Source organism: Taudactylus pleione, unplaced genomic scaffold, assembly GCF_031769625.1.
Source record: "Taudactylus pleione unplaced genomic scaffold, aTauple2 ptg000202l, whole genome shotgun sequence".
NCBI classification, from domain to species: domain Eukaryota; kingdom Metazoa; phylum Chordata; class Amphibia; order Anura; family Myobatrachidae; genus Taudactylus; species Taudactylus pleione.
This window is the reverse complement of record NW_028284604.1, coordinates 4882154-5170511: the sequence shown is the minus strand read 5'-3', so window position 1 is coordinate 5170511 and position 288358 is coordinate 4882154. Positions and strand designations below refer to the sequence as shown.

Sequence of the window (288358 nt, the reverse complement as noted above, 5' to 3'; positions counted from 1 at the left end):
TAGGTGTGGCACCATGTGCTCAGCCGGTAAGGGGTGGGGGGAGAGGTGCTTTGGGTATGCGTACACTTGAATAGGATAGGCTGCGTAGTAGTCTGTGCACAGGGCACACAGTGACATTGGTGTGAGTGGTGGGTGAATAGGATAGGCTGCGTAGCAGTCTGTGCACAGGGCACACAGTGACATTGGTGTGAGTGGTGGGTGAATAGGATAGGCTACATAGCAGTCTGTGCACAGGGCACACAGTGACATTGGTGTGAGAGATGGGTGAATAGGATAGGCTACATAGCAGTCTGTGCACAGGGCACACAGTGACATGGGTGTGAGTGGTGGGTGAATAGGATAGACTACATAGCAGTGTCTGCACAGGGCACACAGTGACATAGGTGTGAGTGGTAGGTGAACAGGATAGGCTACATAGCAGTCTGTGCACAGGGCACACAGTGACATTGGTGTGAGTGGTGGGTGAATAGGATAGGCTACATAGCAGTCTGTGCACAGGGCACACAGTGACATTGGTGTGAGTGGTGGGTGAATAGGATAGGCTACATAGCAGTCTGTGCACAGGGCACACAGTGACATTGGTGTGAGTGGTGGGTGAATAGGATAGGCTACATAGCAGTCTGTGCACAGGGCACATAGTGACATTGGTGTGAGTGGTGGGTGAGGTGCTGTGTAGTGCTGCTGGTAACTCATAAATAAACTAGAGCCCTATGAGTTTATTTATGAATTATCTAGATTAAAATAGAAGATTCAGGTATGATTGAATGTTATGTTTAGAGTGATATATGTGGGATAAGATTACCTTCTCATACACATTGATTAACAATACGTATAATAGGAGAAACGGATGGTTTTTTATTATGAGTACTCGTTAATGGAATACAGATGATTGCTATTCCCCAATTAAAAGGGTATAAAAAGGGATCTCTGTGGACATTTGAAGCATGCTTCTGAGAAAGCTGGACGTGCTTGGTCCAACAAAACGCTTTAAGTAGTTTTAACAGCACTGCATACCTTTGGATGTGACTCCTGCTTTATTGAGAACTTTTTGTGGACTTACTGTACTTCATCTGTGAACATTATTGCTTTACCTGGATCCAATATACAGCTACAGTACAAGTGGACTGCTTTTTCTGATCCTACCACCTGCGGATTCTAGCTGATGGGACTGCTTTTGTCTACAAAATACCACTTGGTAAATATTTGTTGTCTACACAAGTAAGTGACTTTCCTAAAAACAAGTCCTAATTACCAATTATTACAACCACACTAAGGAGTCCTCCTAAGCAGTTATTTTATAAAGCGCACTTTGAGTTTCCCAATTGCTGCTAATATATATCAATTTTATTGTTTTTAATATTCTAATAATGTTGATTTATTGCTATACAGTACATCTGTTTCTCATATATATATTTTTGAAGTAACATATTTACTATTAAGCACTGGTTCCTATATTATTATTTTCCTGTAAGTGTTTATCCCTGTGTCTACAGCCACCTGTATCTCTACCTTGTTAACAAACCAACCCCCTGGTTAACCCAATTTGCTGTGTGGACATCTGCGCAAACCTGCTGCGCCATTGCATCTGGTATGTACCTAGAAATGTGATTAAAATAGCAAAACACAGCTCTCCCAATAAGAGCTGTCCTTAGCAATAGAAATACTTATGGTTTTAGGACCTGGGAGTCCTTCTGCGCTTGCACAGAATGGCGCATGCACCGCAGGGGACTCTAGGAGGGATCCGTTTGGATCCGTATCAGAAGCAAATGCGAAAGAAACCCATAGGCTTCTATTGAGCAACACCATCTAAAGACTAAATTGCCCACCGGGTCCAATTTCCTGAATTTATCGCATTCTGGAGCTTAGTACAGTACTTTTGGAAATTTGCCCAAAATTCACACATTTTCAACTTTAGTACATCCCATCCTGAGCATGTTAGCCAAACTCTGCCAATAGGACCCCTATTCACTTCCATCTTGATTGCTGTTAAGAGATAAATTCAATTAAAAGAAGCAACACAAATAAAACAACTGAAATAAAATTAGAATGTAATCTACGTAAATGATCTAAATTAACAGAAAAAAATAATCAAACTTGACTGCTAATGTAGGTATTTAACTAATAAATCTATGACTAATAAAAAATATAATTTGTGAAGTGTGAAGATTAGCACAGATGACTAGCACAAGTTTAACAACAAAAGCTGAACTAATGCTGGAAAATCTCCTCTCTAGCTCACATTTACAGCCCAGACACCAAAAAGTAAGATGGCTCTGGGGGTGGGGAAACCTAGCTGGGCAGGAACACCATATTAAAAATTCTCTTTTTTGCAGGAGGATTGATGATGCAATTCCAAAATGTACTGACTGTCATGACCGAATCATATTTGATAAATAGCACATAGTGTATGAAGAGAAGACTTTCATTTTAGAGCAATATTTTTTTTTTCGAGCGCTACCGAGTTCTTTCTAAATCCTAGACATACTACCCTTTCAAAATGACCTATCAGTGAGATAACAGAGTAATTACACATAGAGCAAGAGAGTCTGCAAACAGAGGCTAATAATGTACTGCACTCTAAAATAAATGAATTGCAAATTGAAATGCCCCGTTGTGCCATTTTCCAACTGTAAATAAATTGGTTATCAACAGAAACACATTTCATGAGCATGTTTTACATGAACACTATAAATTAGCAACAGCAAAGCCAAGAACTCTAACTTGGTTCCATAAGCTCAAACTTGGCATTCTTGAAATTACCTGGAGAATAATTGGCTCATTACTGTATCTTATTCTGCTGGCAAGGCAAAAAGTTATGAATCTTGTTGTGGTTTTATACTGTTTTGTTCTAACAGAGAAGTTTCATTTTCTTAATGAGCAGGAGCACTTGATACTCTATTTTCACTGCAATTTTGCAGATGAAAGTTTTTCGGTCTTTTTAATTCTGCATGTTTAATATTCAGTGCTTGAAAAAAGCTCATATATGAATACACATATAATAGATTGCTCATCAATAATTATAGTTTAATTTATACTTATGTAATAGTAATGTATAATTTTTTCATTTATTTATTACATTTGTATTTTTATTTTTTTTTACATTTGCCCTACATTTTTACCAAAAAATTGTGAAATTTCTTTTGAATTTCCAAAATATTTTTCAAATATCAGCTGGTATTTTATTTCAAGTTTGTATTTAAGTTTTCATATAGCTTTTACAAATAGTTGCTGATTAGAATCGCCTTGATAACAGATTATGCAAGCAAACTGAATTTTAAATTGTGTTCTGAAAAAATGTTTTTTGTTACCTATTCAGAGTTGGTTGCACATGCAACTTTACAACTGCGGCTCCCTCTTCTTCATGTACCAGTGTCAGATGCGGATGGAATACGACTAGTGGTTTCGGTAAGGGTTTGTAAAATGCTAAAAATCATAGTAAACAATGGAAATGCAGTACAATTGATGGCCGGATAGAGCAGATAAGCACCCAACTGGACTGGAGTACTAGCAATGCTAAGTAAGTATTTAGCATGTGTATTAAGCATTCTTTATTTGTGGTAAACAAATGTTCAGTACTTCAGTACAGTGTAAAGTGACTTTTGAAACACAGTTGGAGAAATTATAGTGTGTTTGTATAAATGGGTGTGTTTTTAAAGTTTGTAACCAATCATCACTGCAATTTGCACCAGGGTTATAGCACCTGCAATCCAGGTCCCTCCAAGCGGCTACACTTTTGGCTTTTCACCAGCCTGTTTAGTTGCACTTTATGTCTGCATACTAACAAGACACTGTTACATATGTTACACTAGCTGGGATACCTGGCGTTGCCTGGTTGCCTGGGTTGAAGACTGGACCCTGAAGTACACCTGCAGCCTTTATTTATTTACATTGTCCTCACCTATAACCCCATGCCATTGATCCTGAAAAGGAACCCTCTGCTTGCGAACATGCATGCAAACAGTGGTGTAACTACCATGGCTACAAGGGGTGTGGCTGCTATATTTCCCGAGGTGCCTCTGTGGCCTTCAACTCCACCTGCACCCAGTCACACACACAAGGTGGACCAGTCCAGTCAAGGCCGCCGAGAGGGGCCCGGGTGTCAGCCTTATTGATTAGGTGCCGGCCCACCAGATGGTTACAGATGGCGCCTACCGGCAGGCAGGCATGGAGAGACAGCGCCACCAGTCGCAAGGCAGTCAGAGCTTGTGGACTGGCAGCCAATCAGCAGTGGTGACTCCTGATTGGCTGCCAGTTCAGTGACCGGCGATTGGCTCACGGCCTGCTCCATATTCAAATTATGCCAGCACTGTCTGTCCATGTCTGCCGCTGTCGCTGCCTGCTGGTGTTCCAGCCCGGACTATATTATCACTGGTTCACTGGTAACTTTTCACAGTTTTTCCTACTTTATTTGCATCACCATGGCAACTTTCATGTGGCGTAATTCTCTAAATCTGCTAATTTGGCTCTTACTGGCCCCTGTACTGTACATTTTCACCTGTATGAATAAAGTGGATGTAGTCAATAGACCGGCAGAATACATGCCGCCGGTCTATATCCCGACCGTGGAAGCCTGACATGGGACTTAGGATAGGCATCGAAATACTGACGCCTATCTTAATTACGATTCCTGAATGCCGAAGGACGCCAGACCAAAACAAGGTAAGTCCGGGTGTCTTTAGCATTTAGCTGTGTGGGGGGAGGCTAAGGTTTAGGCACCCCCGGGGAAACTTAGAGTTAGACACCCCCTGGGGAGGGTAGGGGGGGATAGGGTGAGGCTCCATTGGGGGAAGGTTAGGGTTAGGCAACCCCCGGGAGGATTAGGTTTAGGGTGCAGGGAGGGAGGGTTAGGTTTAGGCAACCCCTGGGGGACTTAGGGTTAGGCACCTCCCCGGGAGTTTTAGGGTTAGGCACCAACCCGGGATTTTTAGGGTTAGGCACCCCAAAGGAGGGTTAGGGGGTGGAGAATGTTAGGGTTAGGTGACTTACCTGTGCCGTCGGAATTCTCCTGCTGTCGGGCTTCCACTATCAGTATTTCACCCAGTGGCTATTAAGGCACCGGGATTTCATACCCAACCCGAATAAAGGATTCTTTGTACTCACTCAGATCCTCATATTTCATGTTGCTGCAGCTATAGTCTCCGTATTGCCAAGCTTCACATATACTTGTGATCTGGGCCAGTAACCTATTGGCAGACACTATGGTGGTAGGTGGCAGCACTGTGCAAATGTCCACACTTCTCAGGGACCAGCCACCTTACAGCATGAGCAGCAAACTTCCTCCTCTCAAGGTCCGCTGCTCAAACTTCTCCCCCACAGATGCCGCTACTGGTAGTTAGTGATGGGGAAGCATTACTACTAGTCGTATAATGCCACAGACACTACAGTCTGTTATTGAGATCTGGGGGGTCTCATGTACAACTACAATTTGAGGCATCATGTGGCATATAATTTCATTTGGGGTATGATGTGGCATATACTGTGATTTTGATCCACAGGGCAGTATACAGGGGCATATTTATAATGGGTGCACACCCTGCACCCATAAAACTTACCTCTCCAGAGTCCCACATCGGCTACGGTGTCTGCGCCTGTAAAAACGGCTGGAAAATGGCCACCATGGCCACTTTCCCATCGTTTGCGCATGCACAGTACAGGGAAAATGGCCACCACAGCCATTTTCCCGGTGACCTGTGCATGCACTATAGACTTTGGGCACACTCTAGTGCCCAGAGTCTATAGGTGCGGCACTGGCCGCACACCGCTCAGTGCGCAGCCGGCCGCCGGAGGGAGAGGAGGAGGTCCGTGTTCGAGAAACACCCCTGGCAGCATATAAAGTGATTTGGGGGCACTTTGCAGAATAGACTGCGATTTGGGGGCACAGTGCAGCATATAATGTGATTTTAGGGCACAATGTGACATATAATGTGATTTTGGGGCACAGTGCCACATATTCTGTGATTTGGGGAACCGTTTGGCATGTGCTGTGATTTTGGGGCACAGTGTGGCATATAATGTGATTTGGGGTCACTGTGCAGCATATACTTTGATTATAGACACTTTGTGGATTATAATGTTAATTTGGACACAGTGCCAGATGGGGGCCCCAGATATATGAGTGTACAAGGCCCCAAGATTTCTGTTGCTGGCCCTGCCTTAGTCTTTATCTTCAACTCCACCTTCCCCTCTCTCCCTCTTCCTGTTGGTGTCCTTTAAGGTTTTGTGCTTGGTCCCCTTCTTTTCTTTCTCTCTGTACTACCTTGCTGATCTCTTCAGCTTATTTGGACTGCAATACCACCTTTACAGTATGCTCCTGATACACAAATCTTCTGCCCAGCACTGATTACCTCCTCCCACTCAATCATCCAAGGCTTGTCTCTTGCTACTCTCCTTCTCTGGAACTCACTCCACTTCCTGATAAGACTGTCTTCAAGCCTGCATAGTTTCAAACATGCTCTAAAAAAACACTGGTTCATTGAAGTTCGTCAACCGTCTGCACACTGTTAATTCATGCTCTTTCTTCCCCCTCCTCTTTTTCCTGTTCAGCCCCCATTTATACCCCCACTCCCCTAGGTTATAAGATCTTATAAGCAAGAACCTTCACCCCTCTTTAATCTCACCATGTACCATCCCTGTCTTCAGTGATCTCCCAGTCAGTGACTCTGTGATGTTTGTCTGCCCTTGCCAGAGCACTGGAACAATCACTGTGTTATTTTCCCCTTTTCACTATTGTTTTGTAACATTATATATTGTTTAGTTTGTGTGTATCAATTTAATTTTCCCTGCACAGCGCAACAAGAACTGACACCATATGGCACCATATGAATAAAGATAATAATAATAATAATAATAATAATAATAATAATAATAAAAAATCGTTTTTCTTAACCAGGTGGCAGGAGGACGAGGCATTTACTTGATGTGTAATTTAATTTTAATAACCAATTCAAAATGGGAGTGGGAGGACCAATCTCAAACTGCTGACAGCCCCCTGATTTCAGCTGAGTCTATAAGAGGAGTGAGGTCTAGGGGTGGACTACTACCTTGTACTATAAGAGACAGCATGCAGCATAAAGTATTGCTTTGGATAAAGTGCAGTATATGAAAACAGGCTTATACTGTACATTTGGCAGACATGCACAACTAAATAGCTCATGTTTAAGCAGCGGAAGGAAGAGGTTCAGTCACATTTTCATTTAATATTTACGTTATGAAGGATATCCAGCTCCATAATTACCTATTGATTTCTGAGCTTCTATAACCTTTTCTTTTTATGCTGTTTAGCAGGTCGCTGCAGGAAAAATGAACTATTCACAGCAAATCTATTTGTCAAAATATGACGTACAAGAGTAAAAAAAAGTACTTTTTGAATTATGATGTTGGATTGGATGATGTTTGGATTTCAAGTTAAAAGCCATGAAGGAACAGAAAAATGCAATATACAGTCATGTAGTTTTCCTTCTTTGTCATTTATAAAAAAATAAAAAATTGGGGGGGGGGAGGGGAGAAATGGTACCGTCAGATCAGAATGCAGCAGGGGTCCCTGTGACAACCAAAACCTATCAACTTATCAACACTATGAGAAATAGCTTTCTACAAATCTAGCGAAGGAGACTTCTATCATCACAAGGTGTGATTGCACTGAAATCAGGAGCTCATAGGGATTCTTTCTTTCATTTTACATTTTTGTCAGTACAGAACTTACAGCTGTTTTCTTACACAGCTACAAAATTGTGTTGTTTTTCATGGTGTAACACCAGAATACTAATTTGCAAGTATCATTTTGTCCTCTCAAGTGTAGTTAAGAATAAACGCAGACATTCTGCCAATAACATTTATTAAAAATTCAGCGAGGCAGCTGGGTGAAACACAATGATACATATTTTATCTTGGGGAACTATACAGGTCCCTCAGCTTACAGATGTCAAATATAGTTACATTATGATAGACACGTACTGCCTAAGAAACTGATGCGTGAGCTCCAATGAAGCATTTATTCTTTTTTGTTACATCTATCTCAGGAAATTTGTTAGTTTTAACGTATTGTTAATTTGACCTGTTATGCTCCCCAGGGCCCTTCTGTTCTAATATGATTTTCTAACTCAAAAAGCATATAGCAATGGATGTGCTTCTTCCTTTAAGCATTTTCATAGAAGAAATCAAATGTGAATAAATTTTTTGTTTCAGCGCCACTTATTAGAAAATGGTAATCATTGTTAGTACAGAAAGGGAGGTGATGTGGCTTGTTAATTCTCTTCCCAGCACACTGCTGTCAACCATAAAATAACACTAAATAAAACTGTTTTCTGTTTGTAAGTAAATGCAGAAGTCTTAAGTGCACTCATTTGCAAATAGATAAGACTGCTGCATTATACAGTACTGGAAGGCAGTTTTATTTAGTCTTCATTAATTGGTTGACAGCAACATTGTGAGCACAAGGAACAGGACAGAGTTGTGTCCCTATTGTGGAAGGGCATGACTAGCCCTGAAAAGTACTAGGCTGCCCCTTTTCCCTCTCTGGTACCCTCCAATAACCCTTTAACTGCTACATGCACCACTGTGAGTATGGTATCCATTCACTGCTCAATGGGACATACCTGCACCATAACAGGACAACACCCCCTAAACTCGTGATGTCATGATGTCATGTGAAGTATTCAAGTAGGCAGAGCTGCTGGTTTTAGGAAAAGGAGTACTGCTCCACAGGCTGCATGTTTGGACTCTCGTGGCTGCAGGATGCTGCTCCAGGCACCCTGCAAGCGACATTCAGGTGCTATGGGACAGAGACAATTCCACTCCCAGGGCCCTGAGCCAGGCCCGGCACTATGTGTCTCAGCACCCAGCGCAGCCCCGTGCTCGCCCACCCCCTTCCCTCACTGCGCCCTAGGTTGCTGCTATTTCCTATGTGGCTAAAGGACCTCTGTGACGTATCCACCACATGACCGCTGCAGGAGGCTGGACCGCTCCTGTGTTACCATCCAGGAGGGCATAGAGGGGGAATAAATATTCGTGGTGAGCGCAGCGAGCCACCGTGCCCGAAGTGTGGTGAGCGTAGCGAGCCCACGAGGGGACACTTTTGGTCCCCCGTTAGCATCCCGGCCCCTCCCCTTTCAGGCCGGGTCACGTGGGTGTGACGTCACAGGTCCATCAGCGCTGTATAGTCTATACCTAACCCTGCGCCCTAATCACAGCAGCCAACACAGCAGCCGTCGGGTGGAGGGTGGGGATATCTACTGCCAGACCCCGGCGCCCTTATGCAGCCACGTGCACAGAGCGTGCCTGGAGCTGGAACTGCTCCCAACTGTCAGACAGATTGAGACAACATAGCCATAATAGTAAAGCCATCAAATCAGCAGAGTCTAAGAAATTGTGGTGGCTGGATTAACAATACTATGTGGGAAATTTTTGTGTGTTTTTATTCTAGGTAACCACTACCTTTCTAGCATCTGCTGTTACACAAAATGGACCTTCTCAATCAATTTATATGTATCACTTTTTTTTTGCTTGGCACAGATGGGATCAGTGGCTGACAGGGAGTGCCAGTCCATGTAGCGCCTCCCTGGAGGCTTTGGAGAACCTCCTGGTAAGTTAGCTCTCAATTTATAAACACCAAATTATATATCCCTATTAAGGGATATTTACTTAAACTACCCATCCACTAGCAGACCTCAAACGACTGCACGATTACGACATCGTAATCGTGCAGTCATTTGTCAGTCTGTGATGAGCCTGCACTGATCGAGCAGACGTTCAGTGTAGGTATATCAATCATCTGCAAACATGCTCAACCTGACGTTATCGTCGGGATGTCCAGCATGTTTGCCCGATGATAGGTGTCTAAACGACCAGCAGGAGCGCGCATCGCTGGTTGTTTTAGACATTTTTGCAAACGAATTGCTGATGATATCGTTATCATTCAATCGCTCAACTTAATCATCTATTGGATGGGCACATTTAGGACTGGCCTAATGGCAGACTTGCTGCGATGTGAATGGTGGCTTACCATTTTTTTGCAATGATAAACAAAGTGCTATTTAGTGGTTGACTGCAGCGTGCTGGAGGATTTCATTGTGTTTCTTATTTTAGATAACCCTTTATTTTCTAGCATCTGTTACTGCTTAGAAAATGAATGAGCATATTCCATTTTGTGTACTTCATTTTCTCACTAGAATATTTTCAATATTTTTACATGCATGACTTCTAAGTCTGGCACTAGCAGGACACGAAATCTAAACCTTCAAAAATGCTAATACCTATTTTACTGCAGAGAACATATAAATGGTTCTGGCTCCTCTTGACTGGATGCTTTGCACAGTATTTGTTTCTTTTTGGACAGTGATTGAAATGTTCATATCTGCAAAAGAAACAAGATGGATTATGAACTTTATTTAGATGCCACAGTCCTCCCATGATGGCTCGACAGGAACCCAGCAACACTTTGTTTTGTCGTTAGCAACATTTACATGCTGTTATTAGCTATTTGTTGAACTAGCCCATCCCACTTTAGAATTGCTTGTTTATAGTCACTTACTATCAGTGTGCTATACTAAGTTTCTGATATCTGCTACAAGTGTGAACTCTGAAATTCATGACATGCTGCTACCAGTGTGAGATCTCATGTTCCTGACACCCTGCTACCAGCATGTAAGTCATGACACTGCTATATGAGCGCTACCCAAGTGCAATCCTAAATTACTGATCTTCAAATTCACTTAATTCTTGGCAGACTTAATGGAATGATCAGGCCAAATATGGAGTCTTTTTCGAGAGTTCCCATTTCTTATGGTGCATACACACGGTCAGATTATTTTTTGAATGATATCGTCCGAAGGATTTGAACGATTTTTTTTTAACAATTTTTGTAACAATTTACTCAACGATTTGAATGATTTTTATGGACGATGGACGATTTAAACAATATTGGACAAATCTGACAGAAAAAAAGGGTGGAAATTCAAATGAGAAAGATTGGTCCAAAGTTAATGATTGACAGGGAAATGGTGGGTGTGACTAGCATGAGGGAATAAAAAGCTGGGGGCCATTTTAAAGCTTTGCATTTCTTGCTCTGTGGCTAGTTTGGTTCGGTTTATACCAGCTAAACGTCGTTACATTGCTAATTTGCTCCGCTTTGTTTTTGGCTTGCCTTTTAAAAAGTGTGTTTATTGTGTTATTGTGACATGGATCCAATTCGTCAGCGAATGATGGTGGCCTACGCAGGAGTCGCAATTTTGTCTGAGAGGGAGAGGGCTGAGGAGGAGGCCTCGCTCTTGCTGGAAAAAGGAGTGGCTTTTGCGGAGGGATACCATGTCCCATATGCCTTTGCTCATGGAAATCCGTGAGAATAATCCGGATGACTACCGGAATTTCTTGCGGATGGATGACGTCGTCTTTCAGGAGTTGCTGCAGCTTGTGACTCCTGTTATTCAGCTACAGGATACGAATATGAGGAGGGCCATATCGGCTGAGGAGAGGCTGGTGGTTACCTTACGATATTTGGCTACCGGAAGATCCTTGGCCGACCTGAAATTTGGTTCCCTCATTCCACCTCAGGCGTTGGGCGTCATCATACTGGAGACGTGCAAGGCCATATACCAAGCCCTCCAGCCCCAGTACTTAAAGGTATTTTAAATTATTATTTTTATTTGCATGTAATGACATACTGTGTGTTTTTTTTTTTTTTTGACTGGGGTAATACATTTGTAGGGAAAAGGTCGGAATCGGCTCAAAAATATCGGCGATGACATTATGTTTGCCGATTTTCATTATCCCCGTATTCAATTTAATTTAATTACATTAATTAAACTTTTTTTTGCCAGTGAAAAGTCAATATAAAATAGGGGGATACATTTTTGCCTGCCTTTAACAGGTTAAAAAAAATACAGATTTTGGGGTATAGGGGTGCAGCCAGGGGTGGTTTCTAAAAATAAGGTGAACAAAATGTGTAGGGTTCAACCGTATTTTAGAAATCAACCCAAGGCTGCAGGGACTAATAGGCTATGGGGGTAATAGGGGGGCCAAAGAATGTAAAACTTTTGTACTTTACAGTGGGACTACAGGCATTTGGCATTTGGACAGACAGTTCCCTTTGGCATTTGTGGAACTACAAGTGCCAGCAGACATGCGGCACCTGTACCCCCACTGTAAAACAAATAGTTAAATAAAGACAAAACATACACACCATGACAAGTATAACTTTATTTCATACCCCTACCCACTCACAAATACTTACCTATACCAGCCGGTCTGTTCTCTTCTCCAGTAGAATCCTTAATGATTGCCCCTGCAAGTGAAAGAAAACACACTCACCTATATCCTGGCGCTGGTCTGCGCACCATCCCCAGGAACTTTGACAACCAAAAAAAGGAATGCCGTCCAGACGGACTCAATATCTGTATGTGTGTTGCCACAGCATGTAGCACTGACTGTAGAGCGGACACTGGGCCTGATTCAGACCTGCTCGCAAGCGGGTTGATGTTGCCCTAGTGCGCATGCGCATGACGGAGGGAGCTATGGGTCTCGCACCAAAGGGGGCGTGCTGTCGATGGTGATTGACAGTATGCCCCCTTTGGTGGGCGTGCCGGGGGCGTGGCTGCCCAGACGGAGGCGTTCCCATGGGAACGCCTACCACCTGGGGCCGGCCCCACTGACATCACTAGTGATGTCAGTGGGAGTGTTTTTGGCTCTGATAGAGCCAAAAGCACTCCGGGCTTGCGGAAGACGAGACCCTACCGCAAGGGTCTCGTCGCAAGCCCGATGGTCGCGATGGTCTGGACCATTGTGACCATCTTTTTGGCCGCTCGCATAAGCTGTGGGTGGTCACCCACAGCTATGCGAGCGGCCAGGAGGCCGCTCCAATAATAGGTAGGATGGCCCTGATTCAGAGCGAGCGCTCTTGTCAGAGCGTCCGGCTCTGAATCAGGCCCACTGTTTGTCTACCGCATAAGACATTTCCCACATGGGTAATGTCAGATGGGCACTGTCATGTGGGAAATGTCAATTTGCAATATGACAATGTCAATTGTCAATATGCAATGCCCACTGTAATGGTGGCCATTAGACAGTGCACCCAGTAGTAATAATGCCCCCTGTATTAGTGCCCCCAGTAGTAATGCCCCCTGCAGTGGCCCCAGTAGTAAAGGCCCCTGTAGTGATCCCAGTTCTGATGCCCTATGTAGTAATGATCCCTGCAGTTACCCAGTAGTAATGCCCCTTGAAGTGCCCCCAGTACTTTGGCCCCCTGTAGTGTCCCCAAAAGTAATGCCCCCTGTAATAACCACCCCTCCCCAGCCGGGCGCACACACACATCCAAAAAAAAACAAAAAAAACTTAAAACACACTCCAGACCTGCTGCCGTCCATCCACAGCGTCCGTTCCTCGGCAATATGGAAGTGGCATCATGGGTGATGTCACTCCCATAGTGCACTGTGCAACCTAGAAAACGGAGCTCAGGAGTGAGCTCCCTTCTCCGGCTGTTGCTGGCGGTGGCGCGGGGGGCAGGGGGGGGTAGAGGAGGAGCCAGGTGCCTGATGGTAACACAATGTCAGTGGGCACCCGTCAGTTTGGGGGAGTGGGTTATCTGAGGGCTGGCCGCCCTCTACTGGGGGCTGCCCCTAGGAAGATGCCTAAGCTTGCCTAGTGGAAGCACCGGCCCTGCATGGTTGAAAACTAATATGTTCTATCGTCTTTATTAGTACACCCTATGCTGTGTCCCCATGAAGTGGCCCCCCTATATGGTTCTCCCTATAGTGGCCACAGTATACTGTAATGCCTGTTTTTGCACCACTCTAATGCATTGACAGTGCCCCTATCACACACATCCAAAATACTGGTCAGAAAAATACCTTAATTCACCCACCTGACACAAACGTAATTTACCCTTCGCCGAGACTCAACTCTTCTATTGCACTACAGTATGAAGTCATGACGTCTTTCTTCATTTGCCGTTCCCTTGAGAAAATGGATTGTGGGGCAGCTGGTGGCTGGATGTATGTAATTATTTTTTTTCATCATGCGTTCCCTGCAGTCTACACGACGCAAGCAGAGGGCACACCAGCGGCAGGTTGAGACATGGGCCAGTAGTTTTGGTAAACCCATGTGATTGTGGGCTATTGTACAAACACTCCTTTTAACCCTCCCTCCCCATTAAACCGGCCTTGCTAAGTTGTTTTTTTAGGATGTATTATTTTGGACACCAAGTTTGATTTTATGTAAGGATGGCATTTCAACAGTTTCACACTGTCTTTTCACAAACACCCCAATTGCCTGTCACCTTTATTGTTTCACTCTGTCTCTGAAAACACTGCGTAGCAAATTGACCCTTGTAAATACTGTTATTTTTTGATCATCAATTTAAGAATTAAATGTGCTGAAACATATTTTATGTTTTTAATTTAATTTCCCTGCTACAGTTGCCGATTGGCAGAACATTGCTGTGGAATTTGAAAGGAGATGGGATTTTCCAAATTGCAGTGGTGCCATTGATGGCAAGCACATCCGGATTACCCAACCCAGCAATTCTGGCTCCTTGTACTTTAATTACAAGGGCTACTTCAGTATCGTCCTAATGGCAATAGTTTCTGCCAAATATGAATTTATCTTCATTGATGTAGGAAAGAATGGTCGAGCCTCCGATGGTGGATCATTTAAAAACACGACCTTTTATGAAAGGATGGAGAAGAACATGTTACAACTTCCTACTGCTAATGATTGTTCACATGGGTTATCATTTGTATTTGTGGGTGATGAGGCATTTGCCTTGCACAAACATGTCCTTAAGCCATTTGCCCAAAGAACATTGACACCAGAAAGGCGAATTTTCAACTATCGTCTATCCAGAGCCAGAAGAACAGTGGAGAATGCCTTTGGGATTTTGAGTAATCGTTTTAGAGTATTCTACATGGCTATAAATCTGCATGTGGATAAGATAAATTGGGTGGTTCTGTCAGCATGTGTCTTACATAACCTTTTGCTGCGTAAAACCCAAGGACAACCCAGTTTGACAACAGGAGTTTCCACTGAACCTGCACTTCCAAACTGGTCCTCTGTCAATCCTCCCTTGCTTCCCCAAGGTGTCACAGCAGGGGCAAAGCAAATCAGGGACTGATACGTCTCTTATTTTAATGGTGAAGGTGCCGTTCCCTGGCAGGCAGACCGTGCCTAAAAGTTTTTTTAAAAATTACCTGACATACAAGTTGTACTTACAAGGAAAAATAAATTGAACCCTTCTTTGTTATATGTTTTTCTGTGTTTGGCCTTTTTAAGTTGTCTCTTTACTTATTTTGTTCTTGTACATTACAAAATTAAACAGACCTGGGAGTAACGCCAAAGCTTCAGAGACCCAAACTCCTGGCCTCTAGGTTCAAAGCATTACCACCCTAAATCACTTAGGGTAAGCCAGGGATTTAGGGGGAGTGGGGAACCCCTCAAAGAAGTTTACCCCCCCTCCCCAGTACCCCGGGCTTACGCTGAAGCCTGGTGCTCTTCTCCCTATCCCTTTCAGTGTTGTGTATGGGTGTAATGTGTTGGGCAAATGATCTTAATTTTTTGAATCTTACAGTTGAACTACAAGTGCCAGCATGCCTGTCATTATGCTCTTGTGGAACTACAAATGCTAGCAGCTATGTGGCACCTGTGAGTTCACTGTAAAATAAATAGTTAAATAAGTGTGGATTTCCCCCCTACTGCAAATGTACGCAATTATTAAAATATCTAGGGCCCTTTTTCACCAAGCCATCCCCCAGGGACAATTTGGGTATTTTGTAAAATATGTCCAACAACATTGTTTTTAATCATCTACAAATGGTCGGAATCAGGGTGGAAAATTTGTTTATTAAAACCATCCTCCTGGCCGCTCATTCACTTGTGGGTGACCACCCACAGCTTTAGCAAGCATCCAGGATGATGGGACATCGACCCACTTGTAGGCGTTCTGCGCATGCAAGGGGGTCTAAATCGGGGACACTCTCTGGTCACAGATTTAAAACAATAGTTATAAATTGCAAATACTAAATACATTAATTGTTTTGCTTAATAATATTTAATTAAAATACGTTTTTAAATAAAGACAGACGAATTTTGAATTTTAAATTAAATATAATTTTGAATTTAAAATAAATAAATAAATAAATCGCCCAGGAATACTGGACAGGATATTCTGGGTAGTGCCAAGCCAATGAGTGCCTTGAAAATAAAGAATACTCAGATCGGGGCTACAAGGCTTCATCAGCTGCAGCAGAAGTATTGCATGGGCAAAAAAACAAATGCAACCCAAACTGGGTAAAGCAGAAGATCAAAAAATATTCCGAACAATGTCAGCGGAAGTCAACACAAAATATGGAATGCCAAACATTCTAAAGGAAGGGCAAAGATAAGGTGAAGAGAGTCCAACATTATGGTATTATGAGCAAGTGTCCAACATCCAGACGAAAGAGAAGGAGAAATCGGGCTAAAAAAAAATGAACAAACATGCCATCAAAAAACGTGTCTACAAAAATTAGGTATCCAAAAAATCGTCATGGGCAAGAGTGGCCAATGCACTCCCAACAGCATAGTGAAGGGCAATTGAGGACGGCCCAGGAAGGTTTGACGGTGACGGAGGGGATCCCGACGCAGAACGGGGAGACATTTGTGGAGGAGGAATTGGGGGAATCAGCGCATGGAGGTGACTGGTACTTCTTTCCTTGGGAAGACTTTGCTGGGGTATGTATGGGCTTATTGTCATGGTTTCATCCACCTCATCTGTCATACAACGATAAATAAGCCCATATATAAGCCGCCGGCAAAGAAATTGGGTTCGGGGCTTCATTTTCCTCAACTCATTGCCCATGTTGATACCAAAAACTGTTAAGTAATCCGAATTTGTCTGAAGAACCTCCTCAGCACGTGTTAAAAATCTTTCAGCCCGATCAGGTCTGGAACTTGAGGCTTGCACCCCCTTGGCTGCCAACCTCCGCCTCTTCGCCGCTGGCTGGGGCTGCAGTGTTATTGGTGGTGCCTCCACACTGCTTGCCTCAAGTTCCATTAGCTTACTGGTTGGAGGCTCAGGATCCACTTCCTCCGTAGGACGAAGCTAGGAAAGAAAATATGAATTAATTTCAAATTATTAAAAATACAAAAACCAAATAAAAATAAAAAAAAAAGGTTTTTAAAATAAAAAAAAAATAGGACCTACATCACTACATACCATCTGAAAACTATATTTAACAGGTTCTACAATTTTTTAAAAAACTATATAGTCCATGAACTTACAGGATCCTGAGTCTCCGCTGCTTCAATAGGAGGATTCACCTCCATGGCCGCCTCCAGTGAGCTAACTGACTGTGTGAGCTAAAGGACAGGATGTAGTAATACCATAATGTTGGTTTCTTCACCTCATCTGCCCCTGCTCCCGAAGGTTTGGCACTCTCATATTTTGTGTGCTCCCGCATAAAGGTTGTTCGGAAATTATTGATCTTCTGCTTTACCCAGTCAATGGTTAAATTTTTGTTCAGGGCCTTGCAATACTCCTGCAATTTGACATAGCCCTTGTGTTTCAAGCCACGATCTGAGTATTCTTTCAATTGCATATTCCACAGACACTCATTGGCTTGGTAGATTTCAAGAAATCCTGTCCAGTATTCCTTGTTACCAGGCATGTCTGAAATACAAAGATTCAAAGAGACATTCAAAAAAACAGGTATATCAATTCTCTTAACATTAAAATAAAAAAGCCTTTAATGTAAAAAAAAACTGGCCCATCAAAAATACTATATCCTATGTCGCTGAGATCCATTTATGCGCTAGCACGTGCTGTGCCTCTCCCCGTGATACCTGTGAGGGCTTCTGTCACATAACCAACATGCCAGGTTTTGCAGCAGCATGGCAGGTCCTATATGACATGCCAGGTTTTCCCATAACATCGCAGATGAAAAAATAACAACATGCCAGGTTTTGCAGCAGCATAGAAGGTACTATATGACATGCCAGGTTTTCCAATAACATCGCAGATGAAAAGATAACAACATGCCAGGTTTTGCAGCAGCCGCGACGCTGATGCCCCGCTGAATACATTGTCCACAACTGGTGTCTCCTCCATTTCCCCCTGCCCCCTGCACTGCCCCCACTGCTGATGGCCCGCAGCTCATATACAAAACAATGTCCCCGCTGGTGCATCCTCCATTTTGGGAATAGGTGTAGAATGTTGCAATGTGTTATGTGCAATTATCTATTTATGTAGCTTTGTTCATTGAGCACATCTATGCAATTCCAAAAGCCCAAAGGATAATAACATTATATGATTCCAATTTACCACATTATACTACGTAATAAATAGTGGAAACAAGAACAGAAAATAAATAATTCTGGATTTGATTAATCCCTTATTATACATTTTACCAGCTGCATGGCAAATAAATGTTTTATATGGATTCAAAACAAAAGGCCGTTGCTACCAGCGCTTGTCCTTACCACTCTCTATCAAGCAAATGACAGGATGGGGGATTAGTTTGTATTTTCATCAAAACCTCTACTAATGCACTATGCTTTCATTTTACTAGATACATACAGTTTTGTAGCAGTTATGACAAGCACTGACAACAACTCTCTTTGTTTTGTATCCATAATAAGTAGTTGATCACAACACAATGCTCCTCCATATGGAAAGCCAGCTTCTATTAATGTCCTGTCACATGTGAGATAATAGTTTCCTATATTTTAATAAAACAAACATCTGATTAGCTGATTGAATCCAACATACGTTAATTTAATCCAACGCAGTTGCTACAAATGCGCTTTGCCTAGTAGCAACAAATGAAACAATTGGTATTATTCTTCTAATGGTGCATACACACGGTCAGATCTGTCAGATGAACGATGAACGATTGAACAATTTTACCAACGATTTGAAGGATTTCATGAACAATTTGAACGATTTCAGACAGTATAAAAATTAATGAAATCGTCAAAATCTGACTGCAAACACAGACGATGTCAGATATCGTTATCTGACATGCGGGAACGCGCATCGTTCATTGTTGCAGGCCCACATGTCAGATTTTCTTTCAGATATAAACGGTTGAACGATTTTTAAAATCGTTATCTTTCATAACTGACAAGAAATCTGACCGTGTGTATGAACCATTACATGTACACTAATTATCAGAGATTTAGGTCACAATGTGGTGAGGCAGCTTGCAGTTTATACAAGCCCAGTGGGATTTGCTCAGCATATTGACGGTCACAATGTCAACCACAATTAACATGTCATCATCTGCAAAACGTTGATATGTTCACAATGTAAACATCGTAAATGTGGACGAGTGAATTGCCGACATTCTGCAAACTGCAAACATTAGAATTAGGGTTAGGGGCATACTTACCACTACAATCGCAGGTTGTGGCTTTAGAGCCTGATTCACTACAGATCGCAATATTGCGTACGCACTTAGTTCAACTGCTATAGCCAGCCACTCCACTGCGATCGCAATGCAAAGTCAGCACTACATAAGGACGCCCACTTTACCATACGCACATCCGTAATACTTAGCAGAATGGCAAAACCATCAGTACAATCGAGTATCATCGGACCCATATGCACACTTGCACAAGCCCTGACCTTACTCAGAAATTGCTAACAACCACGCACGCTATAAGACCTCTCACTGTGTATGGCATCGCAATGCATAATTAATGCCAGCCGCTGCAACGGTGTGTGAACACGCTGGCACGCCTGGGTTTCCCCGACCACCACCACATCACCACCCACAAACGGCACTTCCTGTCCATCACTCTGCGAGGGGATCTGCATAGCCTCTGCGATGGCAGTCCCGATCGCAATGGCTAGTTCGCGCACGCGCATTGCGATGCATATGCATGCGCAGTATGCAACAATGGGCTTATTGCGTGCGTTTTAGCAACTGCGTTCCTTGCTGATTCAGGCCCTTAGTTGCAAGTTGTAACTAATAACACAAAACTGAGAGTCGCAACCGCCGGAACATCAATCACAGATCAGTGTTAGGGTACCACCACCAGAACTGCTGCATAGCTGCTGAACATGTCGACATTATGACGATATCAATATTATCATACTGACATGATGAATGTTGACATTATAACCATCAACAAAATATACCGAAAGCCCTTCAGTTTATCTGCAATATAGAGCTCCTAAACCTTTATTCCTGGCAAATATCATATTGTAGCCAAGTAACCTGGCACAAACACATAAAAATCCTGCAGGAAAGTGCTATGAACTAGTTCCGATGCTAAATGACCTTTTAGCCATTGAGGGCCTGATTCAGAGCCGCTTGTAAGCTCCGAGCGATGTTCGCACAACTGCACATGCGTATTGGTTGTAATATGCATGCGCGAACCAGTCATTGCGGTCGGAAATTGTGTGCTCGCAAAATAGTGAATGCCTGCTAATTTGAGTGACAGAATGAGGCGTTTGTGGGTGGTAACAGGGGAAGGTGCTTTAGAATGGGGAGTGGAGATCCGAACGCAGGCGTGCCAAACGGTCAAAACGGGCGTTTTAAGGGTGTGCATAATTAACAAAGCAGCGTCATCGACCACGTCACTTGGTTGTCTTTTAGCCTGAACTGCTCGCATGATTGCGGTAGGAAAATCCAACCACAAGCACTGCGAGCAGTTCAGACACCTTTCGATGTACTCGATTAATCTAATAAATAGCGAAGATGACGTATGATGCGAGCGACCAAAATAGCGAGCGCATGTTTCGTTCGCTCGTTCAGACATAGAGGCGTCAACAGACCGCAAAGAGCGAGCGCTCTATTTAAATATCTGGCCCCTTTTTCTGAACGTGCGAGAGCAAATAGCGTCCGGCTCTGAATCAGGCCCTAAGTCTGTAACTAATGTGCTGGTATTTAAGGCCATACTCATAAAAGTTTAAAGTGTCCTCTGAATGTTTAGCAATAGATGCAAATCCTGTTATAGATTATAAGAAGAAAACGACGGCATGTCAGCTATTTTTTGGCTCTCGCTTTCAGGAAAGTTCATCTGTGCGTGATAATTTTATTTTATTTCAGAAGCAATGCAAAACTGCTTAATGGAAAAAAATGATGAAGTGAGGAAATCCTCTGTACAAAATGGTGAGCTTGCTGCTTTTTCAATGTCCCACTTTATCCCTTTATGCTTCACTGCTGGTAGATACTTGTGATGTGACACTGGCTCCTCGGCTGCATTCCCCTATTACGGATGCAAGCAGAGGCAAACAGTAAAATGCTTTTTAAAAATCTCATGATGAATATTAGTAACAGCGTCCTAACTACTCATTCATTTATGTTGCATCTTCGAGTCACTAATCTGCTTCACTTGCTTAATTACAAGGTCAGCTCGGGCTACCTATTAACCAATTCTTCTGTACATAACGAAAATAACATGTATCCCATTCTCTATTTACTTTTACCAAAAGATGGAAATGTATTAAATAAATTTGAAATCTTTAAAAAGCAAACAGGGGTTAAATGAATTTCCTGTTATGTTTTGTTGAACCTCACAATCAGGAAAGGTTTTGCCATACGTTTTGCTATCCGGGGATTAGCTATACAGTTACATGATAAGGATAATAGCACAAAAGATCTTTTTAATATTCTAAGCATGAGAGTTTAGGCTTTTTTCCATATCTAGTGTATGCTTTCAACCAGAGACACTAAACTGAACAAGTAATAAGATAAGAGTGCTCTCTCTGGGCCCTTACTCTTTCCTGTAGGACTCAACAGCTTGTGATTTAATTTGCTGCAATGTTGGCGGAAATCACAGGTGCCATAATTAGTTTCCATCTAACAGAAGTAATTTTATAATATAGAGGGAACTAAGTGATTTAATGTAGTAAACCTGAGCTATCTTCTCAGGGTGATCCAGAGCATAAAGCTATAATCCAGGTTTGCTTCTTCCATTTACTGGGGTTAAAATAGTCATTTTCTGTGGTTTAAAACCTGTTTGGGAGGCATTTAATATTGGCCATTTAGAAAAACTGTTCACAGGGGAATAAAATACTGATCCTGCACAGAATCAGGTGCAGAACATAGTAATGACATGTACTAAAGTTGTCATCCCATTTGCAGCAAGACTTTGCTTCCAAGTCTGTAATAAGAAAGCAAGTGTGTAACTATGTGCCCCCTTCTATATTGTTTATGCCTGATTATGAACTATTTGTCTTTTAAAACCCCTTCTGGATATTTTGAGCATTGGTAATTTTAATATAAGCACTTAGCTTCTTTATATTAAGTATATTGCTATATATAACAAAATGATCACATCAAATGTATTGGAATACACAGCAAGCCCATAATCCCAAGCATTCTTCATGTTTTGTCAATGTCGTTTATACAGCTTATGGGCCTGATTCAGTGGAGGACGATGTTGCGTCCGCTCCTGCATCTGTTGCTAGAGTCGCAGCAGCGATAATATACAAATGCTGGCATCGGCCTTCCCCTGGTGTAGAAGCCTGTGTCTGACTGTGCAAGCACTGAGACACCCACTTTCACCATCCCTGCACACCAGTGATTCTCCACATGCCACCACTGTGTCTCCCCTTATCTGTCCTGATCGCAACTTAAACGTACAGTCTGTGTAAGGAATACGCCTTTAGGGGTTTCCAGACTTTTCCACGTGCGCAGCTGCAAATAATCGCCCAACTACATGAATACCGGCATTGAGTTTGAATTTCATGCGTCTCTGAATCAGCTCATATGTTCAGGAAGTGATGTTGCCAGATAGTATTAGATTACTTTACCATAATTGTGCTGCTGGTCTGTTCTAAATGGCTATGAAATGTTCTGTGACATTATTCTCACTCACATATGTAAATATGTACTGCTATATTGTGTTTTTATTGTAATTGCTACTTTATCTTGATACATCCATACAGAGGTTCAAAGAATTACACCTGCTGTTTTAATGTTAAACACAGTGGTATAGACTTCATGTATTCTACAAGCTGTCAATTAAATCGCTCTTTGATATGTGTCTATGTACAATAATTAGTTAATAAATTAGTTTATATGGAAAATTATATTTTCAAACTGTGTCCTGCAATGAGCTTATTGGATAATCATAATACCTGGCGTTCGGCAACATATGAAGTGTTTCAGCTTGAAATGCTCTACTAAAAAGATTTCCTCTGCTCTGTCTGAGCCCTGAACTACACTATTCTGCAAGCAATTAATGATTTTGACTTGGACCATAGTGGTGACCTCACACCTCCACTTGACTATAGTTAGAAGGATTGTATTTATTCTTTTCTACTCTAAGAGCAGCACAGGGTGCTCATTCGGATCCCAAACATAATAGACCATTTTAAATAATTTTCCAAATTTTAGCTTGAAAATAGTATTTACAATTAAGGGTATTGGGTACTTTCGAGCACCTGTCTAGTTACCAGAGGTCAGTACAGCAGTCAGAATATTGGAAATTAGGTGCATTCTGCTAAACATTATTGCTTAGTAATTCTGGCTACTTGTCTGACTACATTATGAAGCCTAGTTTGACAGTCTATATAACTGGAAAGAGTACATTCATCCATTCATGAAATTAGACTTATATGGAGATTGCAGATAAGCAACACACATTTATTTTACATTCCATTTAATTTATTCTCGCACACAATTATTTTACATTTGATCACATTACTTACAGACACTTGGCACAGCTATGGGCTCCAGGTGTAGTCCATACTACACAAACCTGTACATGGGGGCTTTGAGGGCCATTATTTTTATAGAAGAGGGATATCAATTATTTCATTTTTGTATGGGGTAGAGATGTTGACTCAATTAAAAAGTTTAGTTCCTACCTTAATAAAAACATATAGTTTAATATTCATACATGTTAGTCATGATACTTTAAATTATCTCGATATCACCCCCTCAGTTATGGGAAATACTGTTGAAACAGCAACCTATAGAAAATATGAACTGCTTTAATTTTATAGTTTAAAAGGGACCATTATATCCATGTCTTAAAAATATCCCTATGGGATAGTTACAGCATTTAATTAGAAGTTAAGAAAAAGGATGAAAAAAAGAACAGGTCCTAAGAATCACTGCTGAATTAAAGATAAATAGTATATACCATAGCTTATTTACCTAGTCACAGCTATTCAGCCAGGGGAAATTAATAGAGCATATATACTAAAAAACTTACATAAAATGATCATATAAAATAGCGCTTTGCAAGGTTATAGAATTGTCACTGAAATCTACTTACTATTTCCCTATGGTAGAAAAATAGACATAGAGAATCAATTACTATATGCATAAAGCACAATACTTAATACATTCCTTAGTAATACGATGTCCAGGTGATTAAATGTTGAAGCTGTTTCAGTTCTCTTGTTTTTTCAAGATTCACTAGACATAAAAGTAAAAATATCAGAAGGACACAATGTGTAGTAATGTCTTATTATGAGCACAGAATAAATTACTGTTCTTCCCACTGTATACAAATGGCGTACCCCACACAATCGAATTGGGGTATACCTATATATCAAGGTATCTTTGTGGATAATCCAACTGAACCATGATGCACAAATAAAGTTATTGTGAAAAGAAACTTTAGGTGAGCGCACCCCAACTCCCCAGCAGTGTGTGAATGGTGTATATTCTCATCAAGGTATCTTTATTTGGAGTAGTTCAATATAGCATACCCAAACTCACGCTAAACATGGAGATGACGTGATCATAAAGGTATCTTGTAAAGCCCGAATTAGAACAGCGTACCCGCACTCAAGTAAAAACATCAAACAGATGACATCAAAAGGTACCTTTTTTTGCAGTCTAATGAAAGATAGCTTACCCCAACTCACTCTGTGTCAAATGTTGGAACTATCATAGAGGTTTCTTTGTATCCCATGGACTTTTGCTGATTTGTTTTTCTGCTTTGCTTTTTTAAGCACATTTTTTTATTTATTATGTACTGAATGTTTTTGAACCCTTTGGATGAAATTTTTCACTTGTATGTAAACGTGTATATCCCTTTATAAATATTAGTCGGAAACTTTCCAGTTTCATACCCTATTCATTTTCCATATTAAAAAACCTTTTTGAAAATAACGGCCTTGTTGCACTGTGGAGAAATCCACATTGAAAATACATGGAATCCTGGGATACAAAGAAAACCTCTATGACAGTTCCAACATTTGACACAGAGTGAGTTGGGGTAAGCTATATTTCATTAAACTGCAAAAAAAGATACCTTTTGATGTCATCTGTTTGATGTTTTTACGTGAGTGGCGCCATATAAATAAATAATAATAATAATAATAATATTGCATTTGCCATGGAACAAGCCAGAGTTAGAGGTTTTGTAATTGCCAGCCAATGTTAGTACTGCAGAGCACAGGTAACAATAAGGAGTTTCTGATACAAGTATGCACAGTTTGCAGATGTATCATACAAGTAACATTGAATACTAGTTCTCCATCACCTATAACCTTATAAACAGGCACCAAGAAAGTTCCTAATATCTAATATTTACGCCATAAATTGTACATTAGGAATTAGTTGTCAGAGTGACATGGATAACATAGCGACAGACAACCGCATGGTATGTGCACAAAGGGTAAGTTGGCCAGGAACAAATCTTGCAATGTTGGTTCTGACCTAACATGTGCAATTGCATCACAGGTTACTTTAATGGCAGTAACAATACACATGGTATGCGGTAGGATATCTAGCATTGTTATCTTTGCTGATGATGAGGAAGGTAATGATCATGCATTTGTTGGTTGTTTTGAGACAGTACCTAATGACAACTACCGTATAAAGTTATCAACACTCAGTGTTTGTAAACATGTCTTTGGGGCTGATTCATAGTCACATGCTGGGACTCTCAATTGTGTGTCTTTAGATGCTACAATCCCACTTGGTGCATCTTTATATGCAACCACCTGAAACTTGCACCTGCCCCATGCTATGTGAAGAGTCTGAGTTCATAACCAGTTATGCAAAAGCCCATGACACTCCCATATACTACCCTACAAAATATAGATTTATAAGAAAGCATCAGGAGTGGCGTGTCTAGGGAATTGATATATCCATTCTATGAATATTCATTATGGTGAAATTAATTTGTACTTTTGTTAATATACTGTAGTCCAAATTCAATTTGACAATGTTAATAAACTTAAACATTGTCTATCACAAATATATAATTCACCTGAATCTAGGTGTGCTATTCGTTGTTCACTTAAAGAATTCCACAGCCTGAGGTTTAAGGCTTATGATTCACTAGTCTTCGTCTACAGATAGCGATGGAGGAATCAAAGTCTTATTAGTTCTACCAGTCTATAATCCTAGCAGAGCTCTGAATTTATCTTCTCAAGTTCCAAAAATATAATAAACCTCAAAGTACAAAGCATAATCTGTAGTAGTGAAAATCTACTCCTACCTTTGAGAAACTCGATAATGGTTTCTTGGAATATAATTGTAAGTTAGCTGTTTATATTTTGTAAAAAGGTACGGTGGCCCATAAATGTGATCTGTTTCCAAGGCACGTGAATGTCATAAAGCAGGGACTTTCAACTCCAATCCCCAAGTACCCCCAACACGTCATGTTTTTAGGATTTCTGTCTGTGGAAAGATGAGTTAATTACTGACCAAGCAAAATATATATGTTCAACAGCGCTTGATTAAAGAAATCCTGAAATTGTGACATGTTGGGGTTACTTGAGCAATGGATTTGAAAACTGCTGACTCCACCGATCCCCCCCCCACCCCCATCAACTCAGTACAGATTCTCATTCAAATTTTTTTTTAGGTCAGGCAGAGAGTTTTTTTTAAGTTATGGAGAACAAATCACGGATGGATAGTGGTTGTTTGCCTGTACTTCAGGATTGGCTAATACACAATACAGAGGTATGGAGTCTAACGTACCACTGGTATTCACCAGGGATCCCAGCAAGTGGTTTTGGACCTTAGATGCACCCGACATGCAGATTGCGGCATTCTGACTAGGTTCCCTAGTATGAGTGTTGGCGTGCCTGGGAGTGTAGCTGGAAATGCGCCGTGAGGCGTACAAGTATAGTTATAAGCCCAGGTCAGAACCAGAAGGACAGTTCCACACTGGGGGGTCAGATGGAATCAGGTCACTGATAATAGCCAAGGTCAACTGGAATCGCCAAACGCAGTATCAAAGGATTAGACAGATCACAGGAATAGCTGCTGTTAGGATACACAGGTGTCAATACACTGGAGATAGGCGAGCCTATACTGTGTCAAAGGAGACATGTTCAGGAACCTCCTTTATATTGGGATTTCCAAATATGGCGCCCAAAGTGACGTCACTGCTGGCACACCTGCCCCTTTACATCTGGTTCTGAGCAGTGCATGCAGCCCTATGGGAGCCTCGGCCGCAAGAAGGAACTGCAGCCGGAACTAGAGAGGGAGCTGGGGACTCCACTCACGCTGCCCAGCTGCCGGTAAGTGAATGCAAGCGTCTGGTGTGCTGTGACAGGATCTAATGGATAGGTACCCAACAAGTAATTGATCATAGTACTTGAAATATTATGGCATTGTGTTTTTTAAAATGAATTGCTTACATGTATTCATTTTTTGAGAAAGTAAGGTTTCAGCAATACAGGCATATGAATGATTAATAATTGCTCTATCTTGAAGTACAGCTATTTGCATAAGTCATATAATTTACTTTCATTCAGAAAGTATTTATATTCTAAGCACCACCAATGCATTAGGCTAATTAATATCTAGCTTTACAGTGTGGAAGATGAATGCAGTAGAGCACTTTTTTGTTTGATTGTTTATTTGTTTTTGAGGATAATAATATTATTATTGTGGTGACTCTGATCAGGCAGTAGGGATGGGTTCATTTGTATCAGGAATTATCCATGAGGATCCCTCTCATCTTCCTCTGGTTACTCATAGGTACCAAGGTAGGAGAAAGTGTGTGTGTGGGGGGGGGGGGGGGTACAAATTACCTGTAAGTGCAGGAGGGGGCATATTCACACCCCACTGTTTTCCAGTAACCATGCCCCCCCCTCCCTATTGCAATATAAAAATATAATAATGAGTGCGACCTACACAGCTTACTCTCCATTACAAGCTATTTGCATAGCAAACATTAGTGGAACTATGTTGTGTCCATCCAACTTGAAACTAAAGTGCACATAGATTAATAGCAACATGCTTATTTTGAATTGTGATTTGTTTAGTGACTATTTCATAGATAACATACAGAAAATATGGCCAACACACACAGGACCACTACATGGGGTGAACCAATATTCAGGTTATCAATATACAGTACTAGGAGCTAGTGACACCAGTGATTAGTGAATTACTATATTCCCAAGATTATTGGCTCAGTCCCCAAACTGTGAAGGAGTGCATTGCTGACCTATGAGACCATTGGGGATACACAAGATGTTGGAGGCCCAGATAAGTAGGAATTTTGAATTATAGTGTAACTTTTTGAACACCACTCTAAACAAATATTTCACCTTTGAGTGGTATTCTGCTTTAATAAGATATTTTGTACTTTATGACCACTATTACCATGTAACACAGTGTTGAGATCAAGGATTATATTTACTAAAGATAGCCTACAATTCTGTTGTTTTGCATGTAGTACTATTGACCTTTTAAATAAACCATTCAAAGTCACCGAGATTCAGCTGTTTTTAACAAACTTATTTTTAGCAAATATGCTCCCAAAAGTAGATACTTATAAATTTAAAACACTTCAACTATTCTTAATACTTACAGTAGGCAAATATACATCTTTTTCATAGAGTGCTATGTTTTACATAGCAGGAGCAATGGGAACATTTCTGTACTGTAGATAAGCTGGAAAAAATAGTCTTGCATATTCATTTGTCTATTTATAGAGTTTCAAAGAATAATGATTTTCAAGTGACTTTCCAATTACAGTCCTATTCCCTCTGTGCACTGTGATTTTAAATAATGGGGTTTCGAAAAAATGCAGAAATCAATATTAGATGCTAATGGTGACAAGAACAGTGATGAAGGATAATTTCATCTTGTGATTTTGAATAAGTTATTTTATATTAGAATATTCTTTTCCACTTGTCGCATTTTTATATATACACAGAAACTTTCATTCATATTACAATTCTCAAGAAACTTTAATATTTTTTCAGTCAACGTATGTGTGTTGCCTTCTAAAGAACTGGGCCGTAAGTAGGTGTGAGTCAACTGTGCTGCCACACAGGGTGCAGGGCACTTAGGACGGCAATGTCGCAGCCTCATGGTATCTGCCTATGGCTTGCAGGGTACCTGGAACGGTACACTGCAGCCAGTAGCGCTACTGCAGACTAGCCTGCTCTGGGCAGTGCTCTACTTAACAGAGCCAGCGGCTCCGACCCCTTGGCGTGACGCCATAATGTCACATGTTTATGGGTAAGGCTGGCACAGCACACTGAGGCCCTGTTATGGTACTGCTAAGAAATAAAACATAACACATTTAAAATGAAATGAGAAATTGCATAGATATAATTTTAAATGTAATTTTCTGGTTAGGTTTCATTTGTTTTGAAGTTTGCCTCTAAATGCCTTTATGGACCGCTGTACTGTACTTACAATGTGCTTTGCATATGCAAAAATGATCTCACGTTAGATGTACTAAACCTTGAAAAGTGATAAAGTGGAGAGTGATAAAGTATCAACCAATCAGCTCCTAACTGTCACTTTACAGGCTGTAGGGGAAAAACGCTAAAGGCAGAGAAATTCCCTGTACATACCGCTTCTCAGTATGTACTAAAGGGATTTTCTCTGCCTGCAGCCTGCCAGCGCTAAGTGCAGGCTACAATATCACACCAATGGCAGCGCTAAGTGTCCCAGGTATTACTAAGAGGAGATGTCACTTACCGTCTGCTGACTTCTCCAGCGCTGATATCGCCTCCTGTAGCTGCCGGTATCTGCTTCTCCTCACTGGAGAAGCAGGACTTGAGCTGTGTCAGGTTGGCCATTTTTAAATAAAGTTTGTTGAAAAAGAAAAGTCACTGCTGCTGCTGCCGGCGATGGTGAGTCACACAGGGCTGTCAGGGGAAGGGAGTGTTAGCTGTTACCGCCAAGGGGGTGACTTAACATTCACTCTCCTCGGCTGGTCTATTTTTAGTAACTACGTTAGCCAGATCCTGCTTTGCAGCGGTAGCAGGTGAGGCAGGAGTGGCATTAACGCAGAGTCTTAGTAGATAGACCCCTGTGTTTGAAAAATGACAGTTAGGAGCTGATTGGTTGGTATTTTATCACTCTCCACTTTTTCACTTTTCAAGGCTTAGTACATCCCCCCCTAAGACAATTTGCCATGTTTCAAAAAAAAAAAATCCTTTATTTCTTTACATCAACAATGTTATTTAGAGACAAATAAATCTACCACTTTTCAATGTGTTCATTATTTAATCACTTTGTCAGTGATTTAGAAAGGAGACAGCGGAAACGTGATGTAATTCTTTATTGATGAGCAGCACAGGCCAGATAAGTGAGATGTCACTTGATGTCACTTGCAAAAGTCCTCGGTGCAGAGTAGCGGATGATTAGATAGTAATACAAGCTAGGGACAAGAGGCAGGAGATTGGAAATGAATATTCAGCTGCAGAGCTGTACAGAGAAGGACAATGGAGCTTGCAGACAGTCAGTAACCCTTCTGTCTCTCAGATTACATTTCCAAATAAAACAGCCAGGGAAGTGTGAAGGAATTCTGCCCATTATATGTATTGAGTATAATGCCCATTCACTATCCTGCTGAGATGGCTGCAGTGACCTCTAGCCATGTCATGTCCCTTACATATCTGATAGCCAATAAAAAAAATGGGAGATATAACACCTAGCCCTAACCTATGTGGATTGTTCTCCTTGTATACCTTCATTTTATAGAGTGAATAGTTTGCTTTCTGGTATACAGTGCTGGTCTTAATTCAATCATTTAGTTGTATTGATTGGATTGTATCAGTCAAGGTAATACATAATTATGTTATCACCCTATCTATTATTTCTCCATCTTGCGTATATATGTATTTCTGGGATGCAGTGTGGCTGTCTACAGTCATAATGTCCACAGTGACTTTGTAGACACCAGAAAGCCGGTGGCGGGATTCCAATATGGCTAAATGCTGTCGGGACTCCGGTGGCGGGATTTGATGTCTACAAAGTCACTGTCAACCGACCAACACTGTATACCGAACCTGCGTTTACTTGGCAGATTGTTCAAATTATTGTTGCAAAATACTAGCATCATATACAGTATGGTTATCCTAATGTTTATTAGAATAATTCAGGGTAAATTAAGGAAATGTGAACCTTATCCCTAGCCTTATTAATTTATTGTAACATTAATTAACCACACACAGTCACACAATGCTCTTTACATAGAGTTAATCACATTATAAATGTCATAGCACCCAACATTCCTAAATTGAAATTCAGGACTGCATGCGTTCACCGTAGATGCGCGCCACCGACAAGGGGGAGTGACCTCGTCCCTGCTAGGACACACCCCTGGATTGTGAAGTTTTGGGTGCGTGACCACATGTCACTCTCCCAATTCACATAAAGCTGGGGGCCAGCTGCACTACGGCAGCAGCTGGGTTGCCCCCAGCCTTCTCCCGGCACTAAATGGATGCTGTACCTTTGCGCACGGCATCCATCCTCCTTTACCGGCACCACTGTTATTATTGTTTCCTTACTATTAGTCACCAAAATATCATGCGCAATAGATAAAGTTTGTGAACACCACTAAGATAATTCAGGAAAGGTAAGATATATAATAATAGATAGTTTTTATTATATATCACACCATCATATGTGGTAGCTAAAGTTTACAATAACCTCTAAAATTATTTGGGGTAAGTTGAAGAGCTTTATGTCTCATCTGTAGCAGTATCCTCACTAAGGGGGGGGATTCAATTAGACCCGATAATTTATTGGGGGTGAAAAAAGGTAGAAGCTGCTCAATTCAATTACAGCCCTTTTTGCTCGCCCGATATGTTATTGGACATTAACTCATAGAATCCAGGAATAGTTCCCATACCTATGTGTACCCACTGTTTATGCCTGATAACAAGCAAATTATCGCGTATATCTTTACTGGTCTGCTCAGACCCGAAAAGAAACACACATTAAAGGCAGGCTGCGGGCTGACTTTGGGGGTAATTGGTTAGGCCCTGGGGATCAATGAGCCCATGGTAAATTACCACAGCTAATTGAATTCCCCCCCAAATGACAACATACAATGGGGCTGATTCTGAATTACATTCAAAATGGCTGTTTTTGTGGGCAGCCACCAAATTTAATTTAATTCCTTTAGCTAATGAGAGATTCCATTCAACTAATGCGCAGGTCCGTGCATCAGTTAGCGGAAAGCTACGGTGCCCATTGATTTCATGCCAGCCGCCACAACTGCCATCATTAGCATTATCATTTGTACCAGCCACATGCTAGGTGCAAGAGATTGGTCAGAAACAGGATTCCCGACCCAATATGCAGGACTCTGAATAGGACGTAGATAAGCAGAAATACCATATAGATATCAATACAATCTCTTACTTTACACTTTACACATATTGAACATCTTATAAACTGTCTATCTAACTATGTGATCTATGCAATAACGTGTGTATGCGGCATACAGTATGTGGGCCGCACAACACGAAGTCTAAACACCCGATTCCTGGAACATAGAAGGAATGTACTCAAAGGTGTTATGACACAAAACCTTTCTAGACATGTGTGGAATAAACACAATGGAGATGACAAAGTTCTAACAATAACTGGTATTGAACACATAGCCCCCACTAACAGAGGAGGCGACAGATATGGTATGCTTTGCAAAAGGGAAGCTTACTGGATCTTCGCTTTGGGAACTTTGTTCCCACAAGGACTGAACGAAAGTATAGAGCTGAATGGTTTTTGACACTAGGACTAATGATCCTTTCGATTATTCTGTGCCATGTGTATATTAATTTATTGCTATGCATCTGGTAGAACATATAGATTCGAACTCCATAATAAATAGAGTGAATATCCTCTACAGTATCGTTATATTTATGTATAATCTCTATATATTACAAGTCCCCTTAGGTCTCTTTGAGATTATATAACATGTATTGGGATCGCTTTATTCCGTTGATGAGATGGCTTGCCACACACTTAAGATCATTATATATCTCTATGGATCTATGGATCTATGGACTGTGGTAGGATATAGATTAATGATATGTAGGAGATTGTAAGTTACTGTATTGTTATACAATCCATAGTTTAGTTATTGCTTTCTAAGATACAAACCAGCTAACACATGAAGAATTGGTACTATCTTTCATTAATTATATGTTGACTCTACCTATTATCATTATTGTCATTATTTCATTTTTACTACATCATTCCAAAATATGTTTATTTGGGTTTATAAATCCGTTCTTTATACAGAATTGTCTAGAGTGACCAAATGTGATATTGAGTGTTTTGGATATTAGTAAAATAGAATAAATATATAAGGTATTCTATATGACTAGACTTGTGGTGTTGTCTGTTGGATGGGGGATTCAAACCCCGGTCTCCCGAATGGAGGGTGGTTGCTCTGTCTCTGCGCAATCCCTCTATGTATAGACTGAGCCAGGATTTTTTGGCATACTTAAACACATGAAGAATATCACCTTTGGACACATCATTAGCAACATCTCCTGAATGTCATTGTAGGGGCAATCTAAATGTGTTTCCTAAGAACACATTTAGATAAAATGACCTCTTTATATTCATACTTTGAAACTGTTTTTATTTATTTCCATTTTTTTAAATTGAGATATGTATATATGTACTTGGTTAGTGTGGATAGACGTACACACACACAGATGATCCTGACAAGTTTGATGACTATCAGCGGATTGGCTGATTCAAGTTTAAAAACACTGACAGGATCACTAGGAGATCCACCCTCTGACGAAACCGCAAGGACTTGTAGCAGAGAAACGCGTAAGGGATTCCTTATTCACCATCAGCTGGTTCATTATTACCTGGAAGAACGAGCGGGCTTGACATTGATGAATGGTTCAGCCAAACTCCGGGAGTTCATACACACTAGTCGCTAGAGCTAGAACATCTGTGGGTGCAAGGTTCGGGACCTCTTCATGTGATTGACGGATCAGTATATCCACTACCATAAGCCGGCCGGCGGTAATGTATTATCATTGAGACTTATTTACACTAAGTAGTCTCTATTACCCTCTCCCCACTGTGTATATGGACAAGTATTGCTGCCATAAGGACTGCGAGTCCTCACGAGTGAACTCGTGTCTTATTTGACTTTTAAACAATTCACTATACAAGTGTTTTATTTACCTGGTATCGATTGGCACATCAGCACTGAGAATTTATTCCAAGTGAAACTGCATCAGTTTGTGACTCCGTATTTAACACGAGCTGTGACCACAGTTTGTCACGTGGAGCAAGGACTGTATAAAAACCTGCATATATATGTGTGCAAAAGGAGGATTGATACAACTGGTGATCTGTATCTATTATGTATCTGGAGGCTGATGTTTATTGTGGAACCATATCGAAATAGTGTTACACTGAATATAGGTTACTAGATACACCTTCTGCAGGGGTGTATCTATTCTGACCTTTGCAAAACAAAAACGGAACCAGCTTATATGTATTTTACTTTGTATTGTGTGTGACTCATATTTTTATTTATTCCTTGTCTTTTTATGCTCATATAATAAATTATGTGTGCTTCGCTGGGGTGGCTGGCTATCGCCGGCTTTTTTGGGGTTCTGCACCCCAGATTCTGACCAAGTGATAGGGACCTCCGGTATCAGAGACGCCGTGATGCGGCCAGGAGGCTTAGCCATATCTTTGCAAATATGTGCAACTGAGATCTCTGAATTATCTACCACCAAGTAGTTTTTCAAATCTTATTGCTGATTTCATTCTGAGTGCTGGGGGAATACTTTTTGTTGTTTCTTGTATAGACTAACCCCTCCCTTACATGCACCTGAGTGATATTACTGAAGTGATTGAGCAGCTTCCAACTTGTATTTCTGTATTGAGAGGCATAGATGGGACCAGCGTTAGGAGGGCGTGCTGGTTCTTGTAGTGCCATTAGGAGGACTTAGGGGTGACTCCAAGGTAAGCTAGCTCTCAATTCAGGTATATTTGTATGTGCCATTATCATGTGGCCTTATATTGGGCAATTATTACCCAAATTGGATATAGTTATCAGTTTTGGGGATGAGTTTGGGGTGCGGTGCCCCTTGGGGTTGGTGTGGCTGGGCTGCTCTGGTGAGGCACACATTAACACTTTATTTAGCACTTTTACACTTTCCAATATATTTTGTGTATATATATAATTTTTTTCTTTAGCTTTTTAATTACACCTTCACTTATTAACACATAGTTTTTCCTTTAATCCTATATTAACACTTTAGTCTCTCACTGGTGTGCTTCGCTGGGGTGGCTGGCTATCGCCGGCTTTTTTGGGGTTCTGCACCCCAGATTCTGACCAAGTGATAGGGACCTCCGGTATCAGAGACGCCGTGCCGCGGCCCGGAGGCTTAGCCATATCTTTGCAGATATATGCAACTGAGATCTCTGAATTATCTACCACCATGTAGTTTTTCAAATCTTATTGCTGATTTCATTCTGAGTACTGGGGGAATACTTTTTGTTGTTTCTTGTATAGACTAACCCCTCCCTTACATGCACCTGAGTGATATTACTGAAGTGATTGAGCAGCTTCCAACTTGTATTTCCATATAATAAATTGTTGATATAGCGCTCCTTGTCTGGATTTAGTCACAAGTTTTAAAATTTATAATACTATTGGGATTACAGTTAGTGATATATTTTTATACATCCACCCAGTGACGTTTCATCCAGGTTTACTTATTTCTATATATATAGATATATATATATATATACACACACACACACACACTGGACCTGTTTCTGACCCGTTCGCTAAGTTGCACTCGCTCGCTCTGAGCGATTTTCGCCCACCTGCGCAAGCGTATAATTCGCAGTGCGCGTGGTCAAGCCAGTCTTTGCAATATGATTTTGGTTGCTCGTAAGCCACTGTCAGGTCGCTGCTTTGAGTGACAGATAGCGCCGTTTGTGGGTAGTAACAGGGGAAGGTGCTTGTGAACGGGGGAGTGGTGTTGCGAACGCCTTTTAAAGGGCATACATAATTAGCAATGTAGCATCAATGTACACGTCACCTGCATGTATTTCATCCGGCACTGATCTCAGTGCTTGCGACGGGAAAAGGCAACGTCAAGGGCTGCGAGCAGCTCTGATGGCTCTCGATGTTACCGATTAATCCTACATTTCCCGGAGATGACGTGTTGTTGTGAGTGGAAAGGGGCGTCTGTAAACACTAGCGAGCGCTCATTGCCGTAGCTCACTAAGACATAGAGGGCGTCCTCCGTACGTGATGCAGTGCAAGCGCTTAATTTAAATATCTAGCCCATTTTTGCCTGTGAGCGAACGCATCTTGTGAGCGGGTCTGAATGAGCTCCACTGTGTGTATTATATATATATATATATATATATATATATGCAGCATGATTGCCACTCAATTAATCAATAAACTTTTATTTCATTTAATAGTGTGTCCTCCCAACCCCACAACCAGCCCAGCAGCATCACACTTGGAGAGAAAAATCATTAATTGACTCACCCTCCTTGAAAACTTGCAGTTTGCAGGGGCCCAGGGCAATCACATAGTAGCAGCGACCCGCGGCAGCAGCTGCAGTACTCCTCCTGTCTTCTCACCTCCGCGGGCTTCAGGTTGCAGACGCGGCTGTTGAGGTGGTGTGCTGGCGTGGGGCTGTGCGGCATGATCTCTGACATCATGGCCACACGCCTGCACTGCCGTACAGCACACCACACAGCCTGGCTGCCTGCTGGAGCAGCGCGCCCCGAGCCCAAGTGCTCAGCGCTGCCCGGCTGCAGTTTAATCCTGTGAATCCTGGGATTGGGCCACCATAGGAACAGCTTGCTGCAGAGGAGGACCGCAGCAGAGACAGCTAAATGCTGTACTCCGCTGGTCTTAGTTAGTAGTAGTGACGCCTCTGTCGCCCTGCCCCTGTCACCTGCCTATAATCCGGCTCCGATGGGCTGTATGATCCAGTCACACAGGAATGTTGGCCTAGGGTTAGGAGGATGTGAAATTGAAGAAAGAGAAAATATGTGAAGATATGTGTATACTGTAAGAAAGGAGTTAGATAGGGAATCTATGAAGGTTATGTGGGCGGTTTTGGAAATATTTGTGGTTAACCCTAGAATAAGGGGGTTTTCGGGGATTATATCTCAAATATACAATGATAAATGGGCCCCCTTGTGTTTTTTTAATGGGTATACACTATTAAAAGTAATGTTTTGGTAAACATTACATCAAGATTATTGTCTATGGGTAATTTAAATCAAGCAACGTATAATTAAACCAATAGAGAAAGAAAATAGACTTTGACAGCAATTTTTAGTACATAGAGAGATGCATTTAATCGACCCAATACAGTTAATTTAGGAATCTATCTTAAAATTAAAAACGTATTATTATTAATAATAATGATAATAATAATAATCCCAGAAGGGTTTAACTATAAAAGGTGATTAAACATTGCCAATTTTTTTACACTTAAAGGTAGGACTTAATCCATACAGTTTGGGTTTAATATACTTTAATTATTGATATCTATCTCAGACTTCAAGTAGAAATAATGACAATGTCTTAAGAAAGAGGTAATTGGAGACCACAAATAAATGTACTTATTGTATTCGCTTTATGCACATACTGTAAAAGATAAAATTGCTCATTGAGCTGTAATAGGACCATGCTTTTGTTCAATATAGAATGGACAAAAGAGAAAAGCTCTAGTATTTGTTCATTGTAATCTAAATACTAGAATGGACAAAGCATAATAAAATTATAGTCAATATCAGGCATCGTCCTACTTGATACAATACACATTTGGCTCCCATTTGACTCTATATATTCCTCTATATGACTCAACATAAGTTAGAATAACTGTCAGTAAATATCCACATGAGCTATTAAGGTTAATAATTGTTTTTCATTTAGTACAGTTCAAAATTGTTTCCAAGACATGGAGTGCTTTCCCCAAACATTGGAGTTGAAGTATTACAGACAGTTGAAAGTCCAGGCTGTTACCTGTCTCCAAACAGCTGGTAATCATTAAAATTGCTATTTACAATTAAAATTGCCGATTTCAGCTTTTTAGTCTAGCTGGTAAAGAAAATTATAATTCCACATGGGTTAAACAACATAAATAAGAATAACAGCAGTCTTGCCCATAGCTGAATTTATGATAAAACAATGAGGGAGTGAGTGTTATCCAACATAGGATTTATCACTGCAGGACAGACACAGATATCCTCCCTTGCATCATCCAAGTGTTAGCATGTCCTTTTGTGACCGGATGGCCTCAGCCCGACTCTCGATCACAGATTGGGGTTTTGATCCCCACTGGACCTTGGGGTATCAGGGATTCCCGCTTACCGTTAGTGGCCGCCTGTCACTGACTCCGCCCACTGTGCCGTGGGCGTGTAACGATGCTGCTACCTACCAAACTCTACCATCGGCACTTGGAACCACTTCTTAGGTACACTCAGGCTCCTACCCCGGCGCCTGGAACCGCTTCTGCTGCATATGCGTCGACTAGTTGCGGCCATACCTCCTGTTTGGTGTCGGCTGTTCCCGCCTGATCCCTCGCAATGGACCAGATCCTGCATGATAGCTGGCAGAGGGCTTGAGCTTCAGAGATGCTTGGCTCAAACTGGTACAGTAGGAGAATGGAATAGCATTTGACACAATTCTGTTGGTTGCAAGATTCAAATGCAATAGCAGTCAGGCAAGGTGTTTATTGCTCAAAGTCTTAAAAAAGACTCATACGTCAGATTGAAGGGGGATATCAGCATACAAAAGATGTTACAGCAGTTTTTCTCCACAAAGGATATACAAAGATGTACACATACACAGGCTCACAGGCCCTGTATATATAGTCAGAAAACATAATACAGCATGGTGAAATCCTCCCACCGTTGGTCTTGTAAACTAATCAGACCATCTATCCCAAATGTAACTCACATCACACAGGACCTAGTAATTTACTTTCATCCTTTGATACATTTCACACAGTGACAAAATATCTATGTAGAATAACCAGCAATAGTATTCGCTTTCGTCTTCCTGCAATATTCAGGAAATCATTAAAAAAAAATATATATATATATATATATATATATGGGGGCGTTGCTGCCCAGACGGAGGCGTTCCCATGGGAACGCCTACCGTCTGGGGCCGGCCCCACTGAAATCACTAGTGATGTCAGTGGGAGTGCTTTTGGCTCTGATAGAGCCAAAAGCACTCCTGGGCTTGCGGCAGCGAGACCCTACCGCAGGGTCTCGTCACAAGCCCGATGGTCGCGATGGTCATGACCATCGCAACCATCTTTTTGGCCGCTCGCATAAGCTGTGGGTGGTCACCCACAGCTATGCGAGCGGCCAGGAGGCCGCTCCATTTTTAGGTAGGAGGGCCCTGATTCAGAGCGAGCGCTCTGGTCAGAGCGTCCGGCTCTGAATCAGGCCCTGTGTCCACACTGGGACTTTAACTCTTTCAGTGCTGGTGATACTGGGCACTGCTCTCCCAGTTCTCCAGCACTCTGCAGTAAAACAAGTGCCTCTCCTAGCCCTGCAGTCTGGGACTCTCCTAAATACCTGGCCACAACATGTTAAAAAATACATTTAACACTTGGTGCCCAGCTATACATTTACAATTGGTGTCTAGCACCTGTAATTTCAAATTTGGTGCCGCAGCACGGGAGTTAACCCTTTTAGTGCCGCAGCAAATATTTTACCCACATGTGACCAGTCTCCAGGAACACATTTCTATATGCCCAGAACCCTACCCCACACTCATTATGTCTAGAATTACAAATGAATCATTAATACTGTACACAAGCTTCCCCCAAGTGGCAGGAATGCAAGTAGGACTTCCTCTTTGGGACTTACGTGTCAGGAATAATATCCCATTTTCCTAATTAATATAAAGGTAATAACAGCAGCTAATGATGGAACATTTTGATACTGAGTCGGCTTAAGGCTCCTATACCCATATAGCAAACAAAGGCCCTCATTCAGAGCCGGACGCTCTGAGCAGAGCGCACGCTCTGAATGAGGGCCGTCCTCCATAATTATGGAGCGTCCTCCTGGACGCTATTATAGCTGTGGGTCACTGCGAGCCGGAGCCTGCGGTTGAGTTTCTCAACCGCAAGGCCCGGAGTGATTTTGGCTCTATCAGAGCCAAAATCACTCCCACTGACATCACTAGTGATGTCAGTGGGCCGGCTTCTGACGGTAGGCGTTCCCTTTGGAACGCCCCCGTCTGGGAAGCACGCCCCCGGCACGCCCACCAAAGGGGGCGTGCTGTCAATCAACATCGACAGCACGCCCCCTTTGATCAGACACAACGAGCGAAGGAAAGTCCTTCGCTCGTCTCGTCTGGCGCATGCGCACGACGGAGCTCCCTCCGTCGTGCGCATGCTCAGTGCACACCATCGACCCACTTGCGAGCGGACAGCCGCTCGTGAGTGGGTCTGAATCAGGCCCAAAGTTAGAATAACCTTGACTTTTAAATGTGATTAATGAGTCTGAACAAGTTATATATTTAATTAATGATCATTCATCATTAGCTATAATTGAATTGGAAACTATTTATTATATTATATATAGGGCCTAATTCAGGTTGGTTCGCAAGACTGCATTCACATGCAGCCAGCCAATGTTTGCAATCTGCACATGCGTATAAGACGCAGTGCGTTCGCGAACCGGACAACTAAAGGAAACAGGAATTTGTGATAGAGCTTTAGCTAAGAATGAGAATTTGCAAATATTGGTTCCTTTTAAAATTAAAACTTAGGGCCTGATTCAGCACGGATCCCACGGCTGCGTTCGCACGCACCCGCTAGCTGCAAAAATATGCTAATGAATGCAATTGCACGGCAAATGCAGCACTATACCAAGGCACCCATCACTGTATAAAGCCACCCATTTCCCATGACATGCATCCGCAAGTCAGCTACAACATCGGTAACATCGAGTAACATCAAAACCATCCGCACAGTTCTGGTTGACCTGATCCTACCGCACAAACTGCTAAACTTTCTGATGCCATCTAGACCTCTGCCAGCATATACAGTAGCAGGGGCTTAATTATGCATGCCCCTGTAACGGCATTCAAATGTACAGGCACGCCTGCGTTCAACTGACCTCCCCCAAACAGTCACTTCATGTCAATCACTAGGCGATTGAACTGCGTGCTCACTGCGACCTCTTCCCGATCGCATCGGCCGGTTTGCGCATATGCACTGCAACTCATACGCAAAGCACAATCATCGACTGGCTGTGTGCGAACGCAGCTGCGCGATCCAACCTGAATAAGGCCCTTTGTTTCTACATTTTATGTTATAGAAAATAAAAGATGGGTTTATTAACATTCAACAATGTAGGTATTACATAAACAAAGTGTCCACAATTATACTGTCTGTGGCTTTAATAGCTATTACACCAGCAATTCATGTATCATGGAAGCTTCTTATTTACCCGCTGTGCCAGTCCCTAAGCTCGTTCCATGTAAGCACTTTTAACACTTGCTTTGGCATATTTGTAATGCACATGTCAAACATTCAATGTCTACACACACAAAAAAGAAAAAACAACCCAACATACAAATTTGCAGTCTAAACAACTATACTGCCGGCCATATGGCGTCTATATTAAATCTCTCATTCTGAATTTCAAATAGATTTTATTTCAGTCTCGGAAAATCGACAGACATCAGTCTCAGCGAAAGAGCCATGGAATGGCTGAAGAAAAGAAAAATTGATGTGGTTGTTGACTGAGCTGTAGCCGCAAAAAAAAAGTTGGCTGGCTGGAAAAGTCAGCGGCAGACCCAGAGTCCCTGCCAGGCATTGTTTAGAATGAATGAAACTTGGAAATGACTTTATCAGAAAAAATTACAGCACTATGCTATTACTAGTGAAAGTGTTACAACTGTTTCCTTTCTATTCAGCATTCAAAGAGGAAAGAAATAAAATGTCAGAGGCAATACACAGCTTCACCATATGCATCAAATAAGCATTTTCCAATGGAAAAATGATAGACTGCAGGGACGTGTTTAGAATATTTTTTAAGGTTCTTTGTGTATTATAATATACACATACTCAAGTCAGCTCACAAACTATATACTGTATGTGCCTAGCAAACAGATTTAATAGAACAACTTGTTTGAGTTATAATCAAACAAGTAGAAGGTGTTATTTTAAAACCTACAGCAGAAGTAATGTGAGAGGGAATGCATTTTTGTTGCTGCCACTCAAGAGCGTACTATCAAATTAAGGTATCAGGTTTTTTTTTATTTGACTTGGTTACCAAATAGCAGCTTTGTGGAAATTGTAATGCATTAAAATTTGATATAACAGATCATGTTTTATGCAGAAATAGAGCACAACTGAACACAAAGGCTGTCAAACATACTGTATATCATTTGTGCAACATATATTGGACCTGATTTATGAAGCACATTGATATACAACACATCATTCCTTCATATTATACCCTTGTGGGTAGATGGTGCCGCAATGCAAGTGAAGGTGAATTCTGACCATAGTTGCCGACCTTTTGGCTGCCTCCTTCGGGAGGAGGTAGCCAGGTCAGCACTGTGAGGAGCAGGGCTCGGTAGGTCTGGGGGCAGCGAGGGACTGGGCTCAGCAGAGGTGGGCAGGTCTGGGGGCGTGATGATGCATTTGTGCATTCACAGCAAATCAGAAGATATGACGAACGACGCATGGGTGCACATGAAAGTGCATACACACTGGACCATGTGGACGATTTGTCGTCCTGATTCACCTCAAAATGACAAATAGTCAATTATATTGTGTGTACCCAGCTTAATATTCAAATGGTGATACTGCGTGCTCAGTTACCAAGTGGTTATGTCACACAAATGTATTATATTATTAATTTATCCACGATGAGGCTGCCCGCCTTCTATTCTCTTCAATGGGAGATCTTGTTCCCCCAACAGTGATTAGCATGCTGTTTTAGAAAATTATATATTAGTATATATTATATATTAATTTGACGTGCGTTTCAGTACTGAGCTTTTTTCACACTGCATTTTAGATTTGAGTTTGGATACTCCCCTCTCAAATCTAAATCTCTGTGCACATTTTACAGCCATCCATCCGGGCGGGCAAAATAGTTTTACCAAGGTACAAAGTTATTTGTTATTTTTTGCTTAGCTCACAACTAAGAATCTTCCCTTAAATGCATAGGATGAGACACAATCTCCACCAGAAAGGAAGAAAAAATGTGGTTTTACGAGGTGTGGCTATTAAAGAATGAAAGTGTACTTAAAAAATAAACCATACTGCATGAGTTAAAAAGAAGTGAGGGGACATTGACCTTGGACTATCCCAAATCGGTTTTGCAAGTCTCACACAGACAGTTTTCTGTCACACAGCATTCAAAGAAGTTGTGTTTTTTCCGTGCATCGTAAAAATGCTTAGTTCAAAAGTAGAGCAATGTGTTATCTTCAAATTTTTAGTTAATTAAATAAAACTCCCGCTGAATCTTTCTGTATGCTAAACAGGGCAAACTGTACAGTATGTCATGTGCACGTGTTTTTGAGGGACAAAAAACATTTAGTGACGATCATGAGGATGGAAAAGATGATGAACGTCCCACAAGGCCTTGCACATCAAAAACAAATTAGAAAGTGGAAACAATTTAGAAAATTGATGGAACTGACCAAGCCCAGCTTGACCAATGGAAAAAAAGTCTGCAGCGGTGTGTGGATGCAAAAGGGGAGTACAAAGAAGGGAACGGAGTTAAAATGTACTTAATATAATTAAACAAATTATAGCATCAGTCTCGTTATTTAATAGTTACACCTCGTATGAGGTGAAAATGGTTGTGAGTCCTTTAGCAAGCCAACGAATGTCCATAAATGCGCTCTCCTTCCACCACTAAAATGAAACACCAGTGTGCCTACTTCTGACTTCTTAACAGTTCCCTTTTCTTATTAGCTTCAAAATATGTTTCCAAAATATCACGTCACCTCTGTTGTATCCAGTTCATCCGGGAAATTAAGATGTTCATTTAGATTTGTCCTCTAGGTTGTTATTAACAAACCATTGTCATTTGTTAAAATGTATAACTGGAGTAGTTAATATTTCTGGCATTATAAAATGTCTGAGGCACTTTGGGCAAACTAGTATATAATATATACAAACTAGCTTTTACTTTTGTGTACAATATTTTAATGAAAGTAATGAAGCAATCTACATGATAAGAACCATCAAGATAACAATGGGATGTTAAGGTGAGATTAATTTATTCTTCATGATTATATCATTTGCTGACAAATTTGTCTCAAGGAGTGCCGTTTATTATATATTGTTTCCGTGAATGCTTTATTTGTATTCATACCATTTTCATGGAGTTTATGTTTGATTTTTAAAAAGCTTTTGTGAATTTTAAAGCACAAAGTGATTTGAATAGATTTACTTGGTTAAGGTTGACATACCTTTGTTCATTTTGAAAATTATTTTGTTTCAACGTACAATTAGATTGTAAAAAACGTTGAACTTGATGGACCTGTGTCGTTCTTTAATCTCGGTGCTATGCTTTTATGTTTGTAAAATGACAAAATGAAACATACAATAAATGTATTTTCATTTATCATGAAAAGGCACAAAATGAAAGACCAGGAAAACAACATGATAACAGCATTTGCCATGTGGTACTGTGCACATAAATAAAAATACATTGCCGTCATAAACGTAATGGATAGAATTCTTTTTTCAGCTCTTCGATGTCAGTTCCTTTGAGAAGCATTATAGAGAGAGTTAAGGGTCTTACGAAATCTGAAGCAAATTATAGAGCAGATGTTAATAAGATGTGTGTATCAGAATATCTCATTAGTTCAATGTGGTATTCCAGGTGGAACACAAAATTGACACAAATTGAGGTAATTAGATGCATACTAAATACAGATATAATATTAAGAAGAAGACAACAAGGGAATTGTACATTATTTTTAGTTGCAAAAATGGAACCCAAGATACAAGTTAAGTGTGTTGAAAAAAATAAATCATAAAATATGAACCATAGTCTTTAATCCCTTTGCCTTATGTACAGCAAGGGAAAAGATAAACATATTTACTTTGCCTTAAAACATTTCAATCATCTTCAAAAATGGAATACAGAAAGGCAAAAAGGAAGTAAATATAATTTGTATATATAGTATTTGCATTTGGCAGAACTGATGAAGCTCAAGAATTAATCCGTAATTCCAACTTGCACATAAGCAAATATATGAATGAATAAAAAAATAATGAAGTGGGAAACTGGTGGAGTGTAAAGTTCTGTAGCAAAATAAAACAATGTTACCAATAAAACCTTTTACCCCCAAATATGCATGTGCATCTCATAATCTCTCTTACAACATATCTGTTACAATTTATTATAAAGTATAATAAATTAGATGACAGGGAGTCATATTTATCACAATCTACATTTTGTATGCAGCTTTAATAAATATTTTTGTTGAAATTTGAAATGTTAAAATAAATTCACACAAAAAATTATTATTTGTCTCTTGCCAGGAGATGGGCTCCGATAATAGCCCGTCCTGGCAAAGAGGTGAAAGTAGTGTTCAAATGGCTTCCTAATTGTTGCTATCCCTCCATACTACATCTGGGGACTCCTTAATATTTGCAGGTACCCCCAGGGCTGGTGCAAGGTTTCTCAGCACCCTAGACATAGCTTCAGCCTAGCGCCCCCACCCTCAGTAAAGCTGCAAGCTACAAAATGAATCTATGGAGGGTCTGTACCAGCTAGATAACTGTTAGAATAAATAAACAAAACAAAATCAGAACGAGGGGGGATGACTGTCTGTAGCATATTATTAGTAACTACTCATGGGGTAAAGTGAAGAGCACCTCAAAAACATTAAAAGAGACATGGAGGGGGCACATACAGACATGGAGGGGGCACATACAGACATGGAGGGGGCACAGACAGACTTGGAAGGGCACATAGAGATATGGAGGGGGCATAGACAGACATATCATCCCCCCTCCTTCTGATTTTTGTAGTATCCCCCTTACCATCTGTTCAATATCATAATACTCCACCCCTCATCAGTAATTACTAGACACCCCCTCCCTGTTAGCAACATTTAGTAACAACCATATTTTGCTGCAGTCCCCCCCTATGCCCTAGCAGCAAGTTTTTTAATGTGCACCCACCCCCTCACCTCTCCCACCAGTTGTATGTTCTTCAAAGTGATACTCAACCAAATCCCAATCATGATATACCCAACACACCCACTTCATCCATCAGCCCCCACTTTACCTATATGCCATCCCTTTAGTTTATTTTGCATAAGTGCAGCAATTTCTTCTCTCCGCTCCGTCACAGCTCCTCAGGCACAGACATTGGTGGCCGTTACATCCTTGTGATGTTTGGGAGCTGCCATTTCCAGAGGTGAAGGAAGGAGGGGCTCACTGTGAGTCACAGCAGGGGCAGCTCTGGCGCCTGAAGAGGAATGGCTACAGAATTGAAGCTGCCCCAGCTCTGCTAAGTCTACTCACTCTTGTCCCTAATTTCAGCTATTGGGAGGAAAGAGGCATATCCAATGGTTGGGCCACGTGTACGCGTTGTACAGTGGGAAGTTGGAACTTAATGGGAGCGTGCTGCCTTCCGGCCTCGCTCTCTATGTCGAAACTAGATTATTGGCTGAGACAAGATCAGTTTAAAATTGAATCGCAGCGACACCATCTTGCGACTGGCCGCAAGACGCCATTTTGCGAGATGGCCGTTAAGTGCCATTTTAGATAAACCCACACGTTAGTACATGTGGCAATAATACTATTAGCATCATGCGAATGCATCTGTGACCATCGCCATAAATTACGGCGATTCACCAGAAGCCTATTTCATAACTTTACATATTACAAAGGATATATTTCAGAAATGGCTTTACAGTATGTAAAATTGGATTGCATAATGGCTACGTGTCTGCCCTCACTACAGGTGGTCTGGCTAGAATACACACCTACATTAGCAAGCTCCCTGCAATGACATGACTTCAAAGACTAGAGTGTCATCTTAGGTCTGTCTCTTGTAGCTGGGCTATTTGCATTTCACACAAGAGACTGGGAGAATAAAGAGTTTTTTTCTTTTGAAGCCTGGGACAGGTGGGGGGGACTGCTGGCAGAGTGGGCATGTGCAACTATCTGGCTCAGCATGTCACACTGCTAAGATGTTCACTTAGTGAGAGTTAAGTGCACCCTTCCTCATACACACATTAATACGTCTTTATATCAAACCCCGAATACTCACACATTACATATTCACACATAAGGTTTAATAAGCTTTAAAGTATATGATTTAAGTTGGTTCAGTTAGTTTAAATGCTGAGAAATAAAGATATTTGATAACTAAGGTTTTATACATGTTAAGACAGCCGTGTTTGGTTTTGTATTGATGTGTACTCTTTCCACAGTATTCCGGTGTAATCGGTGGGGAGATCGCATCATGCATTCTCGAGTTATGGATCGCAGAGACTTCAAACAACAAAATGTATATCTTATGAACAACTGTTAGGATGACTGTTAGGGGGCGGGTGGGCAGAGACCCCTAGTTGTTGGAGGCTGGGTTGAGTCTATTTGAAGCAGCCTGTTAAATGCTCTGTAACAGATGGTTCCCCCATGGGAACCAATGGCATATGCAAGAAACTTCTCTATTGTCCTGTCTATTCTGGGGGGGTATAAACATGTGTGCTCAAACACTGGGTCTTTAGTCTTCTTGCTGAATGCTGATAGACGGAGGTTTTCTTTCTGAATGCCGGGATCTGGTCCAGAGCGCATGCGTATGTATACTGTACTTGGGGTCTGTATAATTCCTTTGCACTAAATTGTACACAGATCATAGCGTGTAATTGACTTTACTTTTACTTGAATAATACTTTGTGCTTTGGAACCACATGTTCTGAGTCTGGAGTCTCTATTTATTGTATGACTGCATACGCAAATTATCCTTAGAGGTTTATAGGAAGGATTTTAGAAGGTATGGGCAGGGGTATATAGAGGTTCATTTTAATATCGTCTGATGGGGGCTCGTCGAGTGAAGTCACTTACCTACTCACACCGCACATACGGCTATCGATATCTCAGTAAAGGGTGAAGTGGCCACATACAGGGTTTTCCTGTAACCACTTTGTGCTGAAAAATCGCTATCCATTTTCGTGTGAGCAAAGGAAGCTGACTAGAATCCAGGGACAAGCAAGGAAAAGTTTGTTTTCCTTTGTTGATAGAACCTAGCGTTTAAAGGGGTGCCGCAGTATTGAATACGCGGCTGAGTTGCAGTATTGCGCACAGTAAAAGACACACTTTTGTGTACACAGTTAAAAAGTCATTATACGGTTGTGTGGTAGTCGCATTATTGTGTATGCAGCTGATCGCACAATAGCGTATACGCACTTCTGGTTCTGCTGCCACGTGTTTAAACAAAGCCGTTGAGGTTTACCTTTTTCAATTGTTGAAAATATCTGGGTTAACGTTTATTTTTCTGCGCAGGATAAAGTGTGTAACAGTGAATATTTGTTGGACAAAGTTAAGGGTAATGTATGATCCGTAAGGGCTAGGTGCAAGGGTTAGTCTAGCTGCTCGGTAAGTAGCTTTACCGTTCTATACACAGTAGCAGGTGTACATGTTGTCTTTGTTGTAGAGAGGTGCGTGGGAGCAGCCGACATATAAACTCCCATAGGTGTGGAAGTTGCCTTACTACATCTTATCCGGGTGTGGAAGTTGCCTTTTTCAAATCTTGTCCAGGTGTGTGGGCGCCGCCGACTTAAATCGTCCACAGGTAAGTGAAAGTATCTTGATTGTCTTTCACCAGTTTAAATCTTTATTGAAAAGCGTAGGATTTTGTCTCAGAATGGGAGCCATGCAAACAGTAGAGATGTTAGACAATGATGTGCTGCTAATGAAAGCTCCGAATGGATCAGCCCATCGTATTATGCATACTAAGTACGGTACTTATGCAATAAGGTATTGTGATGTATGGTTTAAAATGACGATGAAGAGTGTTAAACCGTTTCCCAGAATTGGTAGTTTTGATAAGGATGTATTAAATAATGTCCGGGATCACATCAGTTTGATGCGCTCCCGAGAGAAAAAGGTTAAATATTTTGAATGTTTAAAACTGTGGCAGCATGAAGGGGATGCGTGGCTTAAGAATGTGCAAACGGCGCAAACTAGCGTTGTGAGCACATTGCCAGAAAATACATCCACGATGCTGAATTGCAATACGGGCGAGCCACAAAATGGCGCACCCGTATGGCAAGGTAGCGTCATGGAGAGTATTGCCAGCAGTTCACGCTCACCTCCCCCACCTTATGTGGATGGAGGTGCAAGTACAGTTACCAAAAATACCCATAAGAATGTAACAAGCAATTTGTACCCTCTCTTAAGCAACCATAAAGAAAATGTTTATGATGTGATTGATGAGCCTATTGTAATGTCTGCCATTTCCCATGCTGTGCAAATGATAGCTGCTGCATCACCACAATCACGGGTGGTGCCGCCATCTCCATCGGTAACAGCAAGGGAAGTGTTAACACACTCTGCACCCATAGAGGAAGTTGTTAATACCATACGTAGCAGCAGCAGATTAAACCCCCAGCTAGGTAACCAGGTCAGAGGTAGCAGCGCTACCGGTCTGCATCCCATTCGGACGATAATTGTTCCGAATGGAAATGCAGATGCGAACGGTGTAGTGCCCATGAGGGAAGTTGTCCCTGGACAAGAGCAGAACTAAATTCCATCATAAATTAATTCCCCGATCCCAAAAAGGAACTAGCCAAATGTCAAAGATTTTTGAGAAATTTGGGTAGTTCACATGAACCCACTAATAAAGATTGGCGTGTGGTGTTAAGGGCCTGTCTACTACGCAATACCGACATGACAAAATTTATCACGGATTGTGTATTGGATGGTGACGTTCCCTTATCAGACCAAGTAAACCAAGGTAACATTTCCCGCATTGTAACTCAATTGGGTATATATTTTCCAGTAGTAGTTAACTGGAACAAAATTTTCACCATTAAGCAGAAGGAGAGTGAATCTGAAGAAGATTATTGCGACCAGGCTCTGCAGGCTATCACCCAGTACACTGGGATAGAGGATATTAAAGATAGCACTCACCACAGGGGAATGATAGTCACGATACTCGTGGACGGTCTGAAGGAGAGTTTAAAGACTCGGGTTCAGACCTCACAACCTGGCTGGAGGGGAGTCACAATAGATACACTCATAGAATCTGCCATAGAGCATGATAAAAATATCACAAAGAAGAGAGAGACCCAGAGTGAAAACTAATGGCTGTCAGTATCCAAGCTCTGAAGGGAATGACAATAACATCACAGCCAACAGACACACCTGCACCCACACACACACCTGCACCTGAACAGTTACACGTCCTCACCAATCCCACACCACAGCAAACACATCCTTACCCCACATATCATACACAACCACAGGCCTCATACTACCCACAAACCTCATACCTCCCACCATACCCTTATCCTTCACATCCTTACCCATACCCACCATCTTTTCCTCTTGCTCACTCCCACAACAATCCTTTCATCCAACCCGTTCAAAAATATGTTTTAACTGTCACCAAGTGGGACACGTAAGTAAGAACTGCAAAGTGAAGAACACCACACAGGAACACGAGTTTCCCATGGGTTCATAGGTAACCCCAGTATCTTCTCCTAAGCCTTATATGACTGTTTACAATATTTTCAACCTGCCAATGGATCTGTTCTAGTGTAGAATGTGGATGATTTATTGTTGTATTTAGGTCATGTTTAAATGATATTAAACTGTTGTGCTTTGTCTCCCACTCACAGGACACAAGGTTGATAAGGATAAACGGCAGCCATGCCAGTCTGAGGTCGACTACTCAGAATATTATCCAACCCAGTGGCACAGGCATTATTTAGAGCAGTAGCTATTAATAACAAGATTTAATTGCAGGAACCTGTATGCAGATAGTATATCCCTAGAATTATTAAAAATGATAGGGGGACTTATTTTACAGGTGACGTTTCCAAGAACATGTGTAAGGTGATGGGTAACAACACTAAGATTATCCCAGACTGACTTTTCCTTTACTTGCCCCCCTTTGAGATACTGTTCAAACAGGCAGCCTCATGTGAAAATATGATAATGAGGTTACTGTACAGGGTCTTACGAAGATGAATGCGAATAACAGAAATTGAAAGTGTTATTAACTAACATATTTAATGCAAACTGTCATGATGTCAAATCTGGAGAATTTGTTATGATCCAAATTTTTTTAGCTCTGGTTGTTTGACTGATCGGTGGAAAGGTCCGTATCTGATACAACATCCACAAAGGGTGGCCGAGGAAGATACGTGGGTCCATTCCACTCACTATAGGGAGGTTAACCAACCGGTGGAGATACAAGGTGGAGACAAGGCCGATAACGTGGACCTGTCGATTGCGAGCTTGTGCCGGAAGGATTAAAAAGGTGACGGTGAGATATCTGAGCTAAAGAAATGTGTAGATCAGTGCTTCCAGCAATGGAGTGGTCTGCTGTGGTCATCCTAGTTCTGTTTTTCCAGAGTTTCTGTCGTGATGATCTGTTTGGAGATACCCAGTGTCTGTGATGGAGGACCGATAAAGGAAATGTGAGCTGATGGCAGAGCTGATGGAGTGGACTCAGGAGGAGGAGTGCTATACCAAACCAGGGGAGTGTCTGACCAGTCTTAGTATTGTAATTGTTATGTTATTTGGGAAGAATACTTCCAGAAGTTATGACCCTCACACATGTTGAAATGCTTGGTATATGTAAAAACATACCATCACCATATCTTCACATGCAATATGAACACAGAGACAAAAGAAACATGATACCTGGTGATGTGCATAAAGCCACTCAGTTAATTAGTGAGACAACTGGCTTTCAAGTTTTAGTCGCACTGGATCCCACCAGAATTGCTCGGGGTACATTAAATTTTAGATATATTCAGGAACTTGCTAAATTGATAGATAATATCACCGAGATGTACGATGACACATTCAGGTATACAGGGAGAGAATTGCTAGCGTACAAGAAAGAACTGGTGCAACACAGGCTAGTGTTAACTTATTTAACTGCTGTTACTGGAGGGTATTGTGTAACGTTAGCCACCCAATTTGGAGTAAAATGTTGCACCTATGTCACCAATGATACCAGCGACCCTAAGGAGGTGAGAGACCGGAAGATGGATGAAATTCTGCAGCTAAAGTGGGAATTTCGCAAGAACCATAACGCTTCTGTGGCTGAAGTAGGGGAGAAGATAGAAGGATGGGTTTCATGGCTGAACCCAGTGAAATGGTTCTCAGGTCTAGCGGAATGGGTCCAGGAAGTGATCACCAGCATAGGCAAATTCTTGATCCTTATACTGATTGTCATCATAATAATTGGCATATGCGTCCGGTGTGTTCCTATTGTGTTGAAGTGTGGAAAATGTAAAAAATAGAGTAAAATTAAAGAATGAAATTATGATAGTGGCCAGTATGAATACCGAGGTAAATACAGAACTGCATTACAACCCTGAGCTAGGAAATACCATCATTTAATGTATTATTGAAATGTTATTTTTAAAACACCTCAGATAATGTAAAGTCTCAATTCCCCTTCAAGACTGCTTTTATAAGACTGGTGCATCCCCACACCTTTCAGATGATCTTCCAAGATCCGCGGTGTGCGTATAATAGTAGTTTTATGTCCCCAACCAGAGACACATTTTTGATGGATTAAGAGCCACCTTGTGCCATCCCATAATAACATTAAATAATATTTAAATGTAAGCCTAAATTAAATTTTAAGATCAGATTGTGATAGCATGTTGTTCGCTATCAAAGGGTGGACTGTCGAAACTAGATTATTGGCTGAGACAAGATCAGTTTAAAATTGAATCGCAGCGACACCATCTTGCGACTGGCCGCAAGATGCCATTTTGCGAGATGGCTGCCTAAGCGCCATTTTAGATAAACCCACAGTTTAGTACATGTGGCGATAATACAATTAGCATCATGCGAATGCATCTGTGACCATCGCCATAAGTTACGGCGATTCACCAGAAGCCTATTTCATGACTTTACGTATTATAAAGGATATATTTCAGAAATTGCTTTACAGTATGTAAAGAAAATTGGATTGCATAATGGCTACGTGACAACTAGCTTGTGTAGATAAGCTTCCTGGACAGTGTCTGCCCTCACTACAGGTGGTCTGGCTAGAATACACACCTACATTAGCAAGCTTCCTGCAATGACATGACTTCAAAGACTAGAGTGTCAACTTAGGTCTGTCTCTTGTAGCTGGGCTATTTGCATTTCACACAAGAGACTGGGAGAATAAAGTTTTTTTTCTTTTGAAGCCTGGGACAGGTGGGGGGGACTGCTGGCAGAGTGGGCATGTGGAACTATCTGACTCAGCATGTCACACTGCTAAGATGTTCACTTAGTGACTGTTAAGTGCACCCTTCCTCATACACACATTAATACGTCTTTATATCAAACCCCGAATACTCACACATTACATATTCACACATAAGGTTTAATAAGCTTTAAAGTATATGATTTAAGTTGGTTCAGTTAGTTTAAATGCTGAGAAATAAAGATATTTGATAACTAAGGTTTTATACATGTTAAGACAGCCGTGTTTGGTTTTGTATTGATGCATACTCTTTCCACAGTATTCCGGTGTAATCGGTGGGGAGATCGCATCATGCATTCTCGAGTTATGGATCTTCAAACAACAAAATGTATATTTTATGAACAACTCTTAGGATGACTGTTAGGGGGCGGGTGGGCAGAGACCCCTAGTTGTTGGAGGCTGGGTTGAGTCTATTTGAAGCAGCCTGTTAAATGCTCTGTAACAGATGGTTCCCCCATGGGAACCAATGGCATAAGCAAGAAACTTCTCTAGTGTCCTGTCTATTCTGGGGGGGGGGGGGGGGGTATAAACATGTGTGCTCAAACACTGGATCTTTAGTCTTCTTGCTGAATGCTGATAGATGGAGGTTTTCTTTCTGAATGCCGGGATCTGGTCCAGAGTGCATGCGTATGTATACTGTACTTGGGGTCTGTATAATTCCTTTGCACTAAATTGTACACAGATCATAGCGTGTAACTGACTTTACTTTTACTTGAATAATGCTTTGTGCTTTGGAACCACATGTTCTGAGTCTGGAGTCTAGAGGTTTATAGGAAGGATTTTAGAAGGTACAGGCAGGGGTATATAGAGGTTCATTTTAATATCGTCATCAATCACTAATAGACAGTGCATGAGATAATGCTGTCTCCAGGTGCACCGTCCACCCAAGGTCCTGAAAATGGTATCAGCCCAGGTGGGCATCTGGCACCCATCCCAGCCCACCCCTGCTCTGGAGCAAGCCTGCAAGATAGGAAAATGTCAGGAGCTGTCAGGCTGCTCCACATGCGCAGGACTCTGAAGGCAGCCTCCTGCTTTCAGGCTGCTGTTCCCCAACCTTAGCAGGGTGTGAGCGGCTGGGTGCGATGTGCACAATGCTGGGAGCTGCTGATCCCTCATTCCGACTTTACAGGTACACCCATTTGATTATTACTTGGAGAAGTGAACAGAATGTCTGGCAGCAGGTAAGTATGTGTGAGTGTGGTAGGTGTATGTAATAAAATTGTACTTATTACTGTGTGTGTGTCTTGTGTTTTTTTCTCTATTTTTTTACAGCAGAGGTATGGGTGCTAGCCGCCTGCTGGCACTTGTAGTTCGACAAGTGCCAAACGGCAGACACGCTGGCACCTGTAGTTCCATAGTAAAAAAACTATACTTTCTATCTATTTTTACTCCTATTACCCCTGTACCCACAGCCCAGGAATGTGGGCTTCAGCCTAAGGCTGGGATGCTTGGGAGAGGGGGGACCCCCTTATTGGGGGGCTCTCTACTTCCCCTGAGATCCCCAGCTTAGGCTGACCAGCTTGGGGTGATAATGCTCTGGCTGGGGAAACCCGGTGAAAGGGTCCTCTGGCTGTGGCATTACACCCCAGCTGGATTTGAGTCCAGTGCTGGTTTTAATAATAGGGGGACCCCTATGCAATTTTTTCTCCTTTCTTTTAAAACCAGGACAGGCTCAGCAGTCCAGTGTTGGTTATGCTTTTTGGCAGGGACCCTACATAATTTTTATTTAATATTAACCCTATAGATAGTGTGTACATGCATAAACATACACAAATCACACTGATCTGTGTATGTTTCTGCCAAACTCGCAGCTCAAGATGTGGTCTATTTGAAACTTCAATTTAGCTGCGAGTTTGCTACAATTGCATTTATTTCATGAAAAGAGAGAAATCTCACCCAAGGTTGTCTTTAGTAAATTTGCGTGTTGAAAAAAATGCCTAAACTCACCCGAGATTGCAATCTCGGACCAACACAAATCTTATTAAATTGACCCCTTAAAGTGGAATCTAAATGTTTACCTTAGTGAGCAAAACTCCACATCTTGCAGGAGTTCAAAGTCAGGCAAACGAAATCCTGGCACACACCCCATGGTGTCACGCACATGGAATACACGCCACCGGAATGTGGTGTAACCAGTACTTTATGAGATTCTGTGGGATGACCATATTGATCCACGTTTTGGTTTTATAGATTATTGATGGAAAAGGCAATAAGATACCCATGTCTAGTAATATAAGGAGGAGCCAGGAGCTTGATCCTAGCCCTAAATAAGAAATGGATGAGCCTTGTAAACACCAGGAAATGTAAGAGGATAGCAAATGCCATCTGCCAGGAGGCAGAGGGCTCAGGAGTGCTGGAACACCTTATGTAAGACTCAAATTGCTTATTAAATAAACTTTTCTCATTGATTGTTAGTGAAAGCATAGACATATTTTGTAGTTGCCTCTTTATTCAAGCTACATATTGTAGTTCAATCTGTGTCTATAATCAAGAATCAAGTAGAAGTTACTGTTCCCATAAAGAAAATACACGTCTGAGCATGAACACTATTCCATATGTCTCCTCTATCCTTTGTATATAACAACACTGGCATGAGGATTTTGGGGGTGCATAATTCAAAATAGGGTATGCATAGATATGACTGTCTTTTGGACAAAACATGTAGGGTGGCCTCTCATGTGTTTGAACCAAGCATTTCCAGTTTGGAACCACAGTGAAAATGATACTTTCCTAGGAACAGTGGTGCTGTAAGCTGTGTCCAGAACCCTGTGAGATAAGCCTGTTGTACCCCATTTCCATGTGAGCACATTTTAATTGTGTTAAAAATAAATAATGATTTTATGCTACGTAAATCTTCTATCAATTTACCTACAGCAATACCAGATCTTCTGTCAAATGTGTCTAAAGAGATTGTTTGTTAGTTTTGAGATAAGCCATTTTATATTTATTACAAAGTACGGGTCCATTTGGCTCTGATTTATTATTTCATTTATTATGGTTAATTTTATATACTATGTGCGCTCACTTTTGTCCGTTTATCTTTTAGAAATTTGTTTGGTTCATGCTGACTCTGAACAAGGTTGTAGCTGCATGAACTCATTGGAGATTGTTATAAAGTATTAAGAAATTTATTCTTGCACTGACAAGCTTGACAAGGTTTTGTAATGTGTGTATATATATATATATATATATATATATATATACTGCAGAGACAATACTGTGTTGTCACAAGCAGCCGGTCCCCAGCAGCAGATACAAAACATAGTCTCCCTGGTCCCCTTCTAAGCTTGTTTTGCTATGCTATGTTTTGTATCTGCTGCACAGTTGTAAGGACGTCTGTTGCTGTTTACTCTTGTGTTAACGCTGCTGTTCCAGTTGTATTTTGGATTGCTTGACCTTGATAACGGCCTATATACAGACCGAAACGTTGGTGATTCCTTTGCAACCTACCTTACACAGCTGTGACAATAAACCTATTGTTGGATCAGAATATTTGGTGAGTGCCCTTGTATACCAGCCTTGTGTGTGGTTTTGACTTTATATTCATGTGGATAGAGATGTCCAGGAGGAGCACCCCAGTTTTTACTACTCAGTAATTGAAACAGGACGTGAGGGCAGGAATTCCTCTCTATGTTATAATAATATATAGATATATATAGAAAAAGTCACTTTTACAAAACAATGATAAATAGAACACTAAGGGATAAGTATAATAGGATGCGGCATTTAGAAAGTGCTGAGATTTTGGCAAGTTAGCAGATAAATTCAAAGAGGAAATGTTAGTAATAATCCATTTGTTTTTTCATTACTAAACATTATCACTATTAATTTATCTGCTATTTTGAGAAAATCTTGGGACTTCCAGAATCCCAGACCTTATTAAATTTGGTCCTAAATATTTTTTTTTTTTTAAATAACATTAAACATGTCATTCAATTAGTAAATATTTTTTTTTATCTTTGTTTCAACTTTTTTATTTAATTAATGCTTTTATCAGATTTGCATTTAAATGTTTAGGCTAAGTTTGAAATTTAGATTGTAATTTTCAGGTTTAAATGGGGTAAAAATCGATTTTTATTTAAAAATTGACTTTTAAAATAGTCAATAGCTGACTACTTTATTGAAGTGTACAGTCAGCTATTACTTTTATCATATTTATATACTGTAGTGCAAATTATGCAGCACTGTACAGAGAATATTTTAATGTTTGTCATTCACATCTGTCCATGCCCAATTCGAACCTACAATCTAAATTTCCTAAAACACAGTCATGCACAAATACACACTAGGCTACTTTTTTGCAGCAGTCAATTAACTTACCAGTATCATTTTGCTAATTGAGAGGAATTCAGAGTGTTGGGGAAAAGCAATGCTAAATAACACTGGGACAACATACACACTCAACACAGTTAGTGCCCTGGTCATGAATTGTGTTTGTGACTCGTTTGTGACTCCAGTGGAAACAACAGTGCTAGCCACTGGGCCATAGTCCTGCCCCACCATATTATTGACTTATTCCAGTCTCCCTGTTTTAATGCTACAATTTACTCACTTAAACTATATTATGTAGTAAGTACTATATATTTTGATGATTCAACAGTAAAAAAAAAATCAAAATCATTGAAGTTACGCCTATACATAACACAGAATGTAGAAAAAATAGCTTTATTCTTATTCTTCTCTTAGCATGCAAAGCTTGTTTTTATGTTATGAAGCGTTATATTAAACTGTTTGGATAGTTGATTCTCAGACTATTCCCATATGTTCTAACCATTTATAGCTGCTGGATCATTATGCATATGACTGCATTCTGTCATGATGATAAAAAGTTATGAATTCAACTTGAGGTTAACTGAGTTTAATGCTCCATTAGACTACATTACTTTTATGCTACATTTATGTTTGTTCTGTGATGGAGCATGAGGACTGTAGCTTGTATTATTTTTTCTATTGTCTCACGTAGTTCCACATTCAGCACGATATTGTTGTTTAAATCTTCTTGGGTTTTCACATTGTCTACCCGATAAGAGCTTGTAATTACATATTACGTACCCGTCATATCACATCTACCATGTGACACACGTCCCCATTATGGCATTGTACATTATTTGTTTTATCTCTATCTGCAAAATGTATGGGTCTGACATCACTGAACATGGGTGCGGCAGGACTTCTATTGGGATTGGGACAGATATACGAGGGTACAAAAAGAAAACACAATAGGGCGCACCAAATGATGTAGGTGTGCAAACAAGAAGCAGCTCACCTGAAGGATAGGCTAATCCATAAAATGAGCAATGCAAAAAAGGGGAAGACAGGGAGCGCTACTGTGTGTTACACTGGTGAACCTAATAAATATTAGAGTTGAATGATGTCCGAATAGGTTAAAATAAACACATAATTTAGTAATAAAAAAATGAGTCTGAAAAATGATATACATGATAATGTACAATGACACTAATATATGAACAATTGTATCAACAAAATCAATGATGATAAAAATGAATGGATGATGAAACAAAAATGTTAGTATATACTGTTTGAGTAATGGTTACCATCCTGGTGTGAGCACCTGCTCTAAAATCACAGTTCGTCCCGGCCGGGAGAAGATGATGGTGGTGGAGTTGTAGTCAAAAAGATATATCTCTCTGGCAGCTTATATCAATGACAGTTCTCTCAGGATGTATGGGATATTCAGAACATATGCTGTCGGCTACTGTGAGAATGTCTTTCTCAGATGGAGCTAGCCATGGTGATGGTGAACAACCAGTTTCCCACAAGTGTCAGGTGTAATATTGTAAGCCACAACTGGGTGATAACACGGAACAGGCTGCCACGGACAATCCAGCAACGCGCCCTGGTGGACCGCGTCTCCCCCAGTGCGTGCACCATCCGTGCAGATGCTCGGCAATGTGTAGCAGTCTCCAAGGTGCAAGTCCTGCAATCAAGCAACTGCTAGTGGCGGCAGGAGTGTATGGACAGTCCAGCCGTGTCCAGCGGTGTCCTGGCACACGTTCTACAGTTCGGCACTGCCTTGTGGTGGCAGGGGTGATCGCGGTGTGTGAGATTTAGATTGAAATGGATCTGGCAATGAAAGAGGTCTTGTAGTGAGAGTCCTAGTGCGTTTCTCGGCCATTTCATCAGAGGCAATGTGTCTCACTTTGCCACATCTGTCAGACATAGTGTTGGTAATTACTGAGTTCAATAATTAGTTCAATTGTCAACATATACTTTCCTTTATAAACACCCTCATTGCTGCATGTTAGTGTAATAGGAGAATGTTGTCTTAACCTTTAAATGGTTAAAGAATAAGTGGATCTATAAAGTATACATTATACATATGACATTCCCAGACATAATTTAGCTAAATCATGGCAAACTAATATATTGATACTACAATTAAATCAATATCCAAAACACATAAAATGAGCATTGAAGAATTACATATAAATACATACATAAAAACACATAAATTAGTTCTACACCTATATATATATATATATATATATATATATATATATATATATAAAAAAAATTAAATAAATTGATATAAATAAATTACATTAAAATAATACATAAATGGTAATGTAGACAATACGACTATAATTGAAAATGAATAAATTCAATATATTAGATGAATGAATATAACTTGAAACCTGCATCTAATATAGAAAATAATAATATATAAATATAAATAAAAAGATGAATGTATCACAATAATAATTAATGAGATAGAATATATAATAAAAATTGTAATAATAATGGTCATGCATAAGACCCTTTCAAAAAAAATTAAAAAACGATGTGACAATTACCTCAAATGAATAAATAATATGTATAAAAAATAAATAAAAGGAGCTCTAGTGAATGACTATTCAAGTTATACAATATACTGATGTTGGTGATATGTACTAAGGTGTAAATGAAATGATAATTAAAAAATAATTGAATATATGGACATCTAACCGATGTAATGGATCTATAATCACCAAAACATAATGGACCTAAACAAATTCAAAAAAGAACTGAGTGGAATATATTCTATAGATACATATGACAAAAAAGTGCGAAGGGTACTGGAGTGTAAGTAACAACCATAAACTGTCATATGGTGTGACGAGTGAGTGGACAGTGGAAGTGAAAAAGTGGGGTGCAACAGTGACCCATCTAGACAGTGAGATATATTTAAACTCAAAGATACCAGATGGGCCAGTGGTGCACCACACTAAATGGTGGTCTGAATATATGCTATCTCTGGAGATCTGGTGCTAACAAAGTGCCCCAAAATCTCACCCATCTGTGCTGCAAAGTGCCCCAAAACTTCACAAATCTAATGTAGCAAAGTGCCCCATATATATATAAAACCAGAACACAAAGACGGCACTCCAAGGGGCATATTCAATTGGGTGCGAGGTTTAGAGAGGTAAAAAAACCTTGCGCCCAATTTTGGATTACTACAAGTATTCGCGCTCCCGATACCCACGGTATCCAATTAAAAAAAAGTGGTCGCAGGGTTTTCAGCTTTGAAAACTTCTTGCCGCGTAAAAACAAATTTTAAAAAAATTCTGCACTTACCTGCCCGGGGGTCTCCGCGGCTCCTGATGGCCTCCCCTCTATCTTTTCACACACACAACACACACGCACACTCATACACACTTCCAAACACTAACAAACACTCACACACACTGACGTACTCACCCTGCTGCAGAAGACCCGGCTTCCGACGCTGGATGCAGAAGACAGCGCTGCAGAAGGTAAATAATTAAGGACTAATTAAGCAAATTGGAAACTTCCAATTGCTTAATTAGTCCTCAGGGTGGGTGCCACCGGGGGCCCAGAACAAGTCCCACTGATTTTTCCTAGAATTTTTTTCCTAGAGTTAACGATTTTAGAAAAAAATCACACTTGCTCAGGAGGTGCGAGAATAGAAACCTCCCGAGGCTCAAAATAGAAAAAAATTGCACCTAATTGAATAGCAAAAATCCAGCACCTGCAGGAAAAACCTCGCAGGTGTGGGATTTTTGCTTTTCTCGCCCCCAATTGAATATGCCCCCAAGTCTGATATCAAAAGTGAATGAATCAGGTGCTGTTTAATCGACGTTCAGGGTCCAGTACCCCTTCCTCAGGACACACAACAGTGAAATAACAAAGTGCACACTTAAATACTAACTTGATACTCTTAGTATTTAAGTGTGCACTTTGTTATTTCACTGTTGTGTGTCCTGAGGAAGGGGTACTGGACCCCGAAACGTCGATTAAACAGCACCTGATTCCAGGGCTGTAATTAGGGTGGTGCGACCTCTGCCATGGCGCAGGGCTGGGGGCGCTGTTTAGGCCTGTCAATTTTCTGTCTATTATCATTCTCACTTGTAGCGTCTTCTTCTTTTATCCCCAGCATCTCCTGGCCTGCACCCAAGCAAGTATTTAAGAGGTGCCAGCTGCCTGCAGAGTGCCGGATATTGTTATTTTCTACATATATATATATATATATATATATATACACATACAGTTCAGTTGGTGCAGGCACTCCCATAACGTATTCCCTGGCCGTGGTGCTCACTTGAAGGGATAAGTAGTAAGGCAAAGAAGTATCACTCTTCAGACTTAGAAGAAAAACATCACAGTCTCGTCACATGAGTCAACGTTTTGAATTTAATCAAAACTTGTCATCAGGACATACAAAGTTACACAGTAGATTCTTACCTTTATATCCCTTATTTCCCTCACCGCGTGTGCCGTCATACAGCTCCGCTACCGGCTCACTCGCAATACACGGCAACCGCCGATGACGTCAGCAGGAGTCAGAGCGTCACCTAGGCAACCACACGCTCAGTACATGTAACACCAAATACAAAAAGAGTGAAAGACAGACTAGATACATACTGTAGATATTAAAAACATGTGGTGGTCCATATTTCAATGTTAGCTGTTTCCTAGTACACCATCATATGTCAAATCAGATAGCATACCAAAAAACAAGGCAAGGAATGTACATTGGTTAATTAAATAGGTCCCTACTATTATGTAACATGCATTCTACAATAAATACAGTCATCTGCATAGTATGATGTACAGACACATGTATGGTAGTGTCAACCAGAATTTGTCACTTTTACCCTAGGTGTTGTTGCATTAGAAAAGATAAAGAGTATAGGACACAACAAATATTAGACAATTATTAGGTCCCAGTAAGGTAATAGTTATACAGGGGACCCAAGCCACAAGGTGACAAAGAGGTTCCAAAGAGCATCCATTATTGTATATCTTGGCCTATAGAGTGTAAATTTAATCAAAGGAAATATCAAAAACATATGAAACGATACTGTATATCAGAGTAAAGAGCAAAAGAGTATTCTAACCCACATATTATTTATGGAATCAGTATGTAATGCCGACAGTCGGGATGCCTCCTGTCAAAATACCGACAGCGGCATCCCAGTGGTCTGAATCCCGACAGGGGTTGGGTAAATAAACTAACCCTCCCCACTACTCCCCATAACCATCCATTCTTGTAGCCTAACCCTAACCCTCTCCACCCCACACGCTAACCCTCCCCGTTAGTGCCTAAACCTAAGTTTCTGCCCTTTGTGCCTAAACCTAACCCCCCCTCCAGTGTTGCCTAACCCTAATCCTCCCCTAGGGGTGCCTAACCCTAACCTCTTCACACCCCCAAAACCTGTCTTAAGTCTTGTGTCGGGCTTCCCCCGGATTTAGACCGGCGGCATCCTGGCCACTGATCTGCTAACTACATCCCTTATATACTAGCTGTTGCCCACAGCTTCGCCCATGATGAAATCACTTCTGCCAAAAAAAAATTTATTCGAGGTGTTCTAGTTTGCATAGGGACTCTGTCGCGGGAGTGGCACATGTGACCAACAGCGCTATACAGACTGGTGGCAGCAGCGCCTTCAATCATCACTAACACCATAGTCACTGTGTGCCCTGTGCACAGACTGCTATGTAGCTTATCCTATTCAAGTGAACACGGGCCCAAAGCACCTCTGCCCCCATCCCTTACTGGCCACGCACATGGTGCCACACCAGGGGCATTTCTAGAGGAGGGGGCCCATGTGCAGTCTCCATCACGGGCGCCCTCCTCTCCATCCAAATCCCGGCTACGCACTGAGCAGTGTGCGGCCAGCACCACACTTATTATCTATTAACAGTTTCTTATATAGCACAGCAAATTCCATTGCGCTTTACAATTTGATCAACATTAACATTATACTGGGTTGTAAAAGACATACATACATACATACATACATACATAAGGGTAAGAGGGCCCTGCTCGTAAGCTTGCAATCTATAGGGAAATAGTTGTTGATACACAAGGAGAGGTGCTACATATTGCAAATTGGTCCAGCCTGATTGCAGATGTTCTTGGTGGGCTGTATAATCCAAATCACACTGGAAAGTTGGCCTAGGGTTAGGAGGATGTTAAATTGAAGAAAGAGAAGATGTGATAGGTGTTTACTATAAGAAGAGAGATTAGATAAATGTTATGTGGGTGGTTCTAGAATCTGATAAGCTTGTCTGAAGAGGTGAGTTTTCAGAGAACGCTTGAATGTTTGGAAACTAGTGGAAAGTCTTATTGTGCGTGGGAGGGCATTCCACAGGGTGGGTGCAGCCTGAAAAAATCCTGTAACCGTGCATGGGAACAAGTAATGCGTGGGGATGAGAGACGCAGATCTTGTGCAGAGCGGAGAAGTTGGGTTGGAAGATATTTTGAGATAAGTGAAGAGATGTATGTTGGTGTGGTTTGGTTAATAGCTTTATGTGTGAGTGTAAGTATTTTAAATTGAATACGGTAGAAGACCGGCAGCCAATGGGGGGACTGACAGAGTGGATCAGCAGACACTGAAGTTTGGTGAGAAAGATCAACCTTGCAGCTGCATTCAAAATGGATCATAGCGAGGAGAGCCTGTTTTTGAGAAGACCAATAAGGAGACTATTGCAATAGTCAATGCGTGCAATTATGAGTGCGTGTACTTTATTAGAGTTTTTGCAGTGCGTAAGATATGGTCGAATTTTGGCTATGTTTTTTAGATTTATGTAACAGGATTTAGAGACAGATTGAATGTGGGGAACAAAAGACAGTTCAGAGTCAAGGATGACACCTAGGCAGTGAGCTTGTGGAGTGGGGTTGATTGTCGAGTTGTCAACAGTAATAGAGATATCAGGTTGGTAACTGCTATTGGCCAGTGGAAATATAATTAATTCTGTTTTGGATATGTTTGAGGTGGCGAGATGACATCCAAGATGAAATGGCAGAGAGACATTCAGTGAGACGGACCAGCACATGGTGACAAATCTGGGGAGGATAGGTAAATTTGAGTATCGTCCGCATACAGATGATGCTGAAAACCAAAAGAGCTGATTAGTTTGCCAAGAGAGGTGGTATATATTGAGAAAAGCAGAGGACCTGATACTGAACCTTGTGGTACTCCAACTGATAGAGGTAGCAAAGTGGAGATAGAATCAGAAAAGCGAACAGTGAAAGAGCGATTAGATAGGTAGGATGATAACCAAGAAAGGGCTGTGTCTTGAAGACCTATGGATTGTAGTGTTTGTATGAGAAGAGAGTGGTCAACAGTGTCAAAGACAGCTGAGAGATCTAGAAAAATTAGAAGTGAATAATGGCCTTTAGCCTTGGCAGTGACCAGATCATTTACTACCTTAGTCAGTGGTGTCTCAGTGGAGTGTTGGGAACGAAAGCCTGACTGAAGTGGATCCAATAAGTTGTGGGTGTTAAGAAAGTGTGTGAGGCGAGTGTAGGCAAGTCTCTCCAGTAGCTTGGAGGGGCAAGGTAGCTGGGAGATAGGACAGTAATTTGAGAGAGTTAGGGTCAGAATTTTGTTTTTTCAAAATGGGAGTGATCACTGCATGCTTGAACAGTGATAGAAAGCTACCAGTAGAGAAAGAGAGATTACAGATTTTAGTTAAGTGTGGAATGAGCACAGGAGACAGCTTTATTGATTTGTGAGGGTATAGGATCAAGAGGAGAGGTAGTACAGTAGGAGGATGAGAAGAGTGTAGCTACTTCATCTTCATTAGTGGGGTCAAATGATGAGAACGTTCCACTGGGTTCAGGTAGGGAATTGAACAAGACCCTGGCTGAGGAAGTGCATACCATTTCATTTTGGATATTATCAATCTTGTTTTTGAAATAGGAAGCAAGATCTTGTGCACTGATAGTAGCAGGTGGGTTGGGTGAAGGAGGGGTAAGAAGTGATTTAAATGTATTAAAAAGTCACTTGGGGTTAGAGGCTTGGGCAGAGATAACAGATTGGAAATATGTCTGTTCGGCATTATCCAGTGCATTACGCTAAGAGTGGTAGATCGTCTTATATGTGAGGAAGTCATTTGGAGTATGAGACTTTCGCCACTAACGTTCTACTTTACGTGAGAGTTTTTGTAGGTGTCTTGTGAATTTGGAATGCCATGGTTGACGTCTAAGTCTACGTGGAATGTGATGGGTAGCTGGAGCTACTTCATCAAGGGCTAGTTCTAGGGTCTGGTTCAGGTGTGATACAGCAGTCTCAGGAGAACTGAAATTAGAAATAGGTAAGAGTGATTGCTGCAGAGAGGTGGATAGTTGTTCAAAATTAATAGCATTAATAATCTCTGCAGGTTTGAGGAGGTTTGGTTGATTTGCTTGGCATTAAGGTTGATGTAATGGAGGAGAGTGTGCAGGTGATAAGGTTACGATCTGAGAGAGGGAAAGGAGAATTAGTGAAATCAGAGGCTGAGCATAGTCTGGTAAATACAAGATCAAGGCAGTGGCCATCTTGATGAGTAGAGGAGTCAGTCCATTGGGAGAGGCCAAGAGAGGCTGTTAAGGAGAGAAGTTTGGAAGCATGAGGGGATTGTAGACTGTCAATGGGGATATTGAAATCCCCCATAATAATGGTGGAGATGTCAGAGGATAGGAAGTGAGGGAGCCAGGCATAAAAATGTTCCAGAAATTGATTGGGTGGTCCAGGTGGACGATAAATAGCTGCAATGCACAGAGAGAAAGGAGTGAAAGTCCTAATAGAATGTACTTCAAATGATGTAAATGTAAAGGATGGTACCTGTGGAATAACTGTGTATGTAAAAGATTGGGACAGTAGTATTCCTACTCCACCTCCTTTACTATTACCAGTCCTGGAGGTGTGTGTGAAGTGTAGGCCACCATGTGAGAGCACTGCAGGGGAGGCAGTGTCTGTTTGTGTGAGCCATGTTTCTGTTAATGCCAGAAGATTGAGGTTATTTGAAATAAAGAGGTCATGGGTGGATGTTAGTTTGTTGCAGACAGAGCGTACATTCCATAAGGCACATTTCAGTGTTTTGGAGGGTGATGGGAGGCATGTGATGTGTCTGAGGTTTGCTGGATCTATATTCCATTGTGAGTAGGGCATGTGTGTAGGGCCTGGATTTGGTGATATGTCACCAGCTAATAGAAGTAGAAGGAGAGAGATATAAATATAGTTCTGGGTTTTGTATGAAAGTTTTTTATGGTGACAGGTTGTGGATGTTATGGTCAATGTAGAAAGATAAGTAAATAGCTCATGTGTGTTCACAAGAGGGGAGCAGATTATTCAGGCTGCAATGTGTATAGAGGGGTGAGCTGCAGGGTGAGTAAAGGATGTAATAGCCTTAGAGAACATGCCATGGAGTGAAATAAGAATGAATAATATTTGGTACATGATTATTTAGAATAAAAAGAGAAAATGCTTAGAAAACAAACACTTATAGTTTGCATTTAGAAATTACCTGCTTTTTGATGTTGTTCAATGTTTGTTCAACTGTTTTTTAACTGTTCATCTTTGATACTTTATGCATAGGATACTTCATGCATGGGATGAACAGCTCAATCGAGCCCAGCTCTCTTGGATCTGACTAGTAAGATATACTGTGGCTGATTAACACAGGCTACATCTGAGACATGTCCAGCTGACCAAAGGTGTTAAATTGCCTTGTGTTTGACTATGTAAACAACAGCCCAGTATGCCATCATAAACTATGCTTCACTAACAACATCACAAAAATAAGGAATGACTATTGCAACAATTTATGAGATCACATACATTTAAATAAGTTGAATGAATAAAGTTCAGAGTATGATTACAGGAGGGTGGAGATCACATATTACTCTTTAATTATACTTTTTCATTCCACTCTTGTAACTTTTGAATAACTGATCACTACTTCTCTCATACTATTATGAAATGTGGTCAAACCTCAGAGAGCTGCCATTTTTAGAGGTGACTGCATTCCCTATATGTATCAAGCTCCAGAAAGCAAAACTTTCTGGAGCTTGTACCGGATAGGCAACACCATCTATAGATGCTGTTCCCTAATATAAGCCTCTGTGCTTCTTTAAGCAGCATTCCCCAACAGGGATCCAATAGGATCCCTCCCAGGGTTCCACACGGCCGTACATGTACAGTAGGACTCCTGGGTTCCCCACGGCCATGGATGCACAGTAGGACTCCCGGGTTCCCCACAACCACGCATGTACAGTAGGATTCCCGGGTTCCCCACGGTCATGCATGCACAGTAGGACTCCCAGGTCTTAAACCAGGAAGTCCTCACACCTCAAAGAATAGCTCTTATTGGAAGAGCTGTCTTTTGCTGTTTTAATCACAATTGTAAATGCATACAGCATTAAACATTGCTATGCATGCATTAAGTGGTGGGATGTATAGTATGTTGGAGAACCCAGGTTCCCATACTCAACTTATACAGACTTACATCCATGCTCTCTTTTTACTATTAACAGCTTTTTCACAATTAGCTTTTTGCATCCTAACTACTTATGGCTAATGAGAAAAGGATTTAAACCTCAGATTTCTATTAAAAGACATTACTAAAGCAGCATTAGTGTTAGCTATTCAAGAGAAATGTGCACATCTAAATAAGATACAGATTCATTTGAGAACTTCATTAACAGTTGTGCTTGATTGTAATTGGTAACTTGTTGATCATTCCTGCTCCTGTCTTTCTATCTGTGAGGAGGATAAAAGCTGGGACACTGCCCATGTACAGTATACTCATTCAGCACCTTTCTAATGGAGGATTACCTCCTATTATTATATGGGGTAGTATCTTCTGCTGCTTTGTACTATAATGAATGTACCACAATTAGGAAATCTTTTCTGTAACATCCACACGGAAATATAGACTCAATTTGTTTTATTGTCTCAAATGCATTTGGTAATCCGGGTAGAGAATTTAATGTAAGTACAGATTGCCTGCAAAATGAAATAAGGGAAGGCATTCGGTTTTCATTTTATTTTGCTTCATATAAAGGGCTTACTCCTTTCTACCTCTAATTCATTTCCCCAAATGGTTTCTTTCATGCATGTGTTTTCCTGAACTTGCCAGTTCCTCTGCCTGAAGGAAAATTATAGTTCAGATAATTAAAATGATGATATTTCAATGGCTTTCAGGGCAGCAGCAGTTTCCAACTTGCCAGCATAAAAGGGAAACTGGAAGTTGGCTTCCCCTTATTTATCCCATACACGTGGCATCATATTTTAAAATAGGAAAATAGATAGGTGGTGCTAAAAATATGGAATAACACACTCAAAATATTAGCAGGTTAATACTCTATTTATTAACAGCATATGATTTATAATTATGGTAACAAACAGATAGCACACAGTTGTAGAAATCCAAAAATGACACCTGAATAAACTTTTATTTAAAGTCATATCATTGCATTAAACAGGAAAGTGGTGTAGTAACATCAATAATATCAGCAGGTACTATATATCTCCAAATAGACTGGGATTTCCATAAATACAACAGATCGCTGTTGGTAGCTGCCATAGTCACATTCTAACCCCTTAACTGGCTAATAGTTTTTCCAAAACACACTCAGAAATGGTCAAGTTTTTTAATGATTAAATTAGGTCAAGAAAATCTATTTAAAACTCATCCAACACAATTTTTTAAATTGTTTTTGAAACACATAACATTAATATTGATCTTTTAAATATCGACCAATGATTTATCGAAATATCACAAAATTTCCCTTACATTTCCCCTGCAGCCGCTGGGTTGGGGGATGCTACTGGGCTGCCCGATCGACTGCACTGTAAGTACGGTTATCTTCCAGCAGCCACCCACTGGGTGTTTCTGACTAGTCACATCAGATGCAACCATGCCAGGGAAAGCCCAGCCTGGCATGGTCGCATCTGATGAACTGGATGGAATATTTTCACTTAAAGAGCTATATTACCCATAAGATAGGGATACATATACATGTGTTTTTCATTTTTTATCTGGATTTTTTATTCATGAGACGATTAGATTATAGCATGTATTTATTCCCACATCTCTAAACCAATGCCCTGTGTAGAACATCGTGATTTTCTGTTATAGCGTCCTGTAACTATGGTGATGGCACATTGACGGTATGACGTGATGACGTCATCAGCGATGTGCCATCGGTCGGGTGCGTGGTCCCGCTCCGGCCTGGCTGCGTGTGTGCACTGGGTGTTTCATGCTTATATAAGGTAAGACATATACTTGTATTATTGTCCTGAAGAAAATGCTGATTATAGCATTGAAACGTTGATCACATAAACCGATTGTGTTGTGTTATTTCCAAGCTTGGAGTGCCGCACCGTATGGAATTTATGATTATACAAGGCGTGCCGCATGTATGTGCATTGTATAAGTTAGATATCCAGATTGGTTTACTGGATAGCTTCAATCAAGGCACCTGGATCATACTAATTTTTGCTTCATTCAGTGACGTATTCCTGTTATTTTTAACTTATTTATTACACTGAGCACTTTAATAAGTAATTGCTGCATTATTTGACTGCTATATTGCACTATTTTTGCACAGGTCACTGTGGATAAGACATTACAAGTGATCCATAGGATTATTATGGGACTTTTACTGCTATTTTGCACAAAAATTTTTTTTCACATATATGTGTGTTTTGTTTAGTGGATCACAATATGACTGAACCTGATAAGGACGATATGGCGTGTGGATACACACATACTATATACCCTATAGGTGATATTCACTCTTACTCTGAATATGAAGAAGAAACTATTCTGGGCAAATATGATTTGGTAGAGCAATTAGAACCCACCACTGTGGAGGACCTGTATGACGAGATCTTAAAACACAAAAAACTTGAAATCGACTATTTTTATCAAGGTCTAACCCTTAGTGAATACCATAGGGCTAAGAAAAAACCTAGCGGTTTAAGAGTATAAAATAGCCCCACCATAGGTAAACATGATCCAACCTTCTGCAAACGGTGGGTAGGTATTCTTAATAAATGCTCGTTCGACCGCATGCTGCTAATTATTGAGCAATCTACCAAAGACCTTGATGTAATAAAAGATAAAATTGCTACTTTTGATAATCTGCACAAAGCCACTTTGGAGAATGACCCTGATACTAAATGGCTTGACAAACTGAATGCACAAGTACAGTTATATAAACGCAATATTATTAAGTACAAAAAAGAAAAGCGCACCAAAGTCGATATGGACTATGAATTAAATACAGTATATCGGTGGATAAATAATATTAATGAGAGTAGAAAACCGTTTTTTAGGAAAGATCAGTATAAAAGATATGACTCAGATTTCACTTATGATCACAAATCATCAGAAAGTGACTATGAAAGACCAAACTCAAGGAGAGGAGCCAAACGCCAAGTACACCCTTTAGGTGTTATGACCAGATCGCAGGAAGGAGCAGGAGGAGGCGTTATACCAGAAAGGGAGGCCAATTCAAGGGGCAGAGGACGTGGAAAAAAACCTCCATTGCCACGCAAGAGTTAATAGTGAATCTCTCGTATGAATTAACTGACACTGAAGAGGCAGTACTGAGAAAGGGTCTATCATTTATACCTATGGTTAAAATGGATCCTCTACAGTGGCAAATAGAACAATTTACCCTCAATAGACAACTGAGACTCAAGGAGCATTTTGCCAAATCTCCAAACCAAATCAATACTGCCTCAGTACAGTTACCTCCGCAACTCCAGAGACTCCAGCCGAGATCAACATTTGATCCGTTATCATCTAATTCCTCAAAACTTTTATGGGACTTCTACACACTGAAGTGGATAACAACTTAGGCGCGTTGCCCCCTCACGTTGTAATTTATCTAAAATGAACATACGGCCTTCATTAATTTATCTAAAAAACACAATTGGTATTTCGGCCAGCTGATAAAGGCGGTGCGCTGGTCAACCAGGATTTGTGTAAATATAAGGATCAGATTAACATGCACTTCGAGGATAAACAAACCTACCAAAAACTTCTGGCAGATCCAACCAATACTGTTAAGAATTATTTATTCTAGACTGTGCAGTGGAACAAGGACTGATCGGTGAAACATTACTTGATGCAATGATTCCTCTTTACCCAGTGGTACCAGTTTTTTATAGTACCCCTAAAATACATAAATCATTAACGGATCCGCCAGGACGCCCCATCATTACAGCCAAAGGGCTCATTATTGCAGTCAGTAGCGGTATATTTAGATTCAATTATACGGAGTCATCCATACTATTTGTTTGATACAGCTACTCTGCTCAGGAACTTATCAGAACTACCCACTTTTGTTGAAGGTATATGGCTTTGCAGCATGGATGTGGGGAGCCTTTACACCGTTATTCCCCACGAAGAGGGCCTACATGCCTCAGAAACATTTTTGAGTGACCATCTTCTATATGTGGGACCTGATATCCATTTTGTCATTGAGCTACTGAAATTAGTGCTCACACGTTGTTTTTTTTTATATGATAATAGCTTCTTCCTTCAGCTAGTTGGGTGTGGGATGGGGTCCAGTGTGGCCCCATCGTATGCTAATATATATATATATATATATATATATGTTTTTAGTAGAAAAATACTTATTTTTTGACAATTGTGAGGTCACAGATAATATCATAATTTATACTCGTTATATAGATGATTTGCTTTTATTTTGGAAAGGGCCCAAACAGGATCTGATTGATCTCATAGATAAACATAATGCTAGCCCTAGTCCAGTCAAATTATCAATTAACATCAGTGATGAATGCATTAATTACTTGGATGTCAAGATTTCAATTAATAATGGGATCATTACTACTAGTATGAATCAAAAGGATACTGACAAAAATCATTTATTGAGTTTTGATAGCTGCCATCCGAGACCCTTATTCTTAGGTCTTCCATACTCCCACATGTTAAGAATTAGACGTATAACATCAGATTATCAATTAGCAGAATCCCAAATGGATGATATGATATCCAAATTCACATCTAGGGGTTATGACCGTAACCTTCTTGAAGATACAAAAAAACAAGTTCTTAGTTTAGATAGAACTACTATCTTGACATAGGGCCAGTCTAAGAAAAAAATCTCCATTCATTCCTTGGGTCAATCATTTTAATCAAAATAGTGGGCTCATTAATAAAACATCCAAAATACTTTGGCCAATTGTACAATCAGACTCTGAATTAAACTTACAAGATGACCGGATCATGTCTTGCTACAAGTGGCAATTTTTTTATTTTTTGATTTATGGGTATTTTGCATATGTGTCATTTTTTGTTGTCATATTGGGCTGTTGGATACAGTTGGGCCGGCGCTTCGGTTCTTGTTCCCTCCTGCACCCATGTGCTTATTGTTATGTGGAATTATATAAGGTATTGGGCTTTGCAGATGCTTCTAGCATCAGTTGTTATGGGAGACGACGCTGGTAGGTGGAGTCCAGTGGGTTGCGTCCGCCGGCCGTTGCCGGATGTTGTCTGGTGGACCACAAGCACAGTGGTATCCATGACAGCAGGAGGGGCGCGGCATGGCAGTCGTGCTCTGGGTCTCTGCCGCCGGAAGTTGTTTACAATCGTGAGTTTTGAACATGGTGGGGGAGGTGTGTTCCGGGTGCATGGTATGTTTATATGTCTGTATTTTTTCAGTATATGTTTGTATGGTCCTGACGAGGAGTGACAGCTCCAAAACTGTTGATCTGTCAATACAGCATTTTTCAGATACGATGGTGTCCTAGTGCCGTTCTTTTGGTGGAGTTATTCGTTGATGGCTGAACTTGCACAGGATCAAGCTGACTTTTTATTATGGAGTGCCGGCAGAATTGTGGAGATATATATATATATAGAACAGATGTGCTGCCATTGTGCAAAGAATTGAGGACCCAACTGCATATATATATATATCCACATATAGCTGAGCACTAATACCTATGTTGTTCATACCAAGAACTGAGATCACTGGTTGTCTCTAACTTTATAGGTGTATATATGCACTTTAGCAATACTGAGATTGCCTTATTGCCAGCAGTGAATAATTTGTTTACTAATATGAAATTTTATTATCATCAAATACTTCAATGACTTATATGATGTTGCAGAACCATTTCTAACCAACTGTTTTTTTATTGTCCATATGTGAATAATGTTTTGGATGATTATTATATTCTAAAACTATCAGTTCCAGTTGCAGCAGTGGAATTGTTGGCTGGAACATTGTATTTATTAATCGGTTGAAGAACTATATTGATATTCACTTCTGTTCAGCATATTCTATGCCACAATTCACTCTTATTCAGATTTTTAGTTGTATTTAATTTCATATCCAGACACTCCCCATGTTTAAGGTCAATTAATTCCTGTTAGTGAAAAATAGTTCTGCAAATTACAATATTTCTAGTTAAGATGAATGCTTTAATAAATTTAGAACATGTCCTTGGAAACTGTTTATCACTATCTGTGATTCCACATGTAAGAGGATGGTTAGTTATATTGTAACACATAAAACTGTCCATGACTTAAATGATCAAAAAGTATGCTTTATGAATTATTATATAAAATTAGAGGTTATATTTGTTAGAAACTGTGCATACATGATGGGCACTATGACCCAGAGTCTGCAGCAGGATCAAACCTCCAATCTGCGTACTACTGCACATGCGACTGCAGCCTTCGTCTCTGTACTGTGTAGAAAGACATGGTGGGAGACAAGTGTCTCCTACTTAGCTCTTATGAGAGCCACAGTTAATACCTACTTATAAAGCATCCAAGCACCGCTACCCATTTGCAGCATAGTCACCAGCTCGTGGGCTGTATTGAACCCCACTCCAGCCCATTACTAGTGTACATGTAACAATGAGTACAGCTGTACCTACTATACTTCAATAACTTATCACCACTGGTTAATTAACTGGGATGTTCATAGTTTGAGTCATCCACTGGTGTTTGCCTATATAACTCCGCAATATCAACACCTGCACACACATTTACAATAATATTTGCTATGACACAAAAAATCCTAACTACTATCAAGTGAGCAGAAGGTACTATGATGCACCCTCTGTATTGCTAGTTTCTAGAAGCAGTTTGGATTTTATCAGAATAAACTTTAATTTAAACCAAAACACATGCTATATATGCATTCTAATTATAATATATTTACCAGCAAATAGACTGTAGTATAATGTAAGTTGAAATACCAATTAGGACTTTTCATACAGTCTGACTAATCTACATTTAATTCAGGGGAAACCAAGACCCACAAACTACAGTGTACAACAAATTAATACTTTTAATTTGTTTCCTTTCTAAAAATAGTCATACATTACTAATCTGAGGTCAAGAAAAACTAAAATTATTTCAGAATGTTACTAGCTCTATTTTTGAGCTACACTATTTGCACTATACTGTATGTACATTAGTAATATAGTCATAGTGAAAAGCTATTTTAAAATCTGATATTTTCTTGATCAAAAATAAATAACAGTTGTTTTAATTCAATCACATATAAGAACACAAAACGTAACAAACATACAGCATACGAAAGTACTATCTAATATAGTGGCCTATTCATGGGGGTGTTTCTCTTTGCTTGTCGCTTGTACTCCTCTTCTGGGGCATCTCTTGTCACTGTCCAACAATAGTGATCACCTACCCTGATATCTTTGTTCCATTGCTGAAATGTCTTGGTGGAATCGCTCACTATGCTTGCCACTCAGTGCACCACAGTTAGCTTGTGTGGGTAATCCCGTGAATCGCATATATTTGAATAGGGGAGGGGACAAATAACTGATTCATTTAATTGGGCCATTAGGCCACGCCCTCTCTGTGCAGAACACAGATTGCTGGTAAGATTTAAGATTTAATGCCACTTCGCTAGGAATACCCCTACATAGTCATAAATGGGCTATATCTCGTAACTCAGAGCTAACAGAGTTTTAAATGTCATATTCTTTATTTGCATGCTGAAATCAATTAGAAGTAACTATTTTTACATCGGAAACATTATCATTGTTGTGCAGTGTTATTTACAATTCTTAAAACTGTTGGTGTCGGCTAATACTTCTAGTGCTGAAGAGTGGTTTGTTATGTTCACTCCGTAGGTGTCCAGTAAGGAGAGTAGCCAACAAAACAGAGTTAGGGGTGTATCCAATTAGCTCCGAAAAATTTTCGGCCTTACAAAAAAACGGGTATTTTTGTGCCGATTTTTTTATCGTGCTATCCAATTAAACCCCGTTTATTATGGCCAAAAGTGTTCTGTTTTTCTCACGAAAATACATAGGATCAGCGAAAAGTTGCGGACCTATGGATTTTCTCTGCCACGATCGGGAGAAAAACACCCTCTTATAAGGGATTTACCCCCGCGCGAGGTAATTAGCCGTGGCTAATTGGATAAGCACCTTAGCTGTATTAACTCACAAATTTACACACACACTACATAGGTCAATAAATAACTGTACTAAAATGATCTATAATAGACAGTGTTCAAAGTGGAAATTTAGAAGCATCGATTTGGAAAATGTAAGTGAATGATAGTGATAAAGGCAAGTTGACAGGTAACCAGGCTATCCGGAATGGAAAGGGTTATTCACGGCTGGAGAGCAGTAGACACACACAGCAATGGTGTCAGACAATACTCTAAAGGTGCTCATCCACTAGACGATTAAGTTGAGCGATTGTGAACGATTGAGTGATCGTTATCGTTCAAATTGTTTGCAAAAATGTCTTAAACGACCAGCGATGCACATGCCCGCTGGTCGTTTAGAGATCTATCATCGTGCAAAAATGCTGGCCAACCTGACAATGTCAGGCTGAGCATGCTTGCAGATGATTGATGAGCCTGCACTGAACGACTGCTCGTTCAAGTGCAGGCTCATCACAGACTGATAAACAACTGCACGATTACAATGTTGTAATCGTAAAGTCGTTTTCATGTCTTCTAGTGGATGGGCACCTTTACTTTATTAGGTGTGTCAAGCATTTAGTTTATCATTTCTGCACATGCGTATATAATTTGATTAATAGTCACGTATATACTGAGAGCTATTACTTGTGTTAGCAGCAGGGGGGCAACATAGTAATATTAATTAATAATAAGCAAATACTAATATTATATATTCCCTGACACATAATTAAGAGATTCTGCGCATTATTTCTGAGAATCCAGATGTGACCTTGCATTCCGATACTTGTTGATACATCTCCACCACTTCTCACAATAGATGCATAGAACTTTTTATCAACATGTGCACATTCCTGTCTCGGCATAAATTTGAACAAACCAATATCAAGAGTTTAACTCTATAGTTTTGCAATAAAAGCGGAAGTGGTGGTAACGCATTGACCACTGATAATATTGATATACATGTGATGTTTGTGGTATAAGCAAATATATATATATATTTCTACAGGAACTATAAAAACAATATAAAATATTTTTTCTAGCATAGTCCTTCGAGACAATGCTTAAGCCAGTGGATTTTTATTGCATTTCTGAGATGGATGTATACCTACATACACAGTGTGTATGTCACTGAGGGGGAGCAAGCATCTTTGTGTCACCCCTCAGCGGATGACACCCAGGTGCGGCCCGCACCCCCCTTGTGACGCCACTGACACTAAGTGCACATTTAACGTCAACAGTTTAAAAGCCAATTAACTACAAACTTGACTGCATAATTGCACATTACAGAGCACAACACATGTATCTCCATAAAGCTGTACTTTGTTATAAAAAGTGCAGTAAACTATGCAAGGAAGTAAACTGTAATGTGCAGAAAAAGTAATACAGCCACTGTTCATATTCCAGGAACTAATCTATGCCATAGATGGCACCATAGCAACTATGTGGCCCCAGGGACAATTGAAGAGATGAGGGGGCCCATGTGCAGTGTGTTGCCGACGTACAGTGGATCGAGGCGGCGGCTCCCTACTATACTTTTTCCCTGCGGCAACATTTTTCGATGATGTATTTGGTAAAATTACGCATGTGCAGAAACTACCAAAGATTTTGTCTGAGTCTTTGAAAAGATTCTGTTGGCTCAGAATATGGCAAAGACATTGAGAGAGAGCATGCCACCAGGAGTAAATATAGGTGGGAGGGCACAGACACACTGGCAATTCTCTCTTGGGTCCAGGATGTGTGGCGAAGTGCCACTCTTGACCAAAAGGAGTTACTATGCCTGTTGAGGTTGAATAAATATCAGGTCATAAGAGGGATTCAACATATTTGATTTAAGTTATTTCATTCTCCAAATTTAGGATTGCAAAACAGGGATTGAAATGCTTAAAAGAAAATATACATTTGCCTTTCATTAACACTATTGTTCATACAGTACTTCTAGAATTGCTCTATAAAACAGTAAATAGATGTTGGGCAGCACAGACGGTGTAATGGTTAGCATTACTGCCTCACAGCACTGAGGTCGTGGGTTCAATTCCCAAAACGGCCCTACCTGTGTGTTATTTGTATATTCTCCCTGTGCTTGCGTGGGTTTCCTCCGGGTACTCTGGTTTCCTCCCACACTCCAAAAATATACTGGTAGGTTAATTGGCACAAAATGTAACCCTAGTGTGTATGTGTGAGCATGTGGTAGGGAACTTTGATTGTAGGTTTCACTAGGGCAGGGACAGATGTGAATGGGCAAATATTCTCTGTAAAAAGTGCTGCGGAATGTGTGCGCTATATAAATAACTAGTAATAAATAATAATAATGTTCTTGATTTATTGCATGGTTTACAAGAAATAAAGCAAAAAGCTTCCCAAGTCTAAGTGCATCAATAAATCAAAGACAGACATTTATTAAAGATAATTTTAATATTTTACAACTCTCCATTTATATGTAAAAACCATTAGAGAAAATATCAAAAGGTTTTTTTAATCAATTTCATAGAATGCAGACAAAAAAAATTAGATAATACAGCATGACAGAATCATTGATAGAGTTTTAAGAAAACTGAACATTCTTCAGAATAGTCATTATTAAATATGGGTGCCAGAATGTCTAACAAAATTCCCTGGTAGTAAGAAGACATAAGAATCAAGACAAGTGTTTCAGACCAATTTTTCCTTCAGTATGTTTCTAAAATCCAGATATGCTCAAAAAACTATACATTCCCCATGATACTTGAAAAACACTGTTCCCCATTTATACTGTGATTATGTCCTTAGCTGTTCCCTATTTTCTAATGTGAAACTCTCTCACCACCAGGTTTATTCCCTTTACTAAATGTCCATTTGAAGATATCAACTCAATTCTTTGCTATCCTCTCTATAAGGGTCACAATTTTGCAATACCCTCAAAAGTGGGACCCTTTTAGAGATGACAGCAAAGAATTGAGTTGGTGTATAATATATATATATATATATATATATATTTTTTTTATGGACAAAATAAAGTTATCTAACTAAACCGTCATTTTCAAAGTGTTCTCTCCACCTATACATAGTGGAGTCAGACATTTTGCAGACTGAAATAATATTTATCCTATATATTACTACCACCACTAAGCCATGAGGCAATATTTGAGTCATGTACAGTTTGAGTCTCCCATATCCAAAATGCTTGGGACCAGGGGTATTTTGGATATAAGATTTTTTTCGTATTTTCGAATAATTGGTTCCATCCCCAATATATCTCATTGTGGTATGCAAAGTCTAAACACAAAATGCTTTTAAGTCTAAACACAAAATGCTTTTATGTTTCATAAACACCTTACACATACAGCCTGCAGGTAAATTTTATACAATATTTTTAATAATTTTGTGCCTCAAAGTTTGTGTTTATTGAACCACCAGAAAGCAAAGGTGTCACTATCTCACACGTACGAAAAAAAAAAATCTGTATTTCGGAATAGTCAGTTATTCCGTATTTCGGAATATATTCGGATTTGGGAGACTCAACCTGTATTAGCTGTTAAAAAAAAGAAACAATTCTCAGCACAACAAAATTCAGATATTTAGGATGGGAGGTAAATATTTGAGTATTTCACATTTTGATTGAATTGTATATAAAATAAACATCTCTAAAACAATGAATTTCTTTAATCAGTATAGAATAGTGTTTCTCAATCCCAGTCCTCAGGACCCCAAACATATTACATTTTGCAGACTACCCATCTGGGCACAGGTGAATGACCAATTGTCACATTTTAAAGATCCACATGTGATCTGGAAAACATGAAGTGTTTGGGGTCCTGAGAACGGAGTTTAAGAACCACTGGTATAGTATAAAAGAAGAAAACAAACACCTTCAAAGCAAACATGTCATCCAACATTTGGTTATTCGCATATGCCGCAGAACAAAAAGGGAGGTGGAAGAGTTTTCTCCCAAGCTACCAGGAGATAAAAAACATTTACAGCATGTCCTTCACACAGATCATGTGTTTGTTTCTCTTACTCTTATTTATATATGGCACAATATGAATGAAGTGGATGAAAATGCTGTCATACTTGCCCACCTGCTAAAATTGCAGATACAGTTGGGGACATGAGGCAACAGTTGAAAATACTGTCTGAAGTCGCATATTTTTTAAATCAATCAATAATTCAACTGACGTCTAAAAAGCATGGTGATCTTAAGAAAAGCAAAATATTGTCCTGTCACCTACACAAAGTGAATGCACTGATTTTGTGGCTGGTCTAATAAAAAGCTCATCAATCTGCTATGAACAAACCTGCCATGAACAAACTACATTACAGCGACATAACCTATAACATAGATGAGCACTTGTATTCTGGAGATATTGGTTCATAATTAATTGTTAGGCCCATGGTCATTAACAAAAGGAATATCTCCACTATGCGTAGGTCACAGGACCGCTTTACACAAACATTTTTTTTTTTAAACTATTTTAGATCAGATCGGTAACCTGAGCCTCGCCAGCTGTTGAAAAACTACAAGAACTTGCATGGCTGAGGCCTGTAGTTCCATGTCCCATAACAGTTGGTAAGCAACCTGTGGTTTTCGATGTTGTAAAACTGAAAGACAAATCACGGCCAACAGGCTCTTCAATTACTGTGGCTTTCCAGTTGGTATACAGCTGACAAGTACTAGCATGCCACAGAGATACTACAACAGCTGGGCAGTGTCTTCAAGTCAGCTCTAGATGTCACAGCAAATGTACATCATGGCACACAATATAGAAAACAATTGGAAATTGCAAACAAAATAATTTCCTTGGCATTAATGAAAGTATATTTTGTGGTTTAAAATGGTGTTTTACAAAAAGGAACATTCAGCCAACCACAAAGTTTACAGTAACATAAGAACACATTCAGCCTACAAAATATTACCCCAATGCAGTTGTGTGGTAGATGTAGCAAGAAAAAAGGTACATATTAAAGTTTAAATAGAAACTAACCCCCTCAGAAAACAATGCATTTATCAATAAAAATTGTAAGAATTATACAAAATAAGGCACATTTGATACGGTTATTCAGGAAGCAGACATTATTCAGAGTTTGTGATTTTTCTAAATCTACATATTCAAAATCAATGCAATAATTGCACATACCCCAAGATGTAATAAACTTGATTGCTGTCCAGTGAATTTTAACATTTAAGACTGAAAACTGAAATGAAGGAGGAATAAAAGGACTACAGACTGCACATCATTGTTTAAAAACAAAATATAATTTCAAAAAAAAATTTAGAATTTTTTTTATGATGTCCCATTTTCCTTAATATTTTGGTAACACTAAAATTCTCTTGTAAGTGACTCTTATTATAGAATTATTTTAGTCATCGACTAAATCACAAACAGTAACAATAACTAGAGATGAGCGGTTCGGTTTTGAATCTGTTCTATTGGCTAAATTAGTACAAGTTTGGATTAATCATATTGGCTATTTAAAACAGGTAAGAGCCAGATAGTCAATAAGATGCCGATTTTGTTATCGGAACATAACTGAGTAAAACTGAACTACTCATCTCTAATAATAAATGTGACCATTGTTGGCTCTAAAAAATACTATATCCAACATACCAATGGATAAACCTATACTTATAACCAAAATAAATTGTGTATGGTTTCTTTTATAGTAAATGCTCTATTATATTTACACATTATATTAAAACAAATATCAATGAAAGTATAGAGATTTTAATTAAAGGTGACCTAAGTATCGAGAAAGACTTAATTAATAGTGTGATGCAAGGAGCAATATTGCTCTGTAACCTATAGCAACCAGAACTTTGCATTCTCGCAGAAACAGATGAATGAAAAATCATTTTTGATTGCTTGACTGCTATCATTACTACGCAATACTGCTAGGTTATTAAAAGAGCCCCTTTCACTTTTCATTGATCAGTACTATTTGGCCCCGAGCTGCACGTCAAGTGCTTTTTAAAAACCATCTCATAAAGCATATTTCTTCAATTGCAGAATTACATTTTATAAATTAATCAGACAAAACATGAACAAAGCAAATCATTAACCCATCAAACCTGAGAAATGGAAGCTAAACTTTTCTCTAGAGACAGAATAAAAAACAAACATTTTCTTCATATACTATGGAACAGATGGTGGTTAGAAACATGGCTTTCCTTGGAGGAGGTGTTTTCCACAGAAAATCGTGAAAGCAAATCATTGTCCAGAAGCTGGAGTAACAATGTGCTTCTTTATTGCATTGCTGCATTTAGCAAAGTTCATCTCAGTTTTATTCGGAATGTGCTGATGTCCATAGGGGTCATGTCAATTGCACTTAAGTTGAGAGTGTCTGAAGATGAATACATTAAGGATAACGTTGATGGTTTCAGGCTCTCAACTTTGAAACCACTAAAAAATTGATGAACTGGAATCTGAAAAAAAAATAATTAAATAAGTCAGTTCTAGAATACACTGCTTCACATTTCCAGTTTAGTATATGGATCTAAAATATAGCTAAATAAATGAATCTGATGTATACAGCTTTTATGCTGCGCTACATAGGTTAATTCACAGAACACAATTTTGGTCTTAAAGTATGAAGGCAGAAAAACACAATAATCCTTCTATGGTTTAATGCCTGTTCAAACGTAAACATATATGTCATTAAAGATTAGATTGTAAGCTCTTTACTGCAGTAATAGTGCACTGGGTTACATAACAGACAAGTCAAAAAATACATATATTTAATTTGGTCAAGAAATCTCAAGGTATCAGAATACTATTTTAGACACTAGTAACACTATTAACGCTTTCCTAATTGATGTAAATCGTTAGCACTGAATCTTTTATGCCAGTGCTGTGCGGCTAGAGGCACCTGGCTCATTCAGAAAGCAAAGCAGACAAGTTTCATCTGTGGGAACGCCTTAGCTTTAACTAAATGTTTTCAAGCACTAACTCAGAAGGCAGTAAAGTAGGCTTGGGCGTCTGTGGCTTTCTAGTTGATGGTAGAACTGCAAGTCTCAGCAAAGCTACCTGAGCATAAAATATGTTCCACAACAGTTGAAAGCTACAGATTGCGTACCTCAAAGTCAGTATTTAAGTGAAACTGGAAATAAAAAAAAAAAAGCACACCATATTCTTCTTCCGATTAGCATACCTTTCCCTGAGATGTAGAGCAATATAGCCCAAGGTCTTTATTTGTGAACTTGCAGTCAAATCCTTTTCTGTGAAGAATAAGAGCTGCCTCTTCTGATGGCCCCACCTGTGAAGTAACACACAGAAGAACAATCAGACACTGATTTATGAACATTGTATTTTTTTTTTTTAATAATTTCTTCCTATTTGCAGAAGTCATTAAAAAACAAACAAAACGCATAATGCATTTCCTATGGAGAACAATATTTGTGTTACATGTTGCTGACTTTCAGACCTCCCCTCTAGATTTGTAGGGTAACTCTGTGACGTTGGGGGGCAGCCTCAGGTGTAACTGGTGTAATAATGCCTAGTGCACTGGGGTTGCATGATAGAAATTATGTAATCGGACCATGGTGGGCAGAGCGGCATAATGAGGACGGATTCATTACACTGGGTTTAAATAACCATTTCTTTATCTCTATTTCAGGGAGATTGCCAGACTAAGCAGACGATAGTGTCCTGGACATTATGGGACAGACAGTAAGCATGGTAAATGGCATCATAATGTGCTCAAAACAGGCAATATAGAAAAATCACACTAGGGCAGTGGTTCCCAAACTCTGTCCTCAAAGCACCCTAACAGTACAGGTTTACAGTATATCAATAGTTGAGCAGAGCTGGCTTAATTAATACCTCAGTCAATTTGATTTAACCAACTGTGCTCAAGTATGGATATCCTTAAAACTTGGACTATTAGGGTGCCTTGAGGCAGAGTTTGGGAACCACTGCACTAGGGGTTAATCTACTAACAGTGATATAAAGGGAAATGCCTGTTTTCGTGCTGCAGTCTGCCACACAGAGCTAAGCACCGTAATGCACGAAAAAGTGCCCACTCAATGGCACTATAAAAGCAGGGAATAGCAGCTGACCAAGGGCTCCACCAGTACCCTAAAGGTAACAAAGCCCTACAGACAAAAAGAAACGGTAAAGTGTAATAAACAGGGCCACAGCTACTTTTTTGTTTTATTTATGTATTAATAAATGTTACTATTATTTATTATATTGTGGTTTGGAGCTACTTTGAACCCCCAACACCTAAGTTATTCCATTAAATATATTAGTATATTTCTTACACCTTTGCCTAGACTTTAGGGGCTGCCATTTGTTTCTGTGTCTACGCACAGTAAAATGTGAATTACAGTCTGACCTCCTGTACGTCTCTCTGGACTATTCTCAGCACTGGAAGTAATACAACCGCACTGTGCAATGCTAATATTAGATACATGGTTTGTTTTAGTTGGAAACTCCTCTAGGTCATAAAAGAAAGCAATGTGTTCAGAAGCTGTCCTTATTTGATTGAAGACACAAGAGTGAGTTTTTAACTACAGACTATATAAAGCACACTAATTAGTGGAAGCCATCACATTCATTGGGAGCAATTAAAAAGACTTATGTGAAAGAATTAAAGATTTCCGTTAGGGATTGCATGAACCTGAATAACCGGACTGTTGTTTTAACCTTTTTTTTGCCAGCTCATTGCGTTTACATCTAGATTAATTACATTTAACTCAAACATTTTGCAAAAGGTAATGACTGATTTTAAGTGTGTAGCAGTGCATGTGCTACACACTTAAAAGAGACAGAAAAACTGTTGTGTTTACAAACACAAAAGAAGATTAAGAGGCCTATTCATCACAACCTATGGACAGTTTCACATGCGGAAACCCTAGTTTCCACATATTGTAAGTAAAAGGCCTATTCATTATTAGGGGCCCAATGTATGTGCACTACCTGCCGGCTAAAACTCAGGAGTGTAAAATGCAGCCGCTAATAATAGCGGTGGAATCAGATGAGAAAGGTATTGCAGGGACAGCTGTTTTTCGGAGCAATACAGAATTGTTCTGTTACTATTGTATCCGCCGCAACTCGTGGTGAGAAATTATTTGAGAGGCTTTAGGGCTGGCCTGCCTATCCTCCCGCATTCAGCGGGAGTCTCCAGATTGTTAGTTAAAACTCCCGCAAATCATACCAGTACTCCCGGTTTCACTGCCCCTCTGTGAAAATCTGTACTGCGCATGCGCGAGTCATGAAATCAGGGGGCGGGGTCTGAGGGGAGACATCATGGCTGAGCATATTCCAGCACCACCGTGGCGCACCTAGTCCTAGCCTCGGCAGTCCCCGGCTGTCTGCCTCTATTACCAGGCTGCCCGCCTTCTCCTGTCTCCGGCTCCCCCCATTTCTATTACCCGTATCCCAGGGGTCTCAACATCAACAACAGTAGGAGTATCGATTCCACCACCTCCTGACCAAAGCTTGCAGAAGGCGAGCCTATTGTTTTGGGGGCAGGGATTCAGAGTGACAGACTGATGCTGTTGGCGGACTGAACCAGCTCCCAAGTCCTGGAAGCAGAACATGGGGGAGGATGTGGGCAGGGAATGCCGTTATACTAGTGTGGAAGATCCTGAGAGGAGCACTCTCACCCTCTGCGGCTGCCCCACACTAGCACCTGAGCCTAATGAAGGACAGTGCATCCCTGCTTCCAGAAGTAGTACAGGTACTGACTAACAACACTATACTCCCCTGTCATCTGTGTGACCCTACGTGTACTAACCTGAGCTGACTTCTTTATCCCTACTACTACCCTCACCCAGTCCCCTGTTACTACCATCCCACCAGCTGATGTCTGCCAGTACTGCTACACTACTAACAACATCCCCCGGAGTTTACATTTAACTTCTACTACCCCCAACCAATCTCTGCTACTGCCACTAGTCTTATAAGTCCAAGCAGTCATCTGTATTCCTGCTAACACCATTTGTCCAGTGTCCTTGTTACTGTCGCCATCTGTCCCTGCTACTGCCACCATTTGTCCCCTGTGCCCCTGCTACTACCATCATCTGTCACCTGTATCTATACTACTACCCGCCATCTGTCATGTGCCCCTGCTACTACCTGCCATCTGTATTCGGCATCCTGCTACTACCCCATCTGTCACCTGTGTCCCTGCTGCTACATCCATGTGACCCCTGCTACTACCTGCCATCTGTCACCTGTGTCCCTGCTGCTACCGCCATCTGTCACCTGTGCCCCTCTTAATTTCTCTCTTACTCCCCACTTGGGGCAACCAACACTCGGCTGCTTAAGTGGGCGAAAGGTCGCTAATATAGCTATGTTTATCACATGTCCATGTCCTGCTTTGTATTGTAAGTCACTGGTTACTTATTTGTTCATGTACTTTGTAAGGCGCTGCGAAACACTTGTGGCGCCAGATAAATAAATAATACTGTGGGCTAGTACTCTGTGTGCCCCTCAGGCTAAGATTTGCCAGCCAGCCCCTGGCGGTGTTGTGAGTAGAGGTGGCCGTCTAGCAGTGCTGCACAGTTGGACATTTTGCTTGGCGGTAGAAGAGGCAGCAGAAGCAGCGGCAGCCATGCAGTGATGGCCCTTCTCTTCTCCCCCCCATGGTGGCCTGGAAAAATGTAAAGGAACTGCATCATGGGGTCCATGGTGACTGGTTGCTGAGCGTCATAGACATTAACTGCAGTCTGAAAGGGCACTCACTAACAGCCATCCATTCCATGGCTGTCAGTGAGTGCCCTTTCTGGGGGCAGGTAATACCTATGACACAACACCCAGTTTCTTTCCTTTCTCCTGTCCTAGGGTCCGACAATCTAGTAGTGTAAAAAGGAGCCAATCTCTCCTACAGTGTCCTCACTGAGTGGCAATAGATACGCCCATAGGTGGAGATAGACACTGCCTTTGGGTAGAGCTGGCCACGTACCCTCTACTTCCATCTATGATCTCCCTGAAACTACTTTTCAAAAGTAGGCAAGTATGCTTTAGGGGCAAGTACAGTATATGAACATGCCCCTCAATGCTGTAAATTAAACTTTATAACTCTCACTCATACAACTTTAACTTAAGGCCAGCCCACTATTGAATACAGCCTTGCTGCCATAAATGCAGCAGGTACACACAGACAGACAAGCTATACTTTAAACTATTATAAACAACCCAAATGTAGTATCTGAAAACCAGAGAAATCAGGGAATACATTTTAGGATTTTAACATGTTGAATTTCAATGATTTGCCGATCACAATCAAAAATATGATTTTGATTAGGAAATCGGGGATTTTTAACATGTAGAATTTCAAAAAATCCCAAAGGATCCAGTAATACAATTCTGAAGGGCAGCTCGGCGGTTCCGGTCCAATGGGGGAATCGGCAGATTGCCTAGCAGATTTATGGGGCCCTTAAGCAGTGACACAGGCAATTAGAGAGTGTGATAAATCCAGAGATGACAAGTAAATTTGGGCATCAACCGCATAGATATTATACTGAAAGCCAAATACGTTTATTAGTTTTCAGAGAGGACTGAGTTATTCAAGTTGAAAGGGATGGGTTGGGTATGAGATCCCAACAGTCAGAATCCCGACACCCATAAGAAAAGAAGGAAAGACTAACCCTTAACCCTACCCCTCCCTTTGGGCCTAAACCTAACCTCCCTCCTAGTGCCTAAATCTAACCTCCCCCTCCCCGCACACCATAAACCTAACCCTCCCCTTAATGCCTAACCCCGCGCTCTTACCCTCCCCCTAACGCCCGATACTTACCTTCGGGATGCCGGCGGTCAGGATTCTGGTGCCGGGATCCCGATGCCGTCGGCATCCCGCACTCCGGGATGCTGACTACATCCCGAAAGGGGTATATGAATTTTGTTTTAGATAGAGGTAAACTCGACTGCACAATCTTCCTGTTCCTCTGGAGTCTCACATCACTACTTTGTGGGGGTGGAGGGCTGGACCACTTCCACTATCTAAATTCCCCTCTCACCTGCAGGCCTACCCTCACCAACATATTCAGAATGTTGTACTTTACTGCTTCCCATAACTTCTGCACTCATCCTAAAGTACTCTGTGCTGCTGTCTGAATTTTGATGACTTGACTGGTAACAGGTTTGCTTTATGCCAGCTCATTTAAAAAAAATACACAAGGATGCACAAGATAAAAGGAGTTACGCAAAAATGAACAAAAAGTTGCTCATACCCTAGTCTATAACAAAATAGAATTCAGCTGGAATAAAATGTTATTCAGTGTTTCAACAGTACATACAGTAGTAAAATGAACGGACATTTACAATGGTGAAAAGATCATTTTGGATTACAAGGATTACTGTGGGGAGAGGTGCACCTTTTCATGCAGCTTTACAGTTTGTGGATCATACAGCTGTAATCTTATCTCTCCCCTTTTTTGCCAATTAAATTTTATATGCCTATCAGCTATATTCATGACGCAATGTACCCATCAGAATCCACTGGCAAGATAGATCAAGTCAAGTTGAGACGGTCACATACGGTAATTTGTCTATTACTCTAGATTAGATAAACCCAGTATTCATGTACAGAATTACAATCTGGCTGTCAGTACACATAGTATAACATCAGGGAGCAATTCCAACTAGGCTGTCAAGAAACAGGATGGGTAATTCTTCTCTGCTGCCAAAGCTTGTACAACCAGGACTTTCTAGGCTCCGGCAAAAAATGTCCAGACATCACTAACTCATTTAACACTTTGCAGGTGATGGATATGTACAGTAGCATATTATACCAAAAGAGGACAGAAACATTTTGCGAGCATTAAACATGTAGTAAACAACAAATGATAAAAAAAAGTCCTATAGCAGACATTAGATGACCACCAGCGGTGGTCTCATGCCATTTGCACATGGTGAAATACACAATACTTAAAGATGTGGGAGCTTATGTAATAGTGTGCGATCTGGTACCGCTGCAGGAACTCCTGCGAGTCTTCCCCTATTTTTAAAGAGGCGATCATTTTAAAAGGCAAAACCAAGCTGGTTTGGTCTTTAAAATGATTGCTGCTTTAAAAATACGGGAAGACTTGCAGTAGTTCCCGTAGAGTTACCAGATTGCACACTATTACATAAGCCCCATGGTCTTAAAATCAGCTATTTATCATGAAGTCCATGTGTTTAGAACAGTGACAACAGCTTCCGCAGAGCTGTTACATGAAATGTAATGTTAGATGCCTCAGTCATGTAAAGCAGCATACCTTGGCTTGAATAGTCCGCAAATTAACTAAGTGCACATCACAAGGCATTGACGACATAAGTGGAGAAAAGGCATTCAGTAGCGCAGGGGCACCGATATCCGCTGTCACAGCCATTGGGATCACAGGCAGGTTTATGAACGATGATGTCATGTGACTTAACAAAGATGGATAACTGACCGATTTTTTTTCTTCACCCTAAATGAAGGGAAGTGAAAATAATTTGTGTAATCGATTGTTAAACATCTAACACAGACATAACATTCAGAATCTGTAAGATGTGAGCCGCTGAATCAGAACAAGTCCTGTGTGTTTAAAATAAAAATTGGAATAAACACATCATCACTGTAGTTGAATTGTATGCTTCATGGAGATATATATATATCTATATATCTATAGATATATATATATATATATATATAGACACACACACCTTTATACATATATACATCTTTAATTGACGTGGATATTATTACCCTGTCATGTTAACCTACTTGCACAAGCTAAATGTCATGAAAAATACAGAGAAGTCAGAACAAATGCTGAGCACATTACAAGGAGGACGTACAAACACTCACACAAAGAAACAAACAAAGCTGACATGTGCGGTGAATCCTGCTAGCTAATGTATTATAATTTCCTGGATATGGACTATTCTTTTACAATGCCGCACAATACAATAGCCTATAAATGAACATAAAATTGTGCAGCCTTTTCAGGAGCAGGTTTGGAAATCAATATGACTTATTTGCTATTCAGTGCACATAAGAGTAACACTGTTGCTCCACTTACGTTTATAAAAAAAAAATTAGAATATGCACCGTTGTGATAGAAATGACAAATTATGGCATTTACAGTATTAACAAAAGAAAATCAGTTATCAAAAGTTATTACATAATTATCTAGTGCAGAAAACCATTCGGTAACTGTGATTCAGTTACATGATAAAAGGAAAGCGGGCACACGTCAGTCACCAGATGGCAAGTGAAATGACTAAGTGTGTGCCCTTTTCAGTTGTGCCATCGCCACTGCAGGCTTTGCTGCTGAAAACATGCGCCATAAATAAACTGACAAGAATTACATTTTGACTAAAGCATTTTACATACCTCATCTACTCCAGTTCTTTGCTCCAGAAGAAGTCTGAACAAATTAAATGTGATTTTGTTATCTTGGAGACCTTGCCCAAGACCGCGGTTATCATCCTGCATCAGTCGGCGGTCCATGAAAACTTCTAACTGACCTTGGGTGTAAAATGAGGCAATGGCTTACACATTCATATGTCTGGAAACATTACATTTAAACTGCAATTTAACATGATGCTGCCTTCATTTTCTCTATAAAAACAGATACAGATGTCAGGCCTAATATGCATTGTCTCATTTGTAAAGATTACAAAAGAAGAGAAAACGCAAACAGAGTAATATATTCCCTCTCTAGACAGGTTTCATTTCTCTAGATTATAGGGTGACACGTGTAAGAAGGGGGGGGGGTGTTTTTGGGGGTGGGAGTTAAGATCAGGCAAACACAAAATTATAAAAGCACCAGCATGCAGCATCTACCTGCTGCCAGTAATTCTAAAACATGGACAAGGTGATATGAACGGCAGAAATTCAGTGACGAGTATGGAGGTCTGGCCTCAGTGACCCCAAGATTTGGGCAAAAACCCTACTTGAAATGTTGAGTCTTAACAGAAAAAATTCCCAGCCTACAAATAAAGCTACAGCACAAAGCTGAAATTACAATAGAATACATTATAGACCCTATACAGATACCACATGTACCCATCTTGTGAAGTATTTCGTCACATAAGAAAATTATGAGTTATAAGAGACTTACCTAGATAACTCCTTTTCTTCGATGTCCATAGGGTCCACTGGGATACCGTGGGGACATTATGGTTGGAAGACCAGGCACCAAACAGTTAAAGCTTCTCCTCCCAGAATGCCCCGGGTCCTCCTCCATATATACCCCGCACCTAGCCATAGGACTTCAGTTTGGTTAACAAGCCTCAAAGCAGGAGAAGGAAGAACAATCATACACCAGAAACACTCTTACATAAGATGAGGGAATCTGTGACCGAAAGAAAATAACACAATGAAGCCAGGTGCGTCAGGGTGGGTGCCTATGTCTCCTGAAAGTGAGGGCATACCCCTGAGAGACAACTTCTTGGACCCAGGCATCTGTAGTAGTCTGATACCAATAATCCGCAAACTGAAGAAGTCTGCCTCCCACCCTAGGATCCCCCAGGAGCTGGCCCGCTCCATCAGCCCAAGGGCTTGTTGTCCGACTTAAACTAGGAGGTCTTTCCCGGCAAGATGTCCAGCTTCTGTCGCTTAGGACTTGCGGAAACTAGTTGGTCTGGAGGCAGACTGTTCCTTTGCTCGTCCCTGAGAACGGAAGGACTGAAAAGAAATCTGCCTAGATCTAGTTTTTGACGCAGATGGCAGACCTGCAGATTTTGAAGCCGCCAGAGTAGGGATTATATTATCCAACTCTGCTCCAAAAAGCACCTCTCCATAGAAAGGTAAGACTTCCAGCGCCCTCTTAGATCCTGTATCAGCTTTCCAAGATCTTAAGCAAAGGGCCCTGCGTGCCACTATTGATGCTGCTGATGCCTTAGAAGCTAAAATACCAGCATCTACAGCCATGGCCAAAAGCTTTGAGAATTAAACAAGTATTGGTTTTCACAAAGTTTGCTGCTTCAGTGTTTTTAGACCTTTTTGTCAGATGTTACTATGGTATACTGAAGTCAAATTACAAGCATTTCATTAGTATCAAACGCTTTTAGTGACAATTACATTAAGTTTATGCATAGTGCCAATATTTGCAGTGTTGACCCTTCTTTATTAAGACCTCTGCAATTTGCCCTGGCATGCAGAGGTCTTAAAACATCCTCCAAGAGCAACTCCACCCAACCATCCAACAACAGTTTGGTGAGGAATAATGCCTTTTCCAGCATGATGGCGCACCTTGCCATAAGGCAAAAGTGATAACTAAGTGGCTCTGGGAACAAAACATCTCAATGTTAGGTCCATGGCCAAGAAACTCTCCAGACCTTAATCCCATTGAGAACTTGTGGTCAATCCTCAAGAGGTGGGTGAACAAACAAAAACCCGCAAATTCTGACAAGCTCCAAGCCTTGATTAGGCAAGAATGGGTGGCCTTCAGAATTTGATTGACAGCATGCCAGGGCGAATTGCAGGGGTCTTGAAAAAGAAGGGTCAACACTGCAAATATTGACTCTTTGCATAAACTTAATGTAAATGTCAATAATAGTCTTTGTGGGTGATTCAAATGTTCTGCCGTTTTTTTTTTTTTTTTTTAAGACGCCCGACAGAGCAATTCAATTGTTGCTCTGTCAGAGAGCGATAGCCGCCGGCGCCAGCATTTCTGCACGCACTCAGGAGGGCGCAAGCAGAAATGTGTCTGAAACACCCTGATTAGGGCACACTAATCGCAGATTGCGCGCCCTAACCAGAAATTAAGACCGGTTTAGCCATTTTACATGGCTAAACCTCGTCTCATAGTCGGCGAAGTGGGTGATAATTAAGGAGAGCCCAGAACAATTGAATAGCAAACTGGGTGCTCATTAATTATCACGCCCAAAAAAACATTTGAATCGCCCTCTTTGACACTTATGAAATGATTGTAATTTTACTTCAGTATACCATAGTAATGTCTGACAAAAAGGTCTAAAAACACTGAAGCAGCAAACTTTGTGAAAATCAATACTTGTGTCATTCTCAAAGTTTTTGTCCATCGCTGTACTGCAGCCCCTCCTAGATAGGAAGCTGTGATGTTATTATTTTATTCACATAAAACTGTTTATCAGGGTTACCCCATTCCTCCTCGATAAGCTCTCTAAGCTGTTCAGATAGAGCAAACTGTTTTGACCACCTTCCGGTGGTGATTAAACATTGACGCTTTCTTACTATGAGCCGGTTCACCATCCTGAATATCTTGGACTGATTTAACCGCCCTCACCAAAGGAGGAACATCCACAGTGGACGGATATTCCTCCTCCCCAAAGCTAGATCCTGGAGAGGACCCCCTGTGCATCATATGATTACCCTGATGATGTGTCTGAATCCATATGTTGGGTAGACTGACGAAAAGATAACTTGCGCTTAGGCGTCTTAGTGCCCTACCGGTCTGTTATGAACATTAGATGGTGCAATACTCTGACTAGAATGGTCATAAACATCCTTTCATGAAGGATGCATAGGAGGTGCAAACATAATATACTGTGGACACCCCATCCAAGGAGGCATCGTAGGAGCAGTCATACGATCCACAACCTTCATCAAAACTTGGGACAAAAGAAGAAACCCAAGATGGCTCCTGTCCAGGGACACGTAAACTGGATTGGTGAGGTGACTCTTTATAACAGACAACACAAACCATGCTTTACGTCCTGAGAGGACACATAAGCCGTACATTACTTACATGGAACCAGCACAGGCTGCACCCCCTCCTGTTTCCCTTTATCTTTTGACATGGTCAATAAAGTCAATAATTGCAATGTTATGCGACAGCCTTCACAAAATCTCAATCGAATGTGAAGTACTCAGAGAGAAACCTCCAGCCGAAGAGGATGGAGAGAAAACAGTGTTATAATTGACAGATTTAGAAATAAAGACAGTGTCAATCAGTGTCAATAAAAGACAGTGTCAGTCACTAACAATGCATATGTAATATAATTACAATTGGCTCTAAATAAGCTACAGCATTGCAAAGGAATGATAGGACAAAGAGCACCATATACCTTAACCCAGGGAGAGGTATACAGGTAGACTGACCCAGATCCTCCTGAGACCACAGCTACAGGATGCACTGAGCGTGGACCATAAGCGTCTCATATACACGTGGAGGATAGGTGGAGCAACCCAGACGCGCAAAACCTTCGTAGCATCTGGGTTGGGTGAGTAGCTGCCGGGGGAGCACCTACCTCTCCTAAGCTGCATTAACCAGCCGGGTACACTGGCCTGATGGCAGCAGATAGAGACTGCTGCCAGTCCCCAGCGTCAGACAATAAGGCCCCGGCTGGTGTAGTGAGGACGCGGACAATCCCGGGCCCTGACAGCAGTGGCTTCAGATGTGTCTGAGACACCAGAAGCAAGGACTGCCGTGCGCGATTCCTCGTAAGCGAGAAATAGCCTTACCTGACATATCCGAGTGTCCGGTAGAGTCCAGGTCGCAGCATTGCTGCTAGCTATGGTCAGCCGTGACTTGCCAAAATCACCAGCACAATTACTGATGTTGCAGCCCAGCGGAAGCAGATGGAGTCGCATTACCTGCGTCTTAATACAGACGCGGAGTACTGCTGACTCAAACATAAGAAAAAAAAAATATATATATATAAAAAAAGCTTAGGATTGCCAGAGCAGTCCCCTATTACAAAGGTGCGTCTTGATCCTGCCACACCAAACGAACAACTGAAGTCCTATGGCTAGGGTCGGGGTATATATGGAGGAGTACCTGGGGCATTCTAGGAGCAGAAGCTTTGACTGTTTGGTGCCTGCCTTCCAACCATAATATCCCCATGGTATACCTGTGGATCCCTATGGACCCCGAAGAAAACAGTTTTTTCGCTCACCTATTTTCTGAAGGTCACAGTGGTTATAAATACATAGGGCCCAAGAGACTAATCTCTGACTTTGCTGTGCAGTACACGCCTACATAGTGTCCCCACAGATTAGGAGAAATCCAACACATTTTCATTTAGGCATCCTCCAAACATGCTATAGTAGCGCTCCCTTCTAAGCTACACCTGTATATTACTGTAATAGTAATGCAATGGCTGTGCTGTATTGTGCACTACGCAGAGTGTTGGAGGGATTGCAGCCCTATATTATTTGATCAGCACATAAAGGGGTTGTATAACTTTTAGAACTGCTTTACGAACATAAAACAAACGCCCTGCAATGCACAGTAATCACTTTTGTTAGTCTAATTAGCAGTAAACTGATCAATGCTAATGTGTTATTAATTTGTCCACGTGAGGGTCTTAAGCAGCCTTATGCAGCTTCAATGTAATGAGTTACACAGGTCAGAGACTAATGAACAGAAGACACAAAGAAACCAAATTACTTTAAAAGGCACAGTTCTTTACTCAATTTCTGCTCTGCTCCCGTACTTAACCCAATTAATATAAAAGTATCTATGCCAGAAGCATAATAAGTATTAAGACAACATAACTCGCTTGTTTATGCTGTGACAACAACTGAACACAGTTTACTTGGTTTAAAAAAAAAAATACAGAAACAAAAGCGTGACTTTTAAAGCATTATCCCAGCAACTTTCAATAACTTAATGGCTTGAAAAAGATTTGCGGATGGAAGAGATCCATTGCAGGAGTATAACATGTAAACCCATTGTGATTTTAATGTTTTGCCAATGTAATAGTAAATTCATAATAGTCATGTATCTGCTCTATGCAATTTTTTATGTGGAGTGGTTATTATCCTGAGATGGCTATAACACTGCATGTTGGATAATAACTTAAGACAATGCATATTCATTGTACTTTACAGAACTGACAAGTATGGCATCATTGCTACCTAACTAGGGTGTGTACAGGCTTCAATGTTTGTTTGTTTTTTATACCAAATAATACTAATGATTTTGCACATACCACAAAGCTGTACAGTACGTCCCACTGCCAATGAGCAAAGAATACAATTCATGTTGTATCTACATGATAGCTAGCTCAATAGATAACTAAATCTTAGGACCAGGGGTGTAGCAAGACCTATGGGGGCCCCCAAGCAAAAATTTACTACAGGGCTCCCCGACTCTTGCTGCAAGGCAGCATTATCTGCTGTCACAGGCACAGCCAGCTCGCTCTCTCCTTGTTAATACTGAGTGGAAGAATGTCCATAGGTGTAACGGCAGGATAGGATTATGGCCACATATTTATTCTACTCATTGTGATTAGGGAGACTATATTTTTGTTTAGAATACTTACTATATTGCTAATCACCAGTCATTTAAATATTGCATCTCAATTAAGCAGGTAGACCGTGCATGCATTAGAACATTTACAAGCATAATGGTAAGCAAAGTACCATTAAGTAGTTTGCATACAGTGCCTTACAAAATTCACATCCCTTTGCATTTTTCATTCTATGTTGCCTCACAACCTGGAATTAAAATGGATTGTTTGAAGGTGTGCATCCTCCTAAAGTCAGTACTTTGTCGAGCCACCTTTTGCGGTAATTACAGCTACAAGTCGCTTTGGATAAGTCTCTATGAGCTTGCCACATCTTGCCCCTGTGATTTTTGCCCATTCCTCAAGGCAAAACTGATACAGCTCCATGTTGGATGGTTTCCGCTTGTGAACAGCAATCTTCAAGTCTGACCAAAGATTCTCATTTGGATTGAGATCTGGGCTTTGACTAGGCCATTCCAACACATTTAAATGTTTCACCTTAAACCACTCGAGTGTTGCTTTAGCAGTATGCTTCGGGTCATTATCCTGCTGGAAGGTGAACCTCCGTCCCAGTCTCAAATCATAGGCAGACAAACAGGTTTTCCTCAAGAATATCCCTGTATTTAGCACCATCCGTCTTTCCCTCGACTCAAAAGTTTCCCAGTCCCTGCTGCTGAAAAACATGATGCTGCTACCACCATGTTTCACTGTGGGGATGGTGGTCTTGGGGTGATGGGATGTGTTGGGTTTGCGCCAGACACAGCGTTTTCCTTGGTGGCCGAAAAGTTAAATTTTAGTCTCATCTGACCAGAGCACCTTCTTCCATACATTTGGGGAGTCACTCACATGCCTTTTGGCAAACTCAAATCGTGTCTTCTTATTTTTATCACTAAGTAATGGCTTTTATTCTGGCCACTCTTCCATAAAGCCCAGCTCTATGGAGTGTACGGCTTATTGTGGTCACATGCACAGATACACCACTCTCTGCTGTGTAACTCTGCAGCTCCTTCAGGGTTACCTTTGGTCTCTGTGCTGCCTCTCTGATTAATGCCCTCCTTGCCCGGTCTGTGAGTTTTGGTGGGTGGCCCTCTCTTGGCAGGTTTGTTGTGGTACCATGTTCTTTCCATTTGATGATGATGATGGATTTGATCGTGCGCCGGGGGATCATCAAAGATTTGGATATTTATTTTTATTTTTTTTTTATATCCCAACCCAGAATTGTACTTCTCAACAACTTTGTCCCTGACTTGTTTGGAGAGCTCCTTGGTCTTCATGGTGTGACGCCTCTTGCTTAGTGGTGTTGCAGCCTCTGGGGCCTTTCAGAAAAGGTGTGTTTATACTGACAGATCATGTGACACCTAGATTTCACACAGGTGGACTTCATTTCACTAATTATGTGACTTCTGAAGGAAATTGGTTGCACCACAACTTTTGAGGGGCTTCATAGCAAAGGGGGTGATTACATATGCACATGCCAATTTTCAGAATTTTATTTACAAAGATTCTTTTTTATATATATTTTTCTCATTTCACTTCACCAAATTAGACTATTTTGTGCAGATCCATCAAATAAAATTCAGATTAAAAAATTACAGGTTGTAATGTAACAAAAAAGGTAAAAAGCCAAGGGGGATGAATACTTTTGGAAGGAAATGTATATGCAATATATTTTGCAGTTTATCCTTAATGATTGTAAATGATCTAATGTTTGAAATAAAGGTTTACATGAATGGTGTTTAACATATACTATAAATTAAAAAAAGATATCTTTATAAGCATTGTATTGTCTCCCGAATGCTAATTGTGTATAATATAACATGGTATATAAGAAGGCTATGAATCACTAACAAATCAGTCGGGTAGTTATGCTCCTTGCAGGAGACATGGGTGAGAGGATAAAACTGTAGTCACACAATGAAAAGAGACAGGGACAGAGCCAACGAAGCCTGTGATCGCATATGTGCCATACAACAGCACACTGGGGAGAAGCCGCTGGCAGAGTTCCTAGATGCAGGTAGAGGGCTAGGTCTCAGAGGAGCCGCACTCCCTGCACCTACTGTAGCTATGCCCTTGCTTAGGACCCCAAGCATTAGTCTGCTGACGTCAGAAGAGTTTAGTTCCTAATAAAACTTTTAACGTATGTCAATTAAGGTATTAAACACCTGATTCTCGGACCCACAGGTTGAATACCTCTGGCCGAATGTAGGTCTATGAAAGAACACAGGAAGCATGCATATGTACCTCCATCAAACTGTATGAACTCAAATTTGGTGGCAGACCTTTCTCTAGTAATCCAAGCCATTATTAAATGCATTTTAAATTAACATTTGATTTTCATTTTAATTAAGTCAGACATGGAGCCAAATGTTTAGGGTGACAGTTTAGAAAATTTGAGTTTAGCAGTAAACTCTCAAACTTTTTAAACACTGCCGTGAACATGCAAACTTGCATGTTTTTAGACTCAAAAAAAATCTCACAATCTCAGAGGTTTTCCCATTTTGAAGATAAAACTCGACCAATGTGTGAGAGTTTACCGCTAAACACTCACATTTTCTAAACTCTCACTCGATTACATTTGGCCCATGATCTCAGACAAGCCCACTGGATGAAAAACAAAAATCTGTAGAGATGTAGAAAATCAAGATGGTTGGTAATGCCAGGTACTAAATGTGTCTATAATCTACTCACCACTTCTCAAACTAGCAATGCCGAGAGCCTGCGCAGCATGAAGGGTTAAGCGGCTAGCATTATCCTGAACATAAGCCATTGTGCTCATTGGATATACATTAGCTTGAATAGGTAATTTGCTCAAAGTATGTCGTGGTTGGATCTGTTAAAAGGTAGGCATAAAAACTTCAATAAGATACTTTAAAAAAAGGTTATAGACTAATGTCCTACATGCAATAAAATAACCTGGACATTACCCCTGTTCTATAGAGAAAATAAACCCAAATGGTTAAATCGGTGGTGCTCAAACTCATCAAGATGCCAAACAGGTCACGTTTTCCAGATCTCCTGGCAGGTGCACAGGTGCATTAATTACTCACTGACATTTTTTTAAAAATTCACGGGTGGAGCAAATTATTTCACTTGTGATTCTGTGAGGAAACCTGGAAAACATGTACTGTTTGGGGTTCTGAGGACTCAGTTTGAAAACCTGTGGGCTAGATAACATGTAAAAAGTAATGCATTGCAGTAATTACCAACCACTGTGTCCAGACACATTTCAGTTTTATAATAGAAGACAGGCTGTGTCACAATCATTTATATTTAACAGAAGATATGTTCCAAGTGGTTAAAATATAGATTGAAGGTGTTATTTTAATAAAGTGTACATCAATTCATACAAAGCTTTACAAAATCAAAAAATAAAATGTTTTGTTGCCCATTTCAGTTAACAGTCTACTTCAGAGGTTCCCAAACACGGTCCTAAATGCATCCCAGCACCTCAGGTTTTAGAAAATATCCATGGTTGAGCACAGATGGATAAATCAAATTGACTGAGGTACTGATTAAGTCACCTGTGGTCAAGCATGGATAGCCTTAAAATCTGGACTGTTAGGGTGCCTTGAGGCCTGAGTTTGGAAACCTTTGGTCTACTTTATAATGCCTGGGACTAAAGTACATAAAGGGCCAGATTCAGAGATTTACGCAAACCTGCTGGTTTGAGTCCACCCCCGATGGTGGTTGGGCATGCATTGGAGCTGCAGTGCCCATGTGCTGTGATGCAGCTGCTGCTCCAGTCACAGTGTCTGAGCAGCCTCATATCGTGAGCGGTGATACTAACAGCATACAACTATGATTCAGGCCAAATGGGACATGCCCAGCGCCTCAAAGAGCAGACAATGGAATGGACATCAGGGTCTCCAGAAAAGCTCTGAGTGTCACAATGATGTGCTCAATGTCCCTTCACTGGTCATCTACTCCACCTATGGTAATTATTTTCACTGGCCGAGAAACAAAGGTAAAAACATGTTATTATAACGGTGAAAGGTTTGGTAAATTCTGAATGCATTATTGAAGTTTTCGGGAAGTAAATCGATGTACCTGTATGAATCATACCTGGTATCCATTTAGATCAGAGTAAAACCTATTTTGGCTGTTTATGTCTGACATTATCCTCATAACGATCTCACGATTGAATTCTCCCCGGATGTCCACAACATTAGTTATTTCAGGAGACTGTCCTTCAAGGCCTGGAGGAATGCAACAAACGTGATTTATAGAACAAATACAAGTTCCCATTTATAAAAGAGCAATTTACAATATTAGACTCCAAAATAGTAAAAATGTTTCTATTAATGTGTGTACAAGTCTGCGCTGCCTTCAGAAAGGTCTTTTCTGCTGTATACCGTTGGATGTGTAAGTTTTGGGGCTTATACAGTGTGGACACAAACAAAATATATCCTGTGCTCCTCTATTGGTGCGGATATGTTCACAGTTGGCAATAACCACCCACCTCACACAAATATACAAAACACAACAATGGAACAAGCGTTCCTCCTTATTAGGGTAACAAAACAATTTTGCAATCAGATACCACTTAAGTAGAAGTGTACCTATATTCAAAAATAAAATCTCATGCAGATAAACTTTGTTTTCGCATGTGATATATACTACTCACAAATACATGTATCAGTCTCATTCTCCACACGGTATAAAATAGGAAAGAACATTCCATGTAGTCAAATACAAGTTATTAAAAAAATCTCATAGATATTAGAAAATAGTAATAATAATACATCCACCTTATGAAGATTACTGCAACTGTTGGAATTAGAAGGTAAGAGAGATGTTATCTGTCCAAGGTGGTATAGCCAGGTCGGTTGCCGAGTACTCAATATTCTCCAGAGGTGAGAATGAGAAGACACGTCTGATACCATCATTGGTTACATGCCCAGATACAAGACATCTGTCTGATTAGTATATATCACATGCAATTCACTAAAGTGGTTTTAACTTTTCCACACATGCCATATATCTCATTATTTTTGAGGTATCAAGCCCAAGGGAAGGAACTTGAATATTTCTCACTTATTGTGTACTATTACATTTGTCATTATTGACATTAATAAAGACATTTTTTCATTGTACATATTGGGGCAGATGTATGAAGCTCTGGAAAGTGATAAAGTGCAGAGTGATAAACGACCAACCAATCAGCTCACAACTGTCATGTTACAAGCTGTGTTTGAAAAATGACAGGTGGGAGCGGATTGGTTGGTCGTTTATCACTCTCCACTTTATCACTTTCCACAGCTTCATACATCTGCCCCAATGTCTGATATTGGTATTACTGCTTAAGATTGCAGAACATACAGTATCATGTCAAAGTTATCTTTATGAGATTCTTTTTAATATAGGTTTACTTCTACTAAAGTTTCATCTGATTGCAAAATTGGTTTGTTCCCCTTATACTGTGTGGAGCTGCTCTGATTGAAATTAATTACTGAATGTACTGTTTCTGAGACTCACACTGTGTCTGATTTGTTTGCTAATAATGACTTGGAGGTGTTTTGTATTATTGGCATCTGCTTAAATATGCAAACTATAAATAAATATGGAACTAGAATTTAGACAACCGAGTAAAATTAGTTGTATAACCATAAATAACAATTTGCGCAATTAGATTATTTAACTCTTGCTTATCATTTTAAAACAGCCAAAAATGTATTACTGTATTGTTTCCTATAAAAAAAGGCCTAACAGTCTTCTAAAACTTCATATTTCATTGCCCAATTATTTTACCATCTATGTGATAGTCCTGCAAAAGCTGCTGGGAAAGTGAGAAAGCCATGCACTAGTCTGCAGGACAAGCATCAATAACGAGATGTATAAAGGAGTGAATAAGACTTGCAGCATATCTGCCTTCTTTTTGGACCTCTCCTACAGGGCAAGTGCAGCGGGGTGTGACTACATGATTTGTGTCATCACAATGCCCCCCCCCCTTCCCCATTGATGCAATCTCTGTAACTGCACAGCTAAGGGTCCCCACTCACCACATCCAAACCATGCCCTTGTACACAGGGGAGGCGTCCGGATGATGCAAATCACATCATCATGGCCCTGTTGGAGATGTGGGATCTAGCAGTTGGCCTCCTCTTCTGGGGGTTTCCAAGACATTCTGGAAGACATGGGCGTAGCTATAGTGGGTGCAGGGGGTGACATTTTTAGCCAATGATGTGTGTAGTGGATGTTATAATCATAAAGGGGGCCAGTAAGGTGCCATAATCTGAGCTGGGCACTGTGGCATGATATGAACTGGGGTACTGTATGAACTGTGGGTACTACAGTGTGTCAAAATATGAACTGGGGCCATTACAATGTGGCATACTAACTGAGGACACTTGTGACTCAATGTGTACTGGGGGTAATGTAGGTCAATGTTAATTGGGGCACTGTGTGGTATAATGTGTACAAGCACCACTACAAATTGTTAAATTGTGAGCTAGGACACTACTATGTGGCATATAATGAACAAGGGCACTACTATGGGACAGAGAGTAAACTAGGGCACTTTAATGGAGCATAACATTAACTAGGGCATTACTATGGGGCATAAAATTAAAAACTGCTGCACAGAAAAGTTCACCTACTTAAGCATATATGCTCCATACCCACTACATATCTGTAATAAATTACCCACACTAATAGCATTAAGAATATATTAGCATATCCATGGCCGATCTAACAGAGTATATGTCGATCCAAAGCTCACATTGGTTATATATATTTTCTTATATTTATATATTCTTATATTTATAATTATTATTATTTTATTTTTTCATTTGTCCATTTCCACTATTTTTTTTATTTATTTTTATTATATTATTTTATATTTATTATTTTTTTTATTCTCATCTCATTTCATCTGTCTGATACATATACACTACCGTTCAAAAGTTTGGGGTCACTTAGAAATGTCCTTATTTTTGAAAGAAAAGCACTTTTTTTCAATGAAGATAACATTAAATTAATCAGAAATACTCTATACATTGTTAATGTGGTAAATGACTATACTAGCTGCAAACATCTGGTTTTTAAAGGAATATATACATAGGTGTATAGAGGCCCATTTCCAGCAACCATCACTCCAGTGTTCTAATGGTACATGGTGTTTGCAAAGCGCGTCAGAAGACTAAGGGATGATTAGTAAAACCCTTGAAAACCCTTGTGCAATTATGTTAGCACAGCTAAAAATGGGTTTGCTCGTTAGAGAAGCTATAAAACTGGCCTTCCTTTGAGCTAGTTGAGTATTTGGAGCATCACATTTGTGGGTTCGATTATACTCTCCATATGGCCAGTAAAAGAACTTTCATGTGAAACTCGACAGTCTATTCTTGTTCTTAGAAATGAAGGCTATTCCATGTGAGAAATTGCCAAGAAACTGAACATTTCCTACAACGGTGTGTACTACTCCCTTCAGAGAACAGCACAAACAGAAAGAAAAGTGGGAGGCCCCGATGCACAACTGTGCAAGAAGACAAGTACATTAGAGTCTCTAGTTTGAGAAATAGACGCCTCACAAGTCCTCAACTGGCAGCTTCATTGAATGGTACCCGCAAAACGTCAGTGTTAACGTCTACAGTGAAGAGGCGACTCCGGGATGCTGGCCTTCTAGGCAGATTGGCAAAGAAAAAGCCATATCTGAGACTGGCCAATAAAAGGAAAAGTTTAATATGGGCAAAAGAACACAGACATTGGACAGAGGAAGATTGGAAAAAAGTGTTATGGACAGACGAATCGAAGTTTGAGGTGTTTAGATCACACAGAAGAACAATTGTGAGATGCAGAACAAGTGAAAAGATGCTTGAAGAGTGCCTGATGCCATCTGTCAAGCATGGTGGAGGTAATGTGATGTTCTGTGGCTGCTTTGGTGCTGGTAAAGTGGGAGATTTGTACAAGGTAAAAGGGATTTTGAATAAGGCAGGCTATCACTCCATTTTGCAACACCATGCTATACCCTGTGGACAGCGCTTGATTGGAGCCAATTTCCTCCTCCAACAAGACAATGACTCAAAACAACAGAACAAAGACCCAAAGCACACCTCCAAATTATGCAAGAACTATTTAGGGAAGAAGCAGGCAGCTGATATTCTGTCTGTAATGGAGAGTCCAGCGCAGTCACCAGATCTCAACCCCATCGAGCTGTTGTGGGAGCAGCTTGAGCGCATGGTACGGTACGCAAGTAGTGCCCATCAAGCAAATCCAACTTGTGGGAGGTGCTTCAGGAAGCGTGGGGTGAAATTTCTTCAGATTACCTCAACAAATTAACAGCTAGAATGCCAAAGGTCTGCAATGCTGTAATTGCTGCAAAAGGAGCATTCTTTGATGAAAGCAAAGTTTGAAGGACAAAATTATTATTTCAAATAAAAATCATTATTTCTAACCTTGCCAATGTCTTGACTATATGTTCTCTTCATTTTGCAACTCATTTTATAAATAAAAGTCAGTTTTCATGTGAAACACAAAATTGTCTGGGTGACCCCAAACTTTTGAACGGTAGTGTATTTTCACCATTTTTTTTCAAACTTCCCAATACTATATACTACAGAACACAGACCACAATACATGATGACATCCTGACACAGGCAAAGTTTATTTTTAATCCTCATTTTTTGCTGTAAATCAAATTTAATTCAGAGTGCTATTTAAAGAGAACATCAATGTGGACACAACCACTACTGTTCCTGACTAAGCCCATACCGGGAGAAACGCGTTGGCACACCCACGAGATCCCACATCGACCACAGAACCCGGAAGTCAGAGCATACTCCGGGACATCATGCAAACCTGGCCATCTAAGCAAGTTACATGACCAGGCAGTGTATGCAGACAATCCGGACTATGTGAAGAAACCATCACCATCAGATGGAGCCACAACTACTACATGGATCTGCCTATTGAATCGCCTGAACAGCTGCGACTCTCCACCTGCTGGCACACGGGAACGAAGACCTGGCAGACGCTGGCCACTGCACACACAATCACAACATCGGCAGCTGTCCTGTCACCCGCATCCTTTTTACTGGGGACTCGAACAAAATATCCTCATACAGCTAGAGGTAAGAGGTGCGCGCACCCATAGGACTCACCACGCCCCCACTTTTTTTTATCTTCACATTTTTAACTCATGAAGGATACAAACTGTCTTATAATTAGAGATGAGCGGGTTCGCATCTAAGAGATCCGAACACACCCGAATTTGGGGGATCCGGGGCGATACGAGCGCAGCCTGCCTGCCCCGGTTCCCTGACCGGAGGCAAAACCTCGCAGTGACCCCTCTGTTGAGCCGCGAGGTTTTGTTTTCAGCTGGCTTAACACTGATTGGCTGAGAGAGCAGTCTGTCACAGCTCTCAGCCAATTAGCGTTAAGCCCATTGAAAACCGCACAAAAGAAGAAGAGAAGATGGCGCCCATCATCCCCCACCGCCTCACACTGCTGGCACCCTCCGCTGCCGACACCACCACTGCCGGCACTCCCACACTGAGGACACTACCAGCATCCCTGCACTGCCGACACAGTCAGCAAACCTGCACTGAGGACACCGATGGCACCCCCACTCTGCCGACACCGCCGTCACCCTGCATTGAGAACACCCATGCACTGCTGACAGTTATCAAACCTGCAATGAGGACACCACTGGCACCCCCGCACTGCCGACACAGCCAGCAAACCTGCACTAAAGACACTGCTGGCACCCCCGCACTGCCGACACAGCCAGCAAACCTGCACTAAAGACACTGCTGGCACCCCCGCACTGCCGACACAGCCAGCAAACCTGCACTAAAGACACCGCTGGCACCCCCGCACTGCCAACATCACCGGTACCCTTCACTGTGGACACTGCCAGCACCGCAGCACTGCCAGTCCATCTACTGAGGACACCGTCAGAATAACCCGCTCTGCCGACACGGCTGTCACAGTAATAGCACTATTGATGTATCCAACCCACACTGTATAACACACTGTATCCGTGTTGGAAATTAGAAACTGAACTGCCACATGTTAGTGCCACCCACTGTATCACTTAGCTTAGTCAGCCAGCTAGCTGGATGCAACCTTTTGGCCTTAACTAGATGAAGCAAATAATATTGTGAGGTGGTCAAAATTGATTGGAAATTACTGGAAATAAATGTTATTGAGGTTTATTATACTGTAGGAACAAAAACAGGCCCATTTTATGTGATTTTTGCTGTTTTTATGATTTAAAAAAAAAAAAAAAAAAATCCAGACCCAAAACCAAAACACGAAAACAAAACACGGAGGTGAGGTTCTGGCAAAACCAATCCAGATCCAAAACCAGGGTAGATCCAGATCCAAAACACGGGGGTCGGCGCACATCTCTACCTATAATAAAACTTGTGGAGACAAACTATTTCTACAGAAAGGATGTATATGTGGAAGTAAGACATGGTTGCCAGAGATAGTAGCATCCGAGACATTGTTGCTGATTATTTCAGGACTCAGGGCCTGATTCAGAGCGTGTGGTTTTTTTTTGTTGCGGGCTCTTGGCAGCTCGCATAGCTGTGGGTTACCACCCACAGCTTATGCGAGCGGCCATGATGATGGTCGCGACCATCAGGCTTGCGACGAGACCCTTTCGGTAGGGTCTCGTTGCCGCAAGCCCCAGTGGACTTCCTGCACTATTAGAGCAGGAAGTCCACCTACTGACATCACTAGTGATGTCAGTAGGGACGCCCACAAATGGAGGTGTTCCTGCAGGAACGCCTCCGTTTGCTCAGCCACCCCCCCGCCCTTCCTTCCAAACGGGGCAGCTGTCAATCAACTTCGACAGCTGCCCCTTTTGGATGAGAGTGCCGGAGCGAGTGCTTTTTGCGTTCGCGCCGGGGCTTGCGCGTGTGCACTGGGCCACCATCGACCGCCTTCAGTGTACACAGTACATTCTGATAAATTTTTCAGATTTTTTTTTCGTATTTATTATCTACCACATATCTTCACTTTTACACCCCATAACGTACATCATTATTACTTCTACTATTTTAAGGAACTCATATACATAACTGACCATTGTTTTAGCATACATGTTTTATTTTAGATCAACACACATACTTTGCACACTCTATCAAGGAAAACTGAAGAGTACATAGAGCTTACACCATTACGTTATTTTATATATTTTCATGTAATATATGCTTGTACTTAATAAATGTATGATTAGAACCAAGTCTATCACAATCACTCATTATTATGCGAATAGCATAGCGCAGACATATCAAATACAATACTGTTTATTCCTGCCGTCCCATCCACGTCCTCATGTTCATATGTACAGTAACCCTAAAATCAATACTCAACTCCTAGGAGCCTTACCTCGCACATTGTAAAGTCGCACTGTGTGTGTCACATGTTTGAAGAAACAAACAACTTCACTAAAAACATTGCCATGGGTGATTCGTACAATTGGCGGTTCAGACACATAGGGCTGAAAAAGGAAAAAAAAAAATGCTGTCAATCATTCTGAAAACTTATGCTGTAGGTTTGGGATGTAGTTACCATCCCGGCGGTCTGGATGCCAGTGCTCAAAATACCGGTGCGGGAATTCTGACAGCAGTCAGAATCCTGGCTCCAGAATCCCAACCGCCGGCATCCCGACAGTAAGTATTAGGTTTAAGTGATAGGGGGAGGATTAGAGTTATGGAGCGTACACACGGTCAGATTTGTCAGACTTGTCAGATGAACGACTGAACGATTAAACGATTTGGACGATTTGAACGATTGAACGATTTTTACCTGCATTAAAATGAATCGTCCAAGTCTGACTGCAAACCCATCAGATGTCAGATATCGTTATCTGACAAACGGGAACGCGCATCGTTGATCGTCCATCATTCAGGCATGTCAGATATGAACGATTTTTCATCAGATATGAATGACTGAACGATTTTTAAATCGTTATCGTCCATATCTGAAGAAAAAATCTGATCGTGTGTATGCACCATTATGCTGCAGAGAAGGGAGGGGATAGGCTGCAGAAAAAGTGGGTTAGGCGGAGGGTAACTGGTTAGGCTACCTACCTTCAGGCGTCGGGACGCTGCTGTCGGTATTCTGACTGCCGGCATCCCGACCGCCGTACCAAACCCGTAGGTTTATAACATATACAAAAACAAATTGCTTTTTCATGCACAATGTTATTAAATAAGCCAAAACACATGGAAACCTGGCATTTGCATTCAATTTCTTAACTGACCTAGACATCTAGGAACATGGTTTCTATGGGTTACGGAATGTATGTGCTCACTACATAATTTTTTTTTTTTTAAATTCGACTAAATACATTTTCCACCAAATGCAGTACCATTCATTAATCATATATGGGTTAATATCAAGATTTGTTCATGAAAATAAATGGAGGAAAGGGTTTACCTGTTATGAGCATATCTATGTTCATATCTGTAAACCAAAATACACCAACAGCAAAGCTTTTTTGTATCCCAGGATGCCTCGGTCCTTCCCCCTATACCCCACCCACAGCATGAAGGCAACTCAGTTTTGTTAACAATCGTAAGGCAGGAGCAGGATAGGAGAGAAGTAAGACTGGTACACTGAAGAATCACACTCTCACACAGACCAAAAGAAGAAACCCATAGAAGTCAGGTGAGTCAGGGTGGGTGCCCTGTGGACTTCAAAGAAAATTAACAAGGGTAAGTTTTACCATAACTCTCCTTTTCTTCTTCAGGGTCCATAGGGCTCCACAGGGAGACAATGGGGATGCCCTAAAGCAGTTGTTCAAGGGCAGTGACGCTCCAGAGCTGAGAGGAGAACCCGTTGCCTGAAGGAAGCATCCTGAGAGGCAAATGTATTCAAAGGCATAGAACATAAGAAAGGTGTGGACAGAAGACCACGTGGCCGCCTTGCACATTTGTTCAGCAGACGCGGCACGGCGGGATGACCACGAGGGACCAACAGAGTGAGTAGAATGAGCAGCTACTGTAGCCGGCACAGGAAGGCCAGTCTGTGTGTAAGCCCGTGAGATAGTCATGATAAGCGATCTGACCTGAGTCTGTTTGCTAGCTGGCCAACCCTTCTTGTGGAATGCATATAGTAAAAAGAGGGAGTCCGATTTCCTCATGGAACTAGTACGTTCCACGTAGATCTTCAGAGCACGGACCACATCCAGAGGCCTCACCTGCCGAGAGGTCTGGTAATTGAAAGGCCGGAACCAAAATTTCCTTATTGAGGTGGTAACGAGAGACCACCTTATGAAGGAAGCCAGTGCGCGTTCGAAGAACAGCCCTGTCCGGATGAATTATTAGAAATGGGGAGCGACAGGAAAGCGCCCCTAAATCAGATACCCTACGGGCAGTACAGGCAGATGCTATAGCCAGAAGAAACGGTCTGTTTACAGTGAGCCATTTGATATCTACTGAATCCAGGGGTTCGAATGGAGGTTCCTGAAGTGCGTGGAGAGCCACCGACAAATCCCACGGAGCCACAGGAGGGACAAAAGGAGTTTTTCTACGTAGAACACATTGCAGGAAGGTGTGAACATCCGGTAGAGGAGCAATTCTGCTCTGGAACCAGATGGACAGAGCAGAGATGTGCACTTTCAGGGAGGCTAGGTGGAGTCCTAAATCCAGCTTGAAGACAGAGGATTCTAGAGTCCCTAAAAACCTGAGGGTCATAGTATCTAGTGGCACACCACTGAAAGTATGTATGCCACACCAGATGATAAATCCCGGTAGAGCATGGTCTGGACCACAGAGCTAGAAAACCCTTTAGACCTTAGGAAGATGTCTCAAGAGCCAAGCCGTTAAAGACAAACAGACCAAGTCCGGATGGAGACAGGGACCTGGAGACAACTGGTCCACGTAAAGGAATGTCTATGGAGAGACTTTGAAGATCAGAGTACCAGTAGCGTTTGTCCCAAGCCAGAGCTAACAACAGGGCCGTGCCCCCCTCTTGCTTGAACTTCTGAAGAACCCGAGGTAGAAGGGAGACTGGAGGAAAGAGGTTTGCTAAATGGAAGGTCCACCTCACAGATAATGCGTCCACGAAGACTGCGTCCGGGTCCCTCGTCTCAGCCCTGTACACTGGAAGCTTGTGGTTGTGTCGTGAGGCCATGAGGTCCATGTCCGGTAGACCCCATTTGTCCACCAGGAGCTGACAGACTTCTGGCTTGAGAGACCATTCCCCTGCATGCACGTCGTGACGGCTGAGGAAATCCACCTCTCAACTGGGAATCCCCGGCATGAATACTGTAGAGATGAGGTTCGGCCCATGTGAGAATGCGGGACATTTCTGCCATTGCTGACCGACTTAGAGTACCTCCGTGGTGATTGAGGTAGGCCACTGCCGTGGCGTTGTCGGACTGTACTTGTACTGGCCTGCCCCGAAGAATATCCTGAGCCAGAGTGAGGGCTTTGTAAATGGCTCTGAGTTCCAGGATGTTCATTGGTAAGATTGCCTCGGCTGGAGTCCAGCGTCCTTGGAAGGAGTGCTGGCCGGTCACTGCGCCCCACCAGCGGAGGCTTGCATCCCTGGTGATTAATGCCCAGTCCAGGATCCAAAAGGGGCAACCCTTGTTTAAGTGGTACGTCTGTAGCCACCAGCATAGGGACAGGCAAATCTCCGGAGCGAGGCCCATCATCTGGGATCTGAGCAGATGGGCAGCCCGTTCCACCTGTAGAGGATCAGGTATTGTAGGGGCCTGGAGTGGAACTGAGCGAACTCCACCATGGATCCCATGATCTGACACTCAGCGAATGTGGTGTAGTCTGCGCACTCGGTGCTGTAATACAGAGATTTTTTTTCTGCTGTCAGGAAGATTCTCTAAGCCTGAGACTCCAGGAAGGCTCCCAGATGTACCATTCTTTGAGAAGGAGTCAGGGAAGACTATTTCCAGTTGATCAGTCAACCGTGCGTTTGTAGAAAGGCAATGATTACTTGTAGATGGCGGTTTAGAATTTCTGGAGAGCTTGCTAAGAGCAAGAGATGGGAGCAGTATGATCGCCTGACGACAAAGATAGGCCACCATTCTCACCAAGATCTTGGTAAAGACCAGAGGAGCTGTAGGAAGCCCAAAAGGCAGTGGTTGAAATTGGTAATGTCGTTGTAGGACAGCAAACCGGAGATACTGCTGATGGTAAGCGTCCTGAATGTCCAGAGACATCAAGAAAAGGGTAGGAATAGCCCTTCCCTCGCAGTGTTGAGGGGACTGGAAATTATTACCCCCGAGAGCAGTAAGGACTGAATGGCCTTCTGCAGGAGCAGGGCTTTGCTTGGGTCCGATGGAGGTCCTGTGCAAAAGAACTGCTTGGAGGGGGGCGCCTCAGGAATGAGATGGCGTCTCCGTGGGAGAACACTTCTTTTACCCAGGCATCTGAGGTGGTCTGACACCAGAACTGGGCGAACTAAAGAAGTCAGCTTCCCACCCTGGGAGCCCCAGGGTAAGACCTGCTCGGTCAGGCTGAAGGCTTGTCCTCAGATTTGTAGCCCAGGTCTGTTTGGTCCTAGGCTTGGAGGCCGTAGTGGATGCAGACTGCCGTGGAAAGGACCGACCTTTAGCTTTCCCTTGGGGATGAAAGGACCGAAAGGATGACATCCAAGGCTTCATAGTAGATGCAGAGAGCAAGAACGCTGTCTTGAAAATTGCCAAGGTAGTCACAATCTTGTCCAATCCTGGGCCAAACAGGATCTCCCCAGAATAAGGCAGAAACTCCAAAGCCTTTTTAGAGTCAGAATCTGCTTCCGTGAGCGAAGCCAAACAATACGGTGGCTACCACGGAAGTAGCAGATGCTTTGGAAGCTAGATCAGTAGCTGCATCTCTAATGTGAGATATGTAGGACAGCTGTTCCATCGAAGCATCAAAGTGAAATGTATCTTCTAGGGTAGGGGTGGGCAATAAGCGGCCCTCCAGCTGTTGAAGAACTACACATCCCAGCATGCCTTGCCACAGTTTTACTATTTGGCCATGCTAAAACTGTTGCAAGACATGCTGGGTATTATAGTTCAGCAGCAGCTGGAGGGACGCTTATTGCCCACTCCTATTCTAGGGCCTCTGCCCAACTCTTAATGGCTTTTGCCACCCTGGCCATAGCCCTGGCAGGATGAGTAATAGCTCCTGTAAGAGAGTATATAGATTTCAGGCAAGCTTCAATCCTTCTATACGTAGTCTCCTTTAAGGAGGTTGCAGTATGGATAGAAAAGGTGCATTCTTAACTAGGCGTGTCATGTGGGAATCCACTGCAGGGGGAACTTCCCATTTAGTGCAATCAGTAGCTGGAAGAAGGTAAAAGGAAGTCAAGCGTTTAGGCAGCTGACATTTTTTACTTGGCATATTCCATGCTTCACACAAATGATCAGATAGCCGATCAGAGTGAAGAAACTCTGACAAAACTACCTTGTGTCACTTAAATAGTCTCTCTTTTGCCTTAGGAGTGGGTTCTGCCCCTTCTATTTGAAGAATAGATTTTACAGCTCCCACAAGTGCAGATATATTCAATTTAGAGGGGGGCTCTTCCTCTCCCGAGGGGGAGTCAGAGGGAGAGGTCTGCGTCTTCTGCCTCCCCAGATGATAAATCAGAATCTGATAGCTGGGTGGACTGGGAAGATACCAGCATGCTTAGTAGGTTTTACTAGGTAAAGGTTTCTCCTTTTGCAGCATTTGTTGAAAGGCTGTAGAGGTAGCAGCCAGACTCTGCACTGAGGTAGAAAGTACGTTTACCCATGGGGAGGCAAAGGATTTGCAGGAAGTACCTGATGTGGCCATCCCTTAGGCGGAGCTACCACTGGGACCTCTAGGTGGTCCACAATTTTTGTCAACACTTGAGAAAAGTAAACCATGGGGGGGTCCTGAGGAGAGGATGCAGGGGCTGATGGGCCAGGTGCCATATAACAAGATACAGATTATCTTGAATGAGATCCTCTGAAGCTAAGCCTGCTACTCAGGACTTCCAAGACACCAGAGTGGGAGCAATAGGCTGCTTATTATTCTTGCCTTTGCTAGACATAGCTGCAAGGATAATATAGCACACAATTTGGCACAGTGCTGTGGGCAATCCAGATATATGTACTATATGGCACAGTGTAGTGTGCAACACAGATATACAGTATGTGATAGCCCTCACTAATATAAGAAGATGTGAGGTACAATGAACCCCCTATACCTCAGTATGCCAGGGTTATAATGAATAAAGGGAAAGGTATAAGCTGTCAGTTGAGAAAAGAAACAGACAGTAGCGCTAGCACAAGTCACATACAATGCAGAGCATACAATAGAACTTCAGTGGGCACTAAATTCAACTACACATACCACAGGGGCTGGTAGGAAATAGCGCTGTATAACATGGCTCCTGGGAGAGGTATACAGGAAGACCAGACCCAACTTTCTCTGTGGGGGCAGAGGGTGAGGGAGGAGCATCTCACAGGCGGCAAGACCAAAGTGGAATGGCGCCCCGAACTTGGGGAGGGGCCGCAGGGAGAGTGCCTTCTCATCTATGACGACATCAACCATCGGGTCCCTGGCCTTAGCTGTCCCCTGCGCAGTATAGGTTATACCCTGGTGGTCCAGTTGAGTCCCGGACAAACCGGTGCCCACATCAGCGCCTCAGGACTGTCTCCTGAGACAGGAGGTAAAAATTGTGCATAGACGCAGGTCCGCACCTTACCTGTTCCCTTGAGTCCTGGCTGCAGTCTGGGGTCAGAGGAGCCCTGCTAGCTAGGTCCCCTCGGAGCCCCGCCGAGAGTACCTAGCCGAGGGCTAGAGCCGCGGTGGGGTGATGGAACAGCAGTGCAAACGTCCAGAGGACTGTGCAGCACTGCTTGCTCTGTAATGAAAATAAAAAATCATAACAATAAGCTTAACAGCAGCCCCACTGTTCTAATGGTGATCCAGCTTCTGCCGGACACCAACGAAACAGAGTTGACTTCAGGCTGTGAGCGGGGTATTGGGGGGAAGGACCGAAGCATCCTGGGATAGAAAAAAGCTTTGCCGTTGGTGTCCGGGTCCCCCAAGTACAACCTACACCATTGTCGCCCTGTGGAGTCCTATGGACCCTGAAGAAGCAATGTTATTTAAGTTAACAGTATTGTAATCAATTACATAAATATAGCAGATAACCTGTGCTATACTGCCACAGGTCTCTGAAAGTTTTATCTTAAACAGCTAGGAGATCCAAGGGGATTGTAAATTACCTGCCATAACATGGTACTCACTGCAATAATCTCCAATATATTAAAAACACAAAGCTTTACACAATGGAGTAGTTATTTGTGCATTGATTTTAATTTCCTTTTAATATTATTTGTATTTTAAGACTGGATGAGGTTTTAGACCCTTTCTACACAAGGTTATGTCCCTTTATCCACTAATGACAGAACTAAAATGTTCTACAGCAGCAGTGAATTCAGCACTAGAGATGTGAGGAGGACACCCTTATTTCCATAAACTGCTGCCAGGAAAATATAATGATATGCGCAAGTTCAGATGGATTTTTCCTGTAGCAGCATGAACACGGAAAGGAATACTAAACACAATGGAGTGCCCAGCACTGTGCACCAGGGCATGTAGCATGTCAGAGGAAATTGCCCGCAGAGGAGAAAATTTGTTTAAGCTTAGATAAACATTAAGAGGAGAGAATCCTCTCTTTTGAAATGTCAATACAAATACTTTTGGAAATGCACTGTAACTTTACAATGCATACCCCAGGAACGGATAACTGAAATATTTAGGTGCGCTGTAAAGGTTGGTGCCGCTCTACCACACTGCGATTTGACCACAGATCGGGTTTTAACAGTATCTTCACAGAAGATCTCGCTGGGAGTGATTTCTACTGTACTGGTACTAAGAGGTTTTATACATCGTACAAAGAAAGTATTTTTATGGAATTCTTTACAAGAAGTTTAAACGATATGTATAGCATTTATTGGTGCAATCAAGCCGCACAAGGGATGATTTCCCAGCTTTCTATGGGACATAAGTTACTCTTACTGCACTCAGCTTTGATTTGGCAGGTGAGAGATTTTATTTATTTTTGTTGTAAAAAGAAAAAATATAAATAAATAGAAGTAAAAAAATACTGTAAAAGAAAAATGAAGACTGCGTTGGCTTCCTGCTTGGAGAAGTTTGGCTGATGCTTACAACTATAGAATTATTAAAGATGTATTACTTCTTGGACCAATTACATTAAGCACTTCTATACAGTAATGAGAAACCCAAAATACTTCAAGAGACTTACAGTACAGAACATGGACAAGGTTTAGAAACATTCCTGCAGCAGCAGTAATAGTACCCAAATAAGCAGCGGGGCGGCCAAACATTAAGCACTGGTGCTGTTGGCAGTGGGAAGGTGTTAATCTAAAGGGTAGTGGGAGACAGAATAGCTACATATTTAACTATACAATCAGTCCATAACTACTATAATCATACCTTGGCTTCACTGTCAGGCAAAAATAAGTAGGCTCCACTCTTATCTCTGTTGTTTGTAGTGCCATACCAAGAAAACTCCACCTTCACATTGTGAGTTTTTCCATCATCTTTTACTTTCATTTGCTACAAAACACCCCCCAAAAAACAGATGAATTCAGTGTTTTTTAAGCAAATCAAAAGTAGCAGACTATGGTATTATTTATCAAACTTTGTGTATGCATTTCAAAGGTGTATTTCACTAGGGTAAGAACACTTATTTTAAAGCAGTCTCTTACTTGTCGTGCTGTCAACACTTTTGAAAGGACCAGAGATAGTACATCTAAATCAGATCACAAGAATTTTGACAACATCACAGTTTTTTGCAGAAGAGTGGTATGCGGATTGTGTGGGAAGCAGTGACCACTCCTGTCATTGTGTACGGTGGGAGCAGTGCTACAGTATCTGTGAGAGGTGGAGGGAAGCCCCAGACACGTAGCAGAAGGAGCTGGGTCCCCCAACAGATAAGGTGCCTGCCTAACTGATATAGAAAGATTGATGGGTGAAATGCACCTCAACATGAAGGCGTTCCTACGTCCAGTTTGTTTAACAGAAGCAGTCCTTACACCAGGGATTCCCAACCACGGTCCTCAAGGCACACTAACAGTCCAGGTTTTAAGGATAGTCATACTTGAGCACATGTGACTTAATTAGTACCTCAGATATTTTGATTTAACCATCTGTGCTTAAGCATGGATACCACTAAAACCAGGACTGTTAGTGTGCCTTGAGGACAGAGGTTGGGAATCACTGCCTTACACACATACACACACAGTCATCTGCAAAACATCCAATAACAATTTGACAGCGGACTATAAAACTAGGTACAAGTATCTACCACTTAATTATCTACCATTTAATTTCTCTACCTGAGGCTACAGCAATAGGGAGCATCCTTCCTTTTTGGGATGCAATGCCAGCAGCAAAGAGACAGATGAAAAGGAAAAGAACTGAAAATTAATTTCTGAACATCTGTAACATGACACACGTGAAATCTGATAAAAAAAAAACGGTGGGTATGGTTTAACTTTGCTATAATGATATGCAAACATTTTCAGTCTTCATTGCTAATTGAGAGGTATCAGAACCAACCGCCATACTCTGTAAAACGCCTTCAGTCGTGTGTTGCGCTTACCTCCAGGAGTCCCGATGTCTGGGAAAACCACAACTTCAAGTAGGAATTCTCAATGGTTAAGTCACTGACAATGCTGTCCAGCTCATTTACATGAAAGATTCCATCAGATATGACTTTGTTACCTCCCCCGCGAACAAACATAGTATATTCAGCTTTCACCGCTTCTACGCTCTCAGCTTCCACAAGCTGATAGACAGCTAGGCCAAGAGGGGGCAAATGTGCCAAAAATGAAACCTTGTGGGGCAAAAATGGTGAGACAGTTGGATAATTAGAAAATATTACACTAATTACATGTATAATTAATAAGATAAACCTTTCACATTTACAACTTAAATCTACAAATTCAATGATGAATCTGATTTTTTTCATTCATCAAGTGTCAAGATGATCAGTCACCAGTAATGTGTCCTCATACACCCAGCCTCAATACTAGGGAGGCCAATCCCAGGGCTTTATTTTCAAACCTGGGAATCGGGATTGAAAAAAAACTCAATCCGGGACCCGGGATTGGCCTGGTTTAAAAATAATTTTTAAAAATTCCCCCGCCCAGCCCCCACAGTGACTTATGCGGGACTTTTGCGTCGGTGGCCGCACGCGTCTCCTTAGAGTGGTGGGTCATGTGGGTGGTCCAGCCAGCATCGGGCTGCACACTCTGCCGGAGGTGCTCAGCGCTGATCGACATTTATAAAAAAAAAATAAAAAAGAAACACATTTATGGCCAATGCCGGGATTGGAGGATGCTAGCACAGAGAGTCTCTTTTGCTCAGGAGAATGCACAGATTCATTTGATCTCTGAAGATTCAATATCCATGTGTTACGAATGGAACTAGGTATGGAAAAAAGGTGCGGCTGCATCGTAGCACTTCATATTCTGATTCAGATTCTGTCGCACACAGATATAAGAGTGTTACATATCAATTAATCAGGGCAGTCTCCTGGTGCATCTTACTTGCATCGCATTGCTGCTAAGATACATTTTCGAGCAAAAAAGACACTTGGCGCTGGCAGACTCACATGGGACCTGGCGTGCCAAGAGGGGCCGTTTGGCGTGACTATAGCAGTATAGTGTATCAGGACACATCTGTATGTTGCTCACACAACGAATCAGTCATACAGATCAGGGAGGAATATGCTAAATATCATATATTTGGATTTCCTTTGTCCATCTGCTCTCCTCAACTAGACAGATCAGGAGAGGACATTTTTGTCATTGACCAGGCTCATTACTCTCCTTACACAATGGAGATAGATTATCCAATAATAATACATAATTGAATGCTCCTCCTCTGAGGTAAAATGATTAGTCATATAAAACACAATCCACAGTTCTTGGTAGTATTTGTGGTTTCCTTTGATGGAATCATTTCTTAGTTTATTTCCTCCAAAAGAATACACGATAGTCCTTTTTCACCACACTAGTACATACCACTTCAGTGTCAGACAGCACCTCAAACAATCACAGCAAGGGATCTCCCATCGTGAAATATTGTCAAATTTATTTTTCATTCAGCATAAAAAATGCACATCATAAAAATATTACAAACAAGATGGCAGCGTATCAGAATGAACCTTTTAAGCATTAGGGTTGATATTGCTGTTGAAACCTTAACCAACGCCTTTCAGCTCAGTAGCCTTTGTCATCTGTGGGAGCTACCACAATCTGGAACCTCTGAAGGTACCTGTCATCTAGAGGGAAGGAGAACTGCCTTTGGGGTAGCAATATCACCCCTAATGCTCAACACTGTGCCTTTCTTAAAAGGTTAATTCTGATACGCTGCCATCTTGTTTGTGATATTTCTATGATGTGCATTTTTTATGCTGAATGAAAAATAAATTGGACAATATTTCACGATGGGAGATGCCTTGCTGTGATTGTTTGAGGTGCTGTCTGACACTGAAGGGGTATGTACTAGTGTGTTGAAAAAGGACTATTGTGTATTCTTTTGGAGGAAATAAACAAAGATATTATTCCATCAAAAGAAAACCACGAATACTACCAAGAACTGTGGATTGTGTTTTAAATTACCTATTATTTTACCTCAGAAGAGGAGCACTCAGTTTTGTATTTTGTTCTGATTATTGTCTGGTGACTTGTGTAGGTCACATATTTATAAGTTGCACTTCTTACCTATTGGAGCGCTGGTGTTATATATATTTCTTTCCTATAATAATGGCGGGAGATCTGTGCGGCTGCATATCACATGGGTCCCCAAACCGTACCTTTTAATAGACTACACCAATATCCATAAGAGACACAAATAGTGCCAATATATGTATAAAATCATTCTGATGACTTTCCTGTAAGTTCTGATTTGATAAATTTGGATCCATGATTTATATATTCATCAACTCAGAGGTCATTTGGAAAAGTATTGGAAGGATTAATACACCAATGATTATACATCATTACATATCGTAGAAAGACTCTTCTAATTAATAGTGTTAAAACATCTATCAAAGTTATTTTACATTTACAAAACAATGTAGCCAGTCCACAGGAAGCAAAAACATGTCCTTCTTGAGCCACAAAAATGGAAGGGTTCTTCCCATTTGAGGACAGAAGTATGTGCTTCAGTTTACAACAGGCAATAAACATGGACATGTTTGTTTTTAATATTCATAATATTAAATAAACACAAACATGTCAATGTCATTTTGTGTTTCTGATCAGTTTATACGGGTCATACAGTCCCCTGTCAACTCCTGGATGCAGATAGGCGAACTACAATGATCTCAGGGGTATCGAGAAATCCAACATGTTAAAATACCTGATTCACCGATTCTGATCAGTTTTGGGTCGGAATCCGTGAATCGAGATGGTCCTACATACTGGATTTTCACCATATCCAAACCTAGTCATCTGCAGAACGGGGAATTGCCCCAATTGATTACAGATGTAATGGGCCACATTACCCTCAAAGCTACAAAAAGTCTATTTAAAAAATGTAAAAACATTCCATGTACAAAGGGTAGCACGCACAGTGGATGGCAAATGCTTGTTTCATGTTCAAATAAAATTATTAAATGTAAAGCTAATAATAAACTACTTTGCCTAGATATTAATCTATCCTGTATATATCTTAGCAACTTACTGAAGATCACACTACATTAATAAAGGTTATATTGTACCTGGTAAGTGTCACTTGATATCGCACTAGTATCATCCCATACAGCACTAATTTGGGCTTTAACAGTTTTTCCTGCAGCATTAAGAACTTTTAATTTTGGTGAATTTATGTACACAGACACCACAGAGAAACGCTCTTGTTCAAAAGGGTTAAAAATGACAAGGGACCTGTAAAGAATAAATAAGTAATAGTTAGCAGTGAATGTTAATGCAAGATAGGTGCAATGAAAAAGCTCTATATAATGTATCAGTGGCTGGTTTGTATACAACAATCATTGTCAGAAGGAAGTGAAGGTAGAACATGGACATTGTAAGGCATTTTACTGTGACTTATTACACTCAAATAAAAAATTAATAAAAAAATGAGATTTATGTGCTTAACTTAAATGCTTTTCTTCGATTGCATAGGGGAAACAGGCTTTATGCTGGGTACAGGTTGGTGAGTAGAAGTCTGGGCACCAAATTGTTGACACTTTTTACCCCTCAGCCCCTGCTCCCTCACCCCTATGACCCGCCCCCAGTCATAGGCAACTCAGTTAAGTTAGCAAGTCTTAAGCAAAGAGCAAGAAGGAGAAGGAAGACCAGCTCACATACAGGTCCAAATGCGCAGCAAATACGGACAGGGGAACCTGAAGCAGAGCAAAGCCCCGCTAGCCAGGGCCGTCAGGGTGGGTGCCCTGTGTCCCCTATGGAATCAAAGAAAAGGATTTAACAGGTAAGCACATAAATCTCCTCCATACGGGACACAGGCTTTACGCTGGGACGTCCCAAAGCTAATCTCCTAAGGGAGGGGACGCTCCTCACAAAGGTATGGGCAGAGTACCACTTTTAGGCTTTACAAAGCGGCTTCGCAGAGGCGCCATGTCGAACTGCCCCAGAAGTTCCCACCGACCGAGTAGAACAAGCAGTCACAACGGTCGGATCAGAAGGTCTACCGCAGCATAAGCCTGGTGGATAGTCCAATGGAGCCATCTGGTCAAAGACTGTTTAGTAGCTGGCCAGCCCTGTTTGTGAAAGTCATACAGGACAAGAGAGCATCTGTTCTATGAAGCACTCTAGGCCTACCCAGCTAAATCTGGAGGGTCCGTACAACCTCCAAGGAGGCATCCTCCCTCCTATGTAAAATCTGTACCATGGGAAAAAGGGACCACGATCTCTTGACTGATATGAAACCTGGAAACAACTGAAGGTAGCTCAAACATGTTCGAAGGACAGCCCTGTCCTGGAGAAAAAACAAAACTAGAGATCGACAGAATAATATGCAGAAGCCCTGGCAAGAAGCTGACTGTCTTCCAGGTAAGTTAACGGATATCCACTGTCCAAAGGTGAAGCCTGAAGAGCTCTAAAAAAGCTCACAGGCAAATTCCAAGGAGCCACAAGCTAATGGGAAAAGGAGGCTGTACCTTTAGGATGCCCTGTAGGAAAGTCCGAACATCAGGCAACAGTACAAACTGTCCCTGGAATAGCATAGAAAGGGTTGAAACCTATACCTTTAGAGAAGAAAGGTGGAGGACCAAATTCAGTCCTTACTGTAGAAACGATAGGACTCGAGAAAGTCGGAACGAACTGGGATGACAGCTCCCAGCCGAACACCGGACAAAGCAAATACTCCAAACCTGATGGTAAACCCTAGCCGCAGAGGGTTTCCAGGTAATGAGCCTAGCAATAATGATCGACCTGGAGAACCCCTTAGTTCTCAGGGTGGAGGTCTCAAAAACCACCCCGTCAAAGAGAGACGGCCAGAAGATAGAAGCACGGGCTCTGAGATAGAAGATCTGGCCATAGTGGAATACACAGAGGAGCGTCGATGGAGAGGCCCTGAAGATTCACGTATCACACCCTTCAAGTCCAATTGGGAGCCACTATGATCTCTGTGCCGCCCTAAAACTTCTACCTGCGGAGGACCCACAGAATCAGAGATTGGAGTGAAGATCCACAAGAGAAGACCCACTGAACCGCCAAGGCATCCACCAGAAAAGCACCCGAATCCTGGTGCATGAGCAGAACCTCGGAAGCTGGTGATTGTGCCGAGATGCCATCACATCAATGTCCGGCAAACACCAGCGAAGAACCAGGAGCTGAAAGACATGTGGATGCCGAGGCCATTCACCCAAAAGAACATCCTGGTGACCTAGGGAGACCGCTTCCCAATTCTGCACTTCGGGGATGTAGACTGCCTCCACATTGATGGAAGATGCCGTTCCACCCAAAGGAGAATGCAACTGACCTCTTATCTTGCACCACGACTGAATGCCCCCCTGATAGTTTATGTAGGCGACAGTCATCGTGTTGTCAGACTGTACCTGGACTGGACGATGCTGGAGGAGAGGCAGAGCTAGACAAAGAGCTTTGTAGACTGCTTGGAGCTCCAGAATGTTGATCAGTAGCTGGCTCTTCCTAAGCCAATCACCAACCCTGAAAAGTCTGATGACAGGTCACCGCCCCTCATTCCCGAAGATTTGCAATGGTGGTGAGGAAGCCCCAGTCCTGAATCCAGGAGAGGCGTCACCCTTGGAGTCACCACCAGAAAGAGTGATGTGCCTCCCGATAAAGGACGATCGATCATGATCTGAGCTGTAGATGGGACCTGTTCTATAAGACCAGAAATTCCAACTGGAGAAGCCAGGAATGACATGGAGCATACTCCCCCACGTCTAAGGTGGAGACCAGAGAGCCTGGGATCTGCATGAGAGCGTGTGCCAACATTCAGCAGTGACACAGAAAAAAGCGAATTTCGGCCTGTAAGTCCTGTACTTTGTCTGCAGGGAGGAACACCTGCTGAACACTGGAGTCCAGCATGTTCTCAAAATGAACATCTCCTGAGACTAAGTCAGAGAGTATTTATATTTCTCTTTTTTTTTTTTGTTGGTAACCCATCCTTGAGCCTAGAGAAGGCCCACTGTGACACGAAAGCATTCCCAGAGGACCTCCAGTGACTGGGCCAGGAAAAATAGGTCATCTAGGTTGGAGCAGGGGGATTCGAACTCTGCCCTAAGATGAGCTACCATGACTGCCATGACTTTCGAGAAGACACGAGGAGCCATGAAAAGTCCAAATGGCAAAGCTCAAAGCTGGAAAAGTTCCTCATAAACTGCAAAACCTGAGGAATCACTGGTGACTGAGTTGGATGGGAACATGTAAATAGGCATCCTGGATATTAAAAAGGAGGCCAAGAAATGTCCCAGCCACAAAATTAGTATGATGGAGCAAAGCGATTTCATTGCGGTACCTAAGTATCCTGAAGTTCTTGCTAGTGCCCAGAGAATGAGGATGGGCGGAAACAAGCAGTCTGTCGTCTGACCAATAACAGGCTGGTAAAGGAGCTCACGCCTTCAGAGACAGGAGACCAGAGCAATGATTCTGGAGGCCAGAGGGGAGCGAATAAAGTCTCCCAGAGGTTTAGCTGCTCCTCTGACGTAACATAATATATATTATATATATATATATATACATATATATATATATATATATATATATCTCCCTATGGGACTCAAACATAAGCTGTGCAGGTCCAAAGACATGAATGCTACCCCGGAGCGACTAGTCAGCTAGGTTGTTAGGCGGCATTTGTGGTCTCTACACTATGAAACAACACCGGACTCCACCCTAACTGTGACAATGGACCTGTCAACTGTCCCATAAGAGGGCCCAAAGAGGAGGAACTTCCTAATCTAGAAGTTAGAGGGTCTGGTGCAGACAAAGTATTTGGGCGCTACCTGGAGGCTGTCCTGTTCAATCGTGGACCACAAGGACCAACTCTAAAAACAGAGGAGTACTTAAGCTCCTAGAGCCCATGACAGTGCACCCAGAGGACTCCCTGACCATCAAGAGACAAAACTTTGCCCTAGAAAGGAGACCGTCCTATAGGGTATCTGCCCAGCAGCCCCAGCAATCCAAGCGAAAGGGAGGGTTCTCCTACTAGAACCGAACGGCTTGGGGAGACTATCCAGCTGCACAGAAATAGCAAATGTAATAAGTTGGGGAAAAGCAACCACCGGAGGGAGGTGGTTTCCAAAGTAGCCAGCCCTATAGCTGGTAGCGGATAAACCAAGTAATTGTACTTAAAGAGGCCTCCCACAACCAAGTACTTTGGCTCTGGACCAGGGCCTGCTCTGTTTAGAATTACAGAAATATCATTACAAGGGCCTTAACCTTTTAAAGAAATGGAGACTCTATCCTCCTGCACCAAGGCGCAGACTCACAAATGGTCAGACCTGGAACTGACTGGCTTGGAAGGCCTGTGCCAAGTTATGTCCTCGCTGGTTAACATGTACCATTCCCGCACTGAGTAAGTGAAGGAGTGTTGCACTTACCTGGCTGTATGGCAGGTGTGAACCCCCTGTAGAATGGAGACCTGTGCATTAGACCACCAGACCACAGATGGTTCTAACTGTGTCGGCCGCAATTGGTTAGTTAACATGCGCATTACATTTAATTGGACGCCTCTGCCAGCTTCCTTGACTGCCCTGGTCAAAAGATCCTCCACGCAGCGCTGCTATGAAACACCTGGCACCGAGGTTGTATCCAATGCCGTTGTGGTTCGAACCCAAAGACCAACGAATGTCCAAACCCAGAGGCTTGAGGAGAAAGTACACAGAGGCCTCTCGAAAAAGGTTCAACAGCTACGTAACACAGAAGCACCAGTCTTCCCCAGCTGCCTCAACCATGGAGGCCATTTAAAAAAGCAGTCCAACTGTATCCCCCACACAAAAGTTATAAAAAACAGGGTATGTGTAGATTTCGGGGTTGTGCCATGAATGAGAAGCGCCACAAATAGAGAAATAAGTGGAGCTATAAAGAGAAAACTCAGGTCATACTGATGAAATTTCAGTCCCATCACTGTTACCTATAGTACAGTGCCATTTTGTTTCACTAATGGGGTATATTTAGTTAGATCTAAACATATATGCACATGTATACACATCCCCCACCAGGACCTAAAAATAAATCAGCACACATTACATTCAAGGCACAAACCGATGGGCAATAATAGTGCTCAACATACCAGCAGGAAGGAGTTAGATGTATACCAGACTAACTATAGAGAGGTATACATGGAGACAGGAGCCCAACTACTCTCTGGAGATGTGCTGAGGTATGCATCGTGTAAATGGCTGCCCAGCGTTTCCCAAAAGGAGGGGAGATAGAGAGTAAACACACTGGGACAGGCTGACTGCCGTGAGCAAGCGCGCCCCGGTGTGGGGGGAGAGGTCAACAGGAAGCCAGACTCCCCCCCCCCCCCCCCTCTGGCATTGAGGAATGGACCCCAGGGACATGGCCCTCACCACTGCCAGCGGCGTTCTGTTACCCGGTGCCCTGGCGGTGTAGTGTGTGGATTTGAGACAACCAGAACCCACACTACTAGCACTGTCGATGGTCTTCCAACCAGCTGTGTTAAGCCGCAAACATGCAAGCAGGGAGCCACGCTTACCTTCCCCCATTAGCGTCCGGCTGCAGGCTCCGGGCGGTGGTGTGCATGTCTGCACCCAGAGTCCCGCAGCGGAGGTCACAGACTCAGTTGCCGGTGCTGCCGCCACCGGGATTGTTGGAGCAGCAGTGACTGTGTCCTATAGGACACCACGCATTGCCTGCTCTTGTTATAAATATATGAAAACGAGCTAAAATCAAAGTTACAGGGGCCACTTAACAGCAGCCCCCACAACATGGTGCCTCCAGCTCAGAACCAAACTTAAGACTCAGTTGCCTGTAGCTGGGGGCAGGTCATAGGGGTGAGGGAGCAGGGGCTGATGGGTAAAAAGTGTTAACTATTTGGTGCCCAGACTCCTACTCGCCAACCTATACCCAGCGTAAAGCCTGTGTCCCCTATGGAGGAAGAAGAAACATGTCAAAAGTATTTTCAGCTCAGTCAAAATAATATTAATCCTATATATTATTATGTAATTATCGATGCACTTTCTGACCAGCTTTAGATGTTCATGTAATTAACTTGAAAGCAGTGTATGCAGTCCTGGACTGTTAGTCTTCTAATTAAGAGGAAGAAAAGGGGGAGATGCACTAAGCCTTGGAGAGCGATAAACTACCAACCAATCAGCTCCTGTCATTTTTTAAACACAGCCTGTAAACTGACAGTTAGGAGCCGATTTTTGGTACATTATCACTCTCCAAAGTTTATATGCTGGGTACAAACGGAACAATCATCAGCGATAACGATATCGCTGAACCATCTTCCTTTAAAAATCCTGGTGTGCTGGATGAACGGTATTGTTCATTCAGACGCCCAAAAACCAATGACCCATGATCACGGATCCCTATGGAGAGAATGATATCGTCCAGATTGGCCTGCATGGACGATAGTCGATATAGTTATCGTCCAGCGGGAGCGCGCTTCGTTGGTCATTCATTGCATACACACGGAACGATACATCGTTGAACGATATCGTTACCGTTCATATCGTTTAGTGCACTGCCCCCCCCCCAAGCTGGTATTACACTCACCTTGGCTGCCCAGTCACTTTTATCACAGTCTTTTGGGGTAAAGCATCCTGCGCTTTTTGCACATCATCCTATCATATACAATAAAAAAAATAACTTTTCAAAATCTCAATAATCACAACAGTGCCGCCATTAATATGTACCATAAAAGCAATTAGCACTTCTTACAATTAATCATATGGGTGTCAGATTGCATATAATGCATGTATAGATTTCATCCTCATCTATGGAAATTAAATTTATTGACAATATTTGTCTCGCAGAACATTTAGTATACCTTGGCCTACTGTATGCAATCTGGGGCTGTATTATAGTGTATAAATCATTACAAAAATGTTCTATACTATTTTAACAGTACCGTTATTCTGCTTACCTAGGTGTGTGTCAGGTTTATTCACACACACACTATAATATTATATATATATATATATATATATATATATTTATTTTCACAAAAATCAGGCGGCACTCAGAGTCTTCATAAATCAAATACCCTCACCAGAGGGATTTATTGGTCGACGTTTCGGGGTATACTGCACCCCTTCCTCAGGACAACATAACAAGGTGAAACAAATACATCAGAACATATAAATACAAAAACAATACACACTTACCCCACTGTACAACCATGCACACCTGGGCTCCGTCCGGCGTCTGCATTTCCGGTATTTTGTGTATATGCAGGGTTGCCATGGCACCAGGTCCCAGCCGGGTGATGTCACTTCCGGTTTTTGCGGAGCTGCCGCTACCGGAAGTGCAGACGCCGGACGGAGCCCAGGTGTGCATGGTTGTACAGTGGGGTAAGTGTGTATTGTTTATGTATTCATATGTTCTGATGTATCTGTTTCACCTTGTTATGTTGTCTTGAGGAAGGGGTGTAGTATACCCCGAAACATCGACCAATAAATCCCCCTGGTGAGGGTATTTGATTTATGAAGACTCTGAGTGCCGCCTGATTTTTGTGATTATTACATTGTGAGGGTGCTGTCCTCCTTGGAGGGCACCAAAGCAGGTTTGGGCTATACAGCCCAATGACACGGAGTGCCGGTGCAGTGGAATGTATGTATGTATGTATGTATGTATATATATATGTATGTATGTATGTATATCTCTCTCTCTCTCTCTATATATATATATATTTTTTATTTATTTATTTTTTAGTACTATTTAAGTGTAGAGTGGCACTCACAATCCTCAATGTCTCTATGCTGGGGTGCACAATCTCATGACTAAAGCTGGGTACGCACCGACAGATATATTAGCCGATCATTTGATCAGCCAATATATCTGGTGCTCGTCGGCCACTGTGTGACCAGCGATATGTCTGAACGGCGTCGTTCACAGACATATCGCGCCGACTGTGCTGCAGAGCTGATGGATAGATATATCTGCAGACGTATCTGTCCATCGGCAAGTGTGTAGAGGCGATTAGCAGCTGCCTGGAAGATGGATGCTCGTTCAGTGTATATGAACAACCATCATCTACAGATATATCTGCAGATCACTCGATCTGAAGATATATCTTTGCAGTGTATACCCAACTTTAAGGGCATTGCCCAAATGCTCTTCTATGGAACGTGGGTACAAAAGAGCACTCAGGAGGCTTCCATAATTGATTGCATTATCAAGGCTAATTATTCATAGTAGCAGCATTTAAGACATGGTCGAAGTTTAATTCATCTCTGGAACCTTTGCCAAGATAGATAAAGTGCTGAAGTGTAAAAGTGCAAATTTGATTGACACTGCAATCAGTTACGGAAGCCTGGCGAGTGCTCTCTTTTGTACCCACAAATAATTATTAAATATATGTCTCAAAGAAAAACAGTGTTATTCATCTAACATTGTAACTAACCCACCATACTGAAGAATGGAGCTGATGGATTGTAGCTGTAGGTGTCTTTATCCTTAAGAATAAGGAGGTGTGCAGCATCTACAATCACCCTCTTCAGGTTCAGCAGAGAATGGTAAAGCCTGCACAGTGAGAGAACCAGCATGTGAAAACTATGGTCTTACCTATGTATTGATCAGCTTAAACCTTTTTTTAGACATAAAATACTTGCCAAAGAGGATAAACCCAGCGTTAATAAAGCAGGAGGGTCAGACAATAATGCTGCAGTAGAAAAAGGTTATTGTCAACCTTACAGAAAAAGAATGTAAAAAAAAAAAGAGACTGCGCTCTATTATCTATGCTGGGACATTAGTCATACATATACAAATAAATATAAAAAATTAAGAAAGCTGAAGATCAGCACAAGATTAATGTATATACAATACAAAAATGGAGTTGATCAGACTCATTGTAAAAAAGGTGACATAAAAATAAAAATATAATGTACAAAGACAAGGGTCAAGCGACCAAATAAATATCACAAATGTACAAAACAAGGCAATGGTGAATTAGATATAGGAATGGTAACAGTCCTGAATTGATTGTATCCAAATGGAAAATGGACTCAAATGTAGCAATTATAATGCTGAATCCATTATGATTGCTACATTTGAGTCCATTTTCCATTTGGATAAATAATTCACCATTGCCTTGTTTTGTACATTTGTGACATTTATTTGGTCCCTTGACCCTTGTCTTTATAAATTATATTTTTATTTTTATGTCACGATTTTCATGTCACCTTTTTTACAATGAGAGTCTGATCAACTCTATTTTTGTATTGTATATACATTAATCTTGTGCTGATCTTCAGCTTTCTTAATAATTTTTTTTTATATTTATTTGTTTATGTATGACTAATGTCCCAGTATAGATAATAGAGCGCAGTCTCTTTTTTTTACATAAAATACTTGCCAGCATTTAATGAAAACTAATGTTACATTTAAACCAGCCCTAATAACATGAACTAGTAGAAACTGGTTCCGCTGTCAATGTCATGGTGACATCCATGACAACTTAATACTTAGCAAGGTACTGGAACATTTCCAACACATCCGAACGCAATAAGTACAGTTCAGCTCAACCACACAAGAACAGAACAGTCCATTAGGAACATCGCTACAGGAAACTCATGTAATAAAGATAATACTTGGGGGGGAAAAAGTGCTTTGAATAACCTCAATGGAGTGTTATAACTACTGGACACATGGAGTAAATTTGTTGCAGTGAAAAGGTACCAATGTTCATGGATTAAACAAAAATTCAACCTTGAAGGACATATGAACCCCCCAGTCTACAATGAGGTTAGATACACTGCTTAGTAGCGGGAATCTTTTATGTAAACGGAGCAAAACTCCTCCGTAGTAGGCAAGTGCTGTATGAAAACAGGGTTTGCCATCCAGCCATTTGTTGGGTTTAATTGTGTTACACGCTGTTATATTTATTTACATTTAAATTAAAAGGTTCATAAAGACAGAGTTATCCTTTTGGCAGATAATCAGCGCTAGCGTAGAACGATATCTCACAGCGCATAGATTGGCATATTTGGAGGAATTCCAAAAACTACAACTAACATTGAAAAATGGTGCATTGTTCACTAAACGTTCACTCTGACTATGTATTCAAAGTTTGGCCACAGGGCAAGTATTCAGCACAGGTTACAGGAGTCAGCAGGTATCAACACAACAAAGGTGGACATACTGCAATTTCTGTATATGCAAGCATTTATTAATAGAAGCCCAAGACGACATATTGCTCGATTAATTTTCCTCCACATGTAAAATAAAAGTGTGTTTGCTTTACATTTGTACAATGCATCTCGTACATGCCGGTAGCATTAAACTACAATTAAAACCCAAGTTTACTAAGCTGCAGACCCCACAATTATGTGCAGACGTCTTTCACAGATATATCGGGTGCACACACCTACCGACTGTCGAACAAACGATATATCAACAAGTGTGTACCCCAGCATTCGTGTTGGCAACACTTTAGTCTAAGGTCCTAAATAGATTTCTTTTTATTTAAATGTGTAAAAATGGATGTATTTGAAAACAAAAAAAAAATAACAAAGAAAACAATTACACCATTTGCAGGAGCAAAGAAGAAATGAGAAAAAATATGATTGTCTCAGAAACATAAAAAATAAATAAATAAGATACTATTGCTGCCAGTCATGCGGCATTCAGAAGACGGACAGAAAATGAAGCCATACTATGGAGAGGGGATAGCTTACAAGACAGAACAACATTCTTTTCAAAAGACAGGTTTAGAAGATACAATAAGACATATCTGAACTGCAGTACTCTTCATTGCATCTGTGAAAATGTATCTTTCGTCACCCCTAACATTTTGACATTCCAGATTGGTGAAATCCTTGGTTTTCCCACGCTGTCCTGCTATGATCATTTCACTTCTACCAGTGATGGCACAACGATATACAGTGCCAGGCTGTACACTCTGCACGATGACTGCGTAATGCTGCATTTAGCAGAAAGGCGTCATTCATTGCATCGTTCCATCTGCTGTGCAGCACAGATGGGACGACGTGATGAACAACCGGCATGCACATGCAACAAAGCGCACACACTAAATGATTTGCGCGATGTATCGTACCGATCCCAGTCGATACAGTATAAGCGTATAGCGTGTCCCTGGATTTAGAGGCTGTTACAGAACTAATTTTTTTTATTATTTAGCGATTTAATAGTATTGTTCTCAGTACATTTTTTTAGTGGCGATGAAAAATATTTACCTTGTGCCATAATCAACCACCACCCATTCTTTCGCAGTTCCAGTTATTGCATCATGGTGCTGGAAAAGTCCCAAATTTCTCCTGGCTTCTGTCAGTAATTTATAATGTTCTCCTGATGGAAATGCCTGCAGTTTGCTGGTTCTTTGAGTATGTACAAGTGCTAAAGAATAGAGTATTTCAGCAGATCTGAAAAAAATATATATATTCGGCTTGAATACTTTTTATATATTATTTATAAAAATAATATATAAATTAGGTACACAGACGAGAAAAGTCAAGGTTTGGCAAAAACTCAGAGCAGGTGAAAACTTGTGCAATTTCCCTATTTTTTACTTGGTTCAGAATTCTTAGGACACAAATACACACCCGAATAACTAATTAAGTAAAAATTATTTTTTATTTAACTTAATTTCCCCTAATAATGACATGTCATTTTTGAGGTCAAAATTTATTTTGGAGGGCTGTATGGATGGGTCATGTGTTTTTAACATTGCAGGTGGCTGCACCTGGTGTATTTAGAAAAAAAAAAAAATTTAAAGTGCACTTTATAGACACAAAATGTACGTGCACCCATTTTAATGTACCCCTCATTTATCTGCAGCAATTATTTTCTCAAAAAATATAACTTTTTATCTTTTTTCCATACTTATGCAAATATGCTTATAACAGCCATTTGAAAACATGCAAGAACCCAAAATACTTTTATCAGGGCAACTAATACACTTCTATATTGATTCACTAGGTCAGGCTTTTTATGGGGTACAGACTAATTTCCCCAAAATGTGCTGTACTTTGTGCTGGTTCCACCATGCAGTTTTTGCGCAAATGTGTTTTTGCATCTTTTGTAATAGGATAGAGCGAAAAACAGGAGCGTGCATAGACAAGAGACATGAAAATATTGCACCAAAACACTCAAATTATGCGAAAACTTCTCAGACGTTAAGTTTTAGCTTTTTCGCGTCTAATTGAATTCCCCCCCATAGACTGTATTGCACCATCTTTAAATGCCACCAAAAGGCTAAACAACCTTGAACAAAAAAATAGCAGCACTATTGCTTTGCATCGTCATAAATTTGAGAAAAAACATCTGTGATACACTACCTTTTCTTCTTAAATGAAAACAAAAAATTTGTACTTGTAGGGGTTCAAATATTACACACACAGGTTTTTTTTAAGTTTGAGACCCTTTAAATGAACACCAGATAATATACTCGCATTTGAGATTTAGTTTGATGTAAACTTGGTTAATACAGAAACAATGGCAATTTGCTGGCCATGGGGTGTTTAGGTAAAATGTGTGTTAATGTACAAGGCTATACAATTCAGAGTGATCACCACAAAAAACACAGAAAAAAAGAATTCACCACAAAAGTGCCTCCTTCATTTTTGTTTAAATATACAGTTAAAAATAAATCTCAATGAATGGACACCACCACATCTCTCCACCACATAGCACATCATCTAGAGATGGGTACAGACTGGTGACCGAATATAGTAAATCAGTGCTAGAACTTGCAGGTGGACAGTTTAATGGAGGGGAGTCCATGTAACCAGGCAGCCACCAAAACTACTGAGCCAATAAGCAAAGCTCTACACCACAAGTAAAAAAGCAAGTAATTATGGCGGCATTTGAAATAATGGATTCCCATGTCAGCTGTGTACATGTGTTGTAAGAGATTTGGGAAAAAAGAAAAAGTTACTAAAACATATATTTAGATGCCAGGGGGTACATGGCCTAAAAGCATTGAGGACCAAAGTGACAAAACAACCTAATCAGACACCTATTTAGGGTTATAGTACCTGCTAGAGATAAGGCAGACATCTGGGGAAAATAAGGGGACAGTACAATGGGGGGGAGGTAAGAATGAGGGACACTAACTTTAAATTCTCCTTCCCCTTTTTTAACAAAAAAATAATCTAATATGCCATTATATAAATACATACTATTGGAGTATTATATAAAAATTAAAAAATAAACACAGGTGTATATAAACAGTTAAATGAGATGAAGAACGCTTGAAGGTAACATGCTTTACTAAAACCTCACCATAGTTTTCCCTTTTTGAATACTAATGTAATGTCCTTGAGAATTATCCAAGGCTGTGACAGTTGTGACAAGACATATTAAGGCTGCTTAAGAAGGCATTTATGAGCTTTGTTCTTCCAGTGCATTATTCATAGAGGCAAATGGGGAATAGAATAGTTTTTCCTTGTTTAAGAATTTTCAGTAAGGTATTAATTGAATTAAAATTACAATGAAACCAAGCCATAATCATGTCTGCTTAATTGCTGTTACAGGAATCCCTAATTGAATGTAACATTAAAAATAAACAAGTAATAAATACATTTCAGCTTAGTTACTTACTGCTTCTCAATTATAGAGAATTCTAGTCATGCTGGAAAAATCTGAGGCAATATAAAATCTCTGAATATTTATATTAATGGTGGTCTTTGAGAACATACATTAAACATTACAATTGTTATTTTAAGCAACTCTGTTCCATAATAAGAGGATACAGCACTACATTGTAGTAGAACAGATGGAAAACAATCCATTATTAAAGCTTGTAGTAATCAATATAACTTTCCAAAACATTAAAGTACAAGATTTACTCATTGTGATTACACAGCTGAATAAATCTATTATGTATTTAAATACTTGTACTCTGTATCCTGATTGGCAACACAATGGATGGACAAGTGTGCCAAAGCTACAGATGTGTCTTCACATATATTTCAGTGGTTCAAAACTGTGCGCCGTGGAACCCTGGGGTGCCTCAGAACACTTGTTGGGGTGCCTCAGGTTGGTGGTCCAGCACCAAATCAAATTATTTATGGTCAATGTAATGTAAATATGTGGACAAACAAAAGCTCAAACCTGTCCACCACCACATAACTGAACCTAAGGATGAAAGGTAAGCACAATTTACTTCAATTTGCTACATTTTTCTCAATAACAAATGTTCGGCTTAGGGGTGCCGTGAAAACAATGCTCATACTCTAAGGCGCCATTATTCAAAAAAGTTTGGGAACCTCCGATATATTTCCTGCAGTCGCGCTTAAAAGCCCCTCTCGTGCGCCAGGTTCCATGAGACTCTTAGCACTGGGAGTCTTCTTTGTGTCTTTTTTTGCCGAAATTGTATTTAAGTTGCCATGTGATGCGACTAGGACACACCAGCAGACTGTGCTATTTAATTTGATAAGCAGCACTTGTATATGTGCGTGACTGTGGTGTATATTTACTAAAGTGTGGGTTTTTAGCAGTGGTGATGTTGCCCATAGCAACCAGATTCTAGCTATTATCTATTAGAAGGCGCTAGATAAATGTTAAGTAGAATCTGATTGGTTGCTATTGGCAACATCTCCACTTCCAAAAATCCTACACCTTAGTAAATAGGAAAAAATATCACCAAAATTGTTCCGCAGGGCGCTCTAACGAATGCTTCTCTCCCAAATATCTCACTCTGATTTTTTTCAATTTTCAACAGCACTCAGAAAAAAAGGAAAAATATTCCATAGTGTGATACAGTTAACATAAAATAACACAAGCTTATATGTGTGAAGATGGGTCCTCTACCAAATGCGATGGTCTACAGCAAAAGTAGACAGACAGTCATGAGTCAGAATAATCTTTACTGTATAGATGTAATCCCCTCTTTACACTCTTCCTTTCAATATGCTCGTTCCATATGCAATCAATGTAATTAAAGAAGAGAAATCTCCATAGTGTAACACTGCATTTAATAACAATTAAAAACACAAATGACAAAATACATAAGATAGAGAAAAGGTGGCCTCTCACCAGACATCCATGTCTACCAATGTCTGGTGAGAGGCCACCTTTTCTCTATATTATGTATTTTGTCATTTGTGTTTTTAATTGTTATTAAATGCAGTGTTACACTATGGAGATTTCTCTTCTTTAATTACATTGATTGCATATGGAACAAGCATATTGAAAGGAAGAGTGTAAAGAGGGGATTACATCTATACAGAAAAGATTATTCTGACTCATGACTGTCTGTCTACTTTTGCTGTAGACCATCGCATTTGGTAGGGGACCCATCTTCACACATATAAGCTTGTGTTATTTTATGTTAACTGTATCACACTATGGAATATTTTTCCTTTTTTTCTGAGTGCTATTGAAAATTGAAAAAAAATCAGAGTGAGATATTTGGGAGAGAAGCATTCGTTAGAGCGCCCTGCAGAACAATTTTTGTGATATTTTTTCATATTGTCATTATTTGTGGGTTAGATAGGTGATACCACTACACCATTAGAACTGTGGGGCTGCTACAGCGCACTTATCCTTGATACACGTTTTGTCTTACTTACCTTAGTAAATATACCCCATAGTCTCTGAATCTGTGTACGCGGTGCTACAATGTAGCGGCCGCAGCTTTTTTCATTCCAAGTTCCGTTGTGCTTCACATACAGTACAAACTCCATTGCACACAGATATATAAGTGTTGCATATCAAATGAAAGAGCAGAGTTTGCTGGTGCGTCCTAGTCGCATAGTATTGCGACTTAGATGCATTATTGGCATATATTATTGCATTAATATATTGAACTTAATACCCACAAATCAATCTCTGCACAATAAATCAGGTTTCTATTGGTTTTCATTACAAACAAATAATGAAAAATTAATGCAAAAGGAGGGTTTTTAAAAACATTTTATAAAGTTTATAATAGAGAGTAGATATTCTAATTTAAGTCCTCTATTAAATATGTGATCGGTTGGGTATGCATTGGCTTCTAATGTACTCCATCTCATGTCACAGGAAAGAAAGCAAAAAGGTCAACGTATAACATAATTAAAAGCTTGCCTCAGATGGGATTCCATTACTCGCTCTAGTCGCTTATAGAAAGGCCGGGAAGTAAAGTACCCACTCCAATAGTGATCATCTCTGTCTGCATAAGTGAAGAAGTCTCCACTCAACGACGGGAAAAATGATTGACTGCTGGATTCGTCAACATCGGTAACCTTTCTCAGAGCCTCAAAATAGTCAGATAGTGTACCAAACTGTGCCTGCAATACAAGCGTTGTATATTGGGATGGAATAAACAGAAGCAAACATGGAATTAGTCTTACCAGTAACTCCCTTTTCATTAATGCTGCAATATTATCAACAGTCAACACTTATATGTACAATTCTAAATAACTCAGCCAACCTAACCAAATACATTTATTAGTGGAATAGTCTTGGAGGATTCTATAAAACAATTTAGGGATGAAAACCGCTCTAATATTTTATATAAATGCTACACACAATTCACAGCCTTTGGTTTGTTAAGCACAGATTCTTACCATTTTAACAGTGTGCCTGGAGACATTCTGGAAAAATAATTTTCATTGTCTATTTCAATGCAAACCCTTTGGGGCGCAAGAAGTTTATGTATTCTGACAGTGCCATCACTATGGGTCTGCTATTTTGTGCTCATCCCCTTGGATGGTTTCACCGAGCAGCAGTGAGAACAGGGAGACTGTAGAGGCTGGCCAGCAGTTCCTAGAAAGCTGGGCAAGCCCTGACATGCCAAAAACATGGGCGTGATACGAGGTGATGCCCTTTAATGGCATACATCATGGGACATGGCTTCGAATGCACGAGGCCTCCCCTTCATGAGCGCCCAAGTAGTCCAGGACTGGGGGTGACAGCAGGTGAGTACTAGGTGACACAACTACATTGCGTCCATAAGAATACTCCTGTATATGGGAAACAGGATCCTAGACTGCACGCACACCCTGAAAATATATAAATATATATACACACACACACACATATACATATATATATATGGAGGTGCCACCTGTTGAGACTGTTAATGCAGACACAAAAAAACTAAATCACAGATACACAACTCCAACTGCTAAAAGTTTTAAATATATATATATATATATATATATATATAAATTACACATACATTTTGCCATAAAATTGTGCAATAAATTGAGGTTTTAGCATAATCATGGCATAGGTTATGGGCCTACCCACCATATCCAGGTAACCTCTGTAGGGTAGGTCCCTAACATACAGGGGTTCAAATCCATGGCGCAGGACATCCCCAAACCAGCTCAGCCGACCCACCCCGGGGTATCGTTAATTGTGCTAATAAATCATATATATATATATATATATATATATATATATATGCATCTGATTTGTTTTTGTGTGTCTGCATAAAAATACTCCTATCTTGACAAATTTGTCCAAAATGTTATGTAGTTTTAGCTATACAAATACCATATCACAGCTACATACAGAATCATTTTTCAAAGGTGTATAATTTGAAGAGAAAAAAAAATCCAGTGTTATTAATGTGCAGGGCCGTAGCTAGGGTAGTGCGGCCGGTGCCATCGCACAGGGCACCACAGGTCAAGGGGCGCTGTTTGGGCCTGTCAAATGTCTGTTTATTATCATTCTCACTTATAGCTTCCTCTTATTTCATCCCCAGCATCTCCTGGCCACCCCTATCTCTTCCCTGGCACTTCCCCATGAGGCCATTCCTCTTCTTTGGTTGCATTATGTCCCTTTGAAAAATGAGGGGGGCACCAATGATCTTTCTGGCACAGGGCACCAAAAAGTCTAGTTACGGCTCTGTTAATGTGACCAGGACTGCACAAGTTTAAAAAAAATAAATAAAAGTAGGTTACATCAGCAGTGTGTACTGGAGGAGGGGAAATAAAGTCAATTAATTTCTAACCAAGCCTCAACACACCTGGGGGTCATTCAGACCCGCTCGCGAGCGGCAGTATGCTCGCAAGCAGGTCGATGTTCCCCACTACGCATGCCCGCGACGGAGGGAGCTCCGTCGTGCGCATGCGCGTGACTCTGGGAGCGACGGGCTTTCCATCGCTCCGGGTCTCGCACCAAAGGGGGCGTGCTGTCGATGTTGATTGACAGCACGCCCCCTTTGGTGGGCGTGCCCGCCAGACGGAGGCCCCACTGATATCACTAGTGATGTCAGTGGGAGTGATTTTGGCTCTGATAAGAGCCAAAATCACTCCAGGGCTTGTGACAGGGAGACCCTACCGCAGGGTCTCCGTTGCAAGTCCGATGGTCGCGAGGGTCAAGACCATCGCGACCTTCTTTTTGGATGCTCGCATATGCTGTGGGTGGTCACCCACAGCTATACGAGCGGCCAGGAGGCCGCTCCATTTTCATGGAGGAGGACCCTGATTCAGAGCGAGCGCTCTGGTCAGAGCGTTCAGCTCTGAATCAGGCCCTGGGTCCTATTAAAATTAAAGGGAAAATTTGTTCTGGGGGAAAACATTTATAAATAATTTGAGGATTTGAAAATGAAATAACAAACGTACCTTAACACGGAGCTCGGAGTGAGAGTTCATGTAATCAAACAGCTTCTGATAGTTCTGGTATTGCTGATCCCACTCAGAGCTGTCACTGTATCGGAAGTCATCGCCCAGTGGGACCAAGAGCACTTTAGTGCGGAAGAGCTTTGACTTCTTTCTGTATTGATCTAAAATCATCCCAGCTCTAGAAGATACAGTGAAAATATAAAATGAAGGTGACCTAAGTAATAGTGCAAGCTGGATATGGTAGAAAAACTATACAGCTTACAAAAAGGGAAGATAAATACTAATACTCTGTTCTTTTGGATTAATTCAATTCACAAGGTACAGGTAAATGCAGAGACAAGGATGCCATCATGCCATAAGGATTATGAGCACCAATAGGGTGTCCATCACTGTCTGCTCTTTGACATTTACAATTTGTTTAAGATGGCCAGGTCTCCGACCACATATCAATGGCCTCGTGCTGTGCCACCCTGGACTATTAGGGTCTGGGTGCCAGTAAGGAATGGGTGGAAACTTTGTTCAACCCAAATTCATGAAGTGTTTTTTATTATTACATTAATAGAAAGAAATGTAATTGAAAACATTATCTTTATCGTTTCCCCTCCTTGGCCCTGACCCATTATAACTCTTGAGGGATGGGGAAGGGTGTGGGTGAGCTATTATCATTGCTACTAGATTAACACCTATGGTTATTCTGCAGCCAACCCAGATAGAAATCAATTACTCAGAGCTGGAAACGGGGTTCAGTCTGAAGTTCGTTTAAATAAAGGCCTAGACCTTTAGAAACCGAGAAAACTCAGTTGTGCTTTCTAGAAGCGTTCCATGTGGTATGGGTCATGCTACCCTAGAATTATTATTACTACATTTTATTTATAGGGCACCACAAGTGGTCCGCAGCGCCATACATGCAGTAAAGGGTACACAGAACATTACATTACAATACAGTAACCAAAATATAAACAGAGCACAATTGGTATGTTAAGCATATCCTGCAGTTGTGCCCTTGCTAATATGGAGCTTTGCACAATTGTTGACATATCAAAGCCTTACAAAAATCAATTTTGCTATAAGCTTATTTAATAGCAGTTCATATAAAACATGAGAAGGGCTTTTCACCTGTGTTCTACGTTGTCGTCATGAATGGCCTCTGGGGGCACTCTCCAAGGGCAGCTGATTCTACCTCCAGGTAGTCGCTTAAAATCAAACTGACAGCAGACCTTTGGGTCAGGACCACATGTATGAGGTATGTCATAGCTATAGAAAGGCATCATATGGCACAGAATGTCGGTGCTACTTCCCAAATCTATAATTAAAAAAAATACTTAACACAATAAGGCCTTAGATCAGTGGTTTCCAAACTGTGCACCGCGGACACTTGCAGTTGTGCCTCAGGTTGGTGGTCCAGCATCAAATCAAATTCTTTATGGTCAATGTAATTTAAATATGTGCACAAAAAAGAAGCACAAACTTGTCCACCACTATATAACTAAATCTAAGGATGGCAAGTAAGCACAATTTAATTCACTCTACTACTCCACTACATTTTTTTCTGTATTTCTCAATAACAAACTTTTGGCTTAGGGGTGCCATGAAAACAATGCTGATGCACTAGGCTGCCGTGATTCAAAAAAGTTTGGGATCCACTGCCTTAGATGAAGTGTGGACTAAGAAAATACTTATTCGCACCAGTGTTTAGTAACAACATGGAACAGCTCAAAAAATATGATAATGGAGAGAGACCCAACCTTACTTTGCATACAACCAGGACAGTAATCGCTTCAGATTATTTGGATCAGCAGAGAACATAATATTTAAAGAAAAGTAATCACAGATAACACAGCTGGCTATTAAGAACAATAAATAAGATGTTGTCTTTACCACAATTCAGTTGGAAAGCCCTTAAATAACCTCAAATGGTTAAGACCCTGTACTTTGGATCTGGAGACTTTGAACTTTTTACTGCTGACTGTTTGAAACTTTTGATTGTTTGGAACCACAAATAATGCCTCCAACATAAATCAATAAAACATTAAAAGCGTATTTAACAGCTTTGTGTACTTTAGAAATCAGCAGTCTGAATAAATGAAGCTGTTTATTGAAGACAACTACAGGATTATGTAGCTAAATATCTCTATTTAAATAGAGTTAAGCATTTGTGTCACTCGCCCATCTGTAGCAAAATATTATATATTTGTTCATCGTAGGGTTTTGTGTTTAAGTGCCCTTTCACTGGATGGAGGAACGGATAGCTCAGACACGCACTGGTCCAATTACAAATGTAATGCAAGGCAATAGTTCAAGCTTACCCAGAACAATTACGTATAATATGGAAAACGATAAACGGAGCCAGCAACAATATAGCAGACACATACTTTTTAAGGTTACTATCATTTATTTTTTTTATATGAGCAAGAATGGAGAAAAAGCAATGTTTTGAGGATATATTCCTTTGTCAAGTCTGAAAAAAATAATTCAAATACAGATGTATGCTTACTATTGCCGCAGTCACGCCAAACAGTCTTTCTTGGCTGACAAGGTCCCGTGCGACACAGATTGCATAGAGTATCTTTTTCGTTCAAGTATGTGTCTTAGTCAAAACTGCTCAACGAGACTGCACTGATTAATTTGATGTGTAACACTTGTACATCTTTACAACTAACTACTGTGCGATTAAGGTACTAGCTGATCTGCGGTGCGAATTAAGACGTAAATTTAAAGAAAAAAAGTTGCTACGCAACACAGCTCGGCACGTTCTTACCAGGCGTTTGGCGATGCATGGCATATTGAGGCTAGGTGTGTGAGAACACATCTGTACGATGGAGAACATGGGGACTATACCTATGTCATGCCATAACAATCATTCTAGTGCAGATATCTTCAATAACGAATATATGATATTCACCACTCAATGCTTTCAGCCACTGCACTGCTTCCGTTTTCATATTGGGCACCAGGTATCCGAATGTCACCTCTACACTAGCACTCATATATAAAGTATAATCTCACTAGATACCAACAACAAATGTCAGGGATATTCATGATATATATATTATCTCTACTATCACATTTCTACAATCTCTGTGAAAATTACAAGACTGTGGAACAGGCAGATTTAACAGAATCCAGTAGATATTGCGTAAAAAGTCAGCAAAGTGAAAATTTACTGAATATTATGCGAGGTATTGCTACAAATTCTTATATCCAAATAATTTAAACCATTAAGGACGATATTTATTAAAACGTCTAAAGAGGCGGAGAAGTTACCCATAGCAGCCAAACAACTTCTAGCTATCATTTTAGAACATGTACTATTTAAAATTTAGCTACAATCTGATTGGCTGCTCTGAAAAACTTCCCCTCTTGTCCTTTCTTTAGAAGTTTAATAGAACAGGAATATCAGGATACCTTTAAAAAAAATACATTACTTGCATTTCTGAATTAATTATTTTGCAATTGTATTTTATCAATGGATTAGCACAATGCATCCTTAAAACTAGGAGTGGAAATTCATCATGTCTAGTTGTTCCTAAACCTGCATTTAGTTATGCTCCGCAAATCCCAGATACTCCTAGGTCGATCCTCGACAGATCGGCAATCATAGATGCCCACTGATTGCTGGTTTTGTTCGCCAAACAGGCATCGATGGTCGGCGATACGTTTGGGAATTTTAACATGCAGAATTTCCCCGATTCCACGACTCGCTGGTCCAAATAATTTTTTGGTCATGATAGGCAAATCAGGGAAATCCAACATTTTGAATTTAAATGATAGCCCAGGGTCAGAGAATCAGGGAACTGCGACAATCAGTCACAGATGTATGGACCTCTAAAGTGGATATAAAAAGGGTGTTAGCTGATGACACAAGAGAACCATGGACTGCTCATCAGTGCTGCACAAAACACAGTATTTTTTGCAAAAAGATATTGCCATCATACCAGCTGTAACGGCTTAATAATATTAAATAGCCTCACTTACCCCAGTTTTGTCTCCAAAAAAATTCTAATGTCTTCTTAGCTGCAAAGTGCTTCTTTACCGAATAATGAATTCGTTGTATGAGCATGTTAGACAGCCCGGAGCGCTTTAAAAGATAAGCCATGGTTGGAGAATGGCCAAATGGGTCAACAGCCCAACCAGATTTTGGTTTGACACCTGTTTAAAATAAAAATAAAAATGTGTAGTTTATAAACATTTTTGCAGAGTTATGTGTAACTCATTTTTATGTTAGATAGCATATCGTTAATGGCCCTGGAGAAAGATATTTAGTTGCAATTCAAAGTCAAGACACTAAATAAAACATACATACAACCAATGTGAGAAAATAACTTAAAGCATCTGCACATTTTTAGGAAAATATTGCATTTAGAGTACATGTGGGATTGGAGGACTTGTGGGGGCATATTGTGGAAAGTTGGATTTTAAGCTTGCGAGCAGGGTCTTCCCACCTGTATTGTTCTGTTTTGTTCTATTACTGTTGCTTCCAATTGTAAAGCGCAATGGAATATGCTGCGCTATATAAGAAACTGTTAATAAGTAAGAGTCCTGAATAGCATTTGAGTCATTGAGGAGGTGATGGGATGCAGAGGTTTTTTTATGGCCATTTTTTCGTGACTGAAAAATTAAGAATACACATACCGTTCAGTCCTTGAAAATATATCAGATTGCCCATGACTGCACAGCATAGACACAAATTGGTTTATGTGGTTTCTTTGAGATATGTCTGCACAAATTCAATAATAAAACTTGAAAAACAAAACTGCACATTTTAAATGTGGAGTGGTGCATGTGCATCTGCACATCAGTCAGCAAATCATTATGTGTTATTATACTAGGTTTATGGACAGTACCACTGCCTAAATGCCATTTTATGTTGATATGTTTTGTGTATATTTAAAACAAATATATCGGGGAAACAATTAAAAATCTAAAAAAAAAAATTTTATTTTAACTTAAAAAGTGCTGATTGCTTGTTTCATTTTAGAATATTTGCTATTCTCGTGTATTATGGATAAGGGCAACTATTTCCTAAATCACTGGATGGGTATAATGGTAGATAGAACAACTGACGATTTGTAGTCACTTTCTATAACTGAAGGTTTGCCTAGCTATGATTAAGCCAATAATAACAGTGTAGTACAAAAAAAAAAAATGTAGCCTACAATAAAAAAAAATTCTCTAGGATAAGTGGAGATGACACTGGGACCCCATAAAATGTCTCAGTGCCATTAGAAGTGCATTTAATCACTACTATTGGTTTTAGAACTTGTACATGTGGTAAATCCAGGAAAAATTATAGCGGCTATTGCGACCAATTTTTAATTATTATGGTTTTTTCGCACTCCCGATTCCCACGCCATATAATTGAAAAAATTGGTTGTGGTAATTGTTCCTGCAAAAACCTGTGGGAGGGTTTTTTTTTGTTTTTTTTAAAGGGGGGGGGGGGGGGGGGAGCAGCCCTAAAAAATGTTAAATAAATATTGGGAAACAGTAAAGATGTTTATTACTGTCCTAAAGAGATTGATTTGTGCACTTAAAAAAAAAAAAAGTAGAAAAATTATAAAAAGCAAACTTTTTTTTACATGCAAACAAATAAAATGATAAAGCGCCAAAAAAAAAAAAAAAAAGGGAAGGGTGGTATGGGAGAAATTCGAGGCCGATTTAGATTGTAAAAATCATTTATTTCCATTAAAATAAATATTTTAATTACATTCGGGGTGGATGAAAAAAAAAAAAGTCTAATGATGACATGTAATTATTGGCCCATTTAAGCTAATACCCCTTTCAGACATACAACCCGGGAAATTTCCTACTTGGAACCAGGAATTTCTCCTGCGCAAATTCCCAGGTATTTGGTCAAGACCCCCCTTTCACACTACAGCGTCTTCCCAGGAAATTCCCAGGTAGACCACTTTCAGACATAAGCCAGGTTTTTTAGTTTTAAATATTACCTGCCTCTCCTCTGCTCTTCCTAGCCTATCCCCTCTACGCTTGCCGCTGATGATGATGTCATCATCATGCAGCAGGCAGCCGTCCAATCAAAATGCAGCCATTATTAAAATAGGAATTTATTTCATTACCTATCTGCCTTGGTGGTCCAGCGGAAGTGCGGGCGGCACGCTGTGGCTGCGAACAAGCGACGGTCTCCAGCGCTGGTGTGTGTCCCCGGCGTCTGACTGGGGTTCTCGGTGCCTGAGGACCCGGCCATGGTCGCTTACTCGGTTGTCAGCGCCACAGCCACCAGCACAGGGGGTGGTGAGCAGCAGCGCAGAGCATCCTATAGGACGCTTTGCCCTGCCAACTCATTGTAATGAGCAGCAGCGCTGAGCGTCCTATAGGACGCTCTGCGCTGCCAATGTAAAAGCTGCTTGGTGCAGCCCGGGAGTAGTAAATTCACGGGTAGGACAATTCAAACATAAGAAGGGTCATTTCCCGGGAAATTCCCTGGTCGATTGAAGGGGCGGCTACCCGGGAAGGTGCTCCCGGGTAGGTGCCTTTCAGACATACGCGGCAACCCGGGAATTTGGCTGAGGCAGGCCAAATACCCAGGATTCTCGACACGTCTGAGTTGACAACTTCCAATTACCTAGTCACTGGAGAGAGGGGTGGGTATCCATGGGGTACTGAAACAAGTCCTTACATTTTTACCTTAAAATAAGGATTTGCCCTGACTTGGACCTACTCTGAAGCTTTGAGAAAAAAATCGGTGTTAATTTCTATAGATATTAGCGAGACTCAATTTCTCTTGTCAAATTGAATGAAAAAAAACCTTGTGGCTGCGGAAAAAATCCAGCGTCGTGGGAAGTTTTGCGATTGAATATGCCTCTAAGCATGCAGTGGAGTATAATGCCTCTGAACTTAACCATTCTCCCGCAAATCATCTCCTTTTTGAAAAGCTCTCAAGGGAATAAAGTATGGTTACCAAACGATCGCCCCATAATTTCTGTGTCACATGACTGTGGTTGCTACAGCAGTCAAATAAAACTGTCCAAATTCCACAGAATGTACATTAATGGCAGTCTTAAGAAATAAACCAAGGAAAATAATTGTAATCACCAATTGCTCTGTATATCACACTTTATATTTTTCATGAGGTTGCTGCTTTAACAAATATATCCTTCAACTGTATGTGATAATTTAAAGTAGCCGCGTATGGTGTAATGAAATTGTTTTGTATGACCACTAAACGGCTAGGTCTGTAATCAAGTTGGACATACAGGCATCTTAACCAAGCAACTGTATCACACTATGAATCTTGCTGCAAATCCTTCCCATTATTTCTGTAACTGCCAATAGAGGTCCTTTGGTATCCGGTCATTATCAAGAGACGCATATAGGTCAACATGTCGACACATTCACAATGTTGCCATTTTACATGTTGATATGAAAATGTCAACATATGGTTCTCTTATTGATTTAGCTTTAGGGTTAGGCAAAAATAAAATATAAATCGCATGGATATGCTAAATGTCAACATGTTGACATTTTAACCATGTGTACATATTGTCGACATTCAGACTGTCAACATTTAGAACCTGACGACCTTCTGAATATCAACAAGTCATACCACACCCAAATACTTTATTTTACCCAAATTTCCACTATGACAGATCAGTTCTGATTAGAACTGGATTAGACTGTAAAGTAGGGATGTGCAGGCTCGGATAGGTTCGAGTTTGCACGTGGAGTTCGGATTTTTCCCTCCAAAAAAACGGAACTCAGAAAGAGGCAAAACGTCATCTTACATGGACGAACATCATCATTCCTGGTCTTTTGTCCAGGAATGATGATGTTCGTCCATGTAAGATGACGTTTTGCCTCGTTCTGAGTTCCGTTTTTTTGGAGGGAAAAATCTGAACTCCACGTGCAAACTCGAACCTATCCGAGCCTGCACATCCCTACTGTAAAGCAAACAAATAAATTGATGGCAGATTTTATAATTCAGCATTTCTTAGTGTTTTTTTTTTTACTTCAAAATGTAAAACTGCACACTGTGTTTTGCCTTGAATATCAGTGGCGTATTAAATTTCGGGGGTTAAAACCGCCAAGAAGCAGCATAAATATCCCTGTCAGTATTTTGGACAAAAATCCAAAGTTGAATGACAATCACTGACTACATATGAAGGAGTGTAAGAAATCAGCTGTTTTAAAAAAAAAAAGTAAATATAGGCTTTAGTCTCTAAGAGGAGATCATAAATACATATTAATATTTTCTCTAATTGGGATTTCATTAAAATTGTTATAAAGAGTACATTCAAATTACCTTACCCAGGTTTTTCTCCAGCCATTGATGTCCTTCTATTAACTGATCAATCAAAGAAAAATAGTGAGCGGAAGCTTCATCCGGCATAACCCATCCACCTGTAACAATTTCAAACTGTTTCAACTCGATTAACCTGTTAATTACATAAAGGCATCATTAGCATCAAATAGAACATGCGAAACAGAAGCAGATTTACCTGCAGTACAGCTACATGGTCTTACACGATTAGCAAAGTTATCCCGAGCATTGAATAAAAGTATTTAGCATGTTTTATGAATCTGATATATGACCCACAAATACCATAACAAACATATCAATATTTCACTTTTTAACCCAAATTTGCTTTAAAAAAAAAAAAAAGGAAAACCAGAAATTAATTTTAAAATGGATTCATACCCCATGTAATAGCAAATTAAAATTTATACAAGTGTAAAACAGTAACTGTAAAGTCACACAATGGGCTCAATCCTATTAGCTGCGGGTTCCCTTGCGGCGCAAGTGCAACTGTATGCCGCACTTATAAAGGTACCTCCAAACTCGCAGACTTCTCTTCGCAGCCCCACGTACAAAAATCTGCGGTGTGAGGTTGGTCCACGAGGCGGGAGCTTTGCTGTGCTGTTGACAGCATTTCTACACCGTTGCAACGTCAACTCGTCCCCTTCACGGCTATTAGGATTGAGCCCAATACGTCAAAATTGGGTTGAGGAATTAGTGGATCAACTGTCTATTGTAAATATAAATACAGCTGTACACTACCTCCCAAGAACTTGTTCAAAATGAATATGAAAGAATATTGCAAACAATTTAGAGCTCTGGTTGTAGAGAGGCACACATTTGGGAAAGGGAAGAGAACCACTGCTTTGCATGTAATACCATCGCTCCACCATAAGGTCTAGTGATGCTAGCATATTATGGTCATGCTTTTTAGTGGCGACTGGCTTCTAGGGATAGATGGAAAGATGAATGGCGCACATTGTACAGATCAAGCAAAAGACAAAAAAAGGATCAGTCTTGGACGGAAGTTAACCTTATAGTAGGACAAATAATCCAAATTAGTGACCCAGTAAGTGTGCGATGAAAATTAGTGATAAAACCTCAAACATGCTGCACATTCCAGCTCCCATCTTCTCTAACCTAGGTTAAAGGATTTTGCTCCTAGCTGTAAGAGCTGCCAGGTGTTGTCCAGAATGATTAATGGGGTGGGGGTTTACACCAAGAGTTGTATCCAATTAGCCCCGAACATTGTTCAGGCGCTAAATGATCACCGCGATCGGCGAAAAAATGGTGATTTTTCACAGATTATCCACGATTTTTGCTGATGTTTTTTTCCACCCTATCCTATTATTTTGGCCGAAATAATAGGATAGTTCTCCTGAAAACACATAGGAGCCGTGACAAGCTCGCGGACCTATGTGTTTTCGCCTTTTTTTTAGTGAAAAATACAGCACTTATCGTGGAAAAATTTTCGGCACACATCAGGTAACACACCGATAATTGCCAGCGTTGAGCCGAATTCGTGGCTAATTGAATAGCCCCGGGCGAGGTAATTAGCCGTGGTAATATACCCCCCCAAGACAGAAATATCTTAATAATTGTGCTACTTTAGCAAAAAAAATCACACTTTCTAGGGTGGGCGTGGGGGGATTTCTGAAATTAATGTACAATTGACAAATATAAAATTCCATTTTCAAGTTCAATTCCAGACTGTGGGTGCCTTAATTGTGAAAAAGGGCTGGGGAGGACTGACTTTTATGCACACTGTTTCAGCAAACTCAAAGTAGAGCACACACAAAGAGAAAAAATACCCTGGGTGCAAAAGCAAATAAATTGTCTAAGCAGTTGTTGCTAAGAGGGATTGCCGACCCTCAAAGCAAAAACCCAATGTGTGAAAAATAACGGTGCTATAATAGGCAAAAACCAATAAAAGTTTGAGCTTATGATCTAAACAGTTTTATTACTTCACTTGAAGTAGAGCTCCATGTTGAGGGCTGAACCAATATTTAAAAGACTGCAGCCTACCAGCAAACAAGGACCTGATGAGATCACTGAATTATGAGGAACTAAGTTCCGGTGAGCATCATCAAGGCACATTGCTGTCTCACAGCACTGGGAAAAAGGTTGGTTCCAGAAAGAGCTCTATAAAATGTCATTATTAACAATAGCAGCTCCTAATGATTAATATTTGTTAATTCCACAAATAATTCTCTCCACCCTGTGTAGGCGACGAGCAGACTTTCAAAAGAGCTAAGCAAACATTGCAATATGAATTCTAATATAAATATATACCTACACATGCATACACACAAAACAACAGTATGTACTAGTTCTGCAAAGCAAATATTTATTTTAAACAAATCTCATCTCATGCAAGTTTTATTTACAAGGTCTTCCTTCAGCCATCTAAAATGTTGCTGCATAAAAATATTTGTTAGTGCAAACATTTAAAAAAGATAAAATAAATAAACAAATAGTATATAAATAAACAGTCTCCATGGCTTACACAAATCACACAGATCTTGTGATCATGATGTTTAGCTTATTACAAATAAATGCTTACCATCATTTTGGAAAATAACCAAGTGAATATTTGATTTTCATTATTCGATCACACAGCTTTTGAAATCATTAACTTATTGGCAGAAAAAAAAACTATTTTGGCCAATCTATTATTCACAATAAGAAATGCAGAAAATCTGGGACACTCAGATGAATAACTAGCAGTTATATTGTTCCTTGTTTTCAGTAGTAACTGGTTATAGAAATTACAACTTACAGTATGAACCTTGTGAAATTGTACTTTGTTCATCACGCAGCTTGTACAGTTATGGTAGACTTACCTTTGTTAACTCTTTCTTCGAGGTCCATAGGGATACCATGGGTGTAGGTGGTTCGAGCTAACTGGGTACCAAACAGTTAAAGCTTTACCTCCCTGGATACACCGGTCCTCCTCCACATATACCCTGCCCCCAGTCAAAGGCAGATCAGTTTTGTGAACAAGCCCAAGGCAGGAGCAGGAAAGAGGAGAAGAAAGAACAGCACACACTCTCACAGAAGATGAGGGACTCTGTGATCAAGAGAAAAATACCCAATGGAACCAGGTTTGTCAGGGTGGGTGCCCTATGGACCTCAAAGAAAAAGTTAACAAAAAGGTAAGTCTACCATAACTCTTATTTTCTTCTTCAGGATCCATAGGGATATCATGGGGATGTCCTAAAGCAGATTCTCCTGAGCAGAAAGGAGAATCCATCGCCCAAAGGAAACATCCTGAGAGGCAAAAGGTGTCAAAGGCATAGAACCTGAGGAAGGTGTGGACAGAAGACCACGTGGCCACCCTCCACAATTGTTCAGCAGAACAGACACGGCGAACCGCCCATGAAGGTCCCACAGATAGTAGAATGTGCTGTAACCATGTTTGGAACAGGAAGATCAGCTTGCGTGTAAGCCTGCGAAAAATTGTCATGCAGAGCCATCGGGCCAGAGTCTGATTGCTAGCTGGCCAACCCAGTCCGTCACTGTGACGGAACACTGGCACTGTACAGACTTGAGGCTACATGAAAGCCTACTGCAGCTTTAGGCATAAGTTTGAGCACGTCTGTTCAAATTACCTGTTTTACTGAATCTCTAAGTCGACAAAACCGCTGCAGGTATTTGGCAAGAAAGTTTCCAATCACGTTGTAGCCTTTCATAACATTTTCCAGCTCAGAATAGTCTGAGGTCTCCTTACAAGAGATTTTTAAGAAACACAGTTTGGAGACTTTGAAAGCCATTCCAAAACCTGTAAGTAACTAATGGTTTACTTTGTGCTATGTTTTGGATTATTGCCTTGCTGTCCAACCACTTTTCAGCTTCAACTTCTTCATTGACTTTGGGATATTACTGTGCTTCATAACCCGTGCTTCACCATTGAGAAGGTGCTTTTCTTCAGAATGATTCACCTATTTTTCTGCAAATGTATCTTTTGTGGCCCCCAAAAAAACAAAATCATTATCCTTTCATCAGTAAACAGCACTCTGTTTCTAAAAGTTTCTGGCTTCTCAAAGTATTGTTCTCCATACTTTAGACCAGGCCTATGGAACCGGAAATAGCCCTGATAATTTCAGAATAGCTCTTTATTTAGCCCCGTCGTTGGTTGCACATTTGATTTGCATTCTTTTCCCTTTTTTAGTTTTGTGCATTAGGTCTTGTCCCTGAAGTGGAGAGAGGAGCAGACATGCAAATAAGGAGTTTATGAAGGTGGGAGTGGTCACAAAACCAATAAAACCATATAAAGTCATGGAGAACAAAATACAGAAAGGGAGGGGAACTTTAAAATCTATATTATCCGGAGTTTTGTTGCCCAGTACATCTATTGTGTAGTAAGACTGGAATGCCCGGCCCGCAAAATCTCTCCAACGTCTCCAAGTGTCCCACTAAAAGTAATAGTGGAAAACCCCGTTTAGCCTTTCAGGGTTAGGATTAGACACTAAGGGGGGAGGGATTAGGCACCAGGGAGGGTTAGGCACTAAGTGAGGAGGGTTAGGTTTAGGGTGCAGGGAGGTGGAGGGGAGGTTTCGGCATTTGTGGGGGAGGGTAGGGTAAGGCACTGGGAAGGGTTAGGGGTAGGGAAAGGATTATGACACCAATTGACAGGTGTCGGTATCTGAAACCTGTCGGGATGCCGATGTCTGGATTTTGACAGTCGGTATCCCATCCCCATCTATATAAATACAAAAAAGGCACAACGACTGTGTTACCAATGTTGCACAATATGTTTCCTCCTTATGTGCTCTGACAGTTTGCAGAAATGGAGCCTACTGTCAGAATTACATGTGTGCAGTGTCCTATGTCACACTAACAGAATATTATGTCAGTGTGACATAGAATGACATGTGTGCAACCTCTTGTCACTTTGACATAAGAAGCTACACGTAATATTCAAAATATTACATGTGCAGCTTGTTGTTGCATGTATGTAGCTTCCCATGTCACACTGACAGAATATTACATTTGTGTAGTTTTTGTGTTACTCACTGACAGTGTTGTGACACAACCTGTGGCAGGAGGGAAGGGGAAGGGGGGACGGCGACGAGACAGCATGATACGATCCCATGTCACGTAATGTTACATACCTGGTGCTTTGTGCCATGTGATGTAACCCACCACATACATGACATCAGTAGGTAGCATGCTGAGAGTAATTAGCACGCGTGGCAGTTGTATAGAAGCAGCCTGTGCCTCTGCCGACTGAGAAACTACAAATTCCAGCGTGATCTGTCAGAGCATGCTGGCTCTTTTAGTTCTGCAGCAGCTGGAGGGAGTCAAAGGCAGTCCAGTGATACTGTACATCACACCACAGCGATCATTACCCAGTGTGGGGTTGCTGGGCACGGTCAGGCTGAGCACCGCAATGCTTCCTCTCCCAATCATGATCGTGTTGGGTGCAGGCACTGCACGGCAGCCACTAAGCTCCTGATTGAGACGGAGTGCAGGCGCTTCCAGCCCACACGGACTCGAGACAGCCCTCAGCGGGCACCTGGCTCCACACTTCCGCTGCCATGATGGATTTGAGTGAATCACAGCACGTCCTGCAGGACCCGCTCACATATACATAAAAAAATAAATATATAAAGCGACTAAAAGGGAATCCTAACATCGTTATTAGATCGGCCAACAAAGGAGGTGCTATAGTGGTACAGGATTGGGTAGACTACGACACAGAAATATGTAGACCGTTATCAGACAGTGATGTCTACCTTAGATTAGACATGAAACCCATTGCCGACATTAAGCATAAAATAGATGCGTTTTTGAGTGAAGCTCTTACACACCGTTGGATTAATGAGGATGAATAGGGGTTTCTCACGGTTGATATGCCAAAATGTCCTATTTTGTATACGCTCCCGAAGATTCATAAATCTCTATCATGTCCTCCAGGAAGACCAATAGTGTCTGCTATTGGTTCTGTATTACAACCATTAGCGGTATTTGTTGATAGTAAACTTCACTCACTGGTTCTGCATAGTACAAGCTACATACGTGATACAAGCGACTTTTTGCAGAAAATTAGTTCAGGGTATAATATCACTGATGACATTCTTCTTGCTACCATGGACGTAAGTTCCTTATATACGGTTATTCCACACCAAGATGGTCTGAATATCATAAGAGATGCCCTTGCTAATGATCCTGATATTGATACCCCCACTGAATTTATGGTGGAACTTGCTGCTTTTGTATTGAAATATAATCACTTTAAATACAAAGATACATGTTATATGCAACTAGCCGGAACAGCGATGGGCTCTAATTTGGCGACCGCTTATGCAAATTTGTATATGACACATTATGAGGAGCGGAACATTTATCCTAAGTTTGGAAACAGAATTATTTTTTATTGTCATTTCATCGATGACATCTTCCTTTTATGGCGTGGGTCTAAGGAGTCGTTTATGGAAATGGTTTCAAGTTTAAACGCACTTGCCACCCCGATCCGTTTTACATGTCAAGTGGATGCCCAATCAATTAATTTCCTTGATGTAATGATTTCGATTAATAATGGATGTTTGTACACGTCATTATACAGAAAACCGACGGATCGGAACCTTACGTTGCTTCCATCAAGCCAACATCCTCCTGTCCTGAAAGAAAATCTACCTATTTCTCAATTTCTCAGGGTGATGAGAATTAACTCTAGTTCAAACGAGAGAGAACTACAGCTAGTTGAGATGGCTTCCAAATTCAAGGATCGAGGATACACACATGGAACTTTATCCAGATGTTTAACAAAAGCTCGTAAGATTTTTTTCAAGAGAGAACACTGAGACCTCACCTGAAATTAAGAAACCACATAGGATGATCTATACCACCAAGTTTGATAGTAGTTCATATAAAATCAATAGATCCTTGAATAAATTCTGGCCTATCCTGACTTCAGACCCGCTTTTACCGTTCAAGAAAATGGGTCCCCCGATGATGGCCTATAAAAGATGCCCCAATTTGAAACAATTATTAATGAGACCAACACTATTTCCCACGGATAAATGTACGAAGATAGAACTGATGACAAAAAAACCCGGTTCCTACTCCTGTGGCAATTGTGGTACATGTAGTTCTATGATCACAGGTCCAACTTTTCCGCATCCTCATACTGGCCGTAAAATCAAAATTAATTATCAGTTGCATTGTAATTTAGATCATCTTATATATATCTTGATATGTCCCTGTGGGCTTTATTATGTCGGTCTGACTACAAGAAAGTTCCGTGATCGTATGGCCAACCATCATTCTTCAATTAGGGCTGCTCTTCAAACTAAGTCCACAGACAAACCAGTGGCCAGACATTTTATGGAGAAGAAGCATCCGTTGGCAAGTTTAAAGTGCAAACTTATAGACTGGATTCCCCCACCACAGTTGGGTGGTGATAGACTGTCATCATTGAAGAAAAAGGAGTGTTTGGAGATATATACGTTGGACACTGTGGCTGCACGTGGCCTTAATGAGCATAATCCTCTTGGTGTTTTTATTTAAACCTTTTTGAATGTGGTGGTATATTTGTTTTTGAATCTGGTGACATTTTATTTTTTAGGGATATATATATATATATATAGATATATATATATATATATATATATATATATATATATATATATATTTTATATAGCTCACTATAATTTATAGTTTATTTTTTCCAATTCTTATTATTATGCACGTTTTGTGTCTATATATATATTAATATATTCTTTGGACATTCTATCTTTGGTGTTTTAATTTTAATTCTTATTTTTCTATACCGGTCACACTTTGGCTTTTTTTTGGTATACTATTGCTTTTCTCTTCTGTTTATTCAGCTTGAGGATAGTACTTCATCATATAATCTCATATATGTGATGATTTAATATTTTTGGTTTATTTTATTATCATTTGAGCACTTATTGTGTAATATATTGTATATTTCTTTGATTATATATCCCATATTATGATCCTGTCATGTGATAACATTTTGTCTGGTCCCATCCTTTATTTGATTTATTCTTTTAGCATTTTGATGATCCTAGTTTCATTTATTACACTATAGAGTAGTTTATTGATATGATTGCATCGCATTTTGGTGTTTGTTTTTTGATTTGTTGATGTATTGGCATTTTTGCCCTTACTTTACAGTTTTTGGCTTCAAATATGGCCGCCGGATGTTGGAGTGTCTGCTTTCAGTTGATTTATGGTTCATTGCATCATATTCAGGTGCCCATCGTTGAGTTAATTGATATCACATGGGGATGTGTGACTGGGCTTGTTTAAATAAGCATGGTCAGTGACTCTGACCTCTGCTGCTTTCGGAGCTCTGAGCTCCATGTGTGCGCTGTGCAGGTTGCTGTTGATGCTGCCACTATGAAGGATAAGGTAATGTGTGTCCTGCATTCCATTCAGTTACTAATATCAGTATTGTTGTGCTCAATATTGAGTCTGTTTAAATGATATATTGCTAGTATATACACTTTAGTTTACATGCTTTGGTTTTAAGCAGCCTGCGTTCAAGCATATGAGCCACAGTATATTGTAAAATGTTTATATTCTCATTAGGACTGACATTATACCCTCAGTTTATATAAGATGTTGCTCTATGATATATACTAGTTTGATGATATTGGTATAAGTGTATACTTATGTGTTTTCTATTTATATACTGTCTGATATTGTTTGGAATTGCTTTAGATAGTTATGCACTCTGGGTGCTTTGGCATATAAGATGGTATTTATTTGTTTGGCACACATATATGTGTGTTTGAATATATGAACACCTGTTTGGTAGATATATAGGTTTATGTATTTTCAGATTTACATCAGGTGCTTAATGACCATGTATGTATATGTTCACATATATGGGTATATACATGTACATTTATATTTGCATATATCTTCATTTGTTCTTTTATAGGTGATGTTAACACGTCCATATCCTCATTGTGCCAGGCAGCGATTCTGATACAGTATGTTGAACATACATATGATTTCGACGTATGTAATGATTATTTGCTCATTATCTTGTAGGATGGGGTCAGACATTGTCACCATTTCACTTATTATGTTTTTTTGTTTATTCATTTGTAGATCTATAAACTTGTGATTTGAAAGACACTAGTCTTGAAAAAGGTCATAAATTGGACCGAAACGTCGACACAACCAAATATGGTGTCTGACTTTAACGTCTAAAAGTTTTTTGAAGAAAAATGTCTCAATAAAATCAAAAATTTTTAAGTGAGTGCCTTCATCTGAGAAATTCACAGATATTTCTTATATTTTGGAACCCAAGGGTTTGGAGAGCACCCTGAACATAAAACTTTTTAAGGTGTGAGTGCAGTATATTGGACTAATTATATATATATATATATATATATATATATATATATATATATATATATACACATACACACACACACTAAATATATATACATACACACACAATATATATATTTATTTAAGATAGATCTGGCACACACAGTAATGAAGTCAATATGCCCGATGCCCTCACATACACTCACAATTTGTAGAATCCATCCAGGTGCGGCACTCACAGTAGCCAAAATTAAAAGACAACCAAATGGCGGTTGTCTCTTAATTTTGGTTACCGTGAGTACTGCACCTGGATATACACACACAATATTATAATAAAGAAATATAGCCCCCTGCTTAGTAAAAGATAATCTTAATATATATATTTCCTATTTATATGGGTAAGCCAGATCAGTTATTGAATATTTCCTACAGAATAGTATAGGGGACAACTTGGCAACTCTAGTTTTGCTACCTATAAAAAGGTAGTTATTAGAGGAGAACTGATTAAACTATGCACACACAGTAGAATAGCATGAATAACACCTTCATTCTCTTACAGCTCTGGAATAAGTCGAGGTTTCCAATAGATTCTATTAAGTCACAGATGCAGGACGCAAGGCTGCAGCCTATATACTTATGTTACAGAAAGCTTAGCATGCTTTAAATTGTCTCAAAATTTGTTACAGATAGAGAAACACTTGTTCTTTATTTGCCAGGAAGCTAAATGGTTCTGTAAAAGGGCTCCACAAAATGGATAGTCATTGGGAGGTGCTGTAGGAATTTCAGAAATAAACCACAAGTTATTATACTTAAATAAGCAAGGAAGTCAGATCACATAAAAGGGCATATGTATCAAAGTTTGATGTGAGATATATATATGACCAATCAGCTTCTAATTTAATTTTGCAAGCGGTGTTTAAAAAATTATAGTTAGGAGAGGTTGGAGATATTTATCGCACATCAAGCTTGGATACATTAACCACTATGGGGCATATGTAACACCAGAGAACCAAGCTGAAGCATGTGTAGGTTGGGATAAAAGCATTTCTCATTTGATAGAAGATTAAATATTTCTCAGATGTAATCAGTTTTGGCATAAGGCCCCCATACACCTACACGATTTCGAGCCGTTTGCCCGATTTTCAATGAGTCATAAGATGGGTCTTGTGAAAATCGTGTATTATTTTAGTAAGATACGATCCGATGCGCGCTCCCACAGCTCCTATATTCGGATCTTATGATCAGATGTGCAGCACATCTTGTCCATTGTATCGTGTGCAGTTCGTGCCGTTTATTTTGTTCATGCGATCCATCGTGCTGCAATTCAAGTAATTTCAATGACTTTTTTTATGAGCCTGTGAGACACAGGATCGATCTTACGACAGATCCTGTGCTAAAGAAAAACAACAAACATGCTGCCGGGACTGCCAGGGAGCTCCGGAGAGTCGTAGGGAAATCTTATATGAATCGGATCTTATGCTGGTCGGGTAGGTGTATCTGCAGCATTATTAAGGATGCCAATCTCATAATACATATTGTTTTTAACATGATTGACACAGTGTACTCCAATCAAATATTAAATATTTAGTGTTAACCAATTCTGACACATACACATATGAATATTTATGGATGGCTGCCTATTTAGAGAGCCACCATGTCTCTCATTACATGTGTAAGCACCCTGTGGGAGGGTCCTGCAACAAGGACGACATTTTTTCTTATAAGGTGTGCTCCAACAAACTACATAAAGCAATTGCAATAGCGGATATATTCACTTTCCATTCATTCCCCATGGCATGCATGCAGTCAGACTTGGGTAGACATTTTGACAGATAACAGACATGGAGCTAGATTTGCTAACCCGTGGTTTGTCAAAGCCGCCAATGATCATCGGATTATCTTTAGCTTTGACACAAATGACATTTAGTAAATCTAGCCCTTTGTCTAAAACCCATTCAAGTATCCCATTGCACATCAAAGACAAACTCTTTTTAGACAAGTGTATTATTCCTGGAAATAAAACATTTCTTTATGTTTTAGGAAATAGGATCAAATTGGTAATATCAAATATATCTGGTCAATACATCCAACAGCCAACAGATTTTTAAGCTTGCACCCATCACTGGCTTTTTGCTGCAAGCCAATCTTAATGGGCACCAAATTCATAAAGGTCATCTTGCAGAAATAGAGTGAGAAGACTGGATGGTGTACAGCAGGCATATAGTAACAGTAAGTCTGTGGGCCAAGCAAGCTAGCATTGTTGACACATGCAATTAGGGTTAAGCTAATATAGTACTGTCAACAGCCTGAAAATGTCAACATGTCAGTGTCAACATATTATACCAAACTCTTTTTACATGACAATTAACATGACATAACATGCCTACAGTATAAAGGCAATCCCACCAGTGGGTCGTTCCGTGTCATATCAACACACTGATTTGACCTCACCAGCTCAGATTTTGTTCAAATTTGGTATATGGAGAGTATATATGTAGTCTAAGAAAAATGTTAAGTTTTAAAAAATCTGTCAAAAATGCACAACCAGCATATTTTCAAATTGCCATAGTAGCTCTCCTAATTAAGCTAGAGAGGTGGGAGTGTTGGGCTAATTTTAGTTGTTCCATCATATAAATGGATTTAAAAGCAGGCCCTGATTTTTTTCAAACGTAGTGCCTACTCCTGTTCAAAATAATTTTTAACTATGAACCCATTATTCTCCCACTTTTAAATTTTGACAAACATTTAACATTAGTATAGACTATTTCCAGAAATGTTATGTAAAGTTTTCAAAAATCTGTCAAAAACACACAACCAGCATATTTTGAAATCGCCATAGAAGCTCTCCTAATTAAGCTAGAGAGATGGGAGTGGTGTCATTTTACTGTTTTTTTTTATGCCCTTTCCTACAATATACAACACAATAGGCTTTGTGAGGAAAAACTTTCCAAATTCAAGCTGAAATTTTTGATCATGATTATCTCAAAAAGTGCATAGTCAAAAAAGTTCCAAAAAATTTCCATATACCAAATTTTAACAAAATCTGAGCTGGTGAGGTAAAATTTAAACAAAAAAAAAAGTGTCTTGATTTGAAACGGAATGGCCCCAGTTTAAAGAACGCTCACTTTGTCCCCTATGTCACCGCACTGCCTCACAAGAAAGAAAAGTATCTAGAAAGAAATCTATAGTAACCCATCACTTTGTAAAGGAAATATGCACAGCAATAACTCTTCACGGCTTCTATAAGCAGCCAGAATACATTATATTAAAAAAATACTTGTATATAACTGTATAGTATACTGACTTCATAACAGCTTCTTTTTTTTGGTTATCAATTCCTTCCCACCATTTGGCGAAATAAGAGATCTCAGACCACATGAATTTCCGCTCAGTTCTTTCTTGAAGTTTCACAACCATGTTATTAAGAATATGCTGTGTCTGGTCTCTAAAATAGTCATCAAAGGTTTTCAGCCAACCTAAAAGACAGATGTGAACAATGAGGTACTGAAAGGTTAAAAGCTTTAAAAGAAAAAGTATTTCCACAGTTCAACAAAATAAACCTAGCCTACTCTTCCACACTTTCTTTATCGAGCTGGAATACATGGCATAAAATGAAATAAAAAAAAACTGAACCATTCGACAATGCAACAGAAAGACACAAGATATACAAAGTTAGGGGCTATAATATGTACCAGTCCTAAAACACAATCAGAGATATGTACTATATATTTAAACGAAAATTGACACTAAATATAGAAATCAATTAGCTTTTATACTTAGTTATTCTATAAAAATAAATTCCTACTTAATGGAAATTTGTACCTAAATGTTATTCATGCCCCTAATAAATATCTTCTGTATCAGAATTGCAGTTTTATGGCATTTCTCACATAAGTATAGAGTAATTTAAGTGTGTTGGCACTATTCATATGAACCGGGCAATACTTAGCAGTGTGTGTTTCAGTAAATGATCCAAGTTCACAAAAACTGCGTTAGGTTAACAGTAACCTGACAACTCTTTGGATTGCACAGTTTCATACCGCTATGAGATGGATTCCTGACTCAGCATTTATGGATGGTTGCTGATCTATGTTGCCATTTGGCAAGAACTAGACTTAGTGGAGAAATCAATTAGCCTTGGTAATTGATCCCCAGGGCTAATTCAATTGACCAGGAAGTGGGATGTTATCGGGGGGTTTAGTCTAATCTTGGGAGGCGTGGCCACACACCACGTGGAAAAAGAAAGAAAAAAATGGCGCTGAAGAGGCGGGGGACTGCGAGACCTTCAGCCAGGGGCAAATCCAGGGGGGCCACGATCAGTGTGATCACACACCCCCAACCCCCACAGAGGAGAGGGGACTGCTGCATACAGCTGCATGTGCTGGGCTGCTAACAGCAAGACGGCACTTATCGGGAATTTATTTTTCAATTGCCTGAGGCAGTTGCACAAATTATTTTGCAGTTCTACAATCAAATTAGACAGATGTTAAAAAAATAAAATATTAATATTGATTATAGGCATTGGAAATGAATATGACAGGACTGTTAAATCTGCCCAGAGTAATATATAGCAATGTAATAGTATATTGCAGAGTTTCCCAAACTCTACCATTACAGTCCATGTTTTAAGGATATCCATGGTTGAGCAGAGGTAACTTAAATTGTACCTCAATCAATTTGATTTAACCAGCTGGACTCATTGATATCCTTAGAACCTGGACTGTAAAGGCCAAGTTTGGGAATCAGGTATATTAGCTTTTTTATGCTGACACAGTAGTACAGTCAAGCATAGTGTGTTTTGCGAGCAGATCCTCTGTCCTCTCATGCATTTTAAAAAGGAGTATTTAAAAATCAGCATTTGCTGTATAATAACCATATTATTTAGACATCTAAACAAAGATATTGTCACTTTGTAAGGTACACCTGCTCATTGACGCACTTTTCTAATAAGCCAATCATGTTGCAGCAGCTTTGTGCATAAAAGCATTCAGACATGGTTGTGTACACTCTTACCTTGCCTGATCAGGGTATTATGGTAGCCCCTTGTTTGATCTGGGAGGCTCACAAGGTGACAAATCATGGTTAAAATTAATTAGTAGGGTCTGTTCTTACCGCTCACAAGATCGCTTTTATTAGATTGAGATTGGCATCTCCACTTGACACCCTCAGCAGACCTTATTGGTCAGAAAGACTCACTCAAAGACTAGCTTAATGCCATCTGAATATGTTGCAGCAGCATTTTTATGATAAATCAGATAAAGCTAATTCAATGCTGGCAAATAAACTTTGACAGAAAAGAGCATCAATCTGATCAATGAATGCAATGGCCGCCCGCATTTGAATCCTTGGAAATTGCGGAGGAATTCATGTCCTACTTACCAATCTTTGTATAACTTACCTGATGATTACTTGCTTTGCCTTGTGTTCCCAACAAAAGAACTAGACCCTTTTTCTAACCCAATGCAAAAATTTTAGTCAACAGACTTTCCCTCTTGCGTTCCCATATGATCCAGGGTTTTTTCCCTGGCTGTAAGGGCTTGGATAACGCAAGATGAACCATTGACCAGATCCACTGTATCCAACAACAAAAATGCACAAAAATGCACAAAACTAGACTCTGCTCCAGACTTCTCACTACTTTTGAATTGCTACAGTAGGTCTTCAACTACCTTCCTCTACCAAAGGGCTGGTATCCAACTTATATGAGGAACACAGTTTGCCAGGCTCCATGTAGACCCACATGAAAGGGCTAGGGAGAGGGACTTTGATGACTAGGAAGACATTAGACACAATGCCATCTCCAGTTCTATAAATATTCATATAAAAGAAAATGCTTATAATATGTTGGCGGCAATGTCCCAAACTGATGCCAACTAGAGGTGTGTCTGCTGGTTGCTGTCAACCCTACAAAACTTGAAGACCCCTTTCTCTACCAAGTTCATCCTCCTGCCGCTGAATTTCCGTTAAACGACTAAGCATCAGAACGGTATAGCATATCACCTTGATGACCACATGCCAAATTTCCTCTGCCTGATGCCATCTCCACCATCCACATAGACAACCATTAATAGAATGTGGCATGTATAACCAGATGAGTATTGGACCTCATATTTTTGGGGTTCATTCTCCCATTAATCATCTTCTTTCTTGGGGCTAGCCACCCTCCTATATCAGTTTCTTCCTTTTATCTGTCCTTTGTTACCTTAATATGAATTATTCCACTCATTTTGGTCATACTACTATGGTCTCTAATGGTTTTCATGATGTTATCTTTATTCTAGCTATGTTTAATAATCTGACTTTTGTGTCTGGCTAGATCTGTTTACCAGCTTTTTTTTTTTTTTTTTTTTTTTTTCTTACATTCAACAATTTTCTAGAAATAAAAGCAAAAAAAAAAAAACACATTCATTCAGGCCAAACAACAGAATGGAAAAAAAATGTGATCTAAGTGATTTTCACCAAGAAATGATTGGTGATGCCAGATAGGGTGGATTCTGTATCTCCTGAGATTTTCATACACAACAGTCTCCAGAGTTTACAGATATTTGTATTGTTGCTTTTAATGTAAATCCTTTTATGTGCATAGTCCACCTATCCTCTAATAGTTACTTCCATAAGGATAATGCACCCAGTCACAAAGCACACATCTCATGACAGTGAGTTCAATGCAGCATGAATAAGCAACAAATAAAGCTGCAGATACTAGGTGATGCTAACATGTTCACATTAAGAATATCTAATGGTGCAACACATGGTCAGATTTGCTAGATTATTATTGAACGATTTTAACATAGATTTGAATGATTTTATCAACGATGAACGATTTGACAATTAAAATGAATTAAATCGTCCAAATCTTATTGCAAACACAGTCGATGTCAGATATCGTTATCTGACATGCGGGAACACGCATCGTTCATATATTTGACATGTTGGGCATGCATCGACGAACGATTTTTAACATTGTTATCGTTCATATCTTTAAGAAAATCTGACTGTGTGTATGCAGCATAAGGAATGTTTTTAACACCTTGTTGTATGAATACCACAAATAATTCTGGCTGTTCTACAGGCAGGGGGGTGTCCTGCTAGTAACAAAGTGTACTAAACAAAGTGGCCCGCGTGTGGGGTTATAGGATATACATATATACACACACCCACTAATTATGTGTTTTGATTGGTGCTTGTAGGTGCTTCATTGTTTGGAATCCAAATTTATTTAGTGTCTTCCCCATATTTACATTTATTCGTAAAGCCTAATGTGCATTCAGAAACCTGTTATTTTGGCACTGCAAGGATTTTCATAGCAAAGTCTATTTACATACAGCTAAACTTCAGACTGCAAATGGCTTGCTCAGTAAGACATTTATTGATCCAAAAACGTTGAAGAGTATGTCCTGAATAAGTAGTAGTCCTTTTTCTGGTGACAATAAGTTGCACTGGATTTTCACATTTATGGCAAAATTGACCTTTACATCTGATTTGGATCAGAGCATGTTACGAGCTTAAACCTTAATTACTTTGCTCTAGAAAGGATCCTACTGAAAGGAGATACTATGATTTGATTACATTTATTTTGAGACAAAAAGCATGGTTTCTGTACTGTATATAAAAATATGTGGGAACATTACTTTGGACACTGAATTGTACAATGTGCAGTATAAAACTTAAAGCTCATAGCAAATGCCACCAGTCATTCTTAATGCTACCAGTTTGCTCCACATCTTCAAAAACAAATAAAACAAAATTGCATTATAAATGCGATGCAATGCGCTTTCGGTTCTAAAGCCTTAAACTAATCTTGCCTCTATGCAATACCAAAGAGTTTCCTATGAAACTTAAATACACTAGAGCTATTGGCTTAAGTTTTTTGTACTCATCAACCTTTGTAGTTGTCATTGCAGTACTTGCAATACAATGACAACTATGAAGCCTGAGTAATGTTTGTGTTTCTAAACAAAGTTTCAACTAGAGACCCAAAGCCCTAAACTCACTTAACCACTTACCTCAAACACACATACAATCGCTAAATAGCACTTTATGTATAGTTTAGATATATTTTCACCTTCTCCCATATCTAAATAGATTTCTAAAATGAAACGTCAAGTAACTATTTACATCTTACTGCATCTAGTAAATGTGTTTGTATTGTGGTTTCTTGTGGGCATGACATATTTGCCATCACATTATCTGCTAGTACCTTTAATGTTCTGGAAATTGAAAGAAATAATTAATTCTTTATTATTTTTATCCATTCCTATAAAAGAGATTCAGTAATGAGATACCTGCGCTCACCAATGTCTGCGGGTGTGGTCACTAAGCTGCAGTACCTGATAAGGTTAACCCAACCTTATGAAAATACATATGCAGATAGTGGTAGGTCAAGCGCTCAAGTAACTTATTTGTAGAGTAGGATAATTGATTATCCAAGTACAAAGAATGTGAATATACATTCTATACATAGAATCCTTGCAATAAGGACACCATTGAATGACTGTCAGTGCATGATTTCAATAGTGGTTTTTAATATTTTGTTTCTTGACTTGATTGTAGTTAACATATTGTTTTATACACGCGGCATATTTAACTACATATCCACTTACATGTCCTAGCATAAAATACATAGTTCCAGTTCAACTATATATATTCTCATTTTTTGTACTTAGATAATCAAATATCCTACTCTATAAAAAAAGATTGTTTCATTTGGTTTATTTTATTCGATCGATAGGATAGACATGCACTTTACACTTTGTGATCATTTTATAGACACACAACATTAGGAGCACTTAAAATTATAATTTGTGCTTGTATATTAAATTAATGTATAGGTTATTCACGGCTTATATAGAACTAAAAATTCCATCAGATGTAAAAGATCTTTACAGGATTAACACACCTGTGTATGATCCAAAAAGTAAAAAAAAGCACAGACATTTGCGACACACTCCTTGAAGCTCACACAAGGTAAGCATATATAGACAAAATACAGTATATCTAACTATATATAGGCCAATGGTAATAACAGCACTCACAAAGATTCCATTGATTTCAGATGGGGTGCAACGTCTCAAGGCCAACTTACCGGAATTTGCCTTAATGTAGAACAATGGGTAAACAAGAGGGCACTCACCAGTCTTCTTCAGAGTCCTACAAACATGGATTTCATAATTGCCACACCTTGTTTAAATAAATGTTTGCATGACTCTAAAGACTGGCGGGTGCCCTCTTGTTACCCATTGTTCTAAATAGATAGATAGATATCTATCTATCTATCTATCTCTGCATCTCGTGTGTGTGTTACCATTACTGATAAACCTGTGCAGCCCCCCTTCTCTGGAATGAGCTCCCTCGCTCGAATAGGCTCTCCCCAACTTTGCGGAGCTTCAAAACGTGCACTGAAAACCCACCTGTTCATCAAAGCATACCCTTCCACCACATAACCGTCACAAAGTCTCTGTCCCTTCTGCCTCAGCCATCTCTAACTCACCTACTTCCTGCACTCAGTCCCCCTCTACACACTCATGCCTCATGTCATCTGTCAGTCTCCTCTCTCCCCTAGATTGTAAGCTCCTAGGAGCACAGTCCTCCTCCCCACTGTTTCACAGCCTTCTTCTCTAGCACTTCTATGACAGCCCTCACCTTCCCAGCTGTACTGTGTATGGAGAATTGTGTTGCTAATTGTTACTTGTGCTCTGTTTAAAAGTTGGTTACTGTATTGTAATGTAATGCTCTGTGTACCCTTTGCTGTATGAACGGCGCTGCGGACCTCTTGTGGCACCCTATAATAACAATAATAATATCTATATCTCTGCATCTCAATAACAATAATAATATATATCTGCATCGTGTGTGTGTGTTACCATTACTGATAAATCTAATCTGCATTACAGACATTAAATTTTAAATTCCACAATACGGATTTATATAGTTTGTTCCTTAAACTTAGATTTACATCTAACAACAACATTTTTACATATGTTGGTCCAGTAACCAAATGTTTCATTTGCAAGGACACATTGTAATCTATTTTGGTAGATAATACAAGAGCACATATGAATCAGACCAAATTGTATTTCATGGTTCACAGGCACTGATATTACCAGAACACTAAAACCAGGAAATGATCTGCATTTTTCCTGTAAAGTGCTTTTTATTATTGGGAAAGTTGTAACTAGCACAAAGGTATGTTCAAACAAGTGAATTTCAGACATCATCTTCCTTTTCATCAAAAGCAATACAACATGTAATTGGCTAGGGTTATTTTTCCAACCGTTCTCCTATTTGTCTGTCAAATAGAAAATATTTTTTTCATTACTAAAATAAAAATTGTTAATGAAAATTTAATGAAATAGTAATTTAGACAGTTTGTCCTATTTCACTTTAACTGTGGCATTCATATTTTACCTGGATCATTGTGGGAGTGAGGAACCAGAAAAACCTGAAGAATCTCATTATCCCATTCCTGTTTATCGTAAGTTATGTCAAACCCTTGCTTCCACACTCCACCATCTGGATTATCAAATGGAAGAATTTTGTATACATCCAGCATCTACAAAACAAAAAGAAAATGCTTCAGGACTTATTACTCCTGGAAGTTCATCCTATCAGTCATTAAAGTACACAACACATTATACATGTGCCACAATATTTTTCATCATCGTCCAAGCAGCAAATAGGACATAAAAAAAATAAAAATAAAACAAAAACACAACATTGGATATCTAGGAATGTCTAACAATTCAGACAGTACAACATACAGATGCATGAGTGGAAGAAGTCGTCATAATTAGCAAACTTATTCTAGATAATTTAAGATACACCCTTTATTAGCTGGACAAATAGGTATTGTATTACTGGTACAGACGTGTCCTCAATCATGCAAAATAATCATCGTGAAGCCTTTTCTGATGAAGATGCATTTTCAGGTGAAAAAAAAAGACGCCCGAGCCAAGCAGAGTCGCATATGTAACAATCTAGGGACCCCCCCAAAAAAGGGAAGATGCTGGGACTCGGTGTTTGCACACAAGACAGACACAGCTACATGAAGTTCCCTCTGAGCAACTTATGGCATCTTCTCCCTGTCCTGATAACAAAGGTCAGAGGGGTAGCTTTGACTTGACTTCTAAACGCTACAATAAAGTTGTCCCCCTCACCTACAAAATAATTACTTTGAAATCCTAAAGGGAAAAAAAAAAAAAGACATCACAGAAATAGAAGCTACTTAGAAGGGGACCTGTATCAGTCCATTACACAAAAGAGAACAAAGAAATACAAATAAAAGCTGTAACTGATGAAATAATCTCTTGCAGCTCAAAACAACAAATTTATCTGACACCCCAAAAAGAATGTTGTACATATTATCAACAACTTGATTCATTTTTAGGCAGCAATGGGTTACAGCATACACCCTTGAGGGGGTGAATGGGCTGCCCTCTGACCCTCAAAAAATGAAGTGCATTATTGTTGATCTCTGTAATTAATTCAAACAATACATTTTATCAAAGACATCTGAAATATTATATCATATCAGCATGCTCTTTAATCTATATCTTACAAAGCAGGATGGAGCTGGGCAGCAGGTGAATGCATGGACTGAATATAGAGGAGTCATGTATGAGTGCAGTGGATGGAAGGGGAGAGTCGCTTTATTTTTTTTATTTGTCAATAAATGCCCTAATGCTCTAGTGCACAGGTTCTCAAACTCGATCCTCAGGACCCCACACAGTGCATGTTTTCCAGGTCTCCTCACAAAATAGCAAGTAAAATAATTAGCTCCACTTGTGAATCTTTTAAAATGTATTAGCCAGTAATGAATACACCTGTGCACCTGCTGGGTGACCTGGAAAACGTGACATGTGTGGGGTCCTGAGGACAGAGTTTGAGAACCACTGCTCTAGTGCAGTGGTGTCAAACTCGGGCCATCCAGCTGCAGTGGAACTATACAACCCAGCTTGCCCTGCCACAGTTTCAGCATGCCCTAAGAGCAAAACTGTGGCAGTGCATTCTGGGAGGTGTAGTTCCACTGCAGCTGGATGGCCCGAGTTTGACACCACTGATCTAGTGTGTACCCAGCATAACACTAATGTATTAATCCACACATACCTAAGCCCTATATATGTACCATCCTCCTCCTATTACCACAACAAAGGGGAGAGTTATCACTTTCCAAGGTTTGATACAGGGAAAATATAAAAGAAACAATCATCTTCTAGCTGCCATTTTACAGGCTGTGTCTGACCAGTTCCAGTTAAAAGCTGTTTGGTTGGTACTTTATCTCCCCCAAATTCCAACCATATGGTGACTGAACAAAAACAACTTGACAACATAGCTGCCCGTTATTCATTATATTGGCCTAGAACCAACAAAACTGGTTTTTCATAATGGTATGTTATTCCTGTACACAGAGCTGCCCTTAGGCATTCAATGAAAAAGACGGTGCCGTCATAACTGTAGTTGCTGTATAGAGAATGGCTCTTACTAAAGTAATAGTAACAATCTAAACCACTGTGCATGTCAACTATATATACCAGGAACAAATTATGATAGATCAAAGTCATGATGGCATATTACACTGTATATTATACAGTGACAAGAAAAAGTATGCAAACCCCTAGACTAATAACTTCTAAAATAGAAAGATCTGGATGTTCCACAGAGATACTGCCTAAATGTTCTGTGGACAGATGAACCGAAAGTGGAATAGTTTGGAAGGATCCCACAACACTATGGGAGAGATTCATCTTGGAGACAGATAATAGTCTTTATTCTAGCACCCTGCACTCGTCACAAACCATGCAGTTCCTCTATTCTGCTTTTAGGTGCATCTCTGCTCTGGTGCTTCTAGCACTCAGCTGATGCAACAAACTGCTCAGATACAAACCAGAGTGTGCTAGAGGAATCAGAGCAGAGAGAGTGACACCCCAGACAGGAAAGAGGAATTGCAAAGGTTGTGACAGGTGCAGGGGTGCTAGAATGAACACTAGATAAAGTACCAACATATAAGCTTCTGTCATTTTACAGAATGTTTTAAAAACATCTCTTTCTCAGGAGCTAATATAGATAGTAAAAACAACCCCCCGTGATCTGTGGAGAAAATGTATAGCTCAATGTTAACATAAATTAAATCATCAATAAATATAAATAGCTGCAGCAGCCCGATGTGAGCTCATGGACACTCACTAAGGAAAGCCAAAAATGAACAATGTTCATCATGAGGTGTTGTGCTAACAAACAACAAATTATACTGACATGGCAGAAAAACTTCAAATAGGACATATAAAAAAAAAAAAAAAAAAAAAGTGTTTGTGCTCTGATTGAAGTTTTTTGTCATGCTAATATCATTTCTGCAGCACCTCATGTTGTTCAGTTTACAGAATGTGCTAAAAAATGAAAGTTAGAAGCCGATATGGAGAGATCATGCCAACCTCTCTCTCCATAATTTGATAAATATCCCCCTGCGTGGAAGAAAAAATAAAAAGGCCATGATCAAAACCTCTTCCAAACTGTAAAGTATGGGGCTGCTTAGCCACAGTACCTCAGGGTATTTAGTCTTATTGAATGAAAAATACAATTTGAATATTTCGCAGAGGAATATAATGCTAGCTGTCCAACAGCTGAAGCTCAGCAGAAGTTGGGTGATGCCACAGGTTAACAACCCAAAACACATAAGTAAATTAACAGGAAAGTAAATAAACCTAAACCTGAGTAAGATGCTGTTGGGTATGACCTGAAGAGAGAGGTTCACACCAGACACCTGAAGAACATTGCTCTTCTAAAACAGTTTTGTAAGGAAGAACGATACAAAACTTCTCCTGGTAGTGGTGCAGGTCTGATCCGCAGCTACAGGAAAAGCTTGGTTCAGGTCATTGCTGCCAAAGGAGGGACAGCCAGCTATTAAATTCAAGGGTTAACATATGATTTCCACCATGCGCTGTGAATGCTTACACAGTGTGTTCAATAAAGACATCAAAATGTATAATTGTTTTTGTTTTATTAGTTTAAGCAGACTGCTTGTCTTTTCTTGTGGCAGATGAAAATCACATTACATTTTAATGACCAATTTAGGTAGAAATTCATGTAATTCCAAAGGGTTCATATCAATTTCCTAGCCACTGAGTATACACACATGCACCATTCAAGTCAGCAGAAAAATGGCTGATACACGGTTCTATCACTACATTATCTGCCTGTGTCTTCACTTAAATGCTAAGAGTGGTATTCTGCAATGAAGAAATAATAAAAATATATCCTGAGTTGTATATTCTGTTATGGTTAAGTTTCTAAAGTTCATCTAGAACATCTTATACACAGTGTGTGTGTGTCTACTGCTGATCGTGGTATACATGCAGCAGCCATTTTTCTGGAGATCACCTCACACAGAAGTTGCAGATTAGTTGGCTGCACATTCATGCTGCAAATCTCCTGTTCCAACAAATCCCACAAGCATTCTATTGGATCGAGGTCTAGTGACTATGGCGGTCGCTGCAGTAAACCAAACTCATTGTTGCAGAACCATCTAAAAAGGACACGTGCATGGGTAATCCAGCTGGAAGTAGCCATTAGAAGATTGGTAGACTGTGGTCATAAAATGTGCACATGGTCAGCATCAATACTCAGCTAGGCTGCGACATATAAACAAAGTTTCGTTGGTATAAGGGAAAAACATTCCCAACACCTCTACACCACTACCTCGAACCACTGGCCCTGTCAAGATGAGCTTACAATATAATGATGTAAAGAAAAATGGATACATATGGTGGCATTGTAACAAAAGCAGCTGCAGCTGGGGAAAGGGTCTATGGATAGTACTGCAGCAACCATATCTTACGCTGATAACAATGCAGCTATTGGTGATCAGCATTTCTAAGGAGCTACTGGTTTCTTATAAATGTCCAAGTGGAGAGTGAACAGTGAAAGATGGAAATATGAACTAGTTGCTTCACATCCAAATTGGAGGAAGGGCTTAATTATTATAGCTGTTTTACATGTAGCCCCCTTTTTTTCAAAGGATTAAAAGTAATTGGACAATTGACCGAAAAGTTGTTTCATTGACAGGTTTGGGCTATTTCTTCATCAAATAAGCAGGTAAAAGGGTTGTGGATTGATAGGTCTACATTAAGATATTAGACAGTCAAAAGAGTGCCAGGGTTAAAAAGGTTGACAAATTATTATTTGTTTTTGTTATTTTAGTATAACCCTAAACATAAGGGTGGGTACACACCTGCACGATATCGGCCCGATTTGGCCGATTTAGCCAAATCTGAACAAAATCGGACATATCATGCAGTGTGTATGCCCGATTTGCACGCGATATTGTGTATTTGGCATGCCCAATCACACAATATCGCATGCGGTGCCATATAGATTAATGAAGGACGGAACACGTAATCGTTTAATCGTTCATTAAATCGTGCAGTGTGTACCGACAATCATGCGATATCCAGGGTGAAGACAAACTGCCCTGAACATCGGTACGATTGCCGGGCGTTTAGGTGTGTACCCACCCTAACTCCAACCCTTAATTCCAATTATGAAAAACCATGTCAATCTTTTTTGTGTCGATCATTTGAATATCGACATTTTAACCCTGTTGACTGTCTAACTTCCTAATATAGACCTACATTCCGAATACCAGTAAAAGGTCTGAAGTCGATTCAAAGTATGGCATTTGCATTTGGAAGCTGTTGCTGTGAACCTACATCATACAGTCAATGTAAGTGAAACAGGCTATCTTTAGGCTGCAAAAAAATATGAGATATGGTAAGAACTTACCCTTGTTATCTCTATTTCTACGAAGTCCATAGGGTTCCACAGGATACCTTGGGTATAGGTGTGACGTCAGTCGCTGGGCACCATAGAGTTAAGCTTTTCAGCCTCCCAGGATGCACTAGGGTCCCCCTCCTATACCCCGCCCCCGAGCCAAAAACCAGTGACCAGAGCAAAGCCCATCTGCAGCACAGGTGCGACAGGGCGGGAGTCCTGTGGAACCCTATGGACTTCGTAGAAATAGAGATAACAAGGGTAAGTTCTTATTTTCTACTTCAGGGTCCATAGGGTATCCACAGGATACCTTGGGGATGTCCTAAAGCAGTATCCTTTAAGGGTGGGGACGCTCCTGTGCAGAAAGGAGAATCCGCCGCCCGAAGGAAGCATCCTGAGAGGCGAAGGTGTCAAACCTGTAATACCTCACGAAGGTATGGACAGAGGACCACGTAGCAGCCTTGCAGATCTGAACTGCCGAGGCACCACGTCGAGCTGCCCACGAAGGACCCACAGACCTAGTGGAATGAGCCTTCAGAGAAGGAGGGACCAGTAGGCCTTCATGAAGATAAGCTTCAGAAATAGCCATACGGATCCAGGCTGCCAAAGTTTGCTTTGAAGCAGGCCAACCCTTTTTACGGAAGCCATAGAGGACAAACAAAGCGTCCGACTTCCTAAACGAAGAAGTGCGGTCCACATAAGTCCTTAAGGCCCGCACAACATCCAAAGAGGCCTCACCCACGGAAAGACCCGGTGAGTTAAAGGCCGGAACAACTATTTCCTCGTTAACATGAAACTGGGAAACAACTTTGGGAAGAAACTCGGGCCGAGTGCGGAGCACTGCCCTGTTCCCATGAAAAACCAAGAAAGGGGGTCTACAAGAAAGAGCCCCTAACTCAGAAACACGTCTGGCCGAAGCAATGGCCAGAAGGAAAACAGTCTTAGCTGTTAGCCATTTAAGATCCACTGAGCCCAGTGGTTCAAACGGCGGTCCTTGGAGAGCCCTCAGGACCACAGCCAAATCCCAAGGCGCCACAGGTGGAACAAAGGGCGGCTGAATGCGGAGAACACCCTGCATAAAGGTGCGCACATCCGAGATTGTAGCAATCCTACGGTGAAACCAGACAGATAGGGCCGAAACCTGTACCTTCAAAGAAGCAAGGCGAAGCCCATGATCTAGTCCCGCTTGCAGGAAGGCGAGAATCCGAGACAGACGAAACTCCCGCGGTGCATAACCTCTCGGTTGACACCACTGGAAGAACGTATGCCACACGCGATGGTATATCCTCGCGGAAGACGGTTTCCGAGCTCGTAACATGGTACGCACCACAGAGCTGGAAAACCCCCGGGACCTCAGCATGGCCGTCTCAACAGCCACGCCGTCAAAGACAGCCGAGTCAGGTCTGGGTGAAGGCAAGGACCCTGAGACAGAAGGTCCGGTCGTAGCGGCAACCGCAGAGGACTGTCCACAGACAGACCCTGAAGGTCTGAGAACCAGTGCCGTCTGGGCCACGCGGGAGCTATCAACAGGAGCGTCCCTCCTTCCTGTTTGAATTTCCGGATTACCCGTGGAAGAAGGGAGACCGGAGGGAACAGGTATGCGAACCGGAACGTCCACCGGACGGACAGAGCATCCACCAGAGATGCCCCTTCGTCTCTTGTGCGAGACCCGTACACCGGCAACTTGTTGTTGTGCCGGGACGCCATGAGGTCGATTTCTGGAAGACCCCACCTGTCCACCAGTAGTTGAAAAACGTCCGGGTGCAGGGACCATTCCCCCGGATGAACGTCCTGGCGACTTAGAAAGTCCGCCTCCCAATTTAGCACTCCCGGGATGAAGACCGCTGATATGGCCGGAAGATTGCGCTCCGCCCAAACCAGGATCCGAGAGACCTCTACGAGAGCCGCCCGACTGCGAGTTCCTCCTTGCCTGTTTATGTAGGCCACGGTGGTAGCGTTGTCCGACTGGACCTGCACCGGGCGACCCTGGAGAAACCGCTGTGCCTGCTGGAGAGCATTGAAGACCGCACGGAGATATTTATTGGAAGCTCCGCTTCTGTCGGCGTCCACCTGCCCTGGAACAAGTGTGGACCCGAAACTGCTCCCCAGCCCCGAAGACTGGCGTCCGTTGTCAACAGGACCCAATTTGGAACCCAGAACGGACGTCCCTTGTTGAGGTGGGTCGTCTGTAACCACCACGCAAGGGACAGGCGAACCTCCGGGGTGAGCACAATCGTCCGGAACTTCAGAGACTGAGGCAGCCCGTTCCACTTGGACAGGATCAGGTGCTGCAGAGGTCTGGAGTGAAACTGGGCGTATTCCACCATGTCGAACACCGACACCATGGAGCCCAGTAACCTCATCGCCGAGTGTAAGGACACCCGGCGGCTGTGCAGACAACTGGGCACCCTTGACTGTAAAGCAGAGATCTTGTCCTCCGTCACGAAGATCCTTTGCTGTCCCGAGTCCAATAAGGCTCCAAGATGCAGAATCCTCCGAGACGGGATTAGAGTGGACTTCTGCCAGTTGATTAGCCAGCCGTGCCGTTGCAGCAGTGCAATGGTCAGGTCCAAGTGGCGTAACAGGAGCTCTGGAGATCCTGCCACCAATAACAGGTCGTCCAAATACGGCAACATGCGGACTCCCTGCAGCCGCAGAGAAGCCGCCATGACCGCCATCACCTTGGTGAAAACACGTGGTGCTGTTGCCAGGCCAAAAGGTAACGCCCGAAACTGGAAGTGGTCGCTGCGGATTGCAAACCTGAGGAACTGTTGATGGCGCAAAAGAATAGGGACATGCAGGTAAGCGTCCTGTATGTCCAATGACACCATGTAGTCCCCAGGTTCCAGCGCTAGAATGATGGACCGTAGGGTCTCCATCCGAAACTTCGGGACCCGCAAAGACTTGTTGAGTGCTTTGAGGTTGAGAATCGGACGATATGACCCATTGGGTTTCTGTACCAAAAATAGATTTGAATAGAAACCCTGGCCCCTCTGGGAGAATGGAACAGGCACTATAACTCCAGCCTGGAGCATAGTGTGCAATACCTTCCGCAGCTCCGTAGCCTTGTTCCGGTCTGATGGTAGACCCGTGGTGAAGAATCGAGCCGGGGGTCTGTGCCGGAAGGAGAGGGCGTATCCGTGGGAAACCATCTCCAGAACCCAAGTGTCTGTCGTAGTGGTCGACCAACACTGGGCGAACTGTAGCAGGCGGCCTCCCACCCTGGGATCCCCCAAAGGGAGGCCCGGACCGTCAGGCCGCAGGCTTGTCATCTGGCTTGGGGGCCGGACGTCTGGTACTCCATGCCTGATTCCGGGGCTTGACCGATTTCTTAGGGCCAGCCTGTCGAGGAAACGACTGTGGTTTGGGCCTGCCCTGGGCCCTAGATGACCGAAAGGACGATGGTCCAGAACCAGAAGGAGCAGCGGCCGACGGGAGACAAGCAGATTTGGCTGCCGCCAGCGTGGCCACAATCTTATCCAGATCCGGACCGAAGAGAACTTCTCCGGTAAACGGCAACGCTTCCAGACCTTTCTTGGAATCTGCGTCCGCCTTCCAGGATCGCAGCCACAAGGTGCGACGAGCAGCTACCGCTGCTGAAGAAATTTTAGACACCAGAGTACTAATGTCTAGAGCCGCCTCGTTGATGTAGGTGGCCGAATCACGGAGATTGCCAATCAACTCCGCCAGTTCGGCCGGACAGTCGGATTCAAAAGAAGCCTCTAATGAATCCGCCCAGCGCTCCATCGCTCTGGCAACCCAGCAAATGGCCATAGCCGGCCGTGCTGCCCCCCCTGCAAGGGAATAAGCGGACTTCAGGCAGATTTCTACCTTGCGGTCCGTAGCATCCTTAAGGGAGGACATGGATGGCATCGGCAATGTGGCACTACGGACAAGACGGGTCACGTGAGAATCCACCTGTGGAGGAGATTCCCACTTAGCAAAATAATTATCCGCGAACGGATAAGCCACCGCCAGGCGTCTCTGCGGCTGGTATCTTTTGCCAGGTTGTTTCCACGCCTCCTCTAAATGGTCCACCAACTGACCCGAAAGAGGAAAGACTGTGGCATCGCCCTTCACATCTTTGAAAAAGGCATACTTAGATTTAGCCGCTGGGGGAACTTCGTCCTCAATCACCAAGGCTGTGCGGACCGCCCGAATAAGTCCAGGAATATATACTTTGGACTTAGCATCAGCGTCCTTAGTATGGAGAGGTTCCTGATCGTAAGGATCCAGAATCTCCCCATCATCAGACGTCCCTTCGTCATCCTCATAAGGAGCGGACAGAGACGCCACCGGCCTTTTATGAGGCCGCATCACAGACTCCCCTTGCAACACATCCGACAAGTGCTGTACAGAACTCGTCAGGGAGTTAACCCACGCTGGCTCCTGAGAACCCGGGAGCGGGGAAATAGGGAGACTGTGGGGTACCACCAATTGTCGTGGGAACCCCCGCATGGGTGACGACACCACAGACTGCTGGGACAAACCCATCGGAGTAAACGCGGGTTGCGGAGCTAACTGACCCACTAAAGCTGTTAACGCCTGAGCGAAACAAGCCCAGGGCGGCTCCTGTACCGGTGCTGTAACCGTAATAGGCCGCGCCATGGACAAACACTGCCGGCAAAGGCCCTCCGCGCTACCCTCCCCCTCCGCTAACGGTACTTTGCACGTGGTACACTGTAGCCAGAGGGGAAAATCACTTTCAGACATGATGGCACCACGTATGTGACCTCTCTCACCAATTAAGTATTAAATAGGCGAGAGACCACCCTGCAGCACCGCACGGCAAGGGCTTTAGCAGAAAGAACAGGGACAGTAATAAAGCTGACAGTTTAGAGAAGAAAAGTTACAGGCAGCGCTAGCACAGTCACATACAATGCAGAGAAATAACAATTCCTGCACTAACAGCGCTGATCACTCAACTACACAGACACAGGGCCTGGTAGGACACAGCGCTGCATACACAGACCTGAGCCACAGCGGAGGAGAGGTATGCGGGGGGACCCAGACCACGATGCTTCCGTCCAGCACTTCCAGCAGCGTTCACCATGCGCTCTGAGAAGATGGCCGCCGAGGAGCAGAGAGGAAGCTGGCCTGGGGGAGGAGCGCTGCCACAGGACCAGTCGGAAGCATGCAGAGAGGGCTGTGTGCAGCGGGGGAGGCGCCGGCTGTGAGACAGGGAAGGCGCGCTCCCCTGGCATGCATTTAACCCCTGGGACGCCGCAGCGCTACCGCTCTGCTGCGGTCCGCTGTCCCAGGGGGTAGTGGAAAGCGCAGGTTGGTCGCCTGGCTCCACGCTGCAGCCAGTCCCCAGGGAGCCCCCTGCCTGGGGACTTAGGACCATGTGACCAGCGGGGACCCACCGCGGGACCCCGCTGCTTACCTTTGTCCCCCTTGGATCCGGCCATGGTCCGGAACATCTGGGGTCACCGCTAGCTGTGACCCCAGATGCTCACCAGCATCCCCGGATCGGTACCGGCGTTCTGGTACCGGCGGGGGTGTAGGGAAGACAGCATGGACGTCAGGACTGACCGTCCATGCTGTACATCCAGATGTGCAGCCACAGCTGCACTGAAGAAAGCTTCAGGGGCTCTTCTAGCCCCCACTCCGACAGGTGCACCCGACGCCGGCCGGGCACCAAAGTAAACTGAGGTGCCTTGGTTCGGGGGCGGGGTATAGGAGGGGGACCCTAGTGCATCCTGGGAGGCTGAAAAGCTTAACTCTATTGTGCCCAGCGACTGACGTCACACCTATACCCAAGGTATCCTGTGGATACCCTATGGACCCTGAAGTAGAAAAAAAATAAATAAATCCATTCAGGGAAATCCACTGGTGAGCTCTGTAATGCTGGCCACACACTAGACCAACTTTCATCCAACCATCCAACTAGTTGACTGGTTGGAATGAAAATCTGGTAACGTACAGGAGTAAATGATGATGAATTTGTTCAAATAACAGTTTCTGTCCATTTTCCAGTGTTTGGGAGCAAATTGCTGATTGTCATTTGCTTTCATACCTTACCAGATTTTCATTCCAACCAATCGACTAGTTGGCTGGTTGGACAGATAATCTTTAGATGTGTGGCCAGCTTAACACAAAAAGGCCTGGACGTCCACAGAAGAGAACAGTGGTGGATGATCGCAGGATCCTTTCCAAGGTGAAGAAAAAAAACAAAAACCCTTTACAACATGCAGCCAAGTGAAGAATAATCTACAAGAAGTACTCATATCATGATCCAAGTCTACCATAAAGGGAAGACTCAACGAGAGCAAATACAGAGAGTTTAACCACAAAGTGCAAATCATTTATAAGCCTCATGAATAGAAAGGCCACATTAGACTCTGCAACAAAAACAGAGAAAAAAAAAAAGCCAGTCCAGTTCTGGAGCAGCATGGTCAAAAATAAACTAAAAAAGCCACCTGTACAAGAGAGGCGGCTTGGAATGGTTCATGATCTGAAGCATACCACATCATCTGTAAAGCGCAGTGGAGGCAGTGTGAAGGCATGGATATGCATGGCTTTCCGATGGCACTGGGTCACTAGTGTTTATTATTGTTTACTTATATGGCGCCATAAGTATTCCACAGCGCCTTACAAAGTATATAAACAAATAAGTGAACAATAAACCACTGACTTCCAGTACAATACAATGCAGGACAAGGACATGGTTTATATACATTGCTACATTAGTGATCATAACACTGAAATAAGCAACAGAGTGTTAGGTGCACTAGTGGGGAGTAAGGAGTAGATGAAAGTAAAGAGAAGCACAAGAAGGTAGAGGGCCGTACTCGCAAGGGCTATTTAACACACGACGGATTTGTCAGTGGAAGTTACAAATACATTAGTACTTTCACACTGAACAAGGCACGGTCGCCATGTTACAGCTGAGATAACCACCGACTAGGACGGCTGCCGTGACGTGCCGCCTCCAGAACTTAGTGCCTCACATAACTTTATGCATGCTTTCACACACACAGGTTTCAGATGCCCGGTGGCCTTCTAGTCAATGCTTGTTTCATCCAAATAAAATTCACTGCATGTGAAAGGAAGTCATCCATACGTCCCAGAAAAAAAAAAAAAAAGTTTTTTTTTTCCGGACAGACAAAACCGTTGCGTGTGAAACTAGCCTAAGAGCTTACGTTCTAAAGGGGACGGTCAGAGAAACAGGAGTGATGCAGATGGGGGGAGACAGGGAATTATGTGAGAAGACAGAAGCAGCTGGATACATTCTGAAGTGTATAGGGATTTACTGTCCGCTTAGATTCAGCAAAAGGTAATTGGATGGCGCTTCTCAATACAGATGGACAATCACCTAAAGCGAAAGCAAACCTGGAGTTTAAGAAAAAGTGGAATATTCTGCAATGACCGAGACAACCACCTGATCTCAACTCGATCGAGCATGCATTTCACTTGCTTAAGAAAAAAAACTAAAGGTAATAGAACGCAAACAGCAACTGAGGACACCTGCAGTAAAAGCCTGGCACAGTATAACAAAGCAGGAAACCTAGCGTTTGGTGAGGTCCTTGGGGTCCAGACTTCAGGCAGTCATTGTCTGCAAAGAATTTTAAACAAAAGTTTTAAAAAATAAAATTTTATTTATGATTATGTTAATTTCTCCAATTACATTTGAGCCCCTAAAAATACAGGACTGTGTATAAAAATGGTTGCTGTTTATGAACCTCTACAATTTGAATTTATGGGACAAGAATGTGCATTTTTCGGTCTTTTTTTTCCCCCCACATATCACGTTTGGTCTCTAACCGAGGCAATAGGAGTTAGCAGTCATCCTAACACATAGAAAGTAAGCAATTCATTTTAGGTTTTAGAGTTATTAAAGGGGATTAAGCTCCAGCTCCACCTTAGTCACAATTGTCTTTTTCTATGTATATATTTTGATAAAATAAACAAATAAAGTCAGTGCGCTATTTTTGATCCACCTCACAAACATCCTTGTGGAACAACAAGTCCCAGCCTAGACCGCTTCACAAGCACAGACCAGTCTCAAATCTTGTAGTATTTCCAAAGTCGGTCCGCTAGCACCTGAAACCACACATAGTTCGGAGTCTTTTCCTTCTCTGACCCAAATTCACTCCAAGAGCAAGAAAAATCTTCTACAAATATATATTTTTATATTCATATATTTCTACATTTACTTTAGTGCTACTGTATGTAAACATAGTAGGCTACTTAATTGCACACTACCAACAAAAAATGTAGCTGTAAAGGGTGTTCAAATTAAAACTTCATTAGGAAAACAATAAAAGATAGTAAAAGATGAAAGAAAAAAAAAAAACACAAAACCATAAAAACAACTGCCTTTCAGGACTACAGGAAGTAAATGTACTACATGCACAGAGTATTGTCAGTCTGAAAATAGCTATTCTTTCAAAATAGTTTCCCTCTGAAAGAGAAAATGTCAAAGGGTACAGAAAACCAGTTAAGATAAGTGTTAGAGCAAAAGATCTTTGATAGAAAATAATTACACGAGGGCCCAAGGCCTTAACACAGCAGCGATATGAAATAGAACTGCACAGGTAACTTCAATCATGACCAGAGACAACAGGTATACAGAGGCTATATATCTCTCCAATCCATCTGTTCGATACCTGCAGAAAGCTTTCAAAAGTGGTTGGCACTATTTTTATTTATTTTTTAAATTTCCACTTTAACATCAGAAATGTTCAGTTTCCCATCAATAACCAATAAAACTAGAGTAATTGCTTTGGGATCTGAGCGAATGAGCTCTGACCTTAAATGATTTAGTATACATAGAGTGGGCACTAAACAGCTTCAGTAGGTATTCCTTAACTAGGCAACTGTAGCACAATTTTACTTTCAGTTTCATATAGAATACAAGCGTTAAATCTAGGTTCAAACTCCTGCACCGCAATAAAGTGTTGAATAAGTTTGCTAAAAAAGGTGCTATTTTAAGGTTTCCAATCTGCTTTAATATGCTGTTTTTTTTCATTAAACCTTTTTTCTGCTGCCACTATTAATAGATTAGTACATGAAAGAGCGCTATGAATTATTTTATGCGCTTTTACATGTTTTTCCATCCATTCCATAATTAATATATTTGAATGCACCAAGAATTTATTGGTGAAATTCATAGTTAAACACAGCGCTAAGATTTCTGTCCTCTGTGTGGACTACAATATTGATAATTTGTTTTAATGGGGGACAATGAACTCACGTCAAAGCGGTAGGTTAAATCAACATCTCGGAGCCCTTTAATCACTCGGACTTCAGGATACAAAAGACAAAATACACAGTACTTACTTATACCACCACCAATTAGCCCCTGTGAACACAGCCACAGGCGTCCTGGAAGAGAGGCGCCCGACATTGACGTCATCAGCCCGTCTCCGTTGCCAGGCAACCGTGCAACATGAAATAAAACAGTATGTGCACTACATCTTGCGTTCAAAACATATATTACATAGATAACAGCAAGACCGTTAGAAACCAGAAGATGGCATAGCGAATTAATCTTAATTTAGATCAATAATTTAACTCACCAGAGCGGGTTCAAAACATTTAGCGCACATATGACAGCAATACAGGCTACTAGTGTTAACCCCTTATAATAACAATTATAGTATGGAACCACAATTTAGAGAATATATATATTACCCAAATCCACATAGATATGGGACATTACTAAGTAGGGCTACTACAAAAACAACTATATATACACAATAATTAATACCCCTACTTGATACAAGTCAAATTGCCAGAGCAAAATATTCGGTACCACATCTATTAGATGACCGACTTTTGACCAAAAGGAATAAAGACACCAGGTTAAAGGGTGAAAGAGTGCCTTGGATGTGTCATTATAATGCAAAAAGTGACAACATTAGACAGTCTGTGAGGAAGCACTGGCCGATTGTCTCTACCGATCCGGATTTAAAATTGCATAATACGAGTATTATGCCTTGTTACACTTGAGGCAAAAATGGAAGAGATTGGGTAATGAGGACAGACATTACTGGGTGGGACAAAACTGTTACGCACTTTTGAAACCTAAATTGGGCTGCTTTAAATGTCTTAACGGTCTCATATGTTGGTATATGGTAGCTGGAAATTGTTTTTCACATCCACATAGTGGTTAACGATATTGCAATAGACATAGGGTTATCTACACCACACAGTATATAGTATATTTGATCACATGCCTGTGTGGTCTTGCGTATGTAGGGAAAACTGACAGGACCCTGCGTGAGTGCATGGCATTACATCCATCAGCCATTAGAGCCGCTATCAGTAATGGTGGGAGTGATCAACTGGTGGCTGGGCACTTTGTTCAAGCGAGGCATAGTGTATCCAATATCCGAAACATTATTATTGACCACATTCCCAAATCTATACGAGGGAGATAGATCTTTGAAGGTTCTGCGGTGCGAGTCCTGTTGGATCTATACACTTGAAACTCTAGCGCCTAAATGAAAATTTAGGGTTACACGGTTTCTTGTAGGTTTGATAGTGTTTCTAATAGATGCAGTACTGAATATTTTGCTCTTGCCATTTGACTATCTAGTAGGGGTATTAATTATTGTATATATAATTGTTTTTGTAGTAGCCCTACTTAGTAATGTTCTATAAATATGTGAATTTGGGTAATCTTTCCCTCTCTCTCTCTCTCTAATATTATGTGATCATAGCTTTCTCATGCACCCCATGTGCAAACTCATTTATATTAACCTGTGTCAGCTGTCTTTTTGGTAGTGTGATAGAAGCTATGTCAGGTGACTGCCTTACCTTTAAAAGCCATTAGCTGGCAGGTGAGCTTTAAACCAGGTAACATTTTTTCAGTCTAAACTATGTGATAGCAGCTAACAGGTTTTCATCAGTGTGACGGATAGTGTAGGACCTGCAGAAAGTGGGGTCACGTGATGTGGGCTGCGGGCTTAAATGCATTGATCAATTCTTGAACTAAATCCCCATTATTTATTTACTTATTTATACATCATTGTGAGTGTTTAAACATGGTGAGTGCTGGGTTTTCTGTTTTTATTTATTTAAGCAATGTGGTCACAGGCCACTTGCACCCCAGTCCTGGGAATGGCGAGTGCAGGTCTGCACCCCAAATCTAGGAGTGGCGAGTGCAGTGGATTTCTGACATATATACACACACACACACACACAGTGATAATGTGCTGTGTTAATCATTAGGCTAAGGAGTGCTTTAGCTAACTGATTCTCTAAATTGTGATTCCATATTATAATTTTTATTCTAAGGGATTAATACTAGTAGCCTGTATTGCTGTCATATGTGCGCTAAATGTTTTGAACCCGCTCCGGTGGGGTAAGTTATTGATCTAAATTAAGATTCATTCGCTATGCCATCTTCTGGTTTCTAACGGTCTTGCTGTTATCTATGTAATATATGTTTTGAACGCAAGATGTAGTGCACATACTGTTTTATTTCATGTTGCACTGTCGCCTGGCAACGGAGACGGGCTGATGACGTCAGTGTCGGGCACCTCTCTTCCGCAACACCTGTGGCCATGATCACAGGGGCTAATTGGTAGTGGTATAAGTACTGTGTATTTTGTCTTTTGTATCTTGAAGACGGAGTGATTAAACAACTCCGAGACGTTGATTAAACCTACCGCTTTGATACGAGTTCATTGACCAGAGTGCCGTGCTGCTGTTTATTGTGGGATGCCTTGCAGTGCGATCCCTTGCAGAAGGCACCCGGGAAGCCGTTGTATGATTATACAGGAGTGCCGCCCTGCATGACTGTATGTATGTATGTATGTATGTATGTATGTATGTATGTATGTATGTGTGTGTGTGTGTATATATATATATATATATATATACATACACACATATACACACACATGTTATATACATACACACTGATGTTATAAGAAAGTTGTGTCAGTCTGTTTTTTTCAAGTTGGCGCATAAACTACAGAAGATGATCATTATGTAGTGGGAACTCCTAGAAATAACCTGCACTTTGTTTCATCTCAACTAGTCAAGCTAAAGCTGATCAATAACAAAAGCAAAATTTCTGGACATCAATGCAAGAGATCAGTATGGCAAGATGCAAACGGCCGGTAAGGCATGGGGAGAGAGGTGCTTTGGGCCCGCGTTCCCTTGAATAGGATAGCCTACATATCAGTCTGTGCACGGGGCACACAGTGACATTGGTGGGTGAAGACGCTGCTGGTCACGTGGGCCACTCCTGCAACAGGGTCCATATGCAAAGCAATACAACTAGAACATATATTAAAAAAAAAAGTTGGAAGAACTGATTTCACTGTGGACAAAGCAGCGAACAACAGCTAGTGCGTGTGATATATGTGCTGTCCTCAATTTGCGAATGCTAACATTTACATTCAACTGGTGTATAACATTATACGTAAATCGTTGCAAGGTTACAGTTACGTAAACAAATGCAGAACGACTGCAAATCTTCTTTAAATTCTGTTGCCCAATACCATATAGGCTTTCAAAACAGTCCCTTGACTTATATGCTCTGAGATACTAGTGGAAAACAAACACAGTTGCTATAGGAACACAGTCCAATATACGAGGGCTGATTGAAAAGTGATGAGACTGGCACTGTTTTTCTGTCCCATAGGTAGACATGGCAATGCTATGCTGGTTATATTATGAAGCTCATACATCGATGTGTCTGAACCTGTGGTTGGACTGCCTTAGCCTTCTTTGTTTGGTCACAGCGAGTGGGAGATCTTCGTACGTTTTGTCATTGCGGATGAGAAGGACGTGTCTGAGATTACGTCAGAGATGTGTTATTGAATTTTGTGTTAAACTTGGTAAAAGCGTAAACGTCTCCATACACGTCCTCCTCATCCGCCATGACAAAATGTACAAAGATCTTCCACTCGCTGTGACCAAACAAAGAATACTACGGCAGCCCAACCGCAGGTTCAGACACATTGATGTATGAGCTTCACAATTACCAGCATAGCGATGCCACGTCTACCTATGGGACAGAAAAACAGAGGCTCATTACTTTTCAATCAGCCCTCGTACTAAAGGGCTTCTTTAGATACAAGCAACATGAATTTTGTACTCCAAAAATGATCTACTCTTAACGGTCAGTAGATCCACTTACGAAACAAAGCCAGACCTCCAAAAAAAAAAAAATCTTCAAAAATGCCAGCGACCCCCAAATTCACAATTATGCGCCAAATGACCAACGTCACTGTAGTATTACAGCCAGGGTAGACAACGAGGTCAGTGCAAGGACAGAGTTTAGACGAACCTGTGTAACTATCAAATAAAACTTGAACAGAAAAGACATATGAAAATAAAAATAAAAAGCAACACCTACAGTATACTACCTCCTGTAAGGATGCCGATTTTGTTTCGGATATACTGCATTTGGAAATGTCACTTGATTTTTAGAAACTTTATATAAAACAGCTACTTTAGGAATAAAATTCATGAGAATAAATAAAAAGACAGAATCAATTCATTACCGGAAGTACCAATTCATTACCGGCAGTATGCAACACCCGATGGCAATACAGCCACTGGGATCTTAGTTAGGAATTGTGCACAACATCAAGGACATGCTTACCTGGACCTGCGATTTTTGGCTACCACTCGAAGCAGCAAACCGGCAATCCTCCTTATTTATTGAGAGCAATGCAGGTGCAGAGGGTAGTAGCTGAGAAAGTGATCCACGACTAAAGTTCATGGCTTCTGGGTTTTCCTGCCCATCTTTCACAGATTCGCTAAGGTTGATAACAGAGTCTCTTATATTAGAAATGATCTCATTATTTTCTGCCAAGAGACGCTCCAAGTGATCAATTTTTTCTTGTAATATTGACAGCTGACCCTGAAAGAAATTCAAAACAAAATAACAATCTTTGCACTCAGCGTAATGCTTACTTTTAACGTTTACAAATCACTTACACAAGATGGAGGCAGCCATTTTTTGGTCTGAACCAATATTCAAGTCTAGCAATTTACTAGTGACATTTCTGGAACATGAGGAACAAATGGGGAAATGTACTAAACCTCCTAAAGAGTGGAGTAGTGGACAAGTTACACATAGAAACCAATCAGCTTCTAGCTAGCATTTATCAAGTACATTAAAACAATATGTAGAAGCTAATTGGTTGCTATGGGAAACATCGCTTTGAATCAGCACACAGAATGGTTGTCTCCACGGATTTGAGGGCAGTGATGTACACTTAAGACAAAGGGCTTAAATAAATGACATAATATATGTATTTTAGTGTGGTGTTAGACTGTTGCTTTCTACTTACAGCTTATAATAGCCCCAGGAACTACATTGAATCAGTGTAAATCCAAGTGGGGTTCCTGTCACATTGCTGGAGATACATTTTATAAATGGTGGCTGGAGAGGGTAACTGCCCGATTCCAACAGGTGGGTGAGGAACACTAACTATTACAGTGGAAAACAGTATTTACTCATTACAGGAACTAGATAGAGATACAATTTAGTGGCTCAACTACTTTATAGAAAAAAAACTAAAATGAGGTCAAATAAAAAGTCAGCCATTACTAACACAGTAATTCTGCCTGATAAAACACCAGAAATCAACAACCATGGCAAGGTTAACATTTCCTTGCTACTGGCAATCAGTTTTTAAACATCTAGAAGGTGGTTTCCTTTGAGATCAATAGCTACATGATATTTTACTATAAATGGCAGCAGAACAACAGTGTTTTTGTGCCTTACAACAATGTGCTGCCACACAAACCGTAGTATGCCTGCTCAACATTATTACTACATGGTCTGCAACAACGCTGGGCGTTTCTTTCATACTGTGCATGCATCATCGATGTAGTGAGACCAGACTGCAATGCTGTTATTGTCCCGTACATAGGCCCTGATTCAGCGCCACTCGCTAGATGTGGTCGCTCGCTCCCAGAATATGCAAATCCAGCGATCGCATGGCAAGGCATTAGCACGCCCTCTATGTCTTGGCGAGCGATCACTGTGTGTATGCAGACGCCCACCAGCCATTCATAAGACGCCCACTTGCGCACATCATCTCCAGGAAGTGCATGAAAACATTGGTACATCAAGCACCATTGGATGTGCTCACAGCGCTTGAGGTTGACTATACCTTGCCGCAAGCACTGCGAGCACTTCAGTGTATATTTCAACTATGTGACGTGTACTATGACGCTGCCTTTTAATTATGCACACCTCTGAAATGGCGGTAAGATGCTCAGGCATGCCGGCGTTCGCACCTCCACTCCCCCGTTTATAATGTCCAGCCCCTGTTACCACCTACAAACAGCTTCCCCTGCCACTCACTCTACTGGGCTCTCTCTGCTGGGTGTGCGATTGCTTCCTGATTGCTCGTACTAGTTCACGCACACTACGATACATAAGCAATTGCATAACATCGGCCAGGAACGAGCGGCAGTTTGCGAGAGGGTCTGAATCAGGCCCATAGTCTGAAATGTACCTTTTGGCCTGAACACAGAAGAGGCGCCATTATGTGGAATGAACCAATATTCGTCCCATCTAATAGGCCGCATTTTTAGCAACATTGGTTCAATTAGTGAAAATTCAATATAAAAGAACCCATATAGGATATGCATATATATGAATAGATAGTGTTCATTTTAGCACCCTACACATGTCACAACCCGTGCAGTTCCTGTCCGGTAATTTGCAGATCAACACTGTTGTTTTTTCTGTGTGAAAGGGTCACCAGGGTCGGAGACCCGGCAATTTGGACCCGGGTTGACCCCTTCACTCAGTAAGAAACCCTGTGTTGATCTGCAAATTACCGGGTAAAAGTGCTTTACCCAGTAATTTGATTTTCTGTGTGAAAGGGGTATTATCGATATAATCCTTTTTTAGTTCCTCTAAAAACAAAAAAACAAATCGAAAAATACACAACATAAAAGGACACACTGTTTCAAGTAAGACAACCTATTGCTTTAAAAGCAAATTTTTCAGTTGTGGGTGGAATTCTCCTTTAGGGATAAAGAATGAATTAAATAAATAAGATGTGTTAAATAAGAACATGAATGGAAGTGTCCGTAGCAGATTAAAAATATATGTGAACCTGAATAGAATAGACATTACCCTGCTTGGACCATTTGACCAATCGTGGACCACACCGAGGAGTACTAAAAAGCAGCATTTTCTTATTTAACACATTTTACTTAATTCTAGCCAAAACTAAATAATTAGTTTGGGTGGAATTTACCTTCAACATACTACATTGAGATTTACACTTACAATTGAAAGGATTGATTATTGCAGACAAATGTTAAATGCCTATTCTAGATTTTAATAAAATCAGTCCGTAATACATTTCTAGGCAATTTGCTTTCCATAGAAATAGGTAAATAGAAAGTACAGATCCATCATGGCAGATTATGTACAAATTCATATCATACTCATTAGCATGCAGCACAACACGCACTTAAGCCATTTGAGAGAGTGATCTACATGGGCAGCAGTAGATCAGGAGGCATCTCCTGGCGTAGAGAGAAAATGAGCTGCAGACAGAACACATCTGGAGATATTCTCAGCATGCAATAGTAAGCAGTTAGACTAGATTCCTGGCACACGTAAGATTGCTGAACATATCCAAGTAAAATTCATCTGCCAAACTACAGTGCACAGTGTAACATGAAACAAATGGGAGGGTTAGGTTTAGGGCTCCCGGGGGGACTTAGGGTTAGGCACCCCCCCCGGGAGGGTTAGGGTTAGGCTAGGGGGAGGGAGGATTAGTGTTAGGCACCCCCGGGGGGGACTTGGGGTTAGGCAGCGGGGAAGGGGGTGGTTAGGCACTTAGAGGGGGGGATTAGAGTTAAGCACTTGGGGGGGAAGCTAGGGTTAGGCACCCCTAAGGAGTGCGGCCGACGGTATTTCATACCAATTCCCCCAGAACCCCTACTGGTTCTGAATTATATTGGCTCTCACTGTGGCTAAACTCAACCATTTGTCAGTGAGGTCAAGCAGTCTGACAGCAAATCAAATTGAAATTCAATTGCATGAGGAAACATTGCCAGGCTGTCACTGTGCTGCGGGAGCTTCAAGAGACAGATCAAAGTTTCATCTTATGAAAAGTTGCTGCCTAGGACAGTGGTTCCCAAACTGTGTACCGTGGCACCCTGGGGTGAGTCGGGACACTTGCAGGGGTGCCTCAGGATGGTGGTCCAGCACCAAATCAAATTATTTATGGTCAATGTAATATAAATATGTAGACAAACAGAAGCGCAAACCTGTCCACCACCGCATAAGTGACCCTAAGGATGACAGATAGTAAACTAGTAAAGTGAAGTAAATTGTGCTATTTTTTTTTTCTGAATTTCTCAACGAACTTTTGGCTTAGGGGTGCCAGGAAAACAATACCGATACTCTAGGACGCCATGATTCAAAAAAGTTTGGGAACCACTGGCCTAGGAGATACCATATCCTCAACACAGACATGTAAGTAATGTGAATGTGCTACAGGTTGGGTGCATAGGGTGTTTTTTAGCGGAAAGAAAGGAATTAGAGAAGTAAAAGAGGGGTGAATGTGTTAGACGAGGGGAGGGAGGGTTACCAATTCTGTAATAAATGACACTTATAGCTGTGTAAAAGGACCATGCAAAAAACATCTTATGAAACAATGGTCAAATGCGAAAAATGTAAACATAACAGCGGGGGTCGGGGGCATATACAGATGTGTCCTCTTGCATATTTGCCGCTTTCACAGGATATCGCGCCACTCATGGCATGAGACGCAACACCTCTACCCGCTCGCGGGTAAGCATTAGCTCCCATGACTCCATAGAACTGCATGGTGCAAATGCAGCGTGCGGCATGGTGTAACATAGTGCACGCGGCTAATCTCATGGCTCGATGCGTGCGCACGTTTGTAGCGTGATAACTGGCAGCAGAAAGATGCACAAGTATAGCATTACTTGTACTGCTGTTCCAAATCTGGAAATCCATCTTAAAGACTGGCCTGGCAAAGCAGTAAGTTCCCCCTTACTGCTTCGTGCCAGTAACATATTTTTTGTTGATAAATTGAATAGTGACAATAAAGGAAACTTTATCATTATATAATTGCGACCGAAAAAAAAAAAAAAAAAGTTACATGTCACCAGGTAAGGGCTGTATATAATAAATACATCTCTAGATCCCTGAAATAGATCTCTAAAGGCCCCCATACACTGTGCGATATGCACCTTGCGATGCGACGGCCGATCCAATGGCCGACATATCGAGCGGTGCCCACACATGGAGTGATCAGGTGGCCGACCATCCGATATGCCGGCACCCCTCCCTATCAGTGCATGGGATCGTACATCGCTCCCCCAGATCACCTGAACATGCAGAAAGATCTGGGGGAGCGATGTACAATCCCACGGGAGCACGCACTGGCCTATATCATACCCACACACGGAACGATATAGCAGTGATATCGTTCCAATCCATCGAATCGGCTGCTACGTATATCGCACAGTGTATGGGGGCCTTCACTTTATAAAAAAAAAAAAAACAATTTTCAGTTACCTTGCTAATGCTAGTTTACACAACCAGTATCAAGATTACGTTGCTATAACAAAAAGAAATCATTTTATTATTAAAGGTGACTGTTGCGACAGTTATTACAGTAGAAGACTTAAAAAAAGTACTCTACCTACAATTAGACAGCATATTTATTTTGTACAGTACAGTAATGCAAGCTTCCCATGTGAATGGACTCCCCTACCCTGCTCTAGAGAAGCTACTAAGGCAAAGCAGACAGGCCCAAATACAATCTACAATGTAGATGGGCCTTCAATCAATAACACTTATCAGTGCCTCAGGCAAGTGTAGTGGAACTACAAAGCACAAAATGTCCTGTTACAGGGTATGCATAAACTTGTAGTTCTAAAACAGCTGTAGAGCTATTGGTTGCAATGGCGCCACGTAATGCACTTTAACTATACTCATGGTACCTAAACCACCGTAAAGGGATGATCCACTGCTCACGCACTGGGGGAGATGTATAAAACGCTGAAGCGGCATCAGCGCACGTTATGTCAGCACTGACCCGGCTCTCCAGCGCAGGTGAGTGGCGCTTCTTCCCCTCCCCCTACGCAACCTACTTACCTTACTACGCAGCGGTCCGGAGGCAGGAAGGGCGGGTGGGGTGCGCTGCTCCGCTCTGGCCGGCCCGGCAGTGGACGCTTGGAGATGACGTCATCTCCAAGCGCCACTGAAGCCAATCAGGCGGCATGCGGCACAACCCGGGTCATCATATCCTGGGCCGCTCCATTTACATTGCAGGGTGACATGGGAATGACCAGTGCTCAACCCTGCAAGCTAGCCAAGGCGGATAGCCGGGATGATCACCGACTAAAATCCCAGGTTGATGCGTGTTCACATGCCATCAACCACGGGATTTTTCAGTCGGTGTAAAACTGTTATAAGCATCATTCAATTTTACCCAACTTTACAGGGGATTTGTTAAAGATAAAGTGGGATTAATCAATTACCTACATCCTTAGGACTCTGGCCCTGATTCAGAGCCGGACGCTTCATTATTACATGTTATTGAATCTCTGAATGTTCAATGTATTCTATCGGACCAGATAGTCCTATGTAGTGCGGATGTTACTAGCCTCTACACCTGCATACCACATGCTTTAGGTGTGGAGGCAGTACGTAAATTGATCACTGACAATCCACACTACATTGGTCCTCCGGTAGAATTTTTCATACAACTCTTAACATTAATACTTACGAGAAATTATTTTTTATATAATGGAAAGTATTACTTACAACAGGCGGGGTGTGCGATGGGGTCGAATGTGGCCCCATCGTACGCCAACGCTTTTATGTATGATGTGGAACGCAAACTTTTCTATGACGATGGCCACTTATATGCCCCTATTGTGACATACCTTCGTTACATAGACGACTTATTTTTGGTATGGTCGGGTACTACAACACAGTTGGAGGAATTATTAAATGCACATAATCAAACTGACAGTGTTGTAAAACTCACTTACAAAATAGATAAGAAAAATATACAATTTTTGGATGTGGATATTAAATTGTTGGGCAAAAAATTGGTTACTTCGCTATACACAAAGGACACAGATCGCAACACTTTGTTGCAACATAACAGCTTTCACCCTTTGCCTTTGCGCAAGGGTTTACCTTTTTCCCAATTCATTAGGGTCAAACGTATTACCTCCGATGAAACCCAAGTGGAATCAGCATTAAATGACATGCTGGAAAAATTTGTCCAACGTGGATATCATAGACAAGAATTGGATAAAATCAAAAACAAAGTGCTTAATATGACGAGAGAACAAGTATTGACATCAAATAGAACAAGAAACACAAATAATCGTGTGAAATGTTTGCCTTGGGTGAATAGATATTCCACCAACAGCAACTCTATAGCAAAGAAAGCCAAGCAATGGTGGCCCATTGTGAATACCGACCAACAATTACCGACTTTGATCGGAACTCGACTTATGCCTTGCTACACTAGAAGTCGTAATATAGGAGATAAAGTAGTTAAATTAGATATTACTGGCATGTCGGCAACTAGACCCACCCGCTTTTTAAGCCATCGAATGGGGTGCTATAGATGTCTTGGCTGTGTAACCTATAGGTCACTACTAGTGGGTGATACATTTTCGCACCCTCATACAGGGAAAAGATACAAAATTAATTTTGCATTAACTTGTACATCTACCTTTGTTGTTTATATGTTGTTTTGCCCATGTGGCCAGTGCTACGTGGGCAAAACGGAGAGAAAATTCAAAGAGCGCATGGCCCTTCACCGCAGCGCTATAAGACAGGCCATTGAAACTGGTCAGGCAGATCAACCTGTGGCCAGACACTGGATAGCAGCCAAGCACGGGGTGGCAATGATCAAAGCTATTTTGATTGATCATGTTCCACCATTAAGGCGAGGGGGTAACAGAGCTAAAATCTTGTTACAATTAGAAAGTAAATGGATATTTACGCTAAATACTATATTCCCCAAAGGTCTCAATGAAACGCTTGGCCTACAATGTTTCTTATAAATATAAGGTATATCATTATACATCTCCTTGTAGTCAATCTGTTTTCGTTTAAAAAAAAAAAAAAAAACTTTAAAAATATATATTATAGCACTTGTTAGATGAATAGTTATGGAAACTTATGACCTATTATTATTTTGTGGGTCACTTGTTATAATGTGCTGTACAATATTGGTTTATACTTATGATTGTAGGGTTAATATATATCCACAAGTTCAAAATGTATCATACATAGGTGTTTTTGTATAATTAAGTATATGCATGCCAATTTTATTGAACATGTTTCGTAAATATACTATTGCAATATCATATGCGTATTCTGTATGAGTGTAAGTGTCATTTTTATATGTTTATTTTAAAGTGTTGGTATAAGAGACGGCTGGTTGCTAGGCAACCATGCACAGCAGTCAGTGGTCCACTCACACTGCAGGCGCGGCGTGTTGACGTCATACGGATGTGCAGCATGGTCCCAGCGCGCTCCGGAGGGTGGTCGGCACTGGCGTCCTCCAGGTGAGTGTGATTATGTGTCCATGTAATTGATTTGTGTTTGTATATATGTATGTTGTTCATATTATGTCTGTATCTTGTCCCTGATGACGGGGTGACTCCCGAAACGTCGGCATATTAAAGGACTTTTATATATATCGTAACTACAGTCTCCAGAGTACCGCCTGTATTGGTATCTCATATATATTTATATATGATCCGAACCCATCCGAATTTTGCGATCCGGGGAGAGAACCGAACGTGCGTTCGGTTCCCCCGCATCTCAAATCGAGGCGAAACCATAGAGACTAAATCTCGCGGCTCGTGAGCTTTCGTCTGTATGTATATAAAGGGACCCCACGGCGACTGCCGTTTCACTCCGGCTGTGGAGACTGAACAGGGAGGGTGGGTAGTGTAGGGCTGGGAGAGGTACTACTTACCTGTGCTGGTGCTGTGTCCTGGCTGGTGCACTGCTGATCCATCTGGTGCTGTCACTGCTGTGCGGTCTGCTGTGTCCATCTGGGCTGATGCTGTTGCTGATCCATCTCGGCTGGTGCTGTGCTGTCTGCTGCGTCCATCTGGGCCAAGTTCTGGATCCGAAAAAAAAAAAAGGGGGGGGGTTTCTGTGTGTGCATGTTAGTTTTAGCTGCACAAGATACAGCAACGCAACCTAGTGCTGCCCGACTCCAGTCGTCATCAATCTGTGCTCTGGGCCCAAGTTCTGGACCCGAAAAAAAAAAAATTGTGTCTTTTGTCTATTTTTTGTCTGTGTGCACAGTACTGCACGTGTGTGAATTTTGTAACCGCACCTTGGCTACACTATTAGTGCTTGTGGCACTGCTTCAAGACCGCAGAAAATATGGAGGGCTGTCACATGGCAGGAGAACAAGGCCAAGAACCACATGTTGTAGTTCCCGCCCGCAGTCATCATGATAATGCAAGGCCGTCAACTTCCTCGTCCTCTATGAAGGCCCATGCCCAAGGGCTTAAGTCACACCGTGGATATGTTAAAGCTACTTTTACTGTAAAATCGAAAGGCAAGTTGCCTTTAGATAAACAAAAAATTGGCAATATGCCATTCACTACACGAAGTGGCAAGGAAAGGATAAGGCCTTAGCCTTTATTTATCTTGACTGCTGGTTCTGATAGCCCTTCTGCTTGTAGTAGTAGTGGTACCATTAAAAAATTTAAGTTAAGAACTTCTCCGGAAAAACCAACTGTGTGCCCTAAGAAGTCGAAATCACAAATCCCAGAGGAGAGTGCAAGTGTGTCCGCGGTTGCCATGTGCGAGCCAGACCTAAATACTAGTGTACTGGAGGATTCTCCAAGTTCTAACATTTTGTGCCCTCTGTAAATGTGGGGAAGGGCAGTCAACATCTTGCAGAAAGTGTATGTCGCCAAGTTCCAAAACTCAAAACGTAACAAGTCCAGTGTCACCTACCTGCTCCCTCTCTGTGGGATCCAAGCGCCTTCGATCTCCACCACCAACACCTGCATCATCAACATCCTCATTCGTCATCGGGAGTAGTCCTGCTGCATCCAATGTAGTTATTTGAAGCATGATTGACTCCTCTCCTATCCGTGATTCCTCAGAAGGATCCTTGATGACTACGCCTGTTGCTGCTGCTGCTGTCAGTGGATCTTCATCCCAGAAGGAGAGCAGGAGGAAGACTACTTGTAGTGTATCCTCCAAAAAACAATTAACTGTCAAACAATCGTTTGCAAGGGCAAACAAGTATGACAGCAATCGCCCAGTTGCACAGCGGATTACTGACGCCATAACAGCTATGCTGGTATTAGATGTGCTTCCAGTATCCAGTGGAATTCTACCCTCTATATGCTTCAGCGGATGGAGGAACAGCAAAAGGCCATCCAGGGCTACACAGCGGCCTATGACATAGGCCATGGAGGGGGAATGCACCTTACTCAAGCGCAGTGGAGAATAATTTCCGTGTTGTGCAAGGTTCTCAAACCCCTTGAACTTGCCACACGTGAAGTTAGTTCAGGCACTGCCAGCTTGAATCAGGTCATTCCCCTCAGACTTTTGCAAAAACAGCTGGAGAAACTGAAGGAGGAACTGAAACGGAGCGATTGCGCAAGGTATGTCGGACTGGTGGATCAAGCCCTTGATTCACTTCACCAGGATCCAAGAGTCGTCAATCTATTGAAATCTGAAAAATATAGTTTGGCGACCATTCTGGATCCTAGGTTTAAATCCTACCTTGTTAGTTTTTTTACAACAGACCGAAATCTAAAGCTATGCAAAGAGCTGTTGGTGTTTCACGTGCGGCTGCAGCTGACAATTTTTTTTACCATCATCTCCTCCTTCAGTTTCTACAGCTGCCAGGAAAAAACTAAATTTTCCTTACAGAATGCCTGCTGGTCATGCAGATCGTTCACCAAAAAATGACAACTGGTCGGGCCTGAGAGAACTGCCTACTAGTGACATGTCTTCTACCGTGACTATGTGTGATACGGTCTCCATTCACAGAATGGTAGGGGATTATTTCAGAGAACATCCTAATAGGCATGTCAGAAAGTCCCTTTAAGTACTGGCAAGAAAAAGAGGCAATTTGGAGTCCCATACACAAACTGGCTTTGCATTACGTAAGTTGCCCGCCCTCAAGTGTGCACTCCGAAAGAGTTTTCAGTGCAGCTGGCAACCTTGTCAGTGATCGGTGTAAGAGGTTACTTCCTCTAAATGTGGAAAAGATGATGTTCATTAAAATGAATTACAAATTCCACGATGAAGATCTCTACCAACAATTACATCAAAAAGTTACAGAGGCGCCTATGGTGGATTCCAGCGGGGATGAATATATTGTGTGAAGAGGAGGATCTACACACTGATGGGGATGATGAGGACGATGACAACTTGTAATGTAAAGCCAGTCTGTGTATGGGATCATTTTCATTTCCATGTTCAAAGCACATTGGCAGCTTGTTTTATGGAGTCCTAACAAACCAATAATTTCAGCCACAATTGGCAGTCCTTGTCGCTGAAATGATTGGTTTGTTAAACCGTGAATGTCCTGTTTCGTATACAACATAAGGGTGGGTGGGAAGGCCCAAGGACTATTCCATCTTGTACCTTTTTCCTTTCCATTATGTGCTGGTTGGGGCATTGCTGCCTGACATTTTAAATTAATGTTATGTTTGGTTTAGGAACCAATGATTTGTTTTTAAATTAATTTATTATCAATTTTACATCCAGGGGCTGCACCAATGAATTTCTTTTTATTAGTATTCAGCCCGGTGCTGCACCAATGAATTGTTTTTTTTATTAATTTATCATCACATTTTACAGCCAGGAGTTGCACCAACTATCAATTCTTCAATCCTCAAGGGTGTCCCAACCATCATCTTTGCAAAGTCCTCAACTCTATTAATAATTATATCAATCAGTTTTGAGCCAGCAAGCTGGATGCAACCTTTTGGCCCTTTAACTAAATGACAAAAATCAATATTGTGACCTGTGAGGTGGTCAAAATTGACTGGAAACAAGTGGAAATAAATGTTATTGAGGTTATTAATACTGTAGGATCAAAAGAAATGCCCATTTTATGCGATTTTAGCTGTTTTTTTTTATTTTTAAAAAAAAAATCCAGATCCAAAACCCAAAAACAAAACACGGAGGTGAGGTTTTGGCAAAAACAATCCAGATCCAAAACCAGGGGATCGGCGTGCACATCTCTCTCTCTCATATTATATATATATATATATATATATATATATATATACATACATACATACATACATACATACACACACACATACACTTCATCATCTCTTCTGAAACAAAACTTTCTAAAATAAGTGCAAAGCTAGAGAAAGGTTTTACACAACGGCAGAATGTGATAGCAAATTTGTAGTGAACACATTTTTTAGACATAGAAAAGTAAACTAGGAATCACTGGTGATATTACTGACAGTCTCAGGCAACCCAGGAGAATTGCATAACAGACAAAACAGTGAAATTTCATATTGTTAAGCTGGATACACACCTATACAGTCATCGGGCAGTCTGCACAGTGTAGGGGTGGTTGACAGAGGGTCACACTGGAGACAGACTGCACAGCTGATCGGGACAGTTTTACCAGATCAGCCGCAATCGAAAAAGTGTGTACCCACCCAGCTTTAGACTGAGAAGATTACACTGCTAACAAAAGGCAAATTAGATTGTTTATCATTTACAAATTCAATTGCGGGATTTACTTAAGAAGATGTTGCCAAAGATAATGCTTAAGCCAAAACAAACAGCTTACACTAGACTGCTTAAAGTGAAACTATTAATTGTTGCTAAAAAGCTATGCACCATGTTATTAAGTAATAGCCAAAATCTGACAAAGCAAAAAAAATATTGTTACGAGAATGTTCAAGACTGTTTCAGGGATGTGCAGTCAGGATAGGCAGAACCTCCCCTGTCATACTCCTGAGATTTGATATCAAAATGATTAGAACAGTACAAAGAAGATATTTATAATTTAGAAACATCTTCTTTGTTTATTGTAATCATTTTTTAGTTAACACCAGCTTTGTGGAGCTCCCTGGGACTGCAGGGAGACTGGAAATGAGGCTGAAACAGCTCAGCCTTGCTTCTGAATGTCAGATACTGCTTGCAGAGCTGGGGGCAGGGCCACACCATGGGCAGCAGGATGCACAGAAGACAGCTAATAGAGGCATGCCTCTGAGTATGAGAGGGCGTGCCTTGAGCACTGATGGACACCTTGGATGTGTCATGTGAGCAGGAAGTGCACTGCAGTGTTTAGAGATCAGATCTCAGTCAGCAGGAGCAAGAAAAGACAGTGATGCAGGTAGGAGAATCAATGGACACTGAAGCTTAATTTAGTGAGGGGAGAGTTACAGTGAGTAGGGGGTGAGACAGGCTCCCAACAGAATACAGGACTGTAAACACTGGTTAGTAATGTTGGCAACACTGCTGTAGCAAAAATTTCCTGGATGTTACAGCAGAAGTGTAATGTGCATATTATCTGTTATGTAAACATGTGATACTTATACTATCCAAAACAATATTAGAATACATTGCAAGGGTCAGCATAAGGGAAGGAAGTCACTGTGTATTTTCATATTCTCATATGAAAATGATGTCTATACAAGAAGGATTTTTTATTTGAAAATATAAGAGCACATATACTACATAGATAATTTGATGATGTAAATGTGATCAGTTAGATCCCAAGAAAGATTACACTAAACTAAAGGCCAAATTAACAATAAATAAATGGTAAAACGGCAGAGTGTTTATAGAACATAAGGAAGCAATAATATTACATGAAAAAAAATAGCAAGACTATTGGCAGACAGCTGTTTCCTGAATACAGTTCTAAGAAATAAATCAATATACTGGAGAAAATGTATGAAAGTTGTATACTTTGCGTTTGTAACCTGGCCCTACAAAAACAAAATATAGAGGGGGATTGGTTGATATGGGTTACAGCATGTTTGAAATTACCATTTTTATAACTGTCCCTAGCTTTACGGATTCCATAACCGAGGTGAGAGTTAAGATTGGTACACACTAGACAATATATTGGACGATATATCGTCTTGAGGCAAATCTTGTGTCGTTCATCGTATCTTCTGATCTGCTGTGCATGCACGGCGGATCAGAAGATCTGGCGCCCGACACCATGCGGTGGGGGAACGATATATCGGGCGGTTCGCACACCATACCATGCAGTGTGTACGGACCGCCCAATATATCGTGCCATCGCTAGGTACGCACATCGTCTAGTGTGTACCCAGCTTAAGTATTGTATTCAGTGATGGAACCTACAGCCACTGCTGGTTGTACAGCTGCTAGTACAGTCAGGAGTGTGTGTTGGACGAGAAGGTGAGAGGGGACAACGCAGTCCACCTTCCTGAGGCCCCAAACCGCTTCTCTGAGCATATGTGGAGGCTATACTATGCATGCACTAGGTCTCACACATGCTCAGACAAAGAGAGGACAGACCAGCCCTATTCCGATTCCAGTTACGTGGCACAACAAATATAAGGTGTTCCACCAAATTGTATTAATTTTCTTCAAACCAAATGGTGAGCCAATAAAATAAGAGCAATTACAGTATGAAACCAAGTGTATCCAATGGATAAGAACAATGACTGGAATAGACCAACCAGTAGCTCTAGCATCAGCATGTTGAAAAAACATTAAAACAATCATTAGCTAGACCAAAGGTTCTTGACCTTTTTTCCAGCTGGGCATCCCCTGGCAGCCCATATACAAAGCAAAACATTTGCAATGAATATAACGGCTATTTCATAAATATATTGGGGCCTGTTTTATATACGCTAAAGATATGATTTAAAAATTTGTTTTAACAAATACAAGGTTATCAAATCTGTGGACTTTGATGTTTTAACTTTAATGATTACCTTTTTTTTTTTACAACTATTATTTTAAAATCAAGTAGTAACTGGTAAAATGTATTATAACACGCAATATCATAGGCTGATGTTATGTTGAAGTATGTGATCCGCAACCTCACTTATTAGGAAACTGCTTTTTTAAGTGTCTAATTATCTCATGGATATATAACTATAAGTTGGGTGCTGTTGTTCTAAGTGTGGGGCAGGTCCCGATATAATTGATGGCAAGGAAACAAATAAGTATTTTAACAAAGTGCAAGGGGTGTTTTAGGGATCAGCCTCCAAAACAGGGAGGAAGATACAGCGAGTGTCTCAGCTACTATACCAGATAGGCTGTTGGGGTAATGAGCTTCTGGTCATGGCCTTGCCATGGATAGCTGGCAAAACCTGCCCCACACCCTCCTGCCATTGCTGAAGTGTTATTACTACTGAACACCACAGCAAGTAGATAGACCATCTCTAACCCAATCAGGATATTAGAAAGATTTTAAAGGTTTCCAAACCCAGTAGCATTAATGTGTGCAATAGTGTTTTTAAAACAAAATGTAAATGCTTCCTTATGGCCCAAGAAGGTGCAATTATATAATCAAATCAGTGTTCATAAGTAGGTTACCAATAAATGTATGCCAGCCCTAATAGCAATAAAGACTTTCGAAGCCACTGATTATTTTGGCAACTTAAATGCTATTACTACTTTTTGAGAAACTATATTGAAAACCATTGCTCAATAATCTGATTTACTGTTTTCCTATAGGTCGTTCACAGTAAGTTTGTAACAGTTTTAAAATCCACTAAGTAAAATGGTCTTTAACTTAACTTTCTTTATATTGTACATAAAATAGTGACAGGTGTCACTACAAGAGAATCTCTAGCACAAGTGCTTATGCCAAAAATAAGAATTACAAATACTAGCACCTGAGACCAAGAACAAAACACAACATGTCTTTCTGTAGCACAACTGAAGTGTGCACATCTAAACAGAGAAAACACAGAATTTGCAATTGCACCCTGCAAATAGGTGCTGAAGCACCTAAATGTTATCAATGATTTACCAAACCAAGGCAATGTAATGCCTTTCAAACACACCAAATGTAAACCTGATGCCCTTATAGTCCATGCTCTCCTGCTTTCAGTGGCATGCTACACTCAGGTATGTTTGGAGGGGTATATCAGATATGGGCAGGTTATCAGCGCAGACTGCAAAGCCTACGCTCATCCTTAAATACCCCTCCACCTCTAATCCTTTCAACTGAACACAAAAGACTTGGGACAGGAAAACTAACATATTTGTGACTCCTCCTCCTCCCCCCCCCCAACACTCCACATGCTGGTAAAATATAGTGGCTTTATCAGTGGAAAACATTTCCTAGTAATGAGCACAAGGGGCATTTCCATGAACGCAAGTCAGGATTAGACACTGCAGATAACAGCCCCCTAGTGCCCATACATACACCTACAGGACAGCTCTCGTACATGCCAAAACTAATGAAAAGTTCAGTCACTCTGTCTACAACATACTGTATTGCCCAACTCATATGTCACACAGCTCAAACCCAACAGCAGCCATGTGTAGTCAGCATAACACACATCAGTAAGGTGCTCTTATACAGACACATTATGCTGTGTAATATAATGAACATTTACTTATATAGTGCCAGCATATTCTGTTGTGCTTTACAATTGGGAATAAACCAGTAACAGTCCAGATATACTATAGAGTGTAAATAAGAAGGGGAACGGTTGGGGTAGCAGTGTATGTACCATGGGGTGCTGTGCGGGGCACAGGTAGGCAATATATGGGGGCGATGAGGTGAGCAAGTAATAAGACATCACCTGTCAGGTACAGGAGGCACAAGTCAGACACATTACTGTAAGAGGCAGCACAGAGCAATGGGCACAGGGCATAAGGGGTAAGTGCCAGCTGTCAGCGCTTCTCTCACCTTGGGGAAGGTCCCCTCTCTGTGGGGGCTCTTGGGCTGGTCAAACTGCCCCCGGTCCAGCATCAGGTAGAGGGAGAAGATCACCACGCAGAAAATAGCGCTGCCGAGCACCGTGATCTGCCGGCTCAGCTTCATAGTCCCCGGCCGCCCCAGCTCTGCTCCGCCGCAGCCCGGGTCACGCCAACCAGCTCTCACACAATCACACCTGCTGCACCCAGCCCCGGGCACCGGCTGTCACATACCCCGGCCCCGCAGCTCGCACCGCGGCAGGGCAAACTTCCCCTTCATGGGGAGAGCACACAGCGGGAAAGTTACAGCCTCCCCCCCGGAGCGGGCACACCGCCAACGGACACAGCGGAGCAGCTTCCCCCTAGCAGGGCTCCGGGACTTCCGCAGAGTGATTGCCGTCACAGCCGGGTATCAGCTCGGGGGAAGTAACGTGCTAGGCTCGGCCGCCGCTTCTCTGCCAATCCCGCCCGGCTATGCTGCTCCTGTCCCGCTTCCTCTCAGCCTACAGCTCCCGGCCAGCAATCCACACAACTCCAGCCAGCGGCGCGGCTCTACGGTGCACTCACTCACCGAGGGGCGGGGGCTACGCGGGAGGGGCGGGGCGATGTGAGATGGGGACGGGGCACATCTGCCGGACGCGTCATTATTACTCAGCCCCGACATGTGAGTGCGTTGACGCTGATGGGCTGGCCGATGGGTGGCTGTGTACCGAGCTACTAGTATATATCTATAATAGTATCTATATACTGTGTATCTGTGCATGAGCTAGACACGGGAGGATGCGATGCGCATCCATCGTGTAGGGTTATCATCAGTATATCAGTATGGATCTCTTATGCAGAGGAGAAGTGCATAGCGGTGTTACAGCTCTCTTGTACTGTTTGCATTACTGAAACCCAATACTTCCCGAAGGCTATATCTGGGCGTCAGCCAGACTTGTACAGTTACAGACGTCCCTGGGCTGGCTGCGTTGTCACTCATGCTGGACATGACATGTACTGTAAACATACTGTCTGCACTGATCTTTGTTTCCTCTTCAGAGTCAGGACTCAAAACAACAGTAACTCCAATACCCTGGTCTGTGGCTTGCACCCCCATTCTCTGTTGCATTGCCTGCAGCTACAGACGAATATAATCTGTTACTTACTAGACATGTCTTTAAATTATTTGTAAAAGGAGTAACATGCTCTGCTAAATCTGTGTCAGGGACACTGGGTATTTTCAGAATATATCTATCTGTCAAATTCTACCATAGTAGTGATGAGTAATAACTTTAATATACTACTGTCACCATTTATACAAGGAATTCTCTAATACCTGAATACTCATTGTAGCTAATGGGCCCTATCCATCTGCGATGGATTGCCTCGATCCCGCGATGCTGCAACCCGGCATCGCAGGATCGCAGAAATCCAACATGTTCGATTTGACGATCGCGATCAGAAAATGATCGCAATTGTCAAATCGCGGACATTTAACATGTTAATGTCTGCGATCCGGCGTCGGATCGCAGAACATCGATGGTGGGCGATCGGAAATTTCCGATCGCAGCTGTGCATCGCGGCGATCCGTCACAGATGTATGGGCACCTTGACATTAAGGTTTTTATTTTGCTCTTTGGCAGTTGATCTATCTTAAGGTGCCCATACATCTGCGACGGACCGTCGCGCTGCAGAAATTTCTGATCGCCCACCATCAATGTTTTGCAATCCGTCGCCGGATTGCAGACATTTGTCATGTTAAATGTCCACGATTTGACAATTGCGCAAATTTTTTGATCATGATCGTCAAATCGGCGAAATCCGACATGTTGGATTTCTGCAATCCTGCAATGCCAGGTTGCAGCATCGCGGGATCGCGGCAATCCATCTCTGATGTATGGGGCCCATTACCAGAACATTGCTTATCTACTATTTTAAATTGATTTATATTGTATCTATTTTACTCCTGGGAGTTATTATTGTTATACATATTAATAATTGCAGCAGTAATTGTGATACATATTTTATTATAAATGATTGAACTATATTTATGTGTGTCTGTGGATGCCCCGATGGGACTAGTCTAGCGCCACCTATTTTGTTTCATCTTGCACATATTTTTGAGCATTACTCTATAGGTGTGCAGCTTTTTTTACGTTCCGGGGGATCCTTTTGGAAATCACTCTGATTGGCGCCAATACTACTTTTGTGTCTACTGACTGTGCATTTCAACATGCAATCGGTTTAAACTAAATAACATCTGTTTTGTCACAGAAACATATTTAAAAAAAAAACACAGAAAACACTTGTAAAAACACATCTAAACTCATATTCAATGATTACATGAATGATAATGATTTATATGCACTTTAATATGCAATCACTGCTGAATAAAATGCATGTTTAACATATTTTCAAATGCAACTACAAGTCCATGTAAGCTGCATTGTGTTTATATACTGTATGTGCTTAGATGCATATGATATACCTTTACATATGCGCTCAGTCTATATTTTTTAATCATGCATTGATGTCAAAATAAGATGTTGTCACATTGTTGAAGCCAAAATCATGTGTAAACGATTTGCCCTCATTTGATTGTGATTACAATGCCTTCCCATTGAGAAGAGTGTAAGGCCCCCATACACTGTGTGATATGCACCACGCGATCCGATGGCCGACATATCGGGCGGTCCCCATACACGGAGTGATTGGGTGGCCGACCGCCCGATATGCCGGCACCCCTCCCCCACCCGCATAGCGCTGCATGGGATCGTACATCGCTCCCCCAGATCACCTAAATATGCAGAAATATCTGGAGGTGCGATGTACGATCCCACGGGAGCAGGCACTGGCTAATATCATGCCCACACACGGAACGGAACGATATAGCAGTGATATTGTTCCAATCCGTCGAATCGTCTGCTATATCGCACCGTGTATGGGCACCTTTAAGGTTTGAAGTGAGACAGACACAATGAAATTGAATTAGCAGCACTTCTAATAAAATATTACAACACAAGTTTAAAATAGCATTTGCATTTTCACATCCATTTTCCTAATGCCTGTGCATACATACCCTTTAATTGCAACATATAGCAGCTGTTATAAAAAATACAAGACTAGTTTTATTAATGGCAATTGTATTTTTAGTCTGTGTGTAAAGGGAATGGGATTGAAATGCCGGCGGTTGTTTAGCGGATGCCCAACAGGATCAAGATCCTGACAGGGGCAGGTAAGTACCCTAACCTCCCCTATCCCCCCCCTTACCCTCCCTTAGTGGTGCCTAACCCTAACCTCCACGCTTAGTGCCTATACCTAACCTACCCCCGGGGGTGCCTAACCCTAACCTCCCCTTACTGCTCCCTAAACCTAACCCTCCAGGGGGGGTGCCTAAGCCTAACCTGTCCTTGGGGGTGCCTAACCCTAACCCTGCCCCCTAGGGGTGCCTAACCCTAACCCCACTAGACTCCTTAATCCTAACCCTCCCCCCCGGCTAACGCTAAGAGCGCCCCGGACTTGCCTTCATTTGGGATGGCGTTCAAGCGTCGGGATTATGATAGGCGTCAGTATTTCGATGTCTATCATAAATCTCTAGCCGGCATTCCGCTGTGGGATTGTGACCGGTCACATGACTAAACCCGTGTAAAGGTATATACTGTAGGCCAGATTGTGGCTCCTGTTCTTTAGAGGATTCAGTTATTCCTCTTTCTTGTCCATCTGACACCAAGCTTATACTCTTCCTGTTTACTTGTATTTACAGGATCTACAGTCCAGATGCCAACAAAGCAGAGGCTCCAGCACCACTGGCTGTATTTTTATGTTTCTGTTATGATTTATCTTTCAACTTTTAATTTGTCTTGAAATCTCACAGGATTTTACCAAACCCTTATCCATTGTCTCTTTTTCTCCAGCACTGACTGCTGCAACCTCCTTTTCACTTGTATAACCTTCATCTAATCCATCTATCCCTTACCATGGCAAGACTGATTTTTGTTTCTTGCTACACCACATCTGCTGTGCCTTTCTGCAAATCCCTACCCTGACTCCCCATTTATTCCATAATATAATTCAAGATACTCAGCCCCACCAACACCACCCCCACATATAGCTATGATATTGACACAAGGTTACTCAATTCCTTTTGATCTGCACCTCACATCCTCTTTAATAATCACATCTAACTCCTCTAAAACATCTCCCCTACTACTCCCTACCAATTAGCAATGACCATTGGTAGATTAACCATCAATGGTACCATCAGTAGTTAACATTGAAGGCTTGAAACCATTGATGGTTTGTACCCGTCAATGGTTGTCCCTGCAGTGGGGAATGTTGGCTGGCAAGCCAATCAAGGAAGAGGGCGTTCCTTAATGGCCATCCAGGGTGCGTGGCTAAGATTTGTGCCCCCGGCACTAAGAAAAAACAACTATCACCGTCCATTGATGCTTGATGGCTATCCCTGCTACCAATAAAACTCCCTACCCAACCAAACTCTCCCAAACCTCAAATCTTTTAAGAACTCTCTGAAAACCCAACTCTTCCTTATACACTATGTAGACAAAAGTGATTGGACACTGACAGCAAATAGATCAACAAGATTTTATTGACTTCAGTACTTTGTAGGTCCACCTTTGTGATTACTGCAGACACCCTTCTTGGCAAACTGTCCACAAGTTCTTGGACAACAACAGGCGGCATGTTTTGCCATGCCACCTTAAGTACAGTTCACCAACAGCGCCTTAAGTACAGTGACAATGAGGTTGAGTCCACCTAGAAGGCACCTGTCGCTCCAATTTGTCCCAGTGGTTCTCAATGGGGTTAAGATCTGGACTCTGAGTTGGCCAGTCCATCCGGGTTACCGAATTTTCTGTATACCAGTCCAGTGTCACCCTGGAAACATGAAAGGTGGCATTGTCGTCCTGATAAAAACATATATTGTTTCCACAGAACTGTAAGTGCATGGGCCTCCCTACGAAGTGTTCTTGTCAAAACTGCCACATTAGTGGCCATTTGGAACTTGTGCGCAATGGTATGCATTTTGCTTACGCGAAGGTGTCCAATCACTTTTATCTACATAGTGTAGTTCATCCCAGGGGTTCTCAACTCCAGTCCTCAAGTACCATTAACAGGTCATGTTTTGTGGATTTATTTAATCATGCACATGTGAATTAGTCTACTTTGCTGGGTCAGTAATTATCCCACTTGCTGCCACAGACAGAAATGCTCATAACGTGGCCAGTAGCCAGTAGGGAAAACATGAATGTTGAGAATTACTGGTCTGCCCTGATTCCATCTGATACTACTCCCTTGTGGTGTTATACCAGCTACATCACAGTCTCTTCTCTGAGTGCAACTAGTTCCTCTTGTTTCAACTTTGCCCATATCCTCTATTGTTCCCTGACAGTCATCCCTTTGCTTATATCTGCACCTATTTCATCAACCTTGTATGTTCATGTTCTATATTTGTATATGATTTGTATTTTATCATTTATTTTACCTACTGTTCCATGCTGCAGAATTTTATGGCTCCTTACAAATAACGTGGTGATGATGATGATAAAGTCCATAGCTGGCTCCCTCAGCAATTGTTTTGCTAGTTGCTGAATGGTGGTGTCCTATGAATGCAATAACATACATTAAGATGGATTTGAACCTGTGGGAAAAAAATGTGAGATCCTTCATGTTATAGTATATTTAGATCTGTTCAGTTATTTGCATCAAAAAGTAGTCATACTAACCAGGTCTCTCAGTAGGGACAGTGCCATGGTTTCTGTCTGTGGAAATGTTCCTCCTTTTTCATATGACATTATCTACAGTTTATTATACTGTATATGCAATGAAATTCTCACTGTATATTCACATTTTTGGGGTTATAAATGAATAATAAATAAGGTGAAAATTAGTTCAGTGAATGAGTCATGATTGGGCTGGTGGTGGTGCCCAGCTAGGCTTTTATGTTTAAATGCATTGGTGGCAGAAACCCAATCATAACAGGGAAGTGTGGATCTTCTCCTTACATTTCAGTGACATAAACAAGAAGGATTTCTGGCAGTGAAGACAGTAGGAAGGTTGTGCTTACAGGATTCAGTGCCACTATCAGCTCTCCATAGACTTGAAAGGAATATCTCATACTTAGGAGTTTATATGTCCATGTGAGGACTATTGTATGGTGCCCCTTGGGTGTTGTATACACAGAACATTACTATTCTGAGTTTGCTGTTTATCATTTTTAAGCCAAGGAAATTCTCACACTGAATGAGTGTTTCTTTTTTATTAGATAAATAAACATGAATAGTGTGATTTCATTCATAAGAGAATTTCACTTGTCATTGCATTCTATACTATGTTAGTTTCTTTTTTTAGCATGTTGAGTTCCTCACATTAGTTTTTGGAATGGTATTCAGATGTGCAATCATTCATTTATTAAATTAGCACTGCTAACAGAATTTAACAAAATACTAGACCATATATATTATTTTAAATTTTCCTTTTCTGGTTCCGCCTCCCAATGGAAGTGATGGAATGCAGTTCTGCCCCGTTCCGGCCCACTTTAACCGCTGATTTTAAGATACATCAAGGGATGGCACTCAGGATCTTTAAATAATGAATATTTGTATTGTAATAATTGCCACATAGATTCGTCAGAGGTTGCAGTGTTCACCAACACCGTCATCAGGGCACTGAAAACTACACACAGGTAAACTGATATGCACAAAATAACATGTACTCACCGTACGTAAGAAGGCTCCCCATCGCATGCATGCAGACTTATCCCCTGCACTCAACACCCCTATATCTGGAGGGTATATCTCCACGTTGTTTAAATAAAAGTTGTAGAAGTTCTGCACTCACCATATACATTATAAATGGGATGTAGTTGGCATCCCAGCGTGCGGGATGGCTACGGTTTAAATACCGGCGCCGAAATCCTGACAGGTCGGGATCCTGGCACCAGTATCCCGACCGTTGGCATCCTGAAGGTAAGTATCAGGGTGTTAGGGTTAGGTAGCGGGGTTAGGCATTAGGGCGAGGGCGTGTTAGGATTAGGGTGCGGGGAGGGGAGGTTAGGTTTAGGCACTGGGAGGGAGGTTAGGCTTAGGCACTAGGGGGGGGGAGGTTAGGGTTAGGCATTAGGGGGAGGTTAGTTTTAGGCACCGGGGAGGGGGAGGTTAGGCTTAGGCACTAGGGGGTGGAGGGTTAGGGTAGGGGATAGGAAAATACTTTCCATGCATTCCTATGGGTGTCGGGATTCTGGCTGTTGGGATGCCGCTGTCGGTTTTTGACCAGCGGCATCCGGACAGCCGGGATTTCATACCCAACCCTTTTAAACACTCCAAGCTGTATTCTTTATACTTTACAAACAATGGATGTTCATTTCAATTGTTGCAACATTTGTTAAGCTGACCAACTGCACCAAAGTCTTCTCCATCATTCAGAATTGTAAGCATAGATCTATCTATCTATCTATCTATCTATCTATCTATCTATCTATCTATCTATCTATCTATCTATCTATCTAAGTACTGTATGATACTATACAGAACAGCCATAGAGGCATGGCATGTATGAAAGAGTGCTGTTTAACTGGTTTTAGAACTTTACAATGTCTTCTGATATCCATATTCATTTACTGTAGGCCAGGGTATATAATTTCTTATGGTGCTCATATTTTCTATTAACAAAATAGCATAAATAAGAAAAAATTACAGTGTGGAATAAGATTTTTGTCCCAATTCCAGGTCAATTGGAATATATAATGCACAAACTGTTGCCCCTTCAATCAATGCCGTGTGTACCATTGTCAGTGGCAAACGCAGGATTTCTAGAGGGGAGATTCCAAATGCTTGATGTTAGAGTGAGTGTGGCCTGTCCATGAAGAGGGTATAATTAGCACTTATCCAGCTTTAATATGTTACATACAAAGTATATTGTGTTGCATAATTCCAGCATATACAGGACCAGCGATCACAGTAAGCCATTAGATGTGGCAGTAGGTCCATCCTGCCTGAGCTGAATGTTTTTTTGCAGATGTGGGCACCATTCCTGAGCATTGGAGCAAGTCCAGGGGGTAAATTTACTAAAGTGAGAGTTTTTAGAAGTGAGTTTTAAAAGTGATGTTGCCAACAGCAACCAATCAGATTCTACTTAACATTTAACTAGCACCTTCTAGAAGATAATAGCTACAATCTGATTGGTTGCTATGGGCAACATCACTTTTAAAACTCACTTCTAAAAACTCTCACTTTAGTAAATTTACCCCCAGGAGTCTGAGGGAGCAGCAGAAGAACTTAGCACTGCCCTGGACATATATGTACATATAAGTCTTCTTATGTACTGGATAGTGTATTATTATACAGTATTAATAATTAACCCTATTGATGGTCTGTAGCAGTGCACCTCTAACAGTGCATCTTTTCCACATCTCCTAGTTGGTGCACAGGTATATTTATTTATTACTGGCTGACACTTTTTAAAAGATCCATAGGTGGTGCTAATCATTTCATTTGTGATACTGAGAAGAGCATGCAGCACTAGTAACATTCTATTATATTACTATTTGTATTGTGGTCATGGTATGTGCTGGGGAGGGGGGTTTCCAGGCAGCCGGAACCCCACCCTGCGTTTGTCTATGATTGTCACTTTGTCAGGTGCATGAAGCATTAAAGTGGTGTCTCTAGGGGAGGTAAAAAAAAGCTGGGGCAATCCTGGGATTCACCAGTGCTGGTAACTCCCCCATGGGATGTAGCCTCACCCCAATGGGATGTGAGAAAGCTCATTGGTCCTGCAGTGTTGTCACTCTAAGCATGAAGATACTGTCCTGCGTCTGAAAAACTATTAGTTGCATTCACTGACTGATGTGCCAGTATAAAGGTATATACAGGTTGAGTCTCCCATATCCAAATATTACGAAATACGGAATATTCCGAAATACGGAATATTTTCTGCATGACTGAGATAGTGAAAACTTTGATTTTTGATGGTTCAATGCACACAAACTTTGTTTAAGGCACAGAATTATTAAAAATAAAGTATAAAATGACCTATAGGCTGTGTGTATAAGGTGTATATGACACATAAATGAATTTCATGTATTTACACAAACTTTGTTTGAGCCACAAAATTATTGAAAATATTGTATAAAATTACCTTCAGGCTGTGTGTATAATGTGGATATAAATCATAAATGCATTCTGTGTTTAGATTTGGGCCGTATACCTAAGACATTTCAATATGGTATGCAATTATTCCAAAATACGGAATATTCCGATATCCAAAATACCTCTGGTCCCAAGCATTTTGGATATGGGAGACTCAACCTGTACAAACAAAAAATGAATGGACAATGTTAATTTGTGTGTATTTTCAAGGCTATAATGTGGGGTGTGCAACCGGTGCCATCCAGGGTGCAAAACCAAGGGGGTGGCACGGTTGCTGCTCTGACGGCACCTGTTTCCATCTTGTTGGGTGCCCCCCACTACATAGAAAGGTTCAGGCATGTCCAGATGACAATTTTCCTACTTTGGGGCTTGTTTTATGACATCATGACATCACATGCACTGAGGGTGGGCAGTTCCAGTCCAGGGTTCCTCTGTGCCCTGCACTGCAGACTTCTTGCCATTCTGCCAAGAGTCAATATGTACCAGGTTAAAAATACGTTTTCTATCCAAACAAACTTTAACTGGCATGTTATTTTACCATACAGTACTTTTATATAGAGCCCTGTGGCATATGAAGATATTAGGTAACATACCTTGATGATAATAATAAATACAATTATTTTATGAAGTATACATTAATTCAGTGAGTTTATTAGTAAATAGACAACAAAATAAAAATCCATAGGCCCGAAATAGTTGGTAAAAAAAAAAAGCTCTTAAAATATGGGGAAAACAGCTCTAGCCAGCAAAAATACTTTAATCTCATAACTTTCATGAGTCCTGCATACTTAGTATGATTTATTTATGAGGCTACAACTTCTTCTGCAAGGCTGTGTATTTAGGCAAAGCAAAAACTGCATGCAGATATATAGTGTATGTATGCATATAGTGTAGAGGCGGGAACATTGTTAAATAATAAAAGCTTAAACCAGTTACCACTGGAACAAAATTATGCACTTAATTCTATAAATTGCTGAGTTGATCCACCAGTGGAAATTTTTCGAAAATAGTGAAAGTACAGTAGCTGAGGAAAGTGAGCCACTTGTTTAAATTTAAATATCAGTTATTATAGATAACAACATTTTGAGAGATAATTTAAGACTGGAAGGCTAAACAAGTAGAAGTTAAAAAAAAATATTTAGTCATGTCTAATGGGCATGGTCGGATCAAGGTCTGTGGGGGCCCCGCCCTATATATAGATATATATATATAGATATATATATACACACATATACAGTCAGGTGCATAAATATTGGGACATTGACAGAATTTTCATATTTTGGCCCCTTAAAAAGTGGGAGGCACATATAGAAACCGTTGTAATTCCTACACAGTTCACCTGATTTGGATGTAATTACCCTCAAATTAAATCTGAAAGTCTGCAGTTAAAGAACATCTTGTTTGTTTCATTTCAAAGCCATTGTGGTGGTGAATAGAGGTCAAAATCTAAAAATTCTGTCAATGTCCCAATATTTATGCACCTGACTGTATATACATATATATAGACACACACTTATATACATATACACACACACATATATATATATAAACACACACACACATATACATATATACACATATAATTACATATACATATATATATATATATATATATATACACACACGCACACATAGACACAGTACACATATACTGTACATAACTTACTGTTTCAGAGGCAGGGAAAGGCATATTGGCCAGTAGCAGCAGAAGGGGGCGGGGCTTAATTGCGGGCCACGGCAGGCGGCTCCGATGAAGGAAAAAAAACAAAACACAGTTCATCTTGGGCATTGGGGCCGGGGACAGTGTGTGGGGACCCCCTATGTGTGGGGGCCCCGGGACGACCGCCCCTGTTGTCCTCCCTATAATCCGGCCCTGCTAATGGGGAACATCCACTAGCAGATAGTGGAACGACAGTACGATTACAACATTGTAATCGTACAGTTGTTCCTCTTCGCCTGTAGTGCCTACACTGAACGATATGTCATTCAGTTTAGGCACCCTCCCTCATTCCTGAACATGGTCAATCTGTTGTTATCGGCAGATTGACCAGCATGTTCAGGCAATGATTGGAGAGCGCATCGCTGGTCGTTTCCGACATTACAGTGCATGATTAATGAGCGATTGAACAATAACGATGTCGTTATCGTTCAATCGCTCATTAATATCGCCTAGTGCATGTGCGCCTTTAGATTAGTGGTCCTAAACTCGGTCCTCAAGGCACCCTAAAGGCTCATACACACTAGACGATGTGTGTTTGTGAGCGATATTGATGAAAGATTTCCCTCGAACTTGCCGGAGTGCAGGACAAACGATATTGGGTGTACACACTAAACAATATTGTTAACGATATCGTTCAGTGCCGTCATCCTGCCACATCCCTGAACAGGCACTTTCTGAAGATATCGTCAGATCAGCCTGCATGTTTGCATGACAGCAAACATCGTTAGCGACCCGCGGGAGCGTGCATCGTTGGTCGTTTGGTGCATACACACTGGACGATATGAACAATATATCGTTGAACAATATCGTTCATATCGTTCACTTATCACTTATCGTCTAGTGTGTATGCCCCATAACTGTCCAAGTTGTAGGGTTATCCAAGCTTAAGCACAGGGTACTCAATTAGTACTTCGGTCAATTTGATTATACCATCTGTGCACAAGCAAGGATAGACTTAAAACCTGGACAGTTACGATGCCTTGAGGATTGAGTTTGGGAAACTCTGCCTTAGATCATGATATACTGTACACACTTTTGTATTAGTCTAAAACATATTTCCAAATGGGCTTAATGCAGAGTTGAATGTAAATCGGGCATATGTTGGTCCAAAGAACCGTGCACCAAAAAAATATTTATATAAACTGATATGTAGAGTTGTACACATCTTGAGAAGCTATCAATCCTATGTGTATGCCAGGTTTGCTGCTATTATTCATCACATTGATAAAAAAAACTGCTAGAATGAACACCCTATAATTCTACCCCACTCCTGCTCTCCTGCATCTCCTTATTATACCACCACACTCCTAATGCTACCTAATTAATCTTACTCCCACCACACTGCTTTCCATTATTCTATTTCTCCAGCTGCCATCATTTATTCCTCCTCTTTTTTCCTCTCCTTGACACCCTACAACCAGGAATTGTCCAACTTCCTACCTCCACCATACACACTGACCTACACTAATAGAATTTAATTTTCACCCACAATTAACTCTGCTTCCTTCCAACCAGTGGCGCATTCCCTTTCCCCCATTAAAATCTGTCACTGCACACCACTGCCAGCGAGCCCAGGTAACCAGCATTTCCTATTTATTGGCAGTGTGGGTGATGGTCCTGGACACTGCTAACCATTGGGCTTACATTGCTCTTAGGGACTGCAGACTATGCAGTTCCAAGAAGCTGTTTTAATGAGGCTGTGTGTGCGGGAAAATTAAAGGGCATGCTGGTGCCTGTAAAAATTCAGCCTCAGTCTGAATGACGTCATAATCATCATTAAGAATCTCACGCAGCCCTCCTCGAATCTAAAGGAAGGAGCAGCCACTGCTCCCCACTTTTCCCTAACTCAGTTATGTATCACTGGTTACCCTATCACCACTTTCTCAGATATTATAAGCTTCCCCCCTGCATCTACCCTCTCACTTCCAGCTCCTGCTCTGTCCTATTACATTGATGGTACTTTCACAGTCTTTACCTTGTTCTTCATCTCACTACTGCTCTCCCTCCATATGCTATGACTTTCTGTCAGGTTGCGGCCTAGGATCGGCCGTTACTCACCTCAGTGTCAGCTTCCCCTGAACTCTAGAGCAGTCACACACCAGGTGCAGCCGAACGAGTGATGCGCTGAGGATTATACCTAGAGTCTGCTAGGACATCCATGTGCTCGCTCCGTGATGTGGTTTCTGTGATTACCGTCATGGACGCAGCCATGACAGTCTATTTTTATCTGACTAACCCTTTACCAAATGGTAGCGTTGGTTGCGGTCAGCTGACAGTGTCCTCCAATGGACTGCTACCTTAGGGTATATGACCGGGCTCTGGACAACAGGAAGTTGCCAGTACAACGTTGTTACTTCCAGTATTAACTTACTGTTGCAGCGTTCCAGGTTCCAAGCTCCGTTCCTTCTAGTGACTTGTTCATAGTGTTTTACAAGGTGTGTGTACTCAGAACGTCTTCTGAGTACATGGTATTAAGAGTGCTAGCTCCGCAGCTGAATCCTCAGCGTGTGTACTTAGTACATCATTCAAGTACCATCTCGTGATACCATTCTCCTGTGCTGCATCTGAGGCCACAGTGTGTGTACTTAGGGCCTGATTCAGACCCGGTCGCAAGCGCTGAGCGCTCGCAACCGGGTCAATGGTGGCCCAGAGTGCATGCGCACGACGGAGCCGGCTCCGTCGTACGTATGCGCGAGACCCAGATAGCGGCGGGCAATCCGTCACTCCGGATCTCGCACCAAAAGGGGCGTGCTGTCGATGTTGAGTGACAGCACAACCCCTTTGGTGGGCGGGCCAGGGGGGTGGCTGCCCAGACGGAGGCGTTACCATGAGAACGCGTACCGTTTGGGGCTGGCCCCACTGACATCACAAGTGATGTCAGTGGGAGAGCTTTTGGCTCTGTTTGAGCCGAAAGCTCTCTGGGGCTTGCGGCCACGAGACCCTACCACAAGGGTCTTGTCGCAAGACCGATGGTCGCGATGGTCTTGACCATCGCGACCATCATCCTGGCCGCTCGCATTAGCTGTGGGTGGCAACCCACAGCAATGCGAGCGGCCAGGAGGCCGCTCCATAAAAAAAAAAAGACACCCTGATTCAGAGCGAGTGCTTTGTCAGAGCGTCCGGCTCTGAATCAGGGCCTTAGTACATCATTCAAGTACCATCTCGTGATACTATTCTCCTGTGTCGGTGCTGCGTCTAAAGCCACAGTGTGTGTACTTAGTACATCATCCAAGTACCTGCTCATTATACCATCTCCTCTGCCAGCATTGCAACTGAAACCACCATGTGCGTTCTCCTTCAATATCTTTCTCCTGTGCTTTCCCTGTGGTAGTGTTCTTCTATTTTTTCCCACTTGTACCGGATACCTGACCAAAGGACCGCGACCTGCCTACTAGGTGCAGCTTAAACCCAAATCCCGCTTGAAGGGGGTCCCTGGTGAACACCTCCCAGTAGGTTAGACTCCACGCCTTTGGTCAGGTCTCACCAACATCCGGTACTGGTGGATGAGGAAGACACTAATCCAGGCCCCTCGCCTACTGTTCCCTCCTCAACCTGGGTCCATCTCTTCTAATCTCGTGGCAGATAATCATTTTAGCCAGAGCATGACACTTTCTCTACCTTTTTACTATGTCAACTCAGCTGCTTCAGCATCCTCCCCCAAATCTTCTCCCCTGCCTGTACCTATAGACTCTTTCTGCTCCCTCTACACTTTCCCCTAACAACTTTTTCCCATTTCACCAGATAATTCTAAACTCTTTCCCTCCCTTCAATTTGCCAACATTTTACAATATGTCTTTCCCAGCCAATATCACTCCATGCAATATGCTCTTGCCCCTCACCCACCTACTCTATAATCCTAATCTTACCTTTATAAACCCCTAATTTACACCTCGTCCATCCACAACCACATCTTCCATTCCTCCTCACCGAGCTCCTATTGGATGCCAGTGGACATGTCTCCTATCCCTCACCCATTATTATCCTCATTCTCTGCTGTTCATCTTTCATACCTAAATGTGTTCCTGCAATCCTGCCAACCTTTTCCACATCTCCCTCTTCCATCTCTCCCCTTCTCCTGCAGATGTGTCTAATAAATAATGTAAAAAGATAATAATGGTGCTGGCTCACTGCTGCTGACTTAAAATTGCAAATTTAGTTAAAACATAATGGATGTAAACTCAACATTGGAATAACAATTGTTCACTATTCTGACATGCAGTATAGATAACACATAATATAGAACATCAAGAGCCCTTATATTGAAAGTAATTCCTCTGTGGTCACAGATAATTAGATATTAGTTGTTTTGTCTCTTAGCGGATATTAATTCAATTAGGCTCAGTTCCATGTAAAGTACTTGATAGTATCTGAACTATATATTATGCAAAACAACCCAAAGTCAATATTAAGCAACTGACTTGATGTTAGTATGCAGCAACTGATCATGTAGATATAAATAGTCCCAACAATATATTGGCTAGTGGTGAATTAATGGTGTACTTATTGTAAGAGATGGAATAGTCACCACAAGTACCCCGGAAATTCCAGATGCTCTTCTCAGATAATCGCAGCCCCTCCGAAGTAAATGTCGGGGCTCCGGTGATGACTCCCCTCCAGTCAGCTGGTCTCCCATGCTGCACTGCGGCCCGGTCATCATCGGGTCCCAGTGCAGTATGGGATATCAGCTGACCGGAGGTATGGAAGACATCACCGGAGCACCGATGACTTCAGTTAAGTGCCATTAAGGGAGAGGGGGTTGCGGGGGGGCAGCGATTGCGGGGGTCGGGACTTAGTGTCGGGGGTGGAGCTTAGCGCTGGGGGGTAGCAGCGGTGGCCGGTCGGCGCATGCGCAGGGCACTAGTCACAGTATTTTTTTGCAAAAATATCGTGACCACAGTGCGGATGGGATTCGCAGGGACAGAGCTTTCTCGCAAGCTCTGTCCCTGCAAGGGATTTGTAGTAAATCCCTGTGATAATGCGAATTCAGTCGATAATATCACACTACAATCTGCACTACAAATGCGGATTGTAGTAAATAGAGCCCTGAGTGGTGTACCTTTTCTCTATCAGTTCACCCAAGTATCAATAGTAGTCTGGGCCTACTTGGAAAAACCCAAATTGTGGATTAGTTTATATACTCGTGTTAGTCTAAATCTTCTAATTAGGTTAGGCTTACCGCCATTTTAGCACCATAATAATGTCACCACAACATATGGTTCAGTTGTAAATCAATAAGTTTATGAAGTTGTAGGATAAGTATTTTGTACATTCCTTATCATGAACATAACATTACATCACCAGCTATATTTACAGAAAATACATAGGTTCATATAACACAGGGCCTGATTCAGAGTTGGCAATAGAGAGAGAGATAGCACGTAACTGTGTATCTGGACAAACCATGTTGCAATGCAAGGGGTGTAAATACATATTTTTTTTTTTTTTTTGCATGTAGGGTAAATACTGGCTGCTTTTACATGTAGCCCACAAATATTGCACAGCTTTATTATTACTCTACAATTTAGATGTCAGTTTGGAAACACTCCTCCCAATTCTAAATCTCTCAGTACATTTTAAATCTGCCCCACCTGCAGTGTAGCATGGTTTCACCAAGATGATCAGTTGAGAGAGATATCTCACTCTATTCCCAACTCTGAATCAGGCCCATAGTACATAACATAGTACATAACATAACATTACATATCATTACATAAGACAACATACCAGTATAAATAACTACTTCACCTATCTCTGGAATAGCTGTTATTTAAAGACATTGTGGGCACATTCCTGTTGAACGTATTTCATATGTATGCCATAAATTACATGTATATTTCTATATGTTACCTATGGTAACTCCTATACCTATTAATACCTCTCTAGTCTTACTGTATGCAGTCTACCTTATGTGTATACCTGTATGTATCTTCATACACATCCTTTCAACTGACATCACATTAAATGTTATTGAATACTGAAAATACAATGACTGAATTATATATACTGTATATCTTTAGTCCTGGCTGGATTTATCAATCTGGTGCTGCAAACACCATCTATAGTTCAGAGTCTGCAGAATCCTGGCTGGTGCTACATCCTCTTATTTAGTAGGTGATACACTGAGAAAACTAAATAAATGTTGGTTACAAATGTTGTCACCACATGCACTAGTTATTGTCCTTTCTCAGTGCTAACTATGGGCTTCCAGCTTCATTGTGTTACACTTCTATATTTCCAATTTGTAGGATGATATAAATGGAAAGGTTCCCATAGGACAAATATTGCCCTATAATCAGTGTAAATAGCAGTGCTGTATATGCGGTGGGTTAACCCTTAGTTATCCTGCTGTGGCAGAATGCAGTGCAAGCTGACCACTGGTAGGGCGCTGCTGCCACTACCAACGTGTCACAACACAGGTGCACCCTAAGCAACTACTTTACTCCCTTGAGAAAATCCGGCGCCCCCCCTATGACCACTATGGCTCTCCTCTTTGTGCTGGCCAAAGAGCAGTCCTGCTGTAATACTTGTGGGCTACCTGCTGCTCCTGAACTGTAACCAGCTGACACTGACACTCCCCTGCTCTGACTGGCTTCTGCTTGTATGCAGTGTAAGGGGCTATCGTACTTACAACTGCTATCACTTCCGAAGTGCAGTCTTTAACCAGGCAGCCACTGCAGGGATTAGCCCATATAACAGTTTGTATGCTTATGGCATGCTGCCAAGCCCCTCCTCTGCTGCCACACATGGCTCTGTGATGCTGCACTGCCCCACCGCTGCTCTCATCAGCTCACCACGAACGTACAGCGGACTCTCCCTCTCTCCTGTTCTCTTTCTCCTCACATAGCCCGGTGTGTCCCCTCTCCACCAACCCAGCTCCACAGCTGTGCTGAGGCGGCAGCTGACCTCTTGATGCACCGGAGGTATGGAAGACATCACCGGAGCACCGATGACTTCAGGTAAGTGCCATTAAGGGAGGGGGGGTCGCGGGGGGTCCGCGATTGCGGGGGTCGGGACTTAGTGTCGGGGGTGGAGCTTAGCACTGGGGGGGGTAGCAGCGGTGGCCGGTCGGCACATGCGCGGGGCACTAGTCACAGTATTTTTTTGCAAAAATATTGTGACCACAGTGCGGATGGGATTCGCAGGGACAGAGCTTTCTCGCAAGCTCTGTCCCTGCTGCTCCACATCTACGCTTGCAGACATGCCCCTCTTTTGGACCATAGCCTCTCAACAGCAGGGGTGTGTTGCAACTCTACCCCGCTTACAGCCTTCGGCTGCCATCAGTCCCTCTTCGCAGCTCTGCCGATGGGACCGCCCTGCAGCTCCACTGCCGGGACCTTTACCCTCCTGTCAGCAGTAAGCTTGACGTTGCAGCCGATGCCTCCTCTCTGGTTCCACCCCCCTGTGCCCGGCATCCTACTACGGCTCTGCTGCCCAGGCCATAGGTAGGTGAGCACCCGAGGAGGGGAACTCCAGACTGTCGGCTGCTGCTAACAGCTGTTATATCACCTCCCTCTCACCGGACCCTCTTTCCTGACAGGAACAAATTCACTCCTACATGTATCACTCCGCTTATGTTAAACAGGGGCCACCTGACAGCAGCTTCTGCCTGCCAGTTCTGGCACTTTCTTGTATAGTGCACACTACTTAAACATATACATAAACATGTACAGTAGGAATTTAATGTACCTTGATATCTCCACACATATATACCTTATTTATTTAAGCAATTACAGACTTAAATTACCTCAGAATGCTATGAAATGTATATGTCAAAAGTATACATTTAAATGGTTTTTCTTTAACCCTAAACCAGGGTTACAAAAATATGAGATCACAGTGATGTGAATACCCAGCGTGTGATCCGTTGGTATAATGCCATCATGTTTCCCTGTGTCGGAAGAATGTAACATTCATCAGCTATTGGGAGTAGCTTCTGGCAGGACCCTTGACCCTGCCAACTTTTCTTTTCACTTGTACCACTGTTTGACTCCATCCCCTCTGCACCTAGCCCACCAATTCACTTTGTCCCTGTCTACTGGCATGTTCCTATCCTATAAATAAACTAATTTCTTGCCAATCCTTAAAAACTCCCCTCAACTATGCCTCTCTCTCTAACTACCTCCTATTCATCTCCAAATTACTTGAGCAGCTTGTCTATAACCACTATAAAGAGCTCATCAACGTCCCTCACTCTAAAGTCTAGAAACTTTCCCACCTCTGTCTCTCCATGAACAACAATATTCTCTCCTCTGTTCCTCACGCTGTCTAGATATCATCTTCTACTCATCCCCCTCCTTCACTTTCCACATCTAGTCACTCTTCCAAGCTTGTCACTTCCATCTTCAACAGGATTAGATTGCACGAGCCCTATAAACAGGTGTATTTATGCACACATAAAACTTTGTGAGGGGAGACTGATGAGCGCGTCACCTTCCCCCTTAATCCAGGTTGCAGCACCAGTGCCACTCACACACTAACTTTGATGGGATGGGCTGAGCTGTGTATTGTAACACGGCCATGCTCTTTGACTATTCACAGAACTTCTTCACACGAAGAGCATTGCAACAGTCTACTGATCACATCCATGTGAGCATAGATGGAATCAATAGTTTGGAGGGTATGCTGATCCTTGTAGTGCCATTTTGGGGGATATTGGGGTGCCTCTAGGTAAGATAGCTCTCAAGTAGGTGCTACAATCATGTAGCATTAAGACCACCAGAAGAGAGACGTTTTGCCGGAGTCTGGCGGTTTACCATATATTTGCAAATGTATGCAACTGAGATCTCTTCATAGCTATTATCAGGTAGAATCTTTTATGCTTATTGAAAACAGGTACAGCATAGCCGCGCTAAATGAAAAGCAGCTCTGTGTGGAATAAATATCTTGATAAAAAGTAAGAGCGCTACTGATGTGATAAACCAATAAAACTGATAAATAAAACCGAGGAGGGAAAAGGAAAGGAAGAAGAAAAGAAAAAAGTTTGACAAACACCATAGATGATTTATAACTCTTTTGAGATAAGATCAGTGGAGACCTGATGGGATAAGTTCCAAAGGTGTACAAGGGATCACATACTAACTTTCCCTACCTCTATCCTGGGATGGAAGTGGCAGTAAAGTCCCCGTTGGTCTTGTCCCGGCAATGGTGCGGTCCCTGCCGATGGTGCTGAGATGTTACTCTCAGCACCATCGGCATCTCAAAAGAGCTATAAATCATCTATGGTGTTTGTCAAACTTTTTTCTTTTCTTCTTCCTTTCCTTTTCCCTCCTCGGTTTTATTTATCAGTTCTATTGGTTTATCACATCAGTAGCGCTCTTACTTTTTATCAAGAATCTTTTATGCTGTTTATTTTGCCCTATTTGCAGTGTGCATGGGTAATTTTTTTTGCTGAATTTGTTAGCAATTTTTCTAATATCAATACTTTGTGACATCTTTGTGTTATCATATATATACTATCCTGAGTTGTTTATTTTAAGATTCATTTAGTACAATTCAGTCAGCCCATTAAGGCCTGGAAATGGGCAGGGTATGATATCCCGGCGGTCAAAATCCTGGCAGTCAAATTAATGGCTCCAAAATCCTGACCGGGTCTAAATCCCCACAACCATAATTCCAGCACGGACTACATATCGACAGGCATCCCAAAATACCGACATGGACAAAATACAGACAGGTCACTATTCCAACATGAACAGGTTCAAAATCCTAACACATCAAAATCCCGGCAAAGACAATTTCCTGACATTCAAAATCCTGACAATGTATTTACACTTCATATGGGTGACAATTAGGCAACAAAAGAAAAACAAATACCTACAGATGTGTCAGAATTTTGATGTCCTACAGATGTGTCGGATTTTGTCCTTGCTGGGATTTTGTTGTGCCAGGATTTTGTCCTTGCTGGGATTGTGATGTGTTGGGAATTTTGGGCCTGATTCAGACCCACTCACAAGCGGCTGTCCGCTCTCAAGTGGGTCGATGTTCTGCACTGAGCATGCGCACGACGGAGGGAGCTCCGTCGTGCGCATGCGCCAGACACGACGAGCGAAGGACTTTCCTTCGCTCGTTGTGTCTGATCAAAGGGGGCGTGCTGTCGATGTTGATTGACAGCACGCCCCCTTTGGTTGGCATGCCGGGGGCGTGCCTCCCTGACGGGGGCGTTCCTAAGGGAACGCCTCCCGTCAGAAGCCGGCCCACTGACATCACTAGTGATGTCTGTGGGAGTGATTTTGGCTCTGATAGAGCCAAAATCACTCCGGGCCTTGCGGTTGAAAACCTCAACCGCAGGCTCCGGCTCGCAGTTTCGATGGTCGCGATGGTCAAGACCATCGCGGCCATCAAACTGTACGCTCGTATAGGCTGTGGGTGGTGACCCACAGCTATACGAGCGTCCAGGAAGATGCTCCATAGTTATGGAGGCCGGCCCTCATTCAGAGCGTGCGCTCTGCTCAGAGCGTACGGCTCTGAATGAGGGCCTTTGTTTGTAGGAGTACTGGCTGTATGAAGTTATCAAATTCTAATGTTTCTGTCTTTGAAGCAGGTACACAGTCCCAGCACAGTATATCTAAAAAGAGGTGGTGCGCCCAGCCGAAAAAGGGGCATGACCTAAATATAGGGGGCATAGCCTCACGGGGGATCCCGATAACATCACTTCAGGGGCAGCCCAGCATCACCGGAGATGGGCAGTCTGTACTGTCGGCTCCTCTTCTATGACAGGAGCCGGGTGCTGCAGGAGAATTTCACACTGCAGCACTCAGCTCCTGTCACTGCAGAGGAGCCAGAATTTTGGTGTCACCCCCTCCGAGGGTGACACCCGGGTGCCGCCCGCACCCCCCTCATGACACCACTGATTTAATTCAAAGTGATTGTGCACTTTCGGATATATTCCTTTATGTTTTGTCCTTCTCATGAAGCAGCTGGGTCCCGTGGAGTAAAAAGATATATTAATCGGTCTTCTTCATATAAGTGTGTGATCACACAGCATTCCATGTTGTTTATTTATCAATTTGATGTATTGCCTTTAAAACTTTTTTTGCATATACACCCAGAATAAGTCAGAGTAAGGTTAGGGCACAAGGACCACATGCCGTGATCCCCCCTCTCTAAGGGGGCCCCATGGAAATGGGACCACCAGTAAGATGACCCAGACCTAGCATGCCTGGTGGATGATTCGCAGCAGCCATGCACTCCACACTCCCCAGTGTAGACATACAGCAGGACTCAGGAACCACTTCATACAGAAGGGGGTGGGGATATCAGCTTGGCATAACTATTATCCCTCCAGATAGGCTACATAGACACTATGGAGTATGCACCAGCCATATCCCCAAATTCCTGGGGCTAGGTGCTTTCTTGATAACCCAGACTATACAATTACAGTATGCAGAAGAAGCACTGTCTGTGGTTGTCTCCTGTGAATGGTTGTTGGAAAGTTGGCAAGTTATAAATTGCAGTTGTTTGACAGTTACCTTATGTAGAAAAAAGGGGGAAGATGCAGGTGCACACTATAAGCACTAAGAATTCTAATGATCAAAATATTTATAATAAACTCCAACAATGAACACTTGTTGGAGTTTATTATAAATATTTTGATCATTAGAATTCTTAGTGCTTATAGTGTGCACCTGCATCTCCCCCCTTTTTTCTGCTGTAGAACTACAGGTCTCAGCATGGTAGCACCTTTATTATATTTTAGATTAGGATGTGCAGCCTAGCCCCTCCTTTTTCCTCTGTGTATGTGTGTATTTAAGGTACATTTGAAGGTGAGACTCCTTCTCTTGGGCTAACACTCCTACTACCTGCCCCAGCTGATTTTAATTGGTATGGGTTCTTGCATTGCAGTACACACATCTAATGTGCTCTATTAAAGGTAACTCATAGATAAATTATTTAATGTGTCAGTATTAGGGATGTTAGGGACCCACCTTTAAAGGTTCACCGTGACGTTGTAGGTGGGGAAACATCTTTGGCCAATATGTACTAAGAAACCTTACTTAGACACAAGTTAAATGTTGGAGTTCTCCCCCCTTTTTTCTGATTTAGAACTACCAGTATCAGCATGGTAGCACCTTTATTATGTTTTAGATTAAGATGTGCAGCCCAGCCCTTCCTTTTTTTCCTCAGTTACCATATGTGAAAGATTCTAGATAAACTCAAGAAATATTTATATTATCGTATGGAGACATTATGCTCTTTATTTTAGACCATAAGATCCCCCATGTTAAGTACTCTGGGTACCTCAATGTCTTAAACTAGCTGTGTCAGTGTACCATAGGGTGATCAGTTTACAATAGCATACTCCGTTCCTACTGGCCAGTGGGAATGGGCCAGAGTACCCATTCTCTGATGACTTAGTGACAAGTGTACAGTTGAGTGAGTGCTCTGTCCCTGGTGACCAGTATAAGTTTGAGTACCCAGTCTTTGGTGACCAGGGCACAATCAAGTGCCCAGTCCATGGTGGCCAGTATGCAATAAAGTGCTCAGTTTGGGGTCACCAGTGTGCAATAAAGTGCTCAGTTTGGGGTCGCCAGTGTGCAATAGAGTGCTCAGTTTGGGGTGGCCAGTGTACAGTAGAGTGGCTACTGGCTAGTGTACAATAGAGTGCCATTTCCCTGGTGCCTAGTGTACAATAGAGTGACCAGTCCCAGGTAGATAGCGTGTTATAAAGGGTTAAGTCCATGGTGGGCAGTGTAAAATGCAAAGCCCATTCCTTGGTAGCTACTTGTAATGAATTGAATCTGTAGTCCTATTATGTTTGGTCTCCAAGCTAATATCAACCTGTTATATTTGCCTATAGTACTACAGTATAGCTCTATTTCCTCTTCACTGAATTCTGGAGAACAGCAATCTGAACTTACAGATAATTAATGAATAAATAAAAGGTCAGGCTCATAGCATAGGACTTCCTATTTTGCACTGAACTCCACTGTCAGTTATCAGTAGAGGAGAGGAGCTGTTATCAGCCAATAGACTGGAATCCACTCTGTGACCCAGAGGGAATACTGAGATATTTACTGAGCTCTTCCATCATTTTGACAACTGTGTTGAGAGGTACACTGAGGAAACTTTCCACATTGCCTGTCGCTGAGAGAGGATTTAACTGCCAGCTGGGAGTCCAGAATATTTAAACATGGGAGTCTTCCACAGCAAACAGGACAGTTTGCATATATGAACATTTGCAATGATGCCAGTGTTCTGTATGCATCTCCTAATAAATAATACTGAAATAAAATTGTCATTTATTTTCCATAGGAACCCTCCCCTGGCAATGGCCGCCACGCATGTGTTGTCTGCAGACCACGCATGTGCAGGAGTACTCTGCACAGGGGTGAAGAGACTGCTAACATGGGCCCCGATTCAGAGATGGACGCAATGGCGATTACGAACACAGATCGAGTGATTGTCTGCCACTGCGCATGCAAAGTGAGTGACAGGCTGTCATCATTTAGGGGTGATTACGGGGAGTGGTCAGAAAAACGCGGGCGTGCCTGACCATCTGAACGCCGTTACATGGGCATGCATAAATTAACCCTTGCGACCCTCTATACAGCTCAGACTTGCTGCAAGGGCAAGATGGCTGCTTGATGTGCGCTGATGTTACCGATATTTACGCAGGTAAGTGACGTCATACGCATGTGAGAAGGCAGCGGTGGGCGTCTTTATGATGGCTGTGCATTGGCACGCATTAGCATATTTTTGCGTTCCATGCAAAATCGCAGCTGCGATTGCATTAGCATCGATCTCTGAATCAGGCCCATGGTCACTTCCCATCACATTGCAGAGATGGGATCCTTTCGGAGCCCCTGTGTTATGCCTCTGGTGTGACTTGGTAGGGAATAGTCCCGCAACCGCCTTGAGGGCTGGTACTACGTTGGCTAGACTAGTTGAGTGGCTGAAGCCTATGGGCCCATAGGATGTGGTGTGGTCTTTGGGCCATGTAGCTGCCTTGAGGCTGAGAGTGAATTGGCTGCCTGGGCCGTGGGACAGTAAGATGAGATGTGGCCTTTGGGCCATGCAGCAGCCTTGAGGGCTGGAAGTGACTTGGCTGGCTGTGGCCAGTGGGCCAGTAAGATGAGATGCGGCCTTTGGGTCAGTAGCAGCCTTGAGGGCTGGAAATGCCTTGGCTGGCTGTGGCCTGTGGGCCAGTAGGATGAGATGTGGCCTTTGAGCCAGTAGCAGCCTTGAGGGCTGGAAGTGACTTGGCTGGCTGTGGCCTGTGGGCCAGTAAGATGAAATGCGGCCTTTGGGCCGGTAGCAGCCTTGAGGGCTGGAAATGCCTTGGCTGGCTGTGGACTGTGGGCCAGTAGGATGAGCAGGCCCGCCAAGAGCCGTGGCGGGCCTGAGTAAAAGGGGGCATGGCCTAATCACGGGAGGTGTGCCATTCCCCCTTCGGTAAAAGAAAAGTTAAGTTTTGCAGCGCCATGCTCTGGGGAGGGGGGAGCTCTGAGCCCCCTCAGCCCGGCGCATAACCAGTGGGGGGCGCGATCACTTTTGCAATGGAAAATGCAGTTTTGCAATGGTTTCACTATACTATACTCTAAACACACAATAATCTTTACAAAATACTAATATAAGGTAATACAAACAGATTATTTCTAAGCAGAATTATAAAGAAAAACAATCTGATCAGTCATTTACGTTAAAGCAAGCACTAAATTCTGTTGTTGGAGTACTCTGTTGCTGGGTGCTCTCTGTCCTATAACATGCTTGTACTTGTAATCCATAATAGCAAAATTTGTAGAATTAGCATCTAATGTTGTTTTTTGTTTATTACAGAAAAACAATAGCTTTGGTTTTCCATTGATATGGCACTATAAACACAGGTCCACTTTCAATAGCACAATTATCTTCAACACATCATATTACCAAATGCTGAAACTTAAAGTCTCAAAGTGCTCTTTTATCAGCCTAAGATTCTCTCACAAAATGTTAAACTCAGTTATTGATTCAGCAGCTGCTCAAACAAGGTATATATCATGCTTTAAGCACACTCAGATCTTTAGCTCAGTCTCTTATATAAGTTAGGGCTACAAAGTGCTTTTAATATGTTTCTTAGTATACTGTCAATATATTCCCAATAGCTCTCAATAGTTTCCAGTGGTTCTAAGTATCTCTCAATGTTTCTCAGTAACTCGCAATAGGGCAGTGGTTCCCAGACTGTGCACCCTGGAGTGCCTCAGGACACTTGCAGGGGTGCCTCAGGTTGGTGGTCCAGCACCAAATTAAATTCTTTATGCTCAATATAATGTAAATATGTGAACAAACAGAAGCACAAACCTGTCCACCAATATATTACCAAACCTAAGGATGACAGGGGAGCACAATTTACTTCACTGTACTTCACTACAATTTTTTTCTGAATTTCTCAATAACAAACTTTTGGCTTAGGGGTGCCGAGAAAACAATACTGGTGCACTAGGGCGCCGCGATTCAAAACAGTTTGGGAACAACTGCAATGGGGCTTAGTATCTTACAATGATTCTCAGTAGAGTATATCACAATAATACTTAGTATCTCTCAATCGCATTTAGCAGTTCTCAGTAGGGACATCTTCCTTTTACACCTTTTACTCTCACACAGGCTCCACAAATCTTAGCTGTGGTTCCCAGTGCTGATACACTGTCTCCAGATCTCAGCATCACTATGTAGCACTGTATAGCATCCCCCTGAGCACCATCAGTGGGTATTCAGTGTCACTTATAATGCTGTACCCCGTCAGCATTGTCGCTTGCCCAGTCTCTCCCTTCAGATCTAAGGCTCTGCTACTCTGCTCCTCGGCGTCTCTCCATCTCCACTGTGCATGTGCAAACAGTACCCTGTTCTGTTGCTAGATTCTCTCATTTTGGCATGTTGCAGCTCCCCCTAATGACAGTCTCCTAAACTACAATGTCCATTGGTTCCTATAGAGCAAGGGGTATTACATTTCCACAGTGTTTTTTTTATTAGTATAAAACACCAAGAAATTACCTATATGATAAAATGGAAACATAGAAATTGTACTAAAAAGTGGCAATTGAAACCAATTGAGATAGCAGCAATAAAATCAAAGAATATAAATTGCACTATGATCCCAGCATGGAGTCCCGAATATAAGTCTGCAAATGAAATGTCCTCATTAAGGAAATGGTTAATATTGAAAAAGTGGCCAGACCAAAGTGGATAAAGTTAGTTTACCAGTCCATGGTAGGTCTCATCAGGTGTTTTAGCAAGAAATCCTCGCAAAAGGTATAGGTTGAATTCCTGGAGTCCTGAGCTAGATATAATCGTTTGCAACACACAAAGGTCTCGGCTGTGTAAAATGCAGTGCAGGGAAAGATCTAATCCTGGTGGCTTGCTGGGAATTGTAGTCCGTGCTTAACCAGTTTTGCTGAGTTCTCTCAGCTTCTTCAGAAGCAAATATAACTTGTGCTATTCCATTTGGGGATTTTATACCCCTGAGTTAATAGACTGATGCGTAACACTTGTGCAATTCAACATTAAAAAGTACCAAGTCGCATGTAAAATAGTGCAAATATTGCACCTTTAAAGAAGGCAATCCTATTGTTTATTAGTAAACCACCTACTTATATAAAGTTCTCAAAAACGCAAAAGGAACATTTAGTTACCTTAATTATAAGATCGTGGATGCAAGTGTCTGTTCTGATCATGTGACATATCTCTAGGTCACGTGACTCGGGGCAGGACCATTTTGTGATAGGTGGACAAACTCAACACGTGTTGTAAACAACACTGGCCAGGAGACTTTCCCACTCTTCCGGGGGGCCTAACATTTCGGGAGAGTAGACAAGTATGCCATGCACCCATATAATTATTATACTAACCTCTCCGAAGTCCCACGTTGCAGACTGAAATCACAAAGAAAATGGAGAATGTAGTGGCGGCCATTTTTCCGGTGTCTTGCGCACTAGTGATGTGTCCAGAAACATAGCATGGGGTGGATGCCATGTTCCCAGAGACCTGCGCAGTAGACAGTAGCACAAAGCCAGAGTCTAATGCGCTGCGGGAGAGCAGAGGGCCCGCACGGAGGCTACACACTCCTCTCTTAAACTGCCCCTGAATTCCAGACATGGAAAAGGGTTTTCCTTCCCACCGATTCTTCTGTATGAGGCATGTTTTATTTATGTATTCATTGTTGTTTCTATTACTTCACTTGTATATTGTTGTATTGTACAGAGTTTTGTTTGAGTTCTTCCTGTTAATGCTCACGTCTACTGCTAACTACAAACTATTGTACTCATTTCTATGAATTAGCTGATGTCTCCTATAACATAAAAGCTATATCATATGTCTTCTCAGTTTTCCCTCTTCCTCTTTAACTATTTGTGAAAACTAAGTACTGCGTTATTTATTTATATCATATAACCATATTTAGGTATTTTGCAATGCATGAAAACAGCACATACAGTACGGAGATAGATTTATGAGGGTGTGGTTTAGTTGGTGGACTTCAAGCACTTGCAGATCACTACAGTTGTTGATTTGAGCTTTTTAGAATGTCTAAGGCGGCATTGTGAGGGTGTTATGAAACTCCTAACCACACGTGAGTTAGGGGAACTACCATTATTAATGTGAGAAAAACAAAACCCTCCCTCCACTAAACTAACGGGCTGTGCTACTTAGCGTCGAATAATAATTATGGGGTAAATGTAAAGCCTGCACGATGCCGGCATCGGCGAGTTCACGGCGAGTCTACCCAATGGTTTATAGGGGCAATCACTTAAAAGGCAAAACTATGTTTTTTTATTATTATTTCTTTCATTGCCTTCTGCAGTGCTGCACCAGAGGGGGGAAGTGAGCAACAGCGGGGAAACATTTGTGGGAATGCATGTATGTGTAAGACATGTTACCACCCTGATTGGACCACTCATAATTGGGCCCTGCGGTGCATGGATGCACAACCATACCTCCCAACATCTGGGGGTATGAAGCCATGCCCCATTTCAGGCAGCATCCACCTGCCCGAAATGGGGCATGGCTTCAATGGAAGGGGGCATGGCCTTTCACCTCCCCCCCCCCTGTTTACAGCATTGTAAAGGTTACTAAGAATGTCCACTGCTACTAAGCTGATGGAGCCGGTGAATCTGCGTCGGAAGATGCAGTCACTGACCGGCACCCCTCAAAAATGGCGCCCCCATCACTTCCCCCTCCCCACCCCCAAATGGCTGCAGACTGTCAATCAACTGATACAAACAAAAAATGTACAAACCCTATGGCACTGCACTCCAGTGCTGCAGGGGTTAATAATAAGTCACCACCTTATATCTAATAGCACATAACAAAACAAATCAACCTCACTTGCTCTCTGTATTGTTCCAACAAGTCAATAATAAGTCCATCAAAGGAATTGTCCCACGTCCTCCGGTATATGGTAATTCATCGGTATAAAAAATAGAAGGGAAACACAATATAGTGTAATAACGTCACTGTATGATGTAGCCACCCGTGGATGTGAATATGAGGAGAATATGGTGGTCTGTAAAGATCTTCTCCCGGCTTAGTATGGTCCCAACTCCCTTAAGAATCACCTAGATGTGAATGAGGATAAGTCACGTGTGGAGTTTCTTACATGTATGCTTACTGGTGATGGCAATGTATGGGCACATAAAGGTATCTTTATCTTCAGAAACCTCGACCTGCGGTCCTTAATGGAATTTGGGGACTTTCAAGTCGTGATAGGACAAGGTAAAAGAAAAGAACGTCATCCAGTAGCTGGAAGGCCGATGGAACGACCAGAGAACCTGTAGCAGCCTGCAAGCTGACGGAGTGGTAAAGGAGCCAGAGAAAACGGAGTATGCTTGTAAACTGGAACAACAGATATGCTGACCATGCAGCTGAGCCGAGGGATCCACAGGAAACGCTATAGTCGGTGAGGTGGCAAAAGGCCAGCGTGCACAGATAAGGGAAGGAATCAATCATGCCGTGCCGTGGATAATACGTGACACCATGCGGTGTCCGGATCGCCTAGCAACCGACGAGACTGGAACAACACTGCCGGATGGAATAAGTTGTGACCACGATTTGTAACACCAGATCTGCAAATACACCGTGCGGGTCCTGTGCATGCACAGATCTAAAATTATCAGTCAATTGCGACTGAATCTATTTAGCATCCACCTCTGAATCTTTCCCTATTATTATTCGGATGTTCTCTTGTGTGGCAGACTGGCAGATAACCTGTGATCCCATTGGGATTCCTTTATGATGAGTCATAGCCAGGGGCATATTTGTAATGAGTGCAGGGTGTCCAGGGGGGAGGGCACACCGCACACCCTGCATCCATATTTTCTAATACTTAACTCTCTGAGGTCCTGCGTCATGTGTCTCAGCCCTGCACAAAACTGCAAAAAATGGCCGCCGCGGCCATTTTCCCAGTGTTTTGCGCATGCACAGTGAGGATATCGCCGGGAAAATAGCATGGCACAGTAGACTCTGGGCACAGACTAGTGCCCAAAATCAACTGCTGCTTCGGTCAGCCATCAGTCTGCTGCTGGCCGACGGGGAGAGAGGAGGGGGCCCTGGGCGGGGAATGCACACGGGCCCCCTCCCCTCTTAATACGCCCCTTGTCATAGCCATTGTGAGAAGATTGTGGAATACGAAGCACAGACATTCTTAGTATAGCTCAAAAGAAACTGCACTTTAATATAATGGCATAAACATGTTAAAATATGTATACATTTCTCTAATCTAGTACCTGAAAATGTTTTAACAAAAAATCAGAAAGCCTACACAAAATTGAAATGTCCAATAGGAAGAATGCATATGATACGCCTGACTACATAATACTGTAGTTACTATTGGTAATAAAAATTCACTATTAAATGTCTTATATTAAGAAAGTGACACCAGAAATCTAACTAATGATCCAATTACTGGTTCACCCCACAGAGCAACATTTAAGAGATGTTTCGTTAAAAACGCCAGTAAGATTAGTGTCTGCTGTTTTGCAGTCACTCACGCAACTTGCTCCATGTCTTTCAAAGGAGACGGGTAGACTAATTATACAGCACATTAGGGGAAATCTGGAGATGATACAGCTGGCGGCACTGGTGAGGTCATATTGTAGCATGGTCAGCTTAGAAATTACTGCTATCATTTTTACCAAAGCTTATGCCTAAATGTTAAATTAGTTTAAAAAGGTTGGTGTAACTAGGAGATAGATGTGCATTCTTAGTTGAATTTGTGAATTACAGATGTATAGTGTTAGAGATATGTAGTGCTATTAATGTTATTATTGAAATATACAATTCTAACATCTCTAGCAGTGCTGCAAAAAGTATTGTAAATACTTTATGACAAATCGATAGGAAAGAGAAAACTGCTGACGGTACAGTGATGTATCAAATGTTACAAATAAAATGGTTACAAAGGTACATACATGTATTGCAATTTCAAATAAGATGGGAAACTTACAGTTTTAACATGTAGTGAATCTGCCTGGGAGGAAAGAAGAAATAGGCAGGATATGTAGGTTACAAAGATCAACACAGACATTGGTCTGAGTACAAAGAACTCCAATACCTTTTATCCCCTGTGCCCCCACCCTTGGATATCATAACCGTGTCTCTGCTGACTGGTTGATTTAGTTAATTACATCTGCCACCACCTAGACCTGCCCACATCACTTTTAACTTAAATATAAATAGTGGTGTATAACTTCCTCAGGGTAAGGACTATCGGAGATGTGGGGTGTTTAAATTAATATCTGCTATTTGAACTACAATATGACTGTAAATATGATGCATTGTGATGTGGGATGGAGTAGATTACTTCATATCTCAGAAGCCACATATCCAAGGTCCTTCCAAATTGCACAGAGCCTGTGTATCCACTTCACCTATTTTGATGGCCTTTGGAAGCTCCCAGTGATTATGGAACTATTACTTTTATGTCAAAACCAGATGAAAGACTTCTTAATCTCTGCTTATGTCTGAGTACCTTTGCAGGTATAAGGCTCTTTGTTTTACTCCCCACGGTGTTAGCAGACAGTACTGTATCCTCACTTCATTTAGATGCACAAATACAAGAAAGGGTTTGTTTACCCATGTCCTGTAAGGTTAAATTGCATCTTCCTTCTGACAGGGTTGGCATAATTGAATGTACATCATATTGGCACTACCCCTATACCACTTCCTTATTGTTTGAGGAATTGATATACTAGTGGAAAACTTGTCTTTAATTCTATTACCTTTGATATTGTGACAGGCTTCCTCTGCCATTCCACTTACAAATCAGTTATCCTGTGATACATAAGAACTAACATTGTAAGGATTCTGTTTGGGCCAGACTCATAACTCATATTAAAAAAATATATATATAACTCGCCATATGGGCCTGTTTCAGAGTTGTACGCAATGCCAATGTTTTAGCAAGTGGAGTCAATTTTTGCCACTGTGCATGAATGTGAGTCACACTGTTGAGGTACAGTACTGTGCAAAAGGTGTGGAAAGTATGCTGCAAAGTAAGAATGCTTTCCAAAATAGAGGTGTTAATAGTTTATTTTTATCATTTAACAAAATGCAAAGTGAATGAACAGACCACCCTTTGCCTTCAAAACAGCATCGGTTATTCTAGGTACACTTGCACAAAGTCAGGGATTTTGTAGGATTATAGTCAGGTGTATGATTAACCAATTATACCAAACAGGTGATAATGATCATCATTTTCATATGCAGGTTGAAACACAGTCATTAACTGAAAAAGAAACAGCTATGTAGGAGCTTTAAAACTGGATGAGGAACAGCCAAACTATATAATTAATAAATCTACTATATAAAAGCAAAAATTTGTCCTTCTGTCTTTCTATACAAATCCACAGTTTACAAGCCACGATCGTGAAATTTTACATACGAGCATATTAAAACACAGCAGAGGCAACTAAAAAATTTGAAATAAAAATGAATTACTGTTAATTTTTAATTAATGAGAAACCACAATTTTTGCATAGCATTTGCCCTCTACAGGTCTGGTACGGAATTAGAAAAGGATTTAGCTTTTCTACTATTTTTTCTTTTCTATCTTCTCTACTATATAAAAGCAATAATTTGTCCCTCTGTCTTTCTATACAAATCCACAGTTTACAAGCGAAGATCGTGACATTTTATATACGAGCGTATTAAAACACGATGGAGGCAACTAAAAAATGTTTAAATGGAAATTAATTACTGTTCATTTTTAATTAAAAAACAAATTTTTTGCTGGATACTCATTGTGGGGCCTCACGGCATATGGGTAGGGCCTCGGAGCAAGCTTTTTGTGTTGTCATGTTTTGTCATGATCTTAATGTTTATTATCGAAGAGAGCTTTAGCAGGCTTTGCCAGCATTCTCAGCTCTCTGACTATACCAAATTATGCAACAACATTCACTTCTTTCTTCCAACTATGTCAAAATGATGACTTTGCAAGGACCCTGCTGTACTGTGAGCTGCCAAAATATTACATATGGAATGCTTCTCCAAAAGTTTTTCTGCGTAGAAAACAGGGAGTCGCTGTAGATGGTCATCCTGGTATTAGAGCAACAGAAGCTCTTTGTCGTGTATATACACTGTACATCCTACAAATTTTGAATGCTTCTATCTCCAAAGATTGCTTTACACCATTAAAGGTCTGACTTCCTTCAAAGACCTTAGAACTGTTGATGGGGAAGTTTGCCACACTTTTCGTGAGGCCTGCCTAAGGAGAGGTTGGTTGGAGGATGATGTGCAAACAAACATTCTTAAAATCCTGGGCAACGCCGGGTATTCCAACTAATATATATACAGTATATATATATATATATATATATATATATATATTTATTGAGAGAGCCGCAGGTTATTAAAGTTCATTTTGCGGTTCCCACTGTTGACTTCAATGGAGGAGCCGTTCATTGGCTGAGAGAGGCGGGGGCTCATCTCTCTCAGTCAGTTAATGTTCAGATACCATTCTACAAAGGCTAGAGCCGCGTCTGAGCGTCTCATTTGGAACATAACAACCATCCTGGTTGTTATGTATTGCATGGATCGGGTAATGTTGTTTTTTTGTTTTAAGAAGACCTTGGATGCCTACTGGACAACGGGACCACTCCTGGTAATGTAGGTGAGTATGTGTGTGTATGTATGTAACAAAACTGTACTTTCACAGTGTGTGTTTTGTGTGTTTTTACACATTTCTTTACAGGTGAACTACAGGTACCAGTGGGCCCTTAATGCCCCGCATGCTGGTATTTGTGGTTCTCCAAGTACCAGCATGTGGGGGAGGCTTGCTGGGTAGTGTAGTTCCACTGTAAAGACAATGTTGTTAAATCTATTTTTTACACACTACACTACATACGCCACCCACCACCCTAGGGTGGCGGGGATAGCCCTGGGCTATCAGCCTAGGCCAGGGGTGCCCTGGAGAAGGGGACCCCTTTATTGGGGGGTCCGCAACTTCCATGGATCCCTGGCCTGGGCTGACTAGCGGTCAGGACTGACCCTGCAGCCTGGTGCTGGTACCTAATATACAGTGGAACCCTATTCGTTTTGTTCCCCGTAATTTTAGGTAACAGGACTGGCTGGCAAGTCCGGGGCTGGTTAAGCTTTAGGGGGGGACCCTATGTAATTCTTTTTAAAAACATTTAACCCGTTTTTTACAGGTTTAAACACACAAGCAGCCAGCACATATGTCACTGATATGTGCAGGCTGCTAGCTCGGGAGAGATTTGCAGAGAGAAAACTCTGCAATCTCGGGTGAGTAATCTCATCTACACTTGCAACTTGGGGGAGATATCTCGATCTGCTTCACCATCGGCCATCTCACTTTCAGCTAAACTCACTTCTTTGTAAATTTTTGAGATAAAAAACAGGAAAATCACCTGAGATTTGGCGATGCAAATGGAGATGAAAAAAAAAAACTAAACGTGATCATTCTCGATTCTTAGTAAATTTACTCCTCTGCTAGGCGTGGGAGTCGGGACCATCCCTGCTACAGTGCCAGGGCCTTCTCTTGATGCCTGGATAGGTGCTGGGTGGCTGCGGTGGCTAAAGGAGGAGGCAGAGCCATAATTTGCCATGACTCTGCTATACAAAGGCCCATGGGAGGAGTGGCCACAGCCATCTTACTTGTCTTGTAGCTAGAATGAAGCTCATTCTGACCTGACCCTATCTGAGCTGAGCTGCAGAGCTGTAGGATGCCCCTAAGGCATTCCAGGTGCCCTAGGCATTTGCTTAGAATGCCTATGCCTAGGGCCGACTCTGCACATCATGTAGTGTGTACACAGCTTTACATAGAAGGTGCCAGTCCCTGCATAGTGACGAGGTTAACACAGTGATTTACAAGCCCCCAGACAGTGTCCTCTTGTCCACAGCAGACCCTCCTCACCTTTTTCTCCTTTGTGTATTTCCCATGTCTGCATATTCCAATTTCTTTCCCTCAGTGCTGCTGCTGAGCTCTGATGCCTGAGTACTTCCTGGACTGGTCACCTGATCATCAGAGGTGTCCATTAGAGCTCAAGGCATGCCCCCTCACAGTGAGGCATGCTTCCATTAGCTGTATTTTATTGGTTGCTTCCTGGCCCAGCCCCCAGCTCCAGGCAGCATCACAGGTGAGGCTGAGCTCTTGCTTCTTCATCTCTCATCTCTCCCTGTATTTCCAGGTAGTGCTGCATTTTTCTTGAGTTTTGCCTATAAAAATGATCAGAACAATACAAAGAAGATATGTTTACATTATAAATATCTTTTTTGTATTATTCTAATAATTTTTATAGTCAAAACTATGCAGTCTGACAGGGAGTATAATAGAGGAGGCTCTGCCTACCCAGACTGCACATCCCTGATGGAGAGTGAAAGGCGGGCTCCATCCATTAGGCCCATTTCGGGTCTTCAGGTATTCAGCCTGAGAACAGGCTAATTAGCACTTGCACCTGTAAGAGGCTGATAAAAGTGTTTATGGTAAGGGCATTAGGTCCTACCACTGATGAGAGAGGGAATATCTATGTTCACAGCCCAGACGGGTTAGGATTTTATGTTATGTTTTCCTTTTTCTGCACAATAAACTAGCTTCTGATAATTTCACAGACACCCTGGACTGGTATGCTGTTTCCTTGCTGCTGTGTGTTTGGAAGTGCCCATCTACCCCAGGAAAGATCTTATCACAATTGGTGGAGAATGCGGGCAATGCTCTACATTTTCAGCCATAGGAAAAAAAATACATTTAGAATTTGAAGTGACACACCAATTTGTTGTTGGCGACATCAACTTATATACAGTGAAATCCATGATGGTGCATCGGCAGATGCTTAAGGGAAGCCAGAATCTGCTTCAACCCTACAGGCAAAGATAACATAGAGGACATTATTAAGGCCTTGCTACAGGCTACAGTGGTTCAGCAGAAAGCCACCAGGGTGCAGCAAGTTACTATCGAGGAAAACCGCAGACAACAGCAAGAGAGTATTGAGGAAAACTGCAGACAACAGCAATTGGATGTTGACTAAAATCAAAGGCAATTGCTTATCGATGAACTCTGCAGGCAACAGCAACGAGACAGTGAGTCCTTAAAAAGTGTGGTGCAGCATCTAGCAGCTCTGTCCGGGACTGCTTACACCAACCTGTTGTTCCAACTAGCTCTCCCTCTATATGGACCAGCCATTTTCTGCAAAAGATAACCCCGGGTGATGATGTTGAAGCTTATCTAACCACTTTTGAAAGAACAGAGAGAGAGTTCAGTGGTCAAGCCTTGTGGCATCCTTCCTGTCAGGAGAACCAAAAAAGTCTATTATCACTTGTGTCTGACTGATGCTAAAGATTATGACAAGTTAAAAATAGCAACTTCACTCGGTTGGGATTCACCATCTCTGTTTGTGCCCAACGAGTTAATCACTGGCAATAGCAAACAGAGTTTTCTAACAGGAGCCCAGATCATGGAAAGGGTCGTTATGGATATGGTCCTTACCTACAGTTCTGCACAAGTGCATGAGCCACATGGACCCTAAAACAGCAGACCAATTGGTGGAACTGGTGGAGAGGTACGTGGCAGCTGAGGAACTTTTAAGAGTAGCCCTAGTACCACAACGGCGATCTCCAGTGACCACTGGTAAAACTGTTCCAGGGGAGAGGGGTGCTGGACAGTGGAATGAATCTAAGACTGTGGGTTTGGAACCTGGAAGTAGGTGGGGGTAGGAAGGTTCGTACCCATAAAAGACTTGATAATAATATGATCCAATGTTTCCGATGTGGTTTAGGCAATATTGCTGCTAAGTGTTCACTTACCTCTGAACCTATGCAATGTGATGCAACTTATGTTAATCGCAGAATGTATTTCTTTGCTCAGCTAGCCTGCACTGCAGACTGACGGGTTGAGTCAGATAAGCAAATGTGTATATTCACTATAAAAGGCAAAATGGGTAGAGGCTCTGTTAGATTCTGGTAGCCTGGTAACTCTTATCAAATCCAAATTGGTGAACCCACTGTCGTAACTAGGGTATTTGGAGCCCAGGGGAAGATGGAAAACACCCCCCCCAAAGAAAGTGGGTGTGGTCACATGCCACAAGGGGCATATCCACTGAAAAATTGGGGTGTGTCATCATGACACACCACCATTTCTCGTCACTGTGGGAACATTCCTTTCTATTCCATATGCACCTTAATGCCCCCAGTAGTAGTGCCCATCTTGCAATGCCCACTTTAGTAGTACCCCTTATGCAATGTCCCCAGTATCAGTGCTCCAGTAGTGCATCCTTATACAGTGCCCTTTATACAGTGGCCCCAGTAGTGCCCCTTATGCAGTGCCCCTAGTAGTGGTCCGCCCCTATGCAGTGCCCCTTATACAGTGCACCCAGGAGTGGTCCTCCCCACTGGTGATCCCCATTATGCAGTGGTTCCCCCTATGCATTGCCCCCAGTAGTGGTCCCCCTATGCAGTGCCCAAAGTAGTGGTCCCCCCTATGCAGTGCTCCCAGTAGTGTCCATGATACAGTACCCCCAGTAGGGGTCCCCCCTATGCAGTACCCCCAGTTGTGGTCCCTCATATGCAGGCCACCGGTAGTGCCCCTTATACAGTGCCCCCAGTAGTGGACCCCCCTATGCAGTGCCGCTTATATAGTGCCCCCAGTAGTGGTCCCCCTATGCAATGCAGTTTATACATTGCTCCCAGTAGTGGTCCCCCCTAAGCAGTGCACCCAGTAGTGATACAGTGCCGTTATACAGTGCCCCCAGCCAGTAGTACACCTTACATATATAACAACAAACATACACACACAAAACACTTACCTGAATCCCCGCACCTGCCACGCCCGCTGCTGTCTCTCCCCCTGATCTGCGTGTCAGAAAAGAGAACTTTGCATTAGAGCAGTTAAATGACCCTACTCTAGTAAAAAGCTAGAGAGAATGTAAGAGTGATTGCCGGAAACTCTGTAGACCCCGTTTTCGGTTATCACTCACATGGCAGTACGTCAGGATTTCTTGTGAAAGGTGACCAAGAAAGGGAAAGATATTGTGGAATAATTGGTAATACCCAGGGGCATATCTGGTGAGGAGGGGGCCCATGTGCAATCTCCATCACGGGCCCCCTCCTCTCAGTTCGGCAGCCGTCAGCATTCTGAGCTGTGCGTGGCCAGCACCAGAGTTATAGACTCTGGGCACTAGAGTGTGCCCTGAGTCTATAGCACATGCGCAGGTCACCAGATGTTTTTACAGCGCCGACGTGGGACTCCGGAGAGTTGCCCCGCACCCATTATAGATATGCCCCTGGTAGTACCCAAGGCATATAGAAGAACAGAGTTAGACCTGGCTCATGGTCACATAACTGCAGGTCACTTAGATGTAGATAAAACCACTGAGAGAATTTTACAGAGATTTTTCTGGCAAAGGGTCGATAAAGAGGTTTCTGAAAATTGTGCATCCTGCCATGAATGTCAGTACCATGCTCCAAGTCCACTTGTCCCATTACCCATTATTGATGTTCCGTTTGAGAGAATAGCTATGGATTTGGTTGGACCGCTAAATAAAATCTGCCTGGGGCCATGAATATATTTTGGTGATAATGGATTATGCTACCAGATACCCAGAAGCGATACAATGTCTTTAGCAGATTGGAGATACCTAAGGAAACCTGTCTGATCAGGGTACCCTATTTATATCGAAAATCATGAAAGAGTTGTGCTGCCTGTTTAAAACTTAAAAAAACATGATAACAAAAGTGATGGATAAAAATGGGAGAGATTGGGATTATTTGCTACCTTATTTATTACTGGCCATTAGAGAGGTTTCCCTATCCTTCAAGGGGTTTTCACCTTTTGATCTGTTGTACGGGAGACACCCAAGGGGATTGCTGGACATTGCAAAGGAGACATGGGAGGGGCAGTCCAGACCTTATAGAACTGTTATTGAGCATGTTTCTTAAATGCGGGAAAAAAATAGCTGCAGTTGTGCCAATGATGAGAGAGCACTATATATATATATATATATATATATATATATATATATGTGTGTGTGTAAATAAATAAAATGTGACAAGAAATCACATATACCGGATAAAGTCCAACACTCTTTATTACCAGCACAGGCAGGTTACAGCTTCATACAGCAGACTTGCAATTCAGGTTATTTAGGCAGTTCTCCAAACAACATATGTTAAAGCAGTACAGGTTCACATCAACTCATAGTTGCACAGGAATAGTCAGAATATCAACATAGCAGCAGCAATTCATATCACAGGAACAGTGGCCCTGATATCTCAAACCCCCTTCTGGATGCTAGTCATCATCAGAAGCAACATTCTGTGCTCTGCACACATTCTTAAAGACTGATTACAGGTGCCGCTTAATCAGATGACAACAGATTGAGGCAACATCTGAACGGGATCCTTCAGTCCTGCTGCTTTTACTTTGCCAAACCTGGGATATCTGGACATTCCACATTCACTTCATGAGGAATTATGCTGACCCTTCCACAATATATATATATATATATATATATATATATATAGAGAGAGAGAGAGTAAACAGCATAGGAAGCGGCACTTGAAGATTTAAATGAAGTTATTTAATGTGTTCCTCACACATATGAAACCAACGTTTCGGGGCCACACGCCCCTTTGTCAAGGTGACAAAGGGGCATGTGGCCCTGAAACGTTGGTTTCATATGTGTGAGGAACACATTAAATAACTTCATTTAAATCTTCAAGTGCCGATTCCTATGCTGTTTACTCCATTTATTATCTGAGGGCACTGAAGTATTATTTGTCTAGTTTGGCGGAGTGCCGGTCCAACCAGTGTGCGATATATATATATATATATATATATATATTTATGCAATGAATAGATATTCACTGTTACAACCAATTCTTAAAAGAAACAAACCAGTGATCACCTGGAAACAACAATACTCAACGTCAAGTCCAGTGACAAAACATGCCAGCAAGGCCCTATGGCCAATAGTGGCTGATAAAGACCTACCCTGTTTCAGAGGTAAACAACCAATGACTTGCTTTCTCAGAGGGCAGAATATAAGAAACACAATAGTACAAACGGACATCACTGGATTTGACAGGAAAGTTGTAGGAAGTACCAATTTCCTAACCAAGCCAAATGGATGCTACAAGTGCCTTAAATTCACAACGTGCCAAAATATGCAAACTGGAGGGGATTTTACACATTCAGAAAAGTTACAAAATTCACCACATATGGTCCACCTGCATATCCTCATTTATCGCGTACACAATTATGTGCCCCTGTGGTCTGCCTTATGTGGTAAGACCATCAGAACCATGAGGGAGAGGACGGCTTTGCTTCGTACGGCAATAAGATCAGCATTGCAAGGTAAAAGCATGGACCAACCGATGGCATGTCATTTCACCGAAAAAAAGCATTCAATGGCTGTGTTTAGACACAAAATAATAGATCATGTTCCGGTCAGTCCAAGAGGAGGAGATAGAGCTAAACAACTATTACGTCTGGAAGCCAAATGGATTATTGAGTTGAACACCATCACACCAAACGGTTTGAATGATAAGATCTCCTGGAACACGTTCTAATAGTGTCTTAGGACAAAATTAAAATTTTTAACATCCACATTGAGACTTTTCACTATGGACCGATATATATGATTGCATTATTTGCACATATTAGCCACAGCAGCAATCAATCTATAGGGTATATTAAATATTTACCCATTATCCGCATAATAGATTACATTCATTTATGCTTCTACAGTATAACTCGCTCTGAATCAGGGCCCTCCTCCATTAAAATGGAGCGTCCTCCTGGACGCTCGTATAGCTGTGGGTCACCACCCACAGCATATATGAGCGTCCAAAAAGATGGTCGCGATGATCTTGACCATTGCGACGGAGACCCTGCGGTAGGGTCTCCCTGCCACAAGCCCTGGAGTGATTTTGGCTCTATCAGAGCCAAAATCACACCCACTGACATCACTAGTGATGTCAGTGGGGCCGGCTTCAGATGGTAGGCGTTCCCATGGGAACGCCTCCGTCTGGCAGGCACGCCCACCAAAGGGGGCATGCTGTCAATCAACATCGACAGCACGCCCCCTTTTGGTGCGAGACCCGGAGCGACAGCTTGGCAGTCGCAGTCCGGGTCTTGCGCATGCGCACGACGGAGCTCCCTCCGTCGTGCGCATGCGCAGTGGGGAACATCGACCCACTTGCGAGCTTACTGCCGCTTGCGAGTGGGTCTGAATGACCCCCTTTGTCACTTCTAATAATACAATTGTAATCAGGACGCTGAGGTCCAGTAACCAGGGGAACCAGGAAAGCCGGATGCAACATACGTTACTGAAGGGGGACGCGCTCTGCAATGTGTGGATGCGTGCGGCCCCCTCGAGACACACATACACTTGGGTGAACTACTTAAAGGTAAAAACTTTGATATCCTCTGTAACCTTGATAAAGGGCATAAAGCCCTGAAACATTGGCATTAAAAAACGCTGACTTAAGACCCTTAGTGCCGCCTATATACTTTGCAACTATATATATATATACAGTCAGGTCCATAAATATTGGGACATTGACAGAATTTTCAGATTTTGGCCTCTATTCACCACCACAATGGTTTAGAAATGAAACAAACAAGATGTGCTTTAACTGCAGACTTTCAGATTTAATTTGAGGGTAGTTACATCCAAATCGGGTGAACGGTGTAGGAATTACAACAGTTTCAATATGTGCCTCCCACTTATTGAGGGGCCAAAAGTAATGGGACTATCAACTCAAAAGCTATTTCATGGACAGGTGTGGGCTATTCCCTCGTTATTTCATTATCAATTAAGCAGGTAAAAGGTCTGGAGTTGATTCTAGGTGTGACATTTGCATTTGGAATCAGTTGCTGTCAACTCTCAATATGAGATCCAAAGAGCTGTCACTATCAGTGAAGCAAGCCATCATTAGGCTGAAAAATCAAAACAAACCCATTAGAGATAGCAAAAACATTAGGTGTGGCCAAATCAACTGTTTGGAACATTCTTAAAAGAGCTCAGCAACACCAAAAGACCCGGAAGACCACGGAAAACAACTGTGGTGGATGACAAAATAATTATTTCCCTGGTGAAGAAAAACCCCTTCACAACAGTTGGCTAAATCAAGAACACTCTCCAGGAGGTAGATGTATTTGTGTCATAGTCAACAATCAAGAGAAGACTTCACAACAGTGAATATAGAGGGTTCACCACAAAATGCAAACCATTGGTGAGCCACAAAAACAGGAAGACCAGATTAGAGTTTGCCAAACAACATCTAAAAAAGCCATTACAGTTCTGGAACAACATCCTATTGACAGATGAGACAAAGATCAACTTGTACCAGAGTGATGAGAAGAGAAGGAAAGGAACTGCTCATGATCCAAAACATACCACCTCATCAGTGAAGCATGGTGGTGGTAGTGTCATGGTGTGGGCATGTATGGCTGCCAATGGAACTGGTTCCCTTGTATTTATTGATGATGTGACTGCTGACAAAAGCAGCAGAATGAATTCTGAAGTGTTTCGGGCAATATTATATGCTCATATTCAGTCAAATGCTTCAGAACTGATTGGACAGCGCTTCACAGTGCAGATGGACAATGACCCAAAGCATACTGCAAAAGCAACCTAAGAGTTTTTTAAGGCTAAAAAGTGGAATGTTATGCAATGGCCAAGCCAATCCCCTGACCTGAATCCGATTGAGCATGCATTTCACTTGATGAAGACAAAACTGAAGGGAAAATGCCCCAAGAACAAGCAGGAACTGAAGACATTTGCAGTAGAGGCCTGGCAGAGCATCACCAGGGATGAAACCCAGCGTCTGGTGATGTCTATGCGTTCCAGACTTCAGGCTGTAATTGCCTGCACAGGATTTCAACAAAGTATTAAAAAGTGAAAGTTAAATTTATGTTTGTTTAGTTTGTCCCATTACTTTTGGCCCCTTAAAAAGTGGGAGGCACATATAGAAACCGTTGTAATTCCTACACCGTTCACCTGATTTGGATGTAATTAAATCTGAAAGTCTGCAGTTAAATCACATCTTGTTTGTTTCATTTCAAAGCCATTGTGGTGGTGAATAGACGACAAAATACGAAAATTCTGTCAATGTCCCAATATTTATGGACCTAACTGTATATATATATAATAGACCAGATGGCAGGCACTCCAATTTTCAAAATAAACAGCAGCCATGGTGCTCAGCTCTTGCATGAAACAATATATACGTGGATAAAGCGGCACTCGATGCGGTCTTGTAAAAATGGATACTGAGACACTGTTTAAATATCGAGGTATGTGGCGGCTGAGGAGCTGTTGAGTCTGCCCCATCGAGCCCTGATGGCCCAATGGCGAACTCCCATCAACACTGGTCAGACTGTTTCAGGGGAGAAGGGTGCTGGGCATTGGAATGTAGATAAGATTGAGGGTGTGGAACCTGGAGACAGGCCAGCCAGGCCAGGAAGGTTCCTACCCCATAAAAGACTAGATAATAATATGACTCAGTGTTTCCGATGTGGTGGCTTTGGCCATATTGCAGCTAATTGTTCACTTACTTCTGAACCTATGCAATATGATACTGCCCATGTCCACCGCAGGGGGTCTTTCTTTGCACAGCCAGCCTGTACTGCTGACCGGCAGGCTGAGACTGATAAGCACATGTGTGTACTCACTGTAGAAGGCAACTGAGTAGAGGCTCTGTTAGATTCTGGTAGCCTGGTGACACTTATGAAAGCTGAGCTGGTGAACCGCTTGAAGCGTAAGGGGAAAACTGTTGGTGTGACCTGCATACATGGGGATACTCGGTATTACATTACTGCAGAAGTGAACATCGAGACACCATGTGTCTCTGTGGGTTTGGTACATGGCTTTAAGTATGATGCAATATTGAGGAGAGACTTCTGGAAGTTGTGGGAAAGCCGATTTTGCACAGATGTAAATCACCCTGACCCGTTTGAGAAGGTTACTGGTGTAGTACCAGAGGAAATTTCTTCAGAGTCAGAGATGTTCCCTTTTTTTTGTATGATTGGTGAACTAGAGAATGCGGAGCGTGATGGTGGCTCGCCAAGTGATGTGCCTCCCACTGAGGTGGGAAGTGTTATTAAGCCAGTTGATCGTCTGCCTGATTTAGAGGTCAGAAGAGACGTCTTTGTGTGGAGCAGAGTAGGATCTACTCTGGTAAAAGCCAGGGAGAATGTCAAAGTGATTGATGGTAAACCCATAGACCCCAATAGTCCTTTGTCATATCCTCACATGGCAGTATGTCAGGATTTTTTGTATCAGGTGACTAAGAAAGGGGAAGATATTGTGGGACAATTAATAGTTCCCAAAGCATACATAAGAACAGTGTTAGATCTGGCTCATGGTCATATAACGGTAGGCCACCTGGGGGTAGAGAAAACCACTGAGCGTATTTTGCAGAGGTTTTTCTGGCCTGGGGTCCATAAAGAGGTATCTGACTTTTGTGCGTCCTGCCCTGAATGTCAGTATCATTCTCCCAGACCACATTTTAAAAGTCCTCTAATCCCATTACCTATTATAGAGGTACCATTTGAAATAATAGCTATGGATCTGGTGGGACCCTTAATGAAGTCTACCCGGGGCCATCAATATATTCTGGTGAAAATGGATTACGCTACCAGGTACCCGGAAGCGATACCATTGCGCAATACATCAACCAAGTCCATTGCTAGAGAGTTAGTCCATGTCTTTAGCCGGTTGGGAATACCTAAGGAAATACTGACTGACCAGGGTACCCCATTTATGTCAAAAGTCATGAAAGAATTATGCCGCCTGTTAGAAATTGAACAGTTAAGAACATCGGTCTATCACCCCCAAACCGATGGGTTGGTGGAGAGGTTTAACAAGACGTTAAAACATATGCTAAGAAAAGTAGTCGACAAGGATGGTAGAGATTGGGATTACTTGTTGCCTTATTTGTAGAGATGTGCGCCGACCCTCGTGTTTTGGTTTTGGATCTGGATCTCCACTGGTTTTGGATCTGAATCTGGTTTTGGATTTTTTTCCTTGGTGTTTTGTTTTCATGTTTTGGTTTTGGATCTGGATTTTTTCTTAAAAAAAAAGAACACAGCTAAAATTACATACAATGTGCCTTTTTTTTGTTCCTACAGTAGTAATAACCTCAATAACATTTATTTCCACTCATTTCCAGTCAATTTTGGTTACCTCACAGCTCACAATATTGATATTTTTCATCTAGTTAAAGGGCCAAAAGGTTGCATCCAGCTTGCTGGCTCAAAACTGATTGATATAATTATTAATAGAGTTGAGGACTGTGCTAAGATGATGGTTGGGATACCCTTGAGGATTGAAGGCATGGGCCTTCATAGAGGACAAGGAAGTTGACGGCCTTGCATTGTCATGAAGACTGCTGGCGGCAGCTACAACATGTGGTTCTTGGCCTTGCTCTCCTGTCATGTGACAGCCCTCCATATTTTCTGCGGTCTTGAAGCAGTGTCACAAGCACCAATAGTGTAGCCAAGGTGCGGTTACAAAATTCACAGATATGCAGTCGTGCGCACACAGAAAAAAAAATATACAAAAGACACTATTTTTTTTTTCAGATCCAGAACTTGGACCCAGAGCACAGATTGGTGACGACTGGAGTCGGGCAGCACTAGGTTGCATTACTGTATCGTGTGTGGCTAAGCCTAACATGCACACATACACGGAAAATAAATAGGCAAAAGACACTATTTTTGGGGGGGTTTCGGGTCCAGAACTTGGGCTCAGAGCACAGATTGATGACAACTGGAGTTGGGCAGCACTAGGTTGCGTTGCCGACTTGCTAGATCTTGTGCGGCTAAGCCTAACAATCACAGACACACAGACAATTATTAGAAAAAAAATTATTGAGTTTTATTTTTTTTATGCTCCAGAACTTGGGCCCAGAGCACAGATTGATCACGACTGGAGTCGGGCAGCACTAGGTTGCAACTTGCGTTGCTGGCTGGATCTTGTGCGGTACTGCAGTTAAGCCTAACACGCACGCACACACAGAACAATATAAAAGCCACTTTGATTTTTTTTGTTTTTAGCATGACTGGAGTTGGGCTGTATCTTGTGCGGTACTGCGGTTAAGCCTAACACGCACGCACACACAGAAAAATATAAAAGACACTTTGATTTTTTTTGTTTTTAGCATGACTGGAGTTGGGCTGTATCTTGTGCGGTACTGCGGTTAAGCCTAACACGCACGCGTACACACACAGAAAAATATAAAAGACACTTTGATTTTTTTTGTTTTTAGCATGACCGGAGTTGGGCTGGATCTTGTGCGGTACTGCGGTTAAGCCTAGCATGTTTTTTTTTTTTACTATTTTTTGTTTTTTGGGAGTCCAGAACTTGGGCCCAGAGATGGACACAGGACAAGCCCAGGACACAGCAGACTGCCCAGATGGATCAGCAGACAGCACAGTGACAGTGACAGCACCATGACCAGAAACTAGAATGGATCAGCAGTCACCAGCCCAGGACCTAGCAGACAGCCTAGATGGATCAGCAGACAGCACAGTGACAGTGACAGCACCGTGATCAGAGACCAGAATGGATCAGCAGTCACCAGCCCAGGACACAGCAGATAGCATCAGCACCTCTCCCAGCCTTACACTACCCACCCCCCCTGTTCAGTCTCCACAGCCGGAGTGAAATGGCGTCCATCGCATGGTCGCTTATATACTACATTGATCATAGAGACGAAAGCTCGCGAACCGCGAGATTTCGTCTCTATGGTTTTTCCTTGATTTGAGAGATCCGAGTAAGGCGGGAAACTCCGAGCCTGCTTGGATCCGACTCGGTTATGGTAAATTCGGGTGGGTTCGGATCTCTGGAATCTCTACTTATTTGTTGTTGGCCATAAGAGAGGTTCCCCAACCCTCTACCGGGTTTTCACCTTTCGATTTGTTATATGGGAGACACCCAAGGGGGTTACTAGACGTTGCCAAAGAGACATGGGAGGGGCAGTCCAGTCCGTATAAAACAGTTATTGAGCATGTTTCCCAAATGCAAGAAAGAATTGCTGCTGTGGTGCCGATAGTAAGAGAGTACTTGGAACAAGCCAAACAGGCACAGCAGAGGGTATACAACCGCAATGCTCGGTTATGCAACTTTGCTCCTGGGGACAGATTTTTATTGTTGGTTCCCACAGTAGAAAAAGACTTTTGACTAAATGGCAAGGACCCTTTGAAATCCTAGAAAAAGTGGGGCAGGTTAATTATAAAGTTTACCAGCCGGGGAAAAGAAAGCCGGAACAGATATACCATGTAAATTTTATAAAACCCTGGAAGGATAGAGCATCACTGTCAGCCATCCGAGCCCTTCCAGTAAACCCAGGGCCCATGGTTCCCGAGGTGACAGTAGCAAAAACCCTGTCTGTAAGTCAACAGCAGGAAGTTAAGGAATTTCTGATCAGAAATAGGGTGCTGTTTTCTGACATACCAGGGAAAACCATGGTCATTAAACATGACATAATCACTAACCCTATAGGTTACCAGAAGCCCAAAGAGAATCAGTATCGAAAGAAATTGAGTTGGGTGTAATTGAAGAATCGCATAGTGAGTGGTCAAGTCCCATTGTGCTTATTCCAAAGCCCGATAGGAGTGTGCGTTTCTGCAATGACTTCCGGAAATTGAACAGTGGCCCTGATTCAGAGCCACTCGCAAAAAGCGAGCACTCACTCTGAATCAGGGTGGATGCTTTTTAAGAAAAAATGATCTCCTGGCCACTTGCTAAGCTGCGGGTGACCACCCACAGCTTTTGCGAGCGGCCAGGTGATGGTTGCAACCATCGCGAACATCGGGCTTGTGATGAGACCCTTGTGGTAGGGTCTTGTCTGCTGTAAGCCCCAGTGAGCTTCCGACTCTAATAGAGCCGGAAGCTCACTACTGACATCACTAGTGATGTAAGTAGGGCCGCCCTCAAATGGCAGGTGTTCCTTTGGGAACACCTCCGTTTGGCCAGCCAACCCCCCTCCCTGCCTACAAAATGGGGCGAGTTGTCGATCAACATCGACAGCCACCCCGTTTGTAGCGAGCCCCAGAGCGAATGCAATGCCCCAACATCAACCCGCTTGTGAGCTCATAGCGCTTGCGAGCGGGTCTGAATCAGGCCCAGTGTGTCAAAATTCAATGCCTACCCAATGCCTAGGGTGGATGAACTAATTGAAAGGCTGGGGACAGCCACATATTTAACCACTCTTGACTTAACCAAAAGGTATTGGCAAGTGCCGTTAAATGAGAACGCCAAAGAAAAGACAGCTTTTTCTGCACTGGAGGGGTTGTTTCAATACAAGAATGTTGCCCTTTGGGCACCATGGGGCACCTGCTACCTTTCAAAGAATGATGGAGAGGATTCTAAGGCCCCATAGACAGTATGCTGCTGCTTATCTGGATGATGTGGTCATTCATAGTCCTGATTGGCAGTCTCACTTGCCCAGAGTACAAGCAGTGTTGGACTCCATCTATAAGGCAGGTTTGACAGCCAACCCAAATAAGTGTTGTCTAGGGATGGAAGAAGTAAAGTATCTTGGATACACCATTGGCAGAGGTTTGATAAAGCCACAGCTGAATAAGATTGAGGCAATATAAAACTGGCCATGACCCCTGAATAAGAAGCAGGTGAGAGCCTTCTTAGGGATTACTGGGTATTATAGGAGGTTTATACCCAATTTTGCCACCTGTCACGCTGGGAGGCGGGTTTCTGAAAGCTGAGGCTGCGGGAGGAAACGGTGGTGAGGGGCCTGAATGTATGACCTCCGCATCCACGGGTCTTGGTCGTTGGCGAGACCTAGTCAAAGGTGCGGAATCTAACCCACGAGATGGTGTTTGCCAGTGACCCCACCAATTGGGATATGGGCTTGAGCTGCACCTCGTAAGCAGGTCGCGGTCCTTTGACTAGGTGACCAAAGCCTGTGGGAAAAAGGAGAGACGAACACTCATGGCCCAAAGGGTCAGTGCCAGTAAGAGGCACGTAGGTAGGGACCACAGAGTCCAGTAATGAAGTGGGTAGTGGTGCTGGAGCAGCCAGAGATGATGACCCTGGAGAGGTGGGTACGTATAACTACACTCAGGCTGTGATGGTAAAGCACTGGTGAAATGTATAGTATACTGCACACAGGTGGGGATGGTAATGCACTGGTGGAATAGAGGTATACTGCACACAGACGAGGTGGTAACGCACTGATGAGATGAACGATATAACTGCACACAAGCTGAGGTGGTAAAGCACTTGGTGAGATAGACGATATAGCTGCACACAGGCTGAGGTGGTAAAGCACTGGTGAGATGGATGATATAGCTGCACACAGGCTGAGGTGGTAAAGCACTGGTGAGATGGTCGATATAGCTGCACACAGGCTGAGGTGGTAAAGCACTGGTGAGATGGACGATATAGCTGCACACAGGCAGAGGTGGTAAAGCACTGGTGAGATGGACGATATAGCTGCACACAGGGATAGATCACTGGAAGCAAGGGAACCTGGAACGAGAGACCACTAGTAACACTAGCAGCGACAATGGTTGTTCAGGCAACTACCTGATACACAGGAGCCGGATGTATACCCCTGGAAGCCCACTGATTGGTCCACAGCGTCAGCTGACCGGCCAGACTGTCAGGGAAGGAAGGCTAGTCAGAGAAGGAAGTGTCATGGCGGCTCCCATGATGGAGACTCCGATCCCCGCGCACCAGGCCGCCTGACACACCAGCATCAGGGAGAATGCTTAGCACCTCCCACGTCGCCGCACCAGCCGCCCGACTGCCTTAGAAGTCAGAGGAAGCTGGCGGGACGGTAAGGGACGGCCGATCCCCGGCTGAACTCTGACAGCCACCATTGCAGTCCCATTGACTGACCTTACCAAAGGCAAACTGAAGTCATGGTGGAATGGAGTCCTGAAGCAGGGAAGGCTTTCCAGGAGTTAAAAATAGCATTATGTACCCAGCCAGTTCTGATGACCCAGATTTTGACAGAGAGTTCGTTGTACACACTGATGCATCAGATGTAGGCATAGGAGCGATGCTGTCCCAGAGCAAAGAGGGTGAATAACACCCGATTTTTTTCTTAAGCCGGAAATGAAATGTACATGAGAGACACTATGCTATGGTCGAGAAAGAAGCATTGGCCATAAAGTGGGCATTAGAAACTCTCAGGTACTACTTGGTGGGAAGGAAGTTCAGATTGATCACTGACCATGCCCCTTTGAAGTTGATGAAAGAAAAGAAAGACAGCAATGTTAGAATAACGAGGTGGTTCTTGGCATTACAAACCTTTAAATTCACTGTAGAACACAGACCAGGAAGCCAGCTGGCTAATGCAGATGCTTTGTCACGTGTCCATTGTTTGGGGGCTGCAGTTGTTCCACCCCACAGGTCGAAACAAAGGGGGGGATATGTGATAGAAGCACTGGAGAAGTGAGGAATGGCTTCTATATCTGTCCCAGATTCTTGTCCTACGTGTTTGAAAACCCCCAGGAGAAGTCTGTTGGACAAAGCAGACTAGAAATGTTGGATTTTGTGAAAAGCCGAAATGGGTCCTGGGGGTGTGGATGTGAGGAGAGGGAGGGCTCCATCCACAGGCCACTCCATGTGTTGGGCCTTTCTGCCTGGTAGCAGGTCATTAGGGCTTGCACCTGGAGGTGGCTGTGATAAGCTAGGTTTACTTGTGGCTGAGTGTCTCATACCTGGGAGAGCAGGCCCGTAGGTTAGCTTGCTCTGAGACACTGTTTGCTACAAACCAGAAGGTACTGTGGACATGAACTTATTTTAGCGTTCGGTTAGTGAGGGAACTTACTGTCTAGGTAGTGCCCAGATGGGCTAGGATTTAATATATGTTTGTTTACTTCAATATTGATGTTGCACAATAAAAACTGGTGCCGACCAGCTTGCACGAAAATCCACAACTGGAGTGCTATTTCCTGGCTGCTGTGTGTAAGGAGGTGTCCATCTACCCCAGGAGAGGGACCCCGTACAGCCCCTATCTTCTTCGTGTTTTGGATCTCGATTTTGTTTTGCCAAAACCACCCTTGTGTGTTTTGGTTTTGGATCTGTATTTAAATTTTTTTTTGATAAAAACTGTTAAAATCACATAATTTGGGCTTTTCTTTGTTCCTACAGTATTATTAACCTCAATAACATTAATTTTCACTCATTTCCAGTGAATTTTGACTACCCCACAGCTCAAAATATTGTTTTCATCCAGCTTAGGCCCATAATTTGCACCAAACTAGCTCTCTGACTAAGCTAAGCGGCAGCAGCGGGTGGCAAAACACATGGCAGTTCAACTTCCAACATGGCACATAAGGAAACATATGTTTTCATTAATCAAGAGGACTGAGGGACATGGAGTATGTATGTATTTGAAGGCAGGGAGAGGTAGGGTTGATTCATAGAAAATTTTATTAATTTTTTTTATTCCAAAGCAATTTATGAGGGAGGAGGGAAGGCATTTACAAAAAATATTAAATCATTCACATCAGTTCTTGCCCCAGTAGAATCCTTGAGCGCTATGCCTGCTGCTGCTGGGAGTGGATCTTCATCCCAGAAGGGGACTAGGAGGACTACTAGTAGTAGTTGAAAAAAACAATTGACTGTTAAACAATCCTTTGCAAGGTGAGCAAGTATGACAGCAGTCTCCCAGTTGCATAGCAGATCACTGTTGCCATAATATGTGTGCTAGTATTAGATGTGCGTCCAATATCCGCCAATAATCCAGTGGGCTTTACACAGTTAATTGAGGTCCTGTGTCCCCACTACCAAATCCCATCTAGATTCCACATCACTAGAAAAGCAATTCCCATCCTGTACAGGGACATTAAAAAAAACTTAATTAGTGTCCTCTAAAATGCCATTTTACCCACTGTCCGCTTAACCACAGATATGTGGACAAGCAGAACTGAGCAAACATAAGATTACATGACTGTAACAGCACACTGGGTGGGTGTATTGCCTTCAACAGCAGCAACAGCAGTTCATTCAGAGGCAGACTACTCTGTGTATAACCGATTTCACTAAGAGGCATACGGCTGACAACTTTTTAGAAAAACTCAGGGAAGTCATTGCAAAATGGCTTACCCAGTTTGGACTCTCCTCAGGATTTGTGATTTCTGACAACACCGCCAATATTGTGAGAGCATTACAACTGGGTGAATTCCAACACGTCCCATGTTTTGCTCACGCAATCAACTTGGTGGTGCAAATTTTTTAAGAAAATGACAGGGTCATGCAGGAAGAAGGTGGGCTGGGGTTAGACCATCGTGAGACAGGTTAGTTTTACTCTACTGATGAGGTTTTGTCACCATAGTAATCCTGTGGCCTGACAAAATTTTGGACAATTTCGCCATTCAGCAGATGCATGTAGAATATTGCAGCACCTGCAAGAAATTTTGAATTTGCCTGCCACCAGCTGAAGCAAGAGGTAGTTACAAGGTGGAACTCTACCCTTTATATGCTTCAGCGGATAGATGAACAGCAAAAATCCATCCAAAGCTACACAGAGAACTATGACATAGGAAGAGGAAGGGGAATGTACCTTACCCAAGTTCAGTGGAAAATACTTTCCGTGTTGTGCAAAGTGCTGAAACCCTTTGAAGCAGTCACCTGTGAAGTGAGTTCAGACACTGCCAGCTTGAGCCAGGTAATTCCCCTAATTAGACTGTTGGTAAAGCAGCTTGAGAAACTGAAGGAGGAGCTGAAAGGAAGCAATTCCGCTAAGTAAGTCCTTTATTCGCTTTGCCAGGATCCAAGGGTAGTCAGGATCTTACAAATAAGATCAATACATTTTGGCGACTGTGCTGGATCCTAGGTTTAAGTCATACGTTGTATCTTTCTTCCCAACGAACACAGATCTGAAGAGATGCAAAGAGCTGTTGGTAAGCAAATTGTCAGCTCAAGTGGCTTCTCCTTCAGTTTCTCCAGCAAGTGCATCTGCCGAGAAAAAACAAAACTTTCCCAAAAGACCCACTGGTGATGCAGATGAGTCAACACAACCAAGTTTTGACATCTGGTCAGATCTAAAAGATTGCCTACAATTAATGAGACCTCTACCGTGACTCCATCTGATACGGTCACCATTCAAAGAGTGGTTGAGGGCTATTTTACATTTTTTAATGATACCATCCAAATATGCATGACAGGCAGTCCGTTTGACTAATGGCAGGAAAAAATGCAGTTTGGAGGCCCTTGCACAAACTGGCTTGGCTTTACTTGAGCTGCCCACCCTCCAGTGTGTACTCAGAGAGAGTTTTCAGCACAGCGTAGGAGGCTACTTCCTCAAAATGTGGAAAAGATGATGTTCATCAAAAGGAACTACAAATTCTACAAGAAAGACCTTTACCGCCAATTATGTTTAAAAATTACAGAGGCACCTGTAATGGTGGATTCCAGTGGGGACGAATTAATATTGTGTGAAGATGATGTACACACTGATGAGGGCGAGGAACCGGATGATGATAGTGACAACATCTTGCCTCCAGTTTGTGCACATAGAGATCATTGCCAGCAATGTCAGCTGACCATTGGTAGCTTGTTTTGTGAACCCAAACAAACCAATTGCTTCATGATTGAGGATATTGTTGATGAATGTTTTGGTGGTGAAGATGGCAGGTGCTTGGATCTGGCAGAGAGAAGGGAGCTAGCTGACGCTCGGCTGCTTGTTGTTACTTTTTTAGCCAAAGTTTCTGAATTTTGCAAAAACTTTTTTGATGGATGCGCTGCAGATGACGTAACAAGTAGGAGGTTCCTAGATGGTTAAGGTCTCTACCTTTACTTACTTTGGTTTTACAAAAGGTACAGTTGGCTTGACAATTGTTGTCCGGATTGGGTATAAATAATTCCACACATAGGAAGTGGATTTTTTTGTCTTATGCCCAGGCATGACAATGGGCTTTTCCTTATCATGGCCAACAACTATTTCTTCCACTGGTGCTTGATTTATACAAACAACATCCTCATCAACAACATCTTTATTAGCGTCAGCTACACAAATGTCCTCCTCATCCTGATGCACTTCCACAGAAGCATCCTCGATTTCTATGTCAGTATGTTCACTTGTGCTTATATCATCATAAGAGCCAGAACCACCAGTCATAAATAAAGGCCAATGCCTTAGCCTTTCCTTGCCATTTTGTGTGAAGAAAGGCATATTGCCAATTTTACTTCTTTCTGCAGCTAACCTTCCCTCTTATGTTTTTTCTTTATCAATGTAAAAGATTGCTTCTTTGATAAATACCCTGACAAGCCCTGTATTCCCTTGGGCATCGGCTTTAGTAGATGATGTAGATGGACTAGTATGGTTATGAGTGGTGGCACTGGCAGCAGCTCCTTCACTAGTATGTGATTCCTGCTCTCCTCCCAACTGATCTTTCTCCATATTATCAACTAACAAGTATGAAGTGAGGTACAGCACACGCGTCAATATGTACAATTTTAAATATTACACTGTGGTATCAATGACCTACAGTGCCACAATATTTTCTATGAATATTGCACTGCAGTTCCATGTACAGTGTCACAATATTGTTTATGAATATTACACTGCACTACCACTTACAGTGTCACAATACATGTATGAATATTACACTGCACTACCACTTACAGTGTCACAATACATGTATGAATATTACACTGTGGTCCCACTTAGTGTCACAATATGTGTATGAATATTACACTGCACTACCACTTACAGTACCACAATATTTTTTATGAATATTACACTGAAGTTCCACTTACAGTGTCACAATTTTTTTATGAAGATTACAATGTGATACCACTTACAGTGTCACAATATGTGTATGAATATTACACTGAAGTTCCACATACATTGTCACAATATTTTTTATGAATATTACACTGCAGTTCCACTTACAGTGTCACAATATTTTTTATAATTATTACACTGTGCTACCACTTAATGTCACAATATGTGTATGAATATTACACTGCAGTTTCACTTAGTGTCACAAGATATGTATGAATATTACACTGCGCTACCACACTATAGTTCCACTTACATTGTCACAATATTTTTTATGAATATTACACTGCGGTTCCACTTACAGTGTCACAACATTTTCTATCAATATTACACTGTGATACCACTTACAGTTTCACAATACGTGTATGAATATTACACTGCGGTTCCACTTATAGTGTAACAATATGTTACACTGCGCTACCACTTACAGTGTCACAATATGTGCATGATTATTACACTGCGGTCTGACTGGGAACAGCACAAAAAATATATATATTTTTAAAAATGATATTATAATATTATTAGCTTTTATTATTTTTACACTGGGCACACTTGGATGGACAGAGCACTGAGAGCACCACTAGAATGACAGAGCACCCCATGCAAAGACACAGCAGCCCCTTGATGGACGGACACAGCACCCAGATCACTCCTATAGACCGACAGAGTACCCCTCCAAGACACAGCAGCCTCTTGATGGATGGAAACAGCACCCAGATCACTCCTAGACTGACAGAGCACCCCTACAAGACACAGCAGCCCCTTGACCCTTGATGGATGGACAGAGTGACAGTGACAGCACGTCTGTTCAGTACACTCTCCACAGCTGGAGTGAAAATGGCGCCGATGACCGGGGACCTTTATAGATTCCAAAACCCGCGAGAATTCACGCGGGATTGATGACATTTTATCTCATTTTGGGATCTGAATCAGGCAGTAAACTCTGAGTCTGGATCCAGGCTCAGATTTTGAAGTTCAGATGGGTCAGGTTCCCCTTAGTCTGCCATTTCTGTGTTTTTCCTTTGTGTGCACTATAACTTTTTATACTTTACACAGGCAGACTGGTAGTGAAATGCTGATTAAAATGATATGCGGCATGCCTAAACTGTGTGTGTGACTGCGGGTGTATCTGCATACGAAGTATCATTGCAATCAGCATAAACTTCTTGTGCATGATATTCGCATTGCTTTGCCAATAAGATGCATTAGAAGGTAAAAAGTCACACAAAAAGACGCTAAGCGCTACCGAGTCACACTACCCTCACGCATTATATTTAACGTGACTTGTAACGCATGGAGGTAATATGTGTGTGTGGAGTGGACATATATGTATAGGGAGATGCCTCTGGCAATTCTGAAATGTAAAGATAAATAGGGAAACTCCATGTCTTAGAGAAAATGTACTACTAGGTTCTTGCTTAATTCATAATAGTAACGTTTTCCCTTTAGTAAGTAGAATAGTAGCATAGTAATGTGGTGAGCAGAGCAAGCACCATGTCAGCTCTAACTACTGTTATTAAGCTCAAATACGATGAAAACTAATGTACACCATATAAACATCATACAGTCATCCTTATATGGAACATTAGTATAGAAATAAAATTAGTTTTAAATATCCCTGTTGTTACCTACTTACATACTTTTAAGTAGCTTTCAGCTGGTGGTTTAATCTTGGAGAGAATAGAGAACAGTATAGCAGGTCTAGTAAAGAATCAAATTGAACCTGAGGCTATTGATTCATTTCTGCCACTGCATATATACTAACAGGAGAATTATTGTTAGTCTATCAAAGTTTAACTTCAAGAGAAATCTTCTTTCTAATTGTGTCTGCATAAAACCCTGATCATTGGCATCTGCTGAAGACAGCATGAAAGGAACAAGTTTGAAGCTTTATTCTTATCGGCTCTGGTCCTTGATCCTCTTGTCTCTGAATAAGCAGCACTTCCTGACTTCACTGTCTGTAGGTTAGTTATTTAGCCAGAACTCTTCAGAAAGTTTATTGCGTTCAACCATCTTTCTCAACACATTTTCAGACTGCTCAATTAATTGTATCTTAATAGTGTTCATCTGGATTTTTCTCTGCTAATGTAGTTTAAAACCTAATGAGGCCCTAGGCAAGAAACTGCTATGAAGTCCCCTGTTTTTTTTATCACCCCTACCAAGATGGCAGTAATTCTGTTTGTGGAACTACAAATCCAATCATACCAGACATGACAGATTGCATAATACTATTCTGCCTAGGTCAGGGCCGTAAACTAGGGTAGCGTGACCTGTGCCATGGCACTGGGCACCGCAGGGCAGGGGGCGCTGTTGGGGCCTGTCAAGTTTCTGTTTATTATCTTTCTCACTTGTAGCTTCCTCTTATTTTATCCCCAGCATCTCCTGGCCTCACCTATCTCTTCCCTGGCCCTTCCCCATGAGGCCATAGCCCATTTTCGGGTGATATCTTCCTATTTAAAAAATAGGGGGAACGTCAATGCTCTTTCTGGCACTGGGCACCAGAAAGTCTAGTTACGGCTCTGGCCTAGGTATTCAGTATAAACTAAAATAGGGCGGATAGTCTCAATTTGGAAAACATGTGAGCTGCTCAGGCAGAAGCTGCCATAATAAAAACTAGGGGTTCAGAGGTGTTTGGCTTGCCTGGGAGAACCATCACAGCTGAAAGGATATGGTCTCCATATTCTATTACCCTGTGGTTAGAAGCACAGCCAATTACTTATGCCCACTTTAGTGGTGTTACTGGGGTCGGTGACACCCAGTGCACTGCATGTGTCGGAAGGGGTGAGGCCTTGTGGCAAAGGGGCATGGCCTCGTGGCACACCCACGCCCAGCACTCCCGGAGATGCTAGGCTACCCCCAGAGACTGTCCCCCCTACCACTGCCAACTCCTCCTCAGTGACAGGGAGCCTTGTGCTGCACAATAATATATCACAATACAGCACTCGGCTCCAGGTCACTGAGGAGGAGCCGGCATTTTGTTGTCACCCTGTCAGAGGGTGACACCGGATGCGGTCTATACCCCTCACCACCATCTAATGACGCCACTGGCCCACTTCTGTGTGCATCCAATTGAGACCTGAACCATATTACAGCTTGTTGCAGTGAATTAAAGGAATAATTTGTATAGGCCACTGAGAATATACCCCAAAATAGCCCTGACACAGGATTGCTGTAACGCCCCACTAACGGGACAGTCTGAGTGTGATGCAATAAAGAGATGTGCGCCGACCAGGGGAGCAGCGAGGGTGGTTCCAGTGGAGCATGAGCTCCAGGCGCCAAAATGGACAGAGGGCACCATTCAGGTTTCCGGAATTCATGGGGCACTACACAGTGTGATGACCAACTGTTTGCTTTATATCTTAAATAAGTTATGGATCTGACATCCGTTTCTACATTTCATGCTCCCTCAAGCTGCCCAGATTGCCTCCCTCCGACCCCTCCCTCCTCTGTGATCATCTCCTGTCACCTCCCCTTTCCTGTCAGATTGATTACATTCACTTCTCCTACCTCTTTAATTCCCTCCCATCTCTACCATGGGATCGTCTCTTTGCCCCTGTCCACTACTTTCTTATGGGCTTCTTGCACCACCCCTGTCTGATCAACTCTTTGTCCCTCCCCTCTCCTTTCTGAATGGCTTCTGTCACTACCACTCTCTGATCAACTCTTTGTCCCTCCCCTCTCCTTTCTGAATGGCTTCTGTCACTACCTCTCTCTGATCAACTCTTTGTCCCTCCCCTCTCCTTTCTGAATGGCTTCTGTCACCACCCCTCTCCTCTCCTTTTCTTATTGGCAGGTATGAAATAAAAGAAAAGTCACTGCTTTGTACCCTGTTGAATTTCACTCTAGCACATGTATTCTGTCAATTTAAGTTAAATGATCAGAATATATAATACAATCTGCTCTATTGACTAATAACAATAATTCAAATGAGATAAAAGTCAGATCCTACGTGCAATACATAAATAAAGCAGTGCCAAAAGAGCTACCCCTTAATATCAGATATTGCATCCCCAAAGCATTCCATTCCCCCAATGGGGACCTCAATGCCCAGCGTGATACTGCCACTGTTTGCTCTTTTTCTCTTCATTCAGTATTCCCCTGCAGGCTGGCCATACCCCACTGGCACAGTTGAGTACAGGAAGGAGGGGGCGCTATGACATGCACTTTCTCCGGGCGCAATGGTTCCACACTACTCGGCGCCGACCCCCGTGTTTTGGTTTTGGTTTCTGGATCTCCCCTGGTTTTGGATCTGGATCTGGTTTTGGATTATTTTTCTTGATGTTTTGTTTTTCGGTTTTGGTTTTGGATCTGGATTTTTTCTTAAAATATAAAAAAAAGCTAAAATCACATAAAATGGGCCTGTTTTTGGACCTACAGTATTTTTAACCTCAATAACATTTATTTCCAGTAATTTCTAATCAATTTTGACCACCTCATAATATTATTTTTTTTAGCTAGTTAAGGCCAAAAGGTTGCATCCAGCTAGCTGGCTGACTAAGCTAAGTGACACAGTGGGTGGTACTAACATACGGTAGTTCAGCTTCCAAGTTCCAACACATATACAGTGTGTTATACAGTGTGGGTTGGATACAGCGTCCGGCTCTGAATCAGGCCCAGTGTTTGCAAACAGTGCCCAGGATAATTGCAAACGTCACGGGATCTTCAGCAGTTTTGTCGACTGTCTAGTGTTAAACTGTGCCTGTCAGTCCCCAGTGCGTTACACTGTAATATAATGTTTTTAGGTACAAGCTGCCTTTGTTATTGCAGATTACTAGATCATAAATAGAGTTGGTTGATAGCCGGTATATGGACAGGCTGACCCTGGGATTTGCTGTGAATAATTAACTCTGTGAGTGGCCTCTTACCACAGTCTTTGCACTCTATAACTATGCAGTAATTTGATGTTGCACTCCAACTGCTTTATCCTGACAGCCCCAGGCACAGTATTGAAAGGCTGCATTCTTTTAAATGTAGGCTGAAGCTGGGTACACACACTGGCCGATATATTGGCTGATCAATTGATCGGCCAATATATCGTGACCCCATCGGCCAGTGTGTACAGATGATATATCTGTGAACAACATCGTTCACAGACATATCGCATTGGCTGTGCTGCAAGGCCAATGAACAGATATGTCTGCAGACATATCTGTCCATCGGCAAGTGTGTATGGACGATCAGCCAATCGCCTGTACACAGGGGTGCAGAGAGGGGGGGGAGCCACGAGTGGGTACTACTTACCCGGGTCAGGCACAGCTCCCCATCCACAGCAGCCCAGCACACGCTGCTGTGTGCTGGGCTGCACTGAGAGACTGTCCAAGACTGCTACAGTAGCAGTCCGAACAATCTCCCCAGCGCCGCAATTTTTTTTCTAAGGGGCGATTAGGTCACGCTCCCTACTCGCCCTCCCCGGCCCCCACTGTAGCATGCAGATGATGGTCGTTCAGTGTGTATGAATGACCATCATCTGCAGATATATATGCAGATCACTCAATCTGCAGATATATCTGTCAGGTATGTACCCACCTTGATTTAGTATTCACAAGCAGTGCCAGATTAATGTCCACATGGGCCTGGAGCTGAAATTTATGAAGGGGCTATTGTGCTGCTGCAGGGGGTGTGACAGTCACTGTGGTGGTAAAACTAGCGATGTAGGTGTGTGACCCATGTGGTGTGGGTGTGGTCTGCACAAGGGGATGTAGCCTGTGCCATGGGTGTGGCTATAGTGGAGCAATTACAAGAAAAAGTTGCTTTCTGTGTGGAAGGGTGTGAACTGTATTGTCTGTCTTTCATTAAGTGCTAGAATAGTTGAAATTGATAAAAGAAAAAAATCTAAATTATTCACTGATCATTGTCATATTTCTATAAGTGATCATCCCACATCCCTAGTCACTGCCGTAAATTAATAAATGAACTAACCTTTTTTTAGCTGTTCCTTTTTAAAAATAAATATATATATATATATATATATATATATCTGCAATGGTAGAACTGGACTAGGGCAGTAAGGGCTACCTTACTCTCTGCAGCTGTGCATGCATGAGCTGGTTTGGGCTTTAAGTTTTGTTAATTAAAAAGAAAATAATGTTTAAAATAAAAAAATATTGAAAATGATAAAAAAAAACTCAGCAGGCTTTACATATAAAAAAATATATATTTTTTATTTAAATGTAATCAGTTATTGCCATCTTGAGATAGTGCTAATAGAACAGGTAGGGTGGGATGTACTAATGGGAAAAGTGCAGTAAAACCCCCAAAATGCAAGTATTTGGGGTTTTAGAGCATTCCCCATATGTACAAAGCACCGATGGGTAATGCCATATTCAGGTGGCGTTACCCAGTAGAAGCCTATGGGCTTCTTGTTGGTACGCTCCCCATTGGGAGGGATCCAATCGGATGCACACACATACAGCAGGACCGTGCAGTACAACTGGGACTCAAAGGTCACCCCGGGAGGTCCCAGCAAATGTGTGTATTCCAATGACCACACAATTCTGTGAATTAGCATCTCGACCATTTTGTGAGTGACAGCAATCTCACTCTGTGAAAGTGCTGAATCTGCAGTTAACCACAGGGTGTGATGGCATACCATATCTGTATTGCGCAAGGAACACGTTCATTAAGGCGTCAGCCTTAATGATCAGAATTTCATTGCTTCTTTAAGTTTGAGTGCCACAAATTCAGTAGGTTTTGTGAAATTTCAGATCATGTCTAAGAAGCCTTAATGGGACATGTGAAACCATAAGGTTTTTTGTCTATAGAATTTCATTGTTTTTTTTATAATTTATTAACCATCAGAGTTTTGAGGAGCAAACTGGACCACCTGCAGGGCAGAAGGACAACAAATAGGTACACTAGCATGGATGGAGGAGCGGACAGCACACAGGAGGTGTTTTGGGGGTGCAGAGGGAGAGACGGCTGCGGGGCAGACTGCAGGTGTGTGGGGTAGTGGCAGCAGTGGGGGTGCGGAGCAATGGCAGCACAGGAGCATCAGCGGGCGACAGAGGGGCTCACTAGTGCTGGGCATGCACCTGAGAAAATCAAATCAATAAGACACAGATCACAGATGCATGGATGTATCAGTGAGATTCATCCATGCATCTGTTAAAAAATAAATGTGTAATATAAAAAAAAATTACGTGCCCCCATAGCACAACCAACACCAGGCTTTTGGAGCCCCAGTGCTGGTTGTGCTAAATACAGGGGACAAACGACATATTAAGCACAACCAGCACCAGGCTAATCAGAGCCAGTCCTGGTTGCCAAAATACAGAGGACAAATGACGTAGAAAAAAAATGGAATTCTCCCATAGAGAACTCCCGAGGGGGGGGAGCATGATGTTTAAGGGGCTATACCTCAAAAGCTATTGGAGGTACCAAGCTGAAATTTGGAATGGGCAGGTAGAACTGTCAGTAATCTAGAGTTCCAACCGTCAGTTTTTTCTGACACTCTCAGTTAGGACCACTTTTCTGCTGTTCTCTATTGGGGATTTTTGGGAAGGCATAAGTCAGGGTACAGGGTGAATTTAGACTAGGGGTTTGTTTTTTTAAGTAGCTATTGTTCCAAGGTAGGTGCTTTTGGGGTTCGGGTAAATTAGAAAGTTACAGTTTTTAAACTAGTACCACATGAATGCGCCATTATACAGATAGGAAGCTTCAACTTGTTGCACAGCCTCAGTTGGTGCCTTCAGCAGGTGTACTCACTGTGGCTTCACTTGGGTGCACAAAGGTGGCTGGCCAGTGTGGGTGGTAGCAGCAGTGGGACTCGGGAAGGAAGCGGACCATTCATGAGCTATGCACTTTGAGGGTGATTCAGCTTAGGATGGAATTGCAATGCTGCATGCAAGCTGCCTTGCAATTCCGTCCTTGCTAATATGTAAATGCAGAAGGAGGTGTGTGACACCCCCTGCTGCATTTGTCTCAGCTTACGCAGGCTGGTTGGCTTACGAGGCCAGGAAACTGCAGCCGTGGACGCAGCCCCTGGCTTAGCCACTCCTGAAAAACAGGGCCATCGTGCCTCCATTTCCGGGAACACTAGCTGCCTCCGCCCCTTAAATACCTCTGTCTGTCAATCAGACAAGGGCATAGAATGGGCTTTGAGTGATCACGCAGGACCTGTTCTGCACATTCGCAGAACGTGTCCTGTGCATGCCCAGATTCCCTATAATTGGGAATCTGCGTTCACATTGCACTTACGTGTAATGCTGACTCAGCCCCTATAATAAAAAGTGTAATTCCTGGGTCGCTAATCTAAGATAAAGAATCTTTGGTGTCTAAAACAGTCTCAGGATGCCACAGTTGTCTTCAACTACTCTCCACTACTGATTCCTGTTCCAATTTTAAAATAATAGGGCAGAAGCTGGGACCCCAGGATCCACTGGGCCCTAGACAAAGGCCTTGTTCGCATAATGTATAATCCAGTCCCAGTTACATTTAGAAGATTTTACTTTGCTCCTTGTTGTTAGAGGTACCATAATTTTGTTAGACCAAAGTTAACTATGTGATTATATTGTGCATGCTTGAAAGTACATCATCAATATACTATTTTAAAGTATTTTAATAATTTCAATTATTATTACTGCAATGTCCGTGCTGTTCCCCGGCTACTCCTCTCACAGAGTGCCACCAAGCTGTGCAGAAATGTCCCTGTGTTTGTAGAAAGATTTCCAGTGTCCGTCTGAGCCCCACTGCTACCAGCTGTGACCCTCCTCTCTCCTCCTTGACCTGAGCTCTACTTTTAAGGCTAGTCTCATATTAACAGATAGAGAGGACCATCACTGGCACAGTGTCAATGCACTAGGAGGTCGGTGGTCGGGACCCCTTATGCTAGCTGTATGCAGGGTCGGATTAAGGATGCGGCGACAGGGACGGTCGTCCTGGGGCCTGGGGCCCCAATATTTATGCACCTGACTGTATGTGTTTATGTGTGTGTATACTGTATATGTATGTGTTTATGTGTGTATACTGTATATGTGTGCGTATATGTGTTAGTGTGTATGTATGTTTGTGTCTGTATAATGTATATGTGTGTATTTTATTATATATATTATATATGTTTGCTACATATATTATATAAATATATATATGAGTGTGTGTGTGTGTGTGTGTGTTTAATAAACATGTGCACAAATAAAAAAATAAAAAATATTTAGATTAAAAAAAATATATACATATACTGTATATATAATGTATGTAACCCCCCACCAGAAAATCCTGTATTTGCCCCTGCCCACACAGGATCAGGGTGACCCTGCGGAGAGCGGGTGTCCAGTGTACCCTGTTCCCGGATGGGGGCTGAGATGCCGCTGATCTGTGTTCTGAATGCAACAGCACAGTCAGCGTTGCCAAATAGAGTGCAGAGCGGCTCCCGAGTCCCCTCATCAGCATTGCATGACACATCATGTACATGGCGCTGATCACTGATGTTGGGCCTCAGTAGGCGCTCTGCGCTCTATGCAGCAGCGCTGACTGTGCTACTGCATTCACAACACAGAGCCAGAAGGTAAGTAATCAGGGAGGGTGGGGGTAGGCTCCGTGTGGCGGGGGAGGGAGGGTAGGCTCCATATGGCTTGGTGGGGGCCCCCACAACTTAGTTGCTCCAGGGTCCCCATAAGCCTTAATCCGGCCCTGGCTGTATGTGTTGGAGTGTGAGTGAAGCTGTATGGCCTAATAATCCTACTCTTTATGCAGGCCACTGGTAGTGGTACCAGACTCTAGAGGAAATTAGAAGGAGAAGTATTGAGACCAGATGCAGACTAGCAGGATAGCCCATGGCTGTAGCAGCTTAACAGGATGAACCAATAGCTGGAGGATAGGCAACTGCAGGTTTACAGGCATATACTGGAGCAATATGCTGGGATATCTGGAGCAGATTGCAAATTGTAATGGAACTGGGTGCTGGAAGCACAACTGAAGCAGGCTGCAGAAATATACTGGAACTGGTTGCTGGATACACAAACAAAACAGGCTGCCAGAATGTTCTGGAACAGAATTGAGTGAAACAATACTGGAGCAGGTTGCCAGAATACTGACAGCAATACTGTACAGAACAAGGGTACTAGATCCACTAGAGAGAAGTTGTACTGGCAATGTACTGGCAGTACTTCAGTAAGGCACTGAGCGAACATGTCACCAGAGTTGTTGATTCAGAGCTTACACAGTTGCATTCGCAACTGCGATTACTTACACACCAGTCTTGCTAAAATATGCTGCATAGTATATAGAGACACCCACTGTCGGCATGTCAGATAGACTATTTACGTATACAATATACATCATTGGGAACATCGGTCGCACCATCGAACTTCTGAGCAACCCTATGGTGTTTCAGAATGTCCGTCTCAACTAAGATGCCAGGGCCAATCCAACTGAACTAGGAGACACCCAGAAAATGGTGGTGACATGTCTGCATTTCTGTAGCTACCCATTTCCTTCTCCAAACGGTCACTACCAGTCACTCACTTTGCGAATAAATCCTCACTGCATCTGCCATCGCTAATCAACCGTGACACATGCACAGTGTTAAAAAGATGACTCCACTGAGTCCGAAATTGATATTGCACCTCTGAAATAGGCCCAATGTCTTATGGGATTAATATAGAGGGATAGAAAAGTTCTGCTGTAGATGATGATAACTTATGTGGCAAGGGCAAATCTGCCCAGGTGTGTTTAATAATTATATGGGGCAAAAAGACCAGATGTTTTGGCTTTGATGTGATTTGAAGTGTTGGCCTGGTCTTTGAGTGATTTATAGTGTACTTCTCATTTCTCTATGTAACCTCTGTGTGTATATCATATGCAGGCTGGTGTGTAAATCAATTGTATTCCTATTATATATTTGTTTATACTTCTATTTTGTATCAGACTACTGTATGAATAATGTATGTGTTTTCATGTGGTTTGTGTATTCTCGTAATATCTACAGATGTATGTACAGCTTGTTTCTTGTGTCACTTATGCGTAGAACACAGCTGTCTCTGCATTAATATGTGTACTTTACTCAATATCTATTCTAGTGCACATTCAAAAGTATGCAGTACTAATATATAAATATCAGAAATCCAGCTTCAACACCTAAATAAAGCTGATGGTTTACATTTTACTAGGTGCATTATCACCTAGTAAAATGTAATATTACAGGCCCCAGCTGGTTCTGTATTACAGGGACAACAGAAAAAGCACTTCAGGAAAATTGTACAAGCAACACATATGCATGCAGTGCTGAAGAGTGTCTAAACAATACTGCTTCGTCTCAGAGATGTGTCATAAAATTGACTTAAGCAAAATTGTAAATGATCCCCAAAAGCGAACACACCTGAACTTTGGGGTTCCAAGTCGACTCTGGGCTTCTTTTCAAGTTCGGAACTAGGATCTAAAACCCGTATCTTGCGTGTTTAGGATTGCATTTAAATCCCACCCTCGTGATTTCAGGGGGTTGGGTATGAAATTCAAATCCTGACAGCGGCATCCCTATACATGAAGATCCCGACAGGGGTGATAAGTATGCTATCCTTACCCCTCTCCACCCCTAACCTTAACCCTCCCTTACTGGTGCCTAACCCTAACCTCCCTCTGCTATTGCCTAAACCTAATCTCCCGCCAGTGGTGCCTAACCCTAATCCCCCCTTCCCGCACCCTAACCCTCCGGGGGGGGGTGCCTAACCCTAACCCACCCGGTAGTGCATATCCCTAACCCTCCTCTTCCCGTAGCCTAACCCTCCCTGAGGGGTGCCTAACCCTAAGTCCCGCTGGGGGTGCCTAAACCTAAATCACCCCCCCTCATGGCTATGAGCTAAGAAGCCCCGCTTACCTTCGTTCGGGATGCCAGCTGTTGAGATTTTGGCGCCAGGCTAAAGATAGGTGTCGAAATCCTGACGCCTAACTTTAGTCCCGAGTCGAGCTTCCAATGTCAGGAATCCGAGGGCTGGCATGCAGGCCGCTGGTATTATGACTACATCCCGATTTCAGGTGCTGTGAGGTGGTCATAATTGACTGGATATTAATTTTATAGGAACAAAAAAATGTTTTTATACATTTTTAAAGTAATCCAAAACCAAAACTGAACCAAACCACTTGAGGATGGTTTTGAAAAAAACAAAACCAAAACATAATGATTTAGGACCAAAACATGGTGTTCTGTGCACATCTCTAATATAAACCATTAAATATATATTAAATGGAATGATGCTAAAAATTCTGATTACATTCGAATTTAATTGTAATGTAATGTAGTTGGTATTAACTGTGACTCTTTCTGCCACCACCAGTAATAGAGATACACAGGAAATGTCACCAGGAAAGAGCAACGTTTTTGAGTGAGGAAGAGAGGAAAGAGAGGAGAGACAGGTGAGGACAAACTGTCGGGGCAGAATATAAAAAAATATGTTGACAAAGATAGGGGAAACAGAGAGAAAACAAGCCAGGCATATCATATGCATACAGATAAACTAAACATGTTAATTCAAAGGGTTATACAAACAGGTTGACATTTTAGTCCATAACACTGACCTTTTTCCAGACATCATAATAGCATATTCATCACCAGTAAAGTGAATAACAACAACAGGCACCCATCACCATCAATTATTCATCCTTGATACACAACACTGTTAAGCGATGATGATAACTGAGTCGCTAGAACTCTGGCATAGAAGATTTGGTCACCTTGGATATAACAGTATTTAGAAATGACTTACCTGGATGGTCACAGGATTGTCAGTGACTGATACAGAGAAACCAAGATGTGAAAGATGTATTGCAGGAAAACAAAGCCGTCAAACATTTCCAAACTCAGCAAGCAGAGCTGAAGCACCACTTGAGTTAGTACATACAGATGTGTGTGTACTTCATAACGTTCATTGATGATTTCACAAGAATGACCAGAAATACTTAATCAAAGGTATATCAGAAGTAGGGATGTGCAGGCTCGGTTTTACTCGGATTTACTCGGTTCTTATCGCCACTTTACCGCAAATTCGGATTTATTATATTGGCTATCCAAACCACATGATAGGCGATAGCCAATAAAATGCTGTTTAAAGATCCGAGTAAATCCGAGTAAAACCGAACCCGCTCACCCCTAGTCAGAAGTAGTAAGGAAAATTGCAAACTACAAGAGACTTGTAGAAAATCAAACTGGTCACAGACTTAAAACTCTGACATCTGATAATGGAGAAGAATATCTAAACAGAGAGGTGGAATTCTTAAAGAAATATGGAATTGAACATCAGTTGACCATTGCCTACATTTCTGAACAAAACAGTGTACGTGAGCGATCAAAGTGCACACAAGTGGAAAAGCCAAGTTAAATGCTGAAGGATGCAGGCCTAAACAATAAATTATGGGAAAAAGCCATGTCCACAGCAGTCTACCTGAAGAATTGTTAGAGTGCCACAGTGGGAGACGTATGTCTTCCACTTAGCTACTCAGAGACTTTGCAATTACTGCCTATCCAACCCTATTAAAAATGCTGATAGCACTTACTGTACATCCTGTACTGCTACCCACACACAGCCACAAGGTTGTGCATGCATAACTCTCTCTCATCTTAAGTGGCAGATATATACATAAATTAAATGTTTTATGTTGCGTGCAGTTTATGATATCTGTAGGCCAGAGGCACCTTGATTGATTCTTTTTTTACAGCATGTTTATTGGCGATTTCTGAACTTGCAGCTTATTACATCTGATGATTTGTATTCAGAAAACTGTAATAATCTGGGTGGCAATTGGTGTCTGAAAATAAGTGTGTTTTATTTTGCTTTTAATACATATGGCGGTTTGTAACGGTATGCAGTGTGCTTGTTGACAATGGGAACCTCAGTCTGCAGGCGTCGAGATGTTGGCAAGTGTGAAATGCTACTACCTAAAGCATTTCATGCACGCTGATAGTTGTACTACCGGCACATGTGAAATGCTTTAAGTAGCATTTGTCGACATCCCGACTCCTGCCTTCTGGGGTCCATATACTGCTTGTCGTCATTTTTATTGTCGACAAGACTTATGTAACCCTTGGTCACTCCACCCCCAAATTGCAGAAAACCGTAAGATTTGACCAATTCCCTCTCCATTACATTACCTTCATGGTCTAAGATTGCTGTGATCAAACACTATAAAAGAGAGATACAGAAGTTTCAACATTTCTAAAAGGACTCCTGCTTGTCTTCTGTGATATAATCCTGTTGTCATACAATATTTGTCACAACTTACACATACTCTCACATTTACACCAGAAAGATTAGTTTTAAGGAATAGTTCCCACAAGGGATCATTTATGAAAATATTAACAACCGTATCTTCTGGAACATTGTGAGCCGACTGTTGTATATGCTGTATCACCAGCTAAATTTATTTTCAAATAAATGGAGTTTTACCAACTACAGGTGATTTTGCATTCAATATCGTCGCTGTTTTAAATCCCACAGGCAATAGATATGAAAATCAGTGGATTTGAAAACACATTTCTTAGTAAATATAATAAGCCCAGTCTTTTTCCTCAAGGGAATACTTCAATAATGAATGAAGGAAATTCAAAGAATGTGCAATATAGAAGCATTAGTAATAAATTAAAGTAGAAATTTCATTGTATTGTGTTAATTACTTTCACTATCATTATAATTTTATTACCTATGGCAGTGTTTCGCAAAACTGATCCTCGTGGAACCCTAATAATTCATGTTTTCCAGATCATCTAGCTGGAGTAGAGGTGTATTAGTTGACTAACACAAAAGATCTCCAGGTAGTACTAATTATTCCTGAAGATACCTCGACAGTTTGAGAAACACTGATCAATGGAGAGCTGTTTAGTTACAAGCTTAGCCTTTCTCCCATCTGGCCAGTCCCTACACTGATTCTCAGATAAATGATCTTGGTCTGCCATCTTGGGCTCAAGCTTGCATACATTTTAAACATGAATATGGGTCTAGCAAGTGTGACCACAACATTTAAATAAATGACAATATTTTGGAACCAACTCCCAGTAGGAGTTGCAGTTTGAAAACCAAGTGAGTGCCGAGTTTGTATGATATTTTTTATGTAGATGGTGTGGTCACATACCAAGGGCACACCAGATGGTTGAGTGCCGTGGATTAAGCCTGTCATTTATTAAAATTTTGTGGTCACACTTGCTAGAACACCCTGTTTTTCAAATGTTAGACAAACTTTTTTTTGTCTTTATCCAGGTGCTTATTAACTGATATCCCTGGGTGTGGTCCTGTCTCTTTAAGCCAGGACCCATATTCATGTTTAAAATGTGTGCAAGCTTGAGCCCAAGATAGCAGACCAAGATCATTTATCTGAGAATCAGTGTAGGGACTGGCCAGATGGGAATGACCGTGAAGTGGTGGCCAGCTTAACAAATTGTTATTTTGGAACCAACATTCCCTGTATTCAAAGGAGTTGCAGTTTGAAAACCAAGTGAGTGCCGAGTTTGTATGATATTTTTTATATAGATGGTGTGGTCACATACCAAGGGTACCCCAGATGGTTGAGTGTCGTGGATTAAGCTTGTCATATATATATATTGATGAAGTCCAGAGGACGAAACGCGTTGGGACCCTGACCTTGCACTTTATGAACTCTTCCCAAAATACTTTTGGAAAAGATAAGCTATAAATCCGATTTATTTAAAAAAAATATATATTTATTTTTTACTAAAAATCGCTATTTATTATCTTTTAGTACTAGCTTTTTATCCATTATTTCTGTGTATTTATGTCATTGTGTGTTGTCTATGAATTGTTTTATCTAATTAAATATTTTTTATGCACATTATTTATACAGTTTTAAATATATTTATCCATATATATTACACGGTTGTATTTATTGCACAATGTCACTTGTATGTCACGGTCCTGGATAAGGACAAGGATATAAATACAAAAAATTGTTTTTGCACAGGTTGCGAGATTTGCACAGGTTTAATTGGTTCACTGTATATGCACTAGGAGGCGCTTGTGGTCAGCTATATTGTCATAATATATATATATGTATATGTATATATATATATATATATATATAATATATGTATATATATATACACAAGTACCCGTGCACTAATCACTTAAAAGATGTCCTTATATAAAGTCTCAATAGTCCAGCAAAAAGATCCTCCACATTTACTATACCCATGACGAAGTGTGCTACAAAACATGTTAGAGTGTGGCCTGACTGACGCAGTGTGCTCACCCCCTGGCGTCCTTCTCGTCGGTGAGAAGCTCCAGAGGTTCAACCGATCGCGATACTGAGCGGGCTCATTGAGCGGTGTGGAGACCGAGGAGACTAGCAGCCGGGACGGAGTTCTGCCATATGGGTGCAGTAAATGTCATGTGGTATCCAGCCGACAGTGTGTATTAAATTGGTACGAGTCCATCTTCTTGTGTTTGGAGACGTGGATATATATGTCTGTAATAAATTGATTCATGCACGATATAGCGCCCCTCTCTTTCTTCTCTTTCTATATATATATATATATATATATATATATATGTCATTTTGGACTTAAGGAAACTGCGCAAATTCTGATAAAGTTTCTTTGTATCCATAGCTTATAAATAGTCCCTAAAAGTTTATTTGTCCCCAAAAAATTATATTTAGAAACTTCTAGTCATTTTGGCTTGAGGAGCCTGCACACTGCGAGTGACAAGCATCTATTTTTTTCCTTTATTTCTCACATCCCTTCAGTTTCTTTCTATGTGACTTATACCCCTTTTACATCGGAGCTAAGACCAGGGTTATTGCAGGGTTAACCTGGGTAGCTCCTTGGTGTAAAAGGGGAGAGGGTTGGATTGCTGGGTCGACTGACCCAGCAATCCAACCCAGGTAACTAGCAGGTTTTAACACGGGAGTAACCCGTGAAACCCTGCAGTGTGAACAGCGCGCTCTGGGTCACCATGACCTGGAGCACGCCGCATGCCGGCCGATTGGTCCGGCTTCAGTGGTGCTTGGGAGATGATGTCATCTCCAAGCGTCCACTTCAACGCCGGAAAAGCCGGGTCTATGCAGCTCCGGTGTGAACAGCGCCGACTCGGGAATATCCTGGGTCAGCGCCGGCTAAATTCCGGGTCTGATCCGGATTGGAACCCTGTTCCAACTCCGGGTCAGACCCGGAATTTAGGTGTAAAAGTGGTATAAGCTATACAATACTGAAAATACAATCTGAATTCTTCCTGTAGTTTTGCGTGATGCCGGAACGAAATGACAAAGAGACAAATAAAAATTCTGAAAAAAGTTTTATTTGTTTCCATAGTTCATACACAGTCCCAAGGAGTAAATTTCTCCAAATAATTTCTATGTACAGACACAACCATTACAGCTTTATTATAAGTATAGATTTCAATAACAGGGCCAATAATAAATTGGAGCCATAGTAAATATCTAATGATGTGCAAAATAATTGATGCCTCCATTATTAATTAAGATGGCCCAAATTCACATAAAAATATGATTGGTGTCATTATTTAACTTATAAATAATATTTGGCACCTAATATTTATTACATATTGTCGGCATAATTAAAATATTTTTTAAAATGGAGGTCAAAATCACCAGTGATTTGAATTGAGTTTGATCTTGATGCCAAAATTGCACTCCATTAGATGCCCCCATATTGCCACGTGTTTCTCACTCCATATTTCCCCATAATTGCACTCCTTTAGGTGCCCTCGTATTGCCACGGAGATGACATCATCTCCAAGTACTGAGAAATCCAAATCCCCCCATGCTGTAAACGGGACCCAGGTCAGACAATCCGGGTTATCTGTTTACACTGCATGGTTACACAGTTCGTTCCCGTGTTAAACCCTGCAAGCTAACCGGGTTGGATTGCCACTTTTACACTGGGCCGCGACCTGAGTTGACACGGCAATAACCCGGGTCGAAGCAGCAGTGTAAAAGGGGTATTAGTGTTCTGTTAATGTGTGGAAATTGGAAGGTCAATACATCAGTAATACCCCTTTTACACTGACCTAAAATCCCAGGTTAATGCGCATCATCCCGGGATTTTTGTCTGCGTAAATGGATCCACCCGGGTCCAGGGACCCAGGGATCCAACTCGGGTAGTTTGCAGCATTGGCCACAGGTCATTCCCATGGCACCCTGCAGTATAAATGGCACAATCTGTGTCACAATGACCCAGATCGTGCCCCATGCTGCCCGATTGGCCGGCCTCAGTGGCGCTTGGAGATGACATAATCTCCAAGCATCCATTGCAACGCCGGAAGAGTCGGGTCACTGCAGACCCGACTCCGGGGTCAATGGCACCGACTCAGGAGTATCCTGGGTCGGCGCATCAGTATGAAAGGGGGAAGTTCTGTATCTGATCCAGATTAGAACCCCGTTCCAACCCCCGGGTCTGACCTGGAACTTTGGTATAAAAGTGGTATTACAGTAGCAAACATATACTTGTATATTTATATTCATCATTGTATTATTCATACCTTTTTAATAACAGTTTCTTTAGCAATGCTAATTCTAATACAAGAAATAGTTGAGCATTCCTTCCCTGCTAAATGTGGTTCCTAATGTGGCAATAAATCCTGCCTGGGAGATACTGGTTAAATAAAACATTTCAACTTTCCTTCATCTCAACAGTGAGCTCAATCCCACTTCACCCCCCTTACTTTCTGTATCTTTATTAATAGCCTGAATTCTCTGCAGTCTTTTTCCTTGTGCGACTATTCAAGAAAAATGCAACTGGGAATATTTCTTTGAGTTTCTTAGCTATGAAGTTTTTATAACGATTAATGGCACTGATTGATACAAAGGCCGACATTCTTTTTCAATCAATTCTTAATTTATGTAAGAAACACATACATATACTGTAATAGCAATACAACAGAGAAGGACATTATAAACAATATTGGTGCGACAATATCTTGATACTTGGTGATATATCAGGCTCTTCTAAAATCATATGATTCATAGATTAACTCTTTACACCAGTACCCCAATAGAATAAGATGATTTGCTCCTAACACCTGCTGTACACAGTACAGGGGAGTTTAGATAGTTAACTTGGCAGTTCCTGGGAATTAGATCAGTAATCATACAAGCCATGGTCACAGCACGGATATGTGAATCCAATTCATAATGGCAAGATACAGTGCACTATTGGTAGCAAACATTCAGCGACAGTTGCATATAGAATATATATTTCACAGGTAAAGGAATAACTTGGCTATAAACATGGTATACAGGATACAATGCCTACAGTTCAATTAGCTCTAATCCTCCAAGACAGTCCTCCATGATGGTCTTTAGTCCTCCACAAGGGAATTTAATCAGCTGTCAAAGGGCATGTACACAATGCAGATATTTTCGCAGTTGAACTATTATCAGCTAACTGTGCATGCATCACGGTCACACTGGTACCTTAGCGATGCCGCTCGCAATATGGATTACACTGTAAAATGATTGACAGTCATGGACCATTTGGGGGTCAGTTACAGGGAACGGCAGCAATAATGTGTGTCGCCATGTGTGTTGCAATAGTTTTCGAGGCGTCTCAGCCTGCAGCTGCGAACCCATATGCAGAAAACATGGTGCCGATGTCTAATTTCCCTTAGCCATTCTACACGTTACCATACAGGACTCTTTGAGTGGCACCATCACTGCCCCATGGCCCTTGCTTCTGGCTGGCTGGGTGCCTGGAATGGCTCCCTGCAGCCAGTATAGCTGTGACAGCGATGCCCGTAGCGTCCTTAGGATGCTACAGGCAGGCACCCTGCCATGTTTACAGCTGCCCAGGGCATCTTGAAAAAGATCCAGGCACTGCTGCACTTACAGGAGCTGGCAGCCCAGTCCCCTATGTGCAAAGTCATTACATCATGCGCAAAGGAGGCCGGCCAGCACAGAGAACTGTTAAGCCCTGTTACGGCCCTGTTACCATACATTTGATTGCAAAAGGCCAACTTTTCTAAAATAAATAATATTTGCACCAAATCCTACTAATTTTGTTTTGTCCCAAAACAGTGCTTTGAGACGATTTACGTGATCTGTTTCATCTCAGCATTCCCCACTGCTGCTCTCCATAGCTGCAGGTGTCTATTCCTCTGGTTGCCAACGCTTCCCCTAGGCATGGGAGCATGTCCCTCACAAAGATTTAGAGGGGAAGACCCACCAACGGAAGTGCTGTAGCCTATTTAATGAAGGATCTGTCACTATGCCCCATAAAGTGCCAGAATATTAGGTCCCTTTATCTAGCTCTGTCGTACTGTTTTTGTGTTGATCTACTTGGAACCAGACCCCTACCTACTTCTGACCGTGATCGCATGCCTGTAGTCCTAACCAATGCCTTATATGTTTATTACAAACCTAAGTGATCTTGTGATCTCTGACTTTAGATTCAGTCCTATTCCATGCAAAGGGTGCGAGTTGCTGTTGCAACGGCGTTAAAACGCCGGCAACGGACCGGCACCTGGCACCCTTCGTGGCTGGCTATGAGCTTGAATTCGCTTAATTTTGCTTGGAGCCCTATGGGGCTGTGAGCACTTTTAAGCGAATACAGGTTGCTGTCAATCGTGGCCAGTATCTCAATGACTCGCACCCACGACGAATTCGCATGGAATAGGATTGACCCCTTTGTCTCCCCAATGCTCTCTCCTCCCCACACACACACTCACTAACACAGACATAGGGGCCAATCCTATTCCATGAGATGTTCACGTGGGTGTGAGTCATCGCGACAATGGGCGCGCTTTGGTGCTACATGCTGCCCAGTGACAACATTGAGTTATTCTCACACAGCTAATCCCAGCTTTCCCCTGGTTAAATGCATCTTTGTTCCTTTGTTGTAGGTCGTGCGGTGTGGGTGCTAGTAATGAGCAACCAACTATACCAGTGCTCTGTACACTATGTATGCTTTGTAACAGGAGTAATGTTGCCTGTCTCACTGGCAGTATGTTCCTGGCATTTCCTCATGTGCAACTGGCAGAGGAGGGCTTGGGCAGGCGGGCTTAGGCGCAAGGAGGCATGGTGGGGGTGTGCCGCAGACATGGTGGGCAGAGTCGGGCAGGGGCGGAGCTGATGACAAACCAAGATTTCTCAGAGCATTTGTGACTGGGTGGTAACCATAGCGCCTGTACATTTCCAGGCTACAGCAATCCGGCCGACAACCCTGTTAGCCCACCCGTCAAGCCGCCCCTGTATGTATCTTCTCTGTCTTTAAGTTTTTTTCTTTGGATGGCAGTCATTAACACTTGTACTGTAACTAGCATAATTAATGATATATGCACCAATAATTAGAGGGTACATTAGCCCACAATCTTGCTTTTTCTAGATCTATTTAATTTTTTTGCTGAACAAAACGGGTGTCTTATAAGTCTGTACAGAATATTATAGTCATTACAAGGTAAAAGCCGGATAATTACAAAATTATTGACCAGAGTAATGGTGCATACACACGATCAGATTTTTCCTTCAGATATGAACGATAACGATTTAAAAATCGTTCAGTCGTTCATATCTGAAGGAAAATCGTTCATATCTGACATGCCTGAACGATGGACGATCAACGATGCGCGTTCCCGTTTGTCAGATAACGATATCTGACATCTGATGGGTTTGCAGTCAGACTTGGACGATTCCATTCATTTTAATGCAGTCAAAAATCGTTCAATCGTTCAAATCGTTCAAATCGTTCAAAACTTTGGTCAAATCGTTCAAATCGTTTAATCGTTCAATCGTTCATCTGACAAATCTGACAAGTCTGACCGTGTGTACGCTCCATAAGAAGTGGATTTGAAAATGAGAAAATTGGAAGATAGCTTCTACTGCCCAAAATAGGCATTATGAATATCTTATTCTGATTTAAACATACTGTACATTTGTATTAGTTACTGGTATTTTTAATGAATAGCTGGGTAGATTTATGGTGGAACTTTCATTTACTCTACTATGGTAGCTGAACTTCTTTTTCATACACGAGATGCACTATCAGACACCCATACAAAATATTCTTCGTTCCTTTACATCTAAGATGCTCACAATATATTCTGTGATTTGGTTTATGCTGAACATTTCAGTGGCCAATCTACAGGTCTCATTCCTTTATTCATGAATTTTAGAGCTGACATTGCTTCCTATCATGGACACACTATAAGTTGGATGGTGATTGATCATCTCAATATGATGAGTCATTTTTCCCCTGCCTCCTCGTTTTCCATTATGAGAAGAATCAATTCATGAAGATTCAGGGATTACCTGTCAACATAGTTTCGGAGAGAGATTCACAATTCGGTTTTCTGCACGCCCGTAAAGAGAATGAGGAGTCTGTAAATGCCTCCAGCAGTATTCACCTTTTGTGGGAACTGTGAGCCAAGATTAATATAAAGTATAAGTACAGCTAAACCAAGGAGTGCTTTAGGGGAAAAAATTGAAAGCGTTAAATTAATTCAGGGGACGGTGCTACAGTGGTAATAGTTTGAACTTTGGAAGTATGTGTGTCTTAATGCAGACGTGGATCAACAAATGATCAGAATGTAACGTATATTAATTTTTCAGGGACAGTTCCAATGACAGTAACGTGGGCCTGCACCTTAAAGTTCATTTTGTACGCAGACAGATGCAGTTGCCACATGAAGTGTGCTTTACAATTATCATCAGCATTTCTTTGCAAAACTAACAAACTCGTCAGTCAGCATTACAAATCATACAAGTACAGTAAAACCTAAAAGGGTCTATTTATTAATCAATTCTGCCATTACAATATGTACCAACTGCTGTGTCCGCACATTTAAAGGCAGAACTAAGTGTCACTGGAATGTATTAATCTGAGCTGTGGAGAGCTGGCCCAGGCTGTTAGGGAAGGGGGCGTATCCTAGTAGCAGGAGGCGTGGCCTCATTCCCGTAGGATAAAAACACACAAACAAATGTGTTGTGGCACTGCGAGTTGGGGAGGAGTTCCGTAGAGCAGGGGTTCCCAACCACGGTCTTCAAGCATCACTAACTGTCCAGGCTTTGAGGATAGCCATACTGGAGCACAGGTGACTTAATTAGTACCTCAGTTATTTTGATTTAACCATCTGTGCTCAAGCCTGGATATCACTAAAACCAGGACTGTTAATGTGCCTTGAGGACCGTGGTTGGGAATCACTGCCGTAGAGGGAATTGCACTCCCTTTCCAGTAGGCTGCAGCAGATTGTGATGTGCATTGTGGCTTTTTCTGCATTGTGCATGCGCATCTGTATCTGAAGGCAGAAAAAAGTAATCCCATATGCAATCACTTATTACTGATCACCAGCATAGGCTCTATTTGGAGCCCTGTGTCCTGGCAATTTAACAGTCACAGAGATAACCTAGGATTTTCCTGAGTGAGTCACACATTAGGCAGGGATGTACCAACATCAGAAATGCAGTCAAACCCCCTGAAAACTGCATTTTCGGAGGTTTGATCGGATTTCTCAGATGCACCAACCCCCGGAATGTGATACATTTCGGGGCATGGATGCGGGGGGCAACGCCACCTTCTATTCACGACGCCCCCCTGGGAGGGATCCAATCGGCATTGTATGGACGACTCGCCAACCACCTGTACACTACCTGCAGGGACCGCTGACACTCAAATTTCAACTGATCTGGCAAATTTAAATGCCTACCCAGTTGTGATGTCAGAGCAGAAATAGCCAAGCGGCCAATTGGTAAGTGTGTAATGTGGATGTCTGAGTCAGTCCAAACTCTACAATCTTAAGGGCAGGTGGGTGGTGCCAGTAACAATGAGCACACAGAAAGTCCGCAATAAGGCAGCACAGATTGCTAGATTGGGAAATCCTAAAATCGGGCATTAATTCTTCAAATTGTGGTTTTCAGATTGCTGATGTATGGGGGCCTTTACCTATCATAGGGCCCATTAGATGTGTGTACTGCAATGCAAGAACCCATACCAATTAAAATCACCTGGGGCAGGTAGGTGGAGTGCTAGCCCAAAAGAAGGGGTCTCACCTACAAAATGTACCTTAAATACACACACAGGAAAAAGGAGGGGCTGGGCTGCATATCCTAATATTAAACATGATAATAGGTGCTACCATGCTGAGACCTGTAGTTCTACAGCAAAAAAGAAGGGGGGATGAGCAGGTGCACACTATAAGCACTAAGAAATTAATTAGTGTGTCAGTATTAGAGATGTTAGGGACCCGCCTATATATGGTTCGCCGTGACGTGGTAGGTGGGCAAACATCTTTGGCCAAACATGTACTAAGAAACCTTACATTTAAAACCATGTAAATTATTGCTACAGCAATAATGTTAACACGCTACAGCATGTTGATACAGTAAGCTAATGACAGCTCATTTGAGCTGTCATTAGTCTCGGGCCGTGAGCCAATCAGCGGTGGCTTAACATTAGCGGCCGCTCATTGGCTGGGATCCACGTGTACATTGGATACTTTACATTGAGAAGGGGACGTGAACGTCTGGGAACAGGTGAGCATGTGTGAGTGTGTATGGATGTAATAAATATTTATTTTCATGGTGTGTGTGTCTTTTTTTATACATTTCTTTACAGGTGAACTACACGTACCAGCAGGCCCTTAATGCCTATAAGGTGGAAATTCAAATACTGTACAAGGGTGTGTGTGTGTGTGTTAGGGTCTTAGGAAATTTAGACTGCAAGCTCCAATAAGGTGGAAACTGATGTGAATTAAAATTATTCTCTGTTTAGAGCTGCATAAATGGTGGTGCTATATAAATAAATGGAATAAATGTAGTGTTCTCCAGGTCTGGAGAAAGGCACAGAAGCTGATGGATGGGTGGTCTGGGGAGAGGGGCGGGTGTTTGATGCCAAGAAATAACTATTATGGACCACAAATTTACTCTCAGTGGCCCTGTGGACACTCAAAGTGCAGATCTGGCTTCTGTGATTTCCTATTGTGTTGTTCTTTGAAAGTGCCGCTTTGTACATTTTTTATGTAGCTGTGTAACTTTAACTTTGTGTGGGAGGTAAAGCTGAAATAGGAAGCTTCAAGCTGCTGCACTTAAATGTGTACATTAGACAAGGCAAAATGCTCAGTCCTTTTAAAATGTCATTCACTAAAATCTAATCTACAGTATGTATACGAAATGAGGCAAATGAAAAACAGAAATGTAAAAATAGATAAAACAAAGTTCAGTGTTCCATTTTTATACATGCTTTACATTGCTGAATATAATGAAATACTGTAATATAACATCTATCAATCTTTACTTAACTGCAGTACAAACCAAAGCACACACTAAGCAGCCAGAATATTTGAAATACAGGCTTATTAAGGCACCATGCAGAGTAATGATACAGAACACTTGGCAATAATTAAAGTCATACTTTGCTGCTTGGACAAGTATAAGATTTCCAACACTGAATTCCAGTTGAACAAATTCACAGACAGAACTGGTATGTAACACTTATAAGTTATAATACAAACACAAACATAGGAAAATAACATTTACAGCCAAAATACATCCTGTGATAAAACACTTAAAAACTCATTGTAAGCGGTACATTATTTACTAAGAATTGTGTCTGCCCAAGATTAAACACACTGGGCATCGCAGGGACATGAGTGAGTTTTTCTCAACCAAACTCATAAATTTACAGAGAATCGTGTTAATTTAAATACTCCTGCTCGCAAAATGAAATCTTGATTTTGTGTGAGGACTACTGTACAAAAGGAATATGATTGCACACAGGGCCTAATATGGAGCCACACGCAATGTTAATGCACTGAGTGATTTTTTTGCAATTGCACGAAAATTCCTAGAAACTTGTACAGAGTGTACCACATAGGCGTCTAAGGACGCACCCACTGGAAATGACAGCGTGTACAGATGCTGAAAGTGAGCGACTCCTTGCATGTTTGGCCGCATGGATGAGCACAAGGGAAGGACTTTGTAGCAGCATTGGCATTGGCGTAGACAGCTGTCCGCCAGTAGACGCCCCTGTGTTCACTTCTACATCCATCTCTGAATCAGGCCCTCAGCTGCCACTTAGCAAGGAATTTCCCATTTGAAAGTGCAAACTTTTACCCTAGTCATAGGTGCGTATTCAATTGGGGGCGAGAAAAGCAAAAAGCCCGCACCTACGAGGTTTTCCTGCAGGTCCAGGTTTTTTGCTATTCAATTTGGTGCCGATTTTTCTTTTTTTGTGCTCCGGGAGGTTTTTAGTCTCGCACCTCCAGAGCAAGTGTGATTTTTCCTAAAATCATTAATTTTAGGCAAAATCAGCAGGACTTGCTCTGGGACCCCGGCGACATTCCCCTGAGTACTAATACTTTTGAGGGGGGACCCCACAACATTTTATTTTTTAATGCTTTCTTTCTGCACAGATCACACTGATCTGTGCAGTGCTTCTGCTGAACATGCTGCTGAGGAGGTGTTGTGTTTCAAACTCCTATTTTGACCCAAGTTTGCTCCATGTTCGATCATGTTTGCAAACACAATTATTGGTAAATCCCCGTGTTGTATCTCTGTCTTTAGAAAGTACTTGCAAATTGGTTTGATGGTGTATTGAATTGTGTTTGTCTGTTTGGCTGTGTTTTACAGATTGCATTTAGTAAATCTCCTTGTTTGAAAATCAGGCAAAACACGCCCGGGAATGCAATCTCGGACAGACATGATTCTTAGTAAATAGACCCCTAAGTGTCCGCACAGGTCTGGTGTATTGTGTTAATTTGTTTTCCTATACTGTCCTTGTAAGCAGCTTTGGAGTGGGTGGAGCAGGTATCAATCCATAGCAAATCCATAGATTAGAATAGATGGTAAAATAATAATAAAATATAATAATAAAAATGTATCAGTTTAAATTAATTAAATGATATATAAATAAACTGATAATAGACCAGTTGGAATAAACTGTGGCGTAATGGCCATTTGAAAATAAAAAATGAAAAATGAAAATATACGTATAGGTATAATAAAAAAGAAAAAATAGTAACTAAACAATAAAATAAAATAAATGTGAAAATAAAGAAATTTTAATCAAATTAAAACTAAAACAAAAATTCAGTATAATCACAAACATCTATTTGCAATGTTCCAATGCCTTAAAAGTGATTTCTAGTATACAGGGGTATGCATCTGATGGTCAGAAGGAGAGAATATGGGTATGGTTATTCATTACATGTCAATTTTGTGTGTTTTAAAGCTTTTATTACATTACACACCTATATTTGTGATTATATACTTATAAATGTCTTAACTTCATGAAGTAATCCTGGATGGTACAAAGATGTTCAACTGATAGTATGGTATAAGTTCCAATTACTGGCACCTTGTCAGCACTCATAAATAGTATTTTTTTTAGGGTGAAAGGTGCTCTACTGCCACCAGCTAAATCACTAAACATCTCCTTAAATTCAGCTAACACGTGATGTGGAACCCTCAAGGCACTCAAACCTTCCCGAATGAATAGCCAGAATAGAGGAAACAAACTTTCCTTAAAGTCCACAATGTCTCAGGTGAGGTGAGTCAGAAGTGCTCAATAACGATGCTAAAAAAAAATGTATAATAGTGTTATATAGTTTTAGGAAGGAATAAATATCAGCATGAGTCCATAATTTATAGGTGGTGGGGAATTAAGTTATCCAGGGTGTATTATCATGCTTACAATAGGTAAGACTTCAAAGCGCCGTATAAAATAAACTCCTCTTTCACGGATAGGAATCTGCATCATATATTGGGTTGAGAGTGAAATTCAAGAATTCCCAATGGGACAAAACATGTAAAGCAGTAGGTGTATGAGTCACAAGGATGATGCACCTTAGGTATTGTGCTTATGTTATCAGTGGTACAAAATGCTACCATCATTTGCAACTCTTCCTCAGGGTTGTTCTAAGGCTGTTGTTTTGGTACAACTAAGATTCACTCAGGCTGCATTATACCCCACAAGAGAGCCATTACACACACCAAATCCCATTTGCTCTGCTATTGTCTTGAGTTCTGCCTCTACACCCTTCAATTTAATTTAAATACTCCTGCTCGCAAAATTAAATCTTGATTTTGTGTGAGGACTACTGTACAAAAGGAACATGATCACTCATACAGAGCCTAATACAGAGCCGCACGCAAGCCACACGCAATACCGATGTTAATGCACTGAGTGATTTTTTGCAATTGCGTGGAAATTCCTAGAAACTTGTACAGAGTGTACCACATAGACGTCTAAGGACGCACTCAGTGGAAATGACAGCGTGTACAGATGCTGAAAGTGAGCAACTCCTTGCATGTTTGGCCGCACAGATGAGCACAAGGGAAGGACTTTGTAGCAGCATTGGCATTGGCGTAGACAGCTGACCGCCAGTAGACGCCCCTGTGTTCACTTCTGCATACATCTCTGAATTAGGCCCTCAGCTGCCACTTAGCAAGGAATCTCCCATTTGAAAGTGCAAACTTTTACCCTTGTCATAGGTGCGTATTCAATTGGGGGCACCTGAGAGGTTTTCCTGCAGGTCCGGGTTTTTTGCTATTCAATTAGGTGCAGATTTTTTCTTTATTTGTGCTCTGGGAGCTCCAAGTGTGATTTTTCCTAAAATTGTTAACTTTAGGCAATATCAGCAGGTCTGGCTCTGGGACTCCGGCGGCACCCCCCCCCTGAGGACTAATTAAGCAATTGGACGTTTCCAATCAGCTTAATTAGTCCATAATTACTTACCTTCTGCAGCGCTGTCTTCTGCATCTTCTTCTGAATACAGCGACGGACGCCGGGTCCTCTGCAGCAGGGTGAGTATGTCAGTGTGTTTGAGTGTTTGCTAGTGTTTGTAAGTGTGTATGAGTAAGTGTGTGTGTATGAGTGTTGTGTGTGTGTGACCCCCGGTGTGTGTGGCCCCCAAGTGTCTATGTGCCCCCCGGAATGGACGGTGGGAGAACTACATCTCCCAGCAACCGTTTCCCTCCCATCAGCCCCTGAAGCCTCCCAGCAGCCCCTGGGACTCCCAGCAACCCCCTCTCCAGTGAGAAGATAGAGGGGAGCCCACCAGGAGCCACGGAGACCACCGGAGTGCAGAATTTTTATTTATTTTTATGCGGCGCTGGGTATTCAGAGCTGAAAACCCCGCAACCACTTTTTTAAATTGGATACTGCGGATATCGGGAGCGACCATACCCGTGGTAATTCAAAAATGGGTGCAAGGGGCGTGAGGGTTTTTACCTCGCTAAACCTCGCGCCCAATTGAATATGCCCCATAGACTCTTGTAATTGCATTACCATTAGGCAAACCTAGGTGGTTCTATAGGGCACAAATGAGTGACATAATGTCACTTAGCCAGTGTTTTAATGTCCCCTAGATCCCCTATACAGAAAGCCAGCCACTAACATGAAGGAGAAGTAACACGCAGCTTGTCAAGCTATTGGCTGCTGCTCCTCAATTTCATTGTTTTACTGGGTTTGTAGTGCTTGACTATACTGTCAAAGCCAAGTATCTCACTCCCAGACTCAGGAGCAGAATATGATGCCCCCAAATCATTGTGATATGCATTGACCTACAGGTTGCCACAAAAATTGTATTCCATTATATTGGCACCATTACAGAACATTATTTTAGGAAAATGTGATACACTCTGTCTTGCAACTGAGGCTTGTAACATGAAACAGGACCAGTGTATTGTAACTCCCGGGGGCAATTGAGGCATTGGCCCGGCAATAGAGGTTTACAGATAAATCCATCTATAACCACTGCCTGCGAGCTGCTGATCACTGCAGTACTGTCTCTTGATCTTCCAACACTGCCACAAGCTGGTGCAATAATGTTTTCTTGTTTATTGTGATGCAGAGCACATGATGTCATAATGTCACGCTGAGCTGCACCGCTGCAAGGGGCTGGAGATTATCCACAACTGGCAGGACTACAGACACATTAGTTCCTCCTTTGCCCCCTCAGTTGTGCTACTGCACAGACATCGGTACATGCGCAAGACAGAGCCACCGGGAGGGTGGGGCATCTATTTCACCTCCGGGCGCCTGGTATGAACTTTGCCCCTGAACAGGACAATAATTCCAAGAAAACAATGATTCCAAGCAAACACCAGCAAATACACAACTGAATTGCTGAAAAAGAGATGAACCAGTTTTGGAATGGTCTTCAAAGTGCAAACCTCAATCATTTTGAGATGTTGAGGTGGGCTATTAAGAATGCTTAGGAGGAGAGGGGCTAAGGGCTTGATTCAGAGTCGCTCGTAAGCGGCCGCTCGTTCGCTCTGAGCGATGTTCGCACAACTGCACATACGTATGGGGAAGGTGCTTGAAAACGGGGGAGTGGAGATCCGAACGCAGGCGTGCCTAACGGTCAAAAGGGCGTTTAATGGGAGTGCATAATTAGTAAAGGAGCGTCATCAACCACGTCAGTTGGGTGTCTTTGCCTGAACTGCTCGCAGTGATAGCGGGAAGAAAATCCTACCACAAGCACTGCGAGCAGTTCAGATGCCTTTTGATGTTCCCGATTAATCTAATAAATACTGGAGATGACGTGTGATGCGAACGGCAAAGGGGCGTCCTTACAAAATAGCGAGCGCATTTTTCGGACGCTCGCTCAGACATAGAGGCGTCAACACACCGCAAAGAGCGAGCGCTCAATTTAAATATCCTGCCCCTTTTTTAGAACGAGCGTCCGCTAATAGCGTCCGGCTCTGAATCAGGCCCTAAATTCCAATATGAAACTGAACTCATACAGAAAATGTTACATGCTATTGCTGATAGGGGTAATTCTGCAAGCTGTAGTATCATGAGGCGTACTCATGGCTTCTTTGTATTGCTTTATATAACATAATATTGTTGTAATTCAAGAAATATTGACATTATTGACAATATTGTATTATTTGTCATATGAGATTAGATTACTTGAAATTTAGGGTTTGGAGGGGATTAGGCAATTTGTCCTGATATAAAAATAAAGATTTAAATGAGGATGCACGTATATGTATATGTACAACCACATAAATTGGTTTTCTTTTTTTTTTCCAACATGTCTTGTTTTTTAAGTATTTTCTTGTAACATTTAGGTCCTGTATTATCATTCAGTATATGGGTTTATATTTTGAATGTCAGATCAGCTTTTAAGAATGTGGGACTTTCTCTTATACTATTCCCATACTTAACAGCACTAGACTATACCATACTTTCCACTTCCCTGCTTTCATGTACTGTAGAGATGGATTATCTAGCCATGGTCATTATCAGTAATACTTTGATTAGGGGTATTTCAGGCTGCTCACATTATCACAAAATAGCTTAGTGGCTCCCAGTTGTATGTTATTAAACACTGTCTTTCATTTTGTCCCTTTACTCCGATAATAAAGCCAATAAAACATTTTATGAACTCTGACCATTTTAAAGTGTATCACTCCAAATCTTTGAGCTACCTATAAATTTAGGAATTTCAAATTTACTTGGCAAGTAATCGTAGTTATTGTCCCACATTAATTCACTCTCTGATAACATGTTTCTAATCTAGCAGTATGTGTCAGTGATTCTGTTAAGAAATAGAGCATTCTATTCTGTTAAGAAATAGAGCTTATTTACTGGTTAGGCACAGTATGCAGACATGTATAGCTGTCCACCCCACTGCTAAAAAAAAGCTATATGGATACACACCATCTCTACGTCTTTTAAATGTTATCAGTCATGTGAGGCACAGTAGCTGTTTATCCATTTGTAGGATTTCCATAGCTTGGTTGTGCCCTGAGATAACAAGCACGTCTTCCTATGCATAATCAAAGCTCCTCACCTGA

At 41.8% G+C, this 288358-nt stretch overlaps 1 protein-coding gene and 1 long non-coding RNA gene across 2 annotated transcripts; one reads left to right on the top strand and one right to left on the bottom strand.

Moving 5' to 3' along the window:
- Positions 1-78644: 78644 nt before the first annotated feature.
- MAN2A1 (mannosidase alpha class 2A member 1) lies at positions 78645-202190 on the bottom strand. The gene is made up of 22 exons (XM_088477671.1): positions 201615-202190; positions 185360-185620; positions 166435-166579; positions 159332-159503; positions 146724-146851; positions 142437-142610; positions 139578-139764; positions 138462-138639; positions 135973-136175; positions 131139-131324; positions 128352-128466; positions 126499-126566; positions 120045-120210; positions 116916-117149; positions 115745-115867; positions 107688-107799; positions 100416-100549; positions 99042-99183; positions 90529-90662; positions 89426-89620; positions 83374-83478; positions 78645-82648 (listed from the first exon to the last, which is right to left on the bottom strand). Exons 1-22 carry the CDS (start codon positions 201747-201749, stop codon positions 82496-82498), a joined length of 3450 nt encoding a protein of 1149 aa, XP_088333797.1. The 5' UTR covers positions 201750-202190; the 3' UTR covers positions 78645-82495.
- On the top strand, positions 155010-155880 carry LOC148518096 (uncharacterized). The gene is made up of 3 exons (XR_015879223.1): positions 155010-155094; positions 155630-155709; positions 155803-155880. It is a non-coding gene; the product is annotated as an uncharacterized LOC148518096 (long non-coding RNA).
- Positions 202191-288358: the final 86168 nt, after the last annotated feature.

Excerpts from the sequence above, each read along its gene's own strand:
- MAN2A1 (XM_088477671.1), bottom strand. The coding sequence starts at position 201,749 with ATGAAGCTGAGCCGGCAGATCACGGTGCTCGGCAGCGCTATTTTCTGC. Across the intron at positions 138,640-139,577 it reads GACGACAACGTAGAACACAG|AGCTGGGATGATTTTAGATC; the intron begins GTGAAAAGCCCT and ends TGTATCTTCTAG. Across the intron at positions 90,663-99,041 it reads CATTGCTAGTTTGAGAAGTG|GTCAGTTAGAAGTTTTCATG; the intron begins GTGAGTAGATTA and ends TTTACACCCAAG.